Raw genomic sequence first — 243,793 nt, 5'->3', positions numbered from 1 at the left:
TAAAGGACAGAGAGATCAAAAGATCATACAATTGGTGCGTGCACACACACACAGACATATACATATAAATCTATATGATGAATCATTTCATCCGAGATGTTTGTTTATTTGTAGATACATTCTATTTTGTTCAAAACATATACAATTTGTAGTCACAATCAGTAAATGTGACATCTTATAAATTCCAGCTTTTGGAATAAAACCAGCCTGATTCCAGGTTGAGCCTGAGACAAATTCTGAACAAAGCCTCACTCCTACCATTCAGTGTCTGACCTAAAGTGACACCCTTTGTATATTCCTCTCACTCTGCCCGATTGTCATGACAGGACAACAGAGCACTGACATTGACTTTATTAGCACTTTTGGCTACCTGTAGAGACGTATTCTCACGCCAGTTGCATGATCTTTTGATCTCTCTGTGTAGAAACAGTGGCTGTGTGTGTGCGCCGCTCTGACATTGCACCTGGCGAAGGAGCTGCGCTCCCAAAGCTTCTGTGATTTCAAATAAATCTGCTGGGACTATAACCTGGTGCACCGTGTGACTTCTGACTATTTCAGTGAGATCGGTTGATGGATTAATTTTGAGCAGGACTTCCCTGTTCGGCTGGCTCCTGGTGGAATCTTTCTGGAGCCCCTCCGGAGTTCTCCGACAGCTCAGTACCCCCTCTGAGCAGCGCCCCGGGACGCCCCAACCCTCCCCCGGGAACAGCGTGTGGCCGAGTCAGTGTGCACTCTGAGCAGCCTTGAGTTTGGGCTGAGAGTTTGTGTCTGGCCCCGGGGGGTTGGGGGAGGCGCTGTGACCTCCCCTTGTCCCGGCAGGTGAGGGAGGGACGGAGGGAGGAATGCTGCAGTTAGTCAGAGGGTGACGCTGTGCCCTTATCACCAGGTACATACCTGCACAGACACACAGGGAGAGGGAGAGAGAGAGAGAGAGAAACAAGCTGCAAACCCCAGCACCGACTCCACCAGGAGGGGCAGGCACTGACACAAGTGGGAAGGAGCTGAACTGGATCGCCCCAAATATTTAACCAGGACACAGCAGCCGCGCCGGTCATCCACTGGAGGTAAGTGAATGCAGGAATCTGGGGGCTCAGCTGCTCCTCCGGGAAAGGGACTGGAAAAGGGGTGCTCAGGGATTTGGGAGCAAGGGGGAGGATCGCTCCTGCAGCCGGAATGGGTTAAGTTAAATATTGACCAGTGACAGCCACCGGGACGGGGGGGGGGGGGGCAAGAGACCAGAGCGACCCAGGGCCCGGGCAAAGGCACCCGCAGGAGGGGGCTTGATCCCGGGGGGATCGCCCCTGGTCCCGGGGGATAGCAGCCTGATCCCGGGGGAATCACATCCTGATCCCGGGGGAATCACATCCTGATCCCGGGGGAGAACACACTGATCCCGGGGGAATCACATCCTGATCCCGGGGGGTCGCCCCAGATCTTGGGGCTCCTTTCTAATCCCGGGTGGTTCCTGGTTTACCCCGAGTGATCGCACCCTGATCCCGGTGATTCCTATTTGATCCGGGGATGGGTGGCACCCTGACCCCAGGGATTCCTGGCTCATCCCGGGGGAGAAATCCTGTTGGGTCCCTCTCTGGGGCAGCTCTCCTGGATTTTTTCTGAGCCGGGTCAGGTGTTTACGGGATCGGGAATATTTCGGGAAGGGGCGAGTTGGGATAAGCCTCCGCCCGCAGACTCGAGCGCCTTGCCCCGTCCCCTTCCCTCCGAGGGGGTCCACTCGCTGGGAAGGCAATCGATCGGGAGACCCATTCACTGGGACAGGAGGCGGTTGGATTGTAGGTCCTTCACCGAGTTTGGGTCTTGGGTCGGGTGCAAGGGTCTTGGGTCGGGGGTCACTCACTGGGATAGAAAGATGTTGGTTTGGGGGATGTGAGGGGGAAGGTGCCTGCACATTGATGGACCAAGTTAACCATTGTCTGAAGATTTCCATTGGCTCAGAATTCTTGGCAGAAGGTGAATGTTTTCTGAAACTGGCAGAAAGTTTGCATTTTAACTGGACATATTGAATGCAGTATAAGGCTGGGCCTTCTCTCCAGGTTGTGTCACACACCAGGCTGCTCCCTCCCCGAATCCTATCCAAGGTGAATTCTTAACTTGCTCATGGACATTGTTGGAACAATGGGCTGGATATCAAACTTTGACTGGCATCATTCCTTTCCATAACAATGGATAAAACTTAGAATTACTACAGTGTGAAAACAGGCCCTTTGGCCCAACAAGTCCACACCGACCCTCCAAAGAGCAACCCACCCAGACGCATTCCCCTACATTTACCCCTGACTAATCCACCTTGCATGGCGAATCGTCCTAACCTGCATATCTTTGGACTGTGGGAGGAAACCCATGCAGACACTGGGAGAATGTGCACACTCCACACAGTCAGTTGCCTGAGGTGGGAATTGAACCCAAGTACCTGGTGCTGTGAGGCAGCAGTGCTAGCCACCATGCTGCCTTTGGAAGTTTTTGTGTACTGTGAGGGAAATGGGCTTCTCCTGTGCTGAGGTATTCACTGGTGATTCTTATTAACAGTTCAGGTACATCAAGGTATTTCAAAGCCAGTTAATGCTTTGAAATTACACGTACGAAAGGAAGATCCCACAGTTAGCAAATTGAGACCCAGTTCCATTGCAACTAACAACCCTCACCCAAGTGACCAGTTATTTTGGGGGCATTTCTTGAGAAGTTCTAGTGGGGCAAGAATCCAGAACATTCTGGCTCAGAGTCAAGAACATGACAGTGATGGCTGAGCCCAGTCATATTGCCCTGTTACTGTGCTGGCCCAGACCAGCAAATTCATCACAGATTGAGGTTGAACGTGGAGCATTTTGGTTTGCATCTTTCAATGCTAGTCTATTGTGAAACTGTCATCATCTCTCTCACTTAGAACTGCATGAGTGACTGCTTCTGTAATACTGATTTTGAAAATTCACTCTCTATTTTAACAGCTCAAATTGCTGTGCATCTGTTGATTTTCTGCTCACTCCATATTCTATAGCTTATTGGCAATCTTTATCCTCCATGATTTCCTTTGTAGTTTACCGTTTCTCCTCACTGTGTCGTCCACACATTGTCAATATGTTTGTTTGGTATAGTATCCTTTCAGTTCTAGAATCAAGTTGCCACTTCATTCCTGAAGAAGACTCCATTCCACTCTTTGAATGATCATGGTCGTCTTCCTCTTTTTTTCTGATTGGTTAAAACTTCTTCCTGGCCCTCTGTCTTTTTAATCAGTGACAAACTATCACTGAGGGATAAATATTTTCTCTGTGAGAAGTTAAGATCTATCCAAGAAATAAAGATTTCTCTCTATATATATAAGGAGCAAAATCTTTCTCCCTAACAGAGACAAATACTGTCTCTGATGAAGATTTCCTCTCTAAGGGGTGAAGATATCAAGTATGAGCTTCTTTCTCTCCGAGTGTTGAAGATTCCATCTATCGTGCGTGTTAAATTATTCTCTTCCTGTCTCCAGTATGGCGATAGGGAAGGCACTGTACCCTTACCTGTGCATCCTGGAATTAAATCTGTGTGATCAGCTTCCTGTTTCTGGGAGCTGGAAAGATTCTCCATGCTGTGTGCTTGGGCAGGTTCTATCCTGTCTCCCAATGAGTAGAGTTCAGCTGCTGCTGTCTGCACTTGTTCAGAGAAGGATAATATGAATCATAGAAACATGCACTCTGCTGTTGCAATGGATTAATGGGTTTGGGTAGTACAGATAGGCCTCTCTTCACTATATACAAAAGGACAAAAAGCAATAAGAAGAATATGAGAAACAAAAATAAGTCTGTACTGCCAAAAATATATAATACCTCCACTAGTTCCACTTCTCTGCACTAGGTTTAAATGTTACGACCCTTTAAGTGATCATCCAAGTACTTTTAAAGATTGTGAGGTTTCCTGCCACAATTACTCTCCCAGGCAGTGCATTCGAGACCCCACTACCACCACCCTCTGGGCAAAGGAACTTTTCCCCAAATCCCCTCTAAACTTCCTGACATTCAAAATTATGCCTCCTTGTTGTTCAATCAAGGGGAACAGCTGCTTTCTATCCATGCTGTCAATGTCCTTCATAATCTTATACACCTCTGTGGGCGGCACGGTGGCACAATGGCACAGTGGTTAGCACTGCTGCCTCACAGCGCCAGAGATCCCGGGTTCAATTCCCGACTCAGGCAACTGACTGTGTGGAGTTTGCACATTCTCCCAGTGTCTGCGTGGGTTTCCTCCCACAGTCCAAAGATGTGCAGGTCAGGTGAATTGGCCATGCTAAATTGCCTGTAGTGTTAGGTAAAAGGGGTAAATGTAGGGTAATGGGTGAGTTATGCTTCGGTGGGTCGGTGTGGACTTGTTGGACTGAAGGGCCTGTTTCCACACTGTAAGTAATCTAATCTATCAGGTCCCCCTTCAACCTTCTTTGCTCCAAAGAAAGCAATCCAAGCATATCCAGCCTCTCCTCAAGGCGCCACATCAGGCAACATCCCGGTGAATCTCTTCTGCACCTCCTCCAGTGCAATCACATCCTTCCTATAGTGTGGAGACCAGAACTGCTCACAGTACTCCCTAACCAAAGATCTGTGCAGCTCCAACATAACCTCTCTGCTCTTATAATCAATGCCCTGACTAATAAAGGCAAGTGTGCCACTTCCTTCTTACTAAGCAGTCCTGCCACCTTGTGGACAGGTACCCCAAGATCACTTTGTTCCTCTGAGCTTCCTAGTCTCCTGCCATTCATTAAGTACTCCCATTTATTTAATAATTTGGAGATGCCTGAGTTGGACTGGAGAGTACAAAGTTAAAAATCACACAATACCAGGTTATAGTCCAACAGGTTTATTTGGAAGCACTAGCTATAGGAATACTGCTCCTTTATCAGGTGGTTGATGAAGGAGTCGCGCTCTGAAAGCTAGTGCTTCCAAATAAACCTGTTGGACTATAACCTGATGTTGTGTGATTTTTAACCTTTTATTTAACTTTATTTTGTCCCTTCTTCCAAAGTGCATCACCTCACATTTATCAGGATTAAATTCCATTTGCCACTGCACTGCCATCTGACCAACCTGTTTATATCCTCCTGTAAATTAATATCTTCCTCCTATCATCCACAAACTTGCTGATCATTCTCTCCCATGTCCTGATCTGCATTATTTATGAACATCACAAACAACAAGGGAAACAGCACTGATGCCTGTGGTATGCCACTGCACACTGGGTTCCAGTCACACAAACAGGCTTTTACCATTACCCTCTGTCTCCTGTGACAAAGCCAATTTTGGATCCAACCTGCCAAGTTAACCTGGATCCCATGAGCTTTTAACTTCTTTGTCAGTTTTGCATGTGGGACCTTATCAAAGATATTGCTGAACTCCATCAACTACTCTACTCACATACAAACATTTGGAGTTGGGAGGTCCTGTTGCGGCTGTACAGGACATTGGTTAGGCCACTGTTGGAATATTGCGTACAGTTATGGTCTCCTTTCTATCGGAAAGATGTTGTGAAACTTGAAAGGGTTCAGAAAAGATTTACAAGGATGTTGTCAGGGTTGGAGATCTGAGCTATAGGGAGAGGTTGAACAGGTTGGGGCTGTTTTTCCTGGAGCGTCAGAGGCTGAGGGGTGACTTTATAGAGGTTTATAAAATCATGAGAGACATGTTTAGGATAAATAGACAAAGTCTTTTCCCTGGGGTGAGGGAGTCCAGAACTAGAGGGCATAGGTTTAGGGTAAGAGGGAAAAGTTATAAAAGAGACCCAAGGGGCAACTTTTTCACACAGAGGGGTGGTATGTGTACGGAATGAGCTGCCAGAGGAAGTGGTGGAGGCTGGTACAATTGCAACATTTGAAAGGCATTTGGATGAGTATATGGATAGGAAGGGTTTGGAGGGATATGGGCTGGGTGCTGGCAGGTGAAACTAAATTGGGTTGGGATATCTGATCGGCATGGATGAGTTGGACCAAAGGGTCTGTTTCCATGCTGTAATCTCTATGACTGTATGACCTTGGATATTGTGAAATCAATGGGCCCTGACAACATGTCAGCAATAGTAATTGTGCTCCAGAACTTGCCGTTCCCCTAGCCAAGCTCCTCCAGTACAGTTACAACACTTGTATCTACCTTACAATGTGGAAAATTTCCCAAGTACTTCTTGTACATGAAAAGAAAAGGGCAAATCCAATTACTGTCCCATCAGTCTACTCTTGATCATCAGTAAAGTGATAGAAGATATCATCAACAGTGCTGTCAGGCAGCACCTGCTCAGCAATAACCTGCTCAGTGATGCCCAATTTGGGGTCCACCAGGGCCACTCAGCTCCTGATCTCATTACGCCTTGGTTCAAACATGGACAAAAGAGCTGAATTCCAGAGGTGACGTGAGAGGGACAGCCCTTAATATCGAGGTTGCATTGGAGTGGGGCACGGTGGCTCAGTGGTTAGCACTGCTGCCTCACAGTACCAGGGGCCTGGGTTCGACTCCACCCTCAGATGTCTGTCTGTATGGAGTTTGTACATTCTCTCTGTGTCTGCATGGGTTTCCTCCAGGTGCTCCGGTTTCCCACAGTCCAAAGATGTCCAGGTCAGGTGGATTGGCCATGCTAAATTGCCGATAGCATTAGGTGCATTAGTCAAGGGTAAATATAGGGTAGGGTAATCTGTGTGGTGTGTCAGTGTGGACTTGTTGGGCTGAATGGCCTGTTTCCACACTGTGGGGAATTGAATCTAAACTGAGTGTGATATCAAGCAGCCCTAGCCAAACTGGAGTCAGTGGATATCAGGGGGCGAACTCTTTGCTGGTTGGAGTCATATCTGGTACATAGGAAGACAGTCATTGTTGTTAGAGGTCAGACAACTCATCTCCAGAACAACATCACAGGAGTTCCTCAGGGTAGTGTCCTCAGCCCAACCGTCTTCAGCTGCTTCATCAATTATCTCCCCTCCATCATAAGATCAGAAGTGCCGATGTTTCCTGGTGATTGTACAATGTTCAGCACCAATCAATTCATCAGATACTGAAATAGACCATGTTTAAATGCAACAAGATCTGGACCATGTCCACCATCTGCAAGGAGAAAGTGAGGACTGCAGATGCTGGAGTACCACAGTTGAAAAATGTGATGCTGGAAAAACACAGCAGGCCAGGCAGCATCCGAGAAGCAGTAGAATCGATGTTTCGGGCATAAGCCCTTCTTCAGGAATGAGGCTGGTGTGCCAAGTGGGCTGAGATAAAAGGTAGGGGGGAGGGAATTTAAGGGAGGGGAGCTGGGAATACGATAGGTGAAAGGAGGTGAGGGTGAGGGTGATAGGCCAGAGAGGGGGTGGGGGTGGAGAGGTCAGGAAGAAGATTACAGGTCAAGAAGGCGGTGCTGAGTCCAAGGGTTGGGACTGAGATAAGGTGGGGGGAGGGGAAATGAGGAAGCTGGAGAAATCTGCATTCATCTCTTGCAGTTGGAGGGTTCCTAGGCGGAAGATGAGGGACTCTTCTTCCAGGCTTCGTGTGGCCAGGGTCTGGCGATGGAGGAGGCCATGGACCTGCATGTCATTGGTGGAGTGGGAGGGGGAGTTAAAATGTTCAGCCACGGGGCGGTTGGGTTGGTTGGTGCAGGTGTCCCAGAGGTGTTCCCTGAAACACTCCGCAAGTAGGCGGCCTGTCTCCTCAATGTAGAGGAGACCACATCGGGTGCAACGGATACAGTAAATGATGTGTGTGGAGGTGCAGGTGAATTTGCGACGGCTGTAGAAGGATCCATTGGAGCCTTGGAGGGAGGTGTGGGCACAAGTTTTGCACTTCTTGCGGTTGCAGGGGAAGGTGCCAGGAGTGGAGGTTGGGTTAGTGGGGGGTGTGGACCTGACGAGGGAGTCGCGGAGGGAGTGGTCTCTCCTGAATGCTGATAGGGGTGGAGACAGAAATATATTCCTGGTGGTGGGATCTGTCTGGAGGTGGCGGAAATGACAGAGGATGATACGATGTATCTGGAGCTTGGTGGGGTGGTAGGTGAGGACCAGTGGGGTTCTGTCTTGGTGGCGATTGGAGGGGCGGGGTTTAAGGGCAGAGGAGCGGGAAGTGGAGGAGATGCGGTGGAGAGCATCGTCAACCACGTCTGAGGGGAAATTGCGGTCTTTGAAGAAGGAGGCCATTTGAGTTGTTCGGTAGTGGGATTGGTCCTCCTGGGAGCAGATGCGGCGGAGGTGGAGGAATTGGGAATATGGGATGGCATTTTTACAGGGGACAGGGTGGGAGGAGGTGTAATCTAGGTAGCTGTGGGAGTCAATCGGTTTGTAGTAAATGTATGTGTTGAGTCTGTCGCCCGAGATAGAAATGGAGAGGTCTAGGAAGGGGAGGGAGGAGTCTGAGACGGTCCAGGTAAATTTGAGGTCGGGGTGGAAGGTTTAAGTAAAGTGGATGAACTGTTCAACCTCCTCGTGGGAGCACGAGGCAGCGCCGATACAGTCATCGATGTAGCGGAGGAAAAGGTGGGGTGTGGTGCCGGTGGAGCTGCAGAAGATGGACTGTTCCACATATCCTGCGAAGAGGCAGGCATAGCTGGGGCCCATGCGGGTGCCCGTGGCTACTCCTTTGGTTTGAAGGAAGTGGGAGGATTGGAAGGAGAAGTTGTTCAGAGTGAGGACCAGTTCAGTCATTTGAAGAAGGGTGTCAGTGGAAGGGTACGGGTTGGGTCGGCGGGAGAGGAAAAAGCGGAGGGCTTGGAGGCCTTCGTGATGTGGGATGGAGGTGTACGGGGACTGGATGTCCATGGTGAAGATAAGGCGTTGGGGGCCAGGGAAGCGAAAATCATGGAGGGGGTGGAGGGCGTGGGTAGTGTCCCGAATGTAGGTGGGGAGTTCTTTCCAAGTGGGCTGAGATAAAAGGTCTACAAGGCACAAGTCAGGAGTGTGATGGAATATTCCCCACTTACCTGGATGAGTGTAGTCCCAACAACACTCAAGAAGCTTGACACCATTCAGGTCAAAGCAGTCCCCGCTTGATTGGCACCATATCCACAAGCATCCACTCTCTCCACATTCAACATACAGTAGCAGCAGTGTGTACTATCTACAAGTTGTACTGCAGAAATTCACCAAACATGCCTTCTTAACCCACAGACATGCCTTCTAAACCCACCACCATTTCCACCCAGAAGGACACAGATACATAGGAACACCACCCCCTTCAAGTTCACCTCCAAGCCATTCACCATTCAGACTTTGAAATCTCGCTGGTCTTTCACTATCACTGGGTCAAAATCCTGGAATTCCCTCCTTAATGGCATTGTGGGTCAACCCACAGCAGGTGGACTGCAGCAGTTCAAGAAGGCAGTTCACCACCACCTTCACCAGGGCAGCTAGGGACTGTAAATAAATGCTGGCCAGCCATTACCACTCACATTCCACAAAAATGAATTTTAAAAAAAACTTTGGAAGTTACACTACAATTGTAATGTAGCAAACATGGCAGTCAAAATATTAACAGCAAGATCTAATGAATAGGAATGTGATAATGATAAGGAATCATCTTTTGAGAGATTAGATGACCAATAAAAGTCATGGCCAGTGCACCAGGGATAAATCGTCTGGTGCTGAGGAATCTTTTCACCTGAGACACCAGACTGGGCCTTGGTTGAACACCGCATCTGAAGGACACCATTTCTGACAATGCTGTACTCCTGCAGTACTGCACTGGAGTGTCAGTCCAGATTGTCAGCTCCAGTCTCTGGATTGAGGCTTGAAAACTCAATCTGGTGACCCAGGCATGAGAGAGATACAGAACCTTATTGGCAGTGCCTCAGGTAGATAAACCCAGAAAGGAAAACCAACAAATATTTGCAACAGAAAGAATCTAAAGGTAAACATGGAAAGGTGCAGTTTCATCAAACATTGGGGAAGAACTGTGAAATTTTGGGCTCCACACTACAGGAAGGTTGTAGGAAGGACAGAGTGCAGTGCAGATTCATGACTCTGCAGCTCAGTGTGAAGAAATATGAATGTAATGAAAAATGTGTAACATTCAAGCTGATTTCACCGAGACTGAGGAAACTATAGAGTGATTTGATTACGTTAAAAATGATAATGGAATGCAACAAAGTTAAAAAAAAAATTAAAGGCAGAAATTGCTGGAGAAACTCAGCAGGTCTGGCAGCATCTATGGAGAGAGAAACCAAGTTATAGAGTCATAGAGTTGTACAGCACAGAAACAGACCTTTCAGTCCAACTTATCCATGCTGACCAGATATCCTAAATTGATCTCGTCCCATTTAGAGTCATAGAGTTATAGTCATACAGCACGGAAACAGATCCTTTGGACCAACTCATCCATGCTGGCTAGATATCCTCTACTGATCTAGTCCCATTTAGAGTCATAGAATCATACAGCATGGAAACCAACCTTTCAGTCCAACCAGTCCATCCCTAACATAATTCCAAAGTAAACAATTCTACCGCCTGCTCCTGGCCCATATCCCTCTAAACCTTTCCTATTTATGTACTTATCCAAATGCCTTTTAAATGTTGTAATTGTACCCACATCCACCATTTCCTCAGGAAGGTCATTCCACATGCAAACCATCCTCTGTATAAAAAAATTTGCCCTTCATGTCTTTTATAAATCTCTCTTCTCTTACCTTAAAAATGTGCCACATGGTGTTGAAATCCCCCACCTTAGGGAAAAGACAATTACTGTTAACTCTATCTATGCCGCTCATTACTTTACAAACTTCTATCAGGTCACCTCTCGATCTCCTACGTTCCAGTGAAAAATATCCCAGCCTATCCCAGCATTTCTTTATAACTCAAACCTACTCAGCAATATCTGGGAAATCTCATCTAAACTCTCTCCAGCTTAATAATATCCTTCATACGTGGGTAACTAGAACTGGACACAGTATTCCAGAAGAGGCCTCACCAATGTCCTGTACAATTTCACCATGACCTCCCAACTCCTATACTCAAAGGACTGAGCAGAGAAGGCAAGCGTGCCAGACACCATTTTAACCATTATCTCTCTAAACCCTTCCTGTTCACATACCCATCCAGATACCTTTTAAATGTTGTAATTGTACTAGCCTCTACCACTTCCTCTGGTAGTTTCTTCCATACACACACCACTCTCTACGTGAAATGTTTCCCCTAAGATCCTTTTAAATTTTCCCCCTCTCACTTTAAACCCATGCCCTCTAGTTTTGGACTCCCCTACCCTGAGGAACAGATCTTGAATATTCACCCTATCCATACCCCTCATGATTTTATAAACCTCTATAAGGTCAGCCTTCAGCCTCTGATGCTCCAGGGAAAAAGCCCCAGCCTATTCAGCCTCTCCCTGTAACTCAAACTCTCCAATCCTGGCAACATCCTTGTCATCTTTTCTAAACACTTGTAAGTTTCACAACATCTTTCCTATAGCAGGGAAACCAGAACTGAACACAGTATTCTAAAAGTGGCCTAACCAATGCCCTGTACAGTTGCAACATGATGCCCAACACACTGACCAATAAAGGCAAGCATAAACATTTTAATTGTACACACATCCACCACTTCCCCACTTCACGCCTTCTTCACTATCCTGTTTACCTGAGACTCCACTTTCAAGGAACTCTGCACGTGCAATCCTAGGTCTCTTTATCCAGCAACACTCCCCCACTATTAACTGTATATATCCTGACCTGATTTGCCTTACCAAAAGGCAGTACCTCACATTTATCTAAATTAAGCTCCATCTGCCATTCCTCAGCCCATTGGCCCATTAGATCAAGGTTCTGCTGTACTCTGAGATAATTTTCTTCACTGTTCACTACACCACCAATTTTGGTGTCATCTGCAAACTTACCAACCATAGGTCCTGCAGTCACATCCAAAAGCAGTGGACCCAGAACTGATCCATGCAGCACACCATTGGTGACAGGCCTCCAGTTCCAAAAATAACCCTTTACCATCACCCTCTGTCTCCTACCTTGAAGCCAATTTTGAATCCAATTGGCTAGCTTCTCCTGGATTCTATGTAATCTAACCTTGCTAACTAGTCTGCTGAAGTCCATAGACAACATCTACCACTCTGCTTTCACAGTCTTCTTTGTCACCTCTTCAAAAAACTCAAACCAAGTTTGTAAGATATGATATCCCATGCACAGAACCATGCTGGCTATCCATAATTAGTCTTTGCCTTTCCAAATGCATGTAAATCCTCCCCCTCAGAATCCCCTCCAACTACATATCGACCAATGATGCCAGGCTCACAGGTATGTTGTTCCCTGGCTTTTCCTTACCATCTTTCTTAAATAATAGCAACACACCAGCCACTCGCCAGCCTCACCCAGGCTGCCGATGATACAAATATCTCAGCAAGGGGCTCAACAATCTCTTCCCTAGCTTCCCACAAAGTTGGGCGATACACCAGACCAGGTCCTAGTGGTTTATCTACCCTTATGTGTTTTAAGACCTCCAGCTCCTCTTTTATAATATGGACACTTTTCAAGGCATTGATATTTATTTCCCCACGTTCCCTAGCTTCCACTTACATCTTATCAGTAAGATCTTATCCATTAGGAGCAGGAGTAAAGTATTCTTCTGTCAAGCCTATACCACCATTCAGTAAGACTACAGTTGATCTGATTCTGGGTTCAGTGTACTTTCATGTCTGCTTCCTATAGGCTTTGATTACCTTGTTATCCAAAGACCTGTATAGTGCAGTCTGGACAATATTCAATGATTAGGAGTCTGGTAGCACAGTGAGTGATGTCCCTACCTCAGGGCCAGAATCTCCAGTCCCACTGCAGGACTTGACGGTGTGTCTTGGCAAGGTCAGACTGGGTGATCACTTATCCCTACATCCTTCCATATGCTATGGCAGGAGGTAAGAGCTGAAGGGTTTTCTGACAGCCAGAAAGGCGTGACAGCCGCTGTATAACAGACTTTCCACGTTACAAGACATTACAAAGACCTTCCCATGACCTAATGAGACCTTTCATGATGAGGGGCTACCACACACATATGCCCCCACCTGCACTGATCTGTCTGGAAGAGAATCCTAAAGACTAATTTTCCTCAGGCATAAGAAATTCCTCCTCATCTCTCTCTTAATTGGAAGACCGAAACTTAGGTTAGACTGTCACAAAGGAAACAGCATCCACTTGTCAATCCCTTTCAGAATCTCATTTGTTACCCTGTAACCATCAGATTCGACTATTTCAGCATAACTATCTTCTTGATGTTGGAGCAAATCTCAACTACTTGCAAACAACCTCTCTGGCATTAATAATTAACTTGTATACATGTATAGTCTCATTCCTTCAGATCATCATTTCCGAAAAAGACACATTTTGTCTTAGCCTTTCTTCTTGCATTCAGCAGGACCAATGATTGCTTGGATTATTTTTCCTGCTGCATGGACCCATTGACTCAGTATATCCATGGATCCATTGATCAGGAGTATATGCAAAAAATACCAATATAAAGAAAAAGAAGTATTTATATTGGATGATAGGAGTGTGTTGATTGATTGACAAGTGGTAGAGATCTTGCCATGACATAAATGCAGTTGTATGGAAATTAACAGTTAACTCTGACTGGTCAGGGCATTGTCCTGAGAAATGAACCAGCGTATGGCTGTCACCTGTTTTGTTGAATTGAAACTGGTGCAGTGTTATACATGTTCTTTCTGTCTGAATAGAACAAGTATTAATGTATAAAATTTCCATGTGTGCACCTATACCAAACTACGAGACCAATGGACAATCTTAAATTGGTTTTCAGATTAGTTATTCATGTATATGGGATTCGTTAGAAAATGTCATCCAATAACAGAATCAATTCACTGTTGGACACTGTATTGTGAGTTGTGTAAGGGTGGGCTGGTTGGGTACCTTGCTTGTTACCTATGGTACTTATGCATACCTACATAGATCATACCTCCATCATACTGTAACTGAAATTCATTATCAGGTTATTCATTTGTGAGATAAGCAGAACACCTTTTTTTGGCTTGACCACAGCATCATGTTAGTGGTAAACAGCACTCATGTTGTTACAGCTTGGTAGCAGTGTGAAACAGTTAGCTCTCCTTCTTGATCAAACCTTATCCTTCCAAGATATACTGAAGAAGACCAGGCACTCTTCAGACCCAAGAGCGATGGCCTAAACCCTGACAATCCAACTGGTGCTTTCCTCAAAGCAATATCTCTACCAATCCAAGATAACCTTCCAACCAGTCAGTATTCTCCTCTCATATTCATAAAACCAATAGTTTGTCCATTTAAAACAGAGATGAGCTGAATTGTTTTCACTCAGAGGGTCATGTCTTTGAAATGGTTTTCCTGAAATGGCAGTGAAGACAGAGATGGAATGGATAATTGGTAAATGAGGCGGTGAAAGATTATTAGGGGCAAGGGGAACTGTGGAATTGAGGTTACAATAAAATCAGCCATGATCTGAATGAATGGCAGAGCAGGCTTGAGGGGCTGAATGATCTGTTCCTGCTCTTTGTTTGTATGTTCATATATAAATATTGTTTTCCCTTTACATTGGTATTCTTGCCAAATGTCCTGAAGGTGTTAGATGAAAAGCCTCAACAAAATGCATCTTTTTTCAGTAATACTCAAGTCATAATTATTAGGGTTTTAAAACACAATAAGAATTTTCTTTCAATTCTAATTTGTCCCTTTTTATCTCCTTCTTAAATCTAACTTGTTCCCTCTTGTCATTTTCCACATACAATTTGCTATTGAATTAACAAATTTAACTTGTTCAGACTTTCTTTCTCTCATTAATGGTTCATTCATCTGATTGGCCACAGTTACAATTTCCTTGTCCTGTTCACAGTGCTCTCTGATTGTCTGTTGAAAACTACAATGCCTCTTGAAGTAGGTTCTGGTGCAAATTCTCATAGAAAGTTTAGGGCAAATGTTAGTGTTATGGAAGGCTGGCCGTGCTCATTCATAACACATCACAGAATCCAGGCTGATGTGCTCCTTTTTCAAGAGAAAAGGGTTTGATATATAGGCTTAGGTATATATAGGGTTGGGTAGGTGAGGACTAATCTTTGAGGGGGAGTTGGTCTTTGGGTCAAAAAGAGCCATGTTCCAATCTTAAAAGTTCTCGTTTCATGATTATAGCCGATAAGGCAATGAATAGAGGATTAACCTGTGACACAGTTGACCTTGAATGTGAACCGTAACCATTAACACTTTCTGTTTTGTCAGGAGATGCAGTGGTGGACGTTATGGAGCTCATTGACAATCGTGGTCCTGATGGGAGCCATGTGTTATGGCCAGAGAAGTGAGATTACTACTTTTCAATTTTTGGGGTGTCCTTTCTTTTACTATGTCCCCATTTAAGAACTCACCTTTTTTATGGCACAGAAATTCTCTGTCAGGAACAATCTCCTGTGGGAATGGATAGGCACAAATATCCAGAAGCTCTTGGGTGCTCAACAGGCCTGGTTCCAAAGGCTTGCTGAGCCTTTAAGGGTGGTCAGTGTGTGAAGAGGAGGTGGATTCTGAGTAACTGCATTCTTGGCAGTGATCAGGAGGGAGGGATGCTTCAGGATAGAGGTGAGAGACTGAGAGAGTGGGATGGGGGGGGGGGGGTGACAAAATTGGGAAGGTACAATAATGATTCTCATCATGTCAGATTTTTAAACAAGCTCTTTGTTTCACTGGTGATCGCTTGAAGAAATCATAGAATAATCCAATGTCAAATGTGTGATTTAGATATTGATGTCAGAATGTGTGTCTGTTTTGTTGTTCCCATTGCTCACTGCTGACAATTTGCTGCTTTTTGTACTTTCTGTTGGTTTCAGGCAATCGCTGCCTTCTCAAACGAAGTCAAACCTGCTCTGATTGCATGAGAGTGGACAAAGACTGCTCCTATTGTGCTGATGAGGTAAATTCTTAACCCTCAGTACACCCCTGTCCCTCAGTCCCTTACCACACACTCCCCCCCAACCCCCACCCTGCACATGCACATCCGAACAGAAAACCTCTGTATTCAGACCCATAGACAAACCCAAACACAGACCACAGACCCCACAATCCCCCTACATAGCTGCACCTGAACCTGAACTCCAACACCATTTCGAAACCCACATCCAAATTTGAGCTCTGACCCCATCTCCAAGCTCACATCCAAACCTGAACTCTGACCCCACCTCCAAGCTCACATCCAAATCTGAACTCTGACCCCATCTCCAAGCTCACATCCAAACCTGAACTCTGACCCCATCTCCAAGCTCACATCCAAACCTGAACTCTGACCCCATCTCCAAGCTCACATCCAAATCTGAACTCTGATCCCATCTCCAAGCTCACATCCAAACCTGAACTCTGACCCCACCTCCAAGCTCACATCCAAATCTGAACTCTGACCCCATCTCCAAGCTCACATCCAAACCTGAACTCTGATCCCATCTCCAAACCCACATCAAAACCAGAACACAAAGCCTCCTCCAGAACCCACAGACAAACCCAAGCACAGACACCCCCAAAACTAAAAATGGAATGGTATAGTATTCCAAGACTTCACCAATACTTTAGTCGTTGATGGAAAGTATTGAGGGAGGGTGGGGCTGAGGGATGAGGCATCGAGGGTTACCAGAATCGGTCTTTTTATTATCCAAAAGCAAGTTACATTGTGTAACAGAGAACAAGACTCTGAGCCAAGACAACTGGAGGACACAGGCTTCTAGCTCAGTGGATCCTGTGGAGGAATCAAATTGCTTACACTCAAACAACATTATGTTCAATTTCTACATCACAAATATATCTTGCATTGTTCCAGAGGGAGGCGTGCAGGGGAAGGGGACTCTGAGTGAGAATAGGAGAGGAACTGAGAGTACAAATGAAAGGAGAGGTTCTGAGGAGATCTTACAAAGAGGATAAAATTATAGCAAGGCGGAAGGAGAGGACTGGGGATAGAGACCTTTGAATGTCAGACTTGACAGTTGCCTGAACTCAAAGAAATCAAGAATGGAAGAGAAAACGGATCTTGTACTACATGTGGAGCATCAAACTCCATGATTAGGAGGAGGATGAAGAGAGATTCTGAAATTATTCTTTGGTGGGATGTACACGTTGTTGGCCAGGCCAATAATTATTGCCCATCTTTAGTTTCCCTTAAGAAGGGGATGGGGAGCTGCCTTCTTGAACCACCACAGTCCTTAGGGTGTGCAGAATTGTTGAAAATACATTTTAGTCAGGAGACAGAGAGCTAGCAAAGGTTTGAGGGTCAATGGTGTGCTGTCAATAATGAGTGCTTCTTGATTTGCAGGGCATTAATTACCCAAGATGCGATCTGCACATCAATCTGCAATCAAAATGCAAAAACATTATGAGGCTTCAGAGCTCAATGAAAATCCTAAGGGTATGTTCTCCACAGTTGACAAGCTGCTGTCCAGGCTGCAGACCATGAGCAAGGAAGCCAAGCCTTGCCAAGAGGAAACTTTGTCACCTCTGTTCTCCTCTCAATCGTAAATGTATTGACTTTGGCTGGGACATGGTTTTCCTGCTTTATAATTGCCTCTCCTCTCCCAGACCTGGTCACAGTCCTTCTAGGTGTGGGCATCTATTTGGTAGACTGTCCTCCACTCATACCTGACTACTGACCAGGAGCAGACGTATTTGCATTTTCTTTCTACCATGATCAGTTGGTTTGAGTAAAACATATTCACTTGTGTACAACTTGGTCCTCATATACCTGCAGAACCTTTTCATTTCACGCTTTTCTGCAAACCATGATACTAAGTTGGGGTAAGGCACTGCTGGTGGAGTTTGGTTGCATGAAGATGTGGCTACTTTGAAAATGTTTCTCCAGATTCGGATTCACTGAGATATCGTTTACTTGGGTTATGGAAAGTAGTTTTGATGGGATGTGGAATAGTTGGTGAACTGATCTGTTAAATGTTTACTTGGCTGTGGATGAGTGGGAATTGTTCTTTTAGGGTTTGGTGATATTGGGTCAGGCAGCATCTGAGGAGCAGGAGAATCGACGTTCCAGGCATAAGCCCTTCTTCAGGAAGCATTATGCCCAAAGCATCACACTGCTCCTCAGATGCTGCCTGACCTGCTGTGCTTTTCCAGCACCACACTCTCGACTCTGATCTTCAGCATCTGCAGTCCTCACTTTCTCCCACTTTGGTGATTTTGGGGTTGGGTTCTGCTATAATATGGCTATATTGGTTTGTGTTTCTGTTTGGATTTGTTTTGGCTGGGATTCTACTCTTTTGGGGTTTGGCTCTGTTGGAAATAGCCTGATGATATTTTGATCTGCTGGGTGTTGGCGTTGTTGGGATTTGGCCTTATTGTGATTCAGATCTGTTGGGATTCAGCTGAGTTGGGATTCGATCCTGTTAGGATTTGGATGTTGAGGTTTGGCTCTGTTGGGATTTGGATATTGAGATTTGAATCTATTGGGATTGGGTTTTGTTAGAATTTGGATCTGTTGGGATGTAGCTCATGTACCTTGCTTCGTTTATAAATCATTATGAATCTGTGCTTTCTGCTTCTTGATCCTTCTGCAAGTAAACACAGCTTTTCCCTGTTTATTCTGTCCAGAGAGCGTAAAAGTTTGAATGTCTTGATGATATCTCCTTGCAATCTTCCAATCTCCAATTAACACCTGCAAACTATCCGATTTACTGAAATTCCCATCCCTGAAACCATCCTTGTGAATCTTTCCTGAACTTTCACATCCCTCTTAAAGTGTAGTGTCCAGAACTGGACATAATGCTTCAGTTGAGGACAAACAAGGGATTGAGAATGATTCACCCTAGCTTCCTTGCTCTTGGCTTTTCTGAGATTTGAAAACATTAGGGGAAAGTTGCATCCTCAGAGGTGCAGTCTTTTAGACGAGATGTTTAACTGAGGTCCCGCCAACCATCTCACGTGAGCATAAAAAAACCCTTTGTCACTGTCTTGAAGAAAAAAAATAGATTTCTGTCTGGTGTCACAAGCAAAACATATCCCTCAGTAAATATTGTGTGCAGTTCTGGAATCCACATGATGGATGGTGTGTAATAATACTGGAGTGGATGCAGAGGAGATTTACCAGGATGTTGTCTGGGCCTGGTAGTTTAAGTTATGAAGAGAGATTGGACAGTTAGTGGGCAGCACGGTGGCACAGTGGCTAGCCCTGCTGCCTCACAGCGCCAGAGACCCGGGTTCAATTCCCGCCTCAGGCGACTGACTGTGTGGAGTTTGCACGTTCTCCCCATGTCTGCGTGGGTTTCCTCCGGGTGCTCCGGTTTCCTCCCACAGTCCAAAGATGTGCAGGTCAGGTGAATTGGCCATGCTAAAGTGCCCATAGTGTTAGGTAAGGGGTCAATGTAGGGGTATGGGTGGGTTGCGCTTCGGCGGGTCGGTGTGTACTTGTTGGGCCGAAGGGCCTGTTTCCACACTGTAAGTAATCTAATCTAATCTTAAAAAAAAGAGCAGAGGAGATTGAGAGGGGACATGATTGAGGTATATAAAAATAAGAAGACTGTAAGATAAGAATCTTTTCCCCTTGAGGGATCACTGAGCAAGGGGCACAGATTTAAGGAAAAAGGAGCAAAAAGTTTTGAGGAAATGTGAGGAAAAACCCAGAGGGTGGTGGGAATCTGCAACTCATTGCCTGTAAGGAATATGCAGAAATCCTCAGAATGTTGAAGAAGTATTTAGATGTACACTTGTGATGCCCAGGCATACAAGGCTATATATATGGGCTGGGTGTTGCAAAATCATTGAATCACAGAACTCCTACAATGTGAAAGCAGGCCATTTGGCCCATTGAGTCCACAATGACCCTCTGAAGAGCATTCTACAATATTAATTCAGTTCTTTCCTTCTCAGAATACAATGATCAACACGAGCAGCAAACATAGCCAGATCTCACCACAACAGGTCGCAATGACCCTGAGAGCAAGAGAGGAGAAGAGGATAAAATTCAAAATCTTTCAGCCACTGGAAACTCCAGTTGATCTTTATTTCCTCATGGACTTTTCCAACTCAATGGAGGATGATTTGGACAACCTGAAGAAACTGGGCCTCAAGCTGGGTGAGCAGCAGAGTGTTTTGTCCATTATCGTTTCAGTGCTCCACCATTATAGCAGCCCCGATATCGCAAAGCTTCACATTCTGGGGATTGTTACCTTGTTGTTCGTTATCTGAGGGAGCTAACAAACTATCTTCATTGGAGATGGAGGGTTCTGTCCAACATGGATTGGTACCTTATCGGTGTTATGTGTCAGCTTAGCATTTATCCACTTGCCTCAGAAGCAGAGGGTTGTGAGCTCAAAACCTATTCCAGCGTGGAAGTCCTGAGGATGTGTTGTATTGTCAGAGGAGTCTATTGATCCGCGACCCTGTATGCCCTCTCCTCTGGATGTAAAGCTTCTATTGTTTTGAGTAATTTCAGGAGAATTCATCCTAATATGATTAGATTAAATTCCCGATAGTGTGGAAACAGGCCCTTCGGCCCAATAAGTCCACACCGACCCTCTGCAGAGTAACTCACCTGGACCCATTCCCCATATTTACCCCTGACTAATGCACCTAATGCAATGAGCAATTTAACACGGCCAATTCATCTGGCCTGCACATCTTTGGACTGTGGAAGGAAACCGGAGCACCCAGAGGAAACCCACACAGACACGGGGAGAATGTGCAAACTCCACATAACCACCTGAGGCAGGAATCAAACGCAGGGTTTGTGAGGCAGCAGTGCTAACCACGGAGCCACCGTGCCACCCCTAGCCAACATACTGGCCAATATTTAACCTTTAAACACTGTGACTAAAGTATAAAATATCTGATAGTTTTCACGTTGCTGTTTGTGAGAACAGTTGACAGATGCATTTCCGACACTACCACACTTCAAATGTGGTTCACTTGCCCTGAGGTCATGGCAGATCCTATACAAATGGAGCTTTTGTATTCGAATGTCCCTAATTCTCATTAATTGTATTTGACAGCTGCTGTGGTGCGGAACATGTCAAATGACTACACCATCGGCTTCGGGAAGTTTGTTGACAAAGTAACTGTTCCACAGACAGATATGAGACCTTCAAGGTAAGAACAGGAAGATAGGGTATGTGTCAGACAGAGTGTTTGTCTGTCTGTGAGTGTGTGTGTGTCTGTGTGTGTGTGTGTGTGTGTGTGTGTGTGTGTCTGTGTGTGTGTGTGTGTCTGTGTGTGTGTCTGCGTGTTTGTCTTTGTGTGTGTGTGTGTGTGTGTGTGTGTCTGCGTGTTTGACAGTGTGTTTGTCTTTGTGTGTGTGTGTGTGTGTGTATGTGTCTGCATGTTTGTCTTTGTGTGTGTGTGTATGTGTCTGCGTGTTTGACAGTGTGTTTGTCTTTGTGTGTGTGTGAGTGTGTGTGTGTAGTGTGCGTGTGGTATGTGTGTGTGTGTGTTTGTGTGTGTATATTTGAATACAAGGTGTATTTGAATACAATGTGTGTGGTTGTTTGACACATGTATAGATACACCTTCTTGGAAAATCTCATAGTTTTTGCTATTCATTCATGGGATGTGGGCATCGCTAGCTGAGACACAACTTGTGGTCCATCTCTAATTGTCCTTGAAGATGAGGTGAGCTGCATTCTAGAACCAGTCTTGAGTTGCTAAATCTGTTTGAAGTCTGTCCCATTTAGCACAATGATATTCTCAAGGTATTCTGCAAGGTATTCTCAGTGTGAAGGTGTAACTTTGTCTGCACAACACCTGCATGGTGGTCACTCTTGCCAATGATGTCATGGACAGATGGATTTGCAGCAGGCAGACTACTGAGGTTGACTTCATGTAGAAACAATCACCACAACTGCTCACCGTGCTGTCAAAACATCCTCACCACTGCTCACCATGCTGTATAAACAATCCTCACCACGGCTCACCATGCTGTATAAACAATCCTCACCATTGCTCACCATGCTGTATAAACAATCCTCACCATTGCTCACCATGGTGTATAAACAATCCTCACCATTGCTCACCATGGTGTATAAACAATCCTCACCACTGCTCACCGTGCTGTCAAAACATCCTCACCACTGCTCACCATGCTGTATAAACAATCCTCACCACGGCTCACCATGCTGTATAAACAATCCTCACCATTGCTCACCATGCTGTATAAACAATCCTCACCATTGCTCACCATGGTGTATAAACAATCCTCACCACTGCTCACCATGCTGTATAAACAATCCTCACCACTGCTCACCGTGCTGTGTAAACAATCCTCACCATTGCTCACTGTGCTGTATAAACAATCCTCACCACTGGTCACCATGCTGTATAAACAATCCTCACCACTGCTCACCATGCTGTATAAACAATCCTCACCACTGCTCACCGTGCTGTATAAACAATCCTCACCATTGCTCACTGTGCTGTATAAACAATCCTCACCACAGCTCACCATGCTGTATAAACAATCCTCACCACTGCTCACCATGCTGTATAAACAATCCTCACCACTGCTCACCGTGCTGTATAAACAATCCTCACCACTGCTCACCATGCTGTATAAACAATCCTCACCACTGCTCACCATGCTGTATAAACAATCCTCACCATTGCTCACTGTGCTGTATAAACAATCCTCACCACTGCTCACCGTGCTGTATAAACAATCCTCACCACTGCTCACCATGCTGTATAAACAATCCTCACCACTGCTCACCATGCTGTATAAACAATCCTCACCACTGCTCACCATGCTGTATAAACAATCCTCACCATTGCTCACTGTGCTGTATAAACAATCCTCACCACTGCTCACCATGCTGTATAAACAATCCTCACCACTGCTCACCATCCTGTATAAACAATCCTCCCCACTGCTCACCATGCTGTATAAACAATCCTCCCCACTGCTCACCGTGCTGTATAAACAATCCTCACCACTGCTCACCATGCTGTATAAACAATCCTCACCATTGCTCACCATGCTGTATAAACAATCCTCACCACTGCTCACCATGCTGTATAAACAATCCTCACCACTGCTCACTGTGCTGTATAAACAATCCTCACCACTGCTCACCATGCTGTATAAACAATCCTCACCACTGCTCACCATGCTGTATAAACAATCCTCACCACTGCTCACCATGCTGTATAAACAATCCTCACCATTGCTCACTGTGCTGTATAAACAATCCTCACCACTGCTCACCATGCTGTATAAACAATCCTCACCACTGCTCACCATGCTGTATAAACAATCCTCACCATTGCTCACTGTGCTGTATAAACAATCCTCACCACTGCTCACCATGCTGTATAAACAATCCTCACCATTGCTCACTGTGCTGTATAAACAATCCTCACCACTGCTCACCATGCTGTATAAACAATCCTCACCACTGCTCACCATGCTGTATAAACAATTCTCACCACTGCTCACCATGCTGTATAAACAATCCACACCACTGCTCACCATGGTGTATAAACAATTCTCACCACAGCTTACCATGCTGTATAAACAATCCTCACCACTGCTCACCATGCTGTATAAACAATCCTCACCATTGCTCACCATGCTGTATAAACAATCCTCACCACTGCTCACCATGCTGTATAAACAATCCTCACCACTGCTCACAATGCTGTATAAACAATCCTCACCATTGCTAACCATGCTGTATAAACAATCCTCACCACTGCTCACCATGCTGTATAAACAATCCTCACCACTGCTCACCATGCTGTATAAACAATCCACACCACTGCTCACCACGCTGTATAAACAATCCACACCACTGCTCACCATGCTGTATAAACAATCCTCACCACTGCTCACCATGCTGTATAAACAATCCTCACCACTGCTCACCACGCTGTATAAACAGTCCTCACCACTGCTCACCATGCTGTATAAACAATCCTCACCACAGCTCACCATGCTGTATAAACAATCCTCACCACTGCTCACCACGCTGTAGAAACAATCCACACCATTGCTCACCATGCTGTATAAACAATCCTCACCACAGCTCACCATGCTGTATAAACAATCCTCACCACTGCTCACCATGCTGTATAAACAATCCTCACCACTGCTCACCATGCTGTATAAACAATCCTCACCACTGCTCACCATGCTGTATAAACAATCCTCACCACAGCTCACCATGCTGTATAAACAATCCTCACCACTGCTCACCACGCTGTAGAAACAATCCACACCATTGCTCACCATGCTGTATAAACAATCCTCACCACAGCTCACCATGCTGTATAAACAATCCTCACCACTGCTCACCATGCTGTATAAACAATCCTCACCACTGCTCACCATGCTGTATAAACAATCCTCACCACAGCTCACCATGCTGTATAAACAATCCTCACCACTGCTCACCACGCTGTAGAAACAATCCACACCATTGCTCACCATGCTGTATAAACAATCCTCACCACAGCTCACCATGCTGTATAAACAATCCTCACCACTGCTCACCATGCTGTATAAACAATCCTCACCACTGCTCACCATGCTGTATAAACAATCCTCACCACTGCTCACCACGCTGTATAAACAATCCACACCATTGCTCACCATGCTGTATAAACATCCTCACCACAGCTCACCATGCTATATAAACAATCGTCACCACTGCTCACCATGCTGTATAAACAATCCTCACCACTGCTCACTATGCTGTATAAACAATCCTGGCCAATGCTCACTATGCTGTCTAAACAATCCTCGCCAATGCTCACTATGCTGTCAAAACAATCCTCGCCAATGCTCACTATGCTGTATAAACAATCCTCACCATTGCTCACCATGCTGTATAAACAATCCTCACCATTGCTCACTATGCTGTCGAAACAATCCTCGCCAATGCTCACTATGCTGTCTAAACAATCCTTGCCAATGCTCACTATGCTGTCTAAACAATCCTCGCCACTGCTCACCATGCTGTATAAACAATCCTCACCATTGCTCACTATGCTGTCTAAACAATCCTCACCAATGCTCACTATGCTGTCTAAACAATCCTCGCCAATGCTCACGATGCTGTATAAACAATCCTCACCATTGCTCACCATGCTGTCTAAACAATCCTCACCACTGCTCACCATGCTGTATAAACAATCCTCACCACTGCTCACTATGCTGTCTAAACAATCCTCGCCAATGCTCACCATGCTGTATAAACAATCCTCACCACTGCTCACCATGCTGTATAAATAATCCTCACCATTGCTCACTATGCTGTCTAAACAATCCTCGCCAATGCTCACCATGCTGTATAAACAATTCTCACCACTGCTCACCATGCGGTCGAAACAATCCTCGCCAATGCTCACTATGCTGTATAAACAATCCTCACCATTGCTCACCATGCTGTCTAAACAATCCTCGCCAATGCTCACCATGCTGTATAAAAAATCTTCACCACTGCTCACCATGCTGTATAAACAATCCTCACCACAGCTCACCACGCCGTATAAACAATCCTCGCCAATGCTCACCATGCTGTATAAAAAATCCTCACCACTGCTCACCATGCTGTATAAACAATCCTCACCACTGCTCACTATGCTGTATAAACAAACCTCACCATTGCTCACCATGCTGTATAAATAATCCTCACCACAGCTCACCATGCTGTATAAACAATCCTCACCACTGCTCACCATGCTGTATAAACAATCCTCACCACTGCTCACCATGCTGTATAAACAATCCTCACCACTGCTCACCATGCTGTATAAACAATCCTCACCACTGCTCACCATGCTGTATAAACAATCCTCACCACTGCTCACTATGCTGTATAAACAATCCTCACCATTGCTCACCATGCTGTATAAACAATCCTCACCATTGCTCACCATGCTGTATAAACAATCCTCATCATGGCTCACCATGCTGTATAAACAATCCTCACCACTGCTCACCATGCTATATAAACAATCCTCACCATTGCTCACCATGCTGTATAAACAATCCTCACCACTGCTCACCATGCTGTATAAACAATCCTCACCACTGCTCACCATGCTGTATAAACAATCCTCACCACTGCTCACCATGCTGTATAAACAATCCTCACCACTGCTCACCATGCTGTATAAACAATCCTCACCACTGCTCACCATGCTGTATAAACAATCCTCACCACTGCTCACCATGCTGTATAAACAATCCTCACCACTGCTCACCATGCTGTATAAACAATCCTCACCACTGCTCACAATGCTGTATAAACAATCCTCACCACTGCTCACCAAGCTGTATAAACAATCCTCACCACTGCTCACCATGCTGTATAAACAATCCTCACCACTGCTCACAATGCTGTATAAACAATCCTCACCACTGCTCACCAAGCTGTATAAACAATCCTCACCACTGCTCACCATGCTGTATAAACAATCCCCACCACTGCTCACCATGCTGTATAAACAATCCTCACCACTGCTCACCATGCTGTATAAACAATCCTCACCACTGCTCACCATGCTGTATAAACAATCCTCACCACTGCTCACAATGCTGTATAAACAATCCTCACCACTGCTCACCAAGCTGTATAAACAATCCTCACCACTGCTCACCATGCTGTATAAACAATCCTCACCACTGCTCACAATGCTGTATAAACAATCCTCACCACTGCTCACCATGCTGTATAAACAATCCTCACCACTGCTCACCATGCTGTATAAACAATCCTCACCACTGCTCACCATGCTGTATAAACAATCCTCACCACTGCTCACCATGCTGTATAAACAATCCTCACCACAGCTCACCATGCTGTATAAACAATCCTCACCACTGCTAACCATGCTGTATAAACAATCCTCACCACTGCTCACCATGCTGTATAAACAATCCTCACCACTGCTCACCTTGCTGTATAAACAATCCACACCATTGCTCACCATGCTGTATAAACAATCCTCACCACTGCTCACCATGCTGTATAAACAATCCTCGCCAATGCTCACCATGCTGTATAAATAATCCTCACCATTGCTCACTATGCTGTATAAACAATCCTCACCACTGCTCACCATGCTGTATAAACAACCCTCACCACTGCTCACCATGCTGTATAAATAATCCTGACCATTGCTCACTATGCTGTCGAAACAATCCTCGCCAATGCTCACCATGCTGTATAAACAATCCTCACCACTGCTCACCATGCTGTATAAACAATCCTCACCACTGCTCACCATGCTGTATAAACAATCCTCACCACTGCTCACCATGCTGTATAAACAATCCTCACCACAGCTCACCATGCTGTATAAACAATCCTCACCACTGCTCACTATGCTGTATAAACAATCCTCGCCACAGCTCACCATGCTGTGTAAACAATCCTCACCATTGCTCACCATGCTGTATAAATAATCCTCACCACAGCTCACCATGCTGTATAAAAAATCCTCACCACTGCTCACTATGCTGTATAAACAATCCTCACCACTGCTCACCATGCTGTATAAACAATCCTCACCATTGCTCACCATGCTGTATAAACAATCCTCACCATTGTTCACCATGCTATATAAACAATCCTCACCACGGCTCACCATGCTGTATAAACAATCCTCACCACTGCTCACCATGCTGTATAAACAATCCTCACCATTGCTCACCATGCTGTATAAATAATACTCACCACAGCTCACCATGCTGTATAAACAATCCTCACCATTGCTCACTGTGCTGTGTAAACAATCCTCACCACTGCTCACCATACTGTATAAATAATCCTCACCACTGATCACCATGCTGTATAAACAATCCTCACCACGGCTCACCATGCTGTATAAACAATCCTCACCACTGCTCACCATGCTGTATAAACAATCCTCACCATTGCTCACCATGCTGTATAAATAATACTCACCACAGCTCACCATGCTGTATAAACAATCCTCACCATTGCTCACTGTGCTGTGTAAACAATCCTCACCACTGCTCACCATACTGTATAAATAATCCTCACCACTGATCACCATGCTGTATAAACAATCCTCACCACGGCTCACCATGCTGTATAAACAATCCTCACCACTGCTCACCGTGCTGTATAAACAATCCTCACCACTGCTCACCATGCTGTATAAACAATCCTCACCACTGCTCACCATGCTGTATAAACAATCCTCACCATTGCTCACCATGCTGTATAAACAATCCTCACCACTGCTCACCATGCTGTATAAACAATCCTCACCACTGCTCACCATGCTGGATAAACAATCCTCACCATTGCTCACCATGCTGTATAAACAATCCTCACCATTGCTCACCATGCTGTATAAACAATCCTCACCACTGCTCACCATGCTGTATATACAATCCTCACCACTGCTCACCATGCTGTATAAACAATCCTCACCATTGTTCACCATGCTGTATAAACAATCCTCACCATTGCTCACCATGCTGTATAAACAATCCTCACCATTGCTCACCATGCTGTATAAACAATCCTCACCACAGCTCACCATGCTGTATAAACAATCCTCACCACTGCTCACAATGCTGTATAAACAATCCTCGCCACTGCTCACCATGCTGTATAAACAATCCTCACCATTGCTCACCATGCTGTATAAACAATCCTCACCACTGCTCACCATGCTGTATAAACAATCCTCACCATTGCTCACCATGCTGTATAAACAATCCTCACCACTGCTCACCATGCTGTATAAACAATCCTCGCCACTGCTCACCATGCTGTATAAACAATCATCACCACTGCTCACCATGCTGAATAAACAATCCTCACCATTGCTCACCATGCTGAATAAACAATCCTCACCACTGCTCACCATGCTGTATAAACAATCCTCACCACTGCTCACCATGCTGTATAAACAATCCTCGCCACTGCTCACCATGCTGAATAAACAATCCTCACCATTGCTCACCATGCTGTGTAAACAATCCTCACCACTGCTCCCCATGCTGTATAAACAATCCTCACCACTGCTCACCATGCTGTATAAACAATCCTCACCATTGCTCACTATGCTGTATAAACAATCCTCACCACTGCTCACCATGCTGTATAAACAATCCTCACCACTGCTCACCATGCTGTATAAACATTCCTCACCACCGCTCACCATGCTGTATAAACAATCCTCACCACTGCTCACCATGCTGTATAAACAATCCTCACCACTGCTCACCATGCTGTATAAACATTCCTCACCACTGCTCACCATACTGTATAAACAATCCTCACCACTGCTCACCATGCTGTATAAACAATCCTCACCACTGCTCACCATGCTGTATAAACAATCCTCACCACTGCTCACCATGCTGTATAAACAATCCTCACCACTGCTCACCATGCTGTATAAACAATCCTCACCACTGCTCACCATGCTATATAAACAATCCTCACCATTGCTCACTATGCTGTACAAACAATCCTCACCATTGCTCACTATGCTGTCTCAACAATCCTCACCACTGCTCACCATGCTGTATAAACAATCCTCACCATTGCTGACCATGCTGTATAAACAATCCTCACCATTGCTCACCATGCTGTATAAACAATCCTCACCACTGCTCACCATGCTGTATAAACAATCCTCACCACTGCTCACCATGCTGTATAAACAATCCTCACCACTGCTCACCATGCTATATAAACAATCCTCACCATTGCTCACTATGCTGTATAAACAATCCTCACCATGGCTCACTATGCTGTCTCAACAATCCTCACCACTGCTCACCATGCTGTATAAACAATCCTCACCATTGCTCACCATGCTGTATAAACAATCCTCACCATTGCTCACTATGCTGTATAAACAATCCTCACCATTGCTCACCATGCTGTATAAACAATCCTCACCATTGCTCACTATGCTGTATAAACAATCCTCACCATTGCTCACTATGCTGTATAAACAATCCACACCACTGCTCACCATAATGTATAAATAATCCTCACCACTGCTCACCGTGCTGTATAAACAATCCACACCATTGCTCGCCATGCTGTATAAATAATCCTCACCACAGCTCCCCATGCTGTACAAAAAATCCTCACCACTGTTCACCGTGCTGTGTAAACAATCCTCACCACTGTTCACCATGCTGTATAAACAATCCTCACCACTGCTCACCATGCTGTATAAACAATCCACACCACTGCTCACCATGCTGGATAAATAATCCTCACCACAGCTCACCATGCTGTATAAATAATCCTCAACACTGTTCACCAAGCTGTATAAGCAATCTTCACTATTGCTCACCATGCTGTGTAAACAATCATCACCACTGCTCACCATGCTGTATAAACAATCCTCACCACTGCTCACCATGCTGTATAAACAATCCTCACCATTGCTCACTATGCTGTATAAACAATCCTCACCACTGCTCACCATGCTGTATAAACAATCCTCACCACTGCTCACCATGCTGTATAAACAATCCACACCACTGCTCACAATGCTGTATAAACAATCCTCACCACTGCTCACCACGCTGTATAAACAATCCTCACCACTGCTCACCGTGCTGTGTAAACAATCCTCACCACTGCTCACTATGCTGTATAAACAATCCTCACCACTGCTCACCACGCTGTATAAACAATCCTCACCATTGCTCACCGTACTGTATAAACAATCCTCACCACTGCTCACCACGCTGTATAAACAATTCTCACCAATGCTCACCATGCTGTATAAACAATTCTCACCAATGCTCACCATGCTGTATAAACAATCCTCACCATTGCTCAACATGCTGTATAAACAATCCTCACCACTGCTCACAATACTGTATAAACAATCCTCAGCACTGCTCACCATGCTGTATAAACATTCCTCACCATTGCTCACCATACTGTATAAACATTCCTCACCACTGCTCACCACACTGTATAAACAATCCTCACCACTGCTCACCGTGCTGTGTAAACAATCCTCACCACTGCTCACTATGCTGTATAAACAATCCTCACCACTGCTCACCATGCTGTATAAACAATCCTCACCATTGCTCACCGTGCTGTATAAACAATCCTCACCACTGCTCACCACGCTGTATAAACAATTCTCACCAATGCTCACCATGCTGTATAAACAATTCTCACCAATGCTCACCATGCTGTATAAACATTCCTCACCATTGCTCACCATGCTGTATAAACAATCCTCACCACTGCTCACCATACTGTATAAACAATCCTCACCACTGCTCACCATGCTGTATAAACAATCCACACCATTGCTCGCCATGCTGTATAAATAATCCTCACCACAGCTCCCCATGTTGTACAAAAAATCCTCACCACTGTTCACCGTGCTGTGTAAACAATCCTCACCACTGCTCACTATGCTGTATAAACAATCCTCACCACTGCTCACCATGCTGTATAAACAATCCTCACCACTGCTCACCATGCTGTATAAACAATGCACACCACTGCTCACCATGCTGGATAAATAATCCTCACCACAGCTCACCATGCTGTATAAACAATCCTCAACACTGTTCACCAAGCTGTATAAGCAATCTTCACTATTGCTCTCCATGCTGTGTAAACAATCCTCACCACTGCTCACCATGCTGTATAAACAATCCTCACCACTGCTCACCATGCTGTATAAACAATCCTCACCATTGCTCACTATGCTGTATAAACAATCCTCACCACTGCTCACCATGCTGTATAAACAATCCTCACCATTGCTCACCATGGTGTATAAACAATCCACACCACTGCTCACCATGCTGGATAAATAATCCTCACCACAGCTCACCATGCTGTATAAACAATCCTCACCATTGCTCACCATGCTGTATAAACAATCCTCACCACTGCTCACCATGCTGTATAAACAATCCTCACCATTGCTCACTATGCTGTATAAACAATCCACACCACTGCTCACCATGCTGTATAAACAATCCTCACCACTGCTCACCATGCTATATAAACAATCCTCACCATTGCTCACTATGCTGTATAAACAATCCTCACCATGGCTCACTATGCTGTCTCAACAATCCTCACCACTGCTCACCATGCTGTATAAACAATCCTCACCATTGCTCACCATGCTGTATAAACAATCCTCACCATTGCTCACTATGCTGTATAAACAATCCTCACCATTGCTCACCATGCTGTATAAACAATCCTCACCATTGCTCACTATGCTGTATAAACAATCCTCACCATTGCTCACTATGCTGTATAAACAATCCACACCACTGCTCACCATAATGTATAAATAATCCTCACCACTGCTCACCGTGCTGTATAAACAATCCACACCATTGCTCGCCATGCTGTATAAATAATCCTCACCACAGCTCCCCATGCTGTACAAAAAATCCTCACCACTGTTCACCGTGCTGTGTAAACAATCCTCACCACTGTTCACCATGCTGTATAAACAATCCTCACCACTGCTCACCATGCTGTATAAACAATCCACACCACTGCTCACCATGCTGGATAAATAATCCTCACCACAGCTCACCATGCTGTATAAATAATCCTCAACACTGTTCACCAAGCTGTATAAGCAATCTTCACTATTGCTCACCATGCTGTGTAAACAATCATCACCACTGCTCACCATGCTGTATAAACAATCCTCACCACTGCTCACCATGCTGTATAAACAATCCTCACCATTGCTCACTATGCTGTATAAACAATCCTCACCACTGCTCACCATGCTGTATAAACAATCCTCACCACTGCTCACCATGCTGTATAAACAATCCACACCACTGCTCACAATGCTGTATAAACAATCCTCACCACTGCTCACCACGCTGTATAAACAATCCTCACCACTGCTCACCGTGCTGTGTAAACAATCCTCACCACTGCTCACTATGCTGTATAAACAATCCTCACCACTGCTCACCACGCTGTATAAACAATCCTCACCATTGCTCACCGTACTGTATAAACAATCCTCACCACTGCTCACCACGCTGTATAAACAATTCTCACCAATGCTCACCATGCTGTATAAACAATTCTCACCAATGCTCACCATGCTGTATAAACAATCCTCACCATTGCTCAACATGCTGTATAAACAATCCTCACCACTGCTCACAATACTGTATAAACAATCCTCAGCACTGCTCACCATGCTGTATAAACATTCCTCACCATTGCTCACCATACTGTATAAACATTCCTCACCACTGCTCACCACACTGTATAAACAATCCTCACCACTGCTCACCGTGCTGTGTAAACAATCCTCACCACTGCTCACTATGCTGTATAAACAATCCTCACCACTGCTCACCATGCTGTATAAACAATCCTCACCATTGCTCACCGTGCTGTATAAACAATCCTCACCACTGCTCACCACGCTGTATAAACAATTCTCACCAATGCTCACCATGCTGTATAAACAATTCTCACCAATGCTCACCATGCTGTATAAACATTCCTCACCATTGCTCACCATGCTGTATAAACAATCCTCACCACTGCTCACCATACTGTATAAACAATCCTCACCACTGCTCACCATGCTGTATAAACAATCCACACCATTGCTCGCCATGCTGTATAAATAATCCTCACCACAGCTCCCCATGTTGTACAAAAAATCCTCACCACTGTTCACCGTGCTGTGTAAACAATCCTCACCACTGCTCACTATGCTGTATAAACAATCCTCACCACTGCTCACCATGCTGTATAAACAATCCTCACCACTGCTCACCATGCTGTATAAACAATGCACACCACTGCTCACCATGCTGGATAAATAATCCTCACCACAGCTCACCATGCTGTATAAACAATCCTCAACACTGTTCACCAAGCTGTATAAGCAATCTTCACTATTGCTCTCCATGCTGTGTAAACAATCCTCACCACTGCTCACCATGCTGTATAAACAATCCTCACCACTGCTCACCATGCTGTATAAACAATCCTCACCATTGCTCACTATGCTGTATAAACAATCCTCACCACTGCTCACCATGCTGTATAAACAATCCTCACCATTGCTCACCATGCTGTATAAACAATCCTCACCACTGCTCACCATGCTGTATAAACAATCCTCATCATGGCTCACCATGCTGTATAAACAATCCTCACCATTGCTCACCATGCTGTATAAATAATCCTCACCATTGCTCACCATGCTGTATAAACAATCCTCACCACTGCTCACCATGCTGTATAAACAATCCTCACCACTGCTCACCATGCTGTATAAACAATCCTCACCACAGCTCACCATGCTGTATAAACAATCCTCACCACTGCTCACCATGCTGTATAAACATTCCTCACCATTGCTCACCATGCTGTATAAACAATCCTCACCACTGCTCACCATGCTGTATAAACAATCCTCATCATGGCTCACCATGCTGTATAAACAATCCTCACCATTGCTCACCATGCTGTATAAATAATCCTCACCATTGCTCACCATGCTGTATAAACAATCCTCACCACTGCTCACCATGCTGTATAAACAATCCTCACCACTGCTCACCATGCTGTATAAACAATCCTCACCACAGCTCACCATGCTGTATAAACAATCCTCACCACTGCTCACCATGCTGTATAAACAATCCTCACCACTGCTCACTATGCTGTATAAACAATCCTCGCCAATGCTCACCATGCTGTATAAATAATCCTCACCATTGCTCACTATGCTGTCTAAACAATCCTCGCCAATGCTCACCATGCTGTATAAACAATCCTCACCACTGCTCACCATGCTGTATAAACAATCCTCACCACAGCTCACCATGCTGTGTAAACAATCCTCACCATTGCTCACCATGCTGTATAAATAATCCTCACCACAGCTCACCATGCTGTATAAAAAATCCTCACCACTGCTCACTATGCTGTATAAACAATCCTCACCACTGCTCACCATGCTGTATAAACAATCCTCACCATTGCTCACCATGCTGTATAAACAATCCTCACCATTGTTCACCATGCTATATAAACAATCCTCACCACGGCTCACCATGCTGTATAAACAATCCTCACCACTGCTCACCATGCTGTATAAACAATCCTCACCATTGCTCACCATGCTGTATAAATAATACTGACCACAGCTCACCATGCTGTATAAACAATCCTCACCATTGCTCACTGTGCTGTGTAAACAATCCTCACCACTGCTCACCATGCTGTATAAACAATCCTCACCACTGCTCACCATACTGTATAAATAATCCTCACCACTGATCACCATGCTGTATAAACAATCCTCACCACGGCTCACCATGCTGTATAAACAATCCTCACCACTGCTCACCATGCTGTATAAACAATCCTCACCACTGCTCACCATGCTGTATAAACAATCCTCACCACTGCTCACCATGCTGTATAAACAATCCTCACCACTGCTCACCATGCTGTATAAACAATCCTCACCATTGCTCACCATGCTGTATAAACAATCCTCACCACTGCTCACCATGCTGTATAAACAATCCTCACCACTGCTCACCATGCTGGATAAACAATCCTCACCATTGCTCACCATGCTGTAAAACAATCCTCACCATTGCTCACCATGCTGTATAAACAATCCTCACCACTGCTCACCATGCTGTATAAACAATCCTCACCACTGCTCACCATGCTGTATAAACAATCCTCACCATTGTTCACCATGCTGTATAAACAATCCTCACCATTGCTCACCATGCTGTATAAACAATCCTCACCATTGCTCACCATGCTGTATAAACAATCCTCACCACAGCTCACCATGCTGTATAAACAATCCTCACCACTGCTCACAATGCTGTATAAACAATCCTCGCCACTGCTCACCATGCTGTATAAACAATCCTCACCATTGCTCACCATGCTGTATAAACAATCCTCACCATTGCTCACCATGCTGTATAAACAATCCTCACCACTGCTCACCATGCTGTATAAACAATCATCACCATTGCTCACCATGCTGTATAAACAATCCTCACCACTGCTCACCATGCTGTATAAACAATCCTCACCATTGCTCACCATGCTGTGTAAACAATCCTCACCACTGCTCCCCATGCTGTATAAACAATCCTCACCACTGCTCACCATGCTGTATAAACAATCCTCACCACTGCTCACAATGCTGTATAAACAATCCTCGCCACTGCTCACCATGCTGTATAAACAATCCTCACCATTGCTCACCATGCTGTATAAACAATCCTCACCACTGCTCACCATGCTGTATAAACAATCCTCACCATTGCTCACCATGCTGTATAAACAATCCTCGCCACTGCTCACCATGCTGTATAAACAATCATCACCATTGCTCACCATGCTGTATAAACAATCCTCACCACTGCTCACCATGCTGTATAAACAATCCTCACCATTGCTCACCATGCTGTGTAAACAATCCTCACCACTGCTCCCCATGCTGTATAAACAATCCTCACCACTGCTCACCATGCTGTATAAACAATCCTCACCATTGCTCACTATGCTGTATAAACAATCCTCACCACTGCTCACCATGCTGTATAAACAATCCTCACCACTGCTCACCATGCTGTATAAACATTCCTCACCACTGCTCACCATGCAGTATAAACATTCCTCACCATTGCTCACCATGCTGTATAAACAATCCTCACCACTGCTCACCATGCTGTATAAACAATCCTCACCATTGCTCACCATGCTGTAGAAACAATCCTCACCACTGCTCACCATGCTGTATAAACAATCCTCACCACTGCTCACCATGCTGTATAAGCAATCCTCACCACTGCTCACCATGCTATATAAACAATCCTCACCATTGCTCACCATGCTGTATAAACAATCCTCACCATTGCTCACTATGCTGTCTCAACAATCCTCACCACTGCTCACCATGCTGTATAAACAATCCTCACCATTGCTCACCATGCTGCATAAACAATCCTCACCATTGCTCACTATGCTGTATAAACAATCCTCACCATTGCTCACCATGCTGTATAAACAATCTTCACCATTGCTCACTATGCTGTATAAACAATCCTCACCATTGCTCACTATGCTGTATAAACAATCCACACCACTGCTCACCATAATGTATAAATAATCCTCACCACTGCTCACCGTGCTGTATAAACAATCCACACCATTGCTCGCCATGCTGTATAAATAATCCTCACCACAGCTCCCCATGCTGGACAAAAAATCCTCACCACTGTTCACCGTGCTGTGTAAACAATCCTCACCACTGCTCACTATGCTGTATAAACAATCCTCACCACTGCTCACCATGCTGTATAAACAATCCTCACCACTGCTCACCATGCTGTATAAACAATCCACACCACTGCTCACCATGCTGGATAAATAATCCTCACCACAGCTCACCATGCTGTATAAACAATCCTCAACACTGTTCACCAAGCTGTATAAGCAATCTTCACTATTGCTCACCATGCTGTGTAAACAATCCTCACCACTGCTCACCATGCTGTATAAACAATCCTCACCACTGCTCACCATGCTGTATAAACAATCCTCACCATTGCTCACTATGCTGTATAAACAATCCTCACCACTGCTCACCATGCTGTATAAACAATCCTCACCACTGCTCACCATGCTGTATAAACAATCCACACCACTGCTCACAATGCTGTATAAACAATCCTCACCACTGCTCACCACGCTGTATAAACAATCCTCACCACTGCTCACCGTGCTGTGTAAACAATCCTCACCACTGCTCACTATGCTGTATAAACAATCCTCACCACTGCTCACCACGCTGTATAAACAATCCTCACCATTGCTCACCGTACTGTATAAACAATCCTCACCACTGCTCACCACGCTGTATAAACAATTCTCACCAATGCTCACCATGCTGTATAAACAATTCTCACCAATGCTCACCATGCTGTATAAACAATCCTCACCATTGCTCAACATTCTGTATAAACAATCCTCACCACTGCTCACAATACTGTATAAATAATCCTCAGCACTGCTCACCATGCTGTATAAACATTCCTCACCATTGCTCACCATACTGTATAAACATTCCTCACCACTGCTCACCACACTGTATAAACAATCCTCACCACTGCTCACCGTGCTGTGTAAACAATCCTCACCACTGCTCACTATGCTGTATAAACAATCCTCACCACTGCTCACCATGCTGTATAAACAATCCTCACCATTGCTCACCGTGCTGTATAAACAATCCTCACCACTGCTCACCACGCTGTATAAACAATTCTCACCAATGCTCACCATGCTGTATAAACAATTCTCACCAATGCTCACCATGCTGTATAAACATTCCTCACCATTGCTCACCATGCTGTATAAACAATCCTCACCACTGCTCACCATACTGTATAAACAATCCTCACCACTGCTCACCATGCTGTATAAACAATCCACACCATTGCTCGCCATGCTGTATAAATAATCCTCACCACAGCTCCCCATGCTGTACAAAAAATCCTCACCACTGTTCACCGTGCTGTGTAAACAATCCTCACCACTGCTCACTATGCTGTATAAACAATCCTCACCACTGCTCACCATGCTGTATAAACAATCCTCACCACTGCTCACCATGCTGTATAAACAATCCACACCACTGCTCACCATGCTGGATAAATAATCCTCACCACAGCTCACCATGCTGTATAAACAATCCTCAACACTGTTCACCAAGCTGTATAAGCAATCTTCACTATTGCTCACCATGCTGTGTAAACAATCCTCACCACTGCTCACCATGCTGTATAAACAATCCTCACCACTGCTCACCATGCTGTATAAACAATCCTCACCATTGCTCACTATGCTGTATAAACAATCCTCACCACTGCTCACCATGCTGTATAAACAATCCTCACCACTGCTCACCATGCTGTATAAACAATCCACACCACTGCTCACAATGCTGTATAAACAATCCTCACCACTGCTCACCACGCTGTATAAACAATCCTCACCACTGCTCACCATCCTGTATAAACAATCTTCACCACAGCTCACCATCCTGTGTAAACATTCCTCACCACTGCTCACTATGCTGTATAAACAATCCTCACCACTGCTCACCACGCTGTATAAACAATCCTCACCATTGCTCACCGTACTGTATAAACAATCCTCACCACTGCTCACCACGCTGTATAAACAATTCTCACCAATGCTCACCATGCTGTATAAACAATTCTCACCAATGCTCACCATGCTGTATAAACAATCCTCACCATTGCTCAACATGCTGTATAAACAATCCTCACCACTGCTCACAATACTGTATAAACAATCCTCAGCACTGCTCACCATGCTGTATAAACATTCCTCACCACTGCTCACCATGCTGTATAAACAATCCTCACCACTGCTCACAATACTGTATAAACAATCCTCAGCACTGCTCACCATGCTGTATAAACAATCCTCACCACTGCTCACCATACTGTATAAACATTCCTCACCACTGCTCACCACACTGTATAAACAATCCTCACCACTGCTCACCGTGCTGTGTAAACAATCCTCACCACTGCTCACTATGCTGTATAAACAATCCTCACCACTGCTCACCATGCTGTATAAACAATCCTCACCATTGCTCACCGTGCTGTATAAACAATCCTCACCACTGCTCACCACGCTGTATAAACAATTCTCACCAATGCTCACCATGCTGTATAAACAATTCTCACCAATGCTCACCATGCTGTATAAACATTCCTCACCATTGCTCACCATGCTGTATAAACAATCCTCACCACTGCTCACCATGCTGTATAAACAATCCTCACCACTGCTCACCATGCTGTATAAACATTCCTCACCATTGCTCACCATGCTGTATAAACAATCCTCACCACTGCTCACCATGCTGTATAAACATTCCTCACCATTGCTCACCATGCTGTATAAACAATCCTCACCACAGCTCACCATACTGTATAAACAATCCTCACCACTGCTCACCATGCTGTATAAACATTCCTCACCATTGCTCACCATACTGTATAAACATTCCTCACCACTGCTCACCATGCTGTATAAACAATCCTCACCACTGCTCACTGTGCTGTATAAACAATCCTCACCACTGCTCACTGTGCTGTATAAACAATCCTCACGATTGCTCACTGTGCTGTATAAACAATCCACACCACTGCTCACCATGCTGTATAAACAATCCTCACCAATGCTCACCACGCTGTATAAACAATTCTCACCAATGCTCACCATGCTGTACAAACAATTCTCACCAATGCTCACCATGCTGTATAAACATTCCTCACCATTGCTCACCATGCTGTATAAACAATCCTCACCACTGCTCACCATGCTGTACAAAAAATCCTCACCACTGTTCACCGTGCTGTGTAAACAATCCTCACCACTGCTCACTATGCTGTATAAACAATCCTCACCACTGCTCACCATGCTGTATAAACAATCCTCACCACTGCTCACCGTGCTGTATAAACAATCCACACCATTGCTCGCCATGCTGTATAAATAATCCTCACCACAGCTCCCCATGCTGTACAAAAAATCCTCACCACTGTTCACCGTGCTGTGTAAACAATCCTCACCACTACTCACTATGCTGTATAAACAATCCTCACCACTGCTCACCATGCTGGATAAATAATCCTCACCACAGCTCACCATGCTGTATAAACAATCCTCAACACTGTTCACCAAGCTGTATAAGCAATCTTCACTATTGCTCACCATGCTGTGTAAACAATCCTCACCACTGCTCACCATGCTGTATAAACAATCCTCACCATTGCTCACCGTGCTGTATAAACAATCCTCACCATTGCTCACTATGCTGTATAAACAATCCTCACCACTGCTCACCATGCTGTATAAACAATCCTCACCACTGCTCACCATGCTGTATAAACAATCCACACCACTGCTCACAATGCTGTATAAACAATCCTCACCACTGCTCACCACGCTGTATAAACAATCCTCACCACTGCTCACCGTGCTGTGTAAACAATCCTCACCACTGCTCACTATGCTGTATAAACAATCCTCACCACTGCTCACCACGCTGTATAAACAATCCTCACCACTGCTCACCATGCTGTATAAACAATCCTCACCACTGCTCACCACGCTGTATAAACAATTCTCACCAATGCTCACCATGCTGTATAAACAATTCTCACCAATGCTCACCATGCTGTATAAACAATCCTCACCATTGCTCAACATGCTGTATAAACAATCCTCACCACTGCTCACAATACTGTATAAACAATCCTCAGCACTGCTCACCATGCTGTATAAACATTCCTCACCATTGCTCACCATACTGTATAAACATTCCTCACCACTGCACACCACACTGTATAAACAATCCTCACCACTGCTCACCGTGCTGTGTAAACAATCCTCACCACTGCTCACTATGCTGTATAAACAATCCTCACCACTGCTCACCATGCTGTATAAACAATCCTCACCATTGCTCACCGTGCTGTATAAACAATCCTCACCACTGCTCACCACGCTGTATAAACAATTCTCACCAATGCTCACCATGCTGTATAAACAATTCTCACCAATGCTCACCATGCTGTATAAACATTCCTCACCATTGCTCACCATGCTGTATAAACAATCCTCACCACTGCTCACCATACTGTATAAACAATCCTCACCACTGCTCACCATGCTGTATAAACAATCCACACCATTGCTCGCCATGCTGTATAAATAATCCTCACCACAGCTCCCCATGCTGTACAAAAAATCCTCACCACTGTTCACCGTGCTGTGTAAACAATCCTCACCACTGCTCACTATGCTGTATAAACAATCCTCACCACTGCTCACCATGCTGTATAAACAATCCTCACCACTGCTCACCATGCTGTATAAACAATCCACACCACTGCTCACCATGCTGGATAAATAATCCTCACCACAGCTCACCATGCTGTATAAACAATCCTCAACACTGTTCACCAAGCTGTATAAGCAATCTTCACTATTGCTCACCATGCTGTGTAAACAATCCTCACCACTGCTCACCATGCTGTATAAACAATCCTCACCACTGCTCACCATGCTGTATAAACAATCCTCACCATTGCTCACTATGCTGTATAAACAATCCTCACCACTGCTCACCATGCTGTATAAACAATCCTCACCACTGCTCACCATGCTGTATAAACAATCCACACCACTGCTCACAATGCTGTATAAACAATCCTCACCACTGCTCACCACGCTGTATAAACAATCCTCACCACTGCTCACCATCCTGTATAAACAATCTTCACCACAGCTCACCATCCTGTGTAAACATTCCTCACCACTGCTCACTATGCTGTATAAACAATCCTCACCACTGCTCACCACGCTGTATAAACAATCCTCACCATTGCTCACCGTACTGTATAAACAATCCTCACCACTGCTCACCACGCTGTATAAACAATTCTCACCAATGCTCACCATGCTGTATAAACAATTCTCACCAATGCTCACCATGCTGTATAAACAATACTCACCATTGCTCAACATGCTGTATAAACAATCCTCACCACTGCTCACAATACTGTATAAACAATCCTCAGCACTGCTCACCATGCTGTATAAACATTCCTCACCACTGCTCACCATGCTGTATAAACAATCCTCACCACTGCTCACAATACTGTATAAACAATCCTCAGCACTGCTCACCATGCTGTATAAACAATCCTCACCACTGCTCACCATACTGTATAAACATTCCTCACCACTGCTCACCACACTGTATAAACAATCCTCACCACTGCTCACCGTGCTGTGTAAACAATCCTCACCACTGCTCACTATGCTGTATAAACAATCCTCACCACTGCTCACCATGCTGTATAAACAATCCTCACCATTGCTCACCGTGCTGTATAAACAATCCTCACCACTGCTCACCACGCTGTATAAACAATTCTCACCAATGCTCACCATGCTGGATAAACAATTCTCACCAATGCTCACCATGCTGTATAAACATTCCTCACCATTGCTCACCATGCTGTATAAAGAATCCTCACCACTGCTCACCATACTGTATAAACAATCCTCACCACTGCTCACCATGCTGTATAAACATTCCTCACCATTGCTCACCATGCTGTATAAACAATCCTCACCACTGCTCACCATGCTGTATAAACATTCCTCACCATTGCTCACCATGCTGTATAAACAATCCTCACCACTGCTCACCATACTGTATAAACAATCCTCACCACTGCTCACCATGCTGTATAAACATTCCTCACCATTGCTCACCATACTGTATAAACATTCCTCACCACTGCTCACCATGCTGTATAACCAATCCTCACCACTGCTCACTGTGCTGTATAAACAATCCTCACGATTGCTCACCATGCTGTATAAACAATCCTCACCACTGCTCACCATGCTGTATAAACAATCCTCACCACTGCTCACCACGCTGTATAAACAATTCTCACCAATGCTCACCATGCTGTACAAACAATTCTCACCAATGCTCACCATGCTGTATAAACATTCCTCACCATTGCTCACCATGCTGTATAAACAATCCTCACCACTGCTCACCATGCTGTATAAACAATCCACACCACTGCTCACCATGCTGTATAAACAATCCTCACCAATGCTCACCACGCTGTATAAACAATTCTCACCAATGCTCACCATGCTGTACAAACAATTCTCACCAATGCTCACCATGCTGTATAAACATTCCTCACCATTGCTCACCACGCTGTATCAACAATCCTCACCACTGCTCACCATGCTGTATAAACAATCCTCACCACTGCTCACCATGCTGTATAAACAATCCTCACCACTGCTCACCATGCTGTATAAACAATCCTCACCACTGCTCACCATGCTGTATAAACAATCCACACCACTGCTCACCATGCTGTATAAATAATCCTCACCACAGCTCACCATGCTGTATAAACAATCCTCAACACTGTTCACCAAGCTGTATAAGCAATCTTCACTATTGCTCACCATGCTGTGTAAACAATCCTCACCACTGCTCACCATGCTGTATAAACAATCCTCACCACTGCTCACCATGCTGTATAAACAATCCTCACCATTGCTCACTATGCTGTATAAACAATCCTCACCACTGCTCACCATGCTGTATAAACAATCCTCACCACTGCTCACCATGCTGTATAAACAATCCTCAGCACTGCTCACCATGCTGTATAAACAATCCTCACCACTGCTCACCATACTGTATAAACATTCCTCACCACTGCTCACCACACTGTATAAACAATCCTCACCACTGCTCACCGTGCTGTGTAAACAATCCTCACCACTGCTCACTATGCTGTATAAACAATCCTCACCACTGCTCACCATGCTGTATAAACAATCCTCACCATTGCTCACCGTGCTGTATAAACAATCCTCACCACTGCTCACCACGCTGTATAAACAATTCTCACCAATGCTCACCATGCTGGATAAACAATTCTCACCAATGCTCACCATGCTGTATAAACATTCCTCACCATTGCTCACCATGCTGTATAAAGAATCCTCACCACTGCTCACCATACTGTATAAACAATCCTCACCACTGCTCACCATGCTGTATAAACATTCCTCACCATTGCTCACCATGCTGTATAAACAATCCTCACCACTGCTCACCATGCTGTATAAACATTCCTCACCATTGCTCACCATGCTGTATAAACAATCCTCACCACTGCTCACCATACTGTATAAACAATCCTCACCACTGCTCACCATGCTGTATAAACATTCCTCACCATTGCTCACCATACTGTATAAACATTCCTCACCACTGCTCACCATGCTGTATAACCAATCCTCACCACTGCTCACTGTGCTGTATAAACAATCCTCACGATTGCTCACTGTGCTGTATAAACAATCCACACCACTGCTCACCATGCTGTATAAACAATCCTCACCACTGCTCACCACGCTGTATAAACAATTCTCACCAATGCTCACCATGCTGTACAAACAATTCTCACCAATGCTCACCATGCTGTATAAACATTCCTCACCATTGCTCACCATGCTGTATAAACAATCCTCACCACTGCTCACCATGCTGTATAAACAATCCACACCACTGCTCACCATGCTGTATAAACAATCCTCACCAATGCTCACCACGCTGTATAAACAATTCTCACCAATGCTCACCATGCTGTACAAACAATTCTCACCAATGCTCACCATGCTGTATAAACATTCCTCACCATTGCTCACCACGCTGTATCAACAATCCTCACCACTGCTCACCATGCTGTATAAACAATCCTCACCACTGCTCACCATGCTGTATAAACAATCCTCACCACTGCTCACCATGCTGTATAAACAATCCTCACCACTGCTCACCATGCTGTATAAACAATCCACACCACTGCTCACCATGCTGTATAAATAATCCTCACCACAGCTCACCATGCTGTATAAACAATCCTCAACACTGTTCACCAAGCTGTATAAGCAATCTTCACTATTGCTCACCATGCTGTGTAAACAATCCTCACCACTGCTCACCATGCTGTATAAACAATCCTCACCACTGCTCACCATGCTGTATAAACAATCCTCACCATTGCTCACTATGCTGTATAAACAATCCTCACCACTGCTCACCATGCTGTATAAACAATCCTCACCACTGCTCACCATGCTGTATAAACAATCCACACCACTGCTCACAATGCTGTATAAACAATCCTCACCACTGCTCACCACGCTGTATAAACAATCCTCACCACTGCTCACCATCCTGTATAAACAATCTTCACCACAGCTCACCATCCTGTGTAAACATTCCTCACCACTGCTCACTATGCTGTATAAACAATCCTCACCACTGCTCACCACGCTGTATAAACAATCCTCACCATTGCTCACCGTACTGTATAAACAATCCTCACCACTGCTCACCACGCTGTATAAACAATTCTCACCAATGCTCACCATGCTGTATAAACAATTCTCACCAATGCTCACCATGCTGTATAAACAATCCTCACCATTGCTCAACATGCTGTATAAACAATCCTCACCACTGCTCACAATACTGTATAAACAATCCTCAGCACTGCTCACCATGCTGTATAAACATTCCTCACCACTGCTCACCATGCTGTATAAACAATCCTCACCACTGCTCACCATGCTATATAAACAATCCTCACCATTGCTCCCCATGCTGTATAAACAATCCTCAGCACTGCTCACCGTGCTGTGTAAACATTCCTCACCACTGCTCACTATGCTGTATAAACAATCCTCACCACTGCTCACCACGCTGTATAAACAATCCTCACCATTGCTCACCGTACTGTATAAACAATCCTCACCACTGCTCACCACGCTGTATAAACAATTCTCACCAATGCTCACCATGCTGTATAAACAATTCTCACCAATGCTCACCATGCTGTATAAACAATCCTCACCATTGCTCAACATGCTGTATAAACAATCCTCACCACTGCTCACAATACTGTGTAAACAATCCTCAGCACTGCTCACCATGCTGTATAAACATTCCTCACCATTGCTCACCATACTGTATAAACATTCCTCACCACTGCTCACCACACTGTATAAACAATCCTCACCACTGCTCACCGTGCTGTGTAAACAATCCTCACCACTGCTCACTATGCTGTATAAACAATCCTCACCACTGCTCACCATGCTGTATAAACAATCCTCACCATTGCTCACCATGCTGTATAAACAATCCTCACCACTGCTCACCATGCTGTATAAACAATCCTCACCACTGCTCACCATGCTGTATAAACAATCCTCACCACTGCTCACCATGCTGTATAAACAATTCTCACCAATGCTCACCATGCTGTATAAACATTCCTCACCATTGCTCACCATGCTGTATAAACAATCCTCACCACTGCTCACCATACTGTATAAACAATCCTCACCACTGCTCACCATGCTGTTTAAACATTCCTCACCATTGCTCACCATGCTGTATAAACAATCCTCACCACTGCTCACCATGCTGTATAAACATTCCTCACCATTGCTCACCATACTGTATAAACATTCCTCACCACTGCTCACCATGCTGTATAAACAATCCTCACCACTGCTCACTGTGCTGTATAAACAATCCTCACGATTGCTCACTGTGCTGTATAAACAATCCACACCACTGCTCACCATGCTGTATAAACAATTCTCACCAATGCTCACCATGCTGTACAAACAATTCTCACCAATGCTCACCATGCTGTATAAACATTCCTCACCATTGCTCACCATGCTGTATAAACAATCCTCACCACTGCTCACCATACTGTATAAACAATCCTCACCACTGCTCACCATGCTGTATAAACATTCCTCACCATTGCTCACCATGCTGTATAAACAATCCTCACCACTGCTCACCATACTGTATAAACAATCCTCACCACTGCTCACCATGCTGTATAAACATTCCTCACGACTGCTCACCGTGCTGTATAAACAATCCTCACCACTGCTCACTGTGCTGTATAAACAATCCTCACGATTGCTCACTGTGCTGTATAAACAATCCTCACCACTGCTCACCATGCTGTATAAACAATCCTCACCACTGCTCACCATGCTGTATAAACAATCCTCACCACTGCTCACCATGCTGTATAAACAATCCTCACCATTGCTCACCGTGCTGTATAAACAATCCTCACCACTGCTCACCATGCTGTATAAACAATTCTCACCAATGCTCACCATGCTGTATAAACATTCCTCACCATTGCTCACCATGCTGTATAAACAATCCTCACCACTGCTCACCATACTGTATAAACAATCCTCACCACTGCTCACCATGCTGTTTAAACATTCCTCACCATTGCTCACCATGCTGTATAAACAATCCTCACCACTGCTCACCATGCTGTATAAACATTCCTCACCATTGCTCACCATGCTGTATAAACAATCCTCACCACTGCTCACCATACTGTATAAACAATCCTCACCACTGCTCACCATGCTGTATAAACATTCCTCACCATTGCTCACCATACTGTATAAACAATCCTCACCACTGCTCACCATGCTGTATAAACAATCCTCACCACTGCTCACCATACTGTATAAACAATCCTCACCACAGCTCACCATGCTGTATAAACATTCCTCACCACTGCTCACCATGCTGTATAAACTTTCCTCACCACTGCTCACTGTGCTGTATAAACAATCCACACCACTGCTCACCATGCTGTATAAACAATTCTCACCAATGCTCACCATGCTGTACAAACAATTCTCACCAATGCTCACCATGCTGTATAAACATTCCTCACCATTGCTCACCATGCTGTCTAAACAATCCTCACCACTGCTCACCATACTGTATAAACAATCCTCACCACTGCTCACCATGCTGTATAAACATTCCTCACCACTGCTCACCATACTGTATAAACAATCCTCACCACTGCTCACCATGCTGTATAAACAATCCTCACCACTGCTCACTGTGCTGTATAAACAATCCTCACGATTGCTCACTGTGCTGTATAAACAATCCACACCACTGCTCACCATGCTGTATAAACAATTCTCACCAATGCTCACCATGCTGTACAAACAATTCTCACCAATGCTCACCATGCTGTATAAACATTCCTCACCATTGCTCACCATGCTGTCTAAACAATCCTCACCACTGCTCACCATACTGTATAAACAATCCTCACCACTGCTCACCATGCTGTATAAACATTCCTCACCACTGCTCACCATACTGTATAAACAATCCTCACCACTGCTCACCATGCTGTATAAACATTCCTCACCACTGCTCACCGTGCTGTATAAACAATCCTCACCACTGCTCACTGTGCTGTATAAACAATCCTCACGATTGCTCACTGTGCTGTATAAACAATCCTCACCACTGCTCACCATGCTGTATAAACAATCCTCACCACTGCTCACCATGCTGTATAAACAATCTTCACCACTGCTCACCGTGCTGTATAAACAATCCTCACCACTGCTCACTGTGCTGTACAAACAATCCTCACGATTGCTCACTGTGCTGTATAAACAATCCTCACCACTGCTCACCATGCTGTATAAACAATCCTCACCACTGCTCACCATGCTGTATAAACAATCCACACCACTGCTCACCATGCTGTATAAACAATCTTCACCACTGCTCACCATGCTGTATAAACAATCCACACCACTGCTCACCATGCTGTATAAACAATCCACACCATTGCTCACCATACTGTATAAACAATCCTCACCACTGCTCACCATGCTGTATAAACATTCCTCACCACTGCTCACCGTGCTGTATAAACAATCCTCACCACTGCTCACTGTGCTCTATAAACAATCCTCACGATTGCTCACTGTGCTGTATAAACAATCCTCACCACTGCTCACCATGCTGTATAAACAATCCTCACCACTGCTCACCATGCTGTATAAACAATCTTCACCACTGCTCACCATGCTGTATAAACAATCCTCACCACTGCTCACCATGCTGTATAAACAATCCACACCACTGCTCACCATGCTGTATAAACAATCTTCACCACTGCTCACCATGCTGTATAAACAATCCACACCACTGCTCACCATGCTGTATAAACAATCCACACCATTGCTCACCGTGCTGTATAAACAATCCTCACCACTGCTCACCATGCTGTATAAACAATCCACACCACTGCTCACCATGCTGTATAAACAATCCTCACCATTGCTCACTGTGCTGTATAAACAATCCTCACCACTGCTCACCATGCTGTATAAACAATCCACACCACTGCTCACCGTGCTGTATAAACAATCCACACCATTGCTCACTGTGCTGTATAAACAATCCTCACCATTGCTCACTGTGCTGTATAAACAATCCTCACCATTGCTCACTGTGCTGTATAAACAATCCTCACCATTGCTCACTGTGCTGTATAAACAATCCTCACCATTGCTCACTGTGCTGTATAAACAATCCTCACCACTGCTCACCATGCTGTATAAACAATCCTCACCATTGCTCACTGTGCTGTATAAACAATCCCCACCATTGCTCACTGTGCTGTATAAACAATCCTCACCATTGCTCACCACGCTGTATAAACAATCCTCACCATTGCTCACTGTGCTGTATAAACAATCCTCACCACTGCTCACCATGCTGTATAAACAATCCTCACCATTGCTCACTGTGCTGTATAAACAATCCTCACCACTGCTCACCATGCTGTATAAACAATCCTCACCATTGCTCACTGTGCTGTATAAACAATCCCCACCATTGCTCACTGTGCTGTATAAACAATCCTCACCATTGCTCACCACGCTGTATAAACAATCCTCACCATTGCTCACTGTGCTGTATAAACAATCCTCACCATTGCTCACTGTGCTGTATAAACAATCCTCACCATTGCTCACTGTGCTGTATAAACAATCCTCACCATTGCTCACTGTGCTGTATAAACAATCCTCACCATTGCTCACTGTGCTGTATAAACAATCCTCACCATTGCTCACTGTGCTGTATAAACAATCCTCACCATTGCTCACTGTGCTGTATAAACAATCCTCACCATTGCTCACTGTGCTGTATAAACAATCCTCACCATTGCTCACTGTGCTGTATAAACAATCCTCACCATTGCTCACTGTGCTGTATAAACAATCCTCACCATTGCTCACCGTGCTGTATAAACAATCCTCACCATTGCTCACCATGCTATATAAACAATCCTCACCATTGCTCACCATGCTATATAAACAATCCTCACCATTGCTCACTGTGCTGTATAAACAATCGTCACCATTGCTCACTGTGCTGTATAAACAATCCTCACCATTGCTCACTGTGCTGTATAAACAATCCTCACCATTGCTCACTGTGCTGTATAAACAATCCTCACCATTGCTCACTGTGCTGTATAAACAATCCTCACCATTGCTCACTGTGCTGTATAAACAATCCTCACCATTGCTCACTGTGCTATATAAACAATCCTCACCATTGCTCACTGTGCTGTATAAACAATCCTCACCATTGCTCACTGTGCTGTATAAACAATCCTCACCATTGCTCACTGTGCTGTATAAACAATCCTCACCATTGCTCACTGTGCTGTATAAACAATCCTCACCATTGCTCACTGTGCTGTATAAACAATCCTCACCATTGCTCACTGTGCTGTATAAACAGTCCTCACCATTGCTCACTGTGCTGTATAAACAATCCTCACCATTGCTCACTGTGCTGTATAAACAATCCTCACCATTGCTCACTGTGCTGTATAAACAATCCTCACCATTGCTCACCGTGCTGTATAAACAATCCTCACCATTGCTCACCATGCTATATAAACAATCCTCACCATTGCTCACCATGCTATATAAACAATCCTCACCATTGCTCACTGTGCTGTATAAACAATCCTCACCATTGCTCACTGTGCTGTATAAACAATCCTCACCATTGCTCACCATGCTATATAAACATTCCTCACCATTGCTCACCATGCTATATAAACAATCCTCACCATTGCTCACTATGCTGTATAAACAATCCTCACCATTGCTCACCATGCTATATAAACAATCCTCACCATTGCTCACCATGCTATATAAACAATCCTCACCATTGCTCACTATGCTGTATAAACAATCCTCACCATTGCTCACCGTGCTGTATAAACAATCCTCACCATTGCTCACTATGCTGTATAAACAATCCTCACCATTGCTCACCATGCTATATAAACAATCCTCACCATTGCTCACCATGCTATATAAACAATCCTAACCATTGCTCACCATGCTATATAAACAATCCTCACCATTGCTCACCATGCTATATAAACAATCCTCACCATTGCTCACCATGCTATATAAACAATCCTCACCATTGCTCACCATGCTGTATAAACAATCCTCACCATTGCTCACCATGCTATATAAACAATCCTCACCATTGCTCACCATGCTGTATAAACAATCCTCACCATTGCTCACTGTGCTGTATAAACAATCCTCACCATTGCTCACTGTGCTGTATAAACAATCCTCACCATTGCTCACTGTGCTGTATAAACAATCCTCACCATTGCTCACTGTGCTGTATAAACAATCCTCACCATTGCTCACTGTGCTGTATAAACAATCCTCACCATTGCTCACTGTGCTGTATAAACAATCCTCACCATTGCTCACTGTGCTGTATAAACAATCCTCACCATTGCTCACTGTGCTGTATGAACAATCCTCACCATTGCTCACTGTGCTGTATGAACAATCCTCACCATTGCTCACTGTGCTGTATAAACAATCCTCACCATTGCTCACTGTGCTGTATAAACAATCCTCACCACTGCTCACTGTGCTGTATAAACAATCCTCACCATTGCTCACTGTGCTGTATAAACAATCCTCACCATTGCTCACTGTGCTGTATAAACAATCCTCACCACTGCTCACTGTGCTGTATAAACAATCCTCACCATTGCTCACTGTGCTGTATGAACAATCCTCACCACTGCTCACTGTGCTGTATAAACAATCCTCACCATTGCTCACTGTGCTGTATGAACAATCCTCACCATTGCTCACTGTGCTGTATAAACAATCCTCACCATTGCTCACTGTGCTGTATAAACAAACCTCACCATTGCTCACTGTGCTGTATAAACAATCCTCACCACTGCTCACTGTGCTGTATAAACAATCCTCACCATTGCTCACTGTGCTGTATAAACAATCCTCACCATTGCTCACTGTGCTGTATAAACAATCCTCACCATTGCTCACTGTGCTGTATAAACAATCATCACCACTGCTCACTGTGCTGTATAAACAATCCTCACCACTGCTCACTGTGCTGTATAAACAATCCTCACCATTGCTCACTGTGCTGTATAAACAATCCTCCCCATTGCTCACTGTGCTGTATAAACAATCCTCACCACTGCTCACCATGCTGTATAAACAATCCTCACCATTGCTCACTCTGCTGTATAAACAATCCTCACCACTGCTCACTGTGCTGTATAAACAATCTTCACCATTGCTCACTGTGCTGTATAAACAATCCTCACCACTGCTCACCGTGCTGTATAAACAATCCTCACCATTGCTCACTGTGCTGTATAGACAATCGTCACCACTGCTCACCATGCTGTATAAACAATCCTCACCATTGCTCACTGTGCTGTATAAACAATCCTCACCATTGCTCACTGTGCTGTATAAACAATCCTCACCACTGCTCACCGTGCTGTATAAACAATCCTCACCATTGCTCACTGTGCTGTATAAACAATCCTCACCATTGCTCACTGTGCTGTATAAACAATCCTCACCATTGCTCACCGTGCTGTATAAACAATCCTCACCACTGCTCACCATGCTGTATAAACAATCCTCACCATTGCTCACTGTGCTGTATAAACAATCCTCACCATTGCTCACTGTGCTGTATAAACAATCCTCACCACTGCTCACCATGCTGTATAAACAGTGCTCACCACTGCTCACTATGCTGTATAAACAATCCTCACCATTGCTCACTATGCTGTATAAACAATCCTCACCATTGCTCACTGTGCTGTATAAACAATCCTCACCACTGCTCACCGTGCTGTATAAACAATCCTCACCATTGCTCACTGTGCTGTATAAACAATCCTCACCACTGCTCACCATGCTGTATAAACAATCCTCACCATTGCTCACCGTGCTGTATAAACAATCCTCACCATTGCTCACTGTGCTGTATAAACAATCCTCACCACTGCTCACCATGCTGTATAAACAATCCTCACCATTGCTCACTGTGCTGTATAAACAATCCTCACCATTGCTCACTGTGCTGTATAAACAATCCTCACCACTGCTCACCATACTGTATAAACAATCCTCACCACTGCTCACCATGCTGTATAAACAATCCTCACCACTGCTCACCATGCTGTATAAACAATCCTCACCACTGCTCACCATGCTGTATAAACAGTGCTCACCACTGCTCACTATGCTGTATAAACAATCCTCACCACTGCTCACTATGCTGTATAAACAATCCTCACCATTGCTCACCATGCTATATAAACAATCCTCACCACTGCTCCCCATGCTGTATAAACAGTGCTCACCACTGCTCACTATGCTGTATAAACAATCCTCACCATTGCTCACCGTGCTGTATAAACAATCCTCACCACTGCTCACTATGCTGTATAAACAATCCTCACCATTGCTCACTGTGCTGTATAAACAATCCTCACCATTGCTCACTGTGCTGTATAAACAATCCTCACCATTGCTCACTATGCTGTATAAACAATCCTCACCATTGCTCACTATGCTGTATAAACAATCCTCACCATTGCTCACTGTGCTGTATAAACAATCCTCACCATTGCTCACTGTGCTGTATAAACAATCCTCACCATTGCTCACTATGCTGTATAAACAATCCTCACCATTGCTCACTGTGCTGTATAAACAATCCTCACCATTGCTCACCGTGCTGTGTAAACAATCCTCACCATTGCTCACTATGCTGTAAAACAATCCTCACCATTGCTCACTGTGCTGTATAAACAATCCTCACCATTGCTCACTATGCTGTATAAACAATCCTCACCATTGCTCACTATGCTGTATAAACAATCCTCACCATTGCTCACTGTGCTGTATAAACAATCCTCACCATTGCTCACTATGCTGTATAAACAATCCTCACCATTGCTCACTATGCTGTATAAACAATCCTCACCATTGCTCACTGTGCTGTATAAACAATCCTCACCATTGCTCACCGTGCTGTGTAAACAATCCTCACCATTGCTCACTATGCTGTATAAACAATCCTCACCATTGCTCACCATGCTGTATAAACAATCCTCACCATTGCTCACCATGCTGTATAAACAATCCTCACCATTGCTCACTGTGCTGTATAAACAATCCTCACCATTGCTCACCATGCTGTATAAACAATCCTCACCATTGCTCACTGTGCTGTATAAACAATCCTCACCACAGCTCACCATGCTGTATAAACAATCCTCACCATTGCTCACTGTGCTGTATAAACAATCCTCACCACTGCTCACCATGCTGTATAAACAATCCTCACCATTGCTCACTGTGCTGTATAAACAATCCTCACCACTGCTCACCATGCTGTATAAACAATCCTCACCATTGCTCACTGTGCTGTATAAACAATCCCCACCATTGCTCACTGTGCTGTATAAACAATCCTCACCATTGCTCACCACGCTGTATAAACAATCCTCACCATTGCTCACTGTGCTGTATAAACAATCCTCACCACTGCTCACCATGCTGTATAAACAATCCTCACCATTGCTCACTGTGCTGTATAAACAATCCTCACCACTGCTCACCATGCTGTATAAACAATCCTCACCATTGCTCACTGTGCTGTATAAACAATCCCCACCATTGCTCACTGTGCTGTATAAACAATCCTCACCATTGCTCACCACGCTGTATAAACAATCCTCACCATTGCTCACTGTGCTGTATAAACAATCCTCACCACTGCTCACCATGCTGTATAAACAATCCTCACCATTGCTCACTGTGCTGTATAAACAATCCCCACCATTGCTCACTGTGCTGTATAAACAATCCTCACCATTGCTCACCATGCTGTATAAACAATCCTCACCATTGCTCACTGTGCTGTATAAACAATCCTCACCACTGCTCACCATGCTGTATAAACAATCCTCACCATTGCTCACTGTGCTGTATAAACAATCCTCACCACTGCTCACCATGCTGTATAAACAATCCTCACCATTGCTCACTGTGCTGTATAAACAATCCTCACCATTGCTCACTGTGCTGTATAAACAATCCTCACCACTGCTCACCATGCTGTATAAACAATCCTCACCATTGCTCTCTGTGCTGTATAAACAATCCTCACCACTGCTCACCATGCTGTATAAACAATCCTCACCATTGCTCACTGTGCTGTATAAACAATCATCACCATTGCTCACTGTGCTGTATAAACAATCCTCACCATTGCTCACCATGCTGTATAAACAATCCTCACCATTGCTCACTGTGCTGTATAAACAATCCTCACCATTGCTCACCATGCTGTATAAACAATCCTCACCACTGCTCACCATGCTGTATAAACAATCCTCACCACTGCTCACCATGCTGTATAAACAATCCTCACCATTGCTCACCATGCTGTATAAACAATCCTCACCACTGCTCACCATGCTGTATAAACAATCCTCACCATTGCTCACTGTGCTGTATAAACAATCCTCACCATTGCTCACTGTGCTGTATAAACAATCCTCACCATTGCTCACTGTGCTGTATAAACAATCCTCACCATTGCTCACTGTGCTGTATAAACAATCCACACCATTGCTCACTGTGCTGTATAAACAATCCTCACCATTGCGCACTGTGCTGTATAAACAATCCTCACCATTGCGCACTGTGCTGTATAAACAATCCTCACCACTGCTCACCATGCTGTATAAACAATCCTCACCATTGCGCACTGTGCTGTATAAACAATCCTCACCATTGCGCACTGTGCTGTATAAACAATCCTCACCATTGCGCACTGTGCTGTATAAACAATCCTCACCATTGCGCACTGTGCTGTATAAACAATCCTCACCATTGCGCACTGTGCTGTATAAACAATCCTCACCATTGCGCACTGTGCTGTATAAACAATCCTCACCATTGCTCACTGTGCTGTATAAACAATCCTCACCATTGCTCACTGTGCTGTATAAACAATCCTCACCATTGCTCACTGTGCTGTATAAACAATCCTCACCATTGCTCACTGTGCTGTATAAACAATCCTCACCATTGCTCACTGTGCTGTATAAACAATCCTCACCATTGCTCACTGTGCTGTATGAACATCCCAGGTGAGAATGTCTCCTCGGGTAAGCAGTGGAAGCTCCACCACTGTGGTGCACTAATTGGCTGCTGGAATCCCTGCCAAAGATCCTGCCTGATGAGTTGAGAGTGCGGTGCTGGAAAATCACAGCAGGTCAGGCAGCATCCAAGCAGCAGGAGAATTGATGTTTTGGGCATGATTCCTGCTGAAGGGCTTATGTCCAAAATATCGTTTCTCCTGCTCCTCGGATGCTGCCTGACCTGCTGTGCTTTTTCAGCACCACATTCTGAACTCTGATCGCCAGCATCTGCAGTCCTCACTTTCTCCTCCACCATCCTGTCTGATGAGTCAGGAACTGGAGAATGGCATCAACATAGTTATCTGTATTAATGGGAGAAACGGGTGCAGGATTCTCCACACGACTAACATTTAGTTAGTACACTATGGGGAAAGAACAGGGCAGTGGGACGAATAGGATCATTTTTCTCAAAGGGCCGAACAGCCTTCCTGTGTCCTGTACCTACCTGAAGAGCTGGCCTTTACAGAGGTTTTGGAAGAAGGGATGTTGGCAGAGGCATTCAGAGTATATTACAACATCTGAGTTAATGTTTCAAAAGAGTCTAAGATTGAGCTGGTCGGGAAAGATAAAGGAAACGAGGGTGGGAAGAATCGGGTTGGAGATTAGACTGAGGGAGAGACGGAGGGGCGTGAGACAGAGGTGGGTAAGAGGCTAGAGTAAGGAACAGCTTTGGAATCTGAGTTGACAGAAACACGATAAGATCTACACCAAGGTAAACAAAGAGGATGGAATGAAAATGTAATAAATGGGAATTATTGAGTGAAAATAAAGTACCATTGCAGGTGGCTGTCTGTAAAGGTTACTCATATGTTGAAGATAGGCAGCAGCAAAAGCCATTAACACTAGGTGTGACTGCAGCAACATATACTCGAAACATAAGGAAACTTTACTGTCTCTGTTCTTCAGAAGATCACACCCAAATGTTTCCAGTGATATCTGAGAATAAATAGATTTATTATTGTTTCCAAAGTACAATAGAGCATGAGGCCAAAGCCAGGCAGGGTGTACACAGATGAATGGCGTTATTGTTCCATTGGCAAGCTGTGAAGACAATGGCTCACAGATCCTCGGGATACAGAGAATACATTCTTTGAGCAAACGCGCCCAGTCTCCTTTCATGCTGACGAGGGGCTGGAATTAATCAGCTATCTGTACATTTATCATTGAAAGGCTTTCAGTAATTGCCTATTTCCGTGGACTCTCTTACTCAATCTTTCTTCATATGCTTCCCTACCTTTCATCTGTCTGTTTAAGTTCATTTTTCTCTCTTTGTTCCTCCCTTTTGCTGTCCTTTAGCTTCTCTCTCCAACGTTGTATTTCTAACTGTTTCTCTGATATCCTTTGTTTCCATCATTCTGTTGTTCACTCAGTCTCGGTCTCCCTTTATCTCAGTGCCTCTGACACTCTTTCTCTCACTCCATCTCGTTGTCATTGCCTTCCCCTCACACTCTCCCCTTATGTTACCCTATATGAGCACAATTTCTTCAATGGGAATGTTATACAAATGTAACTGCTGTGTCTATATCTGAGGCCCATATGCTGTAATCTCAACTAAAACCATCATTAGAGGACCAACCATCATGGGAGTGAACTCCAGGTTTGATTCATTGAGATGGATATTGCATAATAGTGAAAGGCCCCAAAAGAGTTAAACCAGGAGGTGTCTTAAGCATCACAATAATGATATCATACAGATCTGTGGAGATCAGTGTAGCAGCCTGACGGAGTAAGATCCTTATTCTCTGTAAGAATGTTTTACTGATCAGTATCACTAATTAACACATACTGACATAGAGGTGGGGATTGTTCATACAGCATGGTGATCACGGCTGAGGATTCTTTATACAGCATGGCGAGCAGTGGTGAGGATTGGTTATACACCATGGTGAGCAGAGGTGTGGATTATTTATATAGCATGGTGAGCAGTGGTGAGGATTGTTTATACAGCATGGTGAGCAGTGGTGAGGATTGTTTATACAGCATGGTGAGCAATGGTGTGGATTATTTATACAGCATGGTGAGCAGTGGTGAGGATTGTTTATACACCATGGTGAGCAGTGGTGTGGATTATTTATACAGCATGGTGAGCAGTGGTGAGGATTGTTTATACAACACGGTGAACAGTGGTGAGGATTGTTTATACAGCATGGTGAGCAGTGGTGAGGATTGTTTATACAACACGGTGAACAGTGGTGAGGATTGTTTATACAGCATGGTGAGCAATGGTGAGGATTGTTTATACAACACGGTGAACAGTGGTGAGGATTGTTTATACAGCATGGTGAGCAATGGTGAGGATTGTTTATACAACACGGTGAACAGTGGTGAGGATTGTTTATACAGCATGGTGAGCAGTGGTGAGGATTGTTTATACAACACGGTGAACAGTGGTGAGGATTGTTTATACAGCATGGTGAGCAATGGTGAGGATTGTTTATACAGTACGGTGAGCAGTGGTGAGGATTGTTTATACAGCATGGTGAGCAGTGGTGAGGATTGTTTATACAACACGGTGAACAGTGGTGAGGATTGTTTATACAGCATGGTGAGCAATGGTGAGGATTGTTTATACAGCATGGTGAGCAATGGTGAGGAATGTTTATACAGCATGGTGAGCAGTGGTGAGGATTGTTTATACAACACGGTGAACAGTGGTAATGATTGTTTATACAGCATGGTGAGCAGTGGTGAGGATTGTTTATACAGTATGGTGAGCAGTGGTGAGGATTGTTTATACAGTATGGTGAGCAGTGGTGAGGATTGTTTATACAGCATGGTGAGCAGTGGTGAGGATTGTTTATTCAGCATGGTGAGCAGTGGTGAGGATTGTTTATACAGCATGGTGAGCAGTGGTGAGGATTGTTCATACAGAATGGTGAGGTTTGTTTATACAGCATGGTGAGCAGTGGTGAGCACTGTTTATACAGCATGGTGAGCAGTGGTGAGCACTGTTTATACAGCATGGTGAGCAGTGGTGAGGATTGTTTATACAGCATGGTGAGCAGTGGTGAGCACTGGTTATACAGCATGGTGAGCAGTGGTGAGGATTGTTTATACAGCACGGTGAGCAGTGGTGAGCACTGTTTATACAGCATGGTGAGCAGTGGTGAGCACTGTTTATACAGCATGGTGAGCAGTGGTGAGGATTGTTTATACAGCATGGTGAGCAGTGGTGAGGATTGTTCATACAGAATGGTGAGGTTTGTTTATACAGCATGGTGAGCAGTGGTGAGCACTGTTTATACAGCATGGTGAGCAGTGGTGAGGATTGTTTACACAGCATGGTGAGCAGTGGTGAGCACTGTTTATACAGCATGGTGAGCAGTGGTGAGGATTGTTCATACAGAATGGTGAGGTTTGTTTATACAGCATGGTGAGCACTGTTTATACAGCATGGTGAGCAGTGGTGAGCACTGTTTATACAGCATGGTGAGCAGTGGTGAGCACTGTTTATACAGCATGGTGAGCAGTGGTGAGGATTGTTTATACAGCATGGTGAGCTGTGGTGAGGATTGTTTATACAGCATGGTGAGCAGTGGTGAGGATTGTTTATACAGCATGGTGAGCTGTGGTGTGGATTGTTTATACAGCATGGTGAGCTGTGGTGAGGATTGTTTATACACCATGGTGAACAGTGGTGAGGATTGTTTATACAGCATGGTTAGCAGTGGTGAGGAGTGTTTATACAGCATGGTGAGCAATGGTGAGGATTGTTTATACAGCATGGTGAGCAGTGGTGAGGATTTTTTATACAGCATGATGAGCAATGGTGAGGATTGTTTATACAGCATAGAGAGCAGTGGTGTGGACTGTTTATACAGCTGGGCTGAGGAGTGGCAGATGGAGTTCAACCCTGCCAAGTGTGAGGTTGTCCATTTTGGATGAACAAATAAGAATGCGGAATACAGGGTTAATGGTAGGGTTCTTAGTCAGGTGGAGGAACAGAGGGATCTTGGGGTCTATGTACATAGATCTTTGAAAGTTGCCACTCAGGTGGATAGAGTTTGTAAGAAGGCCTATGGAGTATTATCGTTCATTAGCAGAGGGATTGAATTCAAGAGTCGTGAAGTGATGTTGCAGCTGTACAGGACTTTGGTTAGGCCACAGTTGGAGTACTGTGTGCAGTTCTGGTCACCTCACTTTAGGAAAGATGTGGAAGCTTTGGAGACGGTGCAGAGAAGATTTACCAGGATGTTGCCTGGAATGGAGAGTAGGTCGTACGAGGATAGGTTGAGAGTTCTCTGCCTTTTCTCGTTGGAACGGCGTAGGATGAGGGGTGACTTGATAGAGTTTATAAGATGATCAGAGGAATAGATAGAGTAGACAGTCAGAAACTTTTTCCCCGGGTACAACAGAGTGTTACAAGGGGACATAAATTTAAGGTAAAGGGTGGAACGTATAGGGGAGATGTCAGGGGTGGGTTCTTTACCCAGAGAGTGGTGGGGGCATGGAATGCGCTGCCCGTGGGAGTGGTAGAGTCAGAATCATTGGCGACCTTTAAGCGGCATTTGGATAGGTACATGGATGGGTGCTTAATCTAGGTTAGAAGTTCGGCACAACATCGTGGGTCGAAGGGCCTGTTCTGTGCTGTATTGTTCTATGTTCTATGGTGAGCAGTGGTGACGATTGTTTATACAGCACGGTGAGAAGTGGTAAGGATTCTTTGTATAGCATGATGAGCAATGGTGAGGATTGTTTATACAGCATAGAGAGCAGTGGCGTGGATTGTTTATACAGCACGGTGAGCCGTGGTTAGGATTGTTTATACAGCATGGTGAGCAGCGGCGAGGATTGTTTATACAGCATGGTGAACAGTGGTGAGGATTGTTTATACAGCGTGGTGAACTGTGGTGATGATTGTTTATACAGCATGGTGAGCAGTGGTGAGGATTGTTTATACAGCGTGGTGAGCAGTCGTGAGGATTGTTTATACAGCGTGGTGAGCAGTGGTGAGGATTGTTTATACAGCGTGGTGAGCAGTGGTGAGGATTGTTTATACAGCATGGTGAGCAATGGTGAGGATTGTTTATACAGCATGGTGAGCAATGGTGAGGATTGTTTATACAGCATGGTGAGCAGTGGTGAGGAATGTTTATACAGCATGGTGAGCAGTGGTGAGGATTGTTTATACAGCATGGTGAGCAGTGGTGAGGATTGTTTATACAGCGTGGTGAACTGTGGTGATGATTGTTTATACAGCATGGTGAGCAGTGGTGAGGATTGTTTATACAGCGTGGTGAGCAGTGGTGAGGATTGTTTATACAGCGTGGTGAGCAGTGGTGAGGATTGTTTATACAGCGTGGTGAGCAGTGGTGAGGATTGTTTATACAGCATGGTGAGCAATGGTGAGGATTGTTTATACAGCATGGTGAGCAATGGTGAGGATTGTTTATACAGCAAGGTGAGCAGTGGTGAGGAATGTTTATACAGCATGGTGAGCAATGGTGAGGATTGTTTATACAGCATGGTGAGCAGTGGTGAGGATTGTTTATACAGCATGGTGAGCAGTGGTGTGGATTGTTTATACAGCATGGTGAGCAGTGGTGAGGATTGTTTATACAGCACGGTGAGCAGTGGTGAGGATTGTTTATACAGCATGGTGAGCAGTGGTGAGGATTGTTTATACAGCATGGTGAGCAGTGGTGAGGATTGTTTATACAGCACGGTGAGCAGTGGTGAGGATTGTTTATACAGCATGGTGAGCAATGGTGTGGATTGTTTATACAGCATGGTGAGCAATGGTGTGGATTGTTTATACAGCATGGTGAGCAGTTGTGAGGATTGTTTATACAGCATGGTGAGCAGTTGTGAGGATTGTTTATACAGCATGGTGAGCAGTGGTGAGGATTGTTTATACAGCATGGTGAGCAGTGGTGAGGATTGTTTATACAGCATGGTGAGCAGTGGTGAGGTTTGTTTATACAGCATGGTGAGCAGTGGTGAGCACTGTTTATACAGCATGGTTAGCAGTGGTGAGCACTGTTTATACAGCATGGTGAGCAGTGGTGAGCACTGTTTATACAGCATGGTGAGCAGTGGTGAGGATTGTTCATACAGAATGGTGAGGTTTGTTTATACAGCATGGTGAGCAGTGGTGAGCACTGTTTATACAGCATGGTGAGCAGTGGTGAGGATTGTTTATACAGCATGGTGAGCAGTGGTGAGGATTGTTTATACAGCATGGTGAGCAGTGGTGAGCACTGTTTATACAGCATGGTGAGCAGTGGTGAGGATTGTTCATACAGAATGGTGAGGTTTGTTTATACAGCATGGTGAGCACTGTTTATACAGCATGGTGAGCAGTGGTGAGCACTGTTTATACAGCATGGTGAGCAGTGGTGAGCACTGTTTATACAGCATGGTGAGCAGTGGTGAGGATTGTTTATACAGCACGGTGAGCAGTGGTGAGGATTGTTTATACAGCATGGTGAGCGGTGGTGTGGATTGTTTATACAGCATGGTGAGCAGTGGTGTGGATTGTTTATACAGCATGGTGAGCTGTGGTGTGGATTGTTTATACAGCATGGTGAGCTGTGGTGAGGATTGTTTATACAGCATGGTGAGCTGTGGTGAGGATTGTTTATACACCATGGTGAGCTGTGGTGAGGATTGTTTATACAGCATGGTGAGCTGTGGTGAGGATTGTTTATACACCATGGTGAGCAGTGGTGAGGATTGTTTATACAGCATGGTGAGCTGTGGTGAGGATTGTTTATACAGCATGGTGAGCAGTGGTGAGGATTGTTTATACAGCATGGTGAGCTGTGGTGAGGATTGTTTATACACCATGGTGAACAGTGGTGAGGATTGTTTATACAGCATGGTTAGCAGTGGTGAGGAGTGTTTATACAGCATGGTGAGCAGTGGTGAGGATTGTTTATACAGCATGGTGAGCAGTGGTGAGGATTTTTTATACAGCATGATGAGCAATGGTGAGGATTGTTTATACAGCATGGTGAGCAGTGGTGAGGATTGTTTATACAGCATGGTGAGCAGTGGTGAGGATTGTTTATACAGTATGGTGAGCAGTGGTGTGGACTGTTTATACAGCTGGGCTGAGGAGTGGCAGATGGAGTTCAACCCTGCCAAGTGTGAGGTTGTCCATTTTGGATGAACAAATAAGAATGCGGAATACAGGGTTAATGGTAGGGTTCTTAGTCAGGTGGAGGAACAGAGGGATCTTGGGGTCTATGTACATAGATCTTTGAAAGTTGCCACTCAGGTGGATAGAGTTTGTAAGAAGGCCTATGGAGTATTATCGTTCATTAGCAGAGGGATTGAATTCAAGAGTCGTGAAGTGATGTTGCAGCTGTACAGGACTTTGGTTAGGCCACAGTTGGAGTACTGTGTGCAGTTCTGGTCACCTCACTTTAGGAAAGATGTGGAAGCTTTGGAGACGGTGCAGAGAAGATTTACCAGGATGTTGCCTGGAATGGAGAGTAGGTCGTACGAGGATAGGTTGAGAGTTCTCTGCCTTTTCTCGTTGGAACGGCGTAGGATGAGGGGTGACTTGATAGAGTTTATAAGATGATCAGAGGAATAGATAGAGTAGACAGTCAGAAACTTTTTCCCCGGGTACAACAGAGTGTTACAAGGGGACATAAATTTAAGGTAAAGGGTGGAACGTATAGGGGAGATGTCAGGGGTGGGTTCTTTACCCAGAGAGTGGTGGGGGCATGGAATGCGCTGCCCGTGGGAGTGGTAGAGTCAGAATCATTGGCGACCTTTAAGCGGCATTTGGATAGGTACATGGATGGGTGCTTAATCTAGGTTAGAAGTTCGGCACAACATCGTGGGTCGAAGGGCCTGTTCTGTGCTGTATTGTTCTATGTTCTATGGTGAGCAGTGGTGACGATTGTTTATACAGCACGGTGAGAAGTGGTAAGGATTCTTTGTATAGCATGATGAGCAATGGTGAGGATTGTTTATACAGCATAGAGAGCAGTGGCGTGGATTGTTTATACAGCACGGTGAGCCGTGGTTAGGATTGTTTATACAGCATGGTGAGCAGCGGCGAGGATTGTTTATACAGCATGGTGAACAGTGGTGAGGATTGTTTATACAGCGTGGTGAACTGTGGTGATGATTGTTTATACAGCATGGTGAGCAGTGGTGAGGATTGTTTATACAGCGTGGTGAGCAGTGGTGAGGATTGTTTATACAGCGTGGTGAGCAGTGGTGAGGATTGTTTATACAGCGTGGTGAGCAGTGGTGAGGATTGTTTATACAGCATGGTGAGCAATGGTGAGGATTGTTTATACAGCATGGTGAGCAATGGTGAGGATTGTTTATACAGCATGGTGAGCAGTGGTGAGGATTGTTTATACAGCGTGGTGAACTGTGGTGATGATTGTTTATACAGCATGGTGAGCAGTGGTGAGGATTGTTTATACAGCGTGGTGAGCAGTGGTGAGGATCGTTTATACAGCGTGGTGAGCAGTGGTGAGGATTGTTTATACAGCGTGGTGAGCAGTGGTGAGGATTGTTTATACAGCATGGTGAGCAATGGTGAGGATTGTTTATACAGCATGGTGAGCAATGGTGAGGATTGTTTATACAGCAAGGTGAGCAGTGGTGAGGAATGTTTATACAGCATGGTGAGCAATGGTGAGGATTGTTTATACAGCATGGTGAGCAGTGGTGAGGATTGTTTATACAGCATGGTGAGCAGTGGTGTGGATTGTTTATACAGCATGGTGAGCAGTGGTGAGGATTGTTTATACAGCATGGTGAGCAGTGGTGAGGATTGTTTATACAGCATGGTGAGCAGTGGTGAGGATTGTTTATACAGCATGGTGAGCAATGGTGAGGATTGTTTATACAGCATGGTGAGCAGTGGTGAGGATTGTTTATACAGCATGGTGAGCAGTGGTAAGAATTGTTTATGCTGCACGGTGAGCAATGGTGAGGATTGTTTATACAGCATGGTGAGCAGTGGTGAGGATTGTTTATACAGCATGGTGAGCAGTGGTGAGGATTGTTTATACAGCATGGTGAGCAGTGGTGAGGATTGTTTATACAGCACGGTGAGCGGTGGTGAGGATTGTTTATACAGCATGGTGAGCTGTGGTGAGGATTGTTTATACAGCATGGTGAGCAGTGGTGAGGATTGTTTATACAGCATGGTGAGCAGTGGTGAGGATTGTTTATACAGCATGGTGAGCAGTGGTGAAGATTGTTTATACAGCATGGTGAACAGTGGTGAAGATTGTTTATACAGCACGGTGAGCGGAGGTGAGGATTGTTTATGCTGCACGGTGAGCAGTGGTGAGGATTGTTTATGCTGCACGGTGAGCAGTGGTGAGGATTGTTTATGCTGCATGGTGAGCAGTGGTGAGGATTGTTTATGCTGCACGGTGAGCAGTGGTGTGGATTGTTTATACAGCACGGTGAGCAGTGGTGTGGATTGTTTATACAGCATGGTGAGCGGTGGTGAGGATTGTTTATATAATAGTGGGAGCTTGTGTCTCCCTTTCTGTAGTTTGTTCTTGTATTCAGCTTCTATCTTTGGTTTGCTTTTGATTCAGTCACTTACGTTCCAAGCTGTTCGACTCTGTCTGAAAATAGGGGATGTACATTGATCAAACAGTAGTTAGGTTTGATAAAATAATCGACTCGGTGTCATTATCACCCAATCTACAACGAACTAGAATTAAATGCTTTGAGGTGACTGAGCATTTGTGTAGGCACAGGATTCAGAAAGAGAGGCTGTGTCAGATTGTTGGCGATAAGAATAGCAGATCTCGCACCCACAGCTTCCAACCCCTTAGTCCGGGAACCCGCACTGCCCGGTTCTACCTCCTTCCCAAGATCCACAAGCCTGACCTCCCTGGATGACCCATTGTCTCAGCATGCTCCTGCCCCACTGAACCCATTTCTACCTACTGTCCTATCCCCCCTAGTCCAGGAACTCACCACATACGTTCAAGACGCCACTCATGCCCTCCACCTCCTCCAAAACTTCAGTTTCCCTGGCCCCCAACTTCTCATCTTCACCATGGATATCCAATCCTTCTATACCTCCTTCTGCCATGACCAGGGCCTCCAAGCCCTCCGTTTCTTTCTCTCCCGACGTCCCCAACAGTACCATTCCACCAACACTCTCATTCGTTTTGCCAAACTGGTCTTCACCCTTAACAATTTCTCCTTTGAATCCTCCCACTTCCTCCAGACCAAAGGGGTAGCCATGAGCACCCGTATGGGCCCCAGCTATGCCTGTCACTTTGTTAGCTACGTAGAACAGTCGATCTTCCGTAATTACACTGACACCACTCCCCACCTCTTCCTCCGCTACATTGATGACTGCATTGGTGCAACCTCGTGCTCTCGCGAGGAGGTTGAGCAATTCATCAACTTCACCAACACATTCCACCCTGACCTTAAGTTTACCTGGACCATCTCTGACACCTCCCTCCCCTTCCTGGACCTCTCCATCTCCATTAATGACGACCGACTTGACACTGACATTTTTTACAAATCCACCAACACCCACAGCTACCTGGATTACGCCTCTTCCCACCCCACCTCCTGCAAAAATGCCATCCTGTATTCCCAATTCCTCCGCCTCCGCCGTATCTGCTCCCAGGAGGACCAGTTTCACCACAGAACACACCAGATGGCCTCCTTCTTTAGAGACTGCAATTTCCCTTCCCACGTGGTTAAAGATGCCCTCCAACGCATCGCGTCCATATCCCGCACCTCCGCCTTCAGACCCCACCCCTCCAACCGTAACAAGGATAGAACGCCCCTGGTGCTCATCTTCCACCCTACCAACCTTCGCATAAACCAAATCATCCACCGACATTTCCGCCACCTCCAAAAAGACCCCACCACCAGGGATATATTTCCCTCCCCACCCCTTTCCGCCTTCCGCATAGACCATTCCCTCCATGACTACCTGGTCAAGTCCACGCCCCCCTTCAATCCACCCTCCCAATCTGGCACCTTCCCCTGCCACCGCAGGAATTGCAAAACCTGCGCCCACACCTCCTCCCTCACCTTCATCCAAGGCCCTAAAGGAGCCTTCCACATCCATCAAAGTTTTACCTGCACATCCACCAATATCATTTATTGTATCCGTTGCTCCCAATGCGGTCTCCTCTACACTGGGGAGACTGGACGCCTTCTAGCAGAGCACCTTAGGGAACATCTCCGGGACACCCACACCAATCAACCACACCGCCCTGTGGCCCAACATTTCAACTCCCCCTCCCACTCTGCCGAGGGCATGGAGGTCCTGGGCCTCCTTCACCGCCGCTCCCTCACCACCCGACGCCTGGAGGAAGAACGCCTCATCTTCCACCTCGGAACACTTCAACCCCAGGGCATCAATGTGGACTTCAACAGTTTCCTCATTTCCCCTTCCCCCACCTCACCGCAGTTCCCAACTTCCAGCTCAGCACTGTCCCCATGACTTGTCCTTTTTTTCCACCTATCCACTCCACCCTCCCCTCCCCTATCACCTTCATCCCCTCCTCCACTCACCTATTGTACTCTATGCTACTTTCTCCCCACCCCCACCCTCCTTTCACTTATCTCTCCACCCTTTAGGCTCACTGCCTTTATTCCTGATGAAGGGATTTTGCCCGAAATATCGATTTTACTGCTCCTCGGATGCTGCCTGAACTGCTGTGCTCTTCCAGCACCACTAATCCAGAATCTGGTTCCCAGCATCTGCAGTTATTGTTTTTACCCCGATAAGAATAGCAAGACAGGGCTTATTGTTTTCTCTTGAGAGAATGTTCCGGGGAGATTTCATATTTTGAAGGATTCTGAGTGCTCAAGAAGATAGTGTTCTATTGCAGGACATTCAATAAGCAGCAGGCAGAGATTCAGCAAGATTAGTAAAATATCTTAGGCTTTGGGGTGAGAGATAATTATTTTGACTTTGAGTTCTTCTGATTGGATTGCACTGCCTAGTAGGATGGTAGAAGGCAATTCAACAGGAGATTCCAAAAGAGATTGAGATATGACTGACAGGATATCGCTACAAAAGAATAGACACAGCTACAAAGAACAGTTTGACCTTGCTGCATCATTCTGTAATTGAGATGAGAGAGGTTATCCCCACACACCCCCACCAATTTGGCATATTCACTGAGTCATAGAGTCATACAGATGTACAGCATGGAAACAAACCCTTTGGTCTAACTCATCCATGCCGACCAGATATCCCAACCCAATCTAGTCCCACCTGCCAGCACCCGGCCCATATCCCTCCAAACCCTTCCTATTCACACACCCATCCAAATGCCTTTTAAATGTTGCAATTGTACCAGCCTCCACCACTTCCTCTGGCAGCTCATTCCATACACACATCACCCTCTGAGTGAAAAAGTTGCCCCTTAGGTCTCTTTTATATCCTTCCCCTCTCACCCTAAACCTATGCCCTCTAGTTCTAGACTCCCCCACCGCAGGGAAAAGACTTAGTCTATTTATCCTATACATGCCCCTCATGATTTAATAAACCTCTATAAAGATCTTCCCTCAGTCTACGATGCTCCAGAGAAAACAGCACCAGCCTGTTCAACTTCTCCCTATAGCTCAAATCCTCCAACCCTGGCAACATTCTTGTAAACTTTTTCTGGACCCTTTCAATTTTCACAACATCCTTCCAATAGGAAGTAATAGAGACTGCTGCAAGAGTATTCCTTCCATCAGCACCTCGTTTATCTGTTGTCATCCTTGGGATGTTTGTATAGTGTCCTCCATCATGAAGATTGACGCAAAACTATTGCTTTAAATTATCCCCCATTACACTGCTCCCCATTATTAATTCCCCAGCTGTTTTCTCCAAGTGTCCCACATTTACTTCACATTTTTTCTTAATTACTTGAGAATGTTTTTCTGTTTGTCTTTTCATATTTCTTGCTAACTTGTTTTTGTAATCAACTTTCTCCTTTTGTTTTAGTCATCCACTTCTGGTTCCTTAAAAATGTTCCCAGTCATCTGGCCTACAACCACTTTGTTTTGCTATGTTGTAATGCCATAGACCTTGACTGGACTGTCCTTGACTGTCTTTGTTAGCTACAGGTGGTTCATGCTTATCATCAAACCCTTCTTTTTGACCAGAATAATTTTTTGCTAAGCATTATGAAGTACCTGCATAAATTTCTGCCACTGCTCATCTACTGACTTTTTTTCCAACCTGCTTTAGACATTTTTCCTCCCACCTCTATTGCCCTTAAAGGAGGATACTGCTTTGACATCAGTTACTTTCCCACAAGTTGAATTTTAAATTCTATCATTTTGTGATCACTACCCTCCAAGATCTATTAAATCTTACCTTGTTACACATTAACAGATCTACGTAGGTGTTCCAGGCAGGCTTTCCAACACAGTTCTATGAAACAATCCCTGATGCACTCCAGAAATTCATCTTTCACATTACCTTTGCCTGTTTGTCAACTCAATACGCAAGTAACAAATCACATTACAACTGCAGTACCTTTCTTACACAACTCCATTATTTACTGATTTATCCTTTGTAAGACAATTCTTCAGTGGCCTATAACTTATGCTATTCCTTATTTCTACCCAAATTTATTTAGCATCACAATCTATTGCACCTACGTCACTATCCATCACTGCACTGATACCTTCCTTTATTAACACTACTCCACCTCCTTGTACTTTTTGCCTATCCTTCTGAAAAGTTAAGTGAATTTGAATATTAAGTTCCCACTCGTAGTCATACTGAAGCTATGTCTCTTGAACACCAATCAAGTCATGCTTATTTATTCTACATGTGCCTTCAACTCCTTTATCTTGTTAGAAATGCTGTATACATTCAGACAAAAGAACCATAAGCTCAAGGTAACTCCCCTTCGCAGAATTCTTCCTCCTCATTGGGAAGAGTCAACCAAGGTTAACCCGGGCATTCAAGAATAGTAGCAAATTGAAGGAAAAACAATTAGCAATGTGGCAATGATTAGTAGTAAGCTAGAGAACTGGTAAATTTTGTTTTTTCAAAGATCAAAGAAAATAAACTTTGAGAGTAAACTGAGTAATAGAGGACAGCAAGTAGTCCCTGCTCAGGCCCACCCCGACCCACACTGGCTACTTCAGTTCTTATGGGGTTTTTTTTAAATGGTTTAGCATTACCACTTGGTCTGGTTTTAATTTGAGCTGAACTCTTCTGCATATACTTTCAATCCCTTCCTGTCACCCTGATCATCACTCACTCTTCACTATCCTGCAGCCTTGAACTAATTTCTTTTTGATTCTATAAATTTACCTTCACCTGTACACCCCCACACTGCTCCATGACTAAATCTACAGTTCTAGTTACGTGATTCACCAGGTCATTGGTCCCAACTGGTTCAAATGAAGTCCAGCACAATGAATGACTGCCTCTTTCCACTGTACTAATACCTGTGCTTCCTGAGTTATAAACCCCTTTCTCTCAGCAGTATCTCTGAGCCATACTTTCGCTCTCTAATCTTATTTACTTTAAGCACATGGCTCAAGAAGGAATTTAGGGATCACCACCTATATGGCTCTGCTTTATCATTTTGCCCTGAATTGTTTGTAATCATTCCAGAGAATCTCTTTTTAAGGCATAGAAAGGGAGTACTAAACATTTCACAAACTATCCTTACAACTTAAGCCTCATGAATCCCAGGATTTACGTGATGATTCTGTGCTGTGTCTCTTCTATGCAAGAGAACAGTCAACAAGGCACACAGTGCTTATAATTGAACATAGTACACCATCATGAGAAATGAACAAGGTTCATTAAAACTGTAGTATTTCCTCACCTTGAAATAAAAAAGGGCAGCAGTCCCTGAAACAGAGTATATGTTAGACGGCTTGAACCTAAGTAACAGCATGAACCTATTAAATACACCACACTCATCAAAAGTAAAACAAAGAACTTCAGATGCTGAAGATTTGAAGTAGAAACAGAAATTGCTAGGGAAACTCAGCAGGTCTGGCAGTATCTGTGGGGAAAAAGCAGAGTTAACATTGAGTCCAGTAACTCTTCATCAGAATTTACGAATAGGGGTGAAAACCTGTTTGATCTGAAGTCCTCTTCAAATCTCTGCTGGAAAGCTGCCCAGGTTTCTCTCACAGGATTGTGGAATATGTTAAAGTCACCATCGTCTTACCCTTCCTGATTTTTTCATCTGTTCCAGGCTCCGAGAACCCTGGCCCAACAGCGATGCTCCATTCTCCTTCAAGAATGTTATTCCATTGACACCAAATGCTGAGTATTTCACCAATGAGCTGAAGAAAGAGAGAATTTCAGGAAACGTGGATGCTCCTGAAGGTGGATTTGATGCCATTCTGCAGGTTGCTGTTTGTCAGGTGAGTTCACTTGCTCTGGGATCCATTTTGTTTTAGTTATCAAGTCAATGTAGATTAGATTCCCTACAATATGGAAACAGACCCTTCGGCCCAACCAGTCCACAACAACCCTCCGAAGAGTAACCCACCTCGACCCATTTCCCTCTGACTAATGCACCTAACACTACGGGCAATTTAGCATGGCTAATTCACCTGACCTGCACATCTTTGACTGTGGGAGGAAACCGGAGCATCCAGAGGAAACCCACGCAGACACAGACAGTCACCCAAGGCTGGAATCGAACCTGGTACCCTGGTGCTGTGAGGCAGCAGTGCTAACCACTGAGCCACTGTGCTGCCCCAAAATGTGAATCAAAATCTGGCCGTTCACCCCAATGAGTCCATGCCAGATCTTTGCCAGTTCAGTCAAACCCATTCCACCACTCAATCCACTAACTTCAACAAATTTATTTTTCAAGTGCCCATCCAATTTCCTTGTCTCCATTTCTAGCCCAGATCATCAGGTGGACCTCCTTTCAGTTAAATGGTTTAACTCTGTACCTGCTGTGGTCAGTTAGATTTGACCATATTAAATGAGATCATTGGGGATAAAGGGAAAATGTTCTTATTTCTCAATAGGCATTGTTTCAGTAAGTTGGATAAATCTTACATAAATGGACCTGGCCATTTCTAGTCAATGATGTGCAGGTAGATATAGGGAATTTTGAGAACCTCTTGTCATCTGCTGTACAGGTTTTTGTTGTAACTAATTAATGAAATAATTATCTTGAATTCCCTGAAATATGACCCATTTTAGGTAATTTACATAAAAATATAATTTGAAGTCAGTACTGACCCCAGTGACAGGCTGTCTCCACCAGTATTGTACCCTGGTGTTAAACAGTGACAGACCTGTCCCCACCAGTACTGTACCCCAGTGTTATATAGTGGCAGGCCTGTCCCCACCAGTACTGTACCCCTGTGTTATACAGTGACAGACCTGTCCCCACCAGTACTGTAGCCCAGGGTTATACAATGACAGATCTGTCCCCACCAGTACTATACCCCAGTGTTATACAGTGATGGTCCTATCCCCACCAGTACTGTACCCCAGGATTATACAGTGACAGATCTGTTTCCACTAGTACTGTACCCCAGTGTTATACAGTGACAGACCTGTCCCCACCAGTACTGTACCCCAGTGTTATATAGTGGCAGGCCTGTCCCCACCAGTACTGTACCCCTGTGTTATACAGTGACAGACCTGTCCCCACCAGTACTGTACCCCAGTGTTATACAGTGACAGGCCTGTCCCCACCAGTACTGTGGCCCAGTGTTATACAGAGATAGGCCTGGCCCCACCAGTACTGTAGCCCAGTGTTATACAAAGACAGGCCTGTCCCCACCAGTACTGTAGCCCAGTGTTATACAGTGACAGACCTGTCCCCACCAGTACTGTACCCCAGGGTTATACAGTGACAGATCTGTCTCCACCAGTACTGTAGCCCAGGGTTATACAATGACAGATCTGTCCCCACCAGTACTATACCCCAGTGTTATACAGTGATGGTCCTATCCCCACCAGTACTGTACCCCAGGATTATACAGTGACAGATCTGTTTCCACTAGTACTGTACCCCAGTGTTATACAGTGACAGACCTGTCCCCACCAGTACTGTACCCCAGTGTTATATAGTGGCAGACCTGTCCCCACCAGTACTGTACCCCAGTGTTATATAGTGGCAGGCCTGTCCCCACCAGTACTGTACCCCTGTGTTATACAGTGACAGACCTGTCCCCACCAGTACTGTACCCCAGTGTTATACAGAGATAGGCCTGGCCCCACCAGTACTGTACCCCGATGTTATACAAAGACAGGCCTGTCCCCACCAGTACTGTAGCCCAGTGTTATACAGTGATGGTCCTATCCCCACCAGTACTGTACCCCAGGATTATACAGTGACAGATCTGTTTCCACTAGTACTGTACCCCAGTGTTATACAGAGATAGGCCTGGCCCCACCAGTACTGTACCCCGATGTTATACAAAGACAGGCCTGTCCCCACCAGTACTGTAGCCCAGTGTTATACAGAGACAGACCTGTCCCCACCAGTACTGTAGCCCAGTGTTATACAGAGACAGACCTGTCCCCACCAGTACTGTAGCCCAGTGTTATACAGTGACAGACCTGTCCCCACCAGTACTGTAGCCCAGTGTTATACAGAGACAGACCTGTCCCCACCAGTACTGTAGCCCAGTGTTATACAGTGACAGACCTGTCCCCACCAGTACTGTAGCCCAGTGTTATACAGTGACAGACCTGTCCCCACCAGTACTGTGGCCCAGTGTTATACAGAGAGAGACCTGGCCCCACCAGTACTGTAGCCCAGTGTTATACAAAGACAGGCCTGTCCCCACCAGTACTGTAGCCCAGTGTTATACAGTGACAGACCTGTCCCCACCAGTACTGTAGCCCAGTGTTATACAGAGACAGACCTGTCCCCACCAGTACTGTAGCCCAGTGTTATACAGTGACAGACCTGTCCCCACCAGTACTGTAGCCCAGTGTTATACAAAGACAGACCTGTCCCCACCAGTACTGTAGCCCAGTGTTATACAGTGACAGACCTGTCCCCACCAGTACTGTGGCCCAGTGTTATACAGAGAGAGACCTGGCCCCACCAGTACTGTAGCCCAGTGTTATACAAAGACAGGCCTGTCCCCACCAGTACTGTAGCCCAGTGTTATACAGTGACAGACCTGTCCCCACCAGTACTGTAGCCCAGTGTTATACAGTGACAGACCTGTCCCCACCAGTACTGTAGCCCAGTGTTATACAGTGACAGACCTGTCCCCACCAGTACTGTGGCCCAGTGTTATACAGAGACAGACCTGGCCCCACCAGTACTGTAGCCCAGTGTTATACAAAGACAGGCCTGTCCCCACCAGTACTGTAGCCCAGTGTTATACAAAGACAGGCCTGTCCCCACCAGTACTGTAGCCCAGTGTTATACAGTGACAGACTTATTCCCGCCAGGATACACAGCTCCAGCATTATAGCCAAATCCATTCAATCTGTGGCTGTAGAGATGGTATTAAACTCTTGACATGGTCAATGAGATTTTCTGATGTTCTGCACCAGTGTGGATCTATGAGTATCCGGACATCTAACTGCTGGATTTAAGGTTATTCTTTCATTTGCTTTCACTCCATTAAACTGGAGACATTCCTCTGTAAATTGCACAGGAGTTCACTTTGAGGGTTCATGGCTTTGGAAGCTTGACCTCACTTAACCCAATAGAGGTGACCAGTACAGGACAGAGTCATTAAGTCAAACAGCATAGAAACAAGATCTTCAGCCCATCAAGTAAATGCTGACCAACAAACACTAAACTACACTCATCCCATTCACCTGCCCTTGGTCCATAGTCTGCTCGCCTTGGCATTTTAAATGCTCATCCAGAATGTATGTTTTATTAATGTTCAATTTGTCTTCACAGTCTAGAGAAGACCGCACCCCTGAATCAGTCTATGCATATTGTACAATAGGGCTATATTGCATTGTAGGGGGTTAGTTAGCTCAGTTGACTGTACAACTGGTTTGCAATGCAGAGTAACACTAAAAGTGTGGGTTTAATTTCTGCACTGGCTAAAGTCACCGTGAAGAATTCTCCTTCTTAATCTCTCTCCTCCTGAGGGTAAAACATCACCAGTTACCTCCCTTGCTCTTTCCCTCTCTTGAATGAGAGCGTATCCTTGTAGTTCTCTGGGATGTTGATAACTTTACTTCATTCTGAGGTTTCCCTGTGAAATGCTGGAATCAATGTCCTGGTCTAATGTTAAAACACTGAGTTTTGATCACAGTGAATATACCATGAAGTTCTGATAATTTTTTTTATTTGATGGCCTGTTGCCCTGAGGTTGCATTATTGAATACTCTGCCCTGCATCACTCAATTCTCCTAGTAATGATACACCTTTCTATTTGACTCTTCCTTTCCTGAGCACTGTCTACTATTCTTTGCAGAATCAAATTGGCTGGAGGAGTCAGAGTACCCACATATTGGTTTTCTCCACTGAATCTGCCTTTCATTATGAAGCTGATGGCTCCAATGTTCTCTCTGGGATTCTGAAACGGAATGATGAACACTGCCACTTGGACTCAAATGGGTCCTACACTTGGCATACATTGCAAGATTATCCATCGATCCCAACTCTGGTTCGTCACCTTACGGAGCAAAGCATCATCCCAATCTTTGCAGTTACCAACCACTCTTATTCTTATTATCAGGTAAGATGTTTAGCATGAAAAAAACAGAGATCACTTTGTTTTAATGCTGTCTACAAGACATTTTGCAGGATGTGTTCTACATTATCTAACATGTAAGTGTTAGAATCCAAGCAAGGATCAAGAACTTTTTAAGTGAAATTTGAACAGTGTAATTAACCAAGAGAATTTGACCACAAGTATTTCATTTTTTAAATATAAATAAACTTAGCTGCATACAAAAATAAATTATGCAAAGCAAGTATCACTATATCAACAACATAGTTTTTAACTATGTATGCTATATTTTACTTTTACACTCCCAACAAAAGATCCCTTATCAGAACATCTTCAAGGTTCTTCTTTTTTAGGGACCAAGAAAAGGTATGCCACAGCCCTATGGAATTTACTTTCATTCTCCCCAGTGTTCCTGTTATTTTCCAAGATCCAGGATTTTATGGGGACCCTTTCATAAGCTTTTAGCTTTTTGGCTTGAGCCCAATCTGCATTATGTATTGAACAATAACATTTGTATTTCCTCTCTTAAGTATACATTTAACATTCATATCCTTTGGTTCTCCCAACTGCAGTCTACAGCTTGAACTGCCTTCAGTGAGCAAAGTGCCTAGACAAATTAAACAAAAGAAGCTTCTGATTCCCACAGATCATCTCAGATGGTGATGGCTAGCAAAAGGGGCACAGCTTTAAATTGAGGGGTGATAGATATAGATGTCAGAGGTAATTTCTTTACTCAGAGAGCGCACTGCCTTCAACAGTAGTAGACACGCCAACTTTGAGGGCATTTAAATGGTCATTGGATAGATATATAGATGAAAATGGAATAGTGCAGGTTAGATGGGCTTCAGATTCATTTCACAGGTCAGCGCAACATTGAGGGCCAAAGGGCCTGTAATGCGCTGTAATGTTCTATGTACTATTCTATGTTCTATCTCTCTAACAATGTGAATATTCCCAGACAGGAGTGCAAACTAAATAGTTTACCTTATTTGACACCTTTTAATTAGTTTACCTTATTTGACACCTTTTAATTACTGTCACCATTTGAGAAACTAATATTGCCAATGGAGTTTGCAACCCTTTCCACAGACTTCTGTCCCTATTAAGAACTCCATTATTGACCAACTGCCCCAACCTCTGTTTATTAGGAACTACGTGCATAATTTAAATACTTTATTGAAGTAAAATGAGATTTTCTGGTACTACCATAAACAAGAAGGGTCACCCTTCTTCAAGTGCTCCCATAATTCACTCTGAATGGATTGAATAAACACAGGATAACCTTTAAGTTGTAGGCTTGCTTCAGTTACATTTACATCAAAGCTGCATTTACTAGTTTCTCAACTAGATGCTTCCAATAATGCAGAACTAAAACATCAATTCTTTAAAGTAAAAGTTATGTAGTAAAATATGTGAATTATGATCGTGCCGAGAGGCGACATTACAAGCTTTTCACTGCACTCATTCGAGTGCACATGCCAATAAAGGCTATCTATTCTGTATATTTGGAATATAAATTGCAATGTATATACTATGAGGCATGTTGAATATTGTGCAAGTTATTATTTATTACAAAACATCTTGCTTATTGCAAAGTTGCTTGTGAGACACTCGCAATCAAGAGTCGACATTATAGGCTATTTACAGTCAATAATAAAGATTTGCATGGAGAAGGCAGGAGAGCGGGGTTTAGAAACATATCAGCCATGATCGAATGAGTGGAGAAACATATTAACCAAATGGCCTAATTCTATTTCGTGATCGGACATTGTACTTCAGTATTACATGAACCTGCTAAGGTTAATCCCTGAAATGTACCTGTATTGTGTTATAAAGTATACATTAGTACTCACCTCTGAAAAATATAAACAGTAGAACACATTATGCAGTGCATAATGGGAGTGTGATATTGTGTACATTGCAGGAGTTCTGATACAGTGTATATCATAGAGTCATAGAGATGTACAGCATCCTTTCGGTCCAACCCATCCATGCTGACTAGATACCCCAACCCAATCTAGTCCCACCTGCCAGCACCTGGTCCATATCCCTCCAAACTCTTCCTATTCATATACCCATCCAAATGCCTCTTAAATGTTGCAATTGTACCAGCCTCCACCGTTTTCTCTGGCAGCTCATTCCATACACGTACCACCCTAACCAATGTCCTGTAAAGCCGCAACATGACCTCCCAACTCTTGTACTCAACACTCTGACCAATAAAGGAAAGCATACCAAACGCCGCCTTCACTATCCGCTCAACCTGCGACTCCATTTTCAAGGAGCTATGAACCTGCACTCCAAGGTCTCTTTGTTCAGCAACACTACCTAGGACCTTACCATTAAGTGTATAAGTCCTGCTAAGATTTGCTTTCCCAAAATGCAGCACCTCGCATTTATCTGAATTAAACTCCATCTGCCACTTCTCAGCCCATTGACCCATCTGGTCAAGATCCTGTTGTAATCTGAGGTAACCCTCTTCCCTGTCCACTACACCTCCAATTTTGGTGTCATCTGCAAACTTACTAACTGTACCTCTTATGCTCGCATCCAAATCATTTATGTAAATGACAAAAAGTAGAGGACCCAGCATCGATCCTTGTGGCACTCCACTGGTCACAGGCCTCCAGTCTGAAAAACAACCCTCCACCACCACCCTCTGTCTTCTACCTTTGAGCCAGTTCTGTATCCAAATGACTTGTTCTCCCTGTATTCCGTGAGATCTAACCTTGCTCACCAGTCTCCCATGGAGAACTTTGTCAAATGCCTGGCTGAAGTCCATATAGATCACATCTACTGCTCTGCCCTCATCAATCCTCTTTGTTACTCCTTCAAAAAACTCAATCATGTTAGGGAGTGTGTCATAATGTATGTTGCGGGAGTGGGGAGGTGGTGGAGTTGCTGTGATACTGTTTATTTGGGTGGCACGGTGGGTCTCTGATTTTCACTGCTGCCTTGCACAGCTAGAGACCAGGGTTTGATTCCAGCTTTGGGTGGTTATTCTTCCTGTGTCTGTGTGGGTTTCCTCCAGATGCTCTGTTTTCCTCTCACAGTCCAAAGATGTGCTGGTTTGGTGGATTGGCCATGCTAAATTATTTCAGTGTAGGGAAATACAGGCTAGGTAGTTGGATTAGCCATGGGAAATGCAGTGTTACATAGATAGGATGTGGGGTGGATCTAGGTGGCATGAGTTTGGAGAGTCAGTGCTGAATGGCCTCTAAATATGTGATTCTATGATATGACAGGGGTATGATGTAAAATATATTGGGAGGTGTGACAGAGTGTATATTGCAGAGGTTGTGATACAATGTATATTGCAGATGGTGTTATACTGTGTATATTACAAAATATATGATATCATGCATATTACAGGGCATATGATCCATTGTATGTTACTATTAGTATGATAGAATGTCTACTACTTAGGATGTCATATTGTGTATATTTTAGAGGATGTGATACACTATATCAGGGAATGATATACGGCTGAATTTACGAGGTGCCGTGACCTCACCAATTTTCCCTCTAAACTGTATCTGTGCAGTTGCTCAGGGGGTCAATAGGTCAATTGAGTTCTGGTACTGGAGGTCAGGGCTGCACTCAGAGCTCAAAGTTCCTACAGTAACAAGAAAATTGTCAGCCATGCCCTGTTTGGGCAGTGCCCATTGTTGGGGATACATGGGGCTGAGTGAAGGCGGATGAGGCTTAATTGGAGAGGTCAGGGGGTGGTTAATGGTGAGGAGTCTGTCCTCAATGTTGGGAGACAGTGGAGATGGGAGGGATGTCTTCAGTTATCATCAGCGACACCTGAAAGGAGTTCACAATGTCCACTTAGAGTCATAGAGTCATGGAGCTGTACAGCACAGGAACAGACCCTTCATCTAATAATCCATGCCAACCAGATTAATCTAGTTAATCTAAATTAATCTAGTCCCATTTGCCAGCATTTTGCCCATATCCCTCTAACCTCTTCCTATTCATATATCCATCCAGACACCTTTTGCTCAGTAATTGCTATTGGCTACCCAAGTGCAGTAGCCTCCCCCATCCATCTCCCCCAAGGGGCAGCATAAGGCACTGCAGTGACCATTAATTGGCCACTTATTGGTCTCATTCAGCTCAAGGGTGAGTGAACTGCCCAATGTTCCTCAAAATAGGAGCCAGGTCATGGGGCAGGAGGGAAGGCCATGTACTGCATGCGATCTGTTCTATGAGCCCATTTCCCCCAAATGCCTGCCACTACAAACCTGCTGGTGAGAGCTGTAAATCCAGCCCAGAGGATGTGTTATAGTGGATTGAAATATACTGTACATTAGAGATAATGTTACAGTGTATATTATAAGGTGCGATATGCTATATAATAGTGTGTGATACACTGAAAGACAGGGGATGTGTTATACTGTATGTCACAGTTAGTTTGATTCAGTGTGTGTTACAAAAGCTATAATGCATATATTACAGAGTATGATATGAAGTGTGTGGCATAACGTATGTTATCATAAGGTCTGTTACAGATGGTTTGATACAGCCTATCACAAGGTCATGAATCTTTATAATTGTCTTCTTGAAAACGTGGTGGAATCGATGTTTGAACACTTTTAAGGCAGGTTCTTGATAAAAAGTGGGTGTAAGGTTATTGGTGTAAGCAGGATTGTGAAATATTCAGATCGGCCATAATCTTATTCAATGGCAGAGTAAGCTTGAGATGTCCTACAGTAGGTACGTGATAGTTCCATTCTTCTGTGTCACCCCATGGTAAATAAAAATTGTGCAATAAAAATAACCTGTAAAGTTATAGTCATTTATAGTCAATACACGTTTTAAAAGTTTGCGCTTTAGAAACAGTATCCCCTATACGTCAATCTGATTATAGCCAATTTGCATTATAGCAGAATGATCTGTACTCCTAATTGGTCTGTGTATTAGTAGATATATAATATGGAGGTATAACAGTGGTATATTACACAGAATGTGATACATTAAATATTACAGGCGACGCCTGTGAACCGAGAATATAACAGTGTAATATTGGGGATGTGATATGGTGTATATTTAACTTCATGACTTAGCCTAATTTTATATGTCCGACTTTTCCAATGGTCTCATTTCCAGATTGTCTTGCTTTTATTCACTACACACACTAAGGTGCCAACTCTCACATATTTCTTGTTTTTCAACAGAAATTGAGTAAATATTTTCCTGTGTCTGATATTGGGCAGCTCCAGGAAGACTCCTCCAATATAATCGAATTGTTACGGAATGCATTTGAGGTAAAACATCGTCCAAGCTCAGTTTCATGAAAACAAGCTTGTCCATTGTCCAAACCGCATTGCCCACATTGAACAAAGGAATCTATTGTAGCTGCTGGAAACTGAAATATAAAACAGGAAGAGATGGTAGAACTCAATGGGTCTAGTAGTATCTGCCAAGTGAGAAACAGAGTTAATGTTTCAGGTCAAATATGATTTCTTCACAATGGCCAATACAAGCCTGGTATGTGTACCATGTTGTATATTGCATGGCATGGTGTCACCATAGAGTTACGCATGTCCTGCTGCATTGTCATGGAATTAGTGCTGTGATTTGGTACAATAGCAGTGCAGAGGCCCCAGGCTTTAATTTTGACCGTTCCATGTCCTTCCTTCTTTAGAACATTCGCTCCAAGATGGAAATCCGAGCTGAGAATGTCCCCGTAACAATGTTGGCCAAGGTCTCAGCGTTATCTTCTGCCACGTCTCGGAGTGACTCTTCTGTCTTCACTGTGGCCCCAGGAGAAGTGGTAAGAAACCCAAGTCTGTGTCAACTGGCAAATGCTAAAGAACAGGGGGAAATCCAGGAACACCACCTTAACTGCTTCCCAGTAAGGCCCTGCGTGTGCTTGTGTGTACAATCATGTGTGTAGATACTGAATTTCACCAGGTGAGCTCAGTTGTAACTCTTAACAGTCTCCAGTTCTCTAGAGTAGTGAGGCAGATGCAGGAGGAGGAGCAGTAGAAATATGAGAAGGGACTTGATTGCTTCTATTGTACTGGGTTGCAATCTGCTTGCTACAGATCAATGTCACTCAACCATTTCCTCGATATTGATTAGTTTTTAGCTCGTTCAATTCCCTGAGGCGGGAATTGAACCCGGGTCTCTGGCGCTGTTAGGCAGCAGTGCTAACCACTGTGCCACCGTGCCGCCCACAAATCCTGCACAATCAGCCACATCCTGCACACATGTCTTGTGTGCACTGTGAGCCTCAAAACATCACTCTGGCAATTCAGGAAATAACACAATTGTTAAAGCATTTTTAAAAATATTGTCAGCTTTGTGAATTCCTATGTTCTAACTTCTCTTCTGTGGACTGGTCCTGGAGAGTTCAACTTCACCAACTAGTACCTGACAGCTCTTTGCTCTCATGTGAGCTTTGCTGTGACCTGAGGCCAGGGCAGGGGGAAACAACCTGCTCAGTAACCCCAGGGCACAGAGCCGTCAGGCTTTTGCTGTGCTTGGATTAGAGACTGGTGAGGCCAGGCTAGAAGCAGTATTGGGCCCCTGCTTGTAGTTATGGCACCTCCCTACCCCCACACCTACCCCCCTCCCATCTGGATTGTGCCCTGGGATCAAAGCCCTGCTATTCCTGCAGTCTTCACAATGTTGAAGATTTTATCAAAGTACACTAAGACACCAATTTATCTGTTAGATAGACAGAGGCCAATATAAAACATGGACCAGCGCTGTAAGAATAAGAGCACCTATTTCTTACAAATAAATAGATTCCAACCACAAGTAATTGACTGTGAATCCTCAGTATACGATTTTACTAATGAAAACTAACCCCCATCTAAAACATGGACGCATTGGATCAAAGGATCTATTTCCATGCTGTGTGACTAACCTACTTACCCTTCATTTTAATATCTTCCATGTGCCAATCCAAGAGTCGCTTAAATGTCCCTAATACATCTGACTCCACTACCACCACTACTGGCAGTGCATTAAACACACACACACACACCACCACCACCACCACGGTCTGTGTAAAGAACTTACCTCTGACATTTCCCCTAAACCTTCCTCCAATCACCTGAAAATTATGCCCCCTCGTGATAGACATTTCCATCATGGGGAACAGTCTCTGGCTATCCATCTATCGATGCCTTTCAACATCTTGTACACCTCTAGCAAGTCACATCTCATCCTTCTACGCTCCAATAAGAAAAGTCCTAGCTCCCTCAACCTTTCTTCATAAGACATGCCCTCCAGTCCAGGCAGCATCCTGGTAAATCTCCTCTGCATCCTCTCTAAAGCTTCCACATCTGTCCTATAATGAACTGAACACAGTATTCCAAGACAGGTCTAACCAGGGCTCTATAGAGAGCTGCAGAATAACCTCGCAGCTCTTAAACTCAATCCCCTGCTAATACAGTACAACCTTCTCAACAACCCTATCAAGCTGGATCATTTGAGAGATCTATGAACATGGACCCTAAAATCCCTCTGTTCCTTCTCACTGCCAAGAATCCTGCCTTTAACCCTGTATTCTGCATTCAAATTTGACCTTTCAAAGTGAATGACTTCACACTTTTCCAAGCTGAACTCCAAGCCCAGTTCTGCATCCTGTCAATCTCCTGTTGCAACCTAAAGCAGCCCTCCACACTATCCACAACTCCACCAATCTTCATGTCATTGGCAAACTTATAAACCCACCCTTCCACTTCCTCATCCCAAGTCATTTATAAAAGTCACAAAGAGGATCGGTCCCAGAACTGATCCCTGCGGAACACCACTGGTCACCGAGCTCCAGGCTGAATACTTCCCATCTACCTCTGTCTTCTACGGGCCAGCCAATTCTGTATCCAGACAGCCGGAATTCCCTGTATTCCACGCCTCCTTACTTTCTGAATGAGCCTACCATGGGGCACCTTATCAAACACCTTGCTGAAATCCATGTACACCACATCCACTGCTCTATCTTCATCACTGTGTTTTGTCACATCCTCAAATAATTTAATAAGGTTTGTGAGGCCCCTCACAAAGCCATGTTGACCATCTCTAATCAAGCTACAGTTTTCCAGCTAATCATAGATCCTGTCTCTCAGAATCCTCTCTAATACTTCACTCACCACTGGCGTAAGACTGCCTGGTCTATAATTCCCAGGAATATCCCTATTCTGTTTCTTGAACAAGGAATAACACTGGCCACCCTCCAATCATCTGGCACTACTCCAGTGGACAATGAGGATGTAAACATCATTGCCAAATGTGCAGCAATCTCTTTCCTTGCTACCTGCAATAACCTTGGGTATTTCCTGTGTGGCCCAGGGGATTTATCTATTCTTATATTTTTCAAAATTTTCAAAACATCCTCCTTCCTAACATCAACCTGTTTAAGCATATCAGTCTGTTACACGCTCTCCTCAGAAGCATCAAGGTCCCTCTCACTAATGAATACTGAAGTAAAGTATTCATTAAGAACCTCCCCACCTCCTCCGACTCCAGGTACAAATTCCCTCCACTGTCCTTGATTGGCCGTATCCTCACTCTGGAATCCTGTTGTTCCTCAGATAAATGTAGAACGCGTTAGGGTTTTCCTTAATCTTACTAGCTACTTAATTCTACTTAATCCTTTTTCATGTCTCCTTCTATCTCTCCTAAGTCCATTCTTCAGTTCCTTTCTGCTTACCCTGTAACCCTCTAAAATCCTGTCTGATCCTTGCCTCCTCAACCTTCACTAAGCTTCCTTTTTCCTCTTGACTAAATGTTCAACATTCCTTGTCACCCAAAGTTCTTTCAAACTACCATCCCTGTCCAGCACTGTCAGCAAGTGCTTCTTGAACAACCTCCACATTTCTGTCATGCATTTCCCTGAGAACATCTGTTGCCAATGTAGGCGCCCCAGTTCCTGCCTAATAGCATTATAATTTCTCCTCCCCCAATTAAAAACATTCCCATACTGTCTATTCCTATCCCTCTGCGTGAGTACAGTAAAGGTCAGGAAGTTGTGGTCACTGTAACCAAAATGCTCTCCCAGCGAGAGATCTGACACCTGGCCTGATTTTTGGTGCCAAGCACCAAATCCAAAATGGCTTCCTCTCTATTTCGCCTATCTACATGTTGCATCAGGAACCCTTCCTGGACGCACCTGACAAAAGCTGCTTCATCTAAACTATTTGAACTAAGTAGGTTCCAATCAATATTAGGGAAGTTAAATTCACCTATGACAACAACTCTGTTACTTCTGCACCTTTCCAAAATCTGCCTCCCAATCTGCTCCTCTGTGTCTCTGTTGCTATTGGGGAGCCTGCTGAAAACTCCCAGTACAGTTACTGCTCCTTTCCTGTTTCTGACTTCCACCCATACTGACTCTGTAGACAAATGCACCGCAGCAATCTCCTTTTCTGCAACTGTGATACTATCCCTGATTAGCAATGACACTCCTCCATTTCTTTTACCTCCCTATTCCTTTTGAAACATCTAAACCCTGGGATGCCCAACAACCATTCTTGCCCCTGTGATATCCAAGTCTCTGTAATGGCCACAACATCATCGTTCCAAGTACTGATCCATGCTCCTAGTTCACCACCCTTATTCTTGATACTCCTTGCATTAAAATAGACACACTTCAACCCATCACTCTGACTGTACCTTTGCTCTGTGAAGTGCCTATCCCTCCTCACAGACTCTCTGAACACTGTATCTGGCTGTTCACGACCTACTCCATTCTCTGGTTCATAGCTCCAGTTCCCATCCCCTTGCCAAACTAGTTTAAACACTCCTGAAGAGCTCTAGCAAACCTCTCACCCAGGATATTGGTACCCTTCCAGTTCAGGTGCAACCCGTCCTCCTTGTACAGGTTCCATCTTCCACAGAAGGTATCCCAATGATCCATGCATCTGAAGCCCTTCCTCCTACACCAGCTCTGCAGTTACATGTCCAACTGCACTTGCTGTCTATTCCTAGTCTCACTAACCTGTAACACCGGTAGCAATCCTCACATTACTACTCAGCTCGTCCTGGCTTCTGGTTTCCAACCTAACTCTCTAGATTCTTGTTTCAAGTCCTCATCCCTTTCCCTATCTATGTCATTGTTACTGATGTGTACCACGACTTCTGGATGCCCCCCCTCCCTCTTAAGAATCCTGCACACTCGATCCAAGACATCCCTGACCATGGCACCAGGATGGGCCTCGGGAGTGTTGCTCCTTCAAAGTTGAGTCCCAGGTAATCAAAATAGTGATTACCTTCATTTGGCACAATAACCTTCATTGGTGGTACAATTGCAACATTCAAAAGGCATTTGTATGGGTATATGAATAGGAAGGGTTTGGAGGATATGGGCTGGGTGCTGACAGGTGAGACTAGATTGGGTTGGGCTATCTGGTCGGCATGGACGGGTTGGACCGAAGGGTCTGTTTCCATGCTGTACATCTCTACGACTGTATGACTCTATGGTCAGTTTAGGATATTATAGGAATTGGCACATTATGTTGTGGCTGTAAAACATAATGATGAGGCCATCGATGTGTTCAGTTCGGGCCTCCCTGCTATTGGAAAGATATTGTTAAACTTGAAAGGCTTCAGAAAAGATTTACAATGATGCTGCTGTGATGGAAGGTTTGAGCTACAGGGAGAGGTTGAATAGGCTGTGGCTATTTTATCTGGAGCAGCAGAGGATGAGAGGTGACCTTATAGAGGTTCATGAGGGACATGGAGAGGGTAGGGGAATCCAAAACTGGACACCAAATGTTTAAGGTGAGATGGGAATGATTTAAAAGGGACATTTTCATATAGAGGAATGAACTCCAGAGGAGGTGGAATAGGTAGATTGGGAGAGATGTATAGGCTGGAAGAGGTTACAGAGATAACTGGAGGAATGGGGCGGGGGGGGGGGGGGGGGGGGTGTTGAGTAGGGCTGTAGGAGGTCACAATGGTAGGGAGCATTGTAGGAGCTGGAGGAGGTTACAGTGATGGAAGAGGGTAGGGGCTGGAGAAAGTTATAGAGATAGGGATGGATGTAGGGGCTGGACAAGGTTACAGAGATATGGAAGGATGTAGAGACTGGAGAAATTTATTGAGAAAGGGAGATGTTAGGGGCTGGAGGAGGTTATAGAGAAATGTGGAGTAGTAGGAGTTGGAGGAGGTTAGCGTGATAGGGATTGGTGTAGGGGCTGGACGAGGTTACAGAGATATGTACGGGTATAGGAGCTGGACGAGGTTACAGTAATAAGAAGCAGAATAGGGGCTGGAAGAGGTTACAGTGACAGGGAGGGGTATACGGTCTTGAGGGGTTCCAGTCATAGGGTGGGTGTAGAGGCTGGACAAGATTACAGAGATATAGAACGTAGAACATAGAACATAGAACATAGAAAAATACAGCGCAGTACAGTCCCTTCGGCCCTCGATGTTGCGCCAACCAAAACCTACCTAACCTACACTAGCCCAATAACCTCCATATGCTTATCCAATGCCCGCTTGAATGACCATAAAGAGGGAGAGTCCACCACTGATATGGAGGGATGTAATGGCTGGAGGAGGTTACAGAGATAGGAAGGGGTTTATGGGTTGGCGAAGGTTATAGAAATAGATAGGGGTGTATGTGCTGGAAGAGGTTACAGTGATAGGAAGGGATATAGGGACTGGAGGAGGTGACAGTGACAGGAAGAGATAAAGCGCATGAAGGAGATTACAGTGATAGGAAGGAATGTAGAGAGTGGAAGAGGTTCCAGAGATTGGGAAGTGTGTAGGGACTGGAGGAGGTCCAAGTGATAGGGAGGGGGTGTAGGGGCTGGAGGAGGTTCCAGTGATAGGTAGGGGGTGTAGGGGCTGGAGGAGGTTCCAGTGATAGGGAGGGATTTCGGGACTGGAGGAGGTTCCAGAGATTGGGAGGGTTGTAGGGACTGGAGGAAGTTACAGTGATAGGGAGTGGTGTAGGTGCAGGAGGAGGTTACAGAGACAGGGAGGGCTGTATGTGCTGGATAAGTTTACAGAATTGGGGGGAATGTAGGGGCTGGATGAGGTTAAAGATAGGAAGTGGTGTAGGGGTTACAAAGTTTAAAGTAGTAGGGAGGGGTCTAGGAGCTGGAGGAAGTTAGGAGGGATTTAAGGATTGTTACAGTCATGAGGCGATGTCAGGTCTGGGAAGGTTGTAGAGACTGGAAGAGGCTACAGTGATAAGGGGTGGATAGACTGAAGGGGTTTACGGTGATAGGAAGGAGTATAAGGGCTGGAGGAGGTTACAGTGATAGGGAGGATATGTAGGGGCTGGAGGAGGTTACAGTGATAGGAAGGGTGTGTAGGGGCTGGAGGAGGTTACAGTGATAGGGAGGGTGTGTAGGGGCTGGAGGAGGTTACAGTGATCGGGAGGGTGTGTAGGGGCTAGAAGAGGTTATAGTGATAGGGAGGGGTGTGGGGGCCGGAGGGGGTTACAGAGATAGGAAGGAGTGTAGGGGCTGGAGGAGGTGACAGTGATGAGTGGGTTATGGGGGTGCCGGAGGTAACAGAGATAGAGTGTCATGCTGTTAATACTATTTCTTTTATCTGTTCATAATCAGAAAGAGTTTGAGCTGAAAGTGAAAGCTATGGATTCCATTATGTGTACCAATGAGAAGGAGCAGAGAGCAAACCTGATTGTTAAACCTAGCACTTTCACAGATGCTTTGACAGTGGATACCTCCCTGCTGTGTGAAAAATGTTTGTGTGAAATGGTAAGATCCAATTGCCACATCTTAATTTGAAAATTGCAATTGGTGTTTCACATTTTCTAACCTGTCTGCTGTAATTCATCAACAGAATCCAGAGAAGAACTCTCCAAAATGTAAAGGGAACGGTGACTTTGTTTGTGGGCAATGCATGTGCAAGGATAATTGGTAAGAAATGAGCACAGCCATGTGGGACTGACCATGAAAGAACAGCAAAGGAACCTGCAATTCAATTGTCCTTCTCATGTCCTCAGCAGCTTTGAAAGAGTTTTGAAATTAAGTAAATTTGAAGAATATCGTCATTCTTGTAATATGGGAAATTAGCGTGGTGCTAATGTTAATAGGCTGGTAACCCAAAGGCGTATCCATCCCACCGTGTCATCTGGGGAGCTTCAATTCAATTCATTTATTAGTCTTGAATTTAAATGCTGGACAGATGTCATGGGTGTGTCATTCAACTTAGCTTCGGCAGAGACTGTGGTGAGACTCCACCCACTCAGTAGTTCTAACTTTTGTACATGCTGATGTGCTAGATCGAGATATCTCCTCCATCTCCTCCACTGTCCACCACCATTTACAACAAGGTGTAGGAGATCTGCAGGGCTTTTATTTGATCCACTGGTTATGGGATTGCTTAGCTCTGTCTCTTGCACGCTGTTCTCACTGTTAAGGATACACATTGTCCATGTTGTAGCTGGGGCCGGTGGATACAGAAAAATTACTTCCTCTGGGTAATCAAGAATGAGGGAAAGTAATTTTAAAACGAAGGGTCAGGCTGCTCAGGGGTCCTGTCAGGAAGCACACCTTCACACAAAGAGAAACCTGAGGCTCTCCTTCACAAAGCCAGTGTGATTGGAGATCGTAGAAACCTAGAAAATAGGAGTAGAAACTGGAAGAGTTGGAATAAACTCTTCAAGACAAGTCAGCTCACTCCTCAGGTGCCACTTTGTCCCTATACTCTTTGATTCCTTTAGCCCTAAGAACTATATCTAACTCCTTCTTGAAAACAATCAGTTATTTTGTCTTCGGCCACTTTCTGTGGCAGAGACTTCTACAGGATCACTGCCCTCTGGTTGAACATATTTCTCCTCATCTCAGTCCTAAATGACCAACCCTGTATCCTAATAATGCATCAATTGGATGTTTTGAGACTGGAATTGATAAGTTAGGTATTTAGAGACATGGAATTGAGTTGAGTAAATTGAGATTTGACTTGAGCATTGAAACAGACTGAAGGTGCTGCTAGCCACCGTTTGTTTTTAATTCCCCTAGTAGTCAGGAAAAAAACACTTATTTTCTGAAACATACCATGCTAGCCAGTGAACGAGGCTGTTATTTCACTGTACATTTCCTTCTTCAGGCAAGGGGAGATCTGTGACTGTGACACACGTAATCAGGATGGCACTGAGGTCGAAGCCTGCAAGAATCCCCTTGACGATTCCCAGATTTGCTCTGGTCGTGGGGATTGTTACTGTGGAGTTTGTTACTGTCATCCATCGGAACACCACCTGGAAAGATTTGAGGGAAAATATTGTCAATACAGCACCCTGCACTGCCCACGTTTTGCCGGCTTTATGTGTAATGGTGAGTGACACATGCACTATAGGTACGGTGCTGGTGATGTGGAAATTAGACCTTCTCTCATGGATTTCAGTGGAAGGTTACAAGCATTTATATCCCTTTGACTCACATTCATGGGATGATGCAAAGCCCTTTCCAACTAACAAGGTTCTTTTTGAAGAAAGCTTACAAGTCAAACACAGTATGACAACACAAGGAACAAAACTGCCAGTACTGTTTGAGGAATGCAGTCAATGAATCTGGTGCTCAAAAAGCACAGCCCCCCCCCGGTCAGGCAGCATCTGAGGAGCAGGAGAGTCGATGTCCCCAGCATAAGCTCGAAATGTCGACTCTCCTTCTCCTCGAATGCTGCCTGACCGGCTGTGCTTTTCCAGCACCACACTCTTTGACTCTGATCTCCAGCATCTGCAGTGCTCACTTTCTCCCTCTTTAAGGAATACTGTTAAGTACTGGGGACAACACACTGTTCTCTCTCCAATAGTGTCGTGGGCTCTTTTAATGTCTATCAATGAGAAAAGATGTTATGAGCGTCTGATAAACCAAACCTGTGTCAGTGCAGCAATATCTCAGTACTGCACTGAGAATATCAAGCTCAGATCGTATGCTGTCATCTATGCAGTTGTGTTTGAACTTGTGATGTTTAGACCAGGGAACACACATGAGATTCTGACCCAATGTGAACAAGAAATTGCAGGGTGCCGGGATATGATGGAGTTTGTAACCTTGAAAAGTTTATTGCTCAGTTTGTTCTGTCAGGTCACCACTGAAACACGATGATTGGGTTTCAGTACCTCGGGATGGCAATGAACAACACTGAGCAGGTAGATCACTCCTGATGTTACAGACAGTTGACTGTAGGGTACTGCAGGCTATTGGTAGTTAATGGGTCCACCTTCACCTTTAGGGAAAGTGAGCAACCAACTGTGGGCAGGGCCAATGGTAAATATTAACTGTGAACTTAATGTCATGGAATTCCTGAAAAAAGAGTTAATTGATCAGCCTCTCCAGAAATCAAGCAGATTGATTCAAGCCTCTGTTGGTCTGAACATTGTAAACGTAGAACTCCTCAGGGTTAACCTTTCTCTGTTGGCTATGAGAACATTGTAAATGTAGAACTCCTCAGGGTTACTCCTTCTCTGCAGCCTTGACTTCAGCAGGAACCATGAGCCTATTCAATGTTAGGCTTCAGAAAAGGATACAAAGATGGAAATAACTCAGACATCAGGCATTGAAAGAATAAAGGAGCATCAATATTTGGAAATGCTTTGAGTTAAGCCTGCTTTTCCTTTCTAGGTGCTGACAAATAATTGTAGATTTCCAGTAATCACTATGTGTATTTAAACAAATTTACAACTAAAAATTATTTGCATTGACCAGGATGGTTGGCAGTATAAGTTGCATTGACCGATGGGGTGGATAATATGACCATTTGGGTTGGCTGTATGAGTTGCATTGATTTGATAAGCTCTCCATTGAGTTTTGGCCAATTGGGTTTTGTGCCCTCAGAGTGTTTAAACTTGGTATTTGATTCAGTTTTGGTTCTGGTTTGTCCACAGATCACGGTGAATGTTTTGAGGAAAAGTGCATATGTAGAGAAGGGTGGACAGGTGACTCGTGTGAGTGCCCTATCAGCAACGCCACATGCATTGACATCAATGGGGTGAGACTGCAATTACATCACAACATCACAGACACCGTCAGGTGGAAAATGGACATGGGTGGTCATGTCTTTGGGGATTTTTAACTTGGGATACTAGTTAACCATTGCCTGTGCTGTCATAAAAACATTACCACTCATTCCTGTTTCAGATCCGACTTAATCTGTGTCTCTGGTATGACACTCTCACCAAATGATATTCTGGGTTTAAAAGGTTTAATTATGAAGATTATATAAAGCAGATTCAGAGAACATATTTCCAGGAAGGAGGGGTTAATTTCAGGATAAGGGGAGGTGTTGACACTTTGGTAACAATTTTCGACTAGTAATCCAGAGGGCCAGGGTAGCTATAGGTTCAAATCTCACCTTTGCAGCCAACTGAATTTAGATTAGATTACTTACAGTGTGGAACAACAAGTCCACACCGGCCCTTCGAAGAGCAACCCACCCAGACCCATTCCCCTGCATTTACCTCTTCACATAACACTATGGGCAATTCACCTAATTAGCACATCTTTGGACTGTGGGAGGAAACCGGAGCACCCGGAGAAAACCCACGCAGACACAGGGAGAATGTGCAAACTCCACACAGTTGCCTGAGGAATGAATTGAACTCGGGTCTCTGGCGATGTGAGGCAGCAGTTCTAACCACTGTGCCACCGTGCCACCCAAACTCATCACAAATCAGGAATGTAAAGCCATGTCAGTGATGGTGACCATGAAACTGTCATAGATCTGGCTCACAAATACTTTTTACAGAAGTGCCATCCTTATCCACTCTGGCCTAGATGTGACTCCAGGCTCACAGCAAAGTGGTTGACTTTTAACTGTACTCTGAAATAGTCTAACAAGCCTCTCAGTTCAAAGGCAATTAGTGATGGGAAACAAATTTCAGCCTTGCCAGCGATGCCCACATCCAATGAAGGAATAAAGGATAAAAGAGAGGGTTTATAATCTTCAAATCGGAGCTAAGCCATTCAGGGTGAAATTATGGATCTACCTCAGCCAAAAGGTTGTTTTGGCTTCAATTGTAATTTAAAGATTGAGATTGATCGATTTTGGATGTAAGAATATCATTGGGTGTAGAGCAAAGGTGGGAAAATGGCACTGAGATAAAGCAATCAGACTCACGGTGCTGAACAACTCCTGCTCTAATGTGTGATCCAATTTTCAATTGAGCAAAGAAATCTTCAGGCATGAATAAGAGGGAAGAATTTATAGAAACAGCAGAGTATACTTAGATGGAGATGTTTATTCGATATTGGGGAGAGCCTGATCAGCTCTGACTGCTTCATCAACACTCTACAATTATGATTTGGAGATGCCAGTGTTGGGCTGGGGTGTATAAAGTTAAAAATCACACTGACCCTGCAATTAGCCCAGGAGCAAACAGTTGGTGTTAGAGCTCCCTCTACTGTCACACAAAAAAAGACTTGGCAGGACTTCATTTCTCAGGTTCTGTGGCACTGCCCTGATTACTTTGTTCGAATGGAAGAATTCATCTCCACTTACCCTGGCAAACAAAACCGATAATGGTCAGGGGAGGAGCTGTGTGTAAGGATGTTCTGTAACCTAGAGTTTCCACCTTTGTTTTCCTGATTACAGGGACTCTGCAACGGTAATGGTGTCTGTGATTGTGGAAGATGTTGGTGTTATGATAACAATGCTGATCCAACCTGTAGCTCTTTACAGTATTTGGTAAGTGTGTAATCATTTAGACCATTCCCTTCCAAAGTTCAAAATATCCCACCGTAGAAAATGCAGCAAGGTATTAACATACATCAGGCTGCCATGTACACCTTTGTATCAATGAGCTGATTATCTGTTTTGTAATAGTCAAGATATGAGTCAGAATGTCCTTGCCTTTCTTTGAGCAGTGTCATGGGATCATAGAATCCCTGCAGTGTGGAAGAAAATCATTTGGCACAACGTGTCCATACTATCCCTCCGAAGAACATCATACCCAGACCCACCTCCCTGACTTTTCGCTCTATCAATAGACAATAGGTACAGGAATAGGCCATTCTGCCCTTCGAGCCTGCACCACCATTCAATATGATCATGGCTGATCATCCTTAATCAGTATTCTGTTCCTGCCTTATCTCCATAACCCTTGATTCCACTATCCTTGAGAGCTCTATCCAACTCTTTCTTAAATGAATCCAGAGACTGGGCCTCCACTGCCCTCTGGGGCAGAGCATTCCATACAGCCACCACTCTCTGGGTGAAGAAGTTCCTCCTCATCTCTGTCCTAAATGGTCTACCCCGTATTTTTACACAGTGCCCTCTGGTTCAGCACTCACCCATCAGCAGAAACATGTTTCCTGTCTCCAGAGTGTCCAATCCTTTAATAAGCCGTGGTTTAATTAGGAATTGGAATCCCTTGTAAAAGGGAAGAGGGCAGCCTATGTAAAGATGAGGCGTGAAGGTTCAGTTGGGGCGATTGAGAGTTATAAGGTAACCAGGAAGGATCTAAAGAGAGGGCTAAGAGCAGCGAGAAGGGGACATGAAAAGTCCTTGGTTGGAAGGATTAGGGAAACCCTAAGGCTTTCTATAGGTATGTCAGGAATAAAAGGATGACTAGGGGTCATCGGTCCAGTCAAGGATAGTAGTGGGAAGTTGTGCGTGGAGGCAGAGGAGATTGGAGAGACACTAAATCAATACTTTTCGTCAGTATTCACTCAGGAACAGGACATTGTTGCTGATGTGAATATTGAGTCACAAGTGATTAGAATAGATGGCTTTGAGGTATGTAGGGAAGAGGTCCGGGGAATACTGGAAAGGGTGAAAATAGATAAGTCCCCTGGGCCTGATGGCATTTATCCTAGGATCCTCTGGGAAGCTAGGGAGGAGATAGCGGAGCCATTGGCCTTGATTTTTATGTCGTCGTTGTCTACAGGAATAGTGCCAGAAGACTGGAGGATAGCGAATGTGGTCCCCTTGTTCAAGAAGGGGAGTAGGGACAGCCCTAGTAACTATAGGCCAGTGAGTCTCACTTCTGTTGTGGGCAAAGTCTTAGAGAGAATTGTAAGGGATAAGATTTATGAACATCTGAATAGGAATAATGTGATCAAGGATAGTCAGCATGGTTTTGTGAAGGGCAGGTCGTGCCTCACAAACCTTATTGAGTTCTTTGAGAAGGTGACCAAGGAAGTGGACGAGGGTAAAGCAGTAGATGTGGTGTATATGGATTTTAGCAAGGCATTCGATAAGATACCCCATGGTAGGCTACTGCAAAAATTATGGAGGTATGGCATTGAGGGTGCATTAGAGGTTTGGATTAGGAATTGGCTGGCTGGAAGGAGACAGAGGGTAGTAGTTGATGGTAAAGGTTCATCTTGGAGTGCAGTTACTAGCGGTGTTCCACAAGGATCTGTTTTGGGACCATTGCTGTTTGTCATTTTTATAAATGACCTGGAGGAGGGGCTTGACGGCTGGGTGAGCAAGTTTGCGGATGATACGAAACTCGGTGGAGTGGTGGACAGTGAGGAAGGATGTGTCAGGTTACAGCGGGATATAGATAAGTTGCAGAGCTGGGCAGTAAGGTGGCAAATGGAGTTCAATGTAGCTAAGTGTGAAGTCATTCACTTTGGTAGGAGTAATAAGAAGATGGATTACTGGGCTAATGGTAGGCTACCTGGTAGTGTCGATGAGCAGAGGGATCTTGGTGTCCATTTACACTGATCTCTGAAAGTTGCCACCCAGGTAAATAGTGCTGTGAAGAAGGCATATGGTGTACTGGGCTTTATTGGTAGAGGAATTGAGTTCCGGAGTCCTGAGGTCATGTTGCAGTTGTATAAGACTCTGGTGCGGCCTCATCTGGAGTATTGTGTGCAGTTTTGGTCGCCATAGTATAGGAAGGATGTGGAGGCACTGGAACGGGTGCAGAGGAGGTTTACCAGGATGTTGCCTGGCATGGTAGAAAGATCGTATGAGGAAAGGCTGAGGCACTTGGGGCTGTTCTCATTGGAGAAAAGAAGGTTTAGGGGAGATTTGATAGAGGTGTACAAGATGATTAGGGGTTTAGATAGGGTTGACAGTGAGAACCTTTTTCCGCGTATGGAGTCAGCTGTTACTAGGGGACACGGCTTTAAATTAAGGGGTGGTTGGTATAGGACAGATGTTAGGGGTAGATTCTTTACTCAGCGGATTGTGAGTTCATGGAATGCCCTGCCAGTATCAGTAGTGGACTCTCCCTCTTTATGGTCATTCAAGCAGGCATTGGATAAGCATATGGAGGTTATTGGGCTAGTGTGGGTTAGGTAGGCTTCAGTTGGCACAACATCGAGGGCCAAAGGGCCTGTACTGCACTGTATTTTCTATGTTCTATGTTCTATGTTCTAATCTTATATGTCTCAATCAGATCCCCTCTCAGTCTTCTAAACTCAAGGGTATACAAGCCCAGTCGCTCCAGTCTTTCAATGTAAGGTAGTCCCGCCATTCCAAGAATTGACCTCGTGAACCTACGCTGCACTCCCTCAATAGCCAGAACATCTTTCCTCAAATTTGGAAACCAGAACTGCACACAGTACTCCAGGTGTGGTTTCACCAGGGCCCTGTACAGCTGCAGAAGAACCTTTTTGCTTCTATACTCAATCCCTCTTATTATGAAGGCCAGCATGCTATTAGCTTTCTTCACTACCTGCTGTACCTGCATGCTTACCTTCATTGACTGGTGTACAAGAACACCCAGATCTCTTTGTACTGCCCCTTTACCTAAATTGATTCCATTTAGGTAGTAATCTGCCTTCCTGTTCTTGCCACCAAAGTGGATAACCATACATTTATCCACATTAAACTGCATCTGCCATGCATGCATCTGACCACTCACCTAACCTGTCCAGGTCACCCTGTAATCTCCTAACAAGCTCCTCATATTTCACCCTGCCACCCAGCTTAGTATCATCAGCAAATTTGCTAATGTTATCACTCATACCATCTTCTATATCATTAATATATATTGCAAAAAGCTGCGATCCCAGCACTGATCGCGGTACCCCACTGGTCACTGCCTGCCATTCCGAAATGGATCCATTTATCACTACTCTTTGTTTCCTGTCAGCCAACCAACTTTCAATCCAAGTTAGTACTTTTCCCCCAGTACCATGCGCCCTAATTTTGCTCTCTAACCTCCTATGTGGGACTTTATCAAAAGCTTTCTGAAAGTCCAGGTACACTACATCTACTGGATCTCCCTCATCCATCTTCGGAGTTACATCCTCAAAAAATTCCAGAAGATTAGTCAAGCATGATTTCCCCTTCATAAATCCATGCTGACTCTGACTTATCCTGTTACTACTATCCGGATGTGTTGCAATTTCATCCTTTATAATAGACTCCAGCATCTTTCCCACCACTGAGGTCAGACTAACTGGTCTATAATTTCCTGCTTTCTCTCTCCCACCTTTCTTAAAAAGTGATACAACATTAGCCACCCTCCAATCCACAGGAACTGATCCCGAATCTATCGAACTCTGGAAAATAATCACCAACGCATCCACGATTTCTCGAGCCACCTCCTTCAGTACCCTGGGATGTAGACCATCAGGCCCCAGGGACTTATCAACCTTCAGACCTAACAGTCTCTCCAACACCAACTCCTGGCAAATATAAATTCCCTTAAGTTCAGGTCCTTCAACTACTGTTACCTCCCATTCCCCATGGTCAATTCACCTAGCTTGCACAAATCTGGACACTATCAGCAATTTAGTATGGACAATCCACCTAACCCACACATCTTTGGACTGTGGAAGGAAACAAGAGCACCCAGGGGAAACCCATGCAGACATGGAGAGAATGTGCAAAATCCACACAGACAGCCAGACAAGTCTGGAATCAAACCCAGGTGCTTGGCACTATGAGGCAGCCGTGCTATCCACAGAGCCACCATGCTACCCAGATTGTTTGCTTTCAGCTGAAAAAGAAACAGGTTTAAGATCTCGTCCCTAAGATGGCACCTCCAACAGAGGAAATCCTTGTTGTCCTTGGAGAACTCCTGCAGTTCTCGAAACTGGGTAGGGGAGGCTTAGAATTCTTTGTGGGGCTGTGCCTGATTGGTCCCTTTGGACCCATGAGGAGATCTTTCAATAATTCAACCTCCCCTGGCCTCTTCAGGCCTTGGGCTGCCTGTCACCAGATTTTAAGCACCAGATAGAAAACCAAGTGAAAATTGCCTCAGGGTCTGACTGATGTATCAGAATCCTGACCTCAGCATTTTTACAAGATCCTCATCTACTTTCAGTGGCAATGGGCAGGAGCATGAGGGGAACCAAGAGGTTGGGAGTTTGCCCTGATTTAAACCCTCCCATATACCCCACAGCCTGTTCAATTTTTATTGTCAACTGGGGCTCGAAACTGGGATTACAATTCAGGGATGAGTTAGTGTCCCTCTTTAATGGACACTGTTCCTCTCTCCTTTTCTACCTCTTGCAGCTGGGGATATGTGAAGACTTGCGGAGCTGTGTCCAATGCTGGGCCTGGAACACTGGGGACAAGAAAGGAAACAACTGCAAGGATTGCCCGCAAATCTTTACCTTTGTGGAGGAACTGAAATCAGGTCAGTTGGAACAGTAGCAAATTACTACTGAAGAAAAATCCCACTCTGATGAATTGTCTTTTGAACCCTCTATACTGTCCACATTTAAACATCAATCTGAGGTCATGTATTCTGGTACATGACCATCTTAACTCAAAGAAGCTCTCTTGGAATGTCCTCCTACTCATAAACTCTTCATTTTATGAACTTGTGCTCTGTTGGATTTGAGGCTGCTTCATGAGTAGACAATGTTCTCTGACCAGTTTTCCCAAATCTCTTTGTAATCTTCAACATGACTCTGATTTAAAATACTGCAAAGTGCACTCACTGTTGTCATGTGGTCGAACAATGAAGCCGCATTTACAGACATTGATGGCTGATGACCGACCAAAGACTTAGCAATTTGCATACTGCATGCTGTCAAATCAGCAGAGCTACCTGCTCACCTCAAGTGCTGTGAGCCTTTGATATACTCCCGAGAGGGAAGGCAGAGTTTTGATTGAATGACATATTTGATAGTGCACTACTCCTTCAGTTCTACAAGGGAGCATTGACTTAGATTGTAGACTCAAATCTCTGGAAAGGGGCTTCAATGCAGAAACCGCCAGACGGAAGATCTGCAAAATGAGGTATCCTGACAATTACAAAGAATCTTATTTTGTTGTTACAGAAAAGGAAGTGACAGAACACTGTGAGTTCCGCGATGAGGAAGATGATTGTACATTTTATTACACAGTGACAGTGCTCCCACGTGGCAACCAAACTCAAGTAGAGGTGCTGAAAAAGAAAGGTACGTGGAAAATAAAACTGGAAATCTGTCTTTTGTTGATTGGCTTCCATTGCTTCTGATAAATCGAGAAGTATATGCGTGTTTGGAGAGATTACATGGATGATAATTTTGGCTTGGGAAGACTGCTTGAAGATTTCTCTTCCACTTCTGTGTGGCTCTTTTATAGAGTCATGATCAACAGCTCCATTACTGCTGGATTCTGGAGAGTGAGCTAGGTGGGATCTTGCTGTGCCCTTGTTTAACAATTCCTACTTCTTTATGAAAAGATATAGAAAGAAGAATGGGGCATTTTCCAGAGCTCTACCTTGCACTCCGTTGTTACTCCAGATCAGGCTGTCAAATTTATGTTATGACCTGGTTAGGGACTTTATTTTTAAAGTAGGCAAAGTATGAGAAGTCAGGTACTTAGAAGTACCCTTAAGACTTCAAGGTTAAAAACAACAAAATTAAACTTTAATACATAAAATTAGAATATTAATACAATCTACTATATATATGTATTTACAATTTATATTCTATTAAGTCCAGAATTAACCAGAAACAAACATGGCCTACAGTTAAAGTATGGTTGAACACTCCACAGAAGACATCAATTAGTAAACGCAATCAGGTTAGGTGTCATGAGTTTTGCAGCAATATATTCTGTGGACTATCAATGGGATTTCAATTCTTCACTTTTGAAGACCTAGCTCCAAAATTCCCTCAAAAACCACTTAATCATTGATATTCTGATATTTCACCTTGTTTTCCAGGACCTACACTCCCCTAGGTTCTGAAAATGGCATTCTAGCACCTACTCATAATTACAATGGTGGCTTTTCCACAGCAAGCTTCAACAAGCCAATACTGCCACTAGTTTTTTTTTCCCCTGAGTTCTAATCTTGCCCACTTATACCAACTTGTTCCAAGGATTTCCCTGAGTCATAGCTGCACAAAGCTTTCCAGCTGCTCTCGGGCCTTCTCTGAGCCACAACCACACAGAAACAATGCCCTTTCTGTTGTACAGCTAAACAGTAGCATCACTTCACATGCAGCCTCCTTCTGTCTCCCCCTTTCAGACACTGTCTTACTGTTTCTAACTCTACATATAACCTTTGAACTGTTCTGAGTGACACTTGAAATGTAGACCATAGAACATTACAGCACAGTACAGGCCCTTCGGCCCTCGATATTGCGCCGACCTATGGAACCAATCTGAAGCCCATCGAACCTACACAATACCGTTTTCATCCATATGTCTATCCAATGACCATTTAAATGCCCTTAAAATTGGCGAGTCTACTACTCCTGCATGCAGTGCGTTCCAAGCCCCTACTATGCTCTGAGTAAGGAAACTACCTTTGACATTTGTCCTATATCTATCATCCCTCAATTTAAAGCTATGTCTTCTTGTGTTAGCAATCACCATCCAATGAAAAAGGCTGCCATTGTCCACCTTATCTAACCCTCTGATTATCTTGTATGTTTTTGAATAAATTATACAAATGTTTTGTATAATCTATTGAAAACCTTGCAACAAGCCCACTTTTGTTTGTAGGTAGTATAGATTTAATTATATTTTGGAACAGTCAAAATTAGCAACCCTTTGGAATACTGTGTTCCCTGAATGTTATAGTATTCATAGATTGCTGGTTTGCACTGTATAAAATAGATAGAATTTTGTCACACCTTTCCCCTTAGAAGAATAATGGAAATTTATTTTACAATGGCTTTGAAAATACAAGTCCTTATCATCAAAACAAAAAGTATATAACATTCCATATGGATAATTCTTTTGTTTACGCTCTTGCATTTATCGATTTAACAAAGCTATAAAAGCTCAACTCAAACAAAGCAAGTGAATAATAGAGGTAAATTTAGCAGGATTTAAACGTTGTAGCATTAATATCATTGGTGCTGCTTCTTGCTCTCATACATGACTGGAAAATTGAATCGGTTTTCTTCCAATTTCCATCCAATATTAGACCTGCATTAATACACCTCCTTATGATCTCTTATTTTCTGATTCACTAATGGGGTGTGACCATTGCTAACTAGGCCAGCGTTTATTGCCCATCCCTAGTTGTCTTTGAGAAGGTGGTGGTAAGTTGCCTTCTTGAACTGCTGCAGTCCATATGCTGTAGATTGACCACAATGCCCTTAGGGAGGGAATTCCAGAATTTTGACCCAGTGACAGTGAAGGAACAGTGATATATTTCCAAGGCAGGATGATAAGTGGCCCGGAGGGGAACTTGCAGGTGGTGGTGTTTCCATGGATCCTTCTAGATAGAAGTGATTGTGGATTTAGAAGGTGCATTTTGGTATTTGAATTATCCCTCATGTCTGCTAAGATGATGTTATTCTCCATCTCTAGATTGTCCCCCAGGAGGCTTCCTCTGGCTCATTCCACTCATCATATTCCTGATGCTGTTGTTGGGTCTCCTGTTGTTGCTCTGCTGGAAATACTGTGCCTGCTTTCGGGTGAGTGCTCATTTTCCATTGGCAGTATTGTACAGAAAGGAGAAGGCCGAGTGTATAAACTGTACCAACCTGGCTTGTTACAGGCCAACTATCATTGGCTGTTCAGAATTAAATGTTGAGAACCTCTGCGTAGGCACCACATATTTCGATACATCCCATATCGAACTGACTGCAGTCTCAGAGAAACGACTCTATTGTGTCAGTCATGGAAATGCAAGCAAACTTCATAAAATGGAGCTGCTGGTTGGTCTTGCTCATGAATTGTCACATTAGACACTGACCTTGGATTGAGGATTGGGCCTCGGGTCAAGTTGTGTTGGGTAACAAAGTGCTCATTTGAAGGTAGGGCATCAGAATTGGGTTTGAGTGCTGGTTTTTGTTTGGAGATTGTCCCAGATTGGACTTTGTGTTACTACCCCAGTTCTATTCGTTACTCGCCTGACAGAGGTTGCAGTGAGTTTTTGTTTAAATTACTACCAAATGAAAAGCACTGTGACCACAATATAATTACTGAGAACCTGGGGATGCTCACGGTGCCTCTCTGTTTTCACAGGCCTGCTGCGCAAGACTCCCATGCTGTGCAATGCTGCCATGCTGTGCTGCAGGTAATCTCGGTCTTGTGGAATCTCTACACTAAATTTGATTTCTCAAATCGATCAAATTGGGAAGAATCATAGACTTAGAAATTGATTGGGTGCGAAATGGGTGCTGAGGGTTCAATATGACATGTGACATTCTGCACTGCAACAGACCATATTGGTTTGGATGTCCTGCTGATGGCTTTAGTCTGGCAAGCTACAGACCAGCTCAAGCCTTGATCTAATACTGGAGCTCAATAGACTGCAGCAAAAGCCACGAAGACCAAACTCAGTATTGCACCCAATCATTCAGAACAACTTGTTTTTGTTTTGATTTGACTTGATTTATTATTGTCACATGTTCCAAGTCACAGTGAAAAGTTTCATTTTGCGTGCTATCCATGCAAACCATACCTTACATAAGTGCATCAGGGTATTGGAACAGAATGTAGAATATAGTGTTACAGCTACAGAGAACATGCAGAGAAAGATCAACTTTATGAGAGGTCGATTCAAAAATCTGATAAGAGTGGCGAAGAAGCTGTTCTCGAATCAAGAAAGCACACCAACACATCTGCTTCCTCAGAAGGCTTATGAAATTCAGCTGGTCCACAAGGATTCTTATCAAGGTTTCTAGATGCACCATGGAAAGCTTTCTATCACAGCTTGGTATGGCAACTGCTCTGCCCAAGACTGCAAGAAATTATACAGAGTTTGAACACAGCCAGCTCCTTGAGTCAGTTCCACCATTCAAGCAGATCGTGGCTGACCCATATGTCAACGTATTTATCTGCAATTGCCACTTAATTCACAATGCCCTTACTCACAAAAATCTATCTGTCTCAGTCTTGAAAACAAGAATTGACCCCCTTTGAGGGAAAAGGTCCCATTTTTGTGAAGAAGTGCTCTTGACAGCATTCCTGAATGGTCTGGCTTTAATTTATAGATTATTTTCCCATATTCTGGACTCCTCTACTAGAAAAAATTGTTTTTCTGTATCCTGTTGGCATTGGCTGCTTGAGCTGAATGGCCTGGTGCTGTGTAATTCTACCCTGTCAATTCCTTCAAGGAAATTAGACATTTCATTCACTTCACCCCAACTCTTCCAATTTGAGCTTCTACTTTTATTTAATCTGTCTTTCTTCTATTTCCAGGTACCAAGGTTGGGTTTAAGGAAAACCGCCACATGTTAAATCAAAGCAAGCTCACCTACCTTGATACACCAATGATACGGAAAAACAAACTTGTCGGCACAGACGTTGTCAGGTGGAAGGTGATGGACAATGTTCACAAAGAACCTTCTAAACGGTATCAGGGAACCAACTCTAACGACACTGGTGAGTCTTGAGAGAGGGGTTCAGCACGTGTGAACAGAAAGGAGTGCAAAAGCTACTTCATAGTTTGAAAAGTGGCATCTTGATTTTCTTTGTTTAAACAACCTTTTAAATTTCTGCGCTGGTCCTACTCATGCAATAACGGCTGTTTAAATTTATATTGCACTTTAAGAGAATAAAAAATCTCATAGAAACCACAGAAAATAGGAGTAGAAAGGCTATTTGGCCCTTCGAACCTGCTCCTCAATTCAGCATGATCATGGCTAATCAGCCAACTCAGTACCGTTTCCCACTTTCCCCCCATAACCTGATCCCTTCTGCCCTAAGAACATAGGTTCCTTCATAAGGAACACAATCATGTAAAAACCTCATTTTAATAAAGACACAGTCAAAAGTTCGGTCAAGGCGTTAATTTTTAAAGACGATCTTGAAAGAACAGTGGACAGTCTTGGGCCTAGACAGCTGAAAGTACAGTCACCAAGAGTGGAACATGAGGCCAGAATCGAAAGAGCCTGAGAAGAGAAATAGATTGGGATAGGCAAAGAGCTTTCAATATTACACAGCCAATGGAATTCCAAAGATCAGGACTGTGGGATCCATGCAATGTAATTCTTATGCCACAGTCAACAGCCACCACTTTTGTTTTATAACTACCTAATTTTTAATTTCCAAATAAGAGTAAGATTTTTAATTTCTGTTGGCCATATTGGAATGTTTGTGGTTGTACAGAATGGCTGCCTTTAAATTTGGCTTTGTGTCTAACTCATTCCTGGTATTGTACACAAATAGGTGAATAATAGAGTACAAAGTTAACTCACCAAGTCAATATTGTTATGTCAGGGAAGTATGATAGGGATAAAGTATAACATTTAAGCAAATGACGAAAGGTAAGATTTTTAATACTGTAGTGGATTTTTAATATTGTAGTGGGTACTTTCTGATCCTGTTCCACTTTTCATTCTTAGTTCTGTACAACCTGTCACTGCGAGCAGCCAGAATATTCAATGATGTGCTGAAGAATCCTGACTCACCAGAGTTTAGGCAGCTCCGCCTGGAGGTGGAGGAGAATGTAAGTGTGACAGCATTCACCAGGACAGTGCAGACTGTGTGCTCTCATTTTGCTACCTGGGTATTATTTTACTTCTTCCTGACCTCTCCGCCCCCACCCCACTCCGGCCTATCACCCTCACCTTGACCTCCTTCCACCTATCGCATTTCCAACGCCCCTCCCCCAAGTCCCTCCTCCCTACCTTTTATCTTAGCCTGCTGGACACACTTTCCTCATTCCTGAAGAAGAGCTTATGCCCGAAACGTCGATTCTCCTGTTCCTTGGATGCTGCCTGACCTGCTGCGCTTTTCCAGCAACACATTTTCAGCTCTGATCTCCAGCATCTGCAGTCCTCACTTTCTCCTCTATTATTTTACTTCCCCATCCTCCATGCATGATCTCCTACCAAAAACTTCTATCACAGCTAATCTAAAGACAGCGTGTAATCTGTTTCTTTCACATTACCTTACGGTATATTCCAATTCAGTTTTATTCTCTAATACTAGTCAATCCCCTTTGAACTTACCCACAATGACTTAACTCCAATTTCAGAATTACACAGGGTTCTTCAATTGTATCTTCAATTCCAATTTATAACAAAAATTGCTGATGCAAACTTTTGTCAGTGGTAGCCTGATGTGTTCACAAAGTAAGTTTCCATTGTAAATGCAGGCATTGTAATTTATCATAGCAGACACTGGTAGGAATATGCTTGATTTTTAATATTCTGTATGGATTTCTATTTAATAAAGTAACAGCATTAAAAACTCCTTTGAATATGAGCTTCACCTTTCTTGGTTAGTGTAGCACTAAGTAGAACAGAAAGGCTGAGACAATAGCTCCTGGGCTGGTCTAATGCAGTTATTTGAGTCCATTCAGTTTGCCTTCTTTAGGTTCAAGCTACAGGTGAGAAATAATGAACTGAGATTCTGGTCTCTGATCACCTTCCAGGTTGTTTTGTCAGTGGTTAGGACAAGATGGGGCTCACCCCTAATACCCACCGAGACCAAGAGGTTCAGGATAATCTCGTGAACAATGAGCATGAGATGTTAAACCAAGTCTAGAATCCATCAGAGGGACTTAGCAGGAGAATTAGGAGGTGAATAAGTTCAAATACTCTAAGATGTGACTTACAATGTTTTATCAATGGATTGGAACCACTGAGAAATACTGCTACACAATAATGATGGCTGATTCTACCCAGAGTTGTGGATCCAGGAAGATTCACAAGAGTCAGGCTGTGTCTATGCAGTGTCATATTCATTATCAATATCCTGGAGTGACTGCGATAGGCTGATGTGATTGTTCATGTTACTTTCTAAAGGGAAGTTGGATAACAGACGAAGGAGAAAGGAATAGGAGGATACAATATTGGGTGAGATGAGGAAGGATGTATGTAAACAGTTGGATAAATGAGTAGTTTCTGCTCTGAAAAGACTGTATATTTGAATAAATGTTTAATATGATGACTAACTTCTGACTTGTATGACTTTAGCTGAATGACGTGTTCAAAATTGTGCCAGGTTTCCAGGGGGCACGGAAGACAACATTTACGTAAGTGGTGTGTGTGTGTGTGTGTGTGATCCTAATTTTCTTATTGTGTTTTCTCTCTCGAATGTCAACCACAATCTCTCTTTCAACTTTTAAACCAACAATGATTTCTGTTTGTTGCTAAAGCTCCCTACTGAATTACTTAACACTTCTTAATACCTCTTAACAAGAACTATATATTTCTTCATCTGTAAATGCTTTACACGATAACTTTTAACATTCCGACTTCTTATCCTCACCTCTTAAAGCAGCATTTTCCCTCTCATTGTGGTCACTATTGGCTGAAACCTCCTTATGAAATGAAAGCTAACAGACGAACCAAAAACTTAAGACATTGAAACATGCAAAAACACATTAAAAATGCTTCTATCTACTGTGGAGTAACTATTAGCACCTTCAAATTTGAGTTATTAAAATATGACAGTAGTCATCACATTACAACTGATAGTTCAGAGCTTTCTGGTCATCCAGTCTGTCCCCCAGAATTCTGATACCTTATCTATCATGACTCCCCATCCATGTCGGTCAAGATTTAAAGAATTAATTTCAATAATTAGTTTGAATGATTATTTTCATTCGCCATATCTTAAATTAGTTAATTAGACACAGAATAATAAACTAGAGTATAGAAGTTTAAAACTCCACCATAGTATTTGGGGAATTTCAATTTGGTTAGAATAGTTTAACGTAACTGTGATTGTTGCAGAAATGCAAAAGATTCATCAGCATCCTTCAGGAGAAATGTCATGCTTTCCAGAATTTTGGCCATGATTCCAGTCTCATGTTCATGTTCGACGGACACAAACCTCCTCCTAAAACCCTTCTCCCCTCTGTGCTCCCTCTCCCCCATGCCCCTCTCTCCCTGTACCCCCTCTCCCCTGTGCCTCCTCTTCCATTGTCCCATCCCCCTCTTCCTCTGTGCTCTTCCCCTGTGCACTTTTCTCTCTCTGTGCCTTTTTCTTTGCTCTCTTTCTGTGTCTTTCTATCTCCCTTCTCTCTCGCGCACTCTCTCTCATGGTTTAATGTCTTTCTGGTGATTTTTATAAATGCTTGGAATTGAGAATTTCTCTGATCCATCATTTAAAACTGTGTTTCCTATTTTTAGGGTTCGGCCAAAGACAGGAAAAAAGTAAGTGATTTTTTTCTGTACTCACTCCGGCCTGTAATGCACACTTTGTAATGTTTTTGCCCAGCCATTTATGAATGATCGCAGTCCATTGACCAACCTGCAGCTGTCACAGCCCACATCGCTCCTGGACAGCTCACTTTGGAACACTGACTTTACCTTCTTTGTTCGCAAAGGTTAATAGATATTTTAAAATGACCTTTTCTTCCAACATTAATTGTTGATGTGCTGCTGTGGGTTTGACCTATTGGCACCTTTCTTCATGTGTGAATATCTCATCAGAAGGACTGCGTTTATGGCAATGCAGTTCTACCCTGAATCACATGCTCTGAAGTGGAAAACTTGAGCATTTTATATTAGTTAGAATGAGCTAGATCTGAAACTGTGACCTACCTGTGAGTAAATCTTAGTGCCTTCACAGGGTCAGGCCATTCAGTCCATCATGTATGTTCCACCATTCAGTACGATCACGGTTGCTCACCACTTCAATGCATTTCTTCCACCCTACCCCCGAATCGCTTTATGTTATTTAGAATGCTCAATCTCTATCTAAAGATTGAGCTTCCACACCCTCTGGAGTAAACGATGTCAAAGATTTACAACCCTCTGAGCAAATCCAAATTCTCTTCACCTCTGTCCTCACTGGTTTCCCCTTACTTTGAAACAGTAACCCCTGGTTTCTGGGGGAGCCATACAGGGGACCATTTTACTGGCATTTACCCTGTCTATCCCTTTAAGTATTTGAAACTCTAGACATTTCAGGCCCAGTTTCTCATTATCTCATGAATTCTGTCCACAAAAATTATACCATGCCTTGATAAATTAAACTGGACAGATATCAAGGCTGCAAATTCCTATTAATACTTGATATTGTGTACCGCCCAGGGCCTTGTTGGAGAGTTGTTGGGCCTTATTAACATTGTTGTACAACCTCAAGTGTAGAGAATGTGCAGTTCTGGGTTACAACATCAATATTTACACAGAATCCTATATCACAAAAGGTCATTCAGCCACCATTCCTGTACCAGCTCTTTGAAAGGAGTGCCCGAATATTGGCTAACGTTGTGTCATTATTTAAGAAAGGTTGCAGGGAAGTGCCTGGGAACTGTAGACCGGTGAGTCTAACATCCATGGAGGGCAAAATGTTAGAGGGGATTCTGAGAGTTAGGATCTACTGGCATTTAGAGAGGCAAGGAATCATTTGGGATAGTCCGCATGGTTTTGTGCATGGAAAATCATGTCTCATGAATTTGAGTTTTATGAAAGGATGACCAAGGAGGTAGGTAAGGCCAGTGTTGTAGACATTGTCTACATGGACTTTAGCAAGGCCTTTGACAAGGAACTGCATGGTCGATTGTTAAGTAAGATTAAATAACATGGGATCCATGGAGAGCAAGCCAACTGGATACAAAATTGGCTTGATAGTAGAAGACAGAAGGTGGTGGATGGAGAGTTGTTTTTCAGACAGGTGGCCTGTGACCAGCAGTGTGTCACAGCGATCGGTGCTGTGTCCTCTGTTATTCACCATTCATAAGAATGATTTGGATGAGAATTTAGGAGATTGGTGTTATAGTAGACAGTGAAGAAGGATTTGTGGGAATACAGCGAGATCTTGATCAACTGGGCCAGTGGACTGAGGATTGGCAGGTGGAGTTTAATTTAGATAAATTCAGTGTATTGCATTTTGGTGGCTCAAGCCAGGGCAAGACGTACAGTCATTGGTAGGGCCCTAGCGAGTGTTATAGAACAAAGAGATCAGGGTTACAGGTTTATAACTCCTTGAAAATGGAGTCACAGGTAGACAGAGTAGTGAAGAAGGCTTTCAGCATGCTAGCCTTGATCAGTCAGAGTTTGAGTATAGAAAATGTTGTGTTGCAGCTGTACAAGACATTGGTGAGGCCACATTTGCAGCATTGTGTGCATAAGACCATAAGACATAGGAGTGGAAGTAAGGCCATTCGGCCCATCGAATCCACTCTGCCATTCAATCATGGCTGATGGGCATTTCAACTCCACTTACCCGCATTCTCCTCATAGCCCTTAATTCCTTGTAACATTAAAAATTTATCAATCTCTGCCTTGAAGACATTTAGGGTCCTGGCCTCCACTGCACTCCGCGGCAATGAATTCCACAGGCCCACCACTCTCTGGCTGACAGTTCTGGTCACCCTACTATAGAAAGAATATTATTAAACTTGAAAGCATACAGAAAAGATTTACTGAGATGCTGCCTGAACTGGAAGGTTTGAGCTATAAGGAGAGGTTGGATACTGGACTTTTTTCACTGGAGGTAAAAACAATAACTGCAGATGCTGGAAACCAGATTCTGGATTAGTGGTGCTGGAAGAGCACAGCAGTTCAGGCAGCACCCAAGGAGCTTCGAAATCGACATTTCGGGCAAAAGCCCTTCATCAGGAAATCGACGTTTCAGGCAAAAGCCCTTCATCAGGAAATGGGTTCACTGGAGCATAGTAGACTGTAGGGTGACCTTATAGAGGTGCACAAAATCATGAGAGGCATAGATAAGGTAGATAGTAGAGAGCTTTTGTCCATGATAGGGGAGTCTAAAACTAGAGGTCATAGGTTTAAGATGAGAGAGGAGAGATACAAAAGAGTCCAGAGGGGCAATGTTTTCACACAGAGGGTGGTGAGTGTCTGGAACAGACTGCCAGAGGTAGGGTGGAGGCAAAGACAATTTTGTCATTTAAGAAACATTTGGACAGGTACATGGGTGGTATAGGTATGGAGAGAAATGGACAAAACACAAACAAATGGGACTAGTTTAAATTGTGAGACTGGGCAGCATGGACAAGTTAAGTGAAGGATCTGTTTTCATGCTGTGGACCTTGATGATTCTCTTCTTCAACCCCCACACCATGTTTGTTCCCATTTCAAGTTTTTTGTCAAATTTGCTTTTGAACTTGCCTGTTTCCAGCACTTAAAGTCAACTTTAATCCAACATCTCCAGTCTGTCTGGTTATCTGCAATGGGCTTAATAAGTATGACTGTGTTTACCATAGGGAGGACCTGACGTTCATCGATACACAAATACCTGCCCTTCGCTCAGCAGAGAGACAGATTGTCAATATAACTGAAGACATGGTGTCCATGGGTGCCTTCAGCAATCTGAAGGTTGTGCCTGGCTACTACACTGTTGCATCTGATCGAGGTGAGTCTCAAACAGGAAAGCTTGCTCAGCCTGATTCTTTATGGATTGTTCATCACAATGACTACAGCTGACTGTATAGAGTGGATCCCCAGGATTGTAGCTGACTTGTGTAGTGTGGATCATCTCCAGGACTGAGCTGACTGTATGAAGTGGATCCCCCCAAGAATGTAGCTGACTGTATAGAATCAATCCCGAGGACTGCAGCTGACCATGTAGAGTTGATTCCGAGGACTGTAGCTGACTGTATGCTGTGGATCCCCAGGATTATAGTTGGCTCTATGGAGTGGATCCCTCCAGGACTACAGGGAGAACTAGCCATTTGGATACAGACCTGGCTCAAAGGTAGAAGAAAGAGGGTGGTGGTGGAGGGTTGCTTTTCAGACTGGAGGCCTGTGACCAGTGATGTGCCACAGGGTTTGGTGCTAGGTCCAGTGCTTTTTGTAATTTATATAAATGATTTGGATGTGAACGTTGGCATGGTTAGTAAGTTTGCAGATGACACCAATATTGGAGGTGTAGGGCAGTGAAGAATGTTACCTCAGAGTTCAACAGGATCTTGATCAAATGGGCCAATGGGTTGAGGGGTGGCAGATAGAGTTTAGTTCAGATAAATGTGAGGTACTGCATTTTAAAAAGGCAAATCAGGGCAGGACTTATACACTTAATGATAATGTCCTGGGGAGTGTTGCTGAACAAAAAGAGTATAGATCCTTGAAAGTAAAGTCACAGGTAGATAGAATAGTGAAGGTGTTTGGTATGCTTTCCTTTATTGGTCAGTGCATTGAGTATGGGAGTTGGGAGGTCATGTTTTGGTTGTACAGGACATTGGTTAGGCCACATTTTGAATACTGCATGGAGTTCTGGTCTCCTTGCTGGAGGAAGGATGTTATGAAACTTGAAAGGGTTCATAAAAGATTTACAAGTATGTTGCCAGGTTTGGAGGATTTGAGTTATAGGGAGAGGCTGAATAGGCTGGGGCTATTTTGCCTGCAGATCAGAGGCTTAGGGGTGACCTTATAGAGGTTTATAAAATCATAATGGTCACAGATCAGCTAAATAGACAAGGTCTTTTCCTCAGGATGGGGAAGTCCAAAACTAGAGGACAAACATTTAAGGTAAGGGGAAAAGATTTAAAAGGGACCCAAAGGGAAGTTTTTTCCATGCAGAGGGTGGTACATGTATGGAACAAGCTGGCAGAGGAAGTGGTGGAGGCTGGTACAATTGCAACATTTAAAAGGCATCTGGATAGGTACAAGAATAGGAGGGTTTAGAAGAAAATGAACCAAGTGCTAGCAAATGGGACTAGATTAATTTAGGATGTCTGTTTGGCATTGACAAGTTGGACTGAAGGGACTGCTTCTGTGATGTACATCTCAATGATTCTATGAATGCAGCTGACTGTATAGAGTGGATTTCCAGGACTGTAGTTGACTCCATGGTGTGGATCCCCAGATTGTCATTGACAGTGTGGAGTGGTTCGCTAGGACAGGAGGTGATAGCATGGAGTGGATTGCCAGACTGGAGGGAATTGTACACCATGGTGTACTAGAACTAGTAAACTGACTATGTGGAGTGGATCACTTGCACTGGAGTTGACTGTATGGAGTGGCTCACTGAGCAATTTGGGAACATGGTGTATGGAGTGGGTCACTAAGACTGGAGTTGACTAGATGGAGTGGATCTTAAGATTTACCATTAAGTACACCATACCATGATTGTGGCAATAGTGGTAAGAACTGTGTAAGCTGAATGGATTTCAGTCTCCTCTCAGGTCTCTCCCTACATGAGGGACCTAAGGTGTAAGAGGAAGTAGCTGAGTTTATGGAGCAATCTGAAAGCTGCCATCTGTGTTCTTTGCTGTCTTGGCAGATGCTCACGGGCAGGTGGAATTCCAGGATGGTGTCGAGTCCATCAATGTGCGGGTCCCACTCTTTGTGAAGGATGAAGATGACGACGAGAAGCAATTGCAAGTGGAGGCTGTTGATGTTCCAAAGGGGAATGCAGAGATTGACCAGCCATTTGTGTACATCACCATGATCAAACAGGCCTGTACGTCTTTAGGAATCTCAGGTGGAACCAGATGGTTCCAGTTCAGTGTGGCCCCTGTCATTCAGCCCCTAACCCCCAATCTAGTGCTCTCAGTTCTACCTTCATATTGATATATAATATTCTCAGGGTTACTTTGCCCACTATTTGTTTCTGAAGGGCTGAAAGCTTTTTGGTACTCTTTTCAACTGGAAGATACATTAGTCTCGGGCAGAGTTAAGCTGATGGTGCATGTAGTTGTTGTCTAGTCACAGCAAGTGAACTGTGAAGGTATTCCTTGCGTAATGATGCATGTGTATGTTGGTGCACTGTGACCCACAGTGGGGATCTTAGTCCAATTATTATTTGTTAACCCCTGACTGAGCCAGGAGGAACAAGGTTGATTGCAATTTTCCTAATGCTCTGTTATGTTTGCAAGCATAGGGATTCAACCCAGTGCCTCTTCTTGTTAGGCCCCCAGGACGTTATCTGGGTCACTGGACTAGTCTAGTAATAATACCACTAAGCCATTGCCTCCCCACTTCTAGTGCCACCTTCTCTCCTTTTCCCCAGTCCAGGCAGTGGCCATTTGCAATAGATAAGTTTATGCATTGAGTGACAGGAAGATATTCGAGTGTTGTAGGCATTTGATCCCCAATATGTTCCCACCCTGACATTGTTGTACATGCTCCCGTGCTGGAGATTGACTGATGTAATTCCAGTAGAATACTGGCAGGGGGAGGTATCACAACATCCGTGAATTCTCGGTGCTAGTCTTTCCTGGCATTGTTTGACATGTATACGTTTCTGTCTTTCCAGTAGCCAAAAGCATTATCACCTTCATGCACCCATCATACAGATACCAAAGGCAAGACAAAGTGGCCAAAATTCCCCTTATCCGGGAGATACGGGAGGATGGACGCACACAGGTCTCTTACAGGACAAAAGATCGCACCGCCAAGGATGGCAAGGTATGGCTGACACGTGTAGTTGGGGCTGTCCAAGATAGGCACAGTTCTCACCAGCCATTGCCTGTATCGATCATACAGTCTAGATTGCATAGTTCTGAGGCCAACATTTCACAAACTGGGAACCAACTAGAAAACCTTTAAATTCTGATTTATCTCGCAGCAAAAGCAAATGACTTTCTGACCCAGCACAATTTGTGTACTGTCTCTTCACAGGTCAGGCAGGCCATGAGTATAAATGCCACTCGCCTATTCTCCTGAGGTTGGAGATGCCACTGTGGGGATCACCAGCTTCTGAACCTCCTTCCATTTTTATTCTCATGTGTCAGTTCAAGCCTTATACCCCTAAAGCAAACCCACCAGGTCAGACAGTTTGTGACCACTGGGAAATGCCTGCTGAGGAGTTAGGAATCTAGGAACAGGAGGAGGCTATTCAGCCCACTGAGCCTGCTATGCCATTCAATTAAGTCAATTAGGATAAGGGAGGCAATGACTAAATTATTAATCCAGAAACCCAGGTAATATTCTGGGGATCTCAGTTCAGATCCTGCCACAGAAGATGGTGGTATTTGAATTGAATAAAAATCTGGAGTTAAGAGTCTAATTATGACCACAAACCCCTTGTCAGTTGTTGACTCATGTGGCTCACTAACATTATTTAAGAAAGGAAAGCGCTGTCCTTAATTGATCTGGCCTACATTAGTCTCCAGCTCCACAGCAATGTGGCTGCCTCTTAAATGCCCTTCAGGGATGAGCAATAAACGCTAGTCCAGCCAGTGACACCGATATCCTGTGAATGCATAAAAAAAGTCATTTGCTGATCATCTATCTAAACACTACTTCCCTGTGCTATCCTCATATCTGTCGAGCTCTGTCCGGAATCTATTCAAAGATTGAGTTGACATAATCCTCGGACGTGGACAATTCCTAAGATGAATTATCCTTTTAATAAAGAAATTCTTCCTATCTCTGCCAGAATTTCTAAGTTTCAATGAAGTCAACTCTTTTCTCATTCCCCTTGAAACTCTACGGTATACATATCCAGACACTCATCTCTCCTTATAAGTCAATTCTACCATCTCATGAGAACGACCTGATAGCACGGTGGCTCAGTGGTTAGCATTGATGCCTCATAGCACCAGAGACCTGGGTTTGTTTCCAGCCTTGGGTGACTGTCTGTGTGGAATTTTCACATTCTCCCTGTGCGGGTTTCCTCTCTAGGTTAGGTGAACTGGCCATGCTAGAGTATCCAGGGATGTGAAGGTGGGGATGGTCTTTGGGGGGCTGGTATGGGCAGAATGGCCTGCTTCCATACTGTAGGGATTCAATGAAGTCAAGTGTTAAATATATTGACATCTTCAAATTTCACTAGTGATGCATTTTTTTAAAATGGTAATTGATTTTTATACTCTGTCCTGCAAAGTTAAGTCAACCATTATATTGACCAGTATTAAATAAGCACTAACATGCTCTGCAATACTTTTCCTATTTCAAAAGTGAAATAATGCATCCAAAACTGGAGAAATATGGGAGGGGAATGAGGGATATGAGAACTGAAGAAATTGGCATGAGTGTATAGGGGCATGGGATGGCAGGGGTTGTGAGTGGGCAGGGAGGTGGCATAGAGAGTATGAGGAAGCTTGAGATGGCATGGGGGAATTGAGGGGACGTAAGAAAATGGTGGAACATGGAAATGGCACATGGAATATTGGGGTATCGGGGATTTGGAGGAGATTTGGACATATGAGAGAGCATGGAGAATGCATTAGGTTCCATGAGCTATGAGAAGGCGTGCACATGGAGGTACCATTGAGTGGCTTTGGGATATAATGAAGCATGGAAGGAAAGGTAACTCTGAGGGTATAGAGAATGAGGGGGTATGAAAAAGGCATAGGATAACGGGGGGGACATGGAAAGGTGACTAGAGGAATATAATATGGCAAAAGTATGGCTAGGGGAGCGAATGGTGAGTTGGGCCGGTTTCTACATTTTTTCAAGGCATGTGGGTTGTTTCCACATTTGAGGGAGTCCAAAATTGGGGGCCATTATAAAGGATAATCACTAACAAATCCAATGAGAATTGAGGAGAAACTTTTCTGAGAGAGTGCTTGCTACCACATTGAGAGTGAATAATATAAGATGGCTTTAGGTGAAGTCAACATAGTCCATAAGGCTGCTATCTCATCAGAGAGATATAATATGGAATATTATAATATAATATCAGACTGATGGTAGTTTAACCTGAGGGTCACCATAGCTCAGGCAAGGGGCAAAGGGCAAGGTTGAGATCTTCATGGTGACCTCAGCCAATGTAGGAATTGTTCTGTCATGCTGTATCACAAACTAGCAGTCCAGCCAACTGAGCCATTTGATCCCCAAAGATTATTTAAGGGGTAGCTAGATAAACAGCTGAGGGAGACAGGAATAGAAGGTTACACTGAGGTGGTTAAAGTAGTGTAGGAGAAGTCTACTTTAGAGCACAAATATCAGTATAGAACTGATATGCCAATTTTTTTTTGTGCTGTAAATTCTATATGAAACAATTCTGCAGATACGATGTTTTGGGAATGAGACATCAAACCTGCCTTCCCACTGACTGTAAGAGATCTCTGATCACAAATTCACAGATTAGTTGGGAAATTCTGCCAGTGTCCCAGCTAAAGTTTATCCTTCAAGTAACATCATAAAAATGCAAGCGATTTGGTCACAATCATATTGCTAAATTTCTGGGAGCTTGCTATGCACTAATTGACTGTTGTGTTTCCTGCTTTATAATAGTGGCTACCGTTCAGGAATTGCTTTGTTGTCTCTAATAGCTGTGAAGGAGCCCAGAATAGCAAATTCTACAGGATAGCAAATGTGGTTCCCTTGTTCAAGAAGGGGAGTAGGGATAACCCTAGTAACTATAGGCCGGTGAGCCTCACTTCTGTTGTGGGCAAAGTCTGAGGGGGAATTGTAAGGGATGGGATTCATGAACATCTGGATAGGAATAATGTGATCAAGGATAGTCAGCATGGTTTTGTGAAGGGCAGATCGTGCCTCACAAACCTTATTGAATTCTTTGAGAAGGTGACTAAGGAGGTGGACGAGGGTAAAGCGGTAGATGTGGTGTATATGGATTTTAGTAAGGCATTTGATAAGGTTCCCCATGGTAGGCTACTGCAAAAAATACGGAGGTATGGCATTGAGGGTGAGTTGGAGGTTTGGATTAGGAATTGGCTGGCTGGAAGAAGACAGAGGGTAGTAGATGATGGTAAAGGTTCATCTTGGAGTGCAGTTACTAGCGGTGTTCCGCAAGGATCTGTTTTGGAACCATTGCTGTTTGTCATTTTTATAAATGACCTGGAGGAGGGGCTAGAAGGTTGGGTGAGCAAGTTTGCGGATGATACGAAAGTCGGTGGAGTTGTTGACAGTGACGAAGGATGTGTCAGGTTACAGCGGGATATAGATAAGCTGCAGAGCTGGGCAGATAGGTGGCAAATGGAGTTCAATGTGGGTAAGTGTGAGGTGACTCACTTTGGTATGAGGAACAAAAAGATGGGGTACTGGGCTAATGGTCGGATACTTGGTAGTGTGGATGAGCAGCGGGATCTTGGTGTCCATGTACACTGATCTCTGAAAGTTGCCACCCAGGTAAATAGTGCGGTGAAGAAGGCATATGGCGTACTGGCTTTTATTGGTAGAGGAATTGAGTTCCGGAGTCCTGAGGTCATGTTGCAGTTGTATAAGACTCTGGTGCAGCCGCATCTGGAGTATTGTGTGCAGTTTTGGTCGCCATACTATAGGAAGGATGTGGAGGCACTGGAATGGGTGCAGAGGAGGTTTACCAGGATGTTGCCTGGTATGGTAGGAAGATCATATGAGGAAAGGTTGAGGCACTTGGCGCTGTTTTCATTGGAGAAAAGAAGGTTTAGGGGTGACTTGATAGAGGTGTACAAGATGATTAGGGGTTTAGATAGGGTTGACCATGAGAACCTTTTTCCACGTATGGAGTCAGCTATTACGAGGGGGCATAGCTTTAAATTAAGGGGTGGTCGGTATAGGACAGATGTTAGGGGTAGATTCTTTACTCAGCAAGTCGTGAGTTCATGGAATGCCCTGCCAGTAACAGTGGTGGACTCTCCCTCTTTAAACGGGCATTGGATAGGCATATGGAGGATAGTGGGCTAGTGTAGGTTAGGTGGGCTTGGATTGGCGCAACATCGAGGGCCAAAGGGCCTATACTGCGCTGTATTGTTCTATGTTCTATAATATCTTTGATGCCATCGTGAAATGCAGGAGTACTTCTGTATTAGCCTTCCATATGATCATAACTGATCTCAGCCTTTATCAACAACCGAGTTTCCACAAGCATTTAGTGTAGGTCATTACTAAGATCCAGAGGTCTCAGATTGAAGATTTCTCCTTGCCTCAGTCTTAAATGATTGATCCCTATCCTGAGACTGTGCCCCTCTGTTTGAGATTCTCTAGCCAGGGGAAGTAACTTCTCAGTGTTGACCCTGTCAGGCCCCTTCAGAATCTTGTAGGTTCCAATTAAAGCACATGTCAAGTCTGGTCTGTCTGTGTGAGGATGCCACTTTTTAGAAAATGTTCACTAAAACATAAAGTTTGTAGGATGTGGTTGCCCTTTTTGAACTATATAGATGCAGATTTATCAGCCATATTGATCAGGGCTTTTGTGTAGTCATGAGGCCTGTGTCTGGCGGGCCGGTGGCCCCTGGAAGGAAGAATTCCGAACAAATACGTATGTGCCTACAGATGCTCCCTGTGATGGAGAGCTTTGGTGTTGTAACTTAATTTAATTTAATTTGCCTTGGTTCAACTCAGTTTAATTTAGTTTTTTCTATTTAGTTATTTATTGAATTGTAGCTTGCGTAGTTTCTTTTTCTCTTTGTTCTTTTTTCGCAATTGTTTGTGGAGTAGAGTAGTAGTTTGTTTACTGTTATTGTTGTTTATTATAAGATTGTTATACTATTCTGTAGTAATTTTATAATTTTGTAAAAAATTCAAAATCTTTTTCTCGATAAAATATTCACAAAAAAAAATAAAGTTTTCAACAATCAGGACTCCTACAATCTCTAGCAACCCCAAACTCAACATTGCTAAATAAAAATCATGAATGGTGAAAACAGATCCTTCTCAATCTCTTTATACCTCTCCAAGGCCTTAACATTCTTCTTGGAGTGTGGACAAAATACTCTAGCCGATGCCTAACCAGTGAAATATAAATTCCCTATGCTTCCACCTCTTAGATCTTGCTTTTCTGTCCCTTGTAGGATTACATAGCAACAGAGAACCATGTCACATTCCAACCCGGAGAGACTCGCAAGGAGATTCCTGTTGTTCTGTTGGAGCAGACCGAGATTGATACCTTGCTGGGAAATGAGCAGGAGAAAAAATTCTGTATGGAGCTCTACAATCCCCAAAATGGAGCAAAGATTGGGAAGTATCCTGAAACGAATGTCATCATCACTGATGATAATGGTGTGTTTAACTTTTGCATTGTTTGTTGCATAACTTTTTATGCTCCCACTTGGTCACTGACCATCACCTCCTCCCCCAAAACAGAATGACCCAAAACCAGATTGTTCCTGGTCGCGTGGGCCCTGACACAGGCCACTGTTCAAGCAGATCTTGTGTGTGAACTGAACTGTGTCACCTCCCACAGACACAGACAGTCCTCCCACAGACACACTGACCGGGCAACCCACCTCCAGGCACACACCCTCCAAAAAGCCCTCCCACAGACAAAACCCAGCACATGGCCCTCCCATAGACACACATCCAACAAACAGCCCTCCCACAGATACACACACATACACAGCCCTCCCACAGACACACACCCAGCACACAGTCCTCACACAGACACACATCCATATTCAGCCCTCCCACAGACACACTGCACTCCCAGAGACACACACCCAGCACACAACCCTCCCACAGATACACACACATACACAGCCTTCCCACAGACACACACCCAGCACACAGCCCTCCCACAGACACACACCCATACACAGCCTTCCCACAGACACACACCCAGCACACAGCCCTCCCACAGACACACACCCATACACAGCCCTCCTACAGACACACACGCAGCACACAGTCCTCACACAGACACACATCCATATTCAGCCCTCCCACAGACACACTGCAGTCTGAGATACACACCCAGCACACAGCCCTCCCCCAGACACACATACATACACAACCCTCCCAGAGACACACATCCATATACGGCCTTCCCACAGACACATACCCATACACAGCCCTCCCACAGACACACACCCATACATAGCCCTCCCACACGCACCCAAACACAGCCCTCCCAAAGACACACACCCACATCCACCCACACTCAACCACATCCACATGCAAACTCTACCCATTCCAGCACCCTCTCCCCCACACCACATGCAAGGACCACAATTAAACATCCTCATGTTGGCACACAGTCACATCCTACATGTCTACATACAGCATTTACAGATTTTCCATAAGAGGGTATTCATTCCTCTTATAGCTCAAAGGTGCTGAGGCAAAGTATCCTGCAACAAATTGTTTAGAACTGATCCTGGAAACCTCTTCCAGTTGATCGGTGATCAAGTGATCATGGGAAGACAGTTGAATTCAACATTTTATTACACTAACAGTAATACAAGATTCAAACTTGCATTATTATAATTTCACACCAATTCAGAGGCCCCAGGAAAGTAACACACAAACATTACATTAATGTTGTCCTGGCTCCTGCTCCTCACAGAGTCAACTGGAAATCCTGGGTAAATTTCCGAAGGGTGTCACAATTAGTGGCTAAGGAGCTCTGTATGGGGTCTTCAGCATATTACACAAGGCTACTTCTGCTCAGATTGTCACAACACAAAACACATCAGAAATGGATGGATAACAACAGCACATGACCAACTAAACAGCTCAGATGGATGACACATGTTGCATTTGCAGTTTTTGAATCATCTGATGAAACTGTAATCCTGCTCAGGGTGACAGATATGTGCGCGTGAATGATTATGTGTGTCTTTATTCAAGCATATGTCTGCGTGCATGTGCGCATGTGTTTCTATGAGGCAGTATGTGTGGCCGTATGCCTGAGTGTGTGCCTTGGTCTTTGTGCATGTGTGTATATGTGTAACTGACAGCACATGCAAGTCTGTGTGCATGTATGTATATGTGTGCAAGTTTGTGTGTGTCTGTGTGATTATGTGTAAATGTTTTTGTGTGTGCATCTATGTTTACATGTGTATGTGATTCTGGGTATCCAAGATGGAGGATGGGAAAAATTTCTGGCTGTAACAGGTCGTTCCTTTTTTGAGGTATTTTAGGTGTTGGAGATGATTTCCTCTAACTCCAGGAGCAGCAATTACTGTTGCATTGTTTTGGAACTTTGGAGAAAAAAAAGTCAAAACAACAGCACTTTTACGAGGCAGAAGAACAGATAAAGATAGCACATGGTGAGGTCAGTGCAGGAGAGAGGGAGAGACAGAGAGAGAAAAAAACCCACAGTTCTAACTGACTCAGCAGTGAACCTGCACAGTTACTGCCTTTGCTGTTTGAATTCATGGATTGCTGGACATCGGAGTGCATCTGGGAACATTAACAAACGATAAAATTCACAACTGATCTTGGAGGAACCTGTTTGGGAGAGGTCACAGCACAGAAACAGATAACTGAATATTTTTAAACGTAGCTTACAGAAAGTCTGTAGTAGTGAGTAGAGTTGGTTCTTTCTTGATTATATGTTTTACTGAGCTATGTCTCTTGATTTAACTTAAAGTATAAGCCGTGAGTATTAGTTAGCCTGGAGAAGTGTTTTGTAAGGAATAAGACAGTGCTATTTTCTGGGTCTGTAGATTGGAAGAAGCAAAAATGGCCCTTAGTAAAGTGATATGCTTTTCTTGTCAGATGTGGGAGTTTAGGGAGAGCTATGTATTACTGCGGATTATATCTGCAATAAATGCCGTTGGTTGTGAATCCTATCAGATTGAATGGATCAGTTAGAGAGACAGTTAGAAGCAATGAGGAATTTACGAGAGCAAGGGAATGCGACGGATGGCAGTTACAGGAAGGGAGAAAAATTTGCAGATACAGTCACATAACTCCAGGAAAGGTAAGAGAGGTAAGCAGGTAGTGCAGCGGTCTTCTGTGGCTATCCCATTTCAAACAAGTATGCTGTTTTGGAAAATGTAAGGGGGTGATGGATTCTCAGGGGAATGTAGCATGAACAACCAAGTTTCTGGCATTGAGACTGGCTCTAATGCAATGAGGGGTACATTGGGTTCCAAGAGATCAATTGTGTTAGGGGACTCTCTAGTCCGAGGCGCAGGTAGACGTTTCTGTGGCCAGCAGTGAAAAATCAGAATGGTGTGTTTTCTCCCTGGTGTGAGGATTAAAGATGTCTCAGAGGGTGCAGAATTTCTCAAGGGGGAGAGGGACATGTACAAGAAGGACAGATTTCACCTGAATTGGAAGGGAACTAATATACTGGCAGGGAGATTTGCGAGAGCTGCTCAGGAGGATTTATACAAGTAAGGTGGGACCCAGGGAAATAGTGAGGAAAGAGATCAGTCTGAGACTGGTACAGTTGAGAACGGAAGCGAGTCAGTCAGGGCAGGCAGAGACAAAGCAGAGAACAAGGTAGGACTGATAAATTAAACTGCATTTATTTAAATGCAAGAGGCAGATGATCTCAGGGCATGGTTAGGAACATGGGACTGGGATATCATACCAGTTACAGAAACGTGGCTCAGGGATGGGCAGGACTGGCAGCTTAATGTTCCAGGTTACAAATGCTACAGGAAGGATAGAAAGGGAGGTAAGAGAGGAGGGGTGTGGCATTTTTGATAAGGGATAGAATTACAGCTGTACTGAGGGAGGGAGGATATTCCTGGAAATACATCCAGAGAAGTTATTTGGGTGGAACTGAGAAATAAGAAAGGGATGATCACCTTATTGGGGTTGTATTATAGAACTCCTAATAGTCAGAGGGAAATTGAGTAATAAATTTGTAAAGAGATCTCAGTTATCTGTAAGAATAATAAGGTGGTTATGGTAGCGGATTTTAACTTTCCAAATGTAGACTGACACTGCCATAGTGTTAAGGATTTAGACGGAGAAGAATTTGTTAAGTGTGTACAAGAAAATTTTCTGATTCAATATATGGATGTACCTATTAGAGAAGGTGCAAAACTTGACTTATTCTTTGAAATAAGGCAGGGCAGGTGACTGAGGTGTCAGTGGGGGAGCATTTTGGGGCCAGCGACCATAATTCTATTAGTTTTAAAATAATGATGGATTGACCAGATTTAAAAGTTGAAAATCTAAATTGGAGGAAGGATAATTTTGACAGTATTAGGCAAGAACCTTCAAAAGCTGATTGGGGGCAGATATTTGCAGGTAAAGGGACAGCTGGAAAATGGGAAGCCATTACAAATGAAATAACGAGAGTCCAGAAACATTATATTCCTGTTGCTGGAAAAGTGCAGCAGGTCAGGCAGCATCCAAGGAGCAGGAGAATCGACGTTTCGAGCATGAGCCCTTCTTCAGGAATGTTGGACTCCGGAACTTTCTCCTTAAAGAAATTGAGGATTTAGTTAAGAAAAAGAAGCAAGCCTTTGTCAGGTATAGACAAGATACATCAAATAAATCCTTAGATGAGTATAAAGGCAGTAGGAGTTTACTTAAGAGGGAAATCAAGAGGGCTAAAAGGGGACATGAGATAGCTTTGGCAAATAGAGTTAAAGAGAATCTGAAGGGTTTCTACAAATACATTTTTACAAAAGGGTAACTGGGAAAAGAATAAGGCCCCTCAAAGATCACCAAGGCAGCCTTTGTGAGGAACCACAGGAGCTGGGAGAGATACTAAACAAGTACTTTGCATCAGTGTTTAGCGTGGAAAAAGGCGTGGAACATATAGAATGTAGGGAAATAGATGGTGATATCTTGAAAAATGTCCATGTTACAGAGGAAGAAGTGCTGAATGTCTTGAAATGCATTACAGTGGATAAAACCCTAAGACCTGATCAGGTATACCCTACCATAACCACCTTATTATTCATACAGGAATTGGGAGGTCTGTGGGAAGCTAGGAAAGTGATTGCTGGACCCCTTGCTGAGATATTTGTTTCATCGATAGTCATAGTTGAGGTGCCGGAAGGCTGAGGTTGGCTAACGTGGTGCCACTGTTTAAGAAGAGTCATAAGGACAAGCCAGGGAACTATAGACCAGTGAGCCTGACATTAGTGGTAGGCAAGTTATTGGAGGGAATCCTGAGGGACAGGATGTGCATGTACTTGGAAAGGTAAGGACTGATTAGGGATAGTCAACATGGCATTGTGCGCGGGAAATCACGACTCACAAACTTGCTTGAGTTTTTTTGAAGAAGTAGCAAAAAGGATTGATGAGGGCAGAATGGTGGATGTAATCTATATGGACTTCAGTAAGGCGTTCGACAAAGTTCCCCATGGGAGACTGGTTAGCAAAGTTAGGTCTCATGGAATACAGGGAGAACTAGCCATTTGGATACAGAACTGGCTCAAAGTTAGAAGACAGAGGGTGGCGGTGGAGGATTGTTTTTCAAACTGGAAGCTGTGACCAGTGGAGTGCCACAAGGATGGGCGCTGGGTCCACTACTTTTCGTCATTTGTATAAATGATTTGGATGTGACCAGAAGAGGTACAGTTAGTAAGTTTGCAGATGACACCAAAATTGAATGTGTAGTAGACAGCAAAGACAGTTACTTCAGATTACAATGAGACCTTGACCAGATGGGCCATTGGGCTGAGAAGTGGCAGTTGGAGTTTAATTCAGATAAATGCGAGGTGCTGCATTTTGGGAAAGCAAATTTTAGCAGGACTTATACACTTAGCGGTAAGGTCGTAGGGAGTGTTGCTGAACAAAGAGACCTTGGAGTGCAGGTTCATAGCTCCATGAAAGTAGAATCGCAGGTAGATAGGATAGTAAAGAAGGCGTTTGGTATGCTTTCGTTTATTGGTCAGAGTATTGAGTACAGGAATTGGGAGGTCATGTTGCAGCTGTACAGGACATTGATTGGGCCACTGTTGGAATATTGCATGCAATTCTGTTCTCCTTCCTATCAGAAGGATGTTGTGAAACTTGAAAGGGTTCAGAAAAGATTTACAAGGATGTTACCAGGGTTGGAGGATTTGAGCTATAGGGAGACATTGATTAGGCTGGGGCTGTTTTTCCTGGAGTGTTGGAGTTTGAGGGGTAAAATCATGTGGGCAATGGAAAGGATCAATAAACAAAGTCTCTTCCCTGGGTTGGGGGAGTCCAGAACAAGAGGGCTTAGGTTAAGGGTGAGAGGGGAAAGACATAAAAGAGACCTGAGGGGCAACTTTTTCATGGAGGGTGGTACGTGTATGGAATGAGCTGCTAAGAAGTGGTGGAGGCTGGTACAATTGCAACATTTGAAATGGGTATATGAATAGGAAGGGTATGGAGGGATTATGGGCCGGGTGCTGGCAGGTGGAACTAGATTGGGTTGGGATATCTGGTTGGCATGGATGAGTTGGACCGAATGGTCTGTTTCTGTGCTGTACATCTCGATGACTCTATGACTGTATGTGTGTGCATTCGAGAGTGTGTGCATGTGAGTACATGTATGTGTATGTGTGAGTGAGAGTGCATGTGTGTGTTTATGTGTGAATGAGACTGATTGTGTTTGTGAATGAGAGTCTGTAAAGGTGTACATTAAGAAGACATAAGAATGTAAGACATATGCTCCTTTAAACCTGTTCTACCATCCAGTAATATCTGAGTTTTGAGCTCTTTTGCTCTACCTTAATTATACCTTGAGTCTTGAGTATATTCAACAATTGAATTTCCACCACTCACTGGAGTAGTCAATCTAAATAATTTGCAATTATTACATTCCTTTGAGAGAGCAATAATAACAGAAGCATTTGAACTTTAAGTTAGTTGTTAAAAATTGATTTTACATTTTAAGGTTTTTACTACGATATAAAACTATAATCAATATTGACTAAAATTTTTTGTAGGCAAATTATACTTTAAATCACAAAACAGAAGCTTTTCATCTTTTCTTTCAACGCAGCTGATAAAGCACATTTCATGTCTATTCTTTATACTGACCTTTACTTAGACATGCAATTTTCCCAGAATCAGTTTATAATAATTCTTCGCTCCTGAAGGTTTGCTTCTGTTCTGTTCCTTTCTCAGCCCCTGGTAACTTCTACGCCCAGAATTGTTCTTTACTTTGAAAGTCTTACTGGGGATCCTACCTCTCCAGCATTATTCAGGGAAAGCTTGCAGCTTCATCTTAACTCCTCATTAATTTGGTCTTTTCAATCATGTCCAAGCTTCCACTTGCATTCTGGCACAATGAGCCATTGAGACTTCTTGCCTCTAGCTGCTTTTTGTCATGTGGATCTAACCCACCTATTTGTGATTTAATTTAATGATATTTAATGATATTTAGGAAAGCCTGTAACCTAATCCTTTACAATAGCTTCTGGTGAACTTATCCTCATGGCAACATGAATGACATGGACCTTGTATCCAGGTAGTAATACGAATAGACACCAAATCCAAATTATCATGGAACCAAATGGCAGTTTGAGTAAAGCCTTTTACAACCTGATACTCTTAACTCTTACTGGCTTAACACTTAACACTTTAAAAATCGTCATTTAACTTTTGGCTGTCCTATCATCCATACCTGTTGTCAGGCAAACTTCAGTACAGGTCAGATGACTCCCTTCATTTTACCCAAAAATTAATAACCCACTCCAAAATATCATAATCTTATGAATTACCAATTTTGAGTGAAAAAATGGAATTTTACCTCAGTCCTAAATAAGACAATGAACACTAATTCTAGGCAGTCCAGACAGGGGAAAAATGTTCCAACTCCCATGATCCCTGCCAATCCCTTAAGGATTTTATATGCTTCAGTGAGATTACTTCCCATTCATCTAAACTCGACATCTCCTCATAAGACAATCCCTACATTTTATGAACAAAACTAGAAATTGCTGGAAAAGCTCAACAGGTCTGGCAGAATATATGGAGAGAAATAAGAGTTAACGTTTCGGGTCAAGTGACCCTACATCTCACAAATCAGTTTTGTGGCCATACACTGCAGTCTATCGAAGACTAGTTTGTCCTTTCCTATGTACAGAGATCCAAACCGTACACAGTATTTCAGGTGTAATCTCACCCTAAATAGTCATAGTAAGACTTCATTAATATAATTCCCCGGATAATAAAGGCCAATATTTGCTTTCCTATTAGCTCTTGTACCTGCATATTGATCTTGTGTGATTCTTAAAGGATCCCAGATTCCTATGAATTTTATCATTTTCCACTATTTCACCATTTAAAAAACATTCTGTTTTTCTAGTTTTCTACTGAAGTAGATATTCTATATTTTTCCCACATTTTGCCTATGAATCTTATATATCTTAAATCATCCTCAAAGCTTCCAACTTCTTTCAACTAGCTTTGTATTGCCAGCAAATGAGTATGTTCCATTTAGTCTCCTCATCCAAGTCATTGATATAGATTGTAAATGGCTCAGGTCAAGGCAGTGTTATTTGTGATTCCCTGCTGATTACAGCCTGCCAAATTAGATTTGTTTATTTCTATGTTCTCTTTTGTGTCTGTTATTTAATCCTTAGCACAAGCTACCTTTGTGAACCTGAGTCTCTAAGTGGAAGATGGTTACATTGGTTGTTTTTATGTGCCCCACATAATTAGATATAAATAGTTTGAGGGCACAACTTGGACAACTCACAGAGTGCAAAACCAAGTGGTTCATTGTTCTGTAATCTGACCCCTGATTGACTCAGAGGGTGCATGCTGATATTTTTTAATACCACTGTTTCATGTCACAGAGAGGCAAATCCCGATTGACACCCCACCATTCAATCTGAAAGCTCATCCAATTGACAGCAGAAGAATCCAGCTGAATTGGAACCCACCCCTGGGTGAGCCATCAGGATATAGGGTAAGACTCACACTGTTCCAGGGCTAACTGAACCATCAGTTTAACACACTGCCCATCAAAAACGGAAATTGCTGCAGAAATTCAGCAGGTCCAGCAATATCTGTGAAGTGTAAACAAAGCTAATGTTTCAAGTCTAGCAGGTCACTGGACTTGAAACTTTAACTCTTGTTCTTCTCTCCAGACCTGCTGACTATTACACTGCCCATCAAATCCAGTGATAGTTATGACATTTAGTGTCACCATTGAAAACCTTTTAGGTATTCATCACATATTCAAGGTTAAAAGAGACCTTTGGAAGGAATTACAGTCTAAACACAAAGAAACACAGCAAGAATGAAGAGGGGGAGGGAAAGACCCAGATGTGGCATATGCAAAGGATTTGCAATGGTGACACAATATGGCCATAACTGACACTGGATTTAATTAGTTGAAAAATGTGGCGCTGGAAAAGCACAGCAGGTTACACAGCATCCGAGGAGAGTCGATGTTTCAGGCATAAGCTCTTCATCGGGAATGAGAGGATGGGCAGTGTGATAACACAAAGAAGATATGGGACATATGGGCATGAAAAATTAGAATCAACAAAAGTAACTTTGACAGATAACCCCCTATGCACAGACATTAACTGAGCAATATAACTAACTGAGCAATAACATAATTGACTAGCAATATAACTAACTGAGCAATAATGTAACTAACTGGATAATATGACTAACTGAGCAATGTAGCAAAATCCCGTGCAAGGACTGCACAAAACACTACATAGGACAAACAGGAAGACAGCTAACGATCCGCATCCATGAACACCAACTAGCCACGAAACGACACGACCAGCTATCCTTAGTAGCCACACACGCAGATGACAAGCAACATGAATTCGACTGAGACAACACTACTATTATAGGGCAAGCCAAACAGAGAACAGCCAGGGAATTCCTAGAGGCATGGCACTCATCCACAGATTCAATCAACAAACACATCGACCTGGACCCAATATACCGGCCACTGCAGCGGACAGCTGGAACTGACAACCGGAAGTGACAGAGACAAACCACTATAAATGCCGGAGGAAACATCACAGAAGCACTTCACAGAAGGCTCCCAAGCACTGAGGATGTCACCTAGACAGGGGACAAAACGTTTGCAACACAAATTCCCAACTCGGCGAACAGAACCACAACATCCAGAAGTGTTGTTACGTAACAGGGCAGGTAGGGATAAATGGGGAATTTTTTTTGTAATTCATTACTGGGATGTGAGTGTTGCTGGCTGGCTATCAGTTATTGCCCATCTCTACTTGCCTTTGAGGAGGTGGTGGTGAGCTCCCTTCTTGAAACACTGCAATCTAAATGCTGTCGGTTGACACACAAGGCAGTGAGGGAGGTTGTTCCAGGATTTTACACAGCAACAGTGAAGGAATGGTGATGCTGAGGGGCTTGGAGAAGAACTTGCAGATGGTGATGGACACTTACAACACAGTTAGCTACACCTCTATAGTGATCAACTACTGGGAAAGAAATTGAGAATATCGATCATCAGTGAGAGATATATGGATCAATCAAGATCAGTTAGTGTGGATTTGATAAAGAATACCTGCAAGACTATCTTAATTGAATTTTTTTAAGGAAGGTCAATGAAGGTTGCAGGTTTGACATGGTCTTCACAGATTTTAACAACACTTTTGACAAGGACTGGCAGACTGGTCAGAAAACTAAAAGCTAAGGTAACAAGTTGGATCCAAAACTGTCTCAATACCAAGAAGCAATGAGTCTTTTAGTGACTGGAAGACTGCTTCCAATTGGGTTCTGAAGGGCTTAGTACTCATCCTTGCTGCTCATGGTACATATCAATGATTTAGACTTAAATGCAAGGTTGCAAATTATGTAAAAATTGACTGTGTGTTTAATCATGAGGAACAAAGTTGTAGACTGCAGAAAAATTACAATGGGTTGGTTGGATGGGTAGAAAAGTGACAAATGAAATTCAGTCTGGAGAAGAGTGTGTTTACAGAAGGAAAACAAAGCAAAGGAATACACAAAATTCTGGGACACTGATAGGTGTGGTGGAAGTGAGGGATCTTGGAGTGAAAGTCCAATAAACCCTAATGGTAGAAGTGGTTAAGAAGGGACACAAGATACTTAGCAGTAGTCTAAAGTATGAGGAGGTGGGGGTTATGCTGAAACTGCATAAAAATATAGTTAATCAGCAGATAAACCACTGCATAAGGTTCTCATCACTACAAAACAGGAAGGAAGCGGTCTTTTGGAAAAGGTACAGAGATTTCTGAGGATGTTGCACGACTGTTGAATTTTAGCAACGAGGAATGATTGAATTAGCATTGGTTGTTTACAACAGGTCAGACTTGGGAAAAACTTATGAAATCACAAAGGGTTTAAACAGAGTGGACACAAGGACCTATTGTCCTTAGAATCATAGAGATTTCTAACACAGAAAAAAGGTCCTTAGGCCCATCACATCTGCACCTGTTGAAAACAAGCACCTAATGTGTTCTATTTTCCAGCACTTGGCACATACCCTTGTATGTCTTGATATCACAAGTGCACACAATTAAATGCTTCTTAAATGTTCTGAGGGTTCCTGCCTCTTCCACCTTTATAGCCAGGGAGTTCCAAATTCCCACCTGCCTCTGGGAATATTGTCTACCCTATCTATGCTCCTCATTATTTGATACATCTCAATCATATCTTCTCTTAGTCTCCTCCTTTCTAAGGAAAACAACTTCAGTCTGTCCAATCTCTCTTTGTGACTGAAACTCTCCATCCCATGCAACATCCTGGTAAATCTCCTCTGCACCATCTCCAGTGCTATCACATTCACCTATAACGTGCACTCAAGTGCAACCACATTCCTTCTATAATGTGGATTCCAGAACTGTACACAATATTCTAGTTGTGGCCTAATCAACATTTCATAAAGTTTCAGCATAACCTCTCTGCTCTTCAGTAAATAAAGATAGGCCTCCTATATACCTTGTTAACAATTTTATCCACTTACCAGAGATGAGCCCACATGACCAGATCATCTAAATCCTCTTGTAATCCTCACTATTTACCACCCTGTCAACATTCGCATTATCTGAATCCTCACTTATCAACCTTTAACAGGGGTATGAATTTAAAGAAACAGAAGAAGGGGAGTTGATGGGGAGTTTGTTTGCCCAAAAGGTGGTGGTGGAAGTCTTGGAATTCCTTGTCTGAAAGGAGGGGTTAAGAGAAGAATCCTCACCACATTTAATGAAGAACTCTTGGACTTGGATATAAAATGTTATAGTCCACAGGGCTGTGGGCCAAAAGCTGGAAGTTGGATTTGACTGGATAGTTTTTTATTAGTTGGCACAGACACAATGTGTCAAATGGTTTCCTTCAGTGCCATAGGCTGTAACTAACTGGGCAATGTAAGTAACTGAGCACGCTTTTTTTTCTCCCAGGTGGAGTATTGGCCTGAAGATGACAGGCTTGCCTCTCAGATTATAGAGACAAGGAATACTTCTGCTGAGCTCATCAATCTCCAGCCAAGCTCTGACTATGCAATGAATGTGCTGGCCTATAATGATCTTGGTGATGGTCCCCAATCTGCTATCACTTACTGTCATACTCTGGATGAGGGTAAGTCAATTTATATTTATAAAAGTCATTTTATATTAGTGGATATTGTGGAATGGATCTGAACTCTGTACGTGGACTGGGAGCAGTGCCTCTGAGAACAAAAAGTTGACTCTTGTCTACATGATTCTTATTCATGTAACAAACCTCTGATCTTACACACCATTGCTTCAGCCATTTATTTTCTCTGTTACCATTTTCAACCTCTCTGCTTCCGTTGTAAAATGCCCCTTTGGTTTTCTTGGACATATGGTAGTGTAGTGGTCATGAATATTGTAACATAAACACCACTGAATAATTCTAACTGTCTTGCTATTTCAGTGTATGGGCCACATGACAACTCAGAAACCAACTCCTCATAAATAATGAGTTTTCTTTAATCCTTATATGGGATGTGACGGTAAAAGGAATGGTGATATGGCTCTAAGTCACAATGGTGTGTGACTTGGAGGGGATTTACAGGAGCTGGCATTCTCATGTATCTGCTGCCCTTGTCCTTCTAGTAGAGGTTATGGGTTTGTAAAGTACTGTTGAAGGAGCCTGAATGAATTGCTGCAAAGTATCTTATTCAGTGAACATCTGTCACAACATGAATTATTATAATGTGAATTCACTTATGGTGCAGGGGTTTTATACATTCCAGATTTACACAGCCTCTGATCTCCTTCTGAACATCTCAGTCAGACAGCAGCTGCCTCTTTGTGGCCAGAAGTGATCATCTCCATAGCCTATACGGGCAGTGTCAAGGCCATAGCTATAATCCAACATGGCACTGAGAAGGGGTGTGAGCTTAAAAGATTGCAGTGCTCTGAGGAAATACAACTGCACTCAACATAACTGAAATTCAGCCAAATTGTGGTTCAGCAATAACTTGGTTTCACTTCTTACACCCCAATATCTGCAATATATCAGATTTCTACTGTAGATGGTTCATAGCACTGCTGCTATAGAATAGTGACAAAAGGAGTGAATATTGAAGGTACTGGATAAGGTGCACATTAAGGAGGCTGCTTTGTCCTGGATGGTGTCATGCATTTTGAGTGTTGAGGGAGATGCACTTATCCACCTCCTGATTGTGACTTGCCTGGCAGTCTTTAGGGAGTCAGGAGGTGAGTTATGATTGCTGCAAAATTTCCAGCATCTAACCAATCTTACAATTCTCAAATGTCCTCATCTCTTTCTCCTAGCCCAGCCATTCTTCCACGTCACACACCATCCTGGTTTGGAACTGTTTGACTGTTCCTTCATTGGTGCTGGGTCAAAATCCTGGTACTGTCTCTCTAACATCACTGTGGGTTTACTTATATGCCATGGATGGCAGCAGTTCAAGAAGGCAGCTTGCCAGTGCAAACAGCGATGGGCAATAAATGTTGGTCCAGCCAAGCAATGCCCTCAATAAATAAAATACCTCACTATACACTGGGAGCTGGTTTTTGAGTTGTTACATTGAAACAGCATGATCTTTATAATTGTACATTGATAGTTATGCTACTCCATCCATGACAACATGACTATATTCCTCAAAAACAGACAGGAAATTTTCCATAAGAAACTGAGAGGTCAAGAACTGGGGAATAGGGAGGGGGGTGAGGAGAAAAGCTAACTAGAAAGTGTGAGAAAGCTAGTGCTGACATCATAGCTTGTTGCAGATGGAATCTGGATTATGGCTCTTATCAATGTCTGTGGTCTCTCACTGACATACTCCCATATCTTCTGAGATTCACAAATGCCTGGATTATGTGCTTACAGCTCCGAAGTGTGACTTACTAAGATTGTAAGATATAGGAGCAGAAGTTGGTCCATTTCAGCTGCTCCATCTTTCAATGAGATCATGGCTGCTCTGATAATCCTCATCTCCACTTTACAGTCTTTTACCCATAATCCTTGATTTCTTTACTGATTAAATATCTATCTTTGTCAAACCTATCTGATGAAAATGTGTTGCTGGAAAAGCGCAGCAGGTCAGGGCAGCATCCCAGGAACAGGAGAATCGACATTTCGGGCATAAGCCCTTCTTCAGGAATGTCAAACCTATCTGAGCCTTGAATATACTTAATGACCCATTCTTAACAGCCCTCTGTCGTGAAGATTTCCACTGATTCACAATCCTCTGAAAGACAAAAATTCCTCCTCATGTCTGTCTTAAACGTGGGATTTCTAAGATTGTGCCCTCTATTCTCAGACTGTCCCATAATACTTTACTGCATCTGCCCCGTTGAGTCCCCTAAGAATCTCATGTTGTTCAATGGGCGGCACTGCTGCCTCACCGCGCCAGAGTCCCGGGTTCAATTCCCGGCTCAGGCGACTCTCTGTGTGGAGTTTGCACATTCTCCCCATGTCTGTGTGGGTTTCCTCCGGGTGCTCCGGTTTCCTCCCACAATACATAAAATATGCAGGTTAGGTGAATCGGCTATGCTAAATTGCCTGTAGTGTTGAGTGAAGGGGTAAATGTAGGGGAATGGGTCTGGGTGGGTTGCACTTCAGTGGGTCGGTGTGGACTTGTTGGGCCGAAGGGCCTGTTGCCACACTGCAAGTAATCTAATCTCATTCTTCTAAATTCCATTCAATGTAGGCCCCTAAGAATCTTCTCAAACTCTCCTCACAAGAGAGTCCCTCCATACCTGGTATCAGCCTAGTGAACCTTCTCTGGACTGCCTGCAATATCTTTCCCTACGTAAAAGGCCCAAAAGTGTTCACAGTATTGCAGCCATGGTCTGACCAACACCTTGTCTATTTTAGCAAAAAAAATTTTTATTCTCTACTTACTATCTATTTACCTTTCTATATCCCTTTGCAGACTCTTTCCATCATCCTCACCATTTGTTTTTCACGGTGGATCAGCGGTGGCTCGGTTGTTAGCTCTGCTGCCTCACAGTGCAAAACCACCCTTGGGTGACTGTCTGTGTGGTGTTTGCATATTCTCCCCATGTTTGCGTAGGTTTCCTCCAGGTGCTCATGTTTCCTTCCACAGTCGAAAGATGTGCAGGTTAGGTGAATTAGCCGTGCTAAATTCCCCATAGTTATCAGGGATGTGTAGATTAGATGCAATAGTCATGGGAAATGCAGATTAATAGGGTAGGGGAATAGGTCTGGGTGGGATGCTCTTCAGAGGATCAGTGTGGACTTGTTGGGCGGAATGGCCTGTTTCCACACTGTACGGATTCTGTGATTCTCAGATTTTATTTGTGTGTCACTTATAAAAACAATCTTCTGACTCGGTTGTGATAGTGCTGCCACTGTGCAACAGCTGACATGAGAACACAGGGCAATGCCAGTGTTTCCAAGGGTCGATGGTCTCTCTTTCCTATGACTGTCCGCTCATACACAGTAACTAAGCTGCTCTGACATCAAATGTGAGTTTAACGAGTCTATAACTCTGTTTTGCTTCTCTCTTACTCTTCTTGAAGAGCGCAATGGCAAATTTTTCATTCTATAGGAATAGTTCCTGAACTGAGACAACTTTGAAAGGTTATATTTAGAGAATCTACAAAATTCTCACCCATGTCCATTTAAATCTGTGGTGGAATGCATCTAGTTTAGAGATTTATCACTCTTCAATTCCAATGTTTTCAAATTTTCTCTGGTCAAGCAATATCTCCATTTTTAATCCATCATGGCCTTGCCTTTCCCTGTCTCTGTTGTCCGTTCCAGCCCCACAGCAGTTTGTGGATCTTTATACTGTGCGAATTCTGGCCTTTTCAATTGCTCCATCATTGAGTGCAGTGTCATCATCTGCCTTGACATTGATCTCTGAAGTTCAACCCTGTTTCCCTCAACCTCGACATTCTCCTCTAAGGTGTTCCTTACGTTCTGCTTCATTAATCAAGCTTTCAGTCATATGGGCTAAAATCTTGTGTAGCTCAGTATCAAGTTCATGATGCTCCTGTAAAGCACCTTGACATGTTTAGTTACATTAGAATCACTGTATCAATGCTCGTCACTGTTAACTTTGGTGAGTCCCTTTCCCTGATTCAATGCAGTATTGGCTTCCTTGTGATCTCTATCATGCTGAACTCTTCCTTTATTGCAAATGCGGACACAATAAACATCCAACACTTCCACCATTCCCTTACTTTCATTGAAATAACACTATAATCAGCTTTCAAATGGAGGACATTACTTCTCCTACCTTTTTCTAATAAGGTAATAATCTTTTTGTGATGAATATCACATCCTTTGCACATTTGTTTTGGTATTCCTTTTATAGTGATTACTATCAACTTTATCACCCTTTCTTGTTTTTTGTATCTTTCCCAGACACCAGAATTTTAGTTTTGCAATTTGTGTTTTATTCTATAGTTTGACATTGCCTCTCACGTCATTAGTCATCCATATTTCTTTTTGTTAGCAAGTAAAGCCTTTGCTTGTTCGAAGTAAAAAGCTCTGCATCACAAATACTTTCTGAATTCTGTCTTCCAATTTTCTGCAGTAGATTTACCAGGTTATTGTGGACAGTCTTTGTCTTGACCTTTTGAAGCCATCCTTAGCTAAATCTAGAAACTTAGTCATTGTTTTGTGTTTCTCCTTTCCAAACATCAGGTTGGACTTGATCATATTATGGCCACTTTTAACTATGTGTCCACATTTCAACTAAACCTGTTGTAAAACCTAATATATCATGTCTTCTTGGTTCTAGCACACATTGCTGCAATTAACTATCCTGAATACACTGAAGAAATTCACGACCTTTCTCTCTTGTGGTAGCCTTACTCCAATCTATATACAACAGCTAAAAACTCCAAATAAAACCACCCTATCTTTGGCTCATACTTGTCTGATCTCTCCATTGAAACATTCTATCATTTCTGAGCTGCTACTGGAGGCCTTTACACTAACCCCATAATCCTTTTCTATTTATTAATCCCATTTATAAAGCCTCCACTGTCTACTGACCTCTCAGTATATTCTCTTCTCTCTTTACAGCTGTTTCATCCTATTTTTCTCATTTTTCTGTGCAGCTTATAAACTGGTCTATTTGGTTCGCAATCCTGGTTGGTGTGCAACCAATCTAATGATCACCATGTCATTACATACAAGTTGAATTTGTACTTGAATTGATTAAATTTGCTTCATATATTCAGTGTATACATATGTGATAAACACCACATTTAAGCCTCACATCCTAAATGATGTTTCTTCTCTAATGTTTCACTCTTTTTTTTATTTTTTTGTCTAGTTGTCTAATAAAGAAAGGATTGCTTCCCATGCTTCTGTAGTCAGCAAAAAAAGGTATTTCATTAACATGTCATGCTATCTGATATTACAGTCAATCAAGCACCAATTCTTCTGAAGGGTTCCAACCCCATTAAGTCCGCACCAACCAATTTGAAAGCTCACCCAATTGACAGCAGAAGGATCCGTCTGAATTGGACCCCTCCACCAGGCCAACCATCAGAATATAAGGTAATGGATCTCTGACAATCTACATCAGGCTTTCTGGCTAGGTTGTGAGCGCATTGATTCTGTGAAGTACTGGACTCATCAATCATTGGGGAATACTCTACAGCAACAGGGTTGTTGACTCCTACATTAGGACTGAGAGTTCCCAAGACATTATTAAAGGAAATGATACAGAACATCCACATGGATAAATTCAATGGCAGGTTCGATCTCCTGAACCTTCTGGAATAATAAATTATATTGTCAGCTATAGCCTATTACCCAAATCCTTTTCATAACTGTTACCCTTTGTTAGCTAGCTTAACAGCCTTTCTCTGTGATGCCAAAGGCTGAAAGCTCTATGTTGAACTCACCATAAACAAATAACAAATAAACAGGATGAGAAATTTAAATTTTACACATGACATATTTTCTATTTCTCTCCTAAAGTTCCATATGAAACCCTGCTGAGGCTGAATGCTACTCTCCTGGTTTCACTCATTGAAGTTCCATGATACATCCTACACATTTTTTTCTCTTGCGGTTCCATGGTACATCAGTATGGCTTCTCTACAACAACCCACTCCTCCTCGAGATTCAATGGTGTATTCCATATGAATAGATTTATGTTTCCTGGTTTCCATCCAACACTGGTGCCTATTGAATCCCAATAGAACATAACTGATGGCTCACGTTAAAGCACATGTCTCCTTCTCAAAAGATGTCGACGAGAGAAACTGTGATTATTCTCATTCAAGCAAAGAATGACTTTGTAAATTTTAATCTTAAATGGTGACTCAATGAAGGCTTTGATAAGATAGATAGGGAGAAACTGGTTCCACCAACAGATGAGTCAACAAAGGGCACCAAATTAAGATATTTAATTTGGGAGGCAATGATGAGAATTATTTTTATGCATTGACCTTTTATGAGCTGGTGCCTGAAAGGGTGAGGGGAGCAGATTCAATAATAGCCTCTAAAGGAATATTTGAAAAAGAAAGTTATGCCGGTCATTGGCAATAACTAGACAGTTCCTTCAAAAAGTCAGTGCATACACAATGGGAAGAATTACCCCCTTCTCCACTCTATGACTCTATGCTATTCCTCTAATTGTGTGAACAGTTTAATTGCTGCTGTGATCAATTGAATAGCCAGCATTTTCAATGAGTTCCACGTAACAAGTTCATGAAAGACGTTTGACATCTGGAGTCGGGGAAGTAGCTAAGTGGTTAACAGAAGAGAAGACAGTGAGTTTAGGTAAAGGATAGTTACTCAGCGTAGAGGATAGTAAAATGTGGTGTTCTACAACTATCAGTACAGGGCCCACTGTTAGTTATAATTTACATTAAAAATTTAGACTTAAGTCAATAACTGGACTCAGTATGAAATTTACTAATGATACTAAACTGGGGAAATGTTCCACAAAAAGCAGTGAAAAATTAGAAAACATGAAGACTGGGTAGTTAAGGGACGAATAAACTTTGGCATAGACAATGATAAAACATTGCACTTCGGTAGGAAAACAGGAATGATATCTGTGCCTTCGAAAATAAGTAATAAATGGGTAAAACATCCAAGAGATCTAGGGATATGAGTATCCCAAGATACCACTTTAAAATACTGATACAGGTCAGCAAAGCAATTAATAGTGCTAACAAAGCATTGGGATTTATTTCTGGGTACAGAATTCTAAAGTGAAACTATGCTCAGGTGTGTAGAATTGTATGGTCTCCATACCACAAAACATACAAGGCCTGGCAAAAGTGAAAAGATTTACAATTGTGATATCAGAGCCAAGTGAGTGCAGCTATCACAAAATATGTTTTTTTTATTTCTTGAGAAGTGACCTTTAAGTCTTTAGACCATCTTTAAAATGATAAATGAATAGAGGGGGAGAGAACTTTGCAAAATTACAGATAGTCACTACTAAATCAAGACAACATTAAGAACAAGTTTCTTTGCACAGAGAGTGTTTGAAGGTGACACTTGTAAAATAGAAAGTCATTTAGGCAAATAAAAGGAGAGGAAAAACATGAAGGAAAGGGGAAGAAAAGATATATTGGAAGGTTGAGATGTGATAGATAGAATGGGAAGAGACTTGTTTGGAACAATAACACCAACATAAAGTGGTCAGGCTGACTGCGCTGTTTCTGTGCAGTATATTCTGTACAATTATTTTCTAATTGTCAGCACCCTCTTCCCTGGGAAGTTGAATGGATTAGGTAAATTAACTAGAGCTCTTTCATGTGCAGGTGACCTACTGGATTGAGGGGGATGAGAATTCTTCTCAGGTCATAAAAACGATGACTCCTTCTGCTGACCTGACCAATCTCTACCCATACTGTGACTACGAGATGAATGTCTGTGCCTACAACTCACAAGGTTTTGGGCCCTACTCAGACGTTGTTCAATGTCGCACACTTGAAGACTGTAAGTTACCTCGGAATTATTATTATTAAGAAAAAAAGAGCATGTATTTCTGTCATGTCTTTCAAGATCTTAGTCATCAAAGTGCTTTGATGCCAATAAAATCAGTAGTGATTTTAGAAATGTGGCTTCCAACCTTTGCACAGCAAGCTCCCAAATGCTGCAGTGTGAAATAACCAGTTTTAGTGATGTGAGTTGAGGGATAAATATTAGACAGCACCTCTGGGGCATAACACCCCAGCTCTTCCTCAAAACAGAGGCCATTTGATGTTCCACAGTTGGAAGGGCAGTTAGGATCTCAGTTAGGCCCTCAGTTTAACATCTCATCAGAAAGATAAAATTAACTCTCGGCCTGACTTTTATTTACCATTCAACTGGACGTTACAAGGGGATTCTGTTGGCATACAGGAAATGATTATGTTTCTTGTAGATTCTGCACTGCTTGTGTGGGACAGGATAAAAGCTCTGCTGTGCAGTGTGACAGATTTTCCTAAGACAAGAGTTACTGCTCTTTCCTCACAATCTACCAACGGTGTGTATGTGTCTTGGCGTTTTCTGCTTCAGTCCCTTGCCTCTGCTGTCTCTAATGTCAGTTCTAGAAACAAGTGCAAAGAGTTTCTGAATTTCATCATTATGTTAGGAATATTCATTCATCTCTTTATAGCTTCAATTGTATAGGATTTGGTGAGACTGCAGCTGGTATAGTGTGTTTGTTTTGGTCTCCTTACCTAGCATGGCAAAACTGAGCTATGAGCTATAGGCAAACTGTGGCTGTATTCTCTGGAATTTTGAAGACAAGAGGTAATCTCATTGAAAACTACAAAATACTTGAAGCAATAGACTGGGTAGGTGCAGATAGGATGTTTTTTTCTGGCTGTGAAGTCTGGAAACAATTCAGAGGGTTGTGTATCTTTAGCTTGGAAAAGTAGGCTTCAAGGCAAGGGCGCAATTGATATGTGGAGCTTGTTCAAGGAGCAACTGTTGAGTGTCCTTGATAAGTATGTACCTGTCAGGCAGGGAGGAAAGGGTCGTGTGAGGGAGCCGTGGTTTAATAAGGAATTGGAATCCCTTGTTAAAGGGAAGAGGGTGGCCTATGTAAAGATGAGGCGTGAAGGTTCAATTGGGGCGATTGAGAGTTATAAGGTAGCCAGGAAGGATCTGAAGAGAGAGCTAAGAGCAGCAAGGAGGGGACATGAAAAGTCCTTAGTTAGTAGGATTAGGGAAAACCCAAAGGCTTTCTATAGGTATGTCAGGAATAAAAGAATGACTAGGGTAGGAATAGGTCCAGTCAAGGATAGTGGTGGGAAGTTGCATGTGGAGGCTGAAGAGATTGGGGAGACACTGAATGAATACTTTTCGTCAGTATTCACTCAGCAACAGGACATTGTTGTCAATGAGAATCCTGAGTCACAATTAATTAGAATGGACGGCTTTGAGGTATGTAGGGAAGAGGTGTTGGAAATTCTGGAAAGGGTGAAAATAGATAAGTCCCCTGGGCCCGATGGCATTTATCCTAGGATTCTCTGGGAAGCAAAGGAGGAGATTGCAAAGCCAATGGCCTTGATTTTTATGTCCTCGTTGTCGACAGGAATAGTGTCAGAAGACTGGAGGATAGCAAATGTGGTTCTCTTGTTCAAGAAGGGGAGTAGGGATAACCCTAGTAACTATAGGCCAGTGAGCCTCACTTCTGTTGTGGGCAAAGTCTTAGAGAGAATTGTAAGGGATAGGATTTATGAACATCTGAATAGGAATAATGTGATCAAGGATAGTCAGCATGGTTTTGTGAAGGGCAGATCGTGCCTCACAAACCTTATTGAATTCTTTGAGAAGGTGACAAAGGAGGTGGACGAGGGTAAAGCGGTAGATGTGGTGTATATGGATTTTAGCAAGGCGTTTGATAAGGTACCCCATGGTAGGCTACTGCAAAAAATACGGAGGTATGGCATTGAGGGTGAGTTGGAGGTTTGGAATAGGAATTGGCTGGCTGGAAGAAGACAGGGGGTAGTAGTTGATAGTAAAGGTTCATCTTGGAGTGCAGTTACTAGCGGTGTTCCGCAAGGATCTGTTTTGGGACCATTGCTGTTTGTCATTTTTATAAATGACCTGGAGGAGGGGCTAGAAGGCTGCGTGAGCAAGTTTGCGGATGAGTTCAATGTGAGGTGATTCACTTTGGTATGAGTAACAAAAAGATGGGGTACTGGGCTAATGGTCGGATACTTGGTAGAGTGGATGAGCAGAGGGATCTTGGTGTCCATGTACACAGATCTCTGAAAGTTGCCACCCAGGTAAATAGTGCAGTGAAGAAGGCATATGGCGTACTGGCTTTTATTGGTAGAGGAATTGAGTTCCAGAGTCCTGAGGTCATGTTGCAGTTGTATAAGACTCTGGTGCGGCCTCATCTGGAGTATTGTGTGCAGTTTTGGTCGCCATACTATAGGAAGGATGTGGAGGCACTGGAACGGGTGCAGAAGAGGTTTACCAGGATGTTGCCTGGTATGGTAGGAAGATCATATGAGGAAAGGCTGAGGCACTTGGAGAAAAGAAGGTTTAGGGGTGACTTGATAGAGGTGTACAAGATGATTAGGGGTTTAGATAGGGTTGACCATGAGAACCTTTTTCCACGTATGGAGTCAGCTATTACGAGGGGGCATAGCTTTAAATTAAGGGGTGGTAGGTATAGGACACATGTTAGGGGTAGATTCTTTACTCAGCGAGTCGTGTGTTCATGGAATGCCCTGCCAGTAGCAGTGGTGGACTCTCCCTCTTTATGGGCATTTAAACGGGCATTGGATAGGCATATGGAGGATAGTGGGGTAGTGTAGGTTAGGTGGGCTTGGATCGGCGCAACATCGAGGGCTAAAGGGCCTGTACTGCGATGTATTTTTCTATGTTCTATGTTCTAACTCTCTATTCCAGAGGGCTGTGGAGTGTTTTTGATTAGAGATTGACTGACTGATTTCTAAATACCAGTGATGTAGAGGAATATGAATAGAAAGCAGGAAACACCAGCAGTGCTTCATCTGGAGGCTCAATGAAAATGTTATCTAGTATGGTGACAAAATTTCTGAAAACGAACCTTCCAGTTCAGCAAGCAAACCTACATCCAGAACCTCAATCTGGGTTATAAATCTTCTCAAAACTCTCTAACAGGAATATGCAGACAGTATGGGAGAAAGACTCTGAAATAGATGATCAGCCATGATCATACTGAATGGCGGAACAGGCTCAATAAGCTGAATGGCTTCCCATTTACCCCCTCTCACCCTGTCAGCCAAATTTCCCTCCCATCCATTGGTCCCCCAGCAATGTTAACCATTAATCCTCCATCTCATTTTCCTTCTGCTCCCTTTCTTACTCTGTCCAACCTCATCTAACTCTTGATTCCTCATCCCGTTTAAAGTTCTGGCTACTCAACTTTCCTTCTTCATCCTGTGACATCTAATATTATAAATTGTGTCTCCTCGCTGGCTATTGTGCATTCCGTTTTAAGATAACTAGCAAGAGCATCTCAAAGTTGTACCTTCAACCTCTCTGTTGTGTCTAATTAAATGTGCAGTTGTGCTTACAACTGTTCAGATCACAATCTGGAAAACCATCACCATGGCAACTCTTACTTTGCCTTAAGACTCTTATTTTTTAATTTATTCATGGATTGTGAATGTCATTAAGGGCAGCATTTAAACCCAGCCTTAAATTCTATTAAAAAACTGTTGGTGAGTTTTTTCATGAGTTGCTGTAGTTTATGAGGTAAGAGGCGTTCCCAATATACTGTTAGGGTGGGGGCTCCAGTATTTTGAGCCAGTATTGATGAGGTAATAGAAATACACTTGCGCATCAGAATAGTGTGTGACTTGGTGGAGAAGGTGGCCTTTCTATGCATTTGCTTCCTTTGTTCATCGAGGTGGTACAGGTCACAGATTTGCAAAGTGCAATCAAAAAGCTTTGAAAGATTTCATAGTGCAACATATGGATTGAACACACTGCTGCCTCTATACGTCACTGGTGAAGGGAGGGAATGTTGAAGTTGGTGAATGGGGTGTCAATTGAGTGGGCTGCTTTGATCTGGATGATGTCAAGCTTCTTGAGCTGTTGTTGGAGCTGCACTTAGCATTCCATCACACTTGTAAATAGTGGACAGTCATTGGGGAGTACAATATGAGGAAAACTTACACTGATAGTTTTATTGTTCCTTTTAGTACCAAATCAGCCAGGAAGATTGGCGTTCAATGTCATTTCACCAACCGTGACACAACTGAGCTGGGCTGAACCTTCAGAAACCAACGGGGAAATCACAGAGTATGAAGTCACTTACACTGTGGTGACTGATGAGAATCGTAAGTAACTCTCAAACAGGGAAACACTCCAAACGTATATTCAGAAGTATATGCATACTCAAATTTCTAGGTGCCTCGTGATGAGTGGGTCTGGGCTTTGCACACTTTCATGAAACACTCAGTGTGCATTTCTGTCCACTGTGACCCTGAGCAACAGGAGAGGCTAGAACGCCTGTGTTTCTGATTGTTTTGTTTACTGTGTGTTGACAGAGCCCATTGGACCTAAAAAGACAGTGAAAATTGATAAGCCAAAGAAGCGGATGGTAATGATCGAGAATCTGAAAGCGGAGCAGCCATATCTGTACACAGTACGAGCCAAGAATGGTGCTGGTTGGGGACCTGTCCGAGAAGCCACAATGAACCTCTCCACGCAGCCAAAACGACCAATGTCCAGTAAGTGAAGGGTCCCACGGAGAGTATTAAACACTCGGTCACAGAATCATCACACACAGCAGGGAGATAATAGACACTAGATCCCACTGAGTGATATTGCTAGGTGCCTCCTTGTGTGTGAGGTAATCTCAACTCACGGCAAGAAACAGATCCAATTCTCACAGTGAATCGTCATTCAGCCCATAAGCCAGCAGCCATTCCCCACATCTGTTCATCACAAAGAACCACCTTCTTGCATTCACTAAAATCTGCCTTGACACAACTTGAGAATGTGGGGCCACCTTCCCTCTAAATTCTGACCAGTCTCTCTCACAACCTCTGCCTCTTGGTCAGGTGTTTGAGTCTTCACCCATCCCCATTGGGAGCCACCACTCCCTGCCCACCCACACTACAGAAATCACAGAAAAAACATTGTAATTTAGAAGGAAGGATATTTTAGCCACTTTTAATATGTATTATCTTGGATACTGCTGTAAACATAAAATCCCGTGCTGGTACTGACGGCCTTGGATGCTGTCTGTAATACAGTCAATACGGGTTGATTATCACACAGTAGGAGTAGGAGAGTCTCCTGGTCAGAAATGCTTGATGTAGCGATGCCCCTCAAGCTATGGCTTCAGTCCAGCTACATGTTCTACAAAATGAAAGCCCATACTGTGTCTGCCTCATTTTCATTGAGCATGGGAAACCTGTAATTCTTCCCAATGAACAAGAGAGAGCCAGTGAAGTGAAATGGCATAGTTCTGTGCTGTGATGCTCCACACAAAATTGTCTGATGCTGATAATTCTGAAAATACATTTTAAGATTCAAAATTGCATTTGCCAATTGTATTTGTTCCAAAACTAAAACGAGAAATTCTTCTAAAGGCTTGTGGCCATAACATTGAACATCTCTGCCAAAGTGAAGCAAGGAATCTGTTTAATTTTCTGTCTTTGCCACCCACAGTTCCCATCATTCCAGATGTTCCAATTATTGACGCCGAAGCACACGATGAGTATGAGAACTTCCTGATGTACAGCTCCGATGTAATGCGATCGCCCAGACCGAGCACTTCTGATGATATAGGTATGACTTTCATTCCCAGCACCTGTCTGCTTTAACAAAATCACATTACAACAAAAAGGCAACCGTCTGAACCAGCAGTGTCAAGACCAGGCCATAAATAAATCAGGACAAGGAAAATACGTCAAGTCTAACCCATACATGGCTGTTCTGTCATGGACACCCACTACTTGACATTTGTACCTTCCCTACTTTAAGCAATAATGGATCCTCCTCCTCTTCAAATCTGAAACAGACACTCTTCAGGTTTTAATGTTTATACAGTTTGAAATCCCAACCACTAAAGTCGCGTTCCATTTATGTACAGTCTAAATCTCCCTAAGGATAATATTTCTCTTTTCTATTTATTACCTATGTAAAGAGAAAGGTGTGCATTCAGAATATTTAACCATTGTTCCAGAATTTCTGCTCCAATAATATTCACAGTGTATGCATCAGACCCCCTGATCAGATCCCCAGAGAGAAATCTTTCAATACATTTTCACTGTAAAAACATTTCCCATTCACTACTTGTCTTTTTCTTATACTGTTAAGGATATTCATTGATACTGTACTATATCGCCTCCTTCACGATATCCCAAAGCCATTTCAATATGGAATATTATTTTTGGAAGTGTGGTCACTTGTTACATCATCTGGACTGAACCAGTTCTCAATCCATTCAAACAAATTTGTAAATTCAAAAGGCATTAACCTTTCCAGCTGATTTGATGAAATTAATCAAATGCTTTCTTAAAAATCGACAGACTTCTCTCAATTACCCTCTCTTGAGCTTAGTTTCCCACTCCGAGAATTTTCATAGATTTGTAAGATACAATCTGTTGCTTCTCTACACATTGCCGGTTGAATCTTTATTGTTAGCTTTCTGGTGAAGGAACTCCAGAATTTCTCCACTCTGGTTTTGAGACAAACCTGTAATTCTCAGCTTTGGATCCTATTCCCATGGAGGAACTGACATTCCATCTTCCTCCAGTGTCAGTCTCTGATCCAAAGCTTAACTAGAACTCTCTGATCCAAGCTGCATCCCAACTCACCTGGGAGCCTGGTGTGTGTTCAGTGCTTCTTGTTTCAAGTTTACACATTCTCCATTAACTGTTACATGAGCTCAGGATCTCTCAGTTCAATCACTCTGGCTGACTCCAGCCTTTTGTGAAACTTTACATATCCCTGTCCAGAGCCAGCTTGGAACAGTTTTACCCACTTATCTTCAACATACCTACCCATTCTTTGATTTTCTTGTGTTTTTAGCAATTTTGGAACTTATTGAGGCCTTCAGTGATTTATGACCCTTTTATTCCTCTTCCTTTAGCTACTTGAAGTAAGATCGTAATTTTTTCCTAACAACCTGAGAAACTCAGGAGGCTTACTCTATTGCAGGGCTCTAAAATTCTTGCTCTTATCTACAAACCCTCTAATAACCCGCGGCTATTACGAGGGGGCATAGCTTTAAATTAAGGGGTGGTAGGTATAGGACAGATGTTAGGGGTAGGTTCTTTACTCAGCGAGTCGTGAGTTCATGGAATGCCCTGCCAGTAGCAGTGGTGGACTCTCCCTCTTTATGGGCATTTAAGCGGGCATTGGATAGACATATGGAGGATAGTGGGCTAGTGTAGGTTAGGTGGGCTTGGATCAGCGCAACATCGAGGGCCAAAGGGCCTGTACTGCGCTGTATTCTTCTATGTTCTATGACAGCCATGCTGCATTCTGCTACTGTAACCTGCTCTGGCTTCATACCGCGACTGGTCCCTTCACTCCTCTGTGTCTCCACTCTCTCTGCTCTGTTTCTGGTGGCACAGTTTTTTACCACCTTGGAATTCTTAATTCCATCAACTTTCTCAAAAACATCTTTAACACTTACCACGTTATTTATCATTTACCACATACTCCATTTCCATCTTGCCGACAGATACTGGATCTTTCAGTTGCCAATGATGATGTTGATAATCCTTGTGCTAATATTGCTGTTGACGATGAGAATGTTGATGGTTAAGTATTTTCCTCATCACTCCTTGTAGACCGCTACTTTAAAGTTTACAAGATTCTTTTCCTGAGTTCCAAGCCGAAAAAAACAAATAGTGCTGTTAATATTCCCACAACTTGCAATCTTTTCCTTAGCAGATACATTTTTTAAAAAACCAAGCTCCCTTGTACAGATGACAGCAGTGCTGGTTCTCCACAAAGTGTTAAACAAGAGCCCTCTGCCTGTCTCATTTTGAAAAATTATTTCTTGGAATATGGGTGTCACTAGTAAGGTCAGCATTTGTTGCCACTCCCTAATTACCTTTAAACTGAGTGTCTTATTGTGCCATTGCAGCTGACAGTTTGGAGTCAGCCACACTGCCACAGGTCTGGAGTCACAAGCAGGGCCACATACGCACGGCAGATTTCCTTCCTGAAAGGATACTTGTGAACCAGATTTGTTTTTTACAATAATTGATGATTAATAGTCCCCATTGCCAATATTGAATTTCAAACTCAGATTTTACTATTGAATTTAAATGTAATTTAGACTCATGACTCGAGAGCATTAGCCTTAGCCTCTGGATTAATAGCTGAAAATGTGTTGCTGGAAAAGCTCAGCAGGTCAGGCAGCATCCAAGGAACAGGAGAATCGACGTTTCGGGCATGAGCCCTTCTTCACGAATGAGGAAAGTGTGTCCAGCAGGCTAAGATAAAAGGTAGGGAGGAGGGACTTGGGGGAGGGGCGTTGGAAATGTGATAGGTGGAAGGAGGTCAAGGTGAGGGTGATAGGCCGGAGTGGGGGTGGGGGCGGAGAGGTCAGGAAGAAGATTGCAGGTTAGGAAGGCGGTGCTGAGTTCGAGGTATTTGACTGAGACAAGGTGAGGGAAGGGGAAATGAGGAAACTGGAGAAATCTGAGTTCATCCCTTGTGGTTGGAAGGTTCCTAAAGGAAGATGAGGCACTCTTCCTCCAGCCGTCATGTTGCTATGGTCTGGCGATGGAGGAGTCCAAGGACCTGCATGTCCTTGGTGGAGTGGGAGGGGGAGTTGAAGTGTTGAGCCACGGGGTGGTTGGGTTGGTTGGTCCGGGTGTCCCAGAGGTGTTCTCTGAAACGTTCTGCAACTAGGCGGCCTGTCTCCCCAATATAGAGGAGGCCACATCAGGTGCAGGGGATGCAATAAATGATGTATGTGAAGTTGCAGGTGAATTTGTGGCAGATATGGAAGGATCCCTTGGGGCCTTGGAGTGAAGTAAGGGGGGAGGTGTGGGTGCAAGTTTTGCATTTCTTGCGGTTGCAGGGGAAGGTGCCGGGAGTGGAGGTTGGGTTGGTGGGGTGCCTGACAAGGGAGTCACGGAGGGAGTGGTCTTTTCGGAAGGCTGATAGAGGAGGGGTGGGAAATATATATTTGGTGGTGGGGTCCGTTTGGAGGTGGCAGAAATGACGAAGGATGATACAATGTATCCGGAGGTTGGTGGGGTGGTAGGTGAGGACCAGTGGGGTTCTGTCCTGCTGGTGATTGGAGGGGCGGGGCTCAAGGGCGGAGGAGCGGGAAGTGGAGGAGATGCGGTGGAGGGCATCCTCGATCACGTCTGGGGGAAATTGCGGTCTTTGAAGAAGACCTCTGGATTAATAGTTCAATATCATCATCACTAATACCACTCCCTTTGACAGAGACTTCTCCTGGTGATCTGGCCAACATTCCTCCTTTAAGTTGCACCATGAAAACAGATTCATTTTCTGCTCATGGATCTCATTTGTTGTATCAACAATAAGGGCATCCAGCACCAAGCTTAGTGCTAATTGGTTGCATGTTTCAACATGAGACACCTTGAAAAGTAATTAATTAAATGTGGGATGTTGCTAGGATAGCTTGAAGGAATAACAAAGTGTTATGATATTTGTAAATTTCTTTTTTCTTTCGAGCTTACTTCTCTGGGGGGAGTCTGCTCTATAATCCTAATAGGAATAGGCCTTGCTTGGATCTTTAAACAGCTAATATATATTATCTGGTGTTATGTTCATTGTCCAACTTAAAGAGCTTGCTATTTTCAATTTTATCCATAATCCTCCTATGTTAAAGACTTGTATCTTCCCAGCATTTTTTGAAGTGGAACCTTCTAGCATCAATCCTAAATTTACGTCTTGCTCTTGAAGCTTGTACTTCTCAAGTGGTTTCAGTTTGAAGTCACGTTTGTGTTTATTGTGCAGTTCATTACATGCCTTCTACAAGGTCAGCTCTCAGCTTTCTCCCTTGGGATTAAGGTTATGCATCACTTCTAGCCTTTGAATATCTCTTTTATATTTTTGTTAACCTGAAATGGCCATATTAGTTAAGGTACAGTCCAAGCAGAGCTCTGGACAGGCTGACCCAGAGCTCCCCAGTCTTGCACAGCACCATATTGATCACAGGGTTCAGTTCCTTGTTTGTGAATTACAATACAGCTCAAGGGCAGAACACAACAGCTATTCCATTTATGTAACACTTTAACACAACCCAACTTCATGAGGCATTTCACAGAGAGTTACTAATTTTAAATTCATCACTGAATCACAAAATGAGACATCTGGACAGATGATTAAAAGCTTGCTCAAGGATCTAGATTTGAAGCAGAAGGGCAGTACTTAAGGAGAGGGAAATTAACTGGCATAGAGCCCAGAAAGGGGTGGCTACATGGCTCAGTGGTTAGCACTGTTGCCTCACAGCATGAGGGATTCCAGCCTCAGATAACAGTCTGTGTGGAGTTTGCACATTCTCCCTGTGTCTGCGTGGGTTTCCTCCGGGTGCTCCGGTTTCCTCCCACAGTACAAAGGTGTGCAGTTAGGTGAATTAGCATGCTAAATTGCACATAGTGTCCAGCGATATGTAGGTTAGTTGCATTAGTCAGGGAAAATGTAGAGTAATAGGGTAGGGCACATTGACTAGGAGAAACGAGGAAAGTGGCAGAGCCAACCGAACACATGTCAACGACCTTTGTGATAAAACATTACCCACAATTCCTCGCATTATTGGACACGAGGTTGGAGGAGCAGGGGAAGAGTACTTCAAAATGGCTTTGATATAACAGCTTAGATGTCTTGACAGGGTAGTTGCTGAGAGGTTGCTTCTTTTGTTTCTAGACTGTTCCAAAGAGGAAAAGTAAGAACTAGAAACAGGAGTAGGCTGTTGCTCCAGCATTTAATACTAAGTGAGACCAGTCATGACCATATTAAATGGCTTGAAGGCTGAATCGCCTACTCCTGTCCCTATTTCTAATGTACCCCTTGTGGAAGAGTCTAGGACCACAGGGCATAATCTCACAGTAAGTGGTCATCCATTTAAGGCAGAGCTGAAAAAGAATGTCTTCCCTCAGAGTAAAGTAAGTCTATGGAATTCTTTACCACAGAGGGCTGTAGAGGCTGGGTCATTAAGGATGTTCAAAGCTGAGATAGACAAATTTTTAATTAATAAGGGAATCAAGAGTTATGGGGAAAAGGCAAGAAAGTACAGTACAGCCTTATCAGGTCAGCCATTATCTCACTGAATGATGGAACAGACATAATGAGCCTAATGGCCTGCTTCTGCTCCTATGTTTTATGGTCTTATAGAAGTGAAACTAGGGGTTATTTTTACATTCCAGGGCAACCATTTTCAACAGTTTAGTCTAAGCAGTGGAGTGCAGAGCCTGATGGTTCAAACAGATATGGGAATGGATGGTTAAGACAGTTGTTCATCATTGACATCCCAACCTGGGAACTGAATATTCTTTTAAAAATTCTGAGAGTTGGCTCAGTTTATTCCTTGGACAAAGTAGTCACTTGTGAGTTTGAACAGTTTGCATTGAGCTTTGCTGTCCAGGCAATTGGAACCGTCTGAAAACACTGAGGCTCGGTCTCTGCATTCAGCTCCTTGTTCTGACTCATCAGAATTCCTATTTTAAAAAATTCTTCAAATTTCCAGATAGTTCCTTCACCAGTTCCTGCTTTTATTATCCCTGGAATCACCACAGCTTTAAATTTTAATAGTAGTCTCTGGTACTAAGTTTTGCTATATTACTTTGCGAGTGAACAATAATCAAGGTGGTTGTTTAAGTAGGTTCTGAATATATGTTGACTCCTGTTTCTCATCTTCATGTTTATTCCTCATAATTGATTCTATTAACATAGACTGTACTGAAGCAAAATAACTGGGGGTCAGTGGTGACCTTGCACAGAAGCAAAATGCTATGGATATTAAAAATCGGAACGAAAAGCAGAAAGTGTTGGAAATAGTCTGTACATCTGACAGTCTATGTGGAGAAACAGAATTAACATTTCAGCTTAATGGTCCTTCATCACTCTGCTTCTTCCACAGATACTGCCAGATATGATGAGTATTTCCAGCATTGTCTGTTGCTATTTCAGTCATTACCTGGCTTTGTTATCCTTCTTCTTGAAATGGATAACATATTACCTATATGGAATGTACACAGGCTTCCTCATTTATTGACTCCTTTATAATGACCATTGATCCTTCTTAATTCTGAGTATTTGAGGTCATGCATATATAGGAAGGTGTACATGTGTCTGTGCGCAGTCACGTGCATGCATTCCTGTATGTATAGATACGTATGTACACATGCCATGCAGTTCTGTGTAGTAATTAGGTGCCTCTCTCTATTTAAGTCAGTCTGTTGAGTGTTTCCCATCTGACATAGGTAGGTTGGATTTGTTGGTGTGGCCTTGCTGGGCTGATACTGAACCATTTTCTGGGATTATATACCAATACGAGTCATTAACTTGTTCTGCAAGGCTCCAAATGGCAACATGTCCAACTGCTGGGCGATGGTTTCGATGGGCGGAGGGTAACGTGGCAGCTACCGGTGGAAGTGATACCCCGCCTTTCCTGTAGCTCTTCCCTGACGCATGCTTCCTCAGACATTGAGAGCCTCCTCTCCGAAGACACTGAGTATTCAGACACCATGAGGAGGAAGGCTACGCCCCAACCACGGGAAGGTCAAGGTGAAGATCTCACAATGCTTCTTTCATTAACATACTTGTATTTCTGCGCAAACTTCTCAGTGATCTGGGAAACCTGCCTCCCACCTTTACTGGGTACAATCCTGTTAACTGAACAGAGATGCATGCTGAAGGGGTTAGGAATCTGTTAGCACTTTATGCATGCTGATGGGGTCAATTATTTCATATTGTGCAAATGCAAATGTGGCATCTCGAACCAAATAGACATTGTTACTGCTGTTTACAAAGTGCAAGCTACATAGAGAGTCTCTGGGAGGCAGGAACTGCAGCCTCTGAATAAATATTGTGAAGCAGAAGGGCTGACATCAACTCCTGGTTGGAACAGATGGCAATCCCAAATGGGAGGGTCCGGGTGGTAATCTTTAACAACTGGTCATCTGCCCCAGAGAGAAACCAATAACTGTCGGTTGGCAGCCAGAAGAGTGGTAGTGATCACCGAGTGGTTCGGAGGCAGCAAATTGGGCTGGTGGCAGTGAGGTAGGTGAGAGGACAGGCTAGAAGAAGAAGGAAACTGCTGCGAGGATCCTGTGACTGTGTGAGCTAGTTTAGGGCATTGTATTGTCCAGAAGAGCACTCCTGCCCTGATTTTTAAGTTGACTTCAGTGTTGTTTTACCTGACAGTTTAGGAGGGATATGCAGGTGACCCATGTGTGGCATTGGCCAACAGAAATGAGAAACTAATGGTTCAAGTGGCAAATGGAGCCACACTCTTTCTCACTGATCAGGAAGAGTCAAATTCACCTGGGTGTGACTTTGAGACTCAAGTGGCTATTGTTGTCTGGAAATATACTTGACAACACATGTAAGGTCTTGCCTTAATAATACAGTTGTAAAGCATTTATTAAAATGCAAAGTAAATGTTTGTAGCCAGAGATGTACCTCAATAATCAATATCCTTAGGCAACCAGGCCTACTCCTCTCTGCAGGTTTTCCTCTGTCAGAAATACTTTGCCAGTTTACAGGCTCTCTTCAATCTGTGTTAGCTGTTGTGCTACCTCTTTGTTTAGGTTGCCGTGTTCTTTGTAAAACAGTGCATAGTGTGTACACTTCAAAAGTGCTTCGTTTGCTGGGACAATCTTTGGAAAGGCCTGAGGTTGTGGAAGATGCTATGTAAAATGCAAGGTTTCTTTTTCTTTACTTTTTCTCCTGACTATATAAGCTAGTACTCAGGTCACATAGGTAACAGATATTGGTGAGATTTCTTTGTTGGCACTTTCCAAACCCACAGCCACTTCCATTTGGAAGGACATGGGCATACTGCCCTCCAAGCCATTCACCATATCCTGACTTGGAAATATATCATTGTTCCTTCAGTGTTGCCAGGTCAAAAGTCTTGGAATTCCCTCCCTAACTACATTTTGGGTCTCCCTACACCATTTGGACTGCTGCATTCAAGAAGAAAGCTCACCACCACTTTCTCAAGGGATTGAGAATTAGTGATCGCCAATAATTACTGGCCCAGCCAGTGACACCTACATCCCAAAAATGTATTTTTTTAAAAAACATGCCTAGAAGGATAATTGGGAATTAAATAAGGTGGTCTGAGCACTGTATGTTGTAAGCAGTTTACCCAGCATGACTCCCAACCTTAACTCATGTCAACGGTGAACGAAGTGGACTGTGCTTCTTTAGTGCAATCTCATTAGCTCTAGTCGTTGAATTTTCTTTCCTGTTTTTCCCCTCTTTTGACTGAAAGGAGAGTTTGATGCCACATCATCAGTTTGATTGGTGTCTGCGCACATTTAGCAATGTGTCTACACTCCGATCCATGGCCTAATCTCTCAAAATCAGCAAGTTCACTCTTCCTCCCACTGTCCTCCGTACTCCCAAATCATGAGAGTCCAATGTTACCAATCCTCCAGTGGAACAGCGAGTTCCAACTCTGAAAACACAAACTGCAAAGGCCTTCGTGATAATAGGTTTTCACTAAGTTTAGAAAAGGCATTGGCACAAGGTTTACCTCTTGGTAGCCCTCACTTTGCAGTAGTGCGGGGTGCCCAGATGCTGATGCAGTGACTTTGATGCTGGGTGGATATTTGCTGATGCCTGCCCCTGGGTAGAATTTGGAATTTCTTTACTGAACACATTTTTTCTTTCCCCCACAGATATGTCGATGAACGGGAAATGGGAGATGAACTCTCTCTTCCCAGGCAGTGCCAACAGCACCCTCAGTAGGAGCACCACCAACTACAACCACCAATACACCAGGTTGATAGAAGACTCTTCCATGTCCTCAAAGGCTCACACTACCATGATGTTGGGACAGGGTCAGTATGAACTATGCCAGTGTGTAACCCACTGTATGTTGAAATCCTCTCACTTCCATCTTCTAACTCATAGAGATGGGTACCACTCACAAACTAAACCAAGTCCACAGCTAAAGTGTAACATAACTCATGCTGACTTTTGGAATTTGATTTGTTGTAACTTTTGAAAGAAAGCTAATGTAAACCAATCATTTATGTAAGAATTCCATACATTTTACATCCTAAAGATATTGACTTTTGCCGCCTCATAAATAATGAGCAGGCATTCACCCAGTGCCTTCCTCACCAACTTTGCATTCCATCGCTACTGTGTTTGTTGAGACATAAGTCTGTTGATATATGCAGTGTTACCTTGTGGAGTAAAGTATATGCCAGCTCCCCTCCAGTTCAGAGACCATTATTCGTATGTGAACCCCAGCAGTTAATCCTGACTGTACATTCAACTAGGGCAAGCATCAGCCAACAACCACATGAGTATACCTTCTGTCACTGGTTAAACCTGAGTTTAGAGTATGTGACAGACTATGGTCATTACACTTCAAAAAGTGTCAAGACTGGAGTGGCTGCAAAAGAGACTTCTACCAGGAATTAAAAGATTTCAGTTATAAAACTGGGATTGTTCTCCTTAAAGCAGAAAAAAGATGGGAAGACTCGAGGTGAGCAAAATTATGAAGGATGTTGACAGAGTGTTTTAGGGAGAAGGGTATTGCCTCCTGAAGGAGGCAAATTTGGAGGACTAGAGAGAAAGAGATGGGGAGTGGGTCTAATTGGATTACTTCCAAAGAGCCAGCACCACCAAGACAGCCAAAATAGCTTCCTGCTGTGCTGTGTTATCCTGCAGTGTGATCAGGAGCTGGAACTCTGGTAGATATTACCCTCCCATGGATGGGAAACAGGCACCTGAGCCAATTGTACTGTACTAGTGGGCAGAGAAATGCTTCCTCACCTGACTCTTTGGTGTTGGAAAAGCATGTAAGGCTCCACTATATACATAAATACCCAGGAAATGCTAAATAAGAGATGAATAAGCTATCCTGTCTATCCTCACACAGTCACAATGCCTTAACGGCATTGATTACAACACTGTCCACATTTTCAGGATCATTTCATCTCCAGGAAAATACAAACCACAGATAAAAAGCCAAATTTTAAAAATAAAGTCTGTGAGATTCCATTCTGACACTAACCCAGAAAATCACATTGATATTATAGTCATTGTCCTGTGGAATTTAACAAGTCAGAAGGTAATTAACACCTTTATATCTGCATACAATACTGGTGAATGCAGACTCCACGCATAGACAGTTCTGCTTTTCCAGCATCTCTACTGGATTGGGTGGCTGAACACAGCTGATGGAGATAATAAGGGCTTTTGCCCGAAATGTCGATTTCGAAGCTACTTGGATGCTGCCTGAACTGCTGTGCTCTTCCAGCACCACTAATCCAGATGATGGAGATAATATGCAACCAGTGTCACATGTTACATAGCCCTGACCTTTCTTGGCTGTAACATGTTTTTCTCCTCCAAACACCATACCTGTGAGGTGTTAGTGCCAGTCAGTAGTTCCTGCATGCTACCTTTCTATACTTTCACTCAATGGCTGTTTGTCAGAACACTCTTCTCTTGACCCCCACTCCCATTTTCTTAGTACATTTTTCAATGTCCCCTGTCTGTAGCAACTGCATTTCAGTTTATCCACTTCAAAGCAATGGCCAACTAAATGTTTGAAAGTTACAATTCTGTGAAGTCACAAGGAGCTTGTTTGGCACCAATAAAATATCGTGGCTCACTGTTGACAGCCCATTACCCACCTATTCCCCAACCCTGGTCTTCATTCCTCCCTTTGACTTGACAGCCTCCCCTCAGCTTCCTTCCACTCCCCTGCCCCACATTACAGCCACAGACCTGTGGGCTGACTTATCAATGGAGTCAGATGGAATGGGAATGGTCCTGACTAGCACATTAAATTCCAAAGAGACTTGACACTGACTTCAACACAGGCCTCAGGCCTAAATCGTCTGGCATGCAAAGGAATTGATTTGAGGGCAAATCAAATGCTCAATTGGTTCATATGAGGCTTGAATTTTTCTAAGTGGGCTATCATGTCAATTCATGAAACAAAATATCTAAACCGAGGATATTTTCAGTGACAGCAAGGGTGGTAGAAATCTGGAACTGTCTCTGAAATAACTCCAGAGACACCAGTATCCCATCACCAAGTCATCCTTTGTTCACACATGGAGAATCCTTGACACTTATCCAGCTCCCTCAGAGCTAGCTCTCAGACTGAACAAAATAAACGGACATTCTCATTTATTTTTCTTTTCCTTTTTTTTCCTCTTTCTTTTATTACCCCCACACTACTGCCTAATTGCGGTAGTGCTTATTTTCCCCCTGCATCCATGTTTGTGTGTGCAAGTGTGAGACACAGTAAAAGACAAAAGGTGCACGAATCTTTCTTCAGTTTTCACAACCAGGAAGAAAAGAAACACCCAAGTGGCCAGTAATAAGCAGTTCCCTTCACATCAAAGGGCAATGCTGTGTGATTAAACAGTGAAGGGGAGGGCAGGGATTAAATCAAAATAGAGTTGGAGGGGGAAATAATGCACTCCACTCCCTGCGGCGCCCACCTCTCCCTGAACAGCTCAAGGGTGTTGGTGGACACCGCGTGCTCCTTCTCCAGAGACACCCAGGTACTAATGTAACCCCGGAAGAGGGGCAGGACATTCTTGTTTATATCTGTCAGCCAGGGCACCCTAATTGGATCAGGTTAACAACTCTAATCAGGGAACTCCTATTCTCCGCCTGGCTGACCTCATTATAACCACTGCATCCCTCCCCCTCTGAGTTCAAGGATGTAGGCTGGTTTTTTTATGTAGCACCTCCTGGAGTGTTTTAGCACAGGGTCAGGTTCCTCCAATTCTGCCTCTGATATGGGTAGTGTGTAACACACAGTAGCTCACCTCCTATGCCAGAGTGTCATCTTCAGGCCACAAAGACATCAAGGTGGCAACATCTGCCGTGTCCACCTCAGATTTCAAGGTATCTTCAATGATTGTTGGAGAGGGAGAACCCCCAGTTTCTGAACTGTTGAAAAGGCTGTCAAGGGGTCAGGCATGTGTTGCTCTCACACTGTTTGCAATTTTGCCGCTTTCATATAGTCCACGTGCTTGTTTGGGACCATTGCACCTACCCAAACTTTATACATCACTGGATCTGACCTTGCATCGACCATGCCTCTTACCCATGCAAGGGCCATTCCTGTGGTTCCATCACCAAACTCCATCTTCTCAAGTAAACTGCCTCTCTCGGTTAGTGGAATCTTGAGTCTGGCATTGGTGTTCCTGATGTTGTTTCACTCCCTTCCCACCCTCTCCACCCTATCCCAGGTCCAGGAAGGTCAGATTTAATCTGGTGCAGAATCTTTGCCCCATTAGAAAATCTGCTGGAGCTATCCTATAATCAAATAGGAAATGGGACAATTTGATATCTAGTGAAGCTGTAGCCTGTTTCTCTAAGCCTGCCTTCAAACTTTGGACTGTTCTTTTTGCCAGATCATTGGATGATGGATGGTATAGAGCTGTCCTTACAAGTCGAATACCATTAAACGTCAGGAAATACTCAAACTCCCTCGTGGTAAATGATGGCCTGTTATCTAAGACCAACACTTCAGAGAGTCTATATGTTGCAAAAGATGCACACAGTTTTTCTCTCATCGTCCCCATGAAGGAATTCTACACACAGCTTTGTGTGGTATCCACAATGACTAAGGACATTCAGCTCATGAAAGAGCATATAACATTGTCCTTTAATTGAGTCCAGAGCTTAGCCGGCCATTCCCACAAATGTGGGGGAGCTGCTGCCAATATTTTTGTCCTTGTTGGCACTAGGCATGACACTATCAATACTGCATTGAATCCTGACCACCAGACATAACTTCTCACCAACATCTTTATTTTGGAAATCCCTGGTGAAGTTCAGCCAGTATCTGGAGGAAATCTTTGCTTGGAACAATCATTCTTGCTCTCCATAATAATATGCCATTCTCTACTGTGACGTGATCTCTCCAGGTCCGAAAAGGTTTCAGTTCTGGTTGTGATGGCTCTTTGGTTTCCCATCATCATCAGCTGCTTCAGTTTTGCCAGAACCTGATCTTTCTGCATCCAAAGTCTGATATTGTCAGCTGTAACTGGAAGCATGTCCTGAAAGTTTAAAGTCACTACTGACTCTTCCAGTGGCGGTGCCACTGGTGGCGTATCTGCTAGCAGGAGGCAGCTCAATGCATTGGATTTTGTTACTTGGCCTTCCAGATAGTGTTCCAACTTGTAATATGCGCACTTAGTATTAGCCCATCACTGAAATCAATCTGAAGCTATAGACGGCACTGCCTTGTGTCCTCTTTATATACACCATAAAGGTATTGGTGGAACATCCTGACTCCAAATATGATCATCAATTCCTCGTTCTCTATCTCACTCTACATTAGCCAAAAATCCTGGATGCATATGCTATTGGGCCACCTATGAGTTAATACTACCCTGATACCATATGGGGAGGCACTGCATATCAACACCAGATCTCACTTGGGATCATAGAGTGTCAACATAGAACATAGAACAATACAGCACAGAACAGGCCCTTCGGCCCACGATGTTGTGCCGAACATTTGTCCTAGCTTAAGCACCCATCCATGTACCTATCCAATTGCCGCTTAAAGGTCGCCAATGATTCTGACTCCCACAGGCAGCGCATTCCATGCCCCCACCACTCTCTGGGTAAAGAACCTACCCCTGACATCCCCCCTATAGTTGAAGGGGGTTGAACTCCATCTGCCACTCCTCAGCCCAGCTCTGCATCATATCTAAGTCCCTTTGCAGCTGACAACAGCCCTCCTCACGATCCACAACTCCACCAATCTTAGTATCATCTGTAAATTTACTGACCCACCCTTCAACTCCCTCTTCCAAGTCATTAATAAAAATTACAAACAGCAGAGGACCCAGAACTGATCCCTGCAGAACTCCACTTGTAACTGAGCTCCAGGCTGAATATTTACCATATATCACAACTCTCTGGCTTTGACCGGTTAGCCAGTTTTCTATCCAACTGGCCAAATTTCCCTCTATCCCATGCCTCCTGACTTTCCACATAAGCCTACCATGGGGAACCTTATCAAATGCCTTACTAAAATCCATGTACACTAGATCCACTGCTCTACTCTCATCCACATGCTTGGTCACCTCCTCAAAGACTTCAATAAGACTTGTAAGGCAAGACCTACCCCTCACAAATACTCATAAATCCTATCCCTCAGTATCCTTTCCATTACTTTGCCTACCACCGAAGTAAGACTAACTGGTCTGTAATTCCCGGGGTAATCCCTATTCCCTTTTTTGAACAGGGGCACAACATTCGCCACTCTCCAGTCATCTGGTACCACCCCCGTTGACAGTGAAGACGAAAAGATCATTGCTAACGGTTCTGCAATTTCCTCTCTTGCTTCCCACATAATCCTAGGATATATCCCGTCAGGCCCGGGGGACTTGTCTATCCTCAAGTTGTTCAAAATGTCCAACACATCTTCCTTCCTAACAAGTATCTCTTCTAGCTTACCAGTCCATTTCACACTCTCCTCTTCAACAATACAGTCCCTCTCGTTTGTAAATACTGAAGAAAAGTACTCATTCAAGACCTCTCCTATCTCTTCTGACTCAATACACAGAGTCCCACTACTGTCCTTGATCGGACCTACCCTCGTTCTCGTCATTCTCATGTTTCTCACATACGCATAAAATGCTTTCGGGTTATCCTTGATCCTATCCGCCAAAGATTTTTCATGCCCTCTCTTAGCTCTCCTAATCCCTTTCTTCAGCTCCCTTCTGGCTATCCTGTATCCCTCCAATGCTCTGTCTGAACCTTGTTTCCTCAACCTTATGTAAGCCTCCTTCTTCCTCTTTCCAAGACATTCAACCTCTCTCGTCAACCAAGGTTCCCTCACACGACCATCTCTTTCCTGCCTGACAGGTACATACATATCAAGGACACGTCGTATCTGTTCCTTGAAAAAGTTCCACATTTCCACGACACCTTAGAGGACAATAACAGTTTCTTCATTTCCCTGAAAGCTATGGCTTCGCTACACAACCACTTCTAAGACTGCCCCTTTATTAAGAGTTCATGCAAAGGTGCCAGGATGGATGCCAGATTAAGTATGAATTTTCCATAGTAAGTTACCGGCCCGAGAAAAGACCTAAGCACCAGTATAGACATGGGAGCTGGGGAACCTTTGACCGGCCTCACATTTTCTTCCAACAGGGGTAACTTGGTCTTGTCAACATTTATGAATCACTTGGGATGCCTGAAAGACACACTTTTCCCTTCTAAGGGGTATACTCACCTGGGAGAAACGTCTAAGGACTAAATCCAATTTCTCTAAGTGATCCTTATTGGTCTTCTCTGTTAGTAGCACATCACCTAGATAAATGGCAACCTAGGAGAGACCTTGTAAAATGTTCTCCATCGTCTGCTGAAAAATTGCACAGGCTGACAATACCCAAAACGGCAGTCTCATATATTGATACAAACCCTTATGTATGTGAATTGTCGCATACTACTGGGAATTCTCATCTAACCACAATTACAAATATGCATGGCTATGGTCAACTTCATGAAGTACATCCCTCCTGCCAGCTTTGCATATAAGTCATGTCTGCTAGAGATTTACCATTTGTTTAAAATCCCCACAAAGGCAAACTGACCTGTCAGGTTTCACAGTCAGTCTGACCGGTGCTGCCCATTCCACAAACTGGACTGCTCTGATGATTCCTTCGCTTTCCACCCTTCTGATTTCTGCCTCTTCTTTTGTCCATATTGGCAAAGGGCACTGGACAGGCCCTTCAGAATCATGGAATTTCTCCCTAGTCAACCTGCAATTGCTCCCACACATTGGGTCCAGACTTTGATGGCAGGATCAAATGAGTCAAGCTTCCTAAATAACGATTTGACACCAGAAATGCTTACCCCAACTCAAAGACAACTGTTACAAGCACATTTCTTCAGGAGAATGGTTTTCTCTTGTCTCCACTGAAATAACTCCACAAAAGGTCAGTATTCCAACTTCATTTACATGTGGATAGTCCTTGACACTGATCCAGCTTCCTCAGAGCCAGCTCTCAGAGTCAGCAGGATGTCTGACACTCCTGTTCTTATCTGTCAGCCAGGGCTCCCTGATCGGAGCTATTAATCTGGTCCAATCGGGGAACTCATATTCTATGAGCTCTATCTGGCTGACCTTGTTAAAATTACTAGACTTCCTCAAAAACATTTGAGACTGAGGATTAATTGAAAGTTTCAAAACTGCTGTTGATTGTTTTGTTTGTCAAGTGGTTTATGGATAACAGAACCATGTTGGGCAAATGGAGTTAAGATACAGACTGGTCATGGTCGAACTGCATGACAATACAGGCTCAAGGGTCTGCATGGCTTTGCTCCTGTTCTTGTAAATGCTCAGATTCTAACTTGAACTGAGTTAGTTAATCTCAGGTGGACAGTCCCAGGTGAGCCCGGAACTAAGGAGGGGCCAAAATCCTGATTGGAAGTGAGTGAAAAGGTGCAGTGTCTATCTGACATCGGGTTTCAGAGTCAATCATACAGGAAGGACAACCACAAGGCAGAAACTGTAAAACTATACCCCAGTCAAATGCAGTACTGATTGGAAATCTTGGTTAATTGAGGTAGAGGTACAGACTGTTCCAGTCATGTTATTCTGAGTTCCTGATAGATGTTTGTTTGTGCAGAATCACGAATGTATGGAAAGAAAGGGGTTAACTACACGAACATACAGCAGATGATTGGAGGGAGGAGACGTACTGAATCTGAGGATATAAATGCTGCTCTTGAGAACCTGGAGATGGTTCTACATGGTTAGACCTCATTTCCATAAACTCTGATTCTTAATCACAATTATTACATCCACATTCAGAATAATTTACATTCCAGTCCATATTCAAAATGATTGCGATTCTGATTGAGATTCCAACTCAGGTTGATTCAGGATCACATTCAGAATGATTCTGGTTCAGACTGATTAAGATTCATATTCCAAATGATTGCAATTCAGATTGATTCATGTTCACATTGGGAATTATGCCAATTCAGACTGATTTAGATTCATATTGAGATTCTGATGCAATTTCGGATTCAAATTTGTTCATATTTTAAAAATTTATATAAATGATATCGAATCAAGAGGATGAAGGTAAGGTTGCTAAATTTGCAAATGAAACAAGATAGGCAGAAAAGTAAGTTGTGAAGAGAACATAAGAAAGCTACAAAGTGGATGAAGATCTGGCAAGTGGAGAAAATTTGGAAAATTGAAGAAAATATTGTTAATTTTGGCAGGAACAATAAAGTATATTAGTCTAAATGGTGAGTGATTGTGGAGCTTTCAGGAGCAAAAGGATCTGTTGTCCATAAATTGCAAACTTTAATATGCAGATAGTAATTAGAAAAGCTAACAAAATGTTAATGTTTACTGTAAGGAAAATTTAATATTAGAACATAGAACATAGAACAAGACAGCACAGAACAGGCCCTTCGGCCCACGATGTTGTGCCGAACATTTGTCCTAGCTTAAGCACCCATCCATGTACTTATCCAATTGCCGCTTAAAGGTCACCAATGATTCTGACTCTGCCGCTCCCACAGGCAGCGCATTCCATGCCCCCACCACTCTCTGGGTAAAGAACCTACCCCTGACATCCCCCCTATACCTTCCACCCTTCACCTTAAATTTATGTCCCCTTGTAACACTCTGTTGTACCCGGGGAAAAAGTTTCTGACTGTCTACTCTATCTATTCCTCTGATCATCTTATAAACCTCTAACAAGTCACCCCTCATCCTTCGCAGTTCCAATGAGAAAAGGCCTAGCACTCTCAACCTATCCTCGTACAACCTATTCTCCATTTCAGGCAACATCCTGGTAAATCTTCTCTGCACCCTCTCCAAAGCTTCCACATCTTTCCTAAAGTGAGGCGACCAGAACTGCACACAGTACTCCAACTGTGGCCTAACCAAAGTCCTGTACAGCTGCAACATCACTTCACGACTCTTGAATTCAATCCCTCTGCTAATGAACGATAATACTCCATAGGCCTTCTTACAAGCTCTATCCACCTGAGTGGCAACTTTCAAAGATCTATGAACATAGACCCCAAGATCCCTCTGCTCCTCCACCTTACTAAGAACCCTACCATTAACCCTGTATTCCGCATTCTTATTTGTCCTTCCAAAATGGCCAACCTCACACTTGACAGGGTTGAACTCCATCTGCCACTCCTCAGCCCAGCTCTGCATCATATCTAAGTCCCTTTGCAGCCGACAACAGCCCTCCTCACGACCCACAACTCCACCAATCTTCGTATCATCTGTAAATTTACTGACCCACCCTTCGACTCCCTCTTCCAAGTCATTAATAAAAATTACAAACAGCAGAGGACCCAGAACTGATCCCTGCGGAACTCCACTTGTAACTGGGCTCCAGGCTGAATATTTACCATCTACCACCACTCTCTGACCTTGACCGGTTAGCCAGTTTTCTTCCCAACTGGCCAAATTTCCCTCTATCCCATGCCTCCTGACTTTCCGCATAAGCCTACCATGGGGAACCTTATCAAATGCCTTACTAAAATCCATGTACACTACATCCACTGCTCTACTCTCATCCACATGCTTGGTCACCTCCTCAAAGGATTCAATAAGACTTGTAAGGCAAGACCTACCCTTCACAAATCCGTGCTGGCTGTCCCTAATCAAGCAGTGTCTTTCCAGATACTCATAAATCCTATCCCTCAGTACCTTTTCCATTACTTTGCCTACCACCGAAGTAAGACTAACTGGCCTGTAATTCCCGGGGTAATCCCTATTCCCTTTTTTGAACAGGGGCACAACATTCGCCACTCTCCAGTCCTCTGGTACCACCCCCGTTGACAGTGAAGACGAAAAGATCATTGCTAACGGTTCTGCAATTTCCTCTCTTGCTTCCCACATAATCCTAGGATATATCCCGTTAGGCCCGGGGGACTTGTCTATCCTCAAGTTGTTCAAAATGTCCAACACATCTTCCTTCCTAACAAGTATCTCTTCTAGCTTACCAGTCAGTTTCACACTCTCCTCTTCAACGATACAGTCCCTCTCGTTTGTAACTATGAAGAAAAGTACTCATTCAAGAGCTCTCCTATCTCTTCCAACTCAATACACAGTGTCCCACTACTGTCCTTGATCGGACCTACCCTTGTTCTCGTCATTCTCATGTTTCTCACATACGCATAAAATGCCTTCGGGTTATCCTTGATCCTATCCGGCAAAGATTTTTCATGCCCTCTCTTAGCTCTCCTAATCCCTTTCTTCAGCTCCCTTCTGGCTATCCTGTATCCCTCCAATGCTCTGTCTAAACCTTGTTTCCTCAACCTTATGTAAGCCTCCTTCTTCCTCTTTACAAGACATTCAACAGGACTTCTTCAGGATTTCATAGGGCCTTTCTTTGGGCCCGAAATGTCGATTCTCCTGCTCCTTGGATGCTGCCTGGCCTGCTGCGCTTTTCCAGCACCACTTTTTCAGCTCTGATCTCCAGCATCTGCAGTCCTCACTTTCTCCTATACTTAAAAGAAAACTCAGGAGGACAAAAAGAGATCAAGAGATAGCTTTGGCAAACAGTTTCTATGAATACATTAAGGACAAAAGAATAACTAGGGACAGAATTGGGCCCCTTAAAGATCAGCAAGGCCACCTATGTGTGTAACTGCAGGAGATGAGGGAGGTACTAACTGAGTATTTCGCATTAGTGTTTACCATGGAGAAGGATATGGAAGCTAGAGAACTTAGGGAAATAAATAGTGATAACTTGAAAAGTGTTCAGAGGAGACGTGCTCGACATCGTCAAACACAGAAAGGTGGATAAATCCCTGGGACTGGATCAGGTGTACCCTAGAACTTTGGGGGGAGCTAGGGAAGTGATTGCTGGGCCTTTTTCTATCATCAATAGCCACAGGTGAGGTGCTGAAAGACTGGAGGTTGGCTAACATGGTGCCACTATCTAAGAAAGACGGTAAGGAAAGCCAGGGAACTCTATACCTAAAGCCTGGAGCCCAGTTGCAAGTGGAGTTCCGCAGGGATCAGTTCTGGGTCCTCTGCTGTTTGTAATTTTTATTAATGACTTAGATGAGGGAGTCGAAGGGTGGGTCAGTAAATTTGCAGATGATACGAAGATAGGTGGAGTTGTGGACCGTGAGGAGGGCTGTTGTCGGCTGCAGAGGGACTTAGATATGATGCAGAGCTGGGCTGAGGAGTGGCAGATGGAGTTCAACCCTGCCAAGTGTGAGGTTGGCCATTTTGGAAGAACAAATAAGAATGCGGAATACAGGGTTAATGGTAGGGTTCTTAGTCAGGTGGAGGAACAGAGGGATCTTGGGGTCTATGTACATAGATCTTTGAAAGGTGCCACTCAGGTGGATAGAGTTTGTAAGAAGGCCTATGGAGTATTATCGTTCATTAGCAGAGGGATTGAATTCAAGAGTCGTGAAGTGATGTTGCAGCTGTACAGGACTTTGGTTAGGCCACAGTTGGAGTACTGTGTGCAGTTCTGGTCGCCTCACTTTAGGAAAGATGTGGAAGCTTTGGAGAGGGTGCAGAGAAGATTTACCAGGATGTTGCCTGAAATGGAGAGTAGGTCGTACGAGGATAGGTTGAGAGTTCTCGGCGTTTTCTCGTTGGAACGGCGAAGGATGAGGGGTGACTTGATAGAGGTTTATAAGATGATCAGAGGAATAGATAGAGTAGACAGTCAGAAACTTTTTCCCCGGGTACAACAGAGTGTTACAAGGGGACATAAATTTAAGGTGAAGGGTGGAAGGTATAGGGGAGATGTCAGGGGTGGGTTCTTTACCCAGAGAGTGGTGGGGGCATGGAATGCGCTGCCCGTGGGAGTGGTAGAGTCAGAATCATTGGCGACCTTTAAGCGGCATTTGGATAGGTACATGGATGGGTGCTTAATCTAGGTTAGAAGTTCGGCACAACATCGTGGGCCGAAGGGCCTGTTCTGTGCTGTATTGTTCTATGTTCTATGTTCTATACCACTGAGCCTGACATCCGTGGTGTGCAAGTTGTTGGAGAGAATTCTGAGGGACAGGATTAACATGTATTTGAAAAGGAGTGATTCGGGATAGTCACATGGCTGTGTGCATGGGAAATCATGTCTCACTAACTTCATTGAAGTTTTTGAAGTGACAAATAGGATTGATGATGGCAGAGCGATGGGCGTTGTCTATATGGACTTCAGTAAGGCGTTCAACAAGGTTCCACATGGTAGACTGATTAACAAGGTTAGATCACATTGAGTACAGGAAGAACTAGTCATTGGATACAAAACTGGCTAGAAGATAGGAGGTAGAGGGTGGTGGTGGCAGGTTGCTTTTCAGACTGGAGGCCTGTGACTAGCGGTGTGCCTCAGGGATTGATGCTAGGTCCCCTGCTTTTTGTCAATTATATAAATGATTTGGATGTGAATATCGGAGGCATGGTTTGTAAATTTGTAGATGATACCAACATTGGAGGTGTGCCGAACATTACCTCAGAGTACAACGGAACCTTAATCAGATGGGCCAATGGGCTGAGGAGTGGCAAATGGAGTTTAATCTAGATAAATATGAGGTGCTATATTTTGATATGGCAAATCAGGGCAGAACTTACACACTTAATGGTAAAGTCCTGGCGAGTGTTACCGAACAAGGGATTTTGGAGTGCAGGTTCATAGTTCCTTGAAAGTGGAGTCGCAGGTAAAAAGGGTGGTGAAAAAGGCATTTGATACGCTTGCTTTTATTGGTCAGTGCATTGAGTATAGGAGTTGGGAGGTCATGTTGCAGCTGTACAAGACATTGGTTCGGCCATTTTTGAAACATTGTGTTCAATTCTGGTTGCCCTGCTATGGGAAGGATGTTGTTAAACTTGAAAGGTTTCAGGAATTTACAAGAATGTTGCCAGAGTTGGAGAGTTTGCGTTATAGGGAGAGACTGAATAGGCTGGGTCTATTTTTCCTGGAGCATCGGAGGCTGAGGGTTGACCTTATAAAGGTTTATAAAAATATGAGGGGCATGGATAGGATGAATAGTCAAGGTCTTTTCCCAGGGTAGAGGAGTCCAAAACAAGCAGGTGTAGATTTAAGGTGAGAGGTGAAAGATTTAAAAGGGACCTAAGGGGCTACTTTTTCACGCAACAGGTGGTACATTTGAAATGAACTGCCAGAGGAAGTGGTGCAGGTTGGTACAATTACAACATTTAAAGGGCATCAGGGTGGGTATATGAATCAGAAGAGTTTTAGAGGGATATAGGCCAAATGCTGGCAAATGAGGTTAACTTCAGATATCTAGCAGGCATGGACGAGTTGGAGGAAAGGACCTGTTTCCGTGCTGTACATCTCTATGACTCTATCTGCTGGAGTTTAGAAGAGTTTTGAAGAAGTGACTTGATTGAAACTGAGGGGCCTTGACAGGGTATTTGTGGAAAGGATGCTTCCTCTCACAGGAGAATCTCAAGCCAGGGCTCATTGTTTCAAAATGTTTTAAAGCATAAAATCCTGCTTTGTTGTACATTTAAGACAGAGATAAGGAGAATTTTTTGTTGGAAGGTAATGTTTATCAGAAGTTTAAGCCAGAAGGTAATGTTCTGGTTCAATTGATTCCTCCAATTGTGGAGGTAGCAAAGTCCTTGAATATTTGAAGGCCGAGGTAAATACATTCCTGATAAGCCAGACTGTGAAAGGTTATTTGGGAAGGTATATATGGAGTTATAGAGGTCTACGGAGCAGAGAAAGGTCATTTGCCCCATCAAGTCTGTGCTAGTCAAAAACAAACATCTAACTATTCTAATCCCAATTTCCAGTGCTTGGGCCATATACCTTGGCATCACAAGTGTACGTCTAAAGACATACAGAGTTATAGAGTCATCCAGCACGGAAACAGACCTTCACGGAAACAAACCAGTCCATGCTGAACATAATCCCAAACTGAACTAGTCCCACCTGCCTGCTTCTGGCCCATATCTCTCCAGATCTTTCCTATTCATGTGTCCATCCAAATGTCTTTTAAACATTGTAACTGTACCTGCATCTACTACTTCCTCAGAAAGTTCATTCCTGTTATGAGAATTTGTCTCTACCACCCTTACAAGCAGTGAGTTCCAGATTGTCACCACCCTCTAAGTGAAAACATTTTTCCTCACATCCCCTCTAACCTTCCTTCCCCTTCCCTCAGTCATTAATTCCTCCATCAAGAGGAAAGGTTTCTCTCTGCCCACCCTCTCTATGCCCTCATAATATTTTACATCTCAGTCATGTCCCCTCTCAATCTCCTCCTCTCCAAGCAAAACAACCTCAGTCTGTCTAATGTCTCTTCATAACTGAAACTTTCCGGCTCTGGCAACATCCAAGTAAATCTCCTCTGCACCCCTCCAGTGCAGTCACATCCCTTCTAAAATGTGGATTCCAGAACTGCACACAATACTGTAACTGTAGCCTAACCAACCTTTTACATAATTTTTCCATCATAACCTCCCTGTGGCTAATGGAGGCAAATATCCCATATGCCATCGTAACCACTTTATCCACCTGTCCTGATACCTTAAGTGACCTGTGGGCATGCACATCGAGGTTCTCTATTCTATGGTGCTTCCCAGGGTCCCACTATTCATCATGTATTCCACTGCTTTGTTTATCCTGCTCAACTGCATCACCTTATGTACTTTCTATCCTAATGTATAAAATCGTATTAGTTTGAAATTAAATACTCAATTTAAAGAAATGCCCTGTAATTCTGGACCTTGAATTCAAATCTACCCTGTGTTATGATTATGTGAAAACTGTTAACTTTAAAAAAGAGATTCAAACGGTTATTAGAAGTAAGAAGGACGCAGCAAGGTTTAATGATTTCCATGGCAATTGACTAAAAATGCATGATTGACCAAAGGCTATTTTCTTTTCAACAAAGAAACCAAAATTGCTGGTAAAACTCAGCAGGTCTGACAGCATCTGTGGAGAGAAAGCAGAGTTAATGTTTCAAGTCTGGTGGCTCTTCAACATAATTTCTGTCAGCAACTTATAATTTAACTATATAAACTCTCATTCCTTTGTATAGCTACCATATATTGCACTCCCTGTAGATTGACAGCCCTTTTAAGGACTTTCTTCACTTAACATTTTATATTTATTAAAAATAAATAGGCTCTAACTATGGATAAATAATCATTAATGATATTTAATTATCATCAAATAACTCCACTAGCGTAAACATCCCCCTTACAGACACAGACAGGAAAATGACATGGATATTATGGATGAAGGCAAAAACCAGGAAAACAGTTCAGTAGTCAAAGAATCTGCTCAGGTGGCTCTTGTGTTGGTCAAAGCTCTGCTTCTCAGTCTTTCTTCTCTGGGTGCTGACACTGGTTTGCAAGAGATTGATTCACACTGATAAAAGACATCTGACTTGCCAATTTAAAGTCACAAGTTACACCAACTGCTGAAGGAAGAATAAACTAGTTTTCTTCAGGCTTATAATGGATTCTACTGCAGAGAATGGAGAACTCCTGAGCTGTGCAGGTTTGATGATTTCTCTTTATCTTGCTCACATCCCTCAGCTCCTGCTCATCTGTAAACTATACTTCAATTACTGCTTGAATAAGCAGGTGTATAAACAGCATTTATAATGAGTGTTCAGGTTATTTGCTTTCAACAACTCCAGTAATCTTTCAGCAATACTTGATTTTAAAACAGTTCTTTTCCAATTTCAGTCCATAATTTAAAATATAGAAAACTAAAAAGACAGGGTCTTTATGAGAGGTTGTTTCCCCTTGTGGGAAAGTTGGGGACCAGAGGGTATAATCTTAGAGCAAGGAAAGTGGAGCTGAAAATTATCGGATCTGCTTAAAAGCTCATTGAATGGCATAGCAAATTCGATGGGCCAAATGGCTTACTTTCACTCCTGCTTTAATGGCATTCCCAATAGTAGTGTGAAAAACAATAATCCTCTATTCAGATAGAACTGTTAAATAGCTAGATTTGATTCAATAGGCTTTCATTTTAGAACAGTCTACAGCATAGTTATTTAGATCCCAATATCTATACTCCCTTCTGGGATTTTGGGAGACTCAAGGTCTGCACATGATAAGCTCAGAGATTGCTGCCACTGTCTTCAAGCATACATTTGTCACTTTTTCTCCCCTGCAAAACAACTGATCTCTCACAAACTTATTGCAGAAGACATAATTACCCCTTCATGTATCCTCGATTCAAAACTACTTCCCAAAATATATTAATCTTACCAACCTCAAAAACAAACACCCTCCCCATCACTCCCTTGCCAATGACAGATTTCTAGCATCAACCACAATACCCAATGAAAATGGAAAAGGTTTTGGCTGACATTATGCACAACTTATTTTGCGCCCACCCTTTGTCTGCTTGACAGAGAGAAATGCAGGAATTGTAAATGGACCTACTCCAATCTGCTAAAGTGACATTAATTTTGCCAACATTGAACCTCCTGTAAATTTGGCGCTGGTTAGCTGGCTACATGTTATAGGACATCAGACAAAGTCCAGTGAAGGAAGTTGTTGCTTGTGAAGAACTTTAGCTTGTGTTCTAACTTCAATTAATCCAAGACTTATTCAAGTGATTCCTGTTTTCCTCCCCAGAAAGCCGATCTCCTGGGATCCCAGACACTCCGACTCGCCTCGTGTTCTCTGCCCTTGGAGCAACCTCGTTGAAAGTCAGCTGGCAGAAACCTCAATGTGACCGTGAGGTCCTGGGCTATCGGGTCACATACCAGCCTCTTCTGGGAGGTCAGTGCTGTCTCTCTGAACTTCATGAACCACAGCCGTCACTGAGAGTTCCACGCCTCACCAATTTCTCTCAATATCTGAACTTGTTCCCTCACAGTTTGATGGGTAGCCTAAGAATTTCTCCAGTTGCAATTAATGACTGTTAAACAAAGGTTATCTGTGTTTCCTCCTCCACTGATGTTGCCAGGCTTGCTGTTTCTTTTCTGCTTGTGTTTCAGATTGATTGTTACATTGGCAGAGGCAGACAAATTTATGGCAGCACGGTGACCCAGTGGTTAGCACTGCTGCCTCACAGTGCCAGGGACACGGGTTCAATTCCCACCTCAGGCAACTGTCTGTGTAGAGTTTGCACATTCTCCCCGTGTATGCGTGGGTTTCCTCCGGGTGCTCTGGTTTCCTCCCACAGTCCAAAGATGTGCAGGTTAGGTGAATTGGCCATGCTAAATTGCCCATAGTGTTAGATGCAGGGCAAAGTGTAGGGGAATGGGTCTGGGTGGGTTGCTCTTCGGAGGGTCGGTGTGGTCTTGTTCGGCCAAAGGGCCAGTTTCCACACTGTAGGGAATCTAATCTAATCAAATACATGCACAGAAGGGACAGCATTCACAAAAGGAATATATACACAAAAAGACTAACATCTAACCAGAGACAAAGGCATGGAGATGATGCCCCCACCAGGGCCATGTATTTAGGGCAGAGAGAGCTGAAGTGAACTGTTATTGTTCTTGTGGAAAGAATGCTTTAGGCAAATCCAGAACTAGGGGGCCACTGTTTTAAAATTAGGGGTCACGCTTTTAGAACAGAGATGAAGTCAATTCTCTCAGAAGGTTGTGTGATTTTGGAACTCTATCTTTGAAAGTAATAATGCCAGGGGTCACAGAATATATTTTAAGACTGGGGGAATCAAGGGTTATTGGGGCAGATGGCAACATGGAATCCAAAACACAAAGAGATCATTCATGATGTTATTGAATGTAAGGGATGGCAGATTTAAAACAGAGATGAGGAATTAATTCTCTCAAATTCTCTTTAGAGCGTGGTGGACCGCAGAACACTGAATAAATTTAAGGAGGAGACAGACAGATTTTTAACTAGTTAGGGATTAAAGCAGGCAGAAAAGTGAAATTGAGGCCAAGATAAGATCAGCTACGATCATATCAAATTGCGAAGCAGTCTCAAGGGGCTGAATTGCTTATTATATCGTTATGAATGACAGAGCAGGCTTGAGGGGCCAAGTGGTCTAATTCTGCTCCTTTTTCATATGGTTATATTAACTGAAGCTGGACAAAATGAAATCTATGACGGCAAAGTATTTTGCACAAACAGGAGCTGACAGGAGTTAGGGAAACTTACATCTTGTATAACAGACTATCCAACTGAGAAGGTACTATACCTGCTGAGAAGGAATATGAGAAGAGGGAAGGTAATTGTTATTGAACCCTGATTCTCGTCTAACCACAAAATGATTAAGTTGAATTTTAATCAGTGTCTCATGATTTTCCAGGTGAGACTAAAATAATTGACATCTCAGACCCCGAAGAGAACTCCATTATCATCAATGATCTTCTACCCAACTACTCCTACATGTTCAAGGTCATGGCTTTGAGTGATAAGGGCTGGGGTCCAGAGCGAGAAGGCGTTATCACCATTGAATCAAAGGTGGACCCGTTAAGCCCTCTGAGCCCAGTTCCAGGTAACTGTTGGACTGAAAAGCTTGAGATCTTGCGCTGGATATATTCTGTATGTTTCTACTAGTTAGAAATGAAGCATTGCAAATATTATTATGGATAAGGAGTTCAGTCTGGGATCTTGGAATATTGCCTGTAATCTACACCCAGTTAGTTTTGTTGTTAAGGAGCTAATTCCATGAGAAAAGCCAAGTGATGATTTTGAATACCTAATTGATTGGAGTGTAATCTCCTAAAATAACTTACAGTCTTACACTGTATGACAAAGTTGACTGAATTCAAGATATTTAAGTCAGCAAGGATTGGGAAAAAGCTATTTAAAAATGGATATTTATCTTTATTTATCCCTTGACCAACACAATTACAGTTTTGCTATCTGTGGGACCTTACAGTGCATATAGTTCTATATGGCTGCAACAAAATTTGCACTTACAGAGCACATTTACATGGTAAAATATCACAATCTGCTTCATTAAGATCTGACACCATGCTATAGAGGGAGATATTAGGACAGATGCCCAGAGCATCTTAAAGAAGGAAAAAGACATAGAGAAATTGAGAGGTTTTGAGTGTCAATTAAGTGGGTACTGCGTGACATTGGCAGCTGAAGACCTGGCACCACCATAGAACATAGAACAATACAGCACAGTGCAGCAATTTAAATTGAGCTGTAACATGGCAGAATTGGAGAATTATGGAAATGTCAACAGCTTGGAAGAATGGAGGAGGTTACAAACCTAGACAGAGGCAAGGCTGTGGTGGGATTTGAGAATGAGAATTTTCACATTGAAGTACTGTAGAACCAGGAGCTAATGAAGCCCAACAAGTACAAACTGATGGGTGAATGGGGTTTGACACAAAGGTTGTGGGTTGCTGACTTTTGTACGTGTATTAGTGTCTCGTGGATGGAAGATGGGAAGCTGGCCATGAGAACACTAGGATGGCTAATCTCTAGAATTTCACCAGCAGATGAGCTGAGGCAGGACAGTCTAATGCTGTTATAGATATGGAGATACGTAGGTGACAGCTCATCTCTATATAAAATGATCAAAGCTGTGAATGGTCTAACTTAGGTTTAGAAAATTGACGAGAGATGGCTGAGGCGTTATTCAGGGAATAGAATTTGTAGTAGGGACTAAAGATAATGATTACAGTCTTACCAATACCTAGTGAAAGATGGCTTGTTCATCAGTGTTAATGACTTGTAGACAGCTCGAGAAGCTTGAGGATGAATAATTTACAATGTATATCAAAGTCACATACTGACAACTACACAGAGATTACAACGTTGACTACACTTCTTTTAATTAGTGATAAATTATTTTGAAGCATTCTGGAGTTAGGAAAGTTGCTATATCAATATAAGTCTTTCAAACCCATTGTTTAATGTTCAAAAGATCCAAACCCTAACTAAGAATCATGTGAGCGACCCTAATCTCGTGGATGGTGCTCAAGAAGTTTGAAATGGTGAGTAATGGTTCATCTCGGCCTTCTGTGAAAACCCTGAATATCACAGATGTCAGTCTTCAGCCAATTTGATTCACTCCACATGATCAAGAACAGCTGGACACACTGCATATTGCAAAGACTATGAGCCCTGTCAATATTCCAGCAATAATACTGAACACTTGTGCTCCAGAACAGCTGTTTCCCTAGTCAAGGTGTTCCAATACAGCTACAACTCTGGTGTCTATCCAACAATGTGGAAAATCACCCAGATATGTCCTGTCCCAAATCCAAAACCGGCCAATTACCCTCCCATTAGATAATTCTCAATCACCAGTAAAACGATAAAAAGCTTCATCAATAGCGCTATCAAGTTGCAGTTGCTTAACAATAATCTGTTCACTGATGTCCAGTTTGGCTTCCACAAAGGCCACTCAACTCCTAACCTCATTACAGCCTTGGTTCAAGTCTGGACAAAAAGCTGAATTCCAGAACTGAGATGAGAGTGGACTGCCCTTGATATCAAGATTGCATTTGACTAAGTATTGCATTAAGGAGCTCTATCAAACTGCAATCAATGGGAGTCTGCGGAAAAGCTCTCTGTTGATTGGAGTCCTAGGTGCAACTATCTTCAGCTGCTTCATCACCTTTGCTCCATCATAAGGTCAGAAGTGAGGATGTACACTATTGGTTACATAATATTCATTGGTTAGGCCACAGATGAAACAGTATGTGCGTTTCTGGTTACCACACTGTTGGAAGGACTTATTTACACTGGAGAGGATGCAGAGGAGATTCACCAGGATGTTGCTTGGGATGGAAATCTCAATTGAGGAGAGACTGGATAGGCTGGGTTTGTTTTCCTTGGAGTAGAAGATGTTGAGGGGGGGTATCTGATTGAAGTTACAAAGGTATAAATGGTGAAGACAAGGCAAATCATGAGAATCTTTTCCCAGTGGCACAAGTGTCTTAAGACCTGAGGATATAAGTTTAAAGTGAGGAGTAAGAGGTTTAGAGAGGATCTGAGAAAACATTTTCACTCAGAAGATGGTAGAAATATGGAACATGCTGTTTGAGAGGGTGATGGAGGCAGATACTCTTGCAACATGTAAGAAGTATATGGTTGAGCACTTAAAATGCTAGGGCACTGTAGCATATGCACCAAGTCCAGGTAAATGGGATTAATATTGTTTGGTGTCGTGTGGTGCTGGAAAAGCACAGCAAGTCAGGCAGCATTTGAGGAGCAGGAGAATCGACATTTTGGGCATAAGCTCTTCAACAGGAATGAGGCTTGTGGGCCGGGGGGGGCTGAGAGATAATTGGGAGAAGGTTGGGGCTGGGGGGAAGGGTAGCTGAGAATGCAATAGGTAGATGAAGATGGTGGAGAAGGTGATAGGTTGGAGAGGAAGGCGGAGTGGATAGATGACAAAGACAATGGACAGGTCAGCAGGGCAGTGCTGAGTTGGAGGCTTGGGACTGGGATAATGGGGGGAAGGGGAAATGAGGAAACTGGTAAAATCCACATCAATCCCATGTGGTTGCAGGGTCCCAAGGTGTAAGATGCAGCGTTCTTCGTCCAGGCGTCAGGTAGTGAGAGTTTGGCGATGGTGGTAGCCCAGGACCTGCAAGTCCTTGGTGGAGTAGGAGGGGGAGTTAAAATGTTCAGCGGATGGTTGGTGCGGATGTCCCAGAGATGTTCACTGAAATGATTTGCAAGTTGGTGTCCTGTCTCCCCGATGTAGAGGAGCCACATCAGGTGCAATGGATACAGTAGATGACATTTGTGGAAGTACAGATAAATTTCTGTCGGATGTGGAAGAATCCTTTGGGGCCTTGGACAGAGGTGAGGGGGGAGGTGTGGGCGCAGGTTTTGCACTTCTTGCGGTGGCAGGGGAAGGTGCCAGGGGTGGGTGGCATGGATCTGACAAGGGAGTTGTGGAGGGAATGGTCTCTATGAACCGCTGATAGGGTGGGGAAGGAAATATATCCCTAGTGGTGGGGTCTGTTTGTAAGTGGCAGAAGTGACGGAGGATGATGTGATGTATACAGAGGTTGGTGAAGTGAAAGGTGAAGACCTGGGGGGGGGGGGGGGGATTCTGTCCTTGTTGCAGACAAAACACCTTAATATTGTTTGGTGTTTGTTGGTTGGCATAGACATGGTGGGCTGAAGGGCCTGTTTCAATGTACTATGATTCTATGACCATTCACAGCAGGTTTTGGGCTGAAAAGTGGCAAGTGACATTTGTGCCACACAAAACTAGATGATGACTACATCTAACAAGAGAGAATGTAACCATCATCCCTTGATATCCATTGGCATTACCATTACTGAAACTGCACTATCAACATCTATTGACAAGGTATTCAACTGGACTCACCATATAAATACTGGTGTCACAAAAGAAGGTTTGAGGCTAGGAAATCTCATCTCCTGTCCATCATCTACACGGCACAAGTCACGAGTGTGATAGAAAATTCCCCACTTGCCTGAATGAATACAGTTCCAGTCACACTGAAGAAGCTTGACACCATTCAGGACAAAGCAACCCGCTTGACTGGCACTACATACACAAATATTCACTCTGTCTACCATCGACGCTCAATAACAGCATGTGCATTATCTACAAGATACTCTGCAGAAATTCACCAAGGCTCCTTAGCAGAATCAGCTAAACCCAAAGCAACTTTCATGTAGATGGACAAGTGCAGCACATATATGGGAACTACCACTTGCAAATTTTCTTCCAAACTACTCATCACCCTGACTTGGAAATATATTGCTATTTCTTCAGTATCAGTGGGTCAATTTTCTAATGACTTATTTCATTTACCTACAGCAATTCAAGAAGGCAGCTCACCACCACTTTCTTAAAGGCAACTTGGACAGCAGGTTCAATTCAGTTGGGTGACTATTTGTATGGAGTTTGCACATTCTCCCCATATCTGTGTGGGTTTCCTCCCGGTGCTCTAGTTTCCTTCCACAGTCCAAAGATGTGCAGGTTAGGTGAATTGGCCATGCTAAATTGTCCACAGCGTGCATGGATGTGCAGGCTGAGTGGATTAGCAATGGGAAATGCAGGGATCTGGGTGGGATGCTCTTCAGAGGGTCGGTACGAACTTGACGGGCCAAATGGCCTGCTTTCACACTGTAGGGATTCAACGAACTAGGGAAGTGCAATAAATTCCGACTGAGCAGTTGTGCCCATATGACCTGAATTAATAAAATGAAGAAAGCGGTTTGAAAGACATTTTCCAAATGGAAATTTTTATTCCTGCTTATAGCTTTGAGGTTCCATGAATAAGTTAGCCAGGGGACAATGTAAAAATGTCTTCCATCTCTCTTTGATTTTTCTCTGCTGAAGGCATCCACTTCTTGCTCAGGTTAGGTTGCACAGTCACTGCAGCCTAGAGGCTGAGAATTGGCAGTCTGTTTCACAGCTAAATATGATCTTGTCATCAATCATTACCTACTCATGTTCCAGGCAAACAGAGTCATTGGACAGAGGTTAGGAAAGAAAATTCTGGTCTGTGTTGGAGATGAGAACAGATTATTATCTATAATGACTGTGTTGTCCATCCTTGTGAGGTGACTCAGGATAGACCAAGAGTTGAACCAGGGACCAAATAGGCCTGTGTGACTCACTTCATTCAGCATTCAGAGCTGGGGGTCTTGTGTAAAGAGTTTTGATTTTCAGGCGGTGGTTGTTAATAATTATTGCCGATTGAATGGTGAGTGTGGTCCAACACTGTTGGAGAAATTGAAACATCCTAAACCCCCTGTTCTTTGTTCCACAGGCTCTCCTTTCACACTGAGTACACCAAGTGCTCCAGGGCCCCTTGTCTTTACAGCCATCAACTCTGAACTGCTCAAACTAAGCTGGGAAAAACCCCGCAAACCAAACGGAGACATCATGGGCTACCTTGTAACTTGTGAACCACTGGATGGACATGGTAAGCACCAAAGCGATTAACCATTTCTCCCCACAGCAAGTTACTTGTTCAGCTAATGGCAGAATCCTCACGTCTAAGTCTGTAAGGTTGCAATCTCAAGATCCATTGCAGAGATGTTAGCACACTATCCAAGTGCATACTGTGAGGGTGTAGTACTATCAGAGGTGCCATGTTCAAATCATAAATTAAAATTAAGCCCTGCCTGTCTTGGCAGATGAATGTTGTTACGATTCACTGAGGTAGTACACATGATCAGGTGTCATTATTCCTAGAGTCATCACAAAATTTAAGGATTTTGAAAAGTAAACTATTCCCTAATTAACCAGTCTTTCAGACCCAGGTTGCCAGAAAGCATGGACCAGGTTTCTGTGCTTAACAAAAGTCACTATTTCTTACAAACGTAGAGACTCCAGCTTTAAGTAAATAATAATGAACAATCAGTATATAACTCTACTGGTTAAAAATCTACCCCCCCCCCACCCCCATTATCTCCCTCATTCCACACACGGAGACTGATAAAACAGATACAATGGTGTAATGGTCAAAGAGGAAAACTGGGCAAGTAGTTCAATGGCAAGATTAGAGTGGTGCTGGAAAAGCACAGCAGGTCAGGCAGCATCCGAGGAGCAGGAAAATCAACTTTTCAGGAAAAAGCCCCTCATCAGGAATCAGTGGCGAAGTAGTTCAGTGGTTCAGCTTTGGGTAACTGGCTCACACTCATGAAAGGTATCTGACTTATTAATCAAATGTCATAGCTTATGATAATTGATGAAAGAAAAATAATGGTTTTCTTGGGCTTAACATGATTTTTATTGCAGAGAACAGGGACAGCTCCTATGCCTGCAGAGATCTGATGATTTTTCAATATCCTATTAACAGTACAAACTGTTCTGCTTCTTGGGAACCAATCACATAGTCGTTGGCAGGCACAAGGCCTTTGCCATCAACGAGTGGATTTATGCTACAGGACAGGCTGAGACTGGCGTGTCGGAGGCTGAGAGGTGACCTTACGGAGGTTTATTAAAAAATGAGGGGCATGGATAGGGTGAACAGTCACGAACATTTCCCCAGGATGGGGGAGTCCAAAACTAGAGGGCATAGATTTAAGGTGCAAGAAGAAAGATTTAAAAGGGACCTAAGGAGCATTTTGTTTTACACAGAGGGTGGTGCATATATGGAACATGCTGCAAGAGAAAGTGGTGCAGGGCTGGTAAAATAACAACATTTAAAAAGCACCTGAATGGGTACATGAATAGGAAGAGTTTAGAGGGATATGGGCCAAATGCTGGCAAATGGGACCGGATTAACTTAGGGTATCTGGTCAGCATGGAAAAGTTGGACCAAAGGGTCTGTTTCACTGCTGTACAACTCTATGACTATGACTCATAAGTGGTCAAATGAGCTTTGTGTTGCCAAATGAATCATGATTTGTACATGCACACAAATATACTGACATACCTCTCACCCTGGCTCCAACTCATCTGCTAATCTTGTCCCACTGCTGCTTGAACCAGCAGCAAAAAGTACTTACAATTAGTGTCAGCTTTTCAAAACTGCAGTAATCTTTTAACAACCAGTTTTTTTTAAGAGTCAAGAGTGTGGTGCTGGAAAATCATAGCAGATCAGGCAGCATCTGAGGAGCAGGGAATCGACATTTTGGGCATAAACCCTTCATCAGGAATTCAGGCTGAGGCCCAAAACGTCGATTATCCTGCTCCTCGGATGCTGCCTGATCTGCAGTGCCTTTCCAGCACCACACTCCCGACTCTCATCTCCAGCTTCTGTAGTCCTTACTTTCTCCTGTTCCCATTTCAGTAAACACTCAGAAATAAACAAAAAAAAGTCCGGTAGCACTATTCATAGTAAAGCAGGAAGTTCCAATGACCAGTGCTCAACAGTTCTGTTGGACTTTATTAACAAACAATGAGTTGTTCCACTAACTCAAATATTAACAGTGACTGAATTTCATTGCAAATGAAATTAGCTGAGGATAGCAGGAGATTAAACCTAGAAGCCTTTAATATGAGCAGCGTCTCTTACCCCCTACTTGATTGACCTTCAGGTCCAGGCCAAAGCCTCTGCATCTCAACACAGCTACAAGAGACACTATATAAATACTCCAAAGAATTTCATTGCAAATGAAGATCAGTCAAGTAGGGGGTAAGAGACAATGCTCATATTAAAGGCTTCTAGGTTCAATCTCCTGCTATCCTCAGGTAATATGGACACACACTGTATTGAACAAGTTTGCTTCGTCAAAGGTTGAACCACGCCAGAGCATTCTCAGAGGGTTGTCAATGGGCTTACCTTTTAGCTGTGCTTCACTGGCTGAAATGCATTACCTATCCACCCTCTTTCATTGAGCAGAAGATATAAAAGTTTGAATACATTTATGAACAGCCTCTTCCTAATTGTTCTTGGACTTTTGAACAGACCTGTCAAATACTAATTCTGATCACACTCTCTGCACCTTCTCTGTAGTCTGTAACACTGTTCTGCTACCCCAATGCACTTTGTGTAGCATGTAAAACAAAATTTTTCACTGTTTCTTGGTACATGGGACAACAATAAGTCAAACTCAAACTCATGACAGAAGGTCTGGAAATTACGTCAATCCAAATATGCCTAACATAATGTGGCAGGGTCCCTGACAGTCTGTTAACGATGAAATTTTGCCACCTCTAACAATAGTTTTGGAACAAACCAGGAAGGGCAGGTCCTCCCAATGTGAAGGGCTCCTGTGATATCAGTTCCTTGGGACATCGTCGGCAGGAAAATGCTTGGTAATGGCAGATCATTGACTGACAGAAATAGGATCCAAACTGGGATTGTGGCAAGGACACCCAAAAAAAAAGGATTTCTTTCATTATATTTAAATATAGTTACCTTTATAAAAAGGGACTGCCGGGATCATTTCAAACTATTTTTCCGAACGAGTCACAATTCACAACCTGAGAGCACAAGCACCAGCCTTTGCCATTAAAATTAAATGCCCTTCCCTGACCTTGCCACCCTCAAAAGCATCAGTAGTGAAGAGCTTGGACAGTCACATTTGCAATATGCCTCTCCCATTTATACTCAATTGCAGTTAAGTTCAGCAGCTTCATACTGGCTTGACTAATAGGATGAAAGTTCTACATAGCAACATAGGATGTGATTTATCTCATCAAATCTGCTCCAGCATTCTGTTAAATCATGGCGGAGCTGTATCATAAGTCCACCAACTGTTTTTGCTCCAATCTTTCAACACTTAACTCATCAAAACTCTCACTCCTCCAAGCACTGACACTTTTTTAGAACAGTGATTCCAGGTGTCCAATATTTTGTGTGAAGAAGTGCTTTATGGTTTCATTCCTAATAGTCTAATTCTAATTTAAGATTAAGCCTCTTGTTCAGAAGCACCCCCTGCAGAGGAAACAGTTTCTCTTGTCCTGCCCTATTTAATGCCTTTATCATTTTAAACACCTCTATTTGGTGACCTCTCAATTTTGTAAACTCCTGGGAGTATGCAACTCAAATTTAGGTAAATTGTCTTCGTGCTTTTGTGTCCTGGTATAATTTTAGTGAATCTATGTTATATCCCCTCAAAGCAAGTGAAGTTACCAGAGGGGTGAATGCAATACTCCAGTTGGGGTGTATAACTAAAGCACAACCTCCTCTCCTTTGTCCCCTGTTCTCTCTGGTTGAAGGACTGCATTTCATTAGCCTTTGCGATTGGTTTTTGTATGTGTCCATCAGCTTTTAGTGATTTATGAATATAAACCCTTAAACGTCTCTGCTCTCCTGTTGTCCATTACCTTGCCATTCAGAAAATATTCCAAAGTAGGATACAAAGTAGATGACCTCACACTTCTCATAAGGAACTCTGTTTGCCATAGTTTTGCCTGGTCACTTAATCTGTCTGTATCCCTTTATGATATTCTGCTCTCAGGTACACATGTTGTTCAAACTAACAGCACTGCGAGCAAATAAATATACAAATACCTATTCCTTCATCCAAGTCATTAATAAATATAATGGAAAGCTGAATCTTAGCATAAATCCCTGGGGAACATCACTGTGCCAGTAAGAGTCTGCACTCTTTAGCCCTCCACTCTATTTCCTACCATTTTCTAAATCTATGTTACAAAATGACCTCTTTTAAAATCTTTTCCTGTCGGTATCACTCTCTATAATGTTTAGTGTGATTCTGTGGGTATCATTCTCTTTTGATACACCTCCCTACCCCCTATACTTCCCCCCACACACCCTTCACAATCACGGTGCGATATGTATCACTTAAGACTGTGTTCAGCAAAAATACCTCATTCAACTTTGTCCACACTGTATCTCGATTCCTTTTGTAGGTGAGATCAAGACTTATCAAGTGGAGGGTGATGATGCAGAGATGACACTGATGGTACCTCACCTCAGTGAAAATGTTCCATATAAGTTCAAAGTTCAAGCAAAAACAACCCAAGGTTATGGTCCAGAGCGTGAAGGCATCATTACTATCGAGTCACAAGATGGAGGTAGGAGTCAACTCCATAAGAAAGAATCAGTCATTACCAATGAACAGATCATATATTACTGTATCTCACACAGTGAAATATTCCTGGTGTGTCTGAGTCTGTTAATCACTGACTTAAGCAGTTGAGCCCTTGTGCAGCCAATTGATTTGAATTGTGATCAGGATTAGAGTGGTGCTGGAAAAGCACAGCAGGTCAGGCCGCATCCGAGGAGCAGGAAAATCAACGTTTCAGGCAGGAGCCCCTCATCGGGAATGAGGCTGGAAGCCTCGGGGGTGGAGAGATAAATGGGAGGAGGTGGGGCTGGGGAGAAGGCAGCTGAGAGTGCAATAGGTGGATGGAGGAAGGGGTTAAAGTGATGGGTCGGAGAGGAGGGTGGAGCAGATAGGTGGGAAGGAAGATTGACAGATGGGACAGATCATGAGGATGGTGCTGTGCTGCAAGTTTGGAACTGGGAAAAGAGGGAGAGGAACTGAGAAAACTGGTGAAGTCCACATTGATACCTTGGGGTTGAAGGATTCTGAGGCAGAAGAAGAGGCATTCTTCCTCCAGGCATCGGGTGGTGAGGGAGCGGTGGTGGAGGAGGCCCAGGATCTGCATGTCCTCGGCAGAGTGGGAGGGGGTGTTAAAATGTTCAGCCACGGGGCAGTGGGGTTGATTGGTGCAGGTGTCCCAGGGATGTTCCCTGAAGTGCTCTGCGAGAAGGCGTCCAGTCTCCCCAAAATAAAGGAGACCACATCGGGAGCAACAGATACAATAAATGACATTTGTGAAAGTGCAGGTGAAACGTTGTGATCAGTCAATTGATTGATCTAGCTAATATCAATCTACTTTCCTTTCAAACTTTATTCTTTCCAACCTACTTTCTTTTATTCATGCAAATGGCTACAATCGTAGATGGACAATGTAATATTCTAATTCTTGATAATACTGAACCTGTAAAGGTAATATTTAAAAATTAGTTTGTAAAATGGGGAAAACTATTTCACCAAAGAACATTGAAACGATCAGGTGAGCACAATGCAGTAGGCAGTTTTTGTATTGTCAGGAGTAATTGGAGAGATTGAGGAATATTATGAGATGGAACCTGGTAAGGATCAGCTGAGAATTTTTCTCAATATATAAAAGTGATTTGTGAAGTAGACATGAAAGATATTGATGGATTGCAGTGGTCTTTTCTTGTTCCAAGTTGTTAAAGCTATGCTTTGACTTTTACTTCCTAGCAAACTTTACTGACTACAATAAACAGATGGTAACGAGGCAAGAGGGGTATATGATACCTGGGAATATGAGCACACAGACCACTCTATTGCAATCCACCATCGACCCCATGTTCTCAGGTATGTCTTGACAGTATTTACTTTATTTACCTGAGCATTTTCAAAACCAAGTCCTCTACTAGCCTATGAATAAAAGCATTCGGTCTGCTGCAGTACCCAATCTCTGTTAGCAATACTCCATCTGCTTCAGATCTCAGCCTGGTACTGAGATGGAAATGATACTGAGCCAGAGGTTTTACCAACCAGAGTGGTACTGAGCTAGGAGTGGTATCAAGCAAAGGGTTGTACCTGCCAGGAATGGAACTGAGCCAGGTTGTACCCTACTTGGCGTGACACCAAGCCAGGGGTTGTACCTTGTGGGGATGGTACCAAGCTGACAGTACATCAGACAGAGTAGCACTATGCTCTCTTCTGGCTCAGCCACTACTGACATTGAAGGTCATTAGCTTTGCTATGAAACTCTAATTAACTGGTTTGGTTCCAGAGGGAATGACCGTCACGACACAACGAATGGAAGGTGCGACATCAATCACTCAACAGATAACTCGAACGATGATGAGTGGAACAGTCACCAAACAGATGGAAAGGAAGTTCTACGAGGCTTGATCAATGGACTAGCTTCTGCAAAGTCCTGCTCTCTGTACAGACTGCTGCAGATTCTTTCTGATGAACCACACCAATGAGTGATCTCTGAAGCCCTGATGTCTGGCTGCCTCTAAGCTTGTCAGTACCTGCATTAAAAGAGACCTGCTGGATAGTTGTGATGGATGCTTGCTCCCATTTGTTCATTAGGCTTGGTCACTTGGCATTGTTACATAGTGCTGTAATGTTTTCTAGTGTGTTTGTGGTGAGCTTTGATTAAGAAAGACTCTGCATTCACCATATCATGAAATCTGTCCAAATTTTAAACTGCCTCTAAATTTTACTTCCCTCTCAATCCAATTACCTTGAATCCAGGCTTCACCTTGAAGCAGACAAGGACACAGGGGATTCTTATGTGCATACTTCACTCTTTCTGCAGTTATTTGATGCTTGTTATCACAAACAGAAACCTCCCTTAGCCACTGCACCACTTGTTTTACACTTTGGGTCACATTACTTCTATTCATTCATATTTATTTTTTCTTTCAGATATAAGCAACTAATCCTTGTAGAATGTACAGATAACTTTCAAAGTGTATTTGATTCAATATGTGAACCCACTCTGTGGGTGTGAGCAATTATCTGGGGTCTATATGTTTTAGAGTGACATTCATCAACAGGTGTGAGTAATTTCTTGTGTTCTCTGAATGTAACTGAGTCTTCCTTAATTGTGTCACTTCTTCCACATCCCCATCAGCACCTCAACCTGCCCTGCATTGTTTTCCTGCTGTTTTCATTTTAATAACTTAATCCTGTCAAGCATTGTTGACTCTCACATTTCAGGTACTGAATTCCCACTAGTGTAAAAGACCCCATAACTCTCAGAATCCACAATGATGACTAGATTTGTTCAATTTAGCAGAAACATTTCAATACTGTGGAGACATTTGTCCTATGCAATTGGATTCACTGAGAGCTAGTGAGATTTGGATTTAAGAAATGTAAAAAGACAAACACAGAAAATAGGAGCAGGAGTAGGCTCTTCGGCCTGTCAAGCCTGCTCTTCCATTTATTGTAATTATGGCTGATCATTTCAACTCAACAGTCATTCCTGCTTTTTCCTTAAATTCTTTGATCCCCTTCGCCATAAGTGCTTATTCAAATTCCTTCTTGAAACAATATGTTTTGGCCTTGGCTGCTTTCCGTGGTGGTGAATTCCACAGGAATGTAGGTATTTACACAGAATGAGCTGCATACATGGCGATTCAGCTTCTTGGGTGGCACAGTGGTTAGCATTGCTGCCTCACAGCGCCAGAGACCTGGGTTCAGTTCCTGCCTCAGGCAACTGTCTGTGTGGAGTTTGCACATTCTCCCTGTGTCTGCGTGGGTTTCCTCCCACAATCCAAAAATGTGCAGGTTAGGTGAATTGGCCATGCTAAATTGCCTGTAGTGTTAGGTGAAGGGGTAAATGTAGGGGAATGGGTCTGGGTGGGTTGCTCTTCGGTGGGTCGGTGTGGACTTGTTGGGCCAAAGGGCCTGTTTCCACACTGTAGGTAATCTAATCTAAAAAAAACTAATCTAATCTAAAACATCAAAAAGCCAAATACTTCTTCTTATTTATCACCTGTCTACTGAGGTATTGAACTGCAACATATGTTTCTTATATCCTCCATACTGGATAGAAACATAGCAAATCTCCTGCACTGCCTTCCAATACTCGTCATTTTTTTTATATTCTACAACCAAAATGCTATAGTATCTCCTAAAAAGCTTACATTTTAGATACTAAATATGTATGTATATTGTAATTTTACTGGGTTGTATTTTTGGAATTTTCATACAGTATGGTTTGCGAGCCAAATGCCATAGATTTGGTTCCACATTGCAGCTGAAGATTTCTATTGCCTGCTCCAGCAAAGATTAATTTTGAGAAGATTGTGTTGTACAGAACCTGACAGAACCATGTGTAATTCTCAGCCTAATCTCAGCTCGAGCAGCTACATTGGGAGTTACAACCTGCAGTAAGGACAAGGGGAAATCAGCTGTGGATCCTGTTGCAGATAGAGATCCCGGACAAGGGTGAAGTCAGGATCAGGCAGAAGTTGGCTTGAAGTGCCAGCCACCACTGGGACTTTTCCTCAAACAAGAGTCAGCACTGTCAGAACAGAGGTGACACAAAATTCAATAGAAATTGAGCAGCAGCTATGTCCAGGATGGAAATGGCCTTAGATTGTTATCATGTGGCTTATCCAGTGGACCCCACCCTGTAAACACTGCTTTTGGGTTTTGTACTTGTAATAAAATACTTCTTCTGCATTTATATAACCATGTAGATGGGCCTTCATTGTCTTTGTCCCAATAATGCACACAGTTTAGTTTTAAAACTAGATCATATCAATCCAACAGATCCAACCAGAATACTAGAGGCAAGCTTTTCATGCTCTGTGGGACATTTTCAAAATGGCAAATGTACACTTTCGAGAAGCTCAAAGTGTGCATTTTGTTAAAACAAGATAAGCACAGAAACAGAAGCTTCTATTAGAATTCAGCCCTGTGTGTTGGCTCTGCCATTCATTTACATCATGATTAGTCCATATATAAACTCCTTCATCTGAATTTAGTTCCATAATCCCTTGATTTATTTGCCTAACAGAACTTGTATTTATATAACATTTTAGCACATACTTAACACAGCAACCAACATAAGATCAGCAGTTGAGAGAAACAACACAATTTGCATTTCATTAAAGGTGTGGCGTAAAATCAATGTGCAAAATACTTCATTTGAGCATTATAAACAAAGTTGGACACTAAGCCACAGAGGGTGATATGTGGGCACAGATTTAGGAGGTGGTATTCATGGACTTTGAAGAGGTAAAAAAAGGTAGCAGTAATTTACTAGCACAGTGCTTTATGGAAAGTGGCAGATGAGTAAGTGCTCAGTCAAAGAGGTAGGCGCTAAGGATAAAAGAGAAAAGAGATTTCATACAATCCCTCTGCTGTGGAAACAAGCTATTTGGCCCACAAGTCCACACCAACCTTCTGAAGAGTAACCCACCCAGACCCATTCATCTGTATTTACCCATGACTAATGCACCTAACCTACACATCTCTGAATATTCTGGGCAATTTAGCATAGCCAATTCAGCTAACCTGCACATCTTTGGATTATTGGAGGAAACCGGAGAACCTAAAGGAAACTCGCACACACACAGGGAGACTGTGTAAACTCCACACAGACAGTCACTGAGGCTGGAATCAAACCCAGGTCCCTGGTGCTGTGAGGCAGCAGGGCTAACCACTGAGCCACTGTGCCATGCCTATAGGAAAGCAATTTTAGAGTTTGAGCCAAAACAACTAAAGCATAGTATCCAATGTTAAAGCTGTTAATAAAATGCTCAGGGGGCCAGAATTGGAGGAATAAAGGTATCTCAGAAGGTTAAAGGAACATTCCTGTTAATTCTCTACGGTCAGTCCATTTAGTTTATTACTATGTGTGTACCAGAAAGGGGCTGCTGCTTATGTGTGGCCTGTTTGCTCCCTGCACAGCCCAGAGTGGACAATGTTCCTGAGTAGCTCAGAAGATAAGCTGTTTGTAGAACTTATCATTCTCAAGATAGGGAGCAGTCATGACCTAGAAGAGATTTGAAAACAAGGCTGGGAATTGAGGCTTTGCTTATGTAGGATCCAATGTGGGTCAATAAGTACAAGGTGATGAGACCTGGTGCAATTGAGGAAATATATGTCTTTATGATGGCGCGAATAAGTGATTAGAAGGCCATCTTAGGATCAAATAGGACACAAAGTTATGAACAGTTAGATTCAGCTCAGTTGGCAAGAAGAGAGGTAGAAACAGTGTCTACAGAATGCAGTTTGAACTGGGGCTTTCAGTCTTTCCAGCATTTAATTGGTGAAAATTTCTGCTCAATAAATGCCAAATGGTTGACCCATCAAAGAAGAATCAAGAGTTATAGAGCTGGATATTGTCAATGTTATTATGATGCTGGGTTTTCAGATCATATAACCAAGAGGTGCCATGTGAATGAGAAGAAAGAAGCAACTAAGGATAGATCCTTGGGAACACCATGGATGTAGGAGTAGGAACAACAGCCAATGGAGATGATTTTCTGGTTGATTAGATTGATGAGACCAAGTGAGTGCCATCTGGCCCAGCTGGATGACAGTGGAGAGGCAGTGAAGCAGGTAGGTGTGAATATCCATGTCAAAGCTACAGACAGCCTGAGGAGGAGGAGGAGGGTTAGTTTGCAACAGGCAGACATAGAACATAGAATATTACAGCGTAGTACAGTCCCTTCGGCCCTCACTGTTGCACCACCCTGTGAAACCAATCTAAAGCCCATCTAACCTACACTATTCCATTATCATTCAAACTTAATGCTGCATGTCATTTGTGACTGGTACAAATCTGATTGGAGGGATACTAACACTGGGCACTGATTTAGGAGGTGGTATTCATGGACTTTGGAGAGGAAAGGAAGATAGCAGTAATTTATAAGCACAGTGCTCTATGGAAAGTGGCAGATAATATCTGAAGAAGGGAAATATTAACAATATCAACTAACATGGGAACACGGAGGAAAGCTGGATGGTCAACATTTCAGTGGCACAGGGTCAAAAGGCAGTGTCTTGTGGACAAGGTTAATAGTCAAGAGAGCAAGTGACTAATATTGAGGTTCTGTATACAAAATCTAAAATGATATATGTGAGATATATACAAGGTAAATGGTGGTATGGAACATACTTAGCTTAGTAGTGCCTTAAAATTCTGCAGTGTGTTTCCAGGTCTCCAGGGAAACATGCAGCATAAAGTGTGGTTGCCAATTCCCAGACAAGTTGTCCTCTTGGGAGTATTCTTAGATTGGTCAACAAGATAATTCTAGGAGAAAGTGAGGACTGCAGATGCTGGAGATCAGAGCTGAAAATGTGTTGCTGGAAAAGCACAGCAGGTCAGGCAGCATCCAAGGAGCAGAAGAATCGACATTTCGGGCATGAGCCCTTCTTCAGGAACGTCATAACATTCCTGAAGGTCCTGAAGAAGGGCTCATGCCCGAAATGTCGATTCTCCTGCTCCTTGGATGCTGCCTGACCTGCTGCGCTTTTCCAGCAACACATTTTCAACAAGATAATTCCCTTGGTACCAAATTTATGCAGCAACTCCTCAATTTGCCAGGTTTCAGTATTATTCTAATCCAGCCCTGGCATATAAGATTCTATTTTCTAGAAGCAGACAGTACAGAAGAGACCCCTTACCCCATCAAGTCTGTACTTAAAATATAGTAGTACTTAAACTTCCTGTTTCAGGCCCATAGTCTTGAATGTTATGAAATTTCAAGTGCTCATCTGAGTAGTTGTGAGGTTTCCCATCTCAACTATCCTCCCAGGTGGTTCATTCTGGACCTCTGCCAGCCTCTGGGTGAAAACGTTTGTCCTCAAATCCCCTCTGAACTTCCCACCTTTTACTTTAAAATTATGTCCCTTGATATTGACCGTTCAACTATGGGGAACAGCTACTTTCTATTTACCTTATCTATACCGTTCATGACTTTATATATCTCAATCAGGTTCCTCTCAATCTTCACTACACCAAAAAACACACAACCCAAGCTTAGCCAGCTTTTTATAGCTAAATGCTCCATTCCAGGCAATATGCTGGTGAATCTGGCCAGAACAGGTCTGAAGAAGGATCACTAAACCCAAAATGTTCCTCTCCACAGCTGCAGCCAGACCTGTTGAATTTTTCCTAGCAATTTCTGTTTTTGTTTCTGATTTCCAACATCCAGTTTCATTTCTTTTTCTGGTGAATTTCGTTTGCACCCGTTTCGATGCAATCACATCTTTCCTATCATGTGGTGACCAAAACTGCACACATTACTCCAGCTATGGCTTAAACTAAGATCTGTACAAGTCCAACATAACATCCTTGCTCTTATAATCTATGCCAAGACTGCCAAGGCAAACCTCCCACATACCTTCTTAACTCCTTAACCTGTCCTACCACTTTCAGTGATCTGTAGATAAGCACCCCAAGATGTCTCTATTCCTCTGAGCTTCCTGCTGTCTTGCCATTCATTCAGTGTTCCCTTACCTTGTTGCTTCTTCTAAAGAAGCTTCACTTCACATTTACCAGTGTTAAGTTTCATGTGCCATTGATCTGCCCATCTGCCCACTTAGTTTGTATTCTCCTGTAACCCAAGACCTTCCTTCTATCAACCATCCGCCAATGTTTGTTACATCGACAAACTTATCATCCCTCCCACATTCTCATCTACATGTTTTTTGAATATCACGAACAATAAAGGGACCCATTATTGATCCCTGTGGTACACCACTGCACATTCATTTTGCTAAGCTACCCTGGATCCCAGGAGCTTTTACCTTCTTTTTCAATTTCCCATGTGGGATACATCTTGCTGAAATCCATGTAAACTACATCAACTGCAATACCTTCATCCAAACATTTGACAACCTCGTCAGAAAATTCCACTAGATTTGTTAGTCATGACTTCCCTCTGACAAAGCCTACCTCTCTAAATTTAGATTATTTTGCTCCTTCACTGCTTTCTCAATTAGATTACTTACAGTGTGGAAACAGGCCCTTCAGCCCAAAACGTCCACACCGCCCCACCGAAGCGTAACCCACCCATACCCCTACATCTATATCTACCCCTTACCTAACACTACGGGCAATTTAGCATGGCCAATTCACCTGACCTGCACATCTTTGGAGTGTGGGAGGAAACCGGAGCACCCGGAGGAAACCCACGCAGACACGGGGAGAACGTGCAAACTCCACACAGTCAGTCGCCTGAGGCGGGAATTGAACCCGGGTCACTGGCGCTGTGAGGCAGCAGTGCTAACCACTGTGCCACCATGCCACCCACTGATGTAGTGGTCTGTAGTTCCCTGGTCTATCTCTACCACCCTTCTTGGAAAGTGGAGCCATATTAGCTGACCTCTGGCACCAAACCTGTAGCCAGAGACAATGTAAAACTTTGGCGATATTGGTTTTCATTGCATCAACTGCTTGTCTTTCGAGCCCAGTTTTCCACAACTAGAACAGTCACAGAGTCATTGAGATGTACATTGCAGAAACAGATCCTTCGGTCCGACTCGTCTATGTCAACTAGATATCCTAACCTAATCTAGTCCCATTTGCCAGCACCCGGCCCATATCCCTCTTAACCCTTCCTATTCATAAATCCATTAAAATGCTTTATAAATGTTGCAATTGTACCAGCCTCCACCACTTCCTCTGGCAGCTCATTCTATACATGCACCACCCTCTGCGTGAAAAAGTTGCCCCTTAGGTCCCTTTTATATCTTTTCCCTCTCACTCTAAACCTATGATCCCTAGTTCAAGACTCTCCCACTACAGGGAAGTGACTTTGTCTATTTATCCTATCCATGCCCCTCATGATATTATAAACCACTATAATAACCCCTCAGCCTCCGACGCTCCAGGGAAAACAGCCCCAGCCTGTTCAGCCTCTCCCTAGAGCTCCAATTCTCCAACCCTGGCAACATTCTTGTAAATCTTTTCTGAACCCTTTCAAGTTTCACAACATCTTTCTGATAGGAAGATCAGAATTGCACGCACTATTCCAAAACTGGCCTAACCAATGTTCTGTACAGCCGCAAAATGACCTCCCAACTCCTGTACTCAATACTCTGACCATTAAAAGAAAGCATACCAAATGGCTTCTTCACTATCCTATCTACCTGCGACTCCACTTTCAAGGAGCTATGAACCTGCACCCCAAGGTCTCTTTGTTCAGCAACACTCCTTTAGGACCTTACCATTAAGAATATAAGTCCTGCTAAGATTTGCTTTCACAAAATGCAGCACCTCGCATTTATCTGAATTAAACTCCATCTGCCACTTCTTAGCACATTGGCCCATCTGATCAAGATCCTGTTATAATCTGAGGTAACCCTCTTCGCTGTCCACTACACCTCCAATTTTGGTGTCATCAGTGGGCGGCACGGTGGCACAGTGGTTAGCACTGCTACCTCATAGCGCCGGAGACCTGGGTTCAATTCCCACCTCAGGCGACTGACTGTGTGGAGTTTGCACGTTCTCCCCGTTTCGGCATGGGTTTCCTCCGGGTGCTCCGGTTTCCTCCCACAGTCTAAAGATGTGCAGGTCAGGTAAATTGGCCAGGCTAAATTGCCCGTAGTGTGAGGTAAGAGGTAAATGTAAGGGTATGGGTGGGTTGCGCTTTGGCAGGGCGGTGTGGACTTGTTGGGCTGAAGGGCCTGTTTCCACACTGTAAGTAATCTAATCTAATTGTACCTCTTATGCTCACATCCAAATCATTTATGTAAATGACAAAAAGTAGAGGACCCAGCACTGATCCTTGTGGCACTCCACTGGTCACAGGCCTCCAGTCTGAAAAACAACCCTCTACCACCGCCCTCTGTCTTCTACCTTTGAGAAGACTCCTGCACGACCTGCCTACCTCTCCTATCTTTCTTGTAGTTAACCCATCTATCTGACTGTATCTGCGGCTTTTTTCCCTTCCTATAACTGCCATCCATCATACCCCCTAGCTCTTGTAAATTCCTCACTGCCTCTAACTGTGGCACCCATTGATCTATTCGATCTGATAAGATTCGCAACCAAAAACATTTCCTGCAAATGTAATCCTCAGTAACATGTAAACACTCCCAAAACTCCCACATCCGACAAGAAGGGCACATCACTCTACTAAAGGCCAACATTGCTCCTTCACAATCTACTGATCCAGAAAATAGCACCACCTTATTGCTCTTAAAAAAAACACTGCTCCAGGCTAACTTAATACTCATGGCTTATATTTTTAAAATCAAGAGACAGATCTCAACAAAACAATATAATCAAGAAAGAACTCATTGTACTCACTATTGTAGATTTACAGCAAGGCTACACTTAAAATCTATGCACTTATCTGTTCCTGTGCTGTGAGCTCTCCCACACAGCTTCCTCCAAGATCAGTTGTGAATTTTGCTGTTTGTTACATTTTCCTCGACGCTCTTTGAAGTCTAGAGATACATGAATTCAAACAGCAAAGGCAGTAACTGCACAGATTTACTGCTGTGTTAGTTAGCAGTGTAGGTTACTTTCTTTCTCTCCTTCACTGACCATCTGCTGCTTTTTGTCTGTCCTTCTCCCTTTTAAAAGTGCCGTTGTTTTTTTTCCTCCAAAGTTCCAAAACAATGCAACAGTATATAAAACGGTAACTGCTGCTCCTGGAATTCAAGGAAGTCACCTCCAACAGCTAAAATATCTTAAAAATGGAGCAGCTCTAACAGCCACAATTTTCTTTTCCAGTTCTCTAGCTTGGATTATCCAGAATCTTAATATAATGGACTTTGAGGTTGAGAGGAAATAAAAGTTAGAAATGAGCTAATCACTTTTAAAAAGTTAGTAATCTGCCTGAAAGTATCCAAATTCCAGGATTACACTATTACAGACAATCATATCTGGAAAAGGCTATCCAAATCGGTAGTTACCTAGAATTAAAATTCATCATTCTATAACCGTATGGCTCACATTGAGACCATAGAGTCATAGGGAGAAGTACATCATCGAAATAGACCCTTCGGTCCAACTCTTCCATGCCAACCAGCCTAAATTACAAGTCCCATTCACTAGCATTTGGCCCATATCCCATTAAATCCTTCCTATTCATATACCCATCCAGATGTCTTTTTAATGCTGTAATTTTACGAGCCTCCACCACTTCGTCTGGCAGCTCATTCCATACCGGGCACGAAAAGTTGCCCATTAGGTTCCTTTTAAATCTTTTCCTCTCTGCTTAAACCTATGCCCTCTAGTTTTGAATTCCCCTACTCTGTGGAAAAGACCTTGACTAGTCACTCTTTTCATGCCTCTCATAATTTTATAAACCTCTATTACCCCTCAGCCTCCAATGCTCCAGAGAAAATAGCCCCAGCCTAATCAGGCTCTCCTAATAGTTCAAACCCTCCAATCACGGCACCATCCTTTCTGCAAATCTTTTCTGAACCCTTTCAAATGCAATATCTTTCCTATTGCAGGGAGGCCAGAATTAAATGCAGTATTCGAAAAGAGGCCAAACCAATTTCCAGTACAACTGCAACATGACCTCCCAATTCCTACACTCAATGCACTGACCAATAATGGCAAACATACCAAACACTTTCTTCCAAACCCTATCTACCTGTGACTCCACTTTCAAGGCACTATGAAACTGTAATCCTAGATCTCTATTAGGCCACTCTCCCCAGGACCTTCTATTAAAGTCTTGCCCTGATTAGTCTTACCAAAATATAGCCCCTCACGTCTATCTAGATTAAACACCTTGCCTTTCCAAATACACGTAAATCCTGTCCATCTGGATTCCCTTCAACAACTTGCCCACCACTGATGTTAGACTCACTGGTCTTTTTCTTACCACCTTTCTTACATACAGTCACCATATTAACCAACCTCCAGTCTTCTCACACCACACCTGTGGCTATCAATGATACAAAAATCTCAGCAAGGGACCCAGCAATCGCTTCCCTAGCTTCCCACTGAGTTCCAGGGTACACCTGATCCATGCTGAAAATGTGTTGCTGGAAAAGCGCAGATCAGGCAGCATCCTGACCTGACCTGCTGCGCTTTTCCAGCAACACATTTTCAGCTCTGATCTCCAGCAGCTGCAGTCCTCACTTTCTCCTTGAAGATTTTAACCTACTGAGAATCCTCTTGCAAGGATGTCTTCCTTGAAGAAGCACTTTCCTCCCTCTACAAGGATTTCAGTGAGTCCCGCTCTCACTGCACACCCCAGCTCATCTCCTCTATACAGAAGCTCTTCAGCCACGTTGGATGCTGCCTGACCTGCTGCACTTTTCCAGCAACACATTTTCAGCTCTGATCTCCAGCATCTGCAGTCCTCACTTTCTCCACTTACACCTGATCCATTCCAGGGATTTATCCACCTTTATGCATTTTAAGTTGTCCAGCACTTCCCCCTCTGTAATATGGATGCTTTTCAAGATATCGCTATTTCTTTCCCCAAGTTCTCTAGCTTCCATATACTTCTCCACACTGATGCAAAAACCTCATTCAGTATCTCACCCAACCCCTGCGGTAGCTCACATAGGCTTCAGCTCTGATGAAGTCATCTATATTCAAAACATTAGTTTACTTTCTTTCCATGGATGCTGCCTGACCCATTGTGACCTTCAGCATCTTTGGTTTTCAGTTCAGATTCCAGCATCTGCAGTAGTTTGCTTCCACACATTGATGATCTCACTGATTTTTAAGGGGCCCTAGTCTCTCCCCGGTTACTCTTTTGCCCTTAATGTACTTGTAAGAACCCCTTTGGATTCTCCCTAACCCTATTTGCCAAAGCTATCTCATGTCCACTTTTTGCCTCCTGATTTCTCTTATGTATACTCCTACTGTCCTCACACTTCTCTAAGGATTCACTCGATCCCTGCTGTCTATACCTGACATAAGTTTGTTTCTTTTTCTTGACCAGAATCTCAATTTCTCTAGTCATCCAGCATTCCTTACACTTACCAGCCTTGCCTTTCACCCTAAAAGGAACACACTGTCTCTGGACTCACGTTATCTCATTTTTGAAGACTTTCCACTTTCCAGTCATCCCTTTACCTATGAATATCCACCCTTAAAAACTTTTGAAAGTGCTTGCCTAATACCATTGAAATTTGCCTTCCTCCAATTTATAACTTTAACTTTCAGATCAGGTATATCCTTTTCTGTTCTACGCTCCTATTCCTACTCTCACTAGCACAGGGCAACAGAAGTAATTCAGATATTACAACCCTCAAGGACCTACTTATTTTAACTCTTCAGCCTACTTTCCTATATTCACGCCTCAGAATCTCATCCTTTTCACCTTCTATGAGTTTAATTCAGATAAATGCAAGGTGCTGCATTTTGGGAAAGCAAACCTTAGCAGGACTTATATACTTAATGGTAAGGTCCAAGGGAGTGTTGTTGAACAAAGAGACCTTGGAGTGGAGGTTCATAGCTCCTTGAAAGTGAAGTCGCAGGTAGATAGGATAGTGAAGAAGGCGTTTGGTATGCTTTCCTTTATTGGTCAGAGTATTGAGTACAGGAGTTGAGAGGTGATGTTGCGGCTGTACAGGACATCGGTTAGGCCACTGTTGGAATATTGCGTACAATTCTGGTCTCCTTCCTATCGGAAAGATGTTGTGAAACTTGAAAGGGTTCAGAAAAGATTTACAAGGATGTTGCCAGGGTTGGATGATTTGAGCTACAGGGAGAGGCTGAACAGGCTGGGACTGTTTTCCCTGGAGCGTTAGAGGCTGAGGGGTGACCTTATAGAGGTTTACAAAATTATTAAGGGCATGGATAGGATAAATAGACAAAGTCTTTTCCCTGGGGTCGGGGAGTCCAGAACTAGAGGGCATAGGTTTAGGGTGAGAGGGGAAAGATATAAAAGAGACCTAAGGGGCAACTTTTTCATGCAGAGGGTGGTACGTGTATGGAATGAGCTGCCTGAGGATGTGGTGGAGGCTGGTACAATTGCAACATTTAAGAGGCATTTGTATGGGTATATGAATAAGAAGGGTTTGGAGGGATATGGGCCGGGTGTTGGCAGGTGGGACTAGATTGGGTTGGGATATCTGGTAGGCATGGACAGGTTGGACCGAAGGGTCTGTTTCCATCTCTATGACTCTATGTCTTTGGTTCCAATGTGTATAACAACCACCTGTTGGTCTCCCTCCTCTGTGAGAATATTCTGCACTCTCTCAGAGACATCCTTGATCCTGACACCTAGGAGAAAACACATCAATCTGATATCTTGTTGCTGGCTGCAGAAACATCTGTCTGTGCCTCTGACTAGAGAGTCACCTCTCACAATCAATCACCTGTAAACTGATGTAATGCTCATTACATTAGAGCCAGTCTTGGTACCAGAAACTTTGCTGTTGGTGCTACATTCTCCTGAGAGTCCATCACTTCCTATGTTTTCCAAAACAGCATACTTGTTTGAGATGGGGATAGCCAAAGGAGACTCCTGCATTTCTGCCTACCTTCTCCTGCCTTTCCTAAAAGTAACTCATCTACCTGACTGTATCTGCAGTTTTTCTACCTTCCTGGAACTGCCATCCATCACACCCCAGCTTCTGTAAGTTCCTCATTGCCTCTAACTGCCGCTCTGACCTGTCTATGCGATCTGATTGGATTCGCAACCAAACATACTTCCTGTAGACATAATCATTTGTAACATTGAAATTCTCCCAAATCTCCCACATCAGATAGAGCACATCATTCTACTACAGGCCATTTTTGCATCTTAACAATCTGCAAATCCAGAAAATAGCAGTCGTACTGCTTTAAAAACACCACTCAAAGTTAACTATGTACCTATGTTTTATATTCCAAAAATACTTTAGAGATGGATCTCCTAAAGCAAATAAACAAAAAACCCACCCTATTCATTATCACAAACTTACAAAATAAAACACAAGAATGGTTAGACATAAACAAAAATTAGTTGTTCCCCTGCTGTGAGCAGCTCCCAATACATGTCCTGAGGTTACTCCAAGATCAGTTGTGAAATTTACTGTTTGCTTATATTTCTTCGACCAAATTCTGATGTCCAGAGATGCTTGAAACAACACAGTACAGACAGTCAGCTGTGCAGGTTCACTGCTCCTTTTTTTCACCTTGGATGTGGTAGCTGCTCTCTTTAAAGTACTGTTATTTTAATCTGTTTTTTCCAAAAGTTCCAAAACAATGCAATAGCTTATAAAACAGCAACTACTGTTCCAAGGAATCGAGGAAATCAGCTCCAACACTGAAAAAAATCTCAAAAAAGCAGTAACATTTACAGCCACAATTTTCTCTCGTCCTACATCTTAGATTACCCAGAATCCATCTCAAATTAGATTAGATTAGATTCCCTACAGTGTGGAAACAGGCCCTTTGGCCCAACAAGTCCACACCGACCCTCCAAAGAATAACCCACCCAGACCCATTTCCCTCTGACTAATGCACCTAACACTCTGGGCAGTTTACCATGGCCAATTCACCTGACCTGCATATCTTTGGGCTTGTTTCTGCATGGGGACAAAGCTGCTTGACTATGAATATTGCTGGAACAAAGCTTTAAATTTGAAAGTCAGTATGACAATAGGCACATAGAAACCACTCCTACTCACATCTTGTTCACAGAATAATGGGGTAAATCTGCCAATGGTCCACAGAAACTGAAAGTGGACTGTCTCGTCAGGTTTTCACCTATAAAATCTTATCATGGTCTCAGAGTGACATTAACAATTTATAGCCATCACAGACAGACCAACCCAAAAGAATATTCTGGAAATACACACTGGAACTAGTAGTTCAAAGAAGGCTCCGAGAGCATTTGAGCAAAAGTTATAAGGTTTCTGTCTCCACTTTCCCCCTCTAAAGAAGATGGCATCTGGTTCCCACAGAAACAGCTGGAGAAAAGTCAATGAGGAATTGACACTTTTCAATAACTGTAATATTTGCTACAATAGTCTGTATCCAAGAAGCCAGCTAATCAAAATTGCCCTCAAACTAATATCTTAGGTCTCAAAGACAACCAAACACTAAACCATTTTTTTGGACACTATTTTCTTTTACCTTTGTACCTGTGTGCGTTGGAGGTGGAGGGAGAGGCATGCAAGTGACTACTCGGAGACCATAGGCTTGATGGTGCATTTTTTATTATTTTTCTCACATTTAACAGTTAAAAATGTACTCATGCTTTAACTCAAAAATAATCTTGGTCATTGGCTCCTTATTACTCTCCACAAAAGTAGATAACTACATTTTTAATTGGAGATTGGTATCGTCTTGTGCAAAAAATATTTAAAACATTTGTTCTAATCAACTGAAGAGCTTGAAGAGCCAGTACAGTCCTCTTCTGGTCATAAATTTCTGATTATTGTCCATGAATTTACTATGCACTATAGCATAATGAAAATCGTTGACCTTTTACGGCCAAATTAAATGTTCTTTAGTTGTTACTAACAATAATCCAAACATTCCCAAAAGTAGTAAAGCTTGTCATTCTAAAGTAGGCAATAGACATTCTTTAAAACAAAGTATTAATTCTTAAATTGTGCCATGCTAAAACTCAGAATCATGATAAATTTGATTGAGTTATAACTATTACTAAGGCATAAAGGGATTTGAGGAACTCACATGCAGTAGGAAGTGCTATGCAAGCTGAATGCATATGCACAACTGTTTCTGGTATCTGGCTAAACTGTGTCATAAGTTATAGTTAAAGATCACACAACACCAGGTTATAGTCCAACAGGTATCTTATACTCCACAACCACCTGATGAAGGAGCAGTGCTCCGAAAGCTAGTGGTGCCAAATAAACCTGTTGGGCTATAACCTGGTGTTGTGTGATCTTTAACTTTGCACATCCCAGTCTAACACCTCCAAATCATGAGTTACAGTAGTCTGGAAACTGTCTGCCATGTCTCTTACAGAATAACATTAACAATTCAACAACACACTTTGACTAGGAAGTATTCTGGAGTGTGAAAGGTGCTATACAAATTCAAGACTTTATTTAAATGTCCTGATTTTGTATTCAATCTCAACCTGCCATCAACACAAATTCAGGAATTGACACACATTACATACCACTTTGGTACTATTAATTGAAAGTCAGAAAATTTGAAACTCAAGTAACAATTATCCCCTAACATTTAGTGCCTGGGCAGTGTAGAGGGAATTTTGCACCAAATTTGTGCTTTTTCTGAGCTCCATATTAACAAATGTTTCTACTTTGACAAGGCTCCAGATATTATCACCACTGCCCCTCACCTTCAGGAGCTAAATAATTCCAAGTTGATAAAACAATGTACAATTCCCAACAATCAGGCTCCATTAATGGTATTTCCCAACTCAACAGCAGAAACATGAGTTTCATTCAAGTGATAAACAAGACCAGTGACTGTACTACTGTCACTTGTCACCAGGCCATTAGCAGCAGCAATGGTGCCTCAAATAATAGTCCATTGGTCCTCAACAAAGTTTTTAGAGAGACAAAAGGAAACAACAGAGACTAGGTGAAGAGTAGGTGAGTGGGAAATTGCTTTGGGGAAATGAGGGAGGGGTACAAGCAATCCCAAAAGGCAACTGCATTTAAATTTAACAACTCACCACATATAAAATCAACTCCATTAGGAGTGCTCAGTGTGATGCATAGTTTGTATTATTGGCTGTATATAGACTGTAATCTATTGTGACTAGTAGAGGTTTAAGGAGTGATGAGTGTTTTAGGTGGTCAAAGGAAGGTGAAAGAGGAAACTATTTCCTCTGCTGAAAACTGAATTTTAAGACTGAGACGGATAGACTTTTTCCTAAGTAAAGGTAGTGATGGTTATAAAACTAACGCCAGTCAATGATAGATCATCCCTGATCTAATGGAACAGTGCTAGAATTTGAATTTGCAGGTAATGTCATTTCTCTGACTAACTTCAAAAATGTACCGTGGAAGACATGTATTGTGCAATTTCTTTTAAGGTTCATTGAGCTAAAATAGTAAACACTTCAGACCACTGTACAAAGTGTTTCTACAGCAACAGCTGTTTTGTTTTGTATTGCTGGATTTTTTGAGTGTAAAATATGGATTTCTCAAAGAACAGCTGAAATGTGAATTTGTACAAAACGTACCCTAAACTTTAATGAGAAACAACAGAAAACCTGGGACAAATAGTACCATATACCAAGAAGTAACAGTTTGTCACATCCTCATGTGCTTATCATAACACACCAGCAACAATTCAACTCTTCTCTGGATGGCTCAGTGGGCTACATCCATAGCCTGGGTTGGTAAGGAATCTCACAACTTCCTGGGTTCAATGCTCGATCACAATGCAGTGAGTTCTGATGAGACCTGCAGGTGCAGACATCAAGTAATCCTTGTGCAGTAGTAGTAATCCATCAATACTCACAGCGTAGGCTCAAACACAGAGAATGACCATGTGGATCCGCTATTAAAGGAGAGAGGGGTCTGGTGCCCCTGAAATCATATTCTAGTAAAAGTCAATTTCTCCAAGAAAGTAAAACAAAAAGCCTAATCAATTTGCCAACAGAAGACTGCCATGTGCAGCAATACTGGGAGACACTAAATTTTGTCAAGTACAAAGTGGTAAGAGCATTGAAACAGGAGCAAAATATTCAGCCCCTCATATCTAATCCAGCAATCTTCACTGAATATATACAAAGCTGACTTAGGCAGATTTTTTATTGCCAAGGGAATCAAGGATTATGAGGGCAACAAAAGAAAGTGGCTTATGCCACAATCAGCCATGATCTTTATTAAATGCCAGACCAAGTTCAAGGGGCTGAATGACCTTTTTATTCTTTCATTCAATTAAATCATGGCTGACCTGTATCTCAACTCCATTCACCTGCCTTACTTACAAACTCAATATGCAACAAGCAGCCTTGGGATGAACATAGACGGCCTGGGATAGAGACTGGCGACTCCTGCAAACTAGTTACAATACAACAGATGACAGGTAGCTCTCCCAATTATATCTGCACAATGGCTGTGTTAGGTTCTATGGTGCAGTACTGAACCCTAAACCAAGTGAATCCAATGGATTAAAGACCATATCATCTGATTCCTCACGAGGAGTCAGCTGGTTTCAGATTTTTCACCCAGCAGTCAGTTTTTCTTAAACTTTCTGAAAAATATTTTCTCTCTCACATGGTCAAAAAACGTTTCTTCCAATATACAGGGATTAGGCGAGAGTCGCTTTGTGGATTGTTACACGGCTCCCTCGATGGGATGTAGATAATTGTCTGTCTTGAGTTGGTGAGAATATGTTCTCACAGTTTCAGTACATGGGCACCACTGGATGGTTTAGCTAAATAGAATGTCGCAGTTCCACTGTATGTGTCCTGTTAATGAAAGATGGTAGCTTATGTTCTGCAAAGAATCTTCTGGTTAGAAAGCCAATGTTTACATTGACCTGTTCAGGGCAAGATGCTAAAAGGTCAAAGAGACTGGGGTGCTACCTGACTGCACCCCACATGACTGAAAACAAGCAGAGGCCATATTATTATTTTTATTAGTACTTGCTGTCAGAAGAAGAAACTACACAGGCAAGTCAAATATTAAACACATGAAACCAAAACGGAGATGGGAAGCCAAGAGACTACTCAAGGAGAGCTACTAAAAGATGCAGAATGTCCTTAACACTTTAAGATCAGGAAAGTGAAAAATGCAAGAGAAAAAACCCCAAGGGCCTCGGTTAGAGGACAAGCAGGATAAGAAGCAGGCGGCAGGTAAATTGCTAAGTAAAGCCCATCAGTAATATACATTCCAGACATTAACATGAAAGACAGTTACCAGTGGGACTAAAAATTAATAGATTCCAAGAATGAATTAATTCTGTCCTACTGTGGTTAGACATAGAAGAGGAAAGATTAATGAAGCACTGTGTTAAGTTGAGGAGCTAACTAAAATGCAAAGCGTTCTGGTCCATTGAAACAGATGAATACAGTTCCCAGAATTCAACAACAATGATAGAGGCAAACCCAGAAACTAGAAGTCTATTAGCAGAGTCAGAGTTATTCCAGACCCATAACAACTGAGCCTCCTGTTATGGACTGCAGCAGTTCAAGAAGGCAACTCACCACCAGTTTCTCAAGAACAGCTCGAGTTGGGCAATAAATGCTGGCCAGTCATCAGTGCCCACCTCTCATGAATTAATACAATAAAAACTAACAGCCAATCAGTCTTGAGAACTACACTGTTCCCCAGAACCCACAGCTATGTTGAGGGAAAAGAATTGTACATTTTCACCACCCTTATTGCCATTGGTGAACAACCTACTTTCACTTTGAAATTGCTCATACCTAATTAAGATTGTTTTGGTTCACCCCATCTGTTGAAATGTTTAACATACCTACATTTTCAAATTTGTGCATCCATTTATACAATTGGATATTCATTGGGAGGGAAAATCCAAACAGAGCTGTAATTATTCAACTTGATTCCAGCTAAACTAGGGCATAAACTACAGTCCATCCCTAATCCAGTTGATAAACTACAGTCTGCCTCTAATCCAGTGGATAAACTGCAGTCCACAAAAAACCAAATGGATAAACTGCAGTCCACCTCTAATAAGAGTCATAGAGCTGTACAGCACAAAAACAGACCCTTCGGTCCAATGCGTCCATGCCAACCAGATATCCTGATCTAATCTAGTCCCATTTGCCAGCTCTTGACCCATATCCCTCTAAGCTCTTCCTATTCATATACCCATTCAATTGTCATTTAAATGCTGCAATTATACCAGCATCCACCTCTTCCTCTGGCAGCTCATTCCGTACATGCACCACCCTCTGCGTGAATAAATTGCCCCTTAGGTCCCTTTTATATCTTCTTCTTCTCACCCTAAACCTATGCCCTCTAGTTCTGGACCTCCCACCTCAGGGAAAAGACTTTGTCTTTTTATCCTACCCATTCCTCTCATGATTTTACAAACCTCCATAAGGTCACCCCTCAGCCTCCGACGCTCCAGGGAAAACAGCCCCAGCCTATTCAGCCTCTCCCTATAGCTCAAATCCTCCAACACTCCAACCCTGGCAACACCCTTGTAAATCTTTTCTGAACCCTTTCAAGTTTCACAACATCCTTTTGATAGGAAGGAGACCAGTACTGCATGCAATATTCCAATAGTGGCCTAACCAATGTCCTGTACAACCGCAAAATGACCTCCTAACTCCTGTACTCAGAAGATAAACTGCAGTCCACCCCTAACCCAGAGCATAAACTACAGTCTGCCCCAAACCAGAGGATAAGCTGCAGCCCACTTGTAACCCAGAGGGTAAAATGAAGTCTGCCCTTAACCCAGATTATAAACTATAGTCTGCACCTCACCAGAGGTCAAACTGATCTTGTGTCTTTGTTTTTCAAGCATTACCTTTATCCGCTGGATGGTATTTTCCACAGCTGCAGCGTCCAATAAAGTAACCGTGCAGCCGCCAAAACCACCTCCAGTCATTCGACTGCCGTAGACCCCCTCACCATCCATTGCTGCAGCAACCAGCTCATCCAGTTCTGAGCAACTGACCTCATAATCATCTCTATCAAACAGAAGAAAATGAGAGAGAAGTGAACTTTGCTATTTAATTCCAATGTTCTACATTTTCTATCCTGAAAGTATTGTTACAACACAGAGGTGAAACCCTCTGTTAATTAAACCAAACATCCAGAAGGCTCGCTTCATAATCTATTAAAATATGACTGACAGAGAACTCTCAAATTCCACTATTTAAAGAAAATAACATTATCTTAACTTTAGCTCTAAAAGTGAACATTAAACAACAACTATTCACAATAGTAAGCCCCCATTTCTTTTAACTTATTACCTGCCTCCAACTCTATACCAATTTGCTGTTCCAATAAAACACTTACTAAAATTATATAACTTAATTTCAAAACCACACAGCCGCTGTCGTCTTCTGTGATTTCATTCTTCCGGCTTCTGAATTCCCTGGGTTGTCTTCTTGCTTTTTAGTGTATGTTTCATATGAATAGGTACCTTTGATAGATCCAAGAAATTAGGAAACACTCTCTAGCTCAATGGCAGTTGCTCTCTGTCTCCAGTTTTCAAAATGTCTGCATATGTATATCTCCAAGATTGGATTGCCTCATTGGTTCAATGTTGGGAAAACAATAAATTCAAACTTAATTGGGTTTTAGTATCCTGGGGGATAATTTAAACTGATTGGTTAAATTTGAATTGCTGTCAAAACAGCAACCAAAACTCAGTTATCCATTTCACAGCCAAATGTTACGTATTTTCAGTTTTCCAGTACACTCTGGGACTGCCATCTGGTCATATACACAGGTGCATGTAATCTCTCAGTTCAGAACAGCATTCATTCAGTCCTAAAGGTACAGTACACACCTTCAACGTCATAATTTAATTAATAGAGGTGTTCACCTCCATGTTGTAACAGTATCAACCTTGTAGTACCTTGCCCAATTCCTTATCCTTGGCATCTACATCTGGACATCAGTTGTTAATACCATCCTTAGGAATGTAACGATGGAGCCTCACAAGTATACACAAGCATAGTTTATTCAGCAGTATGCCAAATAGTGATTTTTCCTCACGAACCCAGGAATGCCAAGGTCTATTGTATAACATAAACAACTTATTCAGTATGGCTAAAAGGCACTACAAGAGTCACTCAGATTAAACTTGGAATTCCAGTGTGATGAACGTCAAGATTTAACATTTGGTGAGGTTAGACGTATCATTACAAATGTCACAAACTACACTCACCATTTCTGAATATCAGACTTTACCACTCAATGTTGTATTGGACACTGGCTGTGAGGCTGCATTATGAAACCAACATTACAATACCTGATGCCAGACCTACACTGGATTGAGGTTGGCATTCAGTACATATCCAGCACTGGATGTGCAGATTGCGGTCACTGGCAAAATGGTGCGTAATTTTCACACCACGGTCACTTTGGCTGTGAAAACACCCCAGCCATAACACTATAGATTCTAGATTTCTGAACACCTTCTAATAATGAAAGAGAACATTTGACCTTGAAAGTGCTATATACTGGATGGTATATATGTACCAATGGGTACAGGTCTGTCACTGTACCACAGTGAGCTATGGTACCAGTGGGTACAAGTATGTCACTATACCACACTGAGCCATAGTGCCACGAGGTATCTGTATAATATCTACATACATACACCTGGTACGTCCACTCTGGTGGGCACAGTTCTGTCACCACATAACACCAGGTGATCAGTCTCAACCACTGAGGAAATAAAATACTTTAAGAGCATCAGCTTACTCTCACTTCCCTCTCTCTGCCCCATATTCCTTTGTACCTCAGTGAATTGTGGCTCTGCACCATCAGTTTCCCAAACTCTTGGTAATCCCTGGATTTCAAAGCTTTAGCTGCATCAGTCGTGCGTTTGATTTCACTGATGACGTGACGGGCCCTGCAATACACCTCCTTATCCAGATGGGCCTCAACCGCTAGGAGCGAGAGACAGCGGAGACAGACAGAGCAGAAGTAGACACATGGGAAAGAAAGAGAGAGAGAGGGTTCAAGTAGGATGGAATGGAAAGGGAGGAGGCACATGAGGGAGGTAGGACATGAGTAGGGCACAGAGAGAGGGAGCAAAAGGTAGAAATTAATTATGTCAAGGAAGAAGCAAATGTATATTTCTTTAGTAAATTCAATAATCTATTTCAAGATATCCCAAATACTTTACAGAAGAAACATATTGCTCAAAATGCATACAGCAGAGTACCACAAATACAATTGAGATGGCCTTATTGCATGTGTTTCTTTGAGAAACCAGTAAATAGTATGATATCTAACCAAACTTTTCAAGATGACAAAGCCAATGATAAGAAACAATTTAGTCTAATCATTCTCTATGATAAAGACATCAGCATTTATTTCCTATAATTTTATAACCACAAGACATTTTGTCTGCTGGCTGTGGGATTTTACTGTCTGCACATTGGCTACTCACACAATTCTTTGTGTACTTCAAAAAGGCATTCATTGTTTGTAACAAACTTTGGGGCATCTTAAGAACCTGAAAGGCACTTTAGGCAAAATCTGGCTTCCTTTCAATGTTAATGCTTACAGCTGCCCTTTAATCTGGGTGACAAGAATACAGAATGCTATTATTGAAACTATTATTGAATACACAAACTATTATTGAAATTGTCAGTTAGTAGTTTTAAGAATTAATTAGATAAACACTTGAGGAAAAACACCGCATCATAGCAACTGGGGAAAAGACAGAATTGAAATCAAAGGGATTGGAGCTGGTACCAGCATAGACCCACATCCAGTGGATTAGGCGTAATTTCTGACCCTATAAAATCAGTATTAGAGTTTTCTGCTGCCACAGTCCCTGGCGTACTTTGAACAAGCTGGAAACTGGTACTGAATGGAACTGAGTGGACAGGAGAGCACTTTCAGGAACAGAGACAGAAAAGGTGGTTGTAATTTTAAATTCTATTAAGTGTTTCTTAAAAATTAATTAATGGGATGTGGGCATAGCTGGCAACACCATCATAAGTTGCCCAATACCATGTGCTCTCAAATCGGAGTTAATGAGTCATCCTGCTGACCCACTATAGTCCATTGTGACATGACTCCACCATCTGATTAGAGTGGGAGTTCTAGGACTTTTACCCAGCAACAAAGAAGAATCAATCTACTGTAAGTTGGAAGTGATGGCATTATCCTTGCAGGGTGAGTTTGGGAGTTATGACCAAAGCAGAATGAAAATGGGGAGTGATGTAAATTAGGTGGGTGGATTGACAGCTAATGTCATTTAACTATCCCAACAAGTCCAAAAGCAGATTAAGGAAACACTTGTACTTGTATAATGCCTTTCATGATCTCAGGATATCCAAAATGCCTTACAATCGAGTGAGTACCAATTATGCATCCAAAGCAGAAAAATTGCTAGTTACGTTGATGTGTAGATCCACAATGTAACACGTAAGTCACTTACATGCTGCATAATGGCAAGTAATGTCACTAACTCGACTCTGCACCATGATTTCCCCAGAAATGGAATCCATCTCTCACATACTTCTTAAACCAATCTTCCCCAGTACTCTTTATTCGCTAATCAACAATGTGCTTTTTCTCTCTGGCCCCCACCCACTTCTGCTTAAAGACAATATATAAAAGCCAAGCCAATACACACCTTTCAGGTCAGCCATGGAAGCATCTCGGAGACTGTCCTTCCTGAGCACCCTTGCAGCTTCCATGCACTGCATGCGTCGAGTTGGGTACTCGCTTCCTGTCAGAGTGTGTCGCACGTTGGAGTTTGTGATCAGGATCACCACACTGGGGTCATTAAGGGGCACAGGGGTAACTTCCAAAGACCTGAGTTTGGAACAGTAGGAGTTTAAGTACTTCTAGCCCTATGAATGTATTTCTCATTGAGGGCAACCACAAATGCACATCCAAAAGAACAGTCATACAATATGAAAATAATTAACCTCACACCTTCCTTACATTAAGGTTCCCATAAATGTTGAGAAAAACTCACTAGCTTATTCCTGGACCTTTTGTGAATTTTGTAGCACATTGAGTTCGGGCATGTTATTTTTGAGATATTCAGATTATTGCTTCAGGTGACTCAGCAGGTAGCACTGCTTCCTTACTGTGTCAGGAATCTGGATTTGATTCCACCCTAGAGCAACTGTCTGTGTGGAGTTTGCACATTCTCTCAGTGTCTGAGTGGGTTTCCTCCCACAGTTCAAAGATGGGCAGGCTAGGTGAGTTAGCCAGGAGAAATGCACGGTTACAGGAATAGGGTGGAGGGCTGAGTCTGGGTGGGATGTTCTTCGGAGGGTCAGCATGGATTCGGGTCGAGTGGTCTGCTTCCACACTGTAGGGATTTTATGATTCATCAAATAGTTTAAACTAGAGTGGCAGGGGGCTGAAAACCAGAGCAGCAGGTCAGCAAGTGGGGGGATTAAAGGAAAGGTAGAAAGTCAGAAAGGAAGAATAGGCAGAGACAGATAAATGAACACAAAGGTATTATCGGGCTGAAGTGTGTTTATTTCAATGCAAGGAGTATTATAAGTAAGGCAGGTTATACCCTGGATCAGTACATGGGACTATGATGTTGTGGCTATTACAGAAACTGGGTTGAGAGAAGGACAGGACTGGCTGCTCAACGTTCTAGAGTTTCGTTGTTTTAGATGATATAGAGAAGAAGGTAAAAGAGGTAGAAAAGTTGCATTACTGATCAGGGAGAACATCACAGATGCACTCAGAGAGGGCATACAGGAGGGGTCATCCAATAGAGGAGGTGCTATACTGGACCTTGACTGGCTAATGAGCCTGGCCAGGTGACTGACCTTTCAGTGGTCACAACTCCTTAAGATAGCTATGAATAAGGATAAGTCAGGACCTTGCAGGAAGGTACTAATTTGACAGGGGAGCAAGTTATGTCTGTATTAGGCAGAAGCCGGAGAGTGTTAATTGGAAGGAGCTATTATCAGGCAAGTCCATGTTTGATATGTGGGAATTGTTTAAAGACCTGCTGAAGAGAGCTCAGACCGACATGTTCCAGTAAGGGGGAAGAAACAGGATGGCAAGGTAAGAGACCCTTAGATAATGAGGTAGATTGCAAATTTAGTCAAAAGAAGAACAGATGCATATGTAAGGTTTAGGAAGCTAAAATTGACAGGGCATCTGAGGAATATAAAAAAAAAGCAGGAAAAAACTCAAGCAGGGAATTAGGAGAGCAAGAAGAGACCATGAAATGAATTTAGCAATGTAGGGTCACAAGAATCCAAAGGCATTCTATACATACAGGGAGAAGAATCCACTCAGGATTAAGGAGGGAGCTTGTGTTTGGAGACAGGGCATGTGGGAAGAATCCTAAATGAGTACTTTGCATCAGTATTCACCCAGAAGAAGAATATGGGGCAGAGATTAGTGTGGAGCATGCTAATATGCCATGGCCTTTTGAGATCAAGAAAAGTGGGTGTCTTGAAAAAAACTAAGTCCCCAGGACATGACGGTGTCTACCCCAGGTTATTGAGAGAGGCAAGAGAGAGGATTACTGGGGCCTTGACCAAGATCTTTGTAATCGTGCTAGCCACTGGAGAGATTTGAAGGACTGGCAAACAACTAATGTTGTTCCTTTGCTCAAGAAGAGAAATAGGGATAATACAGGAAACGACAGATCAGTGAGTTTCACACTGGTAGTTGGGAAGATATTGGAGAGAATTCTTAGGGATAGGATTTACACGCATTTGGAAAAGCATGGCCTAATTAGAGGCAGTCAGCATTGCTTTCTGCGGGGCAAGTCGTGTCTTACTAATTTGTTTGAATTTTTCAAGGAGATAACAAAGATGATTAATGAGGGCAGAGCAGTGGATGTTGTCTACATGGATTTTAGTAAGGCTTTCGACAAGGTCCCTCATGGTAGGCTCATCCAGGAGCTTAACATGCATAGAATCCATGGTGACTTGGCCACTTGAATTTGGAATTGGCATCCCTGATGTCAAGCACTCCAGCAGTGGCAATAAAGCCCTCATCTCTAGTATTTCATCCTTAAATCTGTTCACACCCTCAAACTGTCTTTATACCAAGCTTTTGGTCATCTGACCTAATGTCACCTTGTGTGATTCAGTGCCAAATTTCATTTTATAGTCTTCCTTAGATTGGAGGCTGATGAAGAATAGGAACACAGAAACGTGAGTAGTCCACTCAGTTCATCAAGCCTACTAGCCATTCAATACAATCATGGCTGATCAAATATTTCAGTGCTGTTTATTCACCCCATTCCCATAACCCTGTATGCCATTAGTGATCAGAAAAGTATCAATCTCTACCCTAACCATACTCAATGGCTGAGCCATCACATCCTTTTGTGAAAGAGAATCCTAAAGGTTCTCAAGCCTCCAAAAAAATCTCCTTATCTTGGACACAAGTGGAACCTCCTTATTTTTTAATTATGCCTAGTGTTCTAGACTCCTAGGGAAAACTTCATAACTGCATCTACCCAGTTTATCTCTTTAAGCATTTTGTGAGCATACTACCACAGCAATAGTCTAGTCTTTATAAAAAGGAAGAGAGAGGCCAAAGTTAAGAAAGACCTCTTAGAGAACAAGGCTGGGAGAATAATAATGGAGAACCAGGAAATGGCAGAGAAGTTGAATAAATACTTTACATCAGTCTTCACAGTAGGAAGAACAAAAGGAGAGAGTAGTCTAGCAAAAGTAAGTCAGAACAAAGTAGTGTTCTGTGACAGCCTAAAAGTGCAGATAAATGAACACAGGGAAATTCTCCTCTAAACATGTGATGTTATGCAGCTGAAAACAACCAATGCTGGGGATCACAGTGGGTCAAGACAGCATCCATGATGAGAGAGCAAGCTAACATTTCGAGTCTGGATGACTCTTCATCACAGCTGAAGTGAAGTGTGAAGGGGACAGTATTTATGCTACAGTTTGGGGTGGGGGTGTTATGGGGGTTGTGGCTGTAAGGTGTTAAAAATATGTTGATAGTTCAGATTAAGTGATCAGAATGTGAGAATGGCAGAACAATGTGTCTCCTGCCAGACTTGAAAAGACAGACAGTCTCCCTGGGTGGAGGGAAGGGAAAGAGGACATGATAACGGAATGTAACAAGCCAAAAGTTAAGGGAAGAAATAATTCACAATTTGAAGATGTTGAACTCAATATTAACTCCAGAAGGTCATAAACTGCCTAGATTAGATGTTATTTCCCCAGTGTGTGCAGTGATTCACTGGAACACCGCAGCAAGCCGAGGGCAGACATGTGGGCATGTGAGCAGATTGCTGTGTTAAAATGACCGGCTAAGGGGTCATGCTCAAACACAGACCGGAGGTTTTCTGCAAAGCGATCACCCAGTCTGCATTTGGTTTCTCCAATGTAGAGTAGGTCACATTGGGTGCAGCAAGTACAATAATATTAATTTATCAATGTCGATGTATGAATGCTCATATTTATAAATGAGATTTCATAATAATATTGATTTTAAATAGCTGACATGTGAACTTTTGCTTGCACTTACAAACAGCTATTTCACATTGTATTGTGTTGTGTTTCAACTTGCACACAAATCGACTTATGAAGGCACTCAAGCACTGAACCCATTCATAACCTAGGGACTGCCTGGAATTGGGACTGTTCTCCTTGGACAGAAGAAGGTTGACAGGAGATTTGGCACAGGTTTTCAAAATCATGAGCAGGCTTAGATAGAGTAGGCTGGGAGAAGCTGTTCCTGCTTGTAAAATGAAAAAGAATGGCAGTGCATAGACTTAAACCACTTGATGAAGTGCTCCAAAAGGTAGTGCTTCCAAATAAGCCTGTTGGGACTATAACCTGGTATTGTGTGATTTTTAACTTTAGATTTAAAGTGATTCATAAGAAGCAACATTTTCACACTGCGAGTAATTAGGGTATGGAGTGCACTGCCTGGAAATCTTCAGGCAGGTTCACTGGATGATTATTTGAATATAAATGATGTGGACTGCTATATGGAAATGACAGGAGACTGCCACGAAGGAATAGAACCTGTGCAGATACGACAGGCCGAAGAACCTCCTACTGCATCGTAACAATTTGTCAACTTCATTAAGGATAAAATGCATCGTCTATCACAGGAGTGGCACCACAGACAATCGCCAATTTAATTGGCTGAGGAGGCTACTATTAGATTACATTACCTACAGTGTGGAAACAGGCCATTCGGCCCAACAAGTCCACAATGACTCTTCAAAGAGTAACCCACCCAGATCCATTTCGCTCTAACTAATGCAGCGAACACTATGGGCAATTTAGCTTGGCCAATTCACCTGGCCTGCACATCTTTCGACTGTGGGAGGAAACCAGAGCACCTGCAGGAAACCCACGCAGACACAGGGAGAATTTGCAAACTTCACACACAGTCGCCCAAGGCTGGAATCGAACTTGGGTCCCTAGAACATTTTTTTTTTAATTAGTGGATACTTGTTGATTTAACTGATATATTCTTATAGAAACATAATTTTACTACCTCTGTGGAAGGCGATGACCTGGTGGTATTATCCCTAGTCTATGAATCCAGAGACCCAGACAATGTTCTGGGAACCCAGATTCGAATTCCTCCACAGTAGATGGTTGAATTGGATTTCGATAAAATCTGGAATTAAGGGTTTAATGATGGTCATGAAACCATTGTCGATTGTCGGGAAAACCCATCTGCTTCACTAATATCCTTCAGGGAAGGAGATCTGTCCCCATCCTTAACTGGGCTGGCCTTTATGTGACTCCTGACTCACAGCAATGTGGTTGACTCCCAGTTGCTCTCTGAAATGGCCTCGCAAGCTGTTAAGTTGTACCAATCGCTACAAAGTCTCAAAGAAATTAAACCGGACAGATCACCTGGCATTGGCCTCGGCACCGAGAAAGACAATGGCAGAAATAACTCTGTCAACCCTGCAAAGTCTTCCTTATTAACATCTAGGGGCTAGTGCCAATATTGGGACAGCTGTCTCAAAGACTATGGAAGCAACAACCTGACACAGTCATACTCACAGAATCATTCCTAAAATACAAAGCCTAACAATGTCCCAAATACCACCATTACCATTCCTGGATATGTCCTGTCTCACCAGCAGGACAGACCCAGCAGAGGTGGCAGCACCATGCTATAGTGTCAGGAGGGAGTTGCTCTCGGACTCCTCAACATTGTCTCCTACCCTATGAACTCTTGTACCTTCAGGTTAAACATGGGCAAGCAAAACATCCTGTCCTCCCTCAGTTGATGAATCAGTACTCCTCCATGTTGAGCAACACTTAGAGGAAGCACTGAGGATGGCAAGGCACAAAATGCACTCTAGGTGGGGGATTTCAATGTTTACCACCAAGGGTGGCTTGGCAACAATACTATTGATCGAACTGGTCAGGTCCTAAAGGATATAGCTGCTAGACTGGGTCTGTGGGAGGCAGCGAAGGAACCTACAGAGGGAAAAACACACTTGACCTCATTCTAACCAATCTGCCAGCTGCAGATACATCTGTCCATGCCAGTATCGGTAAGAGCGACCACTGCAGAATCCTTATCGAGATGAAGCCTGCCTTCACATTGAGAATAATCTAATTGTGTTGTATGGTGCTATAATTGTGCTAAATGGGACAGACTTCGAACAGATGTAGTAACTCAAGACTGAGCATCCTTGGAGGCGCTGTGGGCCATCAACAGCAGTAGAATTATACTCCAGCACAACCTGTAACCTCATGGTTCAGCATATCCACCACTCAACCCAGCATATCAGTGTAAAAGAAAAGGCTGAAGCTTTCACAGCAAGCTTCAGCCAGAAGTGTCAAGTGGATGATCCATCGCGGTCTCCTCCAGTGGTCCCCAGCATTACAGATGCCAGTCTTCAGCCAATTCGATTCACTCCACATGATATTAAGAAACAGTTGGAGGCACTGGACACTGCAAAGGCTCCTGTCCCTGACAACATTCCAGCAATTGTACTGAAGACTTGTGCTTCAGAACCTGCCGCTCCCCTAGCCAAGCTGTTCCAGTACATTTACAACATTGGCATCTACCTAACAATGTGGAAATTTACCTAAGTATGTCATATACATAAAAAACATGACAAATCCAATTCAGCCAATTACTGACCCATTAGTCTACTTTCAATCATTAGTAAAGTGATGGAAGGTGATATGAACAGTACTATAAAGCAGCACCTGCTCAGCAGTAACCTGTTCAGTGACGTCCAGTTTGGGTTCCACCAGGGCCACTCAGTTCCTGACCTCATTACAACCTCCGTTCAAACGTGGACAAAAGAGCTGAATTCCAGAGGTGAAGTGAGAGTGACAGCCCTTGACAGCAAGGCTGCATTAGACCAAGTTTGGCATCAAACAGCACTGGCAAAACTGAAATCAATGGGTATCAGGAGGCAAACTCACTGGTGATTAGTGTCACACCTGATACACCAGATACATTGGAAGATGTATGTGGTTGTTGGAGGTCAGTCATCTTAGCTCCAAATATCTCTGCAGAGGTTCCTCAGGGTAGTGCCTTAGTCCCTATCATCTTCCGTTGCTTCAACAATTATCTTCCCTCCATCATAAGGTCAGAAGTGAGAATGTTTCCCAATGACCCCCCAGCTCCATTCACAACTGCTCAAACACTGAAGCAGTAAGTATCCAAATGCAATGAGGTCTGGACAATATCTAGGCTTTCAAGTGGCAAGTAACCTTCATGCCACACAAATGCCAGGCTACAACCATTACCACCAAGAGACAATCTAACCACCACCACTTGACATTGAATGGTGTTACTATCACTGAATCCCCACTATCAACATCCTGGGTTTTATCATTGACCAGAAACTCAACGGACTCATCATATAAATGCAAGTGGCTCCAAGAGTAGGTCAGAGGCTAGGAATACTGCAGTGAGTAACTCACCTCCTGACTCCCAAAAGCTTGTCCAGCATCTACATGGCGCAAGTCAGGAGTGTGATGGACTACTCCCCATTTGCCCGAATAAGTACAACTCCATCAACACTGAAGAAGCTTGACACCATCCAAGACAAAGCAGCCTGTTTGATTGGGATTGCATCCACAAGCATCCACTCCCTCCGCCACTGACATTCAGTAGCAGCAGTGGGTACTATCTACAAGATGCACTGCAGAAATTCTTCAAAGATCCTCAGACATTACCTTCCAAACCCAAGACTACTTCCACCTAGAATGGATAAGGGCAGCAGATATATGAGAACACTACCACCTTTAAGTTTACCTCCAAGCCACTCACCATCCTGACTTGGAAATATATTGCCATTCCTTCACTGTCAATGGGTCAAAATCTTGGAATTCCCATCACAATGGCATTGTGGGTCAACCCATAGCAGGTGGACGTCAAGAAGGCAGCTCACTAACACCTTCTCAAGGGCACTTAGGGACAGTGAATAAATGCTGGCCAGCCAAAAACACCCACATCTCACTAAAAATAATAAAAAAGGAGTAACTAATGGGTTTAGGGGAAGTCATAGCAATAGAGCTCTCATCTGGCTCAAACATAGAAGACAGAGGATGGTGGTGAAGGGTTGTTTTTCAGACTGGAGGTCTGTGACCAGTGGAGTGCCACAAGGATCGGTGCTGGGTCCACTATTTTTCATAATTTATTTAAATGATTTGGATGTGAGCATAAGAGTTATAGTGTGTAAGTTTGCAGATGATACCAAAATTGGAGGTGTAGTGGACAGTGAAGGTTACCTCAGATTACAACGGGATCTTGATCAGATGGGCCAATGGGCTGAGAAGTAGCAGATGGAGTTTAATTTAGATAAATGTGAGGTGCTGCATTTTGGGAAAGCAAATCTTAGCAGGACTTAAACACTAATGGTAAGGTCCCAGGGAGTGTTGCTGAACACAGAGACCTTGGAGTGCAGGTTCATAGCTCCTTGAAAGTGGAATCACAGGTAGACAAGATAGAGAAGAAAGCATTTGGAATGCTTTCCTTTATTGGTCAGAGTATTGAGTACAGGAGTTGGGAGGTCAAGTTGCGGCTGTACAGGACATCAGTTATTGACAGAATGGTAGGAAGCAGAGGTGATGGTTGGGGTGAGTTTTCATGACTAGAAATGTGTGTCTAGTGGGGCTTGATTTAATTTGATTTGATTTATTGTTGTCACATGTATCAAGATACAGTGAAACGTGTTTTTCTGCATGCTCTACAGGTAGATTGTACCATACCAAGTGCATCAGGTAGCAGAATAGCATGCAGAATATGGTATTACAGTCACAGGGAAGGTGTAAAGAGAGATCAACACAAACATTTGAGAGGTTTTGCAAGGATCAGTGTTGCAGCCCTTGCTGTTTGTGGTATAAATGAGTTAGACTTTAATGTAGGATGCCTGATCAGTAAGTTCACAGGTGATACAAAAATCGATGAGGTGCTAAGTATTGAGAGGATAACCTTAGACTACAGGAGGATATTGATGGGCTGGTCAATGCGCTGATCAGTGGCAAATGGAATTCAATCAGGATAAGTGTGAGGTGATGCACTCAGGAGGACAAATAAGGCAAGAGAATACATGAGGAACAGTAGGAAGCACTGAAGATCATAGGGAAGTCAGTGTGCATGTCCACCGGTCCCTTAAGATAGCAGGACATGTAGATTGGTTAGGAAGGCATATGGTTGGATACTTGTCTTTATTAGCCTCGACAGAGTTCAATAGCACATAGTTATGCTGGAACTACATTATTTGTTGTTTAGGCCACAGATAGAGTATTGTGTGCAGTTCTGCAATTCACATTACTCTGACTGTTCTGGAGAGGATGCAGAGTAGTTTACCAGTGTGTTGCTTGGGATGGAAAATTTTAGCTACGAAGATAGATTTAAGTTGTTTCCCTTGAAGCAAAGATTGAGAGGAGACATTTTTTCCTCTTGGAGGGATCAATGACAAGGAGCATTGATTGAAGGCAAGTAGCAGGAGATTTAGAGATGTGAGGAAAAATAAACTATTTCATCCAGAGGGTGGTGGGAATCTGGAGCTCATTGCCTGTAAAGGTGGTAGAGGCAGAAACCCTCAAAACATTTAATATGTATTTAGACATGCACCTTGTGATACCAAGGTGTAGACCAAGTGCTGGTAAATGGGATGAGAACAGTGAAGTGCTTGTTTTTGACCAGCACAGACTCAATGCACCAAAGCAACTGTACTGTAGGCCACTATGACTCTACGAAATCAGACAGTGTAGAATCCTCCCAGTACTACATTGGGGTATCAGCCCACATTTTGTGCAAGAGTTCCAGGAGTGGTTTTGAACCCACAATCATCTTACTCAACTGGTAGTACTGTCATCTGATCCATGATCAAAACTGAGAATGCATATAGGGTATAAGCAGCCAGGGAAAGAGTTAAGTTCTGAGTTTTGTGAAACAAAAAGTTCAGCTGAGCATGACTCAGATCAGATAAGAACTTACAGTTAACGATGGGATGCTGGAGGCAAGAGTAATGGGTTAACAAGGTGAAAAAGCAGTCATTATATACAGCCACTTAACAATATTGGAAGTATTAAGTATGCAAGGTCAGCTAACAAGGGGAAAAGTATCCATTGTATGAACTCAGTTAAAAAGGTTAAGTACATTTATTGTATAACAGTAAAGGGCTTGGTGTCTGCTATTGATACTCATTGATTGTAACAGTCACCCAATTAATATGTATGTTGCCTCATCTGGATACTCCTCACTGTAAAGTGACTATGCTGTTCGTTGAGAAACTGCTATTCCAGAGAAGACCATGAACTCATGTCTTTGTGCACATGGGCGATTGTTCTCTCTCCCTCCAGGGCCCAAATAAAAATGAAGGAAGTAAAATTACACTGTGTCTCTGAACGTTTTGCTTTGAACGGAGCGGGGGGGAAGCGCCACACAGATTATCACGAGATCACAGATCACACTCAACAGATGCATATGCCTTCTTTGGCTCACCTGCAATCAATAAGCAAGGCATGATCCTTTTGCCCCATCACTGAGATGAACTGGTCCATGATTCCACAAGGCATAGAGGCAAAGGTATGCTCAGCTTTCTGACAGGCCAGGGCTTTTTCCATTAAATCTCCGTCATCTGATAATCAGAAAATTAAAACATAGTGAGGCCTTATTGCACTGCTACCACCACCAAGATACATGCCTTATCTATGACACATAGACATGGTTCCTATTGCCAGGAGATGTGTCATTCAACAATCCACAACAACCTTTCTCTCCCATCCTAAATGGTGTGCCACAATCATTAGGCCTGTCCTTTCTGCAAAGTACACAGCAGTAACTCACCAAGTCTCCTTCAACACCATCTTCCAACTGTGCAATCTCAATAATGTCCTCCAAAGCCAATTCCAGAGTTTAATCAGTTGGAATTCAGACGATCCATTCCATTTGCCTATCCCTAGTTGCCTGAACAAAGACCATTTCTGAAGGGACTAAAAGGCAACCATAACGTTGGAGTGGAATCACGTGTAGCAAGTATAGGAAAAAAGTCCCTTCACCAAAGGATATTAGTAAATCAGTGGGGTTTCTGAGACAATCTACCAGCAGCATTTATGGTTATTTTTTCTGATGCCAGCAGATTTAATGAATTATACTTAACATGGGCTAATCATATTTTAATTCATAGACTCTGACCTGCCAGTCCAGTACCATGACTTTTTCAAAATGTGTTAATGGAATGTCAGCATTTCATGCCAGCTTCTAAATGCTCTAGAGAAGTGGTAGCGAGCTACTTGAAATACTGACTTTTTAAATTCATTCGTAGTATGAGTGCCTCGCTGGCTAAGCCAGTATTTATTGTCCAGCTAATTGACTAATTTCCCAGAATGCAGTTAACAGCCAATTACATTGCTGTGGGTCTACAATGACATGTAGGTTAGACCAGCTAAGGATTGCAGTTTCCTTCCTTCAAGAACATTAATGAGCCAGATGGATTTTTCCTGACAATGAACAACAGATTCATGGTAATCATTATACTCTTACTTCCAGTCATTTAATTGAATCCAAATTCCATCAACCACCAGGGAGGGATTTGAACCCAGGTCCTCGTATCGTTTATGGGTTTCTGATTAATAGTCCAGCAATATACCAAGGCCACTGCCTTCCCATGTGATGTAGGTATACCCAATGTTTTTACATAGGGAGTTCCAGGATTTTGACACAGCTGCAGTGAAGTTATGACAAGAAAGTCAGGATAATGTGTGGCTTAAAGGTGAACGTTCAGCATGTAGTGTTCCCATGTCCTTGTCCTTCAATATTGTTGAGATTGCACAGTTGGAAGATGGTGTTGAAGGAGACTTGGTGAGTTACTGCTGTGTACTTTGCATGATGTATCAGTGGTGAAAAAGGGAGTGAATGCTGAAGGAGGTAGATAGAGTGCATTGTACTGCACAGGGTTGAACTTCTTGCTTGTTATTGGAGCTGCACCTAACCAGGCAAGTGGAGAGCATTCCACCTCACTCCCAACTTGAACCTTGTTGATAAACATTGGGAGATGAGAAGGGAGTTATTCACTGCAGGATTACAAGCATCTGACCTGCTTTTGTAACCACAGTATTTGTTTGGCTAGTCCAGTTCAGTTTCTGGTTAATAGTTACCACTCCCTCCTCCCGGATGTTGACAGTAAGGGATTCAGTGATGTAATGCCATTAAACATCATAGGGCAATGATTGGATTCTATCTTGTTAGAGCTGGTCATTCCCTGGCACTTTGTGGTGCAAATATCCGTAAAAAGATCCATGTGCTATAATGAAAAGGTCATAACAGGACTGAAGCCAAGTCTTTACAGTAGTTGGTGGACTTGCCCTGATGGCTATGAATAGTCCAGCCAAACAGTAGGAACAATTCACAGAGTAATTACCACAGAGTAATTTGGATACGTTCAATAACTGAACAACTGGACTGGAGAGGACCAGTAATTCAGGGAGACTTTCATCACTAAACCTTTTTGGGAGTGAAAGAGGCAAAGAAGTATTGCAGAGACTGATCATTTTCCAATTATAAAGCATCTCATTTCACTCACCTGGACAAATTTGCTGTAGGAAGGTGTACATGGCAACTTCCAAAGATGCTGAACTGGACAACCCTCCTCCTAATGGAACATTACTTGCCATCACTGCCTTAAACCCAGTTAGTGGACCCGCTACAAAGATATAATAGACAGCATATCCATATGGGTCAGAGGGCAAGGAAAAATACTCAAAACTACTAACAAAATAGCTAAGTACATCTGCTGTACACCAGCTGGTGCACTTCAGTACACTAGTAGTAATCCTTTTGACAATATTTAATTACGAGTCAAAAAGTGTGGCACTGGAAAAGCACAGCTAGTCAAGCAGAATCAGAGGAGCAGGACAGTCGATGTTTCAGGCATAAATCCTTCTCAAGAATCCTGAAACATCAACTCTCCTGCTCCTCAGATGCTGCCTGACCTGCTGTGCTTTTCCAGCACCACACTTTTTGACTCTCCAGCATCTGCAGTCCTCAGTTTCTCCTAAAATTTAACTATGAGAAATTCTACATAAAATTTATACTAACTAGCAATCATAAGCAATGAGTTACAAAACAAAAAGTGGTGACAAAGTTGACAAGTTTGTATCTTCAGATCAGTAGAGGACAAAACTGCATACATTTTGCTGTAATCTCCCCATAGTCATTGGAGCCTGGATCTGGAGGTCAACTGATTAGATTAAATTACTTACAGTGTGGAAACAGGCCCTTCGGCCCAACAAGTCCACACCGACCCGCCGAAGCGCAACCCGCCCATTCCCCTACATTTACCCCTTTTACCTAACACTACGGGCAATTTAGCATGGCCAATTCACCTGACCTGCACATCTTTGGACTGTGGGAGGAAACCGGAGCACACGGAGGAAACCCACACAGACACGGGGAGAATGTGCAAACTCCACACAGTCAGTCACCTGAGTTGGGAATTGAACCCAGGTCTCTGGCGCTGTGAGGCAGCAGTGCTCACCACTGTGCCACCGTGCCGCCACTCTGCTGGTTATTTTCAAAGAAGCAACATGTTATGAGCTGCAGGTCTGAACACTCTCAATGTTAACAGTACAGCTCCGTATCCCTTATCTGAGCATCCAAAAACCGAAAAGCTCATGGAGCGTGCAGCGTCATTCATGTCTGTGTAACATCACGGGGTTTTCTTGGCGGGTGAAGGCTGCACCCACTCGACCAACGTGGCAGTGTGGCCCAGCACTCAGAAGCGTCAGTTGTGTATTGTATTTACTGTGCTAAACTGTTTAATTTTAGAACAAAAATGTCAAAAAGAGGTGCAGATACATATATGGCTAACAATAGTAAAAAGAAATGAAAGCATCTGTCATTATCAAGAATGCATAGAGTTATTGCAGAAACTTGATCGTGGTGTGGCTGTGTGGCATCTTACTGAAGAATATGGTGTCGGAACTACCATTGTCTATGATTTGAAGAAACAGAAAGACAAGTTACTGAAGTTTTATGGTGACAGTGATGACTATCAACTAATGAAAAATAGGAAAACACTGCATAGGGCAAAAAATGAAGATCTTAACCGTGTGTCGATGGAGTGGATTAGACAACGAAGAAGTAAACGTATGCCACTGACTGGTTTGATGGTCATGGAACAAGCTGGAAATATCATAAAGAACTGAACATTAAAGGCGAATGTCAATATTCAGAAGGTTGGCTGCAGAAATTCAAGAAGCTTAATGGTGTAAAATATCTGAAACTCTGTAGCGAAAGGATTCTGCGGACCATGAAGCAACTGAAAGTTATGTAGATGAATTTGCCAAGCTGATATCTGACGAAGGCATTAGTCCTGAACAAATTTACAATGCTGATGAAACAGCTCTCTACTGACGCTATGTCCCCAGAAAAACATTAGCAATAACAGAACACCAACAGGTTTCAAGGAAACTAAGGACAGATTAACTATTCTTGGGTGTGTCATTGTTGCAGGCACACACAAGGTGAAATTGGCAGTGATTGGGAAAAACAAACATCCGAGATGTCTTAAAGGTGTACGTAATTTGCCTGTGCATTAATATGCAAACAAGAAAGCATAGGTAACTAGAGAAATTTTTACCAGCAGCACGAGCTCATTGCAGACAAGCCGGACTAGAGGAAAAGTGTAAAATTTTATTGTTCCTGGACAACTGCTCCGCACATCCTCTGCCGAACAGCTTGTGAAAAGTAATGTTTTTGGCATTTACTTACCCCCGAATGTGACATCGGTATTACAGTCTTGTGACCAAGGAATTTTACGCTCCATGAAGAGTTAAGTATAAAGACTATTTTTTTAAACAGTATGCTTGCTGCAGTCAACAGAGAGGTAGGAATTCAAGTCTTCCTGTAAGAGTTTAGTCTTAAGGATGCCATTTACGCAGTTGCTAATGCTTGGAATGATGTTGATAAAGCAACATTAACAAATGCTTGGCACAGACTCTGGCCTACAACGATGTTTCTTGTAAGGAGTTTGAAGGATTTCATGTCACTGAAGAGAAAAAGATGATAGCAATCCTTGTTACTTACGCACAAAATTTATCAGATGAAAGTGTAAATAAATTACATGAAGCTGACATCGAAGGAATGCTGAACATTGACAATGATGTGCCTGTCATGCATTCCTTGTGCGATGGGAACATTGCTGAAATGGTTTCAAATACGGGCTCCTGTACAGATAAGTGTGAGGACAGTATTGGTGATGATGATGATGATGAGTTAAGTGAACACAGTTGAAAAAGTCCCCATTGACGATATGGTGAAAATGTGTGATCAGTTAATTGCTGGCCTTGAACAATGTTCATTTATCGGTGAGCAAGAGGTTATGGCAATTTACTCAATTAAAGAGAGATTGCTTAGACAGATGCCTATGTTAAGGAGACAGATGACACTTGAAGAAGCCTTTAAAACTGCCACCTGCCATAGTGCTGAAGCTGTGTATGTTTGAGTTTTACCAAATGTTTTTATTAGAATGTTTTTTATGGAAATAAAATGTTGTTGAATGTTTATAGTCGATGTAGTTCATGAATTTGTATATATTACTCTATTAATAAGCTTTGTACGTTTAAGTTTTCCAGAATGTTTTTTATGGAAATAAAATGTTGAATATTTGTGGTCGATGTATTTCATTTATCGGTACACTACCCTATAAATAAAGGTCTCTTGTCCAGAGATAAGAACATTACCACTGTGCCACAACACAGCCCCCAAATTAACGTCTGTTTCATATGATCATCCTTATTTTGGACTCTACTGACGTAAACAAATTGCAGCTCAACATGTTAGTGATCTCTAGGAACAATGAGCATTCTTACCCCTGTAATGCTGAATAACTCCCCTCACATAGTTAGCCCAGCGAGGTACACCAGGACTCAGAGGCTTTGATTTGGTTGGCACAGGAAATTCCAGTTGTTTTGGTTCATCTGCCTCCTTTGCCGTGGTAAGTAATGAGATTATTCCATCTGCACTCTGACAGCCGACCAACACTGTGACCATCGGGAGAGCCTTAAGGATTAATATATTATTATCCACCAAGAACAACCATTCAAAAATCAGACAGCCAAAGAATCTCTTTTCTATTTGTATTTAAGCTTCTCTTCCTAATGTTCAGTAGTCATGATTTGGAGATGCCGATGTTGGACTGGGATGTACAAAGTTAAAAATCACACAGCACCAGGTTATACCTGCCTATCTCCTTTTCCACCTATCCACTCCACCCTCTCCTGCCTCACCTATCACCTTCATCTCCTCCCCCACTCACCCATTGTACTCTATGCTACTTTCTCCCCACCCCCACCCTCCTGTAGCTTATCTCTCCACGGTTCAGGCTCACTGCCTTTATTCCTGATGAAGGGCTTTTGCCCAAACGTTGATTTCGAAGCTCCTTGGATGCTGCCTGAACTTCTGTGCTCTTCCAGCACCACTAATCCAGAACCAGGTTATAGTCCAACAGGTTTAATTGGAAGCACACTAGCTTTCGGAGCGACGCTCCTTCATCAGGTGATTGTGGAGGGCTCAATCGTAACACAGAATTTATAGCAAAAATTTACAGTGTGATGTAACTGAAATTATACATTGAAAATTTGATTGTTAAGCCTTTCATCTGTTAGAATACAGTGATAATTTCACTGTAAATCACAAAACCCTTTTTTTTAAGTTGCATTCTTGGGTTAGCTGTTAACAATGGTGATAGCTAGACAATATGTTGAAGGTGTTAGCCCCCTGTGTTCTTCGTCTATGCCATGATGTTTAGATTGATTCTAATCTAAAAAGTGAGATAACAGTTTTACATAATTTCATGCAGTTTTTGAGCTCAGAGTTCTACATGAATGTATGCAGCTTTTGAGCAAAGTACAATGTAAATCTGCAAGTACAAATTCACCCCACAAAATATATGCGTGCATGTGGGTCTTTGTCTGTCTGTGTGTGTCTGTCTGTCTGGGGTGGGGGTGGTGAGTGTGAGAAAGTGTGTGTGAGTGCAGAGTGTCTTAAGTCTGTGAGGGGGTGCATGTGTGAGTGTGGGAGTGTGTGTGTCTATAAGGGTGTGTGTGGGTGTCTGTGTGCGCGTCTGTGTGTACATGTGTCCGTGTGTGTGTGTATGTAGGAATATCTGTGTGTGTGTGCAGTGCAATGGTGATCACCTGTAATGTGACATGAACCCAAGGTCCCAGCTGAGGCCCTCCCTATGGGTACCGAACATATTGTCTAGCTATCACTATTGTTAACAGCTAACCCGAGAATGCAACTTAAAAAAAAGTTTTGTGATTTACACGTGAAAGAAGTGAAACTATCACTGTATTCTAACAGATGAAAGGCTTAACAGAAAATCAATTTTTCAATGTATAATTTCAGTTACAGCACACTGTAAAGTTTTGCTATAAATTCTGTTACGATCGAGCCCTCCACTATCACCTGATGAAGGAGCGTCGCTCCGAAAGCTAGTGTGCTTCCAATTAAACCTGTTGGACTATAACCTGGTGTTGTGTGATTCTTAATAATGTTCAGTAGTTTGCTTTAAAGTTAAGCCTCCACAAAGCTTTCTCATTCAGCACTTGAAAGCATTTTCTTACATGCAAGATCATGGGATTTTCAGAGCACGATTGATGGAATCAGAAAGTATCAGGGCATTTTACAACCAACACTGGTCACTGTGATTTGTACTCCGTTACAATGTATAAAGTCTGGCAGGAAATCACAGTGCGTCAGGCAGCATCCAATGAGAGAGCCAGCTAAACTTTCGATTCTGCCTGACTTTCTGTGATTTTCAGCATTGTTTGTTTCCAGCACAGATTCCATCATCTGCAGTAATTTGTTCCTGTAAAGTCTGGCATCCCTCCACTCATCTCAGTACAAAAGGATCCCACAATCAGCCAGACCACGTTCTCTGTTTTATTGATGATTGTTGAATGGTTGAAGTAGGTCAGGATTTGGGGGAACCTGCTCCCCAGCTGGATCTCTTCCTCCCAGTGCAAAAAGCCTTTCTCCTGTCCATCCTTTCCTTCTCCCTTCCTGCCTAGAACTTCTCAGCTCTCCTCCCACTGACTTGTTGGGGTGCAGGTTCCCCCAAATCCTGACCTACATCAATCATTCAACCATCATCAACTAAAACACCTTCTTTCCCACCCCATCTCTACCCTCTTCCCCATTATCTCTAACTGATCCTTACCCCTCAGCTCATCCCTTTACTTCTGCCAACACTTGCGCACCACACCCCTCTCGCATTCGGCTCATTAAGGCTACGGACTCAACGTGCTTCCCCCAAAATCCCTCTTCTCCAACAATTTCCTACCGCTGCAGTCTCCATCACTCTTCCATCTCCCCCCTCACTCACCAAACACCCTCCTCTCCTCTCCAGCCCATCCCACCCCATTCCCACTGTATCCCCACAAACACTCTCACTCCAACCCATCCCACCCCCCCCCCGCTCTAACCCTCCCTCATTCTGAACCCTCGCCCTTTTCCACGACATAGCACCTCTATATGTCCTGCTTTCCTCACGCCCCCCCCCCCCCCCCCGCCTTCTCTTTCCCAAACCACTCGGCCCTCCCTCACGCTGTCCTCCCACTCACCACCGGCAACACGAATCCCTGGTTATAGTCTGTGTGCTCTCCGATGAGATTCACTCTTCCCGGAGCGGCCACGCCAACACTCGGCTCGCAGGTCGGGTAATTCTCCCTGAAAGCCCGCAGCGTGTCGTGCAGCAACCTTTCAACCCCGGCGTCCGCCATCACCACCAAGCCGCGCGGCCAGCCGTGCCCTCGCCTTGCCCCCTCCTGTCAATCAACGCAAACACTGCCCCCCCTCCTGTCAATCAAACGTCAGCACCACACTTACCCCACACCCTACTCGCCCATCTGTCTGTCAATCAAAGATCAGCCTCGGCCCCATCCGTCAATCAGATACGAAGTGCGTCTGTCAATCATTCCGTCGTCCCCGCCTTATCTGTTGGTCGATGCCGCCGGTACCGCCCACTCACGTCCGCGCCTCCCATTGGCCGCTAGGGGACACCGCCCCACAATGTGTGTCGCACCCCTCCCCACCCCGTCGATGCTGATTGGTTGCTGGTGTCACACCCTCTCTGCACTTCATTGTGAATGGAGGAATGTTGGGTGTGTGTCAGGAATGTATTATCATTTATCATTTATCCCCAAATCCGGGCAACTTGTTCAATCTAAAATCTTTTTCGCATGTCCCCTCTGATTTGTTTATTGCTAAATTCTCTTTGCCTCGGAGGCCTCCAAGATAATCTCCCAGTCCAGGGTCCGCTCGGTGGAGCAGGACGAGACGTGTTTACGTTTCTTCTTCCCAAGGTGCACAAAGAGAGCGCCATGCTCAGCAGCCTGAAGGAAGAAGGTGGCTCAATAACGTCATCTCAGGCTGGTGTCATGAAGATCAGCAAATCCTTCCATGCCAGTCTGTATGACACAAAGCCAACTGACAGCACGGCCTCCCAGTCCTTCCTGTCCTCTATCACGGAAGTCATAGATGACAGAACATGGGGGAGGCTGGACCAGCTGCTATTGCTGGACGAGCTGACCAAGGCCCTCGAGTCCTTCGAAAAGAATAAAACTCCCCAAAGCAACGGCCTATCAGTTGAGCTCTATTCTGCTCTGTGGGACTTGATTGGTCAGGACCTGCTGGAGGTTTATGTCAGTATACTTCTGGCAGGTACCATGAGTGAATCCATGAGGAAAGGCATCATCACCCTCATCTACAAGCAGAAGGGGGAGAGGGAGGAAATCAGAAATTGGAGACCAATCTCACTATTGAATGCGGATTACAAAATTTTGTCAAAGGTTATCGCCAACCGGGTCAGGTCTGCTCTGGGGTCAGTGATTCACCCTGACCAAACCTGTGCTGTATCGGGCAGGAAGATCGCTGAGAGTCTCGCACTCCTCAGGGATAGGATCGCCTTACGTGCAGGACAGAGAGTTGGACACCTGCCTCATCACCCTGTACCAGGAGAAAGCCTTTGACAGGATATTACACACGAATATCAGAGATGTTCTCTCCAAAATGGGCTTTGGGGAGGGAATCTGTAAGTGGATCAGATTGCTCTACACCAACATTGTCAATGCAGTCTCAGTCAATGGGAATCAGATACCTTCCCAGTCAGATCTGGAGTCAGTCAGGGCTGTCCTCTCTCTTGCCTTGTTTGTGTGCTTCATAGAGCCATTTGCCGAGTCAATCAGGAAGGATGCGAGCCTGAGAGGGGTGACTATTCCTGGCAGCGGGGGCCTACAAATTAAGGCATCCCTGTACATGGATGACGTCGCCGTTTTCTGCTCGGATCCACTGTCCATGCACAGACTCATGTGCATATGTGACCATTTTAAACGGGCCTCGGGGGCCAAGATAAACTGAGGCAAGAGCGAGGCCATGCTCTTCGGGAACTGAACCGACCAATCCTCAATCCCCTTCACCGTCAGGACTGATCACCTGGAGGCGCTGGGTATTTGGTACAGGGCCGGGGGGGGGGGGGGGGGGGGGGGGGGAGCTGGGGCGTGCGCCAAGTCTTGGGAGGAGCGTATCAGCAAAGTGAGGCAGAAACTGGGCAGATGGAAGCTACGGTCGCTCTCCATCGCGGGGAAAAACCTGGTCATCAGGTGTGAGGCACTGTCATTGCTGTTATACGTGGCACAGGTCTGGCTTGTTCTCAGAACCTATGCAGCTGCAGTCATCCGGGCCATCTTCCAATTTATATGGAGATCAAAGATGGACCGGGTCCGGAGGGACTCAATGTATAAAGATCTGGGCAACGGGGGACAAAACACACCCAATGCCACCCTCACCCTGATGGCCACCTTTGTGTGTGGCTGCATCAAGCTGTGCGTGGATCCCCGGTATGCAAACACCAAGTGTCACTACGTACTGAGGTTCTTACCTGTCCCCGGTGTTGCGAAGGATGGGCCTGGCCTCGCTGCCGCAGAATGCTCCAAGTAGTTGGACCGTTTCATATCACCTGTCCTTCGTGGAGAAGTTTATGAAGAAAAACACCTTTGACCACAAGTCCATCAGTAAGTGGTCAGCACATAGTGTCCTTGAGACCCTTCAGGAAAAGGAGAGGGCAGATCCTTTCGAGCGGTTCCCTGAGCAGACTGTCAAAGTCATTTGGCAGAATGCCTCATCGCCAGAACTTTCCAACAAGCACCAAGACATGGCTTAGCTGGTGGTGAGAAGGGCTCTGCCTGTGAGATCCTTTATGCACGCCCGGACTCTCTGCCGCACCGCACGCTGCCCTCGAAGTAGCTGTGGGGGGGACGAGACTGTCACACACCTCCTTCTGGAATATGCCTATGCAGAAGAAGTCTGGAGAGGTATGCAGTGGTGTTTGTCGAGGTTCGTCCCGAGCAGCGCCATGACGTGGGACTCCATTTTCTACCGTCTGTTCCCCGGGACACTCACCAAGACGAATATCAACTGTGCCTGGAGGATCATCGGTGAAAGATGCTCTTTAGGCAGTCTGAAACCTGTTGATCTTCCAGCTGAAGGGTTGACCCCGACTGAGTGTTACAGACTGGCACATTCCAAGGTCCAGGACTACATGTTGAGGGACGTGCTTGAGCTTGGGGCAGCTGCCGTTAAGGCGCGGTGGGGAAAGACCACCGTGTAACATCTGCCTGCCTAAGAAGAACAGGGGGCCCACGCAGTCATTTGGGCTCCACTGACGCCTCAGCAGAAGAGCTGGATAGTAAATGTATAGATTGTATATAGGTAAAATAAATTTCGATGTCTGTATGTAAAGCAATGTAATGTGTGCACAAGAATGACATGACCAATTGTCAAGAGATCCAAATAATTTTATGAGTAAAGTTTAAATAAAAAAAGTTTATTGTTAAGTTCAGTTTAAATTGCTCTGCTCTGCCCTATCAGGAGTTTGAACGTCTCTATCAAATCTTAACTTTTTTCCCAAATAATCACTCTAGTTACTTCAATCTTTCAATGCAACTGAAGGACCCTCGTGTTTCAAAACGTTTAGATACTTTATAAAATGTGTTGCTCACAATAAGACTCAGTAGTCCAATTACGAAATGTATAAATGATGTGGAGATGCTGGAGTTGGACTGGGGTGGACAAGGTCAAAAATCAAACTATACCAGGTTATAGTCTAGCAGGTTTATTTGACAAAGTTAAAAATAATGCACCAGGTTGTAGTCCAACAGGTTTATTTGGAAGCACTAGCTTTTGGAGTGCTGCTCCTTCATCAAAGTGGTTGTCCTGATGAAACAGCAGCGCTCCAAAAGCTGGTGCTTCCAAATAACCTTTAGACTATAACCTGGTGTTGTGTGATTTTTAACTTTGTCCATCTCAGTCCAACACTGGCTTCTCCACATTCTCCACTGGCTTATTTGAAATTGCAAGGTTTTGGAGCTCAGCTTCTTCCTCAGGCATGGTATGATAGAGAGGTATAAGACACAGTATTTGTATGCAAAATGTTAACAACTTTAAAATTAGCTGCCCATGTTGTATCCTTTAATCAGTTAGGAGGTAGACTGCTGATTAAAATGCAAAATCCAGATTCCCTTCAAGCCTTTGATAATTAAAGATTTTATCAATGTAGAAGAGGTGACATCTCAGGTTAGACAATGCACTTTAGTTGTGAAGTCCCGCTTTGAATCTATGTTTTAAGTTGAGGTCAGTTTTTTTTGACAGAAAAGAACCTTGAATGAAATACTGTAATTCCCCTCCATCCCCCCCAGCATGTGTGTATGTGTGCGTAAGAGAGAGTGTGCGTCTGTGTCCGTTTCTCTTTATGCGTGTGTCTGTGAGAGCAAGAGAGAGAGGGAAAGTGTGTGCATTTGAGAGTGTGTGTGTGTATTTGAGAAATAGCAAGTGTGTGCATAAAAGTTCATTATTATTATTATCATGTAATTATAAATGCCAGTATCGCAAATGGAATAAGCGTATTATTTTTGGTCTATGGATTGAAAATGAGGCAAATGGATACTGGTTTCAAAAAGAATGTGCAAGAAGTTGTTTGTAATTTGGAAAAACAAGCAAAGTCAACTGCTGCATAGAGGCAATATTGCTTTTTTGGGACAAAGAACTATTTTGCTTGGATTCAATCTGTTGTATGTACAGGAGAGTTCATCATAGTGTAGGACTTGGCTCAATCTACCAATTTACTTTCTTCTATGTGTGAGCCTCGTCCTGCGTGTTCTTTTAAATGAAGCACTAGGAGAAGATATTCAGTCTCACACTCTTGATTTATTTTAAACAGTAATTGGACAAAGCATGCAGAGCTCTGGGTCTAACCCTTTTTTCCCTGACCAACTACCACGTGTGGCAGTTCAAAAAGTAAGACCTCGTTTTGTCCCTGCCCCAGTCTTTTATACCATAAAAAACATCATACACACACTGAGGTAGAATCATCTTCTCATTGGTTGTTGATCTGACTCCATTCCCCGCCTCCTCGCATTCCCGGATGTCCGACCCCACGTGAGCTTCTTTTGCCCGCGAAACGGATCATCACGTGACCTCCTCGGCCCACTTCCTGGGCGCGAAACGGCACGTCACGTGACCGCCCCGCACCCTTCCTGGGCGCGAAACGGAACGTCACGTGACCGCCCCGCACTCTTCCGGGCGCGAAACGGAACGACACATGACCGCCCCGCACTCTTCCGGGCGCGGAACGGGACGTCACGTGACCGCCTCGCACTCTTCCGAGCGCGAAACTGAAAGTCACGTGACCGCCTCGCATTCTTCCGAGCGCGACACGGAATGTCACATGACTACCTCCTGCGTGTTTTCAACAGCGTCTTCACAGGCTTTTGACTGCTGCAGAGTTTCCCAGTCGCAGCTAGCCTTCAGTTTGTTTTATGTAAGTCATATATTTTACAAGCCCCCCTTTTGGTCTCATAAAAATGAGACCAACCAACCACCCAGACAATTCTATTCATCACATTCGCTCTCCGATGCATAGTCTTCCCCTCTCGCCAAAGCCATGGTTTCCGTCTCCATCTGTGACATCTGATAGGGCGGGGGAGCTTTTCCTCCAATTGCTGTGATAATTACCCTGTTCAACAAAGATCTAATACAAGGGATACAACAACATCCACACAACACTAACACGATAATCATACCACCGAGGGACATAAACACAGAGGCAATTAATCCTTTCCATTTCCCAAACCACGAGTCAAAAATACGTCCTAAAGTGTTGTCAATACCGGAATGTTCGTGTATCTCTTCAGACAAAGATCTTAGACCCTCCAGGGCTCTGGTTACCGAGCCATCAGGTGCCGTATTATTGGGGATAAACGTACAGCATTGGTCCCCGAACATAGAGCACACTCCCCCCTTCTCTGCTAACAACATATCTAAAGCCATCCTATTTTGGACTGTCATCAAGGAAGTCGCTGCCAATTGTTCAGAGAGTCCCGCCACCGCATCTCTAGTTCTATTAGCTAGCCTAAGTACATTGTAATGTACATAATTAATTCGGTCAACGTTTTTATTCGGCGTAACAGGGAACAGAACACTGATAATTGGGAGATTCTCAAATCCTGCTGCTATCTGGTCTGCCAATTTATATTCATCAGGTACCCCGCGGGGGACACCTATTGCATCTATGTAAGTGGTTGAGCCGGATGTGACATCAAACAAATCCCTACGCATTCGTGTATACGGATTCATTCCCTGTCGTCGTTCTCCTAAAAGAAATAAGGGTACTCCTAACCTGACCATTGCACAGGTTCCAGACCAATCTGGAGGTAGACTAATATGCAGTGTTCTACCTCCACAGTACCAAAAAAGATCAGCTCTGGCCCAGACCATTGTGCTAGCGTTCTGCCAGCCGGTTATATTAATTGTATCCTGACACCAGTCAGCAGGCATGTCTCCCAAGATTATCTTAGACCTTCGAACAAAACACGTATATTTGTTGGCCCTTGGTGTAAATACTGGAGGTAACGTGGAACTCTTTACAGGTGGAAAAATATCACTTAATGTGGTACAATTTGGAGGGTCCGCCTGCATAGTGAGGGCCATCATACAATGAAATCCTATTGGGTCTATATTTGGGAACAATGGCGCTGGGGTAGTAAACAGGGTCGGTCTTGCCGAAGAACACACGACGCAATTACTCATATTCATCGAAATTGCCGTCGCTGTCATCCAGTCCAGCTACAAGTTTTTATCCCCATACCCGGTAGCTAATCTAATAATATCCCGTCTTGTAAGGTTGTTGTGGTCTATTACCACAACTCCTGAACTCGATTCTACCTCCATGCTTGTATTTCCAGTTTGTGGCTGGCGCATAGGAGGGTCCAGTAAAGTTACCTTCACTAATCCCATGGTATCCACACCAGATTGATCTACACCTATTACAAGATAAAAACTTCTGTCATCACTCCCACAGTAAATCTGTACCTCTTTTGAACTAGGATTAATGTCAAATTTCTTCAGGGTCAACAAAAGTGGATTTCTTAACTCTGAAGACTGGTCTAGTTGCCCCTTCGCCAGGCTCACATGACCTCGAATGTTCCATCTCTTATCTAAAAGTGACGACCTCTTGGGGGTCCAACCCACCCCCGTCCAAGCTAATACATTATCCCACGATGGGCATAGGTCATGATAAATGGCATAGAAGCAAAGATATACATCATAATCCCTCCAGGTCCCTGTATCTTGACCACAATCAATTACTTGACATAAATCAAACTGGTATGTGTTACCATGATTCCTATCATGTCTGATATGTACCTGGCTCCTCGCCTCCCTTAAACATTTATCTGCCTCTTGTCCTGTTGATCTTTTATTCCTGAACCTTCCTCCCTCGCCTGTGTGTTTGTCCCCCGTGGTTAATACTCCTATTAACAGTAGCATAACACTTACACAGATAAGAATAACAAAGACTCCCAACCTCCACAGCCTAAAGTAATGTGGGGTGGTTACAAAAATAGACATTATATTCCTCACACAACTTTGCTTAGAAATTTTTAGGACCTCCCCTCCTTTTTCCAGAACCTTCTTCCTACAAACATTAAAAGGTTAAAACCCTTCTACTCTTTTTCTGTTCTTATTTGTTCCAGAGTTCTTGTTGGCCGTTCCGTAGCTGCACACTGGCTCCAATGGTACCAGCTTTCTCCTTTCCCCTGTAATCTGACCGCATGCGATGTCCTCTCCACCACTTTATAAGGGCCTGTCCACCTCGGCTCCGACCACTTCCTTTTGATGACCTTCAACAGGACCCAGTCTGTAGTAGATGGTGTCTGAGTCTGTAGTTCCCCCTTTTCCGATCCGACCTGTTTGGAGAAAGCTGACACCAGAGCTGTTAGTTGGTCATAATAAGGTTTGTACCTTAGAGAGGCTCCTCCCCCCTCTAAGATCTGTATTCCCGCTCCTGGTCCCGGGAACTGCTGCCCTGTTGTTAACTCATACGGAGTGAACCCAGTGATAGAGCTTACTGAGCTCCTAATGGACATTAAAGCTAAAGGTAGGGCATCCACCCAGCTTAACTTTGTTTGTGCACACACTTTTCCTATTCTTTCTTTAATGGACCGATTCATTCTTTCCACTTTTCCCTGTGACTGAGGATGATACACTGTTCCAAACGCATGTTTCAGTCCTAAAGCTACTTCAACTTCTTGCAGGTCTTTGTTCTTGAAATGTGTGCCATTATCTGACCTGACTCTCTTTGGAAACCCATGCGTTGGAATATAGTGGTTTATCAAGAATTTAATCACTGTCTTTGCGTCTTCCTTTTTTGCAGGTATTGCTTCTGGCCAACCAGTATATGCATCCACTGCTACCAAAAGGTACCGGTATCCGTTTACTCTCTCTATCATGTCAGTGTAGTCAATCACTATTTCCTGACCTGGCATTCTTGGGAGAGGGAATTTTCCCTCATGTGGTTTCACTGTTGGTCTCACATTGTATTCTGTACACGTTCTACATTCCCTGATATAATTTTCAATCATTGCTGGCAAGAACGGATGCCACCAATGTGTCAGATACCTCTGCATCTGTATTTTTCCACAATGAGTCAATCCATGAGCTTCCTGGAGCATGGAGGCTATCAACCCTGGGGGTAGGACTGGTCTACCGTCCGGCGACCTCCACATCCCTTCTGACTCTGTGGCCCCTCTCTCTCTCCATACTTCAATTCCGGAGGAGAGGCTTTCTGCTGCTCCTTGATTAACACGTTCGCCTCACAGGCAGGCAGCAGGTCGTACACTGTTCTCTCTGTCTGCATCATTATATACTGTGCTGTATACCCTGCTGCTTTCTTTGCTGCTAAGTCTGCTTCCTGATTACCCTTCGCTACTACTGTGCCTGCTTTATCATGTCCTCTACACTTGACCACTGCCACTTCTGCAGGTTTCATTAGGGCCTTCGCTAGTCTTCTCATGTCTTTTTCATGTTTAATGGGGATTTTTGCTGCTTTTAAAAATCCTGCCCTGATCCATTGACTGAGTTCTACCTGTATAGCCCCTACCACATATGCAGAGTCAGTAAAAATATTTACTCTTTTTCCCTCTGACCACTCTAAGGCAGCTATCATGCCTGTAATTCAGCCAACTGAGCTGATTCTTTGCCTGTCACTTTTCCCGTCAATACTTCCTCAAATCCCTCACTTGTCCATCGCATCACTGCATAGGCTGCCTTAAGTCCTTCAGTTGGATGTCTGTAGCAACAACCATCTGTGAACAGCACTTCTTCTGGATCTACTAATGGAACTGCCTGTAAATCTACCCTAACTTTGGCGTCTCTCTGTATCCTTTCCTCACACATGTGTGGCTCTCCTTCTCCCATGTTATCAGCCATGTTAATTCCTTCATGTGTAAAAATGATATGTGGTGCATTCAAAATTTTCTCTAACCTGGTTTGCCGCAGTGATGTCATCGTAAAGGCCATTGAGTTCACATAGGCTACTATACTATGTGTCGTCAGTACTGTTAGTGTATGGCCCATGACTATATGTGCCACCTTTTGAAGAATTTTTGCTACCCCTGCTGCATGTCTTGCACATGGTGGGTGTTTGTCCTCTACTGGGTCAAGGGTAACACTTACATACATCAGCACCTGCCTGGCTCCCCCTTTTTTCTGAAAAAGAACACCATTTATTGTGTGTAATTTTTCAGAAATATCCAGGAAAAATGTCTCTTTGTAATCCGGGACCGCTAAATCAGCAGCCCGCGTTAGTGCCTGTTTAAGAGATATAAAACTTACGTCTGCCTCCGTGGTCCACTGCAAATGGGCCGACAAATTTCTCATGCCTTGCTCATTTACCATGGCCCTGAGAGGGAAAGTGAGCTCCCCATATGATGCTACGAATTGTCTACTGTGCCCTGCCAACCCAAGAAATGAGAGCATGTCTTTTACAGTGACTGGTTTGGTATAATGCAGAATGGAGGATTTATGGGACGGGGACACACCTGTTCCCTTAGCAGAAATCATTCTACCCAAGAAAGACACCGTTTGTCTGCAGCATTGCAATTTAACCCGTGACACTTTGAAACCGACACTATACAGGTGAAACAGCAACGACTTTGTGGCTTCCACACAGGAAACATGGTCGGGTGCTGCCAAAAGAATGTCATCCACATACTGGATTAAAAGCACCCCCTTTGGGAGCGTCAGACTCTTGAGCTGCTGTTTCAATACCTGATTAAACACCCCAGGTGACAAAATAAACCCTTGAGGGACCCTTGTATAACGTAATTGTTGGCCTTTGTACGTAAACGAAAAAATGTCCCTCAAATGATCGGCTAGGGGTAAACAGAAAAATGCGTTGGCCAGATCAATGCACGAGAACCATTTATGGTCGGGTGTCAGCACAGACATTGCAGTGTAAGGGTTTGGGACCGGAACCGTTGGAGTAGAAACAACAGTATTAATCCGTCTCAAATCATGCGCCATCCTATATTTGCCTGTATGCTGCTTCTCTACCGGCAAGATAGGAGTGTTCCAGGCTGACTGGAAGGGTTCCAGCACCCCTGCTGCTAACAATCCTTCAATTGTGTCGGCGATGCCAGCTTCAGCCTCTGGTTTATGTGAATATTGTCTCTGCCAAATCGGAGTATGGTCTATTAAATCAAACGTAATTGGTGTGACGTATTTGCAGTAACCAACATCCGTTGAACTTGCTGACCACAAGGTATCTGGTAGAGTATCAAGCATCACTGCAGCCTGTGGATGGTCTGTTTTTTCCCTACCATGAAATCTTTCAATCTGCCTATGTTCCAGCAGTACCTTATCAGTTGTTCTGCACATAATTCTATAGGCTTCCTCTGATGGTGAATATTGTAAACCGGGTACTTGAGTCCACATCCAGTCTGTCACCACCATCAAGCGTTTGCACATAGGCCCCAGATCCTTGGCCTGATATTCTGCCTGCACGGCCAATGTGACATGAGGTATGGCTTCCTCAGACATCTCATACCATTCCAACTGTTCTGTGGTTAATTCAACCACAGCCGCCACATCTTCTTTTCCGAGCAAAATGCAACTGGCGAAAATCTCCCATTGAGTCCCTTCTAGATGCTGATAAAATGCATCTTGATATATTTCATTCTCATCTCGATCATAATATAAGGTAACATGAAGGGGATCTGCAGGAGGAGCATAGGGGTGCAGCATCTGAACCCAGGGTCGCCATTGGTTGTATAAAGACTGTATGCCGTTACTCTGCCCATCTTCAGGTTCAAGCAGTCCCCAGTATATATCTGCCCACTGTCCTTCTGCCGTTGGTGAGATGTCCGGTGATAGCATCATTTGGGATCCAGTGTGTATCATTGCCGTAGAACAGTTGACAGAATGGCCATTTGGAAAAGTCACCACCAGTCCGTCTGGTCCGCACAGAACCGAGACCCCACATCTCACCAGCAAATCACGTCCCATCAAATTCACGGGGCATGCAGGTGATAAAATATACTGATGATGAAAAGTCTGTCTGGCCACTGATGTGATCAGTGGCGATGTCAAAGGCAGATTTTCTGGTTTACCCGAGAACCCTACTAACTCAACGCTAGAGGATGACATGCTGGACCGAGGTATATCACAAGTGATGGTGGAAAATCGTGCACCTGTGTCCACCAAAAAAGGCAGATTTTTGTCCATTACCCTCATTTGCATATAGGGGTCTGCCAACCCCACATGCCCCTGGGTTCTCGGGCCCCGTCAATATTCACACCCCTGCTCTTCTGGCATCGTTTGGGGGTACTGTCCTTGCACCGGGAGTACAGCGGCATTTGGGACTTGACAAGGCTGAGCAGCCTGTTGGGCAGGAGGCTGACTTGTATGGACATACTGTCCCCGAATCAATCCCGGGCCTCCCTGTGGTCCCCACAACAGGGGACAATTTCTTCTCCAATGCCCAGGTTGGCCACATTCAAAACAGGTGTTGGATGGCTGACCTCTGAATCCCCCACGGCCCCTTCCTCTACCACGTATTCCTCCTGGAGCACCCATAGGTCTGCCCCTATACTGAGGGTAGGGTGACACCCAATCAAATGTTGGGTCTGAACTCGACAAGTTGTTTTGTGGCGATGATCGCTGAACCATCTGACTAGTCGTCTTTTGGGAGGCCTTCTTTATATCACTAGCCTTCCTCCTAGCCTCATCGAGCTGTAACTTCAACAACTGTACTTGAGCGGACTCATTACTCTATTTGTCTTCGTCCTGTTTCGTCTTATAACGCTTCATGTGGTGCGTCAAATGTTTCTCCCACTGTTCTGTAGAACAACCTGGGATATCAGGATTACTTTCCATTGCCTCTTTTACTTCCTTAGGCATCCCTGCCATAACAGCATTCCTAAATAATGTGGTCTGTAACTGACCCGACCCTGGATGGCTCCCCGCAGTATCTGTCCACGTGTCTTTACACCTAGCCAAAAAAGTCGACATATCCTCACCCTCCTTCTTCGTGAAGGTGAGTGAGTGCATCGCTCCCGGTGGAATCGGGAATCTCTCCCTCATTGCCCTTCCCACACAGGTAGCATGCTGCGCAAACGGGTCTGAATCAGGTAATAAGGTGGTCCCCGCAGACACTTCAATCTGCTGTATTTCCCACATACTCAATTGCTTACCCAACAATGCTCTCCAATCACCCATAGCTAACTTGTAACCTAATGTATATTGGGAAAATTTAGTCATTCAGGGCCCACCTCCCTCCATGGGTGGGGGCATTTTATCCAGGATGCAATTCATATCAGTATATGTGAAAGGCTGATAAACATTCCCCAGACAAGAGCCTCTGTAAATCAATGGCATTTGGTGCTGATACTTTATAGGTTGTCGTAATGTGTCCCGTTGACGCAGGTTGTAACCTGATTCAGGTAGAGACTTCAGTAAAGGGCCATGTTCGGTATGCATTGTGAGTGCCCCTTTCAAAGTGACTGGATAGGTGTTTGGATCATCATCTGTCAGGGATTCTTCATCCTCAATATCTATACTACTTCTGGACTCCTCCCCATCCAATCTCTCTCTATCCTGTTCTTCCCTCAAATCTCTCCGTCTTCTGTCTGAAAACCCATCATCCAATAACTGACCTGAATCATGTGACCTTCCCTTCTCATTCTCAGGACTATACGGTGTCGAATGAGCCTCTGGCTCCTGTACTGCTAAACATCTCCCCTGTTTTGGCTGTTCTTTATTTCTACGCTGCGTCATCATCACCCTATTCGACTCCTGTACTTCCTTAACCCTCTGATCAACTTCTAATGTTAACTTTTCTACTTTTCTGACACTTTCTTCTAAAACTTCTGCTAGTCTCTGTTTTATTACATTATACTCTCTGGTTCCTACTTCTTGCACATCTATCACCCCTTCTTGAACATGCATAAGTGGCATTTGTGTTACAGGATATGGGGGTGGGGATTGTACCACAGGCAATTTAGGATATACTGGCGCAGACGGTCCTGCCTTCTCAGTCTCCTTTGTCAATTCTATTGCAGAGGTACCACCTCCTCTCTTTTGTAAGGTTTCTACTGCCATACAGGCTAATGTCATGTTATGCAGATGAGTCCTCCTCTCTTCTTTCTCCTCACCTTCTTTTCTCCACTTTCTTCTATGTAATATGGACCTTTTTTTTCCTTTCATATGCTCTTCTACTTCTAATCTAGCTTGCTCTTCTGCTTTTCCCAAAAACAGTGACAACTTCTTCCTCTCCTCATCCTTAGGGACTTTGCCTTGTTGCTGTAACTCCTCCCACATCCTATCATATTTCTCCATCATTGTTTTTTGCTTGTTCCTTGCAAGTCCACTGACTAACTGACTTCTGGCTTTACCCCACTGCTGTTTTACAGGCAACCTTAGATCGGAAGAGCACCCTCCGTATTCTTCACACTCTTTGTCAAACTCCCCTTCCATTTTATGTATCCTTTGTTTCAATTCTCCCGTCCAGTAGTCAGTTGGTTTAAATATAAATATAACCAAGCAACTAACCCAATCCTCTCACTAACACACCACCGTCTGTCTTAAAAAACACTACTGACTTTTATACCCCCCCTATAGAGTCCCCAATATAATTCTTAAAACTTCCAACACAATCATAAACAAAATTTGTGAGCGTTGCTTTTATGAGATCCTGCTCAATGGACTTTAAACCTCCTCACCCATACGTACCTTGTTGCTTTTATGAGGAGTCTACCCCCAAGGGACTTTAAACCTGTACGTATCAAACTTTGTTGCTTTTATATGGACTTTAACCCCAAGGGACTTTAAACCTCTTTGTTGCTTTTATGGGGACTCTAACCCCAAGGGACTTTAAACCTCTTTGTTGCTTTTATGGGGACTCTAACCCCAAGGGACTTTAAACCTCTTTGTTGCTTTTATAGGGACTCTAACCCCAAGGGACTTTAAACCTCTTTGTTGCTTTTATGGGGACTCTAACCCCAAGGGACTTTAAACCTCTTTGTTGCTTTTATAGGGACTCTAACCCCAAGGGACTTTAAACCTCTTTGTTGTTTTATTGGGGAATCTAACCCCAAGGGACTTTAAACCTGTACGTCCTATATTCAACACTTTGTCCACTTACTTTTACTAGGACACTTGCAGTATAATGACAACAATCAATTTAGTATTTCCAATTGCAGAACTTCGATATAAACAGGCGTCTGCTCACCTTTTATTTTATGCGGCGCCGCTTGTTGTTGTCATCAAACGTCAGTCGTCCGTTATTTTGATTTTTCTCTCTTTACGTCACTTCTCTGTCTTCATCACGTGGGGGTCACCAAATTGTAGAACTTGGCTCAATCTACCAATTTACTTTCTTCTATGTGTGAGCCTCGTCCTGCGTGTTCTTTTAAATGAAGCACTAGGAGAAGATATTCAGTCTCACACTCTTGATTTATTTTAAACAGTAAGTGGACAAAGCATTCAGAGCTCTGGGTCTAACCCTTTTTCCCTGACCAACTACCACGTGTGGCAGTTCAAAAAGTAAGACCTCGTTTTGTCCCTGCCCCAGTCTTTTATACCATAAAAAACATCATACACACACTGAGGTAGAATCATCTTCTCATTGGTTGTTGATCTGACTCCATTCCCCGCCTCCTCGCATTCCCAGATGTCCGACCCCACGTGAGCTTCTTTTGCCCGCGAAACGGATCATCACGTGACCTCCTCGGCCCACTTCCTGGGCGCGAAACGGCACGTCACGTGACCGCCCCGCACCCTTCCTGGGCGCGAAACGGAACGTCACGTGACCGCCCCGCACTCTTCCGGGCGCGAAACGGTACGTCACGTGACCGCCCCGCACTCTTCCGGGCGCGGAACGGGACATCACGTGACCGCCTCGCACTCTTCCGAGCGCGAAACTGAAAGTCACGTGACCGCCTCGCATTCTTCCGAGCGCGACACGGAATGTCACATGACTACCTCCTGCGTGTTTTCAACAGCGTCTTCACAGGCTTTTGACTGCTGCAGAGTTTCCCAGTCGCAGCGAGCCTTCAGTTTGTTTTATGTAAGTCATATATTTTACAATAGTAACAACGCACTGATTAGTTCAATTGTAGTTTAACTCAGACCCTGAGAGGGAAGTGCAAATCATAGTAGGAAGAAATCTACGGAGGTCAGTTGCATCAACATCTCTCAGTTCCCTTTCTGTGGAAAGTTGCATTCTCCAATTCTCTGTTGACAGAACATAAAGTCATATTCAGATACTGAAAGAAATAATTCTAAAATTCTGCTGTTAATTCATCACTTTTGTTTCAACTATCAAGCATATGTGTGTAGAATCATTAATTTATAATCGGTATAAATCATAGAATCACTACAGTGTGGAAGCAGGCCATTCAGTCCATTGAGTCCACATGACCCTCCACCCACCCAGACCTCCTCCTCTACCCTATCCCTGTGACCCTGCATGGCCAATCCACCTAACCTGCACATCTTTGGACTGTGGGACAAAACCAGAGCATCCCAAGGAAACCCATGTGGATACAGGGAGAAAGTGCAAACTCCACACAGTTACCTGAGGCTGGAATTGAACCTGGGTCCCTAGTGTGGTAGCAGTATTAATCACTGAGCCACCAACTGGAAATAGTTTTCATTTTGTGGGACACTGGCACCAGTACCGAGCTGTGTCTTTGGGACAGTTTTCACTTTAAGTATGCTGGGAATAATGTCCAGACAAATTCAGTAACTACAGCTGTGGAGAGGGCTTTAAACTAATTTGGGATTGGTGGGGTGTTGGTGGAATTTTCAAAAGAAGGGATACATAGGCTTACAAAGCAAAAGCAGTGTAATTAATACTCAGAACAAAATGAATCAATTCACAATACAAATTGAGGTTAATGATTATGACCTCATAGCTATTATGGACATAAGTTTACAAGAAGATCAAAACTAGGAATGAAATATTCATAATATGCAACTTTTCAAAAGGGAAGGCTGATGGGACAGCTTTGTTAGTACAGAATGGAATAAGTATGATAGAGACATTGAGCTATACAGCACGGAAATAGATCTTTCAGTCCAATCTGTCTATGACGACCAGATATCTAAATATAAATCCAGTCCTATTTGCCAGTATTTGGCTCATATACCACGAAACCCTTCCTATCCATGTCACCATCCAGATGCCTTTTAAATGTTATAATTGCACCAATCTCCACCACTTCCTCTGACAGCTCATTCCATACAGTCACCACCTTCTGCTTGAAACAGTTGCTCCTTAATTCCCTTTTATACATTTCCTCTGCCATCTTAAACCTATGCCCTCTCATTTTGGACTCCACTACCCTGGGGAAAAGACCTTGCCTAATTATCCTATCCATGCACCTCATGATCTTATAAGGTCATCCCTCAACTTCCAGTGCTCCA

At 43.5% G+C, this 243,793-nt stretch overlaps 2 protein-coding genes across 6 annotated transcripts; one reads left to right on the top strand and one right to left on the bottom strand.

Annotated features, from left to right (window-relative positions):
• The first annotated feature begins 714 nt into the window (after nt 1-714).
• Nucleotides 715-187,264, top strand: itgb4 (integrin, beta 4). 3 transcript variants are annotated; one of them, XM_072558118.1, is made up of 43 exons: nt 715-1,064; nt 15,196-15,271; nt 15,795-15,877; nt 17,261-17,353; nt 19,819-20,023; nt 20,940-21,036; nt 72,208-72,379; nt 76,385-76,648; nt 81,823-81,912; nt 82,293-82,421; nt 89,179-89,331; nt 89,417-89,493; nt 90,686-90,909; nt 92,463-92,566; nt 94,169-94,261; nt 98,996-99,119; nt 99,769-99,888; nt 102,242-102,348; nt 102,902-102,953; nt 104,081-104,263; nt 105,226-105,329; nt 106,804-106,862; nt 107,965-107,988; nt 111,006-111,154; nt 113,024-113,203; nt 113,999-114,150; nt 119,424-119,631; nt 128,043-128,155; nt 131,604-131,781; nt 137,045-137,181; nt 139,410-139,587; nt 143,781-143,918; nt 144,129-144,311; nt 145,258-145,377; nt 152,104-152,313; nt 154,437-154,598; nt 162,396-162,521; nt 171,341-171,487; nt 172,989-173,177; nt 178,414-178,569; nt 182,916-183,080; nt 184,301-184,417; nt 184,842-187,264. In XM_072558118.1, the coding sequence occupies exons 2-43, from the start codon at nt 15,199-15,201 to the stop codon at nt 184,961-184,963; spliced, it is 5,760 nt and encodes a 1,919-aa protein (XP_072414219.1). In that variant the 5' UTR covers nt 715-1,064; nt 15,196-15,198; the 3' UTR covers nt 184,964-187,264. The 3 variants fall into 3 exon arrangements, with proteins under 3 accessions (XP_072414219.1, XP_072414220.1, XP_072414221.1); XM_072558119.1 differs by lacking the exon at nt 162,396-162,521 and having other exon boundaries at nt 719-1,064; XM_072558120.1 differs by lacking the exon at nt 152,104-152,313 and having other exon boundaries at nt 720-1,064.
• On the bottom strand, nt 147,258-227,285 carry galk1 (galactokinase 1). 3 transcript variants are annotated; one of them, XM_072558124.1, is made up of 8 exons: nt 227,098-227,285; nt 224,344-224,533; nt 221,055-221,174; nt 218,975-219,110; nt 208,695-208,876; nt 206,841-206,991; nt 204,894-205,056; nt 147,258-147,421 (listed from the first exon to the last, which is right to left on the bottom strand). In XM_072558124.1, the coding sequence occupies exons 1-8, from the start codon at nt 227,254-227,256 to the stop codon at nt 147,377-147,379; spliced, it is 1,146 nt and encodes a 381-aa protein (XP_072414225.1). In that variant the 5' UTR covers nt 227,257-227,285; the 3' UTR covers nt 147,258-147,376. The 3 variants fall into 3 exon arrangements, with proteins under 3 accessions (XP_072414225.1, XP_072414222.1, XP_072414223.1); XM_072558121.1 differs by lacking the exon at nt 147,258-147,421 and adding an exon at nt 187,617-189,178; XM_072558122.1 differs by lacking the exon at nt 147,258-147,421 and adding an exon at nt 199,639-202,863.
• Nucleotides 227,286-243,793: the final 16,508 nt, after the last annotated feature.

Source organism: Chiloscyllium punctatum, chromosome 39 (genome assembly GCF_047496795.1).
Source record: "Chiloscyllium punctatum isolate Juve2018m chromosome 39, sChiPun1.3, whole genome shotgun sequence".
In the NCBI taxonomy this organism is placed as follows: Eukaryota; Metazoa; Chordata; class Chondrichthyes; order Orectolobiformes; family Hemiscylliidae; genus Chiloscyllium; species Chiloscyllium punctatum.
This window is presented reverse-complemented; position numbering and strand designations above follow the sequence as displayed.

What these genes read in the sequence shown, in the direction of transcription:
- galk1 (XM_072558121.1), bottom strand. Translation starts at nt 227,256, where the DNA reads ATGGCGGACGCCGGGGTTGAAAGGTTGCTGCACGACACGCTGCGGGCT. An exon ending in AGTTATTCAGCATTACAGGG is followed by an intron (nt 221,175 to 224,343) that starts GTAAGAATGCTC and finishes ATATCTTTGTAG; the next exon opens with CGGGTCCACTAACTGGGTTT. An exon ending in GCCTTGCTTATTGATTGCAG is followed by an intron (nt 208,877 to 218,974) that starts GTGAGCCAAAGA and finishes TTCCAAACTCAG; the next exon opens with GTCTTTGGAAGTTACCCCTG.
- itgb4 (XM_072558118.1), top strand. Translation starts at nt 15,199, where the DNA reads ATGCAGTGGTGGACGTTATGGAGCTCATTGACAATCGTGGTCCTGATG. An exon ending in GCCTGGAGGTGGAGGAGAAT is followed by an intron (nt 105,330 to 106,803) that starts GTAAGTGTGACA and finishes GTATGACTTTAG; the next exon opens with CTGAATGACGTGTTCAAAAT. An exon ending in ATACCAGCCTCTTCTGGGAG is followed by an intron (nt 171,488 to 172,988) that starts GTCAGTGCTGTC and finishes ATGATTTTCCAG; the next exon opens with GTGAGACTAAAATAATTGAC.